The following is a 288358-nucleotide window of genomic DNA, read 5'->3' as shown; positions in this document are numbered from 1 at the left end:
TCTGATCTGTGCATTCAGCTAACAGAGTTAAACCATACTTTTGATTGAGCAGATCTGAACACTCTTTCTGTAGAAAATGCAACTGGACATTTGGAGCGCTAAGAGCGTAGTAGTGGAAAAAGGAATATATTCAAATATAAACTACACAGAAGCATTCTGTGAAACTTCTTTCTGATCTGAGCATTCAGCTAACAGAGTTAAACCACACTTTTGATTGAGCAGTTTTGAAACACTCTGTCTGTAGAAAATGCAACTGGACATTCGTAGCGCTAACTGGGTAATAGTGGAAAAAAGAATATATTCAAATATAAACTACACAGAAGCATTGTATGAAACTTCTTTCTGTTCTGTGCATTCAACTAACAGAGTTGAACCTTACTTTTGATTGAGCCGTTCTGAAACACTCTTTCTGTAGAAACTGCAATTGGACATTCTGAGCGCTAAGAGGCCTATATTGGGAAAAAGAATGTCTAAAAATAAAAACTACACAGAAGAATTGTGTGAAACTTCTTTCTGTTCTGTTTGTTCAACTAAAAGAGTTGAACCTTAGTTTTGATTGAGCCGTTCTGAAACACTCTTTCTGTAGAAAATGCAAGTGGAAATTCGGAGCGCTAAGAGGGTAATAGTGGAAAAAGGAATGTCTCCAAATATAAACTACACAGAATCATTCGGTGAAACTTCTTTCTGATCTGTGCATTCAGCTAACAGAGTTAAACCATACTTTTGATTGAGCAGATCTGAACTCTCTTTCTGTAGAAAATGCAACTGGACATTTGGAGCGCTATGAGAGTAGTAGTGGAAAAAGGAATATATTCAAATATAAACTACACAGAAGCATTCTGTGAAACTTCTTTCTGATCTGAGCATTCAGCTAACAGAGTTAAACCATACTTTTGATTGAGCAGTTTTGAAACACTCTGTCTGTAGAAAATGCAACTGGACATTCGTAGCGCTAAGTGGGTAATAGTGGAAAAAAGAATATGTTCAAATATAAACTACACAGAAGCATTGTATGAAACTTCTTTCTGTTCTGTGCATTCAACTAACAGAGTTGAACCTTACTTTTGATTGAGTCTTTCTGAAACACTCTTTCTGTAGAAACTGCAATTGGACATTCTGAGCGCTAAGAGGCCTCTATTGGGAAAAATAATATCTTCAAATAAAAACTACACAGAAGCATTGTGTGAAACTTATTTCTGATATTTTCATTAAGCTAACAGAGTTAAACCATACTTTTGATTGCGCAGTTCTTAACATTCTTTCTGTAGAAAATGCAAGTGGACATTCGGAGCGCTAAGAGGGTAATAGTGGAAAAAGGAATATATTCAAATATAAACTACACAGTAGCATTCTGTGAAAATTCTTTCTGTTCTGTGCATTCAACTAACAGAGTTGAACCTTACTTTTGATTGAGCCGTTCTGAAACACTCTTTCTGTAGAAACTGCAATTGGACATGCTAAGCGCTAAGAGGCCTACATTGGGAAAAAGAATATCTTCAAATAAAAACTACACAGATGCATTCTGTGAAACTTATTTCTGATCTGTAAATTCAGTTAACAGAGATAAAACATATTTTTGATTGAGCAGTTATGAAACACTCCTTTGTAGAAAATGCAAGTGGAGATTCGGAGCGCTAAGAGGGTAATAGTGGAAAAAGGAATGTCTTCAAATATAAACTACACAGAATCATTCGGTGAAACTTCTTTCTGATCTGTGCATTCAGCTAACAGAGTTAAACCATACTTTTGATTGAGCAGATCTGAACACTCTTTCTGTAGAAAATGCAACTGGACATTTGGAGCGCTAAGAGCGTAGTAGTGGAAAAAGGAATATATTCAAATATAAACTACACAGAAGCATTCTGTGAAACTTCTTTCTGATCTGAGCATTCAGCTAACAGAGTTAAACCATACTTTTGATTGAGCAGTTCTGAAACACTCTGTCTGTAGAAAATGCAACTGGACATTCGTAGCGCTAAGTGGGTAATAGTGGAAAAAAGAATATGTTCAAATATAAACTACACAGAAGCATTGTATGAAACTTCTTTCTGTTCTGTGCATTCAACTAACAGAGTTGAACCTTACTTTTGATTGAGCCGTTCTGAAACACTCTTTCTGTAGTAACTGCAATTGGACATTCTGAGCGCTAAGAGGCCTATATTGGGAAAAAGAATGTCTACAAATAAAAACTACACAGAAGAATTGTGTGAAACTTCTTTCTGTTCTGTATGTTCAACTAAAAGAGTTGAACCTTAGTTTTGATTGAGCCGTTCTGAAACACTCCTTCTGTAGAAAATGCAAGTGGAGATTCGGAGCGCTAAGAGGGTAATAGTGGAAAAAGGAATGTCTCCAAATATAAACTACACAGAATCATTCGGTGAAACTTCTTTCTGATCTGTGCATTCAGCTAACAGAGTTAAACCATACTTTTGATTGAGCAGATCTGAACTCTCTTTCTGTAGAAAATGCAACTGGACATTTGGAGCGCTAAGAGAGTAGTAGTGGAAAAAGGAATATATTCAAATATAAACTACACAGAAGCATTCTGTGAAACTTCTTTCTGATCTGAGCATTCAGCTAACAGAGTTAAACCATACTTTTGATTGAGCAGTTTTGAAACACTCTGTCTGAAGAAAATGCAACTGGACATTCGTAGCGCTAAGTGGGTAATAGTGGAAAAAAGAATATGTTCAAATATAAACTACACAGAAGCATTGTATGAAACTTCTTTCTGTTCTGTGCATTCAAGTAACAGAGTTGAACCTTACTTTTGATTGAGCCTTTCTGAAACACTCTTTCTGTAGAAACTGCAATTGGACATTCTGAGCGCTAAGAGGCCTATATTGGGAAAAATAATATCTTCAAATAAAAACTACACAGAAGCATTGTGTGAAACTTATTTCTGATATGTTCATTAAGCTAACAGAGTTAAACCATACTTTTGATTGCGCAGTTCTGAACACTCTTTCTGTAGAAAATGCAAGTGGACATTCGGAGCGCTAAGAGGGTAATAGTGGAAAAAGGAATATATTCAAATATAAACTACACAGTAGCATTCAGTGAAAATTCGTTCTGTTCTGTGCATTCAACTAACAGAGTTGAACCTTACTTTTGATTGAGCCGTTCTGAAACACTCTTTCTGTAGAAACTGCAATTGGACATGCTAAGCGCTAAGAGGCCTACATTGGGAAAAAGAATATCTTCAAATAAAAAGTACACAGATGCATTCTGTGAAACTTATTTCTGATCTGTAATTTCAGTTAACAGAGATAAAACATATTTTTGATTGAGCAGTTATGAAACACTCTTTTTGTAGAAAATGCAAGTGGAGATTCGGAGCGCTAAGAGGGTAATAGTGGAAAAAGGAATGTCTTCAAATATAAACTACACAGAATCATTCGGTGAAACTTCTTTCTGATCTGTGCATTCAGCTAACAGAGTTAAACCATACTTTTGATTGAGCAGATCTGAACACTCTTTCTGTAGAAAATGCAACTGGACATTTGGAGCGCTAAGAGCGTAGTAGTGGAAAAAGGAATATATTCAAATATAAACTACACAGAAGCATTCTGTGAAACTTGTTTCTGATCTGAGCATTCAGCTAACAGAGTTAAACCATACTTTTGATTGAGCAGTTTTGAAACACTCTGTCTGTAGAAAATGCAACTGGACATTCGTAGCGCTAAGTGGGTAATAGTGGAAAAAAAATATGTTCAAATATAAACTACACAGAAGCATTGTATGAAACTTCTTTCTGTTCTGTGCATTCAACTAACAGAGTTGAACCTTACTTTTGATTGAGCCGTTCTGAAACACTCTTTCTGTAGAAACTGCAATTGGACATTCTGAGCGCTAAGAGGCCTATATTGGGAAAAAGAATGTCTAAAAATAAAAACTACACAGAAGAATTGTGTGAAACTTCTTTCTGTTCTGTTTGTTCAACTAAAAGAGTTGAACCTTAGTTTTGATTGAGCCGTTCTGAAACACTCTTTCTGTAGAAAATGCAAGTGGAGATTCGGAGCGCTAAGAGGGTAATAGTGGAAAAAGTAATGTCTCCAAATATAAACTACACAGAATCATTCGGTGAAACTTCTTTCTGATCTGTGCATTCAGCTAACAGAGTTAAACCATACTTTTGATTGAGCAGATCTGAACTCTCTTTCTGTAGAAAATGCAACTGGACATTTGGAGCGCTAAGAGAGTAGTAGTGGAAAAAGGAATATATTCAAATATAAACTACACAGAAGCATTCTGTGAAACTTCTTTCTGATCTGAGCATTCAGCTAACAGAGTTAAACCATACTTTTTATTGAGCAGTTTTGAAACACTCTGTCTGTAGAAAATGCAACTGGACATTCGTAGCGCTAAGTGGGTAATTGTGGAAAAAAGAATATGTTCAAATATAAACTACACAGAAGCAGTGTATAAAACTACTTTCTGTTCTGTGCATTCAACTAACAGAGTTGAACCTTACTTTTGATTGAGCCTTTCTGAAACACTCTTTCTGTAGAAACTGCAATTGGACATTCTGAGCGCTAAGAGGCCTATATTGGGAAAAATAATATCTTCAAATAAAAACTACACAGAAGCATTGTGTGAAACTTATTTCTGATATGTTCATTAAGCTAACAGAGTTAAACCATACTTTTGATTGCGCAGTTCTGAACACTCTTTCTGTAGAAAATGCAAGTGGACATTCGGAGCGCTAAGAGGGTAATAGTGGAAAAAGGAATATATTCAAATATAAACTACACAGTAGCATTCAGTGAAAATTCTTTCTGTTCTGTGCATTCAACTAACAGAGTTGAACCTTACTTTTGATTGAGCCGTTCTGAAACACTCTTTCTGTAGAAACTGCAATTGGACATGCTAAGCGCTAAGAGGCCTACATTGGGAAAAAGAATATCTTCAAATAAAAACTACACAGATGCATTCTGTGAAACTTATTTCTGATCTGTAAATTCAGTTAACAGAGAGAAAACATATTTTTGATTGAGCAGTTATGAAACACTCTTTTTGTAGAAAATGCAAGTGGAGATTCAGAGCGCTAAGAGGGTAATAGTGGAAAAAGGAATGTCTTCAAATATAAACTACACAGAATCATTCGGTGAAACTTCTTTCTGATCTGTGCATTCAGCTAACAGAGTTAAACCATACTTTTGATTGAGCAGATCTGAACACTCTTTCTGTAGAAAATGCAACTGGACATTTGGAGCACTAAGAGCGTAGTAGTGGAAAAAGGAATATATTCAAATATAAACTACACAGAAGCATTCTGTGAAACTTCTTTCTGATCTGAGCATTCAGCTAACAGAGTTAAACCATACTTTTGATTGAGCAGCTTTGAAACACTCTGTCTGTAGAAAATGCAACTGGATATTCGTAGCGCTAAGTGGGTAATAGTGGAAAAAAGAATATGTTCAAATATAAACTACACAGAAGCATTGTATGAAACTTCTTTCTGTTCTGTGCATTCAACTAACAGAGTTGAACCTTACTTTTGATTGAGCCGTTCTGAAACACTCTTTCTGTAGAAACTGCAATTGGACATTCTGAGCGCTAAGAGGCCTATATTGGGAAAAAGAATGTCTAAAAATAAAAACTACACAGAAGAATTGTGTGAAACTTCTTTCTGTTCTGTTTGTTCAACTAAAAGAGTTGAACCTTAGTTTTGATTGAGCCGTTCTGAAACACTCTTTCTGTAGAAAATGCAAGTGGAGATTCGGAGCGCTAAGAGGGTAATAGTGGAAAAAGGAATGTCTCCAAATATAAACTACACAGTATCATTCGGTGAAACTTCTTTCTGATCTGTGCATTCAGCTAACAGAGTTAAACCATACTTTTGATTGAGCAGATCTGAACTCTCTTTCTGTAGAAAATGCAACTGGACATTTGGAGCGCTAAGAGAGTAGTAGTGGAAAAAGGAATATATTCAAATATAAACTACACAGAAGCATTCTGTGAAACTTCTTTCTGATCTGAGCATTCAGCTAACAGAGTTAAACCATACTTTTGATTGAGCAGTTTTGAAACACTCTGTCTGTAGAAAATGCAACTGGACATTCGTAGCGCTAAGTGGGTAATAGTGGAAAAAAGAATATGTTCAAATATAAACTACACAGAAGCATTGTATGAAACTTCTTTCTGTTCTGTGCATTCAACTAACAGAGTTGAACCTTACTTTTGATTGAGCCTTTCTGAAACACTCTTTCTGTAGAAACTGCAATTGGACATTCTGAGCGCTAAGAGGCCTATATTGGGAAAAATAATATCTTCAAATAAAAACTACACAGAAGCATTGTGTGAAACTTATTTCTGATATGTTCATTAAGCTAACAGAGTTAAACCATACTTTTGATTGCGCAGTTCTGAACACTCTTTCTGTAGAAAATGCAAGTGGACATTCGGAGCGCTAAGAGGGTAATAGTGGAAAAAGGAATATATTCAAATATAAACTACACAGCAGCATTCAGTGAAAATTCTTTCTGTTCTGTGCATTCAACTAACAGAGTTGAACCTTACTTTTGATTGAGCCGTTCTGAAACACTCTTTCTGTAGAAACTGCATTTGGACATGCTAAGCGCTAAGAGGCCTACATTGGGAAAAAGAATATCTTCAAATAAAAACTACACAGATGCATTCTGTGAAACTTATTTCTGATCTGTAAATTCAGTTAACAGAGATAAAACATATTTTTGATTGAGCAGTTATGAAACACTCTTTTTGTAGAAAATGCAAGTGGAGATTCGGAGCGCTAAGAGGGTAATAGTGGAAAAAGGAACGTCTTCAAATATAAACTACACAGAATCATTCGGTGAAACTTCTTTCTGATCTGTGCATTCAGCTAACAGAGTTAAACCATACTTTTGATTGAGCAGATCTGAACACTCTTTCTGTAGAAAATGCAACTGGACATTTGGAGCGCTAAGAGCGTAGTAGTGGAAAAAGGAATATATTCAAATATAAACTACACAGAAGCATTCTGTGAAACTTCTTTCTGATCTGAGCATTCAGCTAACAGAGTTAAACCATACTTTTGATTGAGCAGTTTTGAAACACTCTGTCTGTAGAAAATGCAACTGGACATTCGTAGAGCTAAGTGGGTAATAGTGGAAAAAAGAATATGTTCAAATATAAACTACACAGAAACATTGTATGAAACTTCTTTCTGTTCTGTGCATTCAACTAACAGAGTTGAACCTTACTTTTGATTGAGCCGTTCTGAAACACTCTTTCTGTAGAAACTGCAATTGGACATTCTGAGCACTAAGAGTCCTATATTGGGAAAAAGAATGTCTACAAATAAAAACTACACAGAAGAATTGTGTGAAACTTCTTTCTGTTCTGTTTGTTCAACTAAAAGAGTTGAACCTTAGTTTTGATTGAGCCGTTCTGAAACACTCTTTCTGTAGAAAATGCAAGTGGAGATTCGGAGCGCTAAGAGGGTAATAGTGGAAAAAGGAATGTCTCCAAATATAAACTACACAGAATCATTCTGTGAAACTTCTTTCTGATCTGTGCATTCAGCTAACAGAGTTAAACCATACTTTTGATTGAGCAGATCTGAACTCTCTTTCTGTATAAAATGCAACTGGACATTTGGAGCGCTAAGAGAGTTGTAGTGGAAAAAGGAATATATTCAAATATAAACTACACAGAAGGATTCTGTGAAACTTCTTTCTGATCTGAGCATTCAGCTAACAGAGTTAAACCATACTTTTGATTGAGCAGTTTTGAAACACTCTGTCTGTAGAAAATGCAACTGGACATTCGTAGCGCTAAGTGGGTAATTGTGGAAAAAAGAATATGTTCAAATATAAACTACACAGAAGCAGTGTATAAAACTTCTTTCTGTTCTGTGCATTCAACTAACAGAGTTGAACCTTACTTTTGATTGAGCCTTTCTGAAACACTCTTTCTGTAGAAACTGCAATTGGACATTCTGAGCGCTAAGAGGCCTATATTGGGGAAATTAATATCTTCAAATAAAAACTACACAGAAGCATTGTGTGAAACTTATTTCTGATATGTTCATTAAGCTAACAGAGTTAAACCATACTTTTGATTGCGCAGTTCTGAACACTCTTTCTGTAGAAAATGCAAGTGGACATTCGGAGCGCTAAGAGGGTAATAGTGGAAAAAGGAATATATTCAAATATAAACTACACAGTAGCATTCTGTGAAAATTCTTTCTGTTCTGTGCATTCAACTAACAGAGTTGAACCTTACTTTTGATTGAGCCGTTCTGAAACACTCTTTCTGTAGAAACTGCAATTGGACATGCTAAGCGCTAAGAGGCCTACATTGGGAAAAAGAATATCTTCAAATAAAAACTACACAGATGCATTCTGTGAAACTTATTTCTGATCTGTAAATTCAGTTAACAGAGATAAAACATATTTTTGATTGAGCAGTTATGAAACACTCTTTTTGTAGAAAATGCAAGTGGAGATTCAGAGCGCTAAGAGGGTAATAGTGGAAAAAGGAATGTCTTCAAATATAAACTACACAGAAGCATTCGGTGAAACTTCTTTCTGATCTGTGCATTCAGCTAACAGAGTTAAACCATACTTTTGATTGAGCAGATCTGAACACTCTTTCTGTAGAAAATGCAACTGGACATTTGGAGCGCTAAGAGCGTAGTAGTGGAAAAAGGTATGTATTCAAATATAAACTACACAGAAGCATTCTGTGAAACTTCTTTCTGATCTGAGCATTCAGCTAACAGAGTTAAACCATACTTTTGATTGAGCAGTTTTGAAACACTCTGTCTGTAGAAAATGCAAGTGGACATTCGTAGCGCTAAGTGGGTAATAGTGGAAAAAAGAATATGTTCGAATATAAACTACACAGAAGGATTGTATGAAACTTCTTTCTGTTCTGTGCATTCAACTAACAGAGTTGAACCTTACTTTTGATTGAGCCGTTCTGAAACACTCTTTCTGTAGAAACTGCAATTGGACATTCTGAGCGCTAAGAGGCCTATATTGGGAAAAAGAATGTCTACAAATAAAAACTACACGGAAGAATTGTGTGAAACTTCTTTCTGTTCTGTTTGTTCAACTAAAAGAGTTGAAACTTAGTTTTGATTGAGCCGTTCTGAAACACACTTTCTGTAGAAAATGCAAGTGGAGATTCGGAGCGCTAAGAGGGTAATAGTGGAAAAAGGAATGTCTCCAAATATAAACTACACAGAATCATTCTGTGAAACTTCTTTCTGATCTGTGCATTCAGCTAACAGAGTTAAACCATACTTTTGATTGAGCAGATCTGAACACTCTTACTGTAGAAAATGCAACTGGACATTTGGAGCGCTAAGAGAGTAGTAGTGGAAAAAGGAATATATTCAAATATAAACTACACAGAAGCATTCTGTGAAACTTCTTTCTGATCTGAGCATTCAGCTAACAGAGTTAAACCATACTTTTGATTTAGCAGTTTTGAAACACTCTGTCTGTAGAAAATGCAACTGGACATTCGTAGCGCTAAGTGGGTAATAGTGGAAAAAAGAATATGTTCAAATATAAACTACACAGAAGCATTGTATGAAACTTCTTTCTGTTCTGTGCATTCAACTAACAGAGTTGAACCTTACTTTTGATTGAGCCTTTCTGAAACACTCTTTCTGTAGAAAATGCAATTGGACATTCTGAGCGCTAAGAGGCCTATATTGGGAAAAAGAATATCTTCAAATAAAAACTACACAGAAGCATTGTGTGAAACTTATTTTTTGATATGTTCTTTAAGCTAACAGAGTTAAACCATACTTTTGATTGCGCAGTTCTGAACACTCTTTCTGTAGAAAATGCAAGTGGACATTCGGAGCGCTAAGAGGGTAATAGTGGAAAAAGGAATATATTCAAATATAAACTACACAGTAGCATTCAGTGAAAATTCTTTTTGTTCTGTGCAATCAACTAACAGAGTTGAACCTTACTTTTGATTGAGCCGTTCTGAAACACTCTTTCTGTAGAAACTGCAATTGGACATGCTAAGCGCTAAGAGGCCTACATTGGGAAAAAGAATATCTTCAAATAAAAACTACACAGATGCATTCTGTGAAACTTATTTCTGATCTGTAAATTCAGTTAACAGAGATAAAACATATTTTTGATTGAGCAGTTATGAAACACTCTTTTTGTAGAAAATGCAAGTGGAGATTCGGAGCGCTAAGAGGGTAATAGTGGAAAAAGGAATGTCTTCAAATATAAACTACACAGAATCATTCGGTGAAACTTCTTTCTGATCTGTGCATTCAGCTAACAGAATTAAACCATACTTTTGATTGAGCAGATCTGAACACTCTTTCTGTAGAAAATGCAACTGGACATTTGGAGCGCTAAGAGCGTAGTAGTGGAAAAAGGAATATATTCAAATATAAACTACACAGAAGCATTCTGTGAAACTTCTTTCTGATCTGAGCATTCAGCTAACAGAGTTAAACCATACTTTTGATTGAGCAGTTTTGAAACACTCTGTCTGTAGAAAATGCAACTGGACATTCGTAGCGCTAAGTGGGTAATAGTGGAAAAAAGAATATGTTCAAATATAAACTACACAGAAGCATTGTATGAAACTTCTTTCTGTTCTGTGCATTCAACTAACAGTGTTGAACCTTACTTTTGATTGAGCCGTTCTGAAACACTCTTTCTGTAGAAACTGCAATTGGACATTCTGAGCGCTAAGAGGCCTATATTGGGAAAAAGAATGTCTACAAATAAAAACTACACAGAAGAATTGTGTGAAACTTCTTTCTGTTCTGTTTGTTCAACTTAAAGAGTTGAACCTTAGTTTTGATTCAGCCGTTCTGAAACACACTTTCTGTAGAAAATGAAAGTGGAGATTCGGAGCGCTAAGATGGTAATAGTGGAAAAAGGAATGTCTCCAAATATAAACTACACAGAATCATTCGGTGAAACTTCTTTCTGATCTGTGCATTCAGCTAACACAGTTAAACCATACTTTTGATTGAGCAGATCTGAACTCTCTTTCTGTAGAAAATGCAACTGGACATTTGGAGCGCTAAGAGAGTAGTAGTGGAAAAAGGAATATATTCAAATATAAACTACACAGAAGCATTCTGTGAAACTTCTTTCTGATCTGAGCATTCAGCTAACAGAGTTAAACCATACTTTTGATTGAGCAGTTTTGAAACACTCTGTCTGTAGAAAATGCAACTGGACATTCGTAGCGCTAAGTGGGTAATAGTGGAAAAAAGAATATGTTCAAATATAAACTACACAGAAGCATTGTATGAAACTTCTTTCTGTTCTGTGCATTCAACTAACAGAGTTGAACCTTACTTTTGATTGAGCCTTTCTGAAACACTCTTTCTGTAGAAACTGCAATTGGACATTCTGAGCGCTAAGAGGCCTATATTGGGAAAAATAATATCTTCAAATAAAAACTACACAGAAGCATTGTGTGAAACTTATTTCTGATATGTTCATTAAGCTAACAGAGTTAAACCATACTTTTGATTGCGCAGTTCTGAACACTCTTTCTGTAGAAAATGCAAGTGGACATTCGGAGCGCTAAGAGGGTAATAGTGGAAAAAGGAATATATTCAAATATAAACTACACAGTAGCATTCAGTGAAAATTGTTTCTGTTCTGTGCATTCAACTAACAGATTTGAACCTTACTTTTGATTGAGCCGTTCTGAAACACTCTTTCTGTAGAAACTGCAATTGGACATGCTAAGCGCTAAGAGGCCTACATTGGGATAAAGAATATCTTCAAATAAAAACTACACAGATGCATTCTGTGAAACTTATTTCTGATCTGTAAATTCAGTTAACAGAGATAAAACATATTTTTGATTGAGCAGTTATGAAACACTCTTTTTGTAGAAAATGCAAGTGGAGATTCGGAGCGCTAAGAGGGTAATAGTGGAAAAAGGAATGTCTTCAAATATAAACTACACAGAATCATTCGGTGAAACTTCTTTCTGATCTGTGCATTCAGCTAACAGAGTTAAACCATACTTTTGATTGAGCAGATCTGAACACTCTTTCTGTAGAAAATGCAACTGGACATTTGGAGCGCTAAGAGCGTAGTAGTGGAAAAAGGAATATATTCAAATATAAACTACACAGAAGCATTCTGTGAAACTTCTTTCTGATCTGAGCATTCAGCTAACAGAGTTAAACCATACTTTTGATTGAGCAGTTTTGAAACACTCTGTCTGTAGAAAATGCAACTGGACATTCGTAGCGCTAAGTGGGTAATAGTGGAAAAAAGAATATGTTCAAATATAAACTACACAGAAGCATTGTATGAAACTTCTTTCTGTTCTGTGCATTCAACTAACAGAGTTGAACCTTACTTTTGATTGAGCCGTTCTGAAACACTCTTTCTGTAGAAACTGCAATTGGACATTCTGAGCACTAAGAGTCCTATATTGGGAAAAAGAATGTCTATAAATAAAAACTACACAGAAGAATTCTGTGAAACTTCTTTCTGTTCTGTTTGTTCAACTAAAAGAGTTGAAACTTAGTTTTGATTGAGCCGTTCTTAAACACTCTTTCTGTAGAAACTGCAATTGGACATTCTGAGCACTAAGAGTCCTATATTGGGAAAAAGAATGTCTACAAATAAAAACTACACAGAAGAATTTTGTGAAACTTCTTTCTGTTCTGTTTGTTCAACTAAAAGAGTTGAACCTTAGTTTTGATTGAGCCGTTCTGAAACACTCTTTCTGTAGAAAATGCAAGTAGAGATTCGGAGCGCTAAGAGGGTAATAGTGGAAAAAGTAATGTCTCCAAATATAAACTACACAGAATCATTCGGTGAAACTTCTTTCTGATCTGTGCATTCAGCTAACAGAGTTAAACCATACTTTTGATTGAGCAGATCTGAACTCTCTTTCTGTAGAAAATGCAACTGGACATTTGGAGCGCTAAGAGAGTATTAGTGGAAAAAGGAATATATTCAAATATAAACTACACAGAAGCATTCTGTGAAACTTCTTTCTGATCTGAGCATTCAGCTAACAGAGTTAAACCATACTTTTGATTGAGCAGTTTTGAAACACTCTGTCTGAAGAAAATGCAACTGGACATTCGTAGCGCTAAGTGGGTAATAGTGGAAAAAAGAATATGTTCAAATATAAACTACACAGAAGCATTGTATGAAACTTCTTTCTGTTCTGTGCATTCAACTAACAGAGTTGAACCTTACTTTTGATTGAGCCTTTCTGAAACACTCTTTCTGTAGAAACTGCAATTGGACATTCTGAGCGCTAAGAGGCCTATATTGGGAAAAATAATATCTTCAAATAAAAACTACACAGAAGCATTGTGTGAAACTTATTTCTGATATGTTCATTAAGCTAACAGAGTTAAACCATACTTTTGATTGCGCAGTTCTGAACACTCTTTCTGTAGAAAATGCAAGTGGACATTCGGAGCGCTAAGAGGGTAATAGTGGAAAAAGGAATATATTCAAATATAAACTACACAGTAGCATTCAGTGAAAATTCTTTCTGTTCTGTGCATTCAACTAACAGAGTTGAACCTTACTTTTGATTGAGCCGTTCTGAAACACTCTTTCTGTAGAAACTGCAATTGGACATGTTAAGCGCTAAGAGGCCTACATTGGGAAAAAGAATATCTTCAAATAAAAAGTACACAGATGCATTCTGTGAAACTTATTTCTGATCTGTAAATTCAGTTAACAGAGATAAAACATATTTTTGATTGAGCAGTTATGAAACACTCTTTTTGTAGAAAATGCAAGTGGAGATTCGGAGCGCTAAGAGGGTAATAGGGGAAAAAGTAATGTCTTCAAATATAAACTACACAGAATCATTCGGTGAAACTTCTTTCTGATCTGTGCATTCAGCTAACAGAGTTAAACCATACTTTTGATTGAGCAGATCTGAACACTCTTTCTGTAGAAAATGCAACTGGACATTTGGAGCGCTAAGAGCGTAGTAGTGGAAAAAGGAATATATTCAAATATAAACTACACAGAAGCATTCTGTGAAACTTCTTTCTGATCTGAGCATTCAGCTAACAGAGTTAAACCATACTTTTGATTGAGCAGTTTTGAAACACTCTGTCTGTAGAAAATGCAACTGGACATTCGTAGCGCTAACTGGGTAATAGTGGAAAAAAGAATATGTTCAAATATAAACTACACAGAAGCATTGTATGAAACTTCTTTCTGTTCTGTGCATTCAACTAACAGAGTTGAACCTTACTTTTGATTGAGCCGTTCTGAAACACTCTTTGTGTAGAAACTGCAATTGGACATTCTGAGCGCTAAGAGGCCTATATTGGGAAAAAGTATGTCTAAAAATAAAAACTACACAGAAGAATTGTGTGAAACTTCTTTCTGTTCTGTTTGTTCAACTAAAAGAGTTGAACCTTAGTTTTGATTGAGCCGTTCTGAAACACTCTTTCTGTAGAAAATGCAAGTGGAGATTCGGAGCGCTAAGAGGGTAATAGTGGAAAAAGGAATGTCTCCAAATATAAACTACACAGAATCATTCGGTGAAACTTTTTTCTGATCTGTGCATTCAGCTAACAGAGTTAAACCATACTTTTGATTGAGCAGATCTGAACTCTCTTTCTGTAGAAAATGCAACTGGACATTTGGAGCGCTAAGAGAGTAGTAGTGGAAAAAGGAATATATTCAAATATAAACTACACAGAAGCATTCTGTGAAACTTCTTTCTGATCTGAGCAGTCAGCTAACAGAGTTAAACCATACTTTTGATTGAGCAGTTTTGAAACACTGTGTCTGTAGAAAATGCAACTGGACATTCGTAGCGCTAAGTGGGTAATAGTGGAAAAAAGAATATGTTCAAATATAAACTACACAGAAGCATTGTATGAAACTTCTTTCTGTTCTGTGCATTCAACTAACAGAGTTGAACCTTACTTTTGATTGAGCCTTTCTGAAACACTCTTTCTGTAGAAACTGCAATTGGACATTCTGAGCGCTAAGAGGCCTATATTGGGAAAAATAATATCTTCAAATAAAAACTACACAGAAGCATTGTGTGAAACTTATTTCTGATATGTTCATTAAGCTAACAGAGTTATACCATACTTTTGATTGCGCAGTTCTGAACACTCTTTCTGTAGAAAATGCAAGTGGACATTCGGAGCGCTAAGAGGGTAATAGTGGAAAAAGGAATATATTCAAATATAAACTACACAGCAGCATTCAGTGAAAATTCTTTCTGTTCTGTGCATTCAACTAACAGAGTTGAACCTTACTTTTGATTGAGCCGTTCTGAAACACTCTTTCTGTAGAAACTGCAATTGGACATGCTAAGCGCTAAGAGGCCTACATTGGGAAAAAGAATATCTTCAAATAAAAACTACACAGATGCATTCTGTGAAACTTATTTCTGATCTGTAAATTCAGTTAACAGAGATAAAACATATTTTTGATTGAGCAGTTATGAAACACTCTTTTTGTAGAAAATGCAAGTGGAGATTCGGAGCGCTAAGAGGGTAATAGTGGAAAAAGGAATGTCTTCAAATATAAACTACACAGAATCATTCGGTGAAACTTCTTTCTGATCTGTGCATTCAGCTAACAGAGTTAAACCATACTTTTGATTGAGCAGATCTGAACACTCTTTCTGTAGAAAATGCAACTGGACATTTGGAGCGCTAAGAGCGTAGTAGTGGAAAAAGGAATATATTCAAATATAAACTACACAGAAGCATTCTGTGAAACTTCTTTCTGATCTGAGCATTCAGCTAACAGAGTTAAACCATACTTTTGATTGAGCAGTTTTGAAACACTCTGTCTGTAGAAAATGCAAGTGGACATTCGTAGCGCTAAGTGGGTAATAGTGGAAAAAAGAATATGTTCGAATATAAACTACACAGAAGGATTGTATGAAACTTCTTTCTGTTCTGTGCATTCAACTAACAGAGTTGAACCTTACTTTTGATTGAGCCGTTCTGAAACACTCTTTCTGTAGAAACTGCAATTGGACATTCTGAGCGCTAAGAGGCCTATATTGGGAAAAAGAATGTCTACAAATAAAAACTACACGGAAGAATTGTGTGAAACTTCTTTCTGTTCTGTTTGTTCAACTAAAGGAGTTGAAACTTAGTTTTGATTGAGCCGTTCTGAAACACACTTTCTGTAGAAAATGCAAGTGGAGATTCGGAGCGCTAAGAGGGTAATAGTGGAAAAAGGAATGTCTCCAAATATAAACTACACAGAATCATTCTGTGAAACTTCTTTCTGATCTGTGCATTCAGCTAACAGAGTTAAACCATACTTTTGATTGAGCAGATCTGAACACTCTTTCTGTAGAAAATGCAACTGGACATTTGGAGCGCTAAGAGAGTAGTAGTGGAAAAAGGAATATATTCAAATATAAACTACACAGAAGCATTCTGTGAAACTTCTTTCTGATCTGAGCATTCAGCTAACAGAGTTAAACCATACTTTTGATTTAGCAGTTTTGAAACACTCTCTCTGTAGAAAATGCAACTGGACATTCGTAGCGCTAAGTGGGTAATAGTGGAAAAAAGAATATGTTCAAATATAAACTACACAGAAGCATTGTATGAAACTTCTTTCTGTTCTGTGCATTCAACTAACAGAGTTGAACCTTACTTTTGATTGAGCCTTTCTGAAACACTCTTTCTGTAGAAAATGCAATTGGACATTCTGAGCGCTAAGAGGCCTATATTGGGAAAAAGAATATCTTCAAATAAAAACTACACAGAAGCATTGTGTGAAACTTATTTCTGATATGTTCTTTAAGCTAACAGAGTTAAACCATACTTTTGATTGCGCAGTTCTGAACACTCTTTCTGTAGAAAATGCAAGTGGACATTCGGAGCGCTAAGAGTGTAATAGTGGAAAAAGGAATATATTCAAATATAAACTACACAGTAGAATTCAGTGAAAATTCTTTTTGTTCTGTGCAATCAACTAACAGAGTTGAACCTTACTTTTGATTGAGCCGTTCTGAAACACTCTTTCTGTAGAAACTGCAATTGGACATGCTAAGCGCTAAGAGGCCTACATTGGGAAAAAGAATATCTTCAAATAAAAACTACACAGATGCATTCTGTGAAACTTATTTCTGATCTGTAAATTCAGTTAACAGAGATAAAACACATTTTTGATTGAGCAGTTATGAAACACTCTTTTTGTAGAAAATGCAAGTGGAGATTCGGAGCGCTAAGAGGGTAATAGTGGAAAAAGGAATGTCTTCAAATATAAACTACACAGAATCATTCGGTGAAACTTCTTTCTGATCTGTGCATTCAGCTAACAGAATTAAACCATACTTTTGATTGAGCAGATCTGAACACTCTTTCTGTAGAAAATGCAACTGGACATTTGGAGCGCTAAGAGCGTAGTAGTGGAAAAAGGAATATATTCAAATATAAACTACACAGAAGCATTCTGTGAAACTTCTTTCTGATCTGAGCATTCAGCTAACAGAGTTAAACCATACTTTTGATTGAGCAGTTTTGAAACACTCTGTCTGTAGAAAATGCAACTGGACATTCGTAGCGCTAAGTGGGTAATAGTGGAAAAAAGAATATGTTCAAATATAAACTACACAGAAGCATTGTATGAAACTTCTTTCTGTTCTGTGCATTCAACTAACAGTGTTGAACCTTACTTTTGATTGAGCCGTTCTGAAACACTCTTTCTGTAGAAACTGCAATTGGACATTCTGAGCGCTAAGAGGCCTATATTGGGAAAAAGAATGTCTACAAATAAAAACTACACAGAAGAATTGTGTGAAACTTCTTTCTGTTCTGTTTGTTCAACTTAAAGAGTTGAACCTTAGTTTTGATTCAGCCGTTCTGAAACACACTTTCTGTAGAAAATGCAAGTGGAGATTCGGAGCGCTAAGAGGGTAATAGTGGAAAAAGGAATGTCTCCAAATATAAACTACACAGAATCATTCGGTGAAACTTCTTTCTGATCTGTGCATTCAGCTAACACAGTTAAACCATACTTTTGATTGAGCAGATCTGAACTCTCTTTCTGTAGAAAATGCAACTGGACATTTGGAGCGCTAAGAGAGTAGTAGTGGAAAAAGGAATATATTCAAATATAAACTACACAGAAGCATTCTGTGAAACTTCTTTCTGATCTGAGCATTCAGCTAACAGAGTTAAACCATACTTTTGATTGAGCAGTTTTGAAACACTCTGTCTGTAGAAAATGCAACTGGACATTCGTAGCGCTAAGTGGGTAATAGTGGAAAAAAGAATATGTTCAAATATAAACTACACAGAAGCATTGTATGAAACTTCTTTCTGTTCTGTGCATTCAACTAACAGAGTTGAACCTTACTTTTGATTGAGCCTTTCTGAAACACTCTTTCTGTAGAAACTGCAATTGGACATTCTGAGCGCTAAGAGGCCTATATTGGGAAAGATAATATCTTCAAATAAAAACTACACAGAAGCATTGTGTGAAACTTATTTCTGATATGTTCATTAAGCTAACAGAGTTAAACCATACTTTTGATTGCGCAGTTCTGAACACTCTTTCTGTAGAAAATGCAAGTGGACATTCGGAGCGCTAAGAGGGTAATAGTGGAAAAAGGAATATATTCAAATATAAACTACACAGTAGCATTCAGTGAAAATTGTTTCTGTTCTGTGCATTCAACTAACAGATTTGAACCTTACTTTTGATTGAGCCGTTCTGAAACACTCTTTCTGTAGAAACTGCAATTGGACATGCTAAGCGCTAAGAGGCCTACATTGGGAAAAAGAATATCTTCAAATAAAAACTACACAGATGCATTCTGTGAAACTTATTTCTGATCTGTAAATTCAGTTAACAGAGATAAAACATATTTTTGATTGAGCAGTTATGAAACACTCTTTTTGTAGAAAATGCAAGTGGAGATTCGGAGCGCTAAGAGGGTAATAGTGGAAAAAGGAATGTCTTCAAATATAAACTACACAGAATCATTCGGTGAAACTTCTTTCTGATCTGTGCATTCAGCTAACAGAGTTAAACCATACTTTTGATTGAGCAGATCTGAACACTCTTTCTGTAGAAAATGCAACTGGACATTTGGAGCGCTAAGAGCGTAGTAGTGGAAAAAGGAATATATTCAAATATAAACTACACAGAAGCATTCTGTGAAACTTCTTTCTGATCTGAGCATTCAGCTAACAGAGTTAAACCATACTTTTGATTGAGCAGTTTTGAAACACTCTGTCTGTAGAAAATGCAACTGGACATTCGTAGCGCTAAGTGGGTAATAGTGGAAAAAAGAATATGTTCAAATATAAACTACACAGAAGCATTGTATGAAACTTCTTTCTGTTCTGTGCATTCAACTAACAGAGTTGAACCTTACTTTTGATTGAGCCGTTCTGAAACACTCTTTCTGTAGAAACTGCAATTGGACATTCTGAGCACTAAGAGTCCTATATTGGGAAAAAGAATGTCTACAAATAAAAACTACACAGAAGAATTCTGTGAAACTTCTTTCTGTTCTGTTTGTTCAACTAAAAGAGTTGAAACTTAGTTTTGATTGAGCCGTTCTTAAACACTCTTTCTGTAGAAACTGCAATTGGACATTCTGAGCACTAAGAGTCCTATATTGGGAAAAAGAATGTCTACAAATAAAAACTACACAGAAGAATTGTGTGAAACTTCTTTCTGTTCTGTTTGTTCAACTAAAAGAGTTGAACCTTAGTTTTGATTGAGCCGTTCTGAAACACTCTTTCTGTAGAAAATGCAAGTAGAGATTCGGAGCGCTAAGAGGGTAATAGTGGAAAAAGTAATGTCTCCAAATATAAACTACACAGAATCATTCGGTGAAACTTCTTTCTGATCTGTGCATTCAGCTAACAGAGTTAAACCATACTTTTGATTGAGCAGATCTGAACTCTCTTTCTGTAGAAAATGCAACTGGACATTTGGAGCGCTAAGAGAGTATTAGTGGAAAAAGAAATATATTCAAATATAAACTACACAGAAGCATTCTGTGAAACTTCTTTCTGATCTGAGCATTCAGCTAACAGAGTTAAACCATACTTTTGATTGAGCAGTTTTGAAACACTCTGTCTGAAGAAAATGCAACTGGACATTCGTAGCGCTAAGTGGGTAATAGTGGAAAAAAGAATATGTTCAAATATAAACTACACAGAAGCATTGTATGAAACTTCTTTCTGTTCTGTGCATTCAACTAACAGAGTTGAACCTTACTTTTGATTGAGCCTTTCTGAAACACTCTTTCTGTAGAAACTGCAATTGGACATTCTGAGCGCTAAGAGGCCTATATTGGGAAAAATAATATCTTCAAATAAAAACTACACAGAAGCATTGTGTGAAACTTATTTCTGATATGTTCATTAAGCTAACAGAGTTAAACCATACTTTTGATTGCGCAGTTCTGAACACTCTTTCTGTAGAAAATGCAAGTGGACATTCGGAGCGCTAAGAGGGTAATAGTGGAAAAAGAAATATATTCAAATATAAACTACACAGTAGCATTCAGTGAAAATTCTTTCTGTTCTGTGCATTCAACTAACAGAGTTGAACCTTACTTTTGATTGAGCCGTTCTGAAACACTCTTTCTGTAGAAACTGCAATTGGACATGTTAAGCGCTAAGAGGCCTACATTGGGAAAAAGAATATCTTCAAATAAAAAGTACACAGATGCATTCTGTGAAACTTATTTCTGATCTGTAAATTCAGTTAACAGAGATAAAACATATTTTTGATTGAGCAGTTATGAAACACTCTTTTTGTAGAAAATGCAAGTGGAGATTCGGAGCGCTAAGAGGGTAATAGGGGAAAAAGTAATGTCTTCAAATATAAACTACACAGAATCATTCGGTGAAACTTCTTTCTGATCTGTGCATTCAGCTAACAGAGTTAAACCATACTTTTGATTGAGCAGATCTGAACACTCTTTCTGTAGAAAATGCAACTGGACATTTGGAGCGCTAAGAGCGTAGTAGTGGAAAAAGGAATATATTCAAATATAAACTACACAGAAGCATTCTGTGAAACTTCTTTCTGATCTGAGCATTCAGCTAACAGAGTTAAACCATACTTTTGATTGAGCAGTTTTGAAACACTCTGTCTGTAGAAAATGCAACTGGACATTCGTAGCGCTAACTGGGTAATAGTGGAAAAAAGAATATGTTCAAATATAAACTACACAGAAGCATTGTATGAAACTTCTTTCTGTTCTGTGCATTCAACTAACAGAGTTGAACCTTACTTTTGATTGAGCCGTTCTGAAACACTCTTTGTGTAGAAACTGCAATTGGACATTCTGAGCGCTAAGAGGCCTATATTGGGAAAAAGAATGTCTAAAAATAAAAACTACACAGAAGAATTGTGTGAAACTTCTTTCTGTTCTGTTTGTTCAACTAAAAGAGTTGAACCTTAGTTTTGGTTGAGCCGTTCTGAAACACTCTTTCTGTAGAAAATGCAAGTGGAGATTCGGAGCGCTAAGAGGGTAATAGTGGAAAAAGGAATGTCTCCAAATATAAACTACAGAGAATCATTCGGTGAAACTTCTTTCTGATCTGTGCATTCAGCTAACAGAGTTAAACCATACTTTTGATTGAGCAGATCTGAACTCTCTTTCTGTAGAAAATGCAACTGGACATTTGGAGCGCTAAGAGAGTAGTAGTGGAAAAAGGAATATATTCAAATATAAACTACACAGAAGCATTCTGTGAAACTTCTTTCTGATCTGAGCATTCAGCTAACAGAGTTAAACCATACTTTTGATTGAGCAGTTTTGAAACACTCTGTCTGTAGAAAATGCAACTGGACATTCGTAGCGCTAAGTGGGTAATAGTGGAAAAAAGAATATGTTCAAATATAAACTACACAGAAGCATTGTATGAAACTTCTTTCTGTTCTGTGCATTCAACTAACAGAGTTGAACCTTACTTTTGATTGAGCCTTTCTGAAACACTCTTTCTGTAGAAACTGCAATTGGACATTCTGAGCGCTAAGAGGCCTATATTGGGAAAAATAATATCTTCAAATAAAAACTACACAGAAGCATTGTGTGAAACTTATTTCTGATATGTTCATTAAGCTAAGAGAGTTATACCATACTTTTGATTGCGCAGTTCTGAACACTCTTTCTGTAGAAAATGCAAGTGGACATTCGGAGCGCTAAGAGGGTAATAGTGGAAAAAGGAATATATTCAAATATAAACTACACAGCAGCATTCAGTGAAAATTCTTTCTGTTCTGTGCATTCAACTAACAGAGTTGAACCTTACTTTTGATTGAGCCGTTCTGAAACACTCTTTCTGTAGAAACTGCAATTTGACATGCTAAGCGCTAAGAGGCCTACATTGGGAAAAAGAATATCTTCAAATAAAAACTACACAGATGCATTCTGTGAAACTTATTTCTGATCTGTAAATTCAGTTAACAGAGATAAAACATATTTTTGATTGAGCAGTTATGAAACACTCTTTTTGTAGAAAATGCAAGTGGAGATTCAGAGCGCTAAGAGGGTAATAGTGGAAAAAGGAATGTCTTCAAATATAAACTACACAGAATCATTCGGTGAAACTTCTTTCTGATCTGTGCATTCAGCTAACAGAGTTAAACCATACTTTTGATTGAGCAGATCTGAACACTCTTTCTGTAGAAAATGCAACTGGACATTTGGAGCGCTAAGAGCGTAGTAGTGGAAAAAGGAATATATTCAAATATAAACTACACAGAAGCATTCTGTGAAACTTCTTTCTGATCTGAGCATTCAGCTAACAGAGTTAAACCATACTTTTGATTGAGCAGTTTTGAAACACTCTGTCTGTAGAAAATGCAACTGGACATTCGTAGCGCTAAGTGGGTAATAGTGGAAAAAAGAATATGTTCAAATATAAACTACACAGAAACATTGTATGAAACTTCTTTCTGTTCTGTGCATTCAACTAACAGAGTTGAACCTTACTTTTGATTGAGCCGTTCTGAAACACTCTTTCTGTAGAAACTGCAATTGGACATTCTGAGCACTAAGAGTCCTATATTGGGAAAAAGAATGTCTACAAATAAAAACTACACAGAAGAATTGTGTGAAACTTCTTTCTGTTCTGTTTGTTCAACTAAAAGAGTTGAACCTTAGTTTTGATTGAGCCGTTCTGAAACACTCTTTCTGTAGAAAATTCAAGTGGAGATTCGGAGCGCTAAGAGGGTAATAGAGGAAAAAGGAATGTCTCCAAATATAAACTACACAGAATCATTCTGTGAAACTTCTTTCTGATCTGTGCATTCAGCTAACAGAGTTAAACCATACTTTTGATTGAGCAGATCTGAACTCTCTTTCTGTATAAAATGCAACTGGACATTTGGAGAGTTAAGAGAGTTGTAGTGGAAAAAGGAATATATTCAAATATAAACTACACAGAAGGATTCTGTGAAACTTCTTTCTGATCTGAGCATTCAGCTAACAGAGTTAAACCATAGTTTTGATTGAGCAGTTTTGAAACACTCTGTCTGTAGAAAATGCAACTGGACATTCGTAGCGCTAAGTGGGTAATTGTGGAAAAAAGAATATGTTCAAATATAAACTACACAGAAGCAGTGTATAAAACTTCTTTCTGTTCTGTGCATTCAACTAACAGAGTTGAACCTTACTTTTGATTGAGCCTTTCTGAAACACTCTTTCTGTAGAAACTGCAATTGGACATTCTGAGCGCTAAGAGGCCTATATTGGGGAAAATAATATCTTCAAATAAAAACTACACAGAAGCATTGTGTGAAACTTATTTCTGATATGTTCATTAAGCTAACAGAGTTAAACCATACTTTTGATTGCGCAGTTCTGAACACTCTTTCTGTAGAAAATGCACGTGGACATTCGGAGCGCTAAGAGGGTAATAGTGGAAAAAGGAATATATTCAAATATAAACTACACAGTAGCATTCTGTGAAAATTCTTTCTGTTCTGTGCATTCAACTAACAGAGTTGAACCTTACTTTTGATTGAGCCGTTCTGAAACACTCTTTCTGTAGAAACTGCAATTGGACATGCTAAGCGCTAAGAGGCCTACATTGGGAAAAAGAATATCTTCAAATAAAAACTACACAGATGCATTCTGTGAAACTTATTTCTGATCTGTAAATTCAGTTAACAGAGATAAAACATATTTTTGATTGAGCAGTTATGAAACACTCTTTTTGTAGAAAATGCAAGTGGAGATTCAGAGCGCTAAGAGGGTAATAGTGGAAAAAGGAATGTCTTCAAATATAAACTACACAGAAGCATTCGGTGAAACTTCTTTCTGATCTGTGCATTCAGCTAACAGAGTTAAACCATACTTTTGATTGAGCAGATCTGAACACTCTTTCTGTAGAAAATGCAACTGGACATTTGGAGCGCTAAGAGCGTAGTAGTGGAAAAAGGTATGTATTCAAATATAAACTACACAGAAGCATTCTGTGAAACTTCTTTCTGATCTGAGCATTCAGCTAACAGAGTTAAACCATACTTTTGATTGAGCAGTTTTGAAACACTCTGTCTGTAGAAAATGCAAGTGGACATTCGTAGCGCTAAGTGGGTAATAGTGGAAAAAAGAATATGTTCGAATATAAACTACACAGAAGGATTGTATGAAACTTCTTTCTGTTCTGTGCATTCAACTAACAGAGTTGAACCTTACTTTTGATTGAGCCGTTCTGAAACACTCTTTCTGTAGAAACTGCAATTGGACATTCTGAGCGCTAAGAGGCCTATATTGGGAAAAAGAATGTCTACAAATAAAAACTACACGGAAGAATTGTGTGAAACTTCTTTCTGTTCTGTTTGTTCAACTAAAAGAGTTGAAACTTAGTTTTGATTGAGCCGTTCTGAAACACACTTTCTGTAGAAAATGCAAGTGGAGATTCGGAGCGCTAAGAGGGTAATAGTGGAAAAAGGAATGTCTCCAAATATAAACTACACAGAATCATTCTGTGAAACTTCTTTCTGATCTGTGCATTCAGCTAACAGAGTTAAACCATACTTTTGATTGAGCAGATCTGAACACTCTTTCTGTAGAAAATGCAACTGGACATTTGGAGCGCTAAGAGAGTAGTAGTGGAAAAAGGAATATATTCAAATATAAACTACACAGAAGCATTCTGTGAAACTTCTTTCTGATCTGAGCATTCAGCTAACAGAGTTAAACCATACTTTTGATTGAGCAGTTTTGAAACACTCTGTCTGTAGAAAATGCAACTGGACATTCGTAGCGCTAAGTGGGTAATAGTGGAAAAAAGAATATGTTCAAATATAAACTACACAGAAGCATTGTATGAAAATTCTTTCTGTTCTGTGCATTCAACTAACAGAGTTGAACCTTACTTTTGATTGAGCCTTTCTGAAACACTCTTTCTGTAGAAAATGCAATTGGACATTCTGAGCGCTAAGAGGCCTATATTGGGAAAAAGAATATCTTCAAATAAAAACTACACAGAAGCATTGTGTGAAACTTATTTCTGATATGTTCTTTAAGCTAACAGAGTTAAACCATACTTTTGATTGCGCAGTTCTGAACACTCTTTCTGTAGAAAATGCAAGTGGACATTCGGAGCGCTAAGAGGGTAATAGTGGAAAAAGGAATATATTCAAATATAAACTACACAGTAGCATTCTGTGAAAATTCTTTCTGTTCTGTGCATTCAACTAACAGAGTTGAACCTTACTTTTGATTGAGCCGTTCTGAAACACTCTTTCTGTAGAAACTGCAATTGGACATGCTAAGCGCTAAGAGGCCTACATTGGGAAAAAGAATATCTTCAAATGAAAACTACACAGATGCATTCTGTGAAACTTATTTCTGATCTGTAAATTCAGTTAACAGAGATAAAACATATTTTTGATTGAGCAGTTATGAAACACTCTTTTTGTAGAAAATGCAAGTGGAGATTCGGAGCGCTAAGAGGGTAATAGTGGAAAAAGGAATGTCTTCAAATATAAACTACACAGAATCATTCGGCGAAACTTCTTTCTGATCTGTGCATTCAGCTAACAGAGTTAAATCATACTTTTGATTGAGCAGATCTGAACACTCTTTCTGTAGAAAATGCAACTGGACATTTGGAGCGCTAAGAGCGTAGTAGTGGATAAAGGAATATATTCAAATATAAACTACACAGAAGCATTCTGTGAAACTTCTTTCTGATCTGAGCATTCAGCTAACAGAGTTAAACCATACTTTTGATTGAGCAGTTTTGAAACACTCTGTCTGTAGAAAATGCAACTGGACATTCGTAGCGCTAAGTGGGTAATAGTGGAAAAAAGAATATGTTCAAATATGAACTACACAGAAGCATTGTATGAAACTTCTTTGTGTTCTGTGCATTCAACTAACAGAGTTGAACCTTACTTTTGATTGAGCCGTTCTGAAACACTCTTTCTGTAGAAACTGCATTTGGACATTCTGAGCGCTAAGAGGCCTATATTGGGAAAAAGAATGTCTACAAATAAAAACTACACAGAAGAATTGTGTGAAACTTCTTTCTGTTCTGTTTGTTCAACTAAAAGAGTTGAACCTTAGTTTTGATTGAGCCGTTCTGAAACACTCTTTCTGTAGAAAATGCAAGTGGAGATTCGGAGCGCTAAGAGGGTAATAGTGGAAAAAGGAATGTCTCCAAATATAAACTACACAGAATCATTCTGTGAAACATCTTTCTGATCTGTGCATTCAGCTAACAGAGTTAAACCATACTTTTGATTGAGCAGATCTGAACTCTCTTTCTGTATAAAATGCAACTGGACATTTGGAGCGCTAAGAGAGTAGTAGTGGAAAAAGGAATATATTCAAATATAAACTACACAGAAGCATTCTGTGAAACTTCTTTCTGATCTGAGCATTCAGCTAACAGAGTTAAACCATACATTTGATTGAGCAGTTTTGAAACACTCTGTCTGTAGAAAATGCAACTGGACATTCGTAGCGCTAAGTGGGTAATAGTGGAAAAAAGAATATGTTCAAATATAAACTACACAGAAGCATTGTATGAAACTTCTTTCTGTTCTGTGCATTCAACTAACAGAGTTGAACCTTACTTTTGATTGAGACTTTCTGAAACACTCTTTCTGTAGAAACTGCAAATGGACATTCTGAGCGCTAAGAGGCCTCTATTGGGAAAAATAATATCTTCAAATAAAAACTACACAGAAGCATTGTGTGAAACTTATTTCTGATATGTTCATTAAGCTAACAGAGTTAAACCATACTTTTGATTGCGCAGTTCTGAACACTCTTTATGTACAAAATGCAAGTGGACATTCGGAGCGCTAAGAGGGTAATAGTGGAAAAAGGAATATATTCAAATATAAACTACACAGTAGCATTCTGTGAAAATTCTTTCTGTTCTGTGCATTCAACTAACAGAGTTGAACCTTACTTTTGATTGAGCCGTTCTGAAACACTCTTTCTGTAGAAACTGCAATTGGACATGCTAAGCGCTAAGAGGCCTACATTGGGAAAAAGAATATCTTCAAATAAAAACTACACAGATGCATTCTGTGAAACTTATTTCTGATCTGTAAATTCAGTTAACAGAGATAAAACATATTTTTGATTGAGCAGTTATGAAACACTCTTTTTGTAGAAAATGCAAGTGGAGATTCGGAGCGCTAAGAGGGTAATAGTGGAAAAAGGAATGTCTTCAAATATAAACTACACAGAATCATTCGGTGAAACTTCTTTCTGATCTGTGCATTCAGCTAACAGAGTTAAACCATACTTTTGATTGAGCAGATCTAAACACTCTTTCTGTAGAAAATGCAACTGGACATTTGGAGCGCTAAGAGCGTAGTAGTGGAAAAAGGAATATATTCAAATATAAACTACACAGAAGCATTCTGTGAAACTTCTTTCTGATCTGAGCATTCAGCTAACAGAGTTAAACCATACTTTTGATTGAGCAGTTTTGAAACACTCTGTCTGTAGAAAATGCAACTGGACATTCGTAGCGCTAAGTGGGTAATAGTGGAAAAAAGAATATGTTCAAATATAAACTACACAGAAGCATTGTATGAAACTTCTTTCTGTTCTGTGCATTCAACTAACAGAGTTGAACCTTACTTTTGATTGAGCCGATCTGAAACACTCTTTCTGTAGAAACTGCAATTGGACATTCTGAGCACTAAGAGGCCTATATTGGGAAAAAGAATGTCTACAAATAAAAACTACACAGAAGAATTGTGTGAAACTTCTTTCTGTTCTGTTTGTTCAACTAAAAGAGTTGAACCTTAGTTTTGATTGAGCCGTTCTGAAACACTCTTTCTGTAGAAAACGCAAGTGGAGATTCGGAGCGCTAAGAGGGTAATAGTGGAAAAAGGAATGTCTCCAAATATAAACTACACAGAATCATTCTGTGAAACTTCTTTCTGATCTGTGCATTCAGCTAACAGAGTTAAACCATACTTTTGATTGAGCAGATCTGAACTCTCTTTCTGTAGAAAATGCAACTGGACATTTGGAGCGCTAAGAGAGTAGTAGTGGAAAAAGGAATATATTCAAATATAAACTACACAAAAGCATTCTGTGAAACTTGTTTCTGATCTGAGCATTCAGCTAACAGAGTTAAACCATACATTTGATTGAGCAGTTTTGAAACACTCTGTCTGTAGAAAATGCAACTGGACATTCGTAGCGCTAAGTGGGTAATAGTGGAAAAAAGAATATGTTCAAATATAAACTACACAGAAGCATTGTATGAAACTTCTTTCTGTTCTGTGCATTCAACTAACAGAGTTGAACCTTACTTTTGATTGAGACTTTCTGAAACACTCTTTCTGTAGAAACTGCAAATGGACATTCTGAGCGCTAAGAGGCCTCTATTGGGAAAAATAATATCTTCAAATAAAAACTACACAGAAGCATTGTGTGAAACTTATTTCTGATATGTTCATTAAGCTAACAGAGTTAAACCATACTTTTGATTGCGCAGTTCTGAACACTCTTTATGTACAAAATGCAAGTGGACATTCGGAGCGCTAAGAGGGTAATAGTGGAAAAAGGAATATATTCAAATATAAACTACACAGTAGCATTCTGTGAAAATTCTTTCTGTTCTGTGCATTCAACTAACAGAGTTGAACCTTACTTTTGATTGAGCCGTTCTGAAACACTCTTTCTGTAGAAACTGCAATTGGACATGCTAAGCGCTAAGAGGCCTACATTGGGAAAAAGAATATCTTCAAATAAAAACTACACAGATGCATTCTGTGAAACTTATTTCTGATCTGTAAATTCAGTTAACAGAGATAAAACATATTTTTGATTGAGCAGTTATGAAACACTCTTTTTGTAGAAAATGCAAGTGGAGATTCGGAGCGCTAAGAGGGTAATAGTGGAAAAAGGAATGTCTTCAAATATAAACTACACAGAATCATTCGGTGAAACTTCTTTCTGATCTGTGCATTCAGCTAACAGAGTTAAACCATACTTTTGATTGAGCAGATCTAAACACTCTTTCTGTAGAAAATGCAACTGGACATTTGGAGCGCTAAGAGCGTAGTAGTGGAAAAAGGAATATATTCAAATATAAACTACACAGAAGCATTCTGTGAAACTTCTTTCTGATCTGAGCATTCAGCTAACAGAGTTAAACCATACTTTTGATTGAGCAGTTTTGAAACACTCTGTCTGTAGAAAATGCAACTGGACATTCGTAGCGCTAAGTGGGTAATAGTGGAAAAAAGAATATGTTCAAATATAAACTACACAGAAGCATTGTATGAAACTTCTTTCTGTTCTGTGCATTCAACTAACAGAGTTGAACCTTACTTTTGATTGAGCCGATCTGAAACACTCTTTCTGTAGAAACTGCAATTGGACATGCTAAGCGCTAAGAGGCCTACATTGGGAAAAAGAATATCTTCAAATAAAAACTACACAGATGCATTCTGTGAAACTTATTTCTGATCTGTAAATTCAGTTAACAGAGATAAAACATATTTTTGATTGAGCAGTTATGAAACACTCTTTTTGTAGAAAATGCAAGTGGAGATTCGGAGCGCTAAGAGGGTAATAGTGGAAAAAGGAATGTCTTCAAATATAAACTACACAGAATCATTCGGTGAAACTTCTTTCTGATCTGTGCATTCAGCTAACAGAGTTAAACCATACTTTTGATTGAGCAGATCTGAACACTCTTTCTGTAGAAAATGCAACTGGACATTTGGAGCGCTAAGAGCGTAGTAGTGGAAAAAGGAATATATTCAAATATAAACTACACAGAAGCATTCTGTGAAACTTCTTTCTGATCTGAGCATTCAGCTAACAGAGTTAAACCATACTTTTGATTGAGCAGTTTTGAAACACTCTGTCTGTAGAAAATGCAACTGGACATTCGTAGCGCTAAGTGGGTTATAGTGGAAAAAAGAATATGTTCAAATATAAACTACACAGAAGCATTGTATGAAACTTCTTTCTGTTCTGTGCATTCAACTAACAGAGTTGAACCTTACTTTTGATTGAGCCGATCTGAAACACTCTTTCTGTAGAAACTGCAATTGGACATTCTGAGCGCTAAGAGGCCTATATTGGGAAAAAGAATGTCTACAAATAAAAACTACACAGAAGAATTGTGTGAAACTTCTTTCTGTTCTGTTTGTTCAACTAAAAGAATTGAACCTTAGTTTTGATTGAGCCGTTCTGAAACACTCTTTCTGTAGAAAATGCAAGTGGAGATTCGGAGCGTTAAGAGGGTAATAGTGGAAAAAGGAATGTCTCCAAATATAAACTACACAGAATCATTCTGTGAAACTTCTTTCTGATCTGTGCATTCAGCTAACAGAGTTAAACCATACTTTTGAATGAGCAGATCTGAACTCTCTTTCTGTAGAAAATGCAACTGGACATTTGGAGCGCTAAGAGAGTAGTAGTGGAAAAAGGAATATATTCAAATATAAACTACACGGAAGCATTCCGTGAAACTTCTTTCTGATCTGAGCATTCAGCTAACAGAGTTAAACCATACTTTTGATTGAGCAGTTTTGAAACACTCTGTCTGTAGAAAATGCAACTGGACATTCGTAGCGCTAAGTGGGTAATAGTGGAAAAAAGAATATGTTCAAATATAAACTACACAGAAGCATTGTATGAAACTTCTTTCTGTTCTGTGCATTCAACTAACAGAGTTGAACCTTACTTTTGATTGAGCCTTTCTGAAACACTCTTTCTGTAGAAACTGCAATTGGACATTCTGAGCGCTAAGAGGCCTCTATTGGGAATAATAATACCTTCAAATAAAAACTACACAGAAGCATTGTGTGAAACTTATTTCTGATATGTTCATTAAGCTAACAGAGTTAAACCATACTTTTGATTGCGCAGTTCTGAACACTCTTTCTGTAGAAAATGCAAGTGGACATTCGGAGCGCTAAGAGGGTAAGAGTGGAAAAAGGAATATATTCAAATATAAACTACACAGTAGCATTCTGTGAAAATTCTTTCTGTTCTGTGCATTCAACTAACAGAGTTGAACCTTACTTTTGATTGAGCCGTTCTGAAACACTCTTTCTGTAGAAACTGCAATTGGACATGCTAAGCGCTAAGAGGCCTACATTGGGAAAAAGAATATCTTCAAATAAAAACTACACAGATGCATTCTGTGAAACTTATTTCTGATCTGTAAATTCAGTTAACAGAGATAAAACATATTTTTGATTGAGCAGTTATGAAACACTCTTTTTGTAGAAAATGCAAGTGGAGATTCGGAGCGCTAAGAGGGTAATAGTGGAAAAAGGAATGTCTTCAAATATAAACTACACAGAATCATTCGGTGAAACTTCTTTCTGATCTGTGCATTCAGCTAACAGAGTTAAACCATACTTTTGATTGAGCAGATCTGAACACTCTTTCTGTAGAAAATGCAACTGGACATTTGGAGCGCTAAGAGCGTAGTAGTGGAAAAAGGAATATATTCAAATATAAACTACACAGAAGCATTCTGTGAAACTTCTTTCTGATCTGAGCATTCAGCTAACAGAGTTAAACCATACTTTTGATTGAGCAGTTTTGAAACACTCTGTCTGTAGAAAATGCAACTGGACATTCGTAGCGCTAAGTGGGTAATAGTGGAAAAAAGAATATGTTCAAATATAAACTACACAGAAGCATTGTATGAAACTTCTTTCTGTTCTGTGCATTCAACTAACAGAGTTGAACCTTACTTTTGATTGAGCCGATCTGAAACACTCTTTCTGTAGAAACTGCAATTGGACATTCTGAGCACTAAGAGGCCTATATTGGGAAAAAGAATGTCTACAAATAAAAACTACACAGAGGAATTGTGTGAAACTTCTTTCTGTTCTGTTTGTTCAACTAAAAGAGTTGAACCTTAGTTTTGATTGAGCCGTTCTGAAACACTCTTTCTGTAGAAAACGCAAGTGGAGATTCGGAGCGCTAAGACGGTAATAGTGGAAAAAGGAATGTCTCCAAATATAAACTACACAGAATCATTCTGTGAAACTTCTTTCTGATCTGTGCATTCAGCTAACAGAGTTAAACCATACTTTTGATTGAGCAGATCTGAACTCTCTTTCTGTAGAAAATGCAACTGGACATTTGGAGCGCTAAGAGAGTAGTAGTGGAAAAAGGAATATATTCAAATATAAACTACACAGAAGCATTCTGTGAAACTTCTTTCTGATCTGAGCATTCAGCTAACAGAGTTAAACCATACTTTTGATTGAGCAGTTTTGAAACACTCTGTCTGTAGAAAATGCAACTGGACATTCGTAGCGCTAAGTGGGTAATAGTCGAAAAAAGAATATGTTCAATATAAACTACACAGAAGCATTGTATGAAACTTCTTTCTGTTCTGTGCATTCAACTAACAGAGTTGAACCTTACTTTTAATTGAGCCTTTCTGAAACACTCTTTCTGTAGAAACTGCAATTGGACATTCTGAGCGCTAAGAGGCCTCTATTGGGAATAATAATACCTTCAAATAAAAACTACACAGAAGCATTGTGTGAAACTTATTTCTGATATGTTCATTAAGCTAACAGAGTTAAACCATACTTTTGATTGCGCAGTTCTGAACACTCTTTCTGTAGAAAATGCAAGTGGACATTCGGAGCGCTAAGAGGGTAAGAGTGGAAAAAGGAATATATTCAAATATAAACTACACAGTAGCATTCTGTGAAAATTCTTTCTGTTCTGTGCATTCAACTAACAGAGTTGAACCTTACTTTTGATTGAGCCGTTCTGAAACACTCTTTCTGTAGAAACTGCAATTGGACATGCTAAGCGCTAAGAGGCCTACATTGGGAAAAAGAATATCTTCAAATAAAAACTACACAGATGCATTCTGTGAAACTTATTTCTGATCTGTAAATTCAGTTAACAGAGATAAAACATATTTTTGATTGAGCAGTTATGAAACACTCTTTTTGTAGAAAATGCAAGTGGAGATTCGGAGCGCTAAGAGGGTAATAGTGGAAAAAGGAATGTCTTCAAATATAAACTACACAGAATCATTCGGTGAAACTTCTTTCTGATCTGTGCATTCAGCTAACAGAGTTAAACCATACTTTTGATTGAGCAGATCTGAACACTCTTTCTGTAGAAAATGCAACTGGACATTTGGAGCGCTAAGAGCGTAGTAGTGGAAAAAGGAATATATTCAAATATAAACTACACAGAAGCATTCTGTGAAACTTCTTTCTGATCTGAGCATTCAGCTAACAGAGTTAAACCATACTTTTGATTGAGCAGTTTTGAAACACTCTGTCTGTAGAAAATGCAACTGGACATTCGTAGCGCTAAGTGGGTAATAGTGGAAAAAAGAATATGTTCAAATATAAACTACACAGAAGCATTGTATGAAACTTCTTTCTGTTCTGTGCATTCAACTAACAGAGTTGAACCTTACTTTTGATTGAGCCGATCTGAAACACTCTTTCTGTAGAAACTGCAATTGGACATTCTGAGCACTAAGAGGCCTATATTGGGAAAAAGAATGTCTACAAATAAAAACTACACAGAGGAATTGTGTGAAACTTCTTTCTGTTCTGTTTGTTCAACTAAAAGAGTTGAACCTTAGTTTTGATTGAGCCGTTCTGAAACACTCTTTCTGTAGAAAACGCAAGTGGAGATTCGGAGCGCTAAGACGGTAATAGTGGAAAAAGGAATGTCTCCAAATATAAACTACACAGAATCATTCTGTGAAACTTCTTTCTGATCTGTGCATTCAGCTAACAGAGTTAAACCATACTTTTGATTGAGCAGATCTGAACTCTCTTTCTGTAGAAAATGCAACTGGACATTTGGAGCGCTAAGAGAGTAGTAGTGGAAAAAGGAATATATTCAAATATAAACTACACAGAAGCATTCTGTGAAACTTCTTTCTGATCTGAGCATTCAGCTAACAGAGTTAAACCATACTTTTGATTGAGCAGTTTTGAAACACTCTGTCTGTAGAAAATGCAACTGGACATTCGTAGCGCTAAGTGGGTAATAGTCGAAAAAAGAATATGTTCAATATAAACTACACAGAAGCATTGTATGAAACTTCTTTCTGTTCTGTGCATTCAACTAACAGAGTTGAACCTTACTTTTAATTGAGCCTTTCTGAAACACTCTTTCTGTAGAAACTGCAATTGGACATTCTGAGCGCTAAGAGGCCTCTATTGGGAATAATAATACCTTCAAATAAAAACTACACAGAAGCATTGTGTGAAACTTATTTCTGATATGTTCATTAAGCTAACAGAGTTAAACCATACTTTTGATTGCGCAGTTCTGAACACTCTTTCTGTAGAAAATGCAAGTGGACATTCGGAGCGCTAAGAGGGTAAGAGTGGAAAAAGGAATATATTCAAATATAAACTACACAGTAGCATTCTGTGAAAATTCTTTCTGTTCTGTGCATTCAACTAACAGAGTTGAACCTTACTTTTGATTGAGCCGTTCTGAAACACTCTTTCTGTAGAAACTGCAATTGGACATGCTAAGCGCTAAGAGGCCTACATTGGGAAAAAGAATATCTTCAAATAAAAACTACACAGATGCATTCTGTGAAACTTATTTCTGATCTGTAAATTCAGTTAACAGAGATAAAACATATTTTTGATTGAGCAGTTATGAAACATTCTTTTTGTAGAAAATGCAAGTGGAGATTCGGAGCGCTAAGAGGGTAATAGTGGAAAAAGGAATGTCTTCAAATATAAACTACACAGAATCATTCGGTGAAACTTCTTTCTGATCTGTGCATTCAGCTAACAGAGTTAAACCATACTTTTGATTGAGCAGATCTGAACACTCTTTCTGTAGAAAATGCAACTGGAAATTTGGTGCGCTAAGAGTGTAGTAGTGGAAAAAGGAATATATTCAAATATAAACTACACAGAAGCATTCTGTGAAACTTCTTTCTGATCTGAGCATTCAGCTAACAGAGTTAAACCATACATTTGATTGAGCAGTTTTGAAACACTCTGTATGTAGAAAATGCAACTGGACATTCGTAGCGCTAAGTGGGTAATAGTGGAAAAAAGAATATGTTCAAATATAAACTACACAGAAGCATTGTATGAAACTTCTTTCTGTTCTGTGCATTCAACTAACAGAGTTGAACCTTACTTTTGATTGAGCCTTTCTGAAACACTCTTTCTGTAGAAACTGCAATTGGACATTCTGAGCGCTAAGAGGCCTCTATTGGGAAAAATAATATCTTCAAATAAAAACTACACAGAAGCATTGTGTGAAACTTATTTCTGATATGTTCATTAAGCTAACAGAGTTAAACCATACTTTTGATTGCGCAGTTCTGAACACTCTTTCTGTAGAAAATGCAAGTGGACATTCGGAGCGCTAAGAGGGTAATAGTGGAAAAAGGAATATATTCAAATATAAACTACACAGTAGCATTCTGTGAAAATTCTTTCTGTTCTGTGCATTCAACTAACAGAGTTGAACCTTACTTTTGATTGAGCCATCGGAAACACTCTTTCTGTAGAAACTGCAATTGGACATGCTAAGCGCTAAGAGGCCTACATTGGGAAAAAGAATATCTTCAAATAAAAACTACACAGATGCATTCTGTGAAACTTATTTCTGATCTGTAAATTCAGTTAACAGAGATAAAACATATTTTTGATTGAGCAGTTATGAAACACTCTTTTTGTAGAAAATGCAAGTGGAGATTCGGAGCGCTAAGAGGGTAATAGTGGAAAAAGGAATGTCTTCAAATATAAACTACACAGAATCATTCGGTGAAACTTCTTTCTGATCTGTGCATTCAGCTAACAGAGTTAAACCATACTTTTGATTGAGCAGATCTGAACACTCTTTCTGTAGAAAATGCAACTGGACATTTGGAGCGCTAAGAGCGTAGTAGTGGAAAAAGGAATATATTCAAATATAAACTACACAGAAGCATTCTGTGAAACTTCTTTCTGATCTGAGCATTCACCTAACAGAGTTAAACCATACTTTTGATTGAGCAGTTTTGAAACACTCTGTCTGTAGAAAATGCAACTGGACATTCGTAGGGCTAAGTGGGTAATAGTGGAAAAAAGAATATGTTCAAATATAAACTACACAGAAGCATTGTATGAAACTTCTTTCTGTTCTGTGCATTCAACTAACAGAGTTGAACCTTACTTTTGATTGAGCCGATCTGAAACACTCTTTCTGTAGAAACTGCAATTGGACATTCTGAGCGCTAAGAGGCCTATATTGGGAAAAAGAATGTCTACAAATAAAAACTGCACAGAAGAATTGTGTGAAACTTCTTTCTGTTCTGTTTGTTCAACTAAAAGAGTTGAACCTTAGTTTTGATTGAGCCGTTCTGAAACACTCTTTCTGTAGAAAATGCAAGTGGAGATTCGGAGCGCTAAGAGGGTAATAGTGGAAAAAGGAATGTCTCCAAATATAAACTACACAGAATCATTCTGTTAAACTTCTTTCTGATCTGTGCATTCAGCTAACAGTGTTAAACCATACTTTTGATTGAGCAGATCTGAACTCTCTTTCTGTAGAAAATGCAACTGGACATTTGGAGCGCTAAGAGAGTAGTAGTGGAAAAAGGAATATATTCAAATATAAACTACACAGAAGCATTCTGTGAAACTTCTTTCTGATCTGAGCATTCAGCTAACAGAGTTAAACCATACTTTTGATTGAGCAGTTTTGAAACACTCTATCTGTAGAAAATGCAACTGGACATTCGTAGCGCTAAGTGGGTAATAGTGGAAAAAAGAATATGTTCAAATATAAACTACACAGAAGCATTGTATGAAACTTCTTTCTGTTCTGTGCATTCAACTAACAGAGTTGAACCTTACTTTTGATTGAGCCTTTCTGAAACACTCTTTCTGTAGAAACTGCAATTGGACATTCTGAGCGCTAAGAGGCCTATATTGGGAAAAATAATATCTTCAAATAAAAACTACACAGAAGCATTGTGTGAAACTTATTTCTGATATGTTCATTAAGCTAACAGAGTTAAACCATACTTTTGATTGCGCAGTTCTGAACACTCTTTCTGTAGAAAATGCAAGTGGACATTCGGAGCGCTAAGAGGGTAATAGTGGAAAAAGGAATATATTCAAATATAAACTACACAGTAGCATTCTGTGAAAATTCTTTCTGTTCTGTGCATTCAACTAACAGAGTTGAACCTTACTTTTGATTGAGCCGTTCTGAAACACTCTTTCTGTAGAAACTGCAATTGGACATGCTAAGCGCTAAGAGGCCTACATTGGGAAAAAGAATATCTTCAAATAAAAACTACACAGATGCATTCTGTGAAACTTATTTCTGATCTGTAAATTCAGTTAACAGAGATAAAACATATTTTTGATTGAGCAGTTATGAAACACTCTTTTTGTAGAAAATGCAAGTGGAGATTCGGAGCGCTAAGAGGGTAATAGTGGAAAAAGGAATGTCTTCAAATATAAAGTACACAGAATCATTTGGTGAAACTTCTTTCTGATCTGTGCATTCAGCTAACAGAGTTAAACCATACTTTTGATTGAGCAGATCTGAACACTCTTTCTGTAGAAAATGCAACTGGACATTTCGAGCGCTAAGAGCGTAGTAGTGGAAAAAGAAATATATTCAAATATAAACTACACAGAAGCATTCTGTGAAACTTCTTTCTGTTCTGAGCATTCAGCTAACAGAGTTAAACCATACTTTTGATTGAGCAGTTTTGAAACACTCTGTCTGTAGAAAATGCAACTGGACATTCGTAGCGCTAAGTGGGTAATAGTGGAAAAAAGAATATATTCAAATATAAACTACACAGAAGCATTGTATGAAACTTCTTTGTGTTCTGTGCATTCAACTAACAGAGTTGAACCTTACTTTTGATTGAGCCGTTCTGAAACACTCTTTCTGTAGAAACTGCAATTGGACATTCTGAGCGCTAAGAGGCCTATATTGGGAAAAAGAATGTCTACAAATAAAAACTACACAGAAGAATTGTGTGAAACTTCTTTCTGTTCTGTTTGTTCAACTAAAAGAGTTGAACCTTAGTTTTGATTGAGCCGTTCTGAAACACTCTTTCTGTAGAAAATGCAAGTGGGGATTCGGAGCGCTAAGAGTGTAATAGTGGAAAAAGTAATGTCTCCAAATATAAACTACACAGAATCATTCTGTGAAACTTCTTTTTGATCTGTGCATTCAGCTAACAGAGTTAAACCATACTTTTGATTGAGCAGATCTGAACTCTCTTTCTGTAGAAAATGCAACTGGACATTTGGAGCGCTAAGAGAGTAGTAGTGGAAAAAGGAATATATTCAAATATAAACTATACAGAAGCATTCTGTGAAACTTCTTTCTGATCTGAGCATTCAGCTAACAGAGTTAAACCATACTTTTGATTGAGCAGTTTTGAAACACTCTGTCTGTAGAAAATGCAACTGGACATTCGTAGCGCTAAGTGGGTAATAGTGGAAAAAAGAATATGTTCAAATATGAACTACACAGAAGCATTGTATGAAACTTCTTTCTGTTCTGTGCATTCAACTAACAGAGTTGAACCTTACTTTTGATTGAGCCTTTCTGAAACACTCTTTCTGTAGAAACTGCAATTGGACATTCTGAGCGCTAAGAGGCCTCTATTGGGAAAAATAATATCTTCAAATAAAAACTACACAGAAGCATTGTGTGAAACTTATTTCTGATATGTTCATTAAGCTAACAGAGTTAAACCATACTTTTGATTGCGCAGTTCTGAAAACTCTTTCTGTAGAAAATGCAAGTGGACATTCGGAGCGCTAAGAGGGTAATAGTGGAAAAAGGAATATATTCAAATATAAACTACACAGTAGCATTCTGTGAAAATTCTTTCTGTTCTGTGCATTCAACTAACAGAGTTGAACCTTACTTTTGATTGAGCCGTTCTGAATCACTCTTTCTGTAGAAACTGCAATTGGACATGCTAAGCGCTAAGAGGCCTACATTGGGAAAAAGAATATCTTCAAATAAAAACTACACAGATGCATTCTGTCAAACGTATTTCTGATCTGTAAATTCAGTTAACAGAGATAAAACTTATTTTTGATTGAGCAGTTATGAAACACTCTTTTTGTAGAAAATGCAAGTGGAGATTCGGAGCGCTAAGAGGGTAATAGTGGAAAAAGGAATGTCTTCAAATATAAACTACACAGAATCATTCGGTGAAACTTCTTTCTGATCTGTGCATTCAGCTAACAGAGTTAAACCATACTTTTGATTGAGCAGATCTGAACACTCTTTCTGTAGAAAATTCAACTGGACATTTGGAGCGCTAAGAGCGTAGTAGTGGAAAAAGGAATATATTCAAATATAAACTACACAGAAGCATTCTGTGAAACTTCTTTCTGATCTGAGCATTCAGCTAACAGAGTTAAACCATACTTTTGATTGAGCAGTTTTGAAACACTCTGTCTGTAGAAAATGCAAGTGGACATTCGTAGCGCTAAGTGGGTAGTAGTGGAAAAAAGAATATGTTCAAATATAAACTACACAGAAGCATTGTATGAAACTTCTTTCTGTTCTGTGCATTCAACTAACAGAGTTGAACCTTACTTTTGATTGAGCCGTTCTGAAACACTCTTTCTGTAGAAACTGCAATTGGACATTCTGAGCGCTAAGAGGCCTATATTGGGAAAAAGAATGTCTACAAATAAAAACTACACAGAAGAATTGTGTGAAACTTCTTTCTGTTCTGTTTGTTCAACTAAAAGAGTTGAACCTTAGTTTTGATTGAGCCGTTCTGAAACACACTTTCTGTAGAAAATGCAAGTGGAGATTCGGAGCGCTAAGAGGGTAATAGTGGAAAAAGGAATGTCTCCAAATATAAACTACACAAAAGTGTCAATCTACTAATTTATCTTCTAATAACTTTCCACCCAGGAGCATTCGTCCCTCTCATTAGACAGTTGTTCTATGCTTCTTTTTTTCACATTCTAATTGCCTCACCTGAACCAAAAAAAGAATGTGGATCTAGGATCAATACCTTTTGAAAAGTCATTTATTTCCTTATATTATTTTTTCATATATCTGCATTATTGCATAGAATACCTGATTGGTCTTATGCTAAGTTTTTCATGTAACATTACCTCTGCAAGATGTTAATAAGTATCCTTCCAAAAATGTTTGAAAAATCTTGGGTAAAACATATTACGTAAGTTCCTGTTTTATAGTTTTCCAAGAGTTTTACTATCCTTGGCCAATGACAAAATTCAAAGCAGAGATACAGTACACAACTTTTGTAAAACTTACCTATTTTTCTTATAAGACTGTGGCTTTGTTTTGTTTTGTTTTGAACTTCTTTTCTGTGATGTGACATGAGACTGTGTGTTGAGTTAGGGCTGGGGACATACATTAACAGAGGTTTAGGAACTGCTTTGCTAAAGCAAGTTTGAGGAGAAAATGGGGAGACTAATACAAGATTTCTCTTTAAGCAGTGGGAGTTGAAGGGGTAGGTGGTTTTTGGAGAAAGAAGAGACCCATTCATGGCACAGGCTTCTTTATGTTTCTGCTCTGTGTGATACTTAATGAGGATACAGACATTCACTTCCTCTATTTCCCACCCCTGGCCGGGGGTAACCCAAAGGTACCTGATAAAGACACAGCCTTATAGCTGTATCAAGTATCCCTGAGTGTGTTAGGACTGGAGAGGCCTAAGGAATAAAAAACATACATGCATTAAATGGAACAAATACAGAGAAGAAGAAAACTCAGACATGGTACATTAATTGTGTACCTTTCCTTACAACCCAGCACATCACAGGGTACATGACCTGCTTCCTTTTGACCTGCTTCCTTTATGTTCACTGCATGAACAGGGAAGGGGGTTGGGGTACACGTGGGAGATAATTGTGTTTACTATGTACCTGGTATTAATACATCTATAGAGACAATTGGAATGACTATACTGGAGAAACAGCAAGAGAAGAACTGAAAAGGCTAAAACAAATACTTGGTTCTCTAAAAAATACTCCAAAGGATTTCTCATGTCTGACAAATTACATTTTAGTCTAATAGTAATAAGTGACCAAAACTAAGGTGATTTGATAAATATCATAAGGTATTTTATTGTGAAATTGATATCTATACGTATTGCTTATAAAGCTCAGTAATCTGTTCTTGAATTGAGAAATTACTGAGACAACATCAAAAGCTGTCATTTTTGTTTCTATGTTGTCGTTGTTATTGTTTGTGAGGTCAGAGCTTCTAAACTTTATGACTGTTTGAAAGGGGCCTATATAGACCTTGCCTGAATATTAAGTCATGTGAAATGATAAAAAGCTTTCTGATTTATTGGGTTAGACAAAGAAAAAATTGAGAAATTGAGCATCATTAAAATTAAAGACTTTTGTTATTAAAACTGTGCTTAGAATGAAAACAAAAGCCACAGGTTGGGAGAAAATTTTTTCAAAACACATTCAAAACATTTTCAAAACATATCAGATAAATTACTGTTATTTAAAGTATACAGAGAACTCGAAAATAAGAAAGAAAACAACTCATTTAAAAAATAGTCCAAAGGTCTAAATACAGCTGTCAAATGGGGATTTTGAAGTTACTAGTCATGTATCATTAGGGAACTGCAAGTCACAGCAACCGTGAGATATTATTACATGACTATTAAAATGACCAATATCCAAAAGTCTGATGATACCAAAAGCTGGCAAATGTGAGGAGAAACAGGAACTTTTATTCATTGCTTGTGAGAATGCAGAATAGTACAGCTACTTTGGCAGTCAGTTTGGCAGTTTCTTATAAAACTAAACATACTCCTACCACACAACCCAGCAATTACATTCCCGGTATTTACTTAAAGGATTTGAAAACTTACATGCACACAAAAGCCTTCTTCCCATGAATGTTACAGGAGCCTTATTCATGATCACTAAAATCGAAATGTCCTTCAGGAAGTGAATGGAAAAATAAACTGTGGTATATCCAGGCAATGGAATAGTATTCTGTCAAGCTACAGAAGACACACAGGAACCTTTAAATGCATATTGCCAAGTGAAAGAAGCCAGTCTGAAAAGTCTACATACCGTATGATTCAACTACATGACCTTCTGGAGAAAGCAAAACTATGGAGACAGTAAAGAGATCAGTGACTATTAGGGATTTGGAGGAGATTTGTGCAGTCTAAACATGTCATGTGCCAACAATGACGTAAAGATATGTGAGATAAAGTATGACGAATTCTATTGACAAACACACGCAATGGCTTCCATTTAACTGAGAAGAAACCATATACCTAGCACAAGTCTTTTTCTGTGCATTAACTTTTTGTAATACAACTATATGAAGTTATAGCCTATTTTATATATGAATAAAAGCATTTCCAAAGGTTAAGAAAGGGCACAGTGAGAGTGAGAAGCACAGTCTGGGTAGGCAGGTCAATCTAGTTTTCTATCTGTGCTTTAAACTGCTATAACCATCAACTCAATCTACTAATTTATCTTCTACATAAATTAGTAGAGGAAACGATGAACGGATGGAGCAAGGAAGAATTTTAGGAGAGTGAATCCATTATTCTGTATGACACTGTAATGAGGATTATTTGTCATTACACATTTGACAAAACCTACAGAATTCATAAGACAAGGAGTAAACTCTAATACAAACTACATACTTTAGTCAATAGTAATGTACCAATATTGACTCATCAACTATAACAAATGTACCACACTATTGCAAGATGTTAAAAATCGGGGAAATTGGGGTAGAGGCTGAGGATGACGTGTGAATGCTTATTCACTTCTTTCTACAAACCTAAAATTGCTTTTAAAGAGTCAATAAAAATTAAAACAAGGCAGGGTTTTCATGCAATGGAAAAAAACACACAACTTTAGTAAGTGACTCATAATTATGCTTATGCCACTTTGCTAGATTACACTTCATTAATAAATATAGTTTCATTCTTTATGTTATAAAGCAGAATAAAGTCAGATATCTAGAGAAATTGATTTTAATGATTAGAGTAAAAGCATTTTCACCTCCAACGTCAGAATGAGTTCTTCAGAATCAGTCCATTTTATAGTTAAATCAATCATTGATTTTAAAAAAATATTGAGAAAAACTTTAACTTCACTTTTTCCATCAAACTCAATGTCATGACAGCATTGTCATTTCAATCTAGGATTAAAACCTATTTCTGGACCCAGTGGACTTACTGTGATAGATTCTGAAAATGTCAGATGTTAAAGTCCAGTCTTTGATCTGCTGTCCTCTGCAGTTATCAAAAGGTCAGTTTATCCTGCTTCTTTTCTCTCTTTTTCATATATCTTGCACTTCAGCTTAATATTAGTATTAAGCTAAATTTCTTATTTTATTTTGATTGATAAAGGAAAACAGATTGTTTCAATACAGTTACTGAGAATAAGCAGCAAAACGTACTTATAAAGTACACAAGAGAGCTATAAGATAAAAAATTTGTTCAAAAAAAGATTTGGAAATTTTTATTGCATGAATGTTCAAATGGAAAGGAAAACTTTCTGGATTCTTTTTCCACCACACAGGAGTAGCAGCACTAAAGTAGTGAATAATGTCCATTCAATTGGTAGTTTTCATGTATTTCTGATATCAGAAATGGACTGTTAGTAACTAGTTTTAAAAGCAGAGCATTTTTGTGCATGGCATTCCCCTGAATTCCAAAGCCCAAACTTAACTTAGGCTAATTTCTCTCTGCTGGGAGCCCCATTAATTTCTCATAGATAACATTTCATATATATGCGGCATTCTGATGATGTAAAGGAATTCACACCTTATGGGCCTACAAGCCAAATTTAATCAATGGCTTGCTTCATATGGCTGAGAGCTAAAAATTGTTTTGGCATTTTGGAAGTGTTTAAAGAAGGAGAAGGAAGGGGAGAAGAAGAATGAGTAGATGAAGGAGAGACAGAGACTACATATGGCCAGCAAAGCCTATAATATTTACTGTCTAGTTCTTTACACAAAGAACTTTTCCAATCTTGAACAAAACACACACATTTTCGTTATGCCAAAAAAGGACTACAATAAGTCTTCACTTAACATCATTGACAGGTGCTTGAAAACTGGTCATAGGTATATATATTTATGGTCACGTGATGTTTTGATACACGCATACGGAGGGATAAATTGGGGATGGTTAATTGGTACAAAAATACAGTCAGCGAAACCCATTTTACCATAGGTTGACATCAAAAGAGTTAAGCTTCTATGGCTTTTGGTAACTAAAACGTCAACAAACTTGTAAATAAAGATCAAAACACTTCTAATATTAAATGCTGAAATAAATTTCAGCTATTCATACGTTTAAGATTAATAAAAGCTAGTAAAATCATTATTTACCTACTTATTTCAGTTTAGGGTTGCAGTTGACCGCAGCCTATCCTGTCAGCTCAGGACGCAATGTGGGAACCAGCCCTGGACAGGGTGCCGTCGCATTGCAGGTGCACTCACACATACCCACAGTTACTCAGACTGGGACCACATAGACACGTCAATCAACCTCACATGCACAGCCTTGGGAAGTGAGAGGAAACTGGAGCATCCAGAGAATATCAATGCAGACATGGGGAGAATACATAAGCTCTACACAGACAGTGAACCCCAATTGGAATCAATTTGTTTTTTCTCATCAACATCATAATGAAATGACATTGAATGAAACGTCGTTATTCAAAGACCTGTTGTACTCAGTTCTAAACATTTCAGAATTAAGAGATCTACACACATCCTCTTCTATATAATGGAGTGGGTCTCTTAAAATTTCCTGGCAACATACTCTTAGCCTGCCTAGGAAACACTTTAGAATACAACTGCATTATAATAAATTTTCATATTCTATTCATATCTTCATATTTCTCCCTCTACTTATTAAGGTATAGTCTTGTATATGTAATCCTTCAGTTCCTGAACAAGGTGAACATATGATCTCATGATGTGTGTTTTAATTTCTTAACTTTGTTGAGATTTGGGAATGTGAGGATGATGGAAAGGAAAGAAAGGAATTCAGCAGCTATAAAAGAAATCTGACCTTTAATTTTTTTATTGAATTTGTTTCTTGTTTTATTTTTCCTTCCTTTGCACAAATGAGAACTTCTAGTTTTACAAAGGGTACCATCAACTTTAGGACAAAAATTTGTATTTGTGGCATAACACAAGTTGGAGACACAATGATTTAGAGATTGCATATCAATTTTATCAAATAAATGTGATAAAGTAGGTGATATGCACACACACACACATTTGTAGTGACAAAACCATTGACACAGATACCCAGATGGCACTTAATGTACTTTCAGCCTTAAATTCTTTCTCAAGGACAAGCCATTTGTTTGCAAATGATTTAGCATTCAAAAATGATTAAACACGGGAAAAAATGCATTGCACATAAAGTTCAGATTACAAGTGAATTAAAGTCACACTAATATAACTATAATTTATAATGAATTCAAATGGCTTTCAGAAGGGTCATCTGTGGAAGGTGAAGAGCAATCTGAATTTATTTTTCTGGTAACTGGTCACAGCAATGTTTTCTAGACTAGTGAGTGAGTGCTCATACAGCACCATGTGTGTTCAACAACACATAAAGTTGGATGACAAAATCTACTTTAGTGAGAAGGTAGCTATTTCCAGGGGCACCAATAGTAATGTCAGTTTTGAGTCTTGGGTTTGCTTTTGTTTGTTTACAAGGCGATGAAATGTTTAAGGAAAAAATAAATTCTACCAATCCATGTTGAGTGAACATTTCAATCCTTGTAAAGACCAAAGTCAGCTGCCACCATGCCATGCAAACCTTATAGTACATGACATGTTAAATCGGTAACCTCGAAAGGGACTTCTGAGAAGCTATGAGTAAAAGGCACATACAAAATGCCTCTGAGATGAATTCACAAATGAAATGGAAAAGGATAACTGTGTACATCCAAGAAGAATAGTAATTAACAGAAAACAAGAACACTTCTAAATTGAAAGAATCCCTAAAGTAAAAGAAGACCAAAGAAAAAGAAATAAAGATGAGAAGTGAAATGAGGCAGAAATGGTGAGCGACAAGGAGATACACTGAGAAAAAAAGTAGCTAAAGTTAGTGTGTTATTATTTCAGCAAAATTAAGTATATCAATACTGAGAAATATGACTTGAAATAGATTCAGTACCTCAAGCAGAAACATAAACAAATAACATCTGGGTTTTTCTTTTGATAACCAGTATTTTAAATACAAAAATCTAAAAATTTTGTCTTTGTGTAAGAGTTACACATTTATCATACCAATCAATAACAAAAAGGCGCTATAAATACTGTATGGAAATAAATGTCCTAACAGATGTTAACCAGACATCAGTCTTCACCGGTAAGGATTAGATTTGAAGGTGTTTGCAGATAATTAAAACTTGTTTTTATAACATAACTTAGCAGCTAAGTAGTATAATGAAAATGGGATATTCAAATTATAAGATATAAAATATTAAAGATAGAAGAACATGTTTATTTTTTCAATATAAATATTGTTACAGCTCAGAGAAACAGTATGAAATCTCAGGGCTCATGAAAGGCCACATTCTAGAGATAGTGATTGACAGGTATGGTAATTCCCCTACAGCGTGGTGCCTGTTGTCATGGAGTAGCATGTCTCCTACAGGGTACTACCAGCAGGTTCATGTAGGAAGAGCCAATAGTCCATGTGAGAAACCCCGGAAGGCTAAAGATAGAAGGAAATATTTGTGCCACGTTGAAGAGCAAGTTCACCAGGTGAATTGGCATGTGGCTAGGGTACAACTTCCCATACATATATAAATAATGAAACACACAAAAAATTATCAGAAAAGTATTTTATTATTATTAGAGTCACGATTAGCACTCTCCTCATCAGGAGAGTTTTAGGTTTTTTTCTTGCCCTACTCTATACTTTTTAAACACAGTCTCCAAGTTTCAAAATAAAAGCTTCTTATTTTTAATTCAAATCTCAATTAAAATAAAACAAAAACCGAAAATGTAGAAGTTCCTTATTTTGACCATCTATATATCATACACAACAAAAAGACTGATAAAATTCCACTAAACACAACAGCTAGATCCGTATTCCCGTTACTGCTTAAGCCCATTCCAATAAGGATTTTATACCAAATCTGCCCTTGCCAAGGCTACCTGGGGCCTTCATTTTATTATTTGCAATGGACAATTTTAACTTCACATCCATGTTGGCTTCCTTACATCCTAGATGCACATACAGCCAGATTTTTTCCATCAGATGTGATTTGATCCTCCAAATTCGGAATGCCTTGATGACCTCCTCTTTATCTAAAGATCACTTTAAAAAGCCTGAAGTATTTGGCTCTTCCCTAAATCTTTGGCCAGATGTAATGTCATCCTCCCATTGGCTTTCTTTGTCCAAACTACATTAGCCTTATCTCAGATCTTCAAACAAGTTATATTTCCTGCCTAAGATCTTTCTATGAGTGAGTGAAAGGTGTGACGAAGATAGTTCCTCTTTGCCCCCAAAGGTTTCATTGATCACGCTGATAATGAATTTACTGTTATTTTAATCTCTTACTGTTATACTCAGGCTTAAATTCTCTACCCTACACACTTCAGTTGACATAATTTTAATTTCCACTGTGATGCTTCTCTCTCTTCTGTCAACACTCTCTCCTCACAGGGTTTCATCCAGATCAGGAGTCAGTAACATTTTTGACAAAGAGCCAGATAGTAAATATTGCAGGCTTTGTGTTGCCAAGAGGCAAATTTATGGAACTTTCCCTGCTGAAAAATTTCCCTGTATTTTACATTTTAGACTTATAAATGCCACACGTACTTATAACTCATGAGCCATACAAAAATAGGTGGCAGACCAGATCTGGCTCATGGGCTATAATAGTTTTCCAACCCCTCACCTAGATTCATGACTTTAGGCATGCTCTATAGGCTACGATGATCTAACTCACATCTCTAGCCAAGTCAACTTGTCAGTGCCTACTTGATGTCTCCACTTGGATTCTAACTAGCGTCTTAATTTAAGATTAAAAAATGTAAAATCAATCACACATACGCACCTACCCACACCTCTGTCACTTGCAAACTGCCTCATGTCATCAAGACTTTGCCATATCACTAAAAGTGACCATAATCCCCCATGTCCCTACATCCAAATACCTTGATATAATTCTTGCTCAGTAAATTCAATCATCTTCAAATCAACTTCCAATCTCAACTGATTTTCTCCAACTTTATTGCTACACTCATAATCCCAACTACCATCATCCTTCAACTGGACAGGTGCAATAGTCAGCTAAATGAACCCCCTTCCTTCACTAGTGTACCCTTCCACAATAGTACACCCTCCTAAGAGCTAACCTCATCGTATCACACATCCATCATACACTTTTCAATGTAGTTAATTTATATTCACATTTTGATATAAGATCTAGATTTGGTCCCTGAGAACACTCATGTAATCTCTCTCCATGCTCTTCCTTCATGGACATTCCAGCCAAACCGGCCTTCTTTTCTTTGTAAGAAACTATCAAGCTCTCTTTTTAAATTACAGAATCTTTATATCTGCCCTTCTTTCTGCTCAGAGCACCCCAGATCTTCAAAGTACCTTCCTCTTTGTCTTCACTCAACTCTCAAATGAAATATTACCTCCTCAGAGAGAAAAATGCTCTGAAATACCTACAGCCAGATCAGTGCCTTCCTCCTTGACAGTTTTACTCAGCCATGTTATCACATGTAATCTTCTTCGTAGTAGTGTACTTTATAGCCCTTCACACCATTGCTTTTTTTAGGTATTTGTATGTCTTCCTCCTCTTTCCCTCCTCACTACAGTATAGCCAATTGTGTCTTTGCCTTCTTCACTGCTATATCCCCTAGTGCCTGGTAGGCTTTCTATAAACAGCCATTTATTGACTTATTGACTACATGTATATGCTAATCCTTTTTACTAATTGTTGTTACACTATAAATTTCTCTTCTCCCTCTCTTCGCTTCCCTCTTCTCATGTCCCTTGATGCTTCCTACTCAATATTAACATGGACATCATTTTGTGTCTTCAGCATTTCTCTTTTCATTATATTATGATAGGTTAATTTTCCTAAGAAAACACTATTTTGACAAAAGCAAAGCATTAAAGTAAAGCAGCATAGGATCAATTTTTTCCTATTGAAAAGGAAACACCATCTTTCCGAGAAGACAATTCCACCAGGAAACAAAAAAAACACACACATTTCCGATAAGTCCTAGTTCCCAAGACTTGAAGCCAGTATGTTTTTCCACTTTCAAGTATCCTTGACTGTAGAGATAAAAGGTATCCACTTAGAGATATTAACTCATTACCACTGCCTAAATTTGGTTTCCAGAAACACAACTTAATATGACATCAATGGATGTGATAATCATTTGAAAGTAGCTTTATCAAAATCATCCAACAGAACAAGTTACTTTCCTAATTAGCATCCTCGGTTAAATACCTAAATCTGATGAATAATAAGTTATGCATTATGCTAAATTGCATTGGCTCACTATCTTAGAATGCTTTCAAACTAATTAAAAATGAGATATTCAGTGATGAGAAACATAAAAAGATAAAAACCTATTTCAATCAGTTTAAATTAGAATTTAACATTTCTTCAATACGCTCTTTTGTAGTCAATTGCAAGAGTAATAAAGCAAAATTATTGAGTCTATAATAGTGACCGTTCAAAATTCATAGTGAATTATTAAAAAGAAAACTAAGGTCCCTGCCAACTTTCCACCTCACTTCAAAGCATAGCCAAGGTCATTACAACAGCAAGTAAAAGACTCCACACAATTCCCACTTCTTCGCCTCTATACTGTTACTTCTGGAATCTTCTACTGCTCCAAATTGTGTGTTTGCTCCAGACTCAGCAGTTCTCACCACCTTGTTCTTCCAATTGCCATCTTCTCTGTGCGGCCTTTCTTGACTACCCAGTTAAAAATTATCCTATCAAAATTATCTGATCCCCATCCAGGATTACTTTTCACCATCTAACTTACGATACTTTGCATATTTATGTGGCTCATTGTCTGTTATCTGTCTCCCTAAGTTAGAATGCGAGCTTCATGATGGCAGAGTTTTGGTCAATTTCCTTCACTCAATAATTCCTGACCCAAAGTAAACACTTCATAAGTATTTTTTGAATATACTAATATATAGTCCGAATTATCAAGGAACTTATAAATAAATAAAGACACAACCCAGCATATAGTGCAGCTTGAGAAATGTTGATAGTGTGGTACAGGAGGAGGTATGTAAACTATGAGAAGCAACAGTTAAATAAGAAGCAATCCAGAAAGACACACAGTGTGGGTGACATCTGAGTTAAAGGACAGAAGGTAAGAAGATAACCAGATGGAGAAAAGAGAGGAAGATCTTACAAACAAGCATCAGAAGTTACCATAAGAAAAGCAAGTACAAAATCATCAGAAGAAAAACAATTGCATCCCAGTTATTACCACAAACATAATTAACTATGAAAACCCAGAACAGTTCATGCTTTGATAATGCTAAAGTTGATACGTAGATTAAGATGTGATATAACAATCTGCAAATCTTAGTTTTCAGAAAACCTTTTTAGGCAAGATATGATGATTTAAGGAAGAAAAGTTGCTGATGGATGAGGCATGTTGTCCCTTAAAGACAAACACTATGAAGACTGCGTACAGCCTTTATAATGGAAAGGTGCCACGTTTTTTCTTTTTTAAGTCCTTGGAATCTCAGTTGGCAACTTTGAAATTCATGTGTAATTCATGAGCTTTTTAAAAGAAATGTAATAAGTAACACAAGTGATTCTAGAGCTTGTCTTTAGGCTGAGGTAGATATTGGCATTATAAATTGAAGTGCTAGAAAGGAACAATAAGAATTAAGAATAAGCAGTAATTTCTGCCAAGATCTGTGGCACCCAGTCTCACACATAAGGCTTTTTGGAATCTCTTGGTTTCCAAGGTTCAGGCTCTCATACTTTAGTTTGTACATAAAGGACTTAAGTTATTCTTAAAGCACAGTTTTAGCACTTCACACCAGGAGATGGTTATGAGACTGATCACAGGATAAAGTGAAATAGGATGTGTGCCTACTTGTAGAAGGAACCTCGTTCCTTTTGCCATTCTATTCCTACTTTTCTGGCAGGAAAGTCCTAGAAAAAATTTCATATACAGATTAATTTTAAACAATTTACATTATATTTTACTATTAATAGCTTCTAGAATATCTTAGCTTAGGCTGGCCCTGGTGGCTCACACTTGAAATCCCAGAATTTTGGGAGGCTGAAGTGGGCGGATCAACTGAAGTCAGGAGTTTGAGACTAGCCTAGCCAACATGGTCAAACCTAGTCTCTACTAAAAATCCAAAAATTAGCCGGGTGTGGTGATGCGTACCTGTAATCCCAGCTACACAGGAGGCTGAGGCAGGAGAACCATTGAGCCTGGGAGGTGGAGGCCGCAGTGAGCCAAGATTGTGTCACTGCACTCCAGCCTGGGCAACAGAGCAAGACTCTGTCTCACAAAAACAAAAAACAAACAAACAAAAAAAGAGTATCTTAGCTTATATATTTCTCACATCTGATCCTACCACTTTACTTCTTTTTTCCTGTTTATACCAATTATTTCTATTCCTCTTTACATATAGGCAGAAAGATAAGACTAAAATGTGTCATAGACAATGACATCTAGTAAATTGACGTATTCTTCATGTTTAATTCCACAACAGATTTCAAATACAACCAAAATCTCCAAATAAAATCTTAATTCTAAATTGAGTGCTTGTACAGTCTTCAAATATGTTCAAATAGAACATCAAAGCTCAATAAAATTAGTTATATCACTTGGGATGGTGTTTAAAATATTTTTTCCTAAATAAATTCAGCTTCAGAGGATGAGAAAACCTTCGTTAGGAGATGTTTTAAAGAACAAATTAAGTTAAATGTGAAGGAAATCATACTTTATTTTGTTGAATAGTAAGATTTTTTTGTTGCTATTGTGAATTAATGCCATCCAAATATTGAGTGATGTAATTCAATTTAGTAAAAGAAAAAAGTCTAAATTATCAACTTCTTTCCTTATAAAAATGAAATATGCTATAACTTGCATTTTTTCCATGGCAATGACCCTGATGATCAGAGAGGTTAAAACCTAAAAACATTTAAAATCATCTAATCTAAATTATAAAAAAGAAATCCCTTTCTTCAGAAAAAATAATTTTTTAAGGAAGCACTCATAAACAAATCTCTACTAGTAGATATACAGCATACACATCTCTTACTATCTCCCATGCAGACTGCATAAAAAGGCGTGCTGGCTACTTTTAAGAAAACAACATTCAGATGTCTGGAAAGTATCTGAAATGCATGATTAATCTACACAGATAATTTTCTCAAGAAACCAAATTTTGAAGACAAGTAATTCAAAAGTCTATTGTCTATAAAGTAAATCCGCTGGTATACTTAAACTGCTGTAATCCTTTCTCTGTTTACCTTATAGTGTGCACCTCTCAAGCTATGGGAATGCATGTCTTCTCTAAGAAGAGCTGACTTCTTTTGTAGGAAAAAGCTGTTGGAAATGACTGTTAGGATTTCAAATGTTTGGGAGTGTGTATTCATGTGGGTTTTACGTGTTGAATATTTGCATTTGTAATTTTAAGATGCTTAAATCAAAAACTAAAATGACCTATGCAACATAATTCTGCCATAGGATAAATTAAATTCAATTAAATGTTCCCATACAAATTATTATCTACCACAATGTAAAAATATTTATATATCACAAAGATGTAAGAAACACTGACTTCTATTATACAGCAGAGTTCAATTTCACTACTACTTAGCTTGATGATATTTTAAGGTCATGTCTCTTGGAATACACATTCAATATTCATTGCCAAACGTCTGAGCTCACCTCTCTTGAAGCAATATTCAATTATCAAAGGAAAATAATTTACCAAGCAACCTCACAAAACACAAACTCTAGGTAGCATCAAGGTTTTTCAAAGTGATTATTCCTTACTGGTCGAGATCCTAAGATATTAAAACTCATAGATCACATGATCTGAGATTTTCTAATTGAAAAGCTGTAGCTGTAAACCTTTCATTCAAAGTCGGATACTACTTTCAGCTGTCAAAAGAATTATGCAATCACTTAAACTTCTGGAATGAAAGAGAAAATGAAGGGAACAATAAAAGTAACTGAAATGCACTGAGAAATGAACATAAGGAACCAAATGGAGGCAAAGACAGAGAGAGAGAGAGAGAGGGCTGTTTATCTAACCTTCCCTTCTTGAGTGGGTTTTCTCTGATATCTCTAGAGAACAATTGGATATGTAACAATGAAATACAAAACACAAGATACTGTCTTCGTATAATTACTTGTAATGATTCCAAGATGGCATAATTTGAGAACTTGCTAAATAGGACAACAAAGTGATCTGCTTTTCCAAAATTTTGCCCCTTAGCTTATATATTATTTCATGGTGAAGATCAATAAAACTGAAAATTGGAATTGCCAGATATTATCAGATTTTATTTTTTGAATGCTTAACAGCTGACCCAAAATCTGGTCATAAAAATGGAAGTTAAATTAAATTGTCCTCAAAATTTAAGTTTGCTACATTTGTAAGAACCACTTGCTTCTTCAAAATCTCAAACTTTCTCATATCTAGCAGCAAATTGAAATTAGGAATTTAAGCATGTAAATTCATCATGGAAACCAAATTGATTAAAATTTTCTGTGTATTCATGATAATGTTTAAAATTTTTGCTACATTTAAACCCTAAGTTAGTTACAAAAACCCTAAAATTATGCTTGTTTAAAAACTTGGGCTAACTTGCTTTTGAAAACATACTGACATATTCGTTCCATTCTTCTTATAATTATTTTTTTGTCACTCCCAAGCAGCACACCATTGTATATATCCCCAAAACGGCACTTCTTTGTTAAAGCCATTAGGACAGAAATATTTTTGAGCCAGATGCAATGGCTCATGCCTGTAATGTCAGTACTTTGGGAGGCCTAGGTTAGAGGACTGCTTGAGGATAGGAGTTTGTGACCTGCCTGGGCAACATAGCAAGACCCAGTCTTTACAAATGAAATGAAAATAAAATATAAAATAAACTGGCTGGACAAAGTAGTGCACACCTGTGGTCATAGCTACCAGGAGGCTGAGATGAGAGGACCATATGAACCCAGGAGTTTGGGGCTGAGAATGAGCTATGACTGCACCACTGCACTTCAGCCAGAACTATGGGTTGGTGAGTTAGAAATAAGTTCTCAGTTCTGAATATAATAACTGCTCCTGGCACTCCCCAGAATGAGCTGGGTTTTCTTTTGCCTCTCTATAGTCCCTCTTCCTCAGGAAATACCCCCATGGTTCTGCCCGCTGTGCTATTAATTACACCAATGCTTATTATATGTCAGTTCAGTTTTATCTAGATTCTCCCAAAGTCAGTGCTGAACTTAGTTGTTTGAAAATGTATATATTGTAATAGTTACCAAAAAGACCAAATACAGCTAGATATTTATGCTATTTGTTTTATTTCCATCGTAGGTATATTTCCTTTTAAAATTCATATATATCTTTCTCTAAGGATTGTCTCCGTTTTCAGATGTTAAGCACTTTCTCATGCACACACCACCTAAGCAGCAAAGACAGAGTCCACGTCAGGGAATGTCACATCCAGGATAAGTACCTATTATTCTGTAACTCAGAAGTAGGAAAATGGATGTCCTCAAGCAGATGCTTTTCTTGACAGATACAAAAATTTGACAAGGATCACTGACTGACTTCCAACCCACCATTCATCACTTTTATCTTATTTTGACCCTAAGGGTCCCAGAGGGATAATGGCACTACATTCCTATTTAGAATTCAGATTTCAGATTGCATTTCTTATATCATTGTTTATAAGTAGTGGTTGCACACAGTCGCGATAATACTATGACATTAATCTACATTCCTCGTTAAATCGATTTTTGTCTTCCGTTTTTGAGCTTAGCTACAATTTCTCACACGGTTTCTCTAGGAAGATTCCTCAATGACTGAAACATTTAGAACATGGTCGATTCATAAATACGACACTGGGATTCCCCAGTGACTGAAACATTTTGAACATGGTCCATTCATAAATACGACACTGGGATTCCCCAATGACTGAAACATTTAGAACATGGTCCACTCATAAATACGACACTGGGATTCCCCAATGACTGAAACATTTAGAACATGGTCCATTCATAAATACGACACTGGGATTCCCCAATGACTGAAACTTTTAGAACATGGTCCATTCATAAATATGACATTGGGATTCCCCAATGACTGAAACATTTAGAACATGGTCCATTCATAAATATGACATTGGGATTCCCCAATGATTGAAAAATTTAGAACATGGTCTATTCATAAATATGAAGAGCTTGTGTAGAAAGTATAATTTACTTATCCTATTATGCTTAAGAAATTATGTGAAATAATGTGAAAATAATCTTAAAACATTTGCATGCATATTTGCTGCAAGAGTCATCTTTCATTGATACTTAATCATAATCATGGACATGGTGGGTCCCAATAACCAATATTTAATGCAAGACTGTAAATTTAATAGAGAGAAAACCTTATTTATAAATTTTCATGTGTTCTTTTCTTGACAATAAGGAGCTGTGAGATTTGTATTTTAAAAGATACTTAGTAATAAAAACTTTAATTTTTAAAACTTTTATTTTTAAATTCTGCTTAATTGCATAAAAGTTAAAAGGTAATATTTAATATTTAATGAGGCTTATTGAGCTAAATGATGATATGCAGCTTGGGTTATACTTGCAATTATAAGATTTGCTCATTATACCTAAGCAATCTCCTTCACTCAATCTAGCTACCACTAAGGAAGCAAAATTCCCTGAATCATAGTATCAAAGCATTCCATTATGTTTTCTATTAAGTTGTTTTGTTCTTCGAATCATTGTCTATTTTAATTTATCCTTTTAGAAAGAAAACAAATTACTTAATTTGCATTTCCCACTAGAAGCTTCACTACAGCTAGACTTGGAATTGATTTCAGGCCATTTTTTAATAAATGATGGTCCCTAGTGAAAGATAGAATACTTGAGCCATCAATATTGAGTAAATAAAAGGGTTTGGGTAAATAAGAGAGAAGATACCTATTTTTCTCAAATATTTTAAATATCTAATAACCTATTCCTCATCTAAAACAAGCCACAATTACTGGAAATGATGGTCAGAGGAAGGTATTAGCAACCCTGTGTAATACTACATGTCATGTTGGATCACTATTACAGAGAAACAGTTGTCATGCTGCATTTTAGTAATTCTACACATCACCAGAGAAATAGACAACTCTTATAGCCAAAGAAATCCAACGTAGCTACTGTCTACATATTCTTGTTTTAGACCTTTGGTGAAAAAAACTACTATGTGTATTGAATATATTTTACATTAGTTTTATGACAAAAAAGAAAAATGAGAATTCTATTAGATGCAAATACAAATTCTGAATGACAGGAAAGAAAAATTAAAATCAAAGCTGATCTTAATTAACAAAATGTATTATCTGCTTACATGTATATACAACTGTTCATATAAAGGCACAGATGCATTTGTGGTTTTGAAAAATATCTATTTCATTTCAAAACTTCATTGAACAATATTACATATGGCAAGAAAACTGCTTTTTTTGAAGGATCTTTTAAAAAGTGTTAAACTTTATTAGATACTTCAAACTAGCAAAGCTCAACTTCATCACAATTATATAATAACACTGCACACTTTCAATTTTATCTGGAGAAATATACCTATCCCTTGAAATAACTCTGTAAACTTCCTGCTCACAGATTTCATTTCAAGCCTTGAAAATGCAGGAAATCAATGCCGAATATACTTGCCCGGAAAGGAAAAGAAAATTTCAGCGATGTCAGGATGTTTTATCACATAAAATACAGAATTGCAATTTGTATCTGAGCAGGCAACACACCTCCAAAAATAATACAATACTTATCACAAAATACATTCACAGATACTAGATTTGGCACAAACCACTCCATACAGCTATTGATGAAATCAGTATTGAAAGCCTTATTACAAAATCTATGGCCTTTTTCTACGCTCCAACAGACATTTCAGGATGCCACAACCTTGCAGCTCCACTCTCTCATTAATTTCCCCTAAATACACTTGGCAGAAGAATGAGAAACGTCACATTTTTCATTTAATTTCTAAAGAACATCGCATCCTTTAAGAATAGGTTCTTGAAATTTTAAAATGTAAAACATAAAAACCCTAAAGAGACAAACATCCAAAAACATAAAAACCCTAAACAGACAAACGTCCAAAAACTTTTCTTCAAAATCACGACAACTTTATATGCTACGTGTTCTTGTAAAATACCACACACACAAACTCACAGGCACACCCACCCACCCAAAACCCACACACACGCATATTTATGGCCTCGTAACACCTCACATATATATACATACCACCAACTACAACAGAGACACACGCATATATATGGCTTCATAAAACCTCACATATATATACATATCATCAATTACAACAGAGAAAAGCCAATTTCAGAAAGATGGCTTCAATTTTGATGCATTTACTCACACCTAATTCTATTTCAATTTAACTGGTGCAGAGATATTACAATACCCTGTAACAAAAACCTGACGGAAGATTGTAAAAAATTGCTTAAACATCAAACCAAAGACTCAACATAATTTCATCACAAAGTGAAATTCGCATCCAACTCGCAAAGAATTAGAAAATCCTTGCACTTACCTTGGCCTTGTCCATTCCCCAGATGACCCCAAAAGACCACCGTCATCATCAACAGCCCCGGAGCCCACGTCCACATCCTTCTAGTGACACGCTCATGTCTTCTGGCCATTGCATCTTAAACTCTGCATATTCAGTGGGGTGGATGTGAAAGTACAATAAATTACATTCTTAGAGAAATACACTATGACTCAAATCCCATATCTAATATGCACTGTGCATTTCTGAATTATCCTGCCTACAAGGAGGTATATTTGAAAATCATGCTTCCCTTTAGGGTTGTCATATTGATGATTAATACGAAAGCTCATTCATTTTTAATCTTTAAGCATTCATCTGAATTACATTTTTAATATCATTTTCCAAAACAGGCCACTTAACCTATGAATGTTAAAAAGTACTCCGGATATACATATTGGAGTTCAGTCAAGCAAAAGCATGGTGTATGGACACTACTTAAGTATAACTTGATATTTAGGCAAATTGATGAATTTAACATACCATGTAATCTCTACATATATACAAAAGGACTTTTCAACACATTTATGTAAGTTTTGCATAAATACCCTTGAAAATATTCTCAAGTTTTAAGTGGTATTCTAATTATGTCAGTAATTTTAACTGAATAAAGAGATGCATCATGTGCAAAAACTAATCTTGTTTACTTAAAATTGAGAGTAAAATTAATTATAGAAGGTACAAAACACTTGTAATTTTGATTTCAGATATATGACCCACAGGAACCTTCATATATACAAATATTATACACATATATGCAATGTATATTTGAATGTTCATTTTGAAACTGTTTTTCATACTGATACATGAAAATACTTAAATGTCCACCAAAGCAAGGTTATTTATTCATACATTTGAATGATATACAGTAGCTCAAAAGAATAAACTTGAGTTGCATGTACTAATATGGATAAGTGTCCAAAATGAATAGTGAAGCAAAATTAGCAAATTTAATAATGATAAGTTCAAAACTACACCTTTCATATGTAAACATGTGCAATAGTTAAAACTATACATTTTATGTTGCATAAATATATAATACAGTATGATAACGCATAAGAATGATAAACACCTTCAAGACCAAAGTTAGGAAATTACAAGACTACAATTTAGATGGTTACTAGGTGGAATTTTAAATCAGAGGTTACTCCTAAATCCCAATTTTTCCACAGTTGACAAAATACGGAGTTAAGAAAAATAAACTTAATGATTTCCAGAATGAACGCTTTATTCAAAATGCTACGTAATTACAATTCTAATAAACTTGCAAGGGAATCCAGTCACCCAGAAATTTTTTATGCCTTTCTCCTACATCACGAAAGGGGAAGATTTAATTACCAACTTTGCATTACTTAACGTCAGACACATAGTATCAGAGCTAAAGAGAAATTTAAGAAACACCTAACTCAACCTCTCTATTTTAAATGACCAAATGAGTTGAGAAGGTTACAATGGCATTTCTAAGTTCATATGTAAAAACAGAATTTTGATGACAATGGCAGTTTAAGTACTAATAAACACTCCTTGAAAAGTTACTGTAATCCAGGTTATTTTACTGTGCTAAATGCCTTACATTCTTTACCCAATTCAGTTTCCACAGAAATCCTATGAACAAAGCACTTCCAAAATTTACCACTTCACAGCTAAGAAAACAAGGCTTAGAGAAATGCTACACGATCCCCTAGTCATGAGGTTAGTAGGTACCACTGTGGAGACTGAGGCAAAACAGGACGATTTCAAAGCCTATGCTCTGAACAAGTAAATACTAAGCAGGAATTTAGTTCTAGATCTCCCAGTTGTAGTCCAATAATCAGCCAAAAAATGGTGCTGAGAAGAGGGGAAAGAAAGATGTCTTGTATATGGAGCCTCATATATTTGATCCCAAATAAATCTTCAAATTGAAAATCATTAGAGCACAAGGCAATAGAATTATTAGTTTCTAAAATCATCAACCTTTCCCAAGTTGAACATACAAGTATATTTTATCATACATATACTATATGTGTGTATAACGTGTGTTTATCTAAGTATTCCTGTGGTTTATATATCTGGATTTGGAATTACAAGTGTTTTGTGGTTTATTATTTATTTATTATTATACTTTGAGTTTTGGGGTACATGTGCACAACGTGCAGGATTCTTACATATGTATCCATGTGCCATGTTGGTGTGATGCACCCATTAACTCGTCATTTAGCATTAGGTGTATCTCGTAATGCTGTCCCTGCCCCCTCCCCCCACCCCACAACAGTCCCCAGAGTGTGATGTTCCCCTTCCTGTGTCCACGTGTTCTCATTGTCTCCCTCTGTTGCTCTGGCTGGAGTCAGTGGTGTGATCATAGCTCACTGCAGACTCCAAGTCCTAGGCTCAAGCGATACTTTTGCCTCAGCCTCTCAAGTAGCTCGGACTACAGGCACGCACCACCATCCCCGGCTAATTGTTTTACAGAGATGGGGTCCCACCGTGTTGCTTGACTGGTCTCAGCCTCCTTAAGTCAAGGGATCCTCCCACCTAGACTTCCGAAAGCACTGAGATTACAGGTGTCAGCCACCTTGCGTTTTTTGATTTCTTCAATTAATTTTACTTATACACTTGATTACACAAGATTAATTTTGTGTACATAATGAATCTCTTTTGAGGTTTAAGTTACTGATTAATTAGAGTACCACTTAACAAGCGTGTCATCCCAGCACTTTGGGAGGCTGAGGTGGGCGGCTCACCTGAGGTCAGGCATGAGCCACCGTGCCCGGCTTACACACATTCTTTTCACTCCTGCTTTCAGATCTCTATTCCCTTCTAATTCCAGTGGAACCACTTTCACTTAGTATCAAAATATCCAGATCCACTCATCAAAGTGTAAATAATCCTTCAGCAAATTACCTTTGCAAATCTACTTTTATGTAATATTTCCTTAACTTCTTCTTACCTACATCCAGTAGTCATTTTACAAGGCAGAATATTTTCTATTTTATATAGAACTGAGGCAGTATTTGAAAAAAATCTCAAAACACTCTTCAGGAAGGACTGGCATCTAAAACACCAGTTCCAATATATATTTTAGTAACATTTTAAAGGACAGATGGTTTTCAAAATGTTATTATAATTTAAAAAAATGTAACCTTCCTCTCTGAGTTCATGTTTATGGAAAACTAATATTTCATAAATGCCAAGTTACTATGATGTATTGTCTAAATGCTGCCCCTGACATTCTATAAATGTAAAAATCATAACCTTCTAACTAACTTTGGTATTAGTCAACAACTGTGCTGATGAAAAGCAAAATCAATTCATTTAAAAAAAATTTTCCATGAAAAAAAAAACAAGTAACTTGTAAGTAGTAGCGTAGATGAACCAAAAAATAAAGTAACATTAACCAGAAAGACATGCCATGGATTTCTCTAATCTTTTTTTGGAACACACTTTTCATGTATATGAAAATAAAAATTAAATATAAAATGCCTACTTTATGTATGTACTTTTACTTGTGTCTATTGTTCTTTAAAGGTTAAAATAACTCCTAAAGCCTGCATAGCTGAGCCCATTGTGCTCTTCTGCCCATAAAATAGATTGGATGTGCAGTGAAAGAGGTATAACTTAGGCTTTCAGATTAGTTATGACGATGGAAACACAATTCTATTCAATAGTGTTCATGTTGGTCTTTGAAATGTTTAAGGTCACAAGGCAAAAGAGAACAGACTTTAAGAATGTTCGTGTATTACTTCTCGTCTTACCCAATAGCTAGATTAGTTCAATAAGGCCAGTGTTTTGGAGTAAACAGCATTGTGAAATGTGTCGCGGAGTCCGGAGGCTCCACCACCTACCTCCAGGTAGTTGTTCTGTCCGGTGGAGCCTAGACTAATACCTTAGGAGATGCATTACATCTACAGGTACCAACTAGGAAGGGTAGTCTTGAATTAAATGGCTTTAGACACGTTATAAGAGCAAATCGAAGCTTCCAGGTATTAGAACTACTTCAATCACAGAGCGTCTCTGGGTTCTATCTGTGGCCAGCATCATGTCTCTGTCTGCCCTCCCCGAATGCTTTCTCTCATCATGTGGATCTTCTAGATGGTTTTATTCTTCCCCAGCCAGCCAACTTGATCAACAAGCCTAGGTATATTAGGTATGTATAAAGTTGGTTCTTAAATAAAGTCCATTACTGTATCTAGGTAAGTAATGTCTTCAGACTTACAATTTCATTGATATCTATAAAGAGTGACTCTAGTTAGCTTCTAGTGTCAGTTTTCCTAGCAGCTTCTTTAAAAAAAAAAATCCTCTCTGTAACAAAGCTTCCTTGCAAGTATTGCTGTTGGCAATAGTCCTCTTTACTGAAATGCTTATCCGGTGAAACTTGCGCTGTGCCAGTGAGCCTGCAGGTTGATGGTCCTTTTGTTCAACTTCTCCATTATAAAGCAACCTCTCTGATCACCCTTTTAAAACTAAAGACCAAAGAGTCAAATGAGATCAGGAAGTGACCAGAGCTCACAGGTCATCAACTCCTCTTCTTAGCATATTATAGCACACAGTCTAAGCCCGAAAAACACAGCAGAACCCATTACAGCTCTCGAGTTCCAGTTATTAACATTGATTTTTTTCAATGGAAAATTTTCATTAGAAGCTATCACAGGACTCACATTCAGTAATAACTTAGATTAGGATACATACTGGAGCCTTTGTCCTTAGAGTAGGTACCACTGAGTCACTATTAAAAGGAGTCTTTTTGACCTTAGTAAATTCTCACAGGGCTTATCTCAGTCTAAACTGTAACTGGCCTTTACTAGTGATGTCATGTGTAATTCAAATTAATATTGTAATGTATATAAATTGTATATATAGTATAATACATGCATGTATTTACATTTATTTTATTTTATTTTTTAATAAGATGAAACTTAGAGGTTAAAATATGACTCTAGGCCATTGTGCTTTAGAATGAAGAGCACAGACATGGGTTGCAAATGTAAATTTTGGCCCAATTTAATTTCTGTGACAAATTCATTAATGTCTTCAAGGTTCAGGCTGTATGTGTGAGACAAATGAAAACAGCTCTAAGATTCCTGAAAACCCTAAAGTATTAAAATTCCACTCTGCCATTAGTTCAGATAAATCATTTGCCAATTTGCCCCACAAGAACCAGGCATCTTTAAATGGTAACATAACATGCACTTCTCTCTCCCAAAGTGTAGTGCATAAACGTTCTGCTTCTGAATAACACAGGATGCCTGCTAAAATGTGCTGTCAGGGGTATTAGTAAGGAAATGTTGTATCAAAACTTCTGCAGATGTGGCCCTGAAATACACATTGTAATAAATCCTCCAGGCCTCTCAAGTTAGGAATAACTGGTTTATAAAATTGTACTTACTTAAAAATTATAGATAAACAGATTTTACCAAAACCCAGTTTTTCTGATCTGAATGAAATAAGGCTCTATATTCAGACTGACTTTTCAGTGAAAAACAACTTAAAATAGTGACAAATCATGTATAAGTTTAAATGAATATAACTAGGAGACCTGAAAACTCAGGTTTAGCAATCATCTTCCAACAGTTTGAGAGCCCACAGGAGCCACAGAGCCCTCATGTCTCCCCAGAGAAGCGGGGTGATTCTTCCCCCTAAACACCATGCAATTCTTCTTCTTTTTTTTTTTTTTTGAGACGGAGTCTCGCTCTGTCACCCAGGCTGGAGTGCAGTGGTGCAATCTCGGCTCACTGCAAGCTCTGCCTCCTGTGTTCACGCCGTTCTCCTGCCTCAGCCTCTCGAAGTAGCTGGGACTACAGGCGCCCGACACCACGACTGGCTAAATTTTTTTGTATTTTTAGTGGAGACGGGGTTTCACCGTGGTCTCGATCTTCTGCCCTCGTGATCCGCCCGCCTCGGCCTCCCAAAGTGCTGGGATTACAAGCGAGAGCCACCGCGCCCGGCCAACACCATGCAATTCTTGAAGTGAGTGAAAGCATTCCTGCTCACACTGATACCCTCTCAAGTGAACTCAAAGTTAAGCCATCTCCAGCCAGACCAGATACCCTGGCCCATATCTCATTCATTAATATATGTTGAGAAGCATTTGTTTCTTGGAAACTACATGAAGTGAATAGGCTGTGGACTCCACTGGACCTAGTGGTCTATATTTAACCAATTCCCTTCACACATATGTATCAGATGCTCTCTTAGTTACGGAGCTGCAGTGGTGAATAAGAAAGCCACAGTCCTGTACTCCTAGGGTTTCAATTCTGAAGACGAAGACAGGCACAGAAATCCAACTGAGCAAAGTGAAGAGATTATTACAAAATGTGTTCACATGCAAAGTGAAGCAAGGGACTGAATATCCAACAAGGGTGTTGGGGCGAACATTAGATATAATCTTAATTCACATTATATAAGATTCATACATATAATTTTTATATATAGATATATTAATTTGGGCCGGGCGTGGTGGCTTATGCCTGTAATGCCAGCATTTTGGGAGGCCAAGGCGGATGGATCACTTGAGTCCAGGAGTTTGAGACCAGTCTGATCAACATGGCAAAACCCCATCTCTACTAAAAATAAAAAAGTTAGCCGGGTGTAGTGGTGTGCGCTTGTAGTCCCAGCTACTCAGGAGGCTGAGAAAGGAAAACTGCTTGAACCCAGGAGGCAGAGGTTTCCGTGAGCCAAGATTGTGGCACTGCACTCCAGCCTGGGTGACACAGCAAGACCCTGTCTCAAAAGAAAAAGAAAAAAAGAAATATTAATTTGGATTATACAGACTCTAACCACTTCTTTCAAGTGAGAATATTTAAGCTAAGACCTGAGAATAAAAAGAGTTAGCTTTTCATACACTACAGAAAGATTCGTCTTATAGGAAAAACCCCCAGTGTTCAAGGACCCTAATATATGAGCAAGATCTTGGCATGTAGAAGAAACCTGTGAATTGGATGAAATGAAAAACTGAAAAGTAGGAATCTGGATGAAGTACAGAAGGGAGAAAGAGTAATGTGAGACGTGGCTGAAAGAGAAGGATATGTGAAACAGTACAGGTCTTCATTAGTAATGATGAGGAACATAAATCTTAGTCCAAGTACACCAGAAAAGTGGGAGAGTTGGAAACTGAAAGACATGTTAAGAGATCACTTTGGTTTCTCTGTAGCTAACAGGGTGTCGGAGATAAGAATTAAAGTAAGTTGACTAAGGATGACCTAAGAAAATAAGCGTAGGTAAGAAAATATGTGGCTCTGGCTAGGCTGGGGACATTGGAAATCAAAATAGGTGGAGGAAATTACAGATGTATTTGGAACCAAAATATTCTTTAAATGAATGTTGAATTGGATATTGTCAGAATATTGAGGAAGGGCCAAAAATGACTTATAAGCATCTAGCATGGCTGGCAGTGCCACTTACTATCATGTGGGAAACCAGGACATGTTACCTCTGAATTATTCGAGTGCTATTGTCACGTAAATCATCAACTCCCAGAATAAAGGTCTGGACCAAACTCTAAGACTGGAAATTATGAGCTGTTTAGTAGTGTTTAGAGCTTAGAGAGAGTATGTGTGTGGAGAGAAAAGAAGAGCAATTAGGACAGAACCCTTAGAAACATCAACATTTAAAATTTGGGAAGAGAAAGAGAAACAAATAAATTGTGGGAAAATGAAGCTCAGGGTAGTTGCAAGGGAATGCTAAAAATGAACTATGGCATTTGAGGAGGAAAACGTGGAAACTGAAAGCAAGAGAGTACGGATGGATCGTGAGGGAGCAGCAGCATCTGTGTCCTAAGGAGAGTCTCAGTGAAAATGAAGGGTTGTAGGAATGAGGACATCTGGGCCAACGAGCTGGCAAGGAGTGATGTCCAGGAGGCAGAATATTTGCATCTAGATCCTGGTGGTACATACCCTTATAGAAAATGTTTCAGATTTGATGACAATAAAGTGGAGGAAAGAAAAAAAGTAATGGAAATAAAGATGTCAAAAAACGGGGAACCGAGGTTTGTACTGGTCCTTTCACGTGAAAGCTGAGCCACTAAAATGATGGCTGAACTTGCCTGAAGATGATATTGAGCAAAAGATCTAAAGCCTTAAATAAATGGCAAGAGGCCAGGTGCAGTGGATCATGCCTGTAATCCCAGCACTTTGGGGGGCTGAGGCAGGCATATCACCTGAGGTCAGGAGTTCGAGACCAGCCTGGCCAACATGGCGAAACCCCGTCTCTACCAAAAATACAAAAATTAGCTGGGTGTGGTGGTATGCACCTGTAATCCCAGTTACTCAGGAACCTGAGGCAGGAGAATCACTTGAAACCGGGAGGAGGAGTTTGCAGTGAGCCGAGATCACACCATTACACTCCAGCATGGGTGACAGAGCAAGACTCCATCTCAAAAAAAAAAAAAAATAAGACCAGAGTGCCCAGGAGGGAGGTCTGTTGATGATGGTAATACCAAAGGGGCATGGCTGATATTTCCAAGGGGTTTGAGTTTCAAAGGAACAGTCTAATTTGCAAGGAGCGGAGAAATTAACAGTCTAGAAGTTGTAACGGGAACCAAGAACAACCACCTCGGCTTCCAGCCATAGGTATGTGGAGGGTGAGAAAAAGACCTGTCTCAATTTATGAAAGCTAGAGGAAAAACTGCACTTTAGTATCAACCAACTTTTGTTTTAAGATAATTACAAACCAATATGGAACTTAGCAAGAGTCAATTTTGACAGTTTCCTGCAGCTTAGTAAATTCTGCACAAAATTAAGATTTAACACAAAAGTAGAGAAAAATTTTAATGGCATAGCACATTTCTTCACAATTCCTTAAACCAAATAATTCCCTGTTCTTCTAACTCTCACCTTACACTATCAACTAGGCTTCTTATTCAATGAAAGGTTTAAGTCTACTAAGACACACACACACACACACACACACACGTCTTATCCAGCTGCAGATCTCATTTTTGAAGGTACATTGAAAGTACATAGATCATTCTATAATCATCAACTATGAAGATTGTGAGCAACTGGAACAAGTATTCTTGGAAAAGAAGTTTCCTGTGTATAAGAAAAAAAAGAGTCCAACTCTGGGAACTGACTTGGCTGAGTCATCATTATATGCCACTGGCAAGAAATCAAGAAGTAACTCAGGACTGATAAACTTTGTTAAAGGAAATGGAAACAGCCTATCTGTGAGGCTTAATTCTTGATAATCTGGCCAAGATATAGCATCTGGATAAGAGTTCACTGACTCAACTAAATTTTGTGAAGGTGAAGTACTTGTTAAAATGAAAGATCTATTTAGAGAGAAATAAGTAGACATAATGTCTGCACTATGGATAGGTGTATACCTGTTTTTTGCAAAAACAGTTTGTATCTTTGAAATGCTGGTTTGCCCTGGACAGAGCTAACTTAAATAGAGACCAGGCGCGGTGGTTCATGCCTGTAATCCCAGCACTTTGGGAGGCCGAGGAGGGTGGATCATGAGGTCAGGAGATCGAGACCATCCTGGCTAACACGGTGAAACCCCGTCTGTAGTAAAAATGCAAAAAATTAGCCGGGCATGGTGGCGGGCACCTGTAGTCCCACCTACTCTGGAGGCTGAGGCAGGAGAATGGTGTGAACCCGGGAGGCGGAGCTTGCAGTGAGCCGAGATCGCGCCACTGCACTCCAGCTGGGTGACAGAGCGAAACTCCGTCCCCAAAATATATATATATAGTTTTTTTATATATATATGTATATATACCCAAAGGATTATAAGTCATGCTGCTATAAAGACACATGCACACGTATGTTTATTGTGGCACTATTCACAATAGCAAAGACTTGGAACCAACCCAAACGTCCAACGATGATAGACTGGATTAAGAAAATGTGGCTGGATACATATGTAACAAACCTGCACATTGTGCATATGTACCCTAAAACCTAAAGTATAATAAAAAAAAGAAGAAAAAAAGAAAATGTGGCACATATACACCATGGAATACTATGCAGCCATAAAAAAGGATGAGTTCATGTCCTTTGTAGACACATGGATGAAGCTGGAAACCATAATTCTCAGCAAACTATCACAAGGACAAAAAAACCAAACGCTGCATGTTCTCACTCATAGGTGTGAATTGAACAATGAGAACACATGGACCCAGGAAGGGGAACATCACACTCCGGGGCCTGTCATGGGGTGGGGTGAGGGGGAGGGACAGCATTTGGAGATATACCTAATGTAAATGATGAGTTACTGGGTGCAGCACACCAACATGGCACATGTATACATATGTAACAAACCTGCACGTTGTGCACATGTGTCCTAGAACTTAAAGTATATATATATATAAAGAGAAAACCATTAAAGAAAGGCTATAATACACAGGAACACACAGACATACATACACCTGTGTGTCTATATCTTCAGTTATCACACTTTTTCTATACAGACTCCACACAAGACAAACATGTTACATTTTATGAGAAACTATAAGTGGAAAGAGGAGAATTTGTGAAATCAATATAGAATGTTCCTTGTTTAGCGTAATTCTAACTGTTTCTCATTAGAGGTCTGAGTATCAATCTGTATTATATGTGGCCATGCTGGCATTTGGGAAATTCCACAAGAAACTTTTTAAATATGAATTTGGAAAAGGGAAAAGGATTTTTAAAGTGTCTTTTTTTGTTCTGCATTCTATGTGGAACATCTATTTTGTGCTAACTGCTCGTGTTAGCTTGTGATTGCCTGTGACTATGTGGAAGATATACTTTACGTGACTATGTGAGCAATAGTCTTAAAGTTAAGAAATCTAAAATTTGGTTGGTTTAGTTGCTAATTAGGTAAATTACCTTGTAATGGTTACTTAACCTCTCAAAGATTAATTATCTTCAGTGGTACATTGAAGGTTCCATTCATATTGATTTTAGTAGACTTATCCTACTAAAAAGTAAATTTAACAGAAATTATTCTAGACCTCATTATTTCAGGAGACCCCACCCCAGCTTTTATTCCTAACTTCAAGAAATGCAGAGAAATTTAAAAATTCGATGTTCTCCCAATTCAACAGAATATAACTGAACTAAATCGATTTATGTATAATTCATTATTTCAACCTTTAACGCTATATCCGAGCGGTTTGTTTTCACCATAAAGTTATAGCTGTTTAGGCCAATAATTAAAGAGGACCTTGATAGAGAATGACAAGAGAGGATGATCACCCTATTGTCTATCTTCCAGCTGTTTTCAATGCCCTGAAGTTTTATTCACACCCAAATATTAGAATCTTATCTGAGAGAGCGTACTCAAATGATGAATCATGCTAATTTCTCAAGAAAAGTGTTACAGAATAATAAATGCCTTTCTGGTCAAAGCACTGATGCTCTGGAAATAATCTTTATCCAAATGAGGTACAGGAATTGTTAGGACTATTAAAAGTTTGTATATGATATCTGCCAGGTTCGACTGAGCTTCACTTAAAATCTACCATATTAGGGCCAAGTGTAATGACTCAAATTAGTGAACTTAAAAATTGTTTTAAAATGTTTCCTGGAGACATTTCAAATATTGCTCTCTGATTTATCACTGTTACTTTTGCTGAATTCAATTTGATGCCAAGATTTATTCAGATTAATCAAATGCCATAAACTCTGATACCTAATGTTCCTTAACACCTTAAGAACTTTTAAACAGATCAAATGTTGAAGATACGCTTTTAGTGAAACTGTACCTAAGCACATGAATTCTATTGAATATAGCTTTTTAGAAGACTAACAAAGAAAGAAGACTTAGGAAATTCGGAAACATTTTTTAAACCTTCTAGAGGGAATTAAACTACTGAAAAATAATTTCAATTGGTGAATCTAATGGCATTAATCAGAAGATAAGAGAAAAGTAACCATAAAACTTTATGGGGGTAATATTTGCTATGAGGATCAGGAAAAACAACTAATGGATATTAGGCTTAATATCTGGGTGATGAAATAAACCGTACAACCAATCCCATGGCATAAGCTTACCTCTGTAACAAACCTACACTTGTACCCCTGAACTTAAAAGTTAAAATTTAAATAAATAACGTTGTGCTATTAATTTCAACCAGAGCCTTTCCAAGGTGCAGGGAACTTTTGAGAATTTTATTTCTTGCAAAAGGAAACTTGATTCCTTGCTTAGGGCCTTCCTAGGAAAACCTCTATTCTTTGGAGAAGCATCATACTCCTACAAGATTTAAGGACCATCATATTTGTCAGACTTTTTTTCTGTTTTACTGTGAGCAGTTTACAGAACATAAAGAAAAATCAAATCCGAAGGTGCACTACACGTGTTTTATCAAAAGGAACATTTTTGTGTACTTTTAAGAAAATACGACAAATTGAGTTTTCTGACCTATTACCAAGTTAGACATCTTGAGTGAATTGAATCTGTTGTAATCCGGTTTGGTTTTCATCCCATGGCTCCGGAAAACTGACATTTATCTCCAATTTTTCAAATCTGCTTCTTTCCAGTACCTCATCTATACGACTATTATAGTACTTTTCATCTGCTTTTACCACTACACTATGGCTGCATTACTTTTAACACAGTGTCCCACATGTTACCCATTTCTACCTTATATAAAGAGTAGAAATTGAATTGTAATTGAGTATGCAGTTGCCTCATATTCAGGTCTTCAACTGAAATAACTCCAGCTATCTCAAAACTTCAACCCTCTCTGGAAGTATTGGACCAAATTATCCCAGATTATAGCACTCTCAGGCTAAAATTACTAATGCTTCTATAGTTTCAGAGACTGTATCAGGTTATTCAACACAACATTCCATGCACCATTCCAGCCTCATATAATCAGAGGACACTTAGACGACTTTAATAGCCTTCAAAAGACACCCTCCTCTTTTACTTATATATATATTTATTTATCTATTTATTTAATGGAGACAGGGTCTTACTCTGTCACCCAGACTGGAGCGCAGTGGCATAATCACGGTCCACCGCAGCCTGCACCTGCCGGGCTCCGATCCTTCCACCGCAGCCTCCTGAGTGGCTGGGACCACAGGCGCCGCCACCACGTCTGCCTGGTTTTTGTATTTTTGTGGAGATGGGGTTTCACATGTTGCCCAGGTTGATCTGAGACTCCTGGGCTCAAGAGATCCACCTGCCCCGGCCTCCCAAAGTGCTGGGATTACATGAACGAGCCATTGTGCCCAGCCGGTCCCGCCCGGTTTTTAACCTTCGTACTGTTTATATAATCATCCTTCACAAAATAGAACACTTCATTACTCGATGGTTCTCATTATTCTAATATGAAGAACTATATTAAGAAAATAAATTCCTGGCCGGGCGCGGTGGCTCACACTTGTAATCCCAGCACTTTGGGAGGCCGAGGCGGGCGGATCACAAGGTCAGGAGATCGAGACCACGGTGAAACCCCGTCTCTACTAAAAATACAGAAAATTAGCCGGCGTGGTGGCGGCGCCTGTAGTCCCAGCTACTCGGGAGGCTGAGGCAGGAGAATGACGGGAACCCGGGAGGCAGAGCATGCAGTGAGCCGAGATCGCGCCACTGCACTCCAGCCTGGGCGACAGAGCCAGACTCCAGCTCAGACAAAAAAATAAATCAATAAATTTCCAATATTTCCTAGCATATCCAATTTAATTCTATACATCACATAAAAATAAAAGCCGTCTTACTGTGTTAGTTTCTTACTGCTGTTACAGTAAATTAACATAAACTCAGAGGCTTAAAACAACACATTTTTTTTCTTTATACTTCTGGGGGTCAGAAGTCCAAAATGGGTCTTAGTGTGCTAAAATCAAGGTATCATCAAGTGTATATTTTGTCTAGAGATTCCAGGAGAGAATTCACCAGGTTTGAGGGGTCACATGTATCCCTGAGCTCTTGGCCTCTGCACATCTTGGACACAGCACATCACTTCAGCCTCGGCTCCAGTTTCCCCAAGCTCTTCTGCTCACTCTGGTCTCTCCGCCTTCCTGTCTGAAGGTTCTTTGTGACTACAGTGGGCCCACCTAGATAATTCAGGATAATCGCTCCAGTTTAAGGTGAGGTGATTAGCAATCTTAATTCCACCTCTAACCATAATGCTTCCATGCTGCCTAACAACACATTCAAAAGGTCATCCTGCTAAGGGTCATTATTCTACCTACACACTAAGTGACTGAGAAAAAGTAAAGTTATCTATCATGCCTTACCTATGGCGAGGAAATAATAACTTATAATGATTTATCTACGAAAACCTGTTTTTAAAAGCTTTGGTCCTAGTCTATTGATTAAAGTTTTGGTATATTCCAGATAAATTTCATGTCCTTGATGCTAACACATTGTGCACAGTAGATGGCCTTTTTAAAATAGTACTGCATAAAGGAATATTTAAGGTTGTCTGGACAATAGAAAAGGAACTTTAGTTGCTATGCCACAAAAGGCCGGATTTCTGCACATTACACCTCCTACCAGTGCACACATGTGCCAAACTCCTTCCTGAAAGCCTGGTTTATGTTTCCTATGTGCTTAGCAATAGTTTTACTCTCACGACTGTTTATATTAAGTCCTATTTTTTAAAGCATATCCTCATTTGTTTGTTTTCCTGAGCCTCTGAACTGGATTTCATCTGGTATGTATTGCACAGGTTTGCACACTTGATTGTACGCTACCTTAAAGCATCCTCTTGTGTTCTGGACACGGTTATTTTTCTCCATGGTAAGGTGATAAGTTACTTCTCTGAGGACTTGCCACCTTAGAATGCAGTGGTGACATCACCTGCTCAGGCTCTGTCTGCAATGTGGAATTTAGTATTTTCCAACTTCTGGTCTAACTTGAACTTCATAATTAAGCAGAGCCGCCTTTTGAGGGAACAGTAGGGTGTCTGCCCCTAAACGTCTGTGTAAATGCAGAGACACATTTGGGAACATAACTGACTTTTATGTACAGAAGCCAGATGCATTTCATGCCCATGCATGCTTAGGGAAGCAAGTTCATCTCATCTATCACAATAAGCATCTGTGCCACTGAATTCCACTGCAGGATACTTTTCACACTTAGACAACAAAACATTTAAGGAAATAAAAGCTCTTTCCAATAAAAATGTGCATCAAATACTGTGTGTATGTTTAAAAAAAAACCTTCCTCTATAAGATAAGGCCACAGGAACTACTAAAAAAGCATTCTTGAAATACATTTTCTGATAGGAATCTAGGCCCTTGCCTTATATAAGATTTAAGGAAAGTGATGTGTGTGTCTTTATACTTGAAAGGCTGTTTTCAACAGCAAAGGGTATGCTTTGAGGTATCAATATAGTTTTGAGAATGCAAAAGTTTAAAAGAAATGGAATGCATATTCTCCAGGTATGAACATGCAATTGTCATTATTTTCCTACCATCTACTAGATTAGAAACAGAAGAAAAATTATGGAAATGTCTGTTTTCCCTCAATAGGAGTACCTATTTATTAAAGTTAATTAATTACTATTCTTTAAACATTTTCAAAATAGACTCATAAGTGACAACTTTCAGAGAAAACAAGGGTTTTTGGATGTAAATATTTACTTATAACATGGATAAAATAATTTTGTTAAATATTAACTCCATATTCATAATGTTCTCTATTGTTTTTGCATTTTGTTTAACAATAGAGAATCTAAGACATTTAGTGTTCATGAGTTTCATACAGTTTCCTGTCAATGTACTTTGTCTTTTTTTTATTGGACTACTAATCATTTATTTATGATTTGTTGGAACTACTCATATTTTAAATATGTCAAGTGAATTGCAAGCACTTGTTGCTGATTTGATATTTGCTTTTTACACATATTCATTGTATCCTCTGAAAAAGAAAAGTTTTATATTTTAACAAATTCCAATCCATAATTTTTTTTTTAAATTTTCTGTTATTGGTTAGGGCTATGTTTGGATATTTAATTTTAACCGTAATGTTGCAAGTGATATTTGTCTATGGTATTTTTTCTTTATATTTTGAAAAAGTGTATTTGACATCCACTATGGAATTAATATTTATTAATGACATATTATACCTTTGTGCAACTATAAAATACATATAGCCAATTATCTGAACACCATTTTATGAACTGTTTATCACTTATCCACTGATTTGAAACACTATCTTTATCATATATTGGATTTTAGGTTTATCGAGATTATGTAACATGAAATTATTTAATTATGAAATTATGTGAATTCAAGCATGACAGTCAGCTCTTCTTCCCCACCACTACCCTGTAAAAGGATGGATGGAATAATTGCTTCCCTATGGCTTAAGTGTATGAGAGGTATACAACATGGTCTTGATGAAGTGGGAACTACACAGAAACTGTTTTTGGTCCTGAAATGTACTCCAGCTTTACCAATTTGTTCTACACATATACCATTGAGGGTAGAAGCTGAATTTTGCTAATGATTATATTTACACTACTTAACATTGTGCCAGATACTGAGTAGATGCTTCGAAACATGTTTAATGACTTGTTTTATTGCTAGAGACCTAATTATCTGCTGTAGTGGTGCTATCTCATTCAGAATCATTTTGACCAGCCTTTCTCCATCATGAATAAAACACTTATTTACACACTTGTGTACATGCACATGTGCATAGAAACACACACACCCTTTGCAGAGACAAACTGCATTGAAAGCATGTACAAACATTATAGTATTTTTGTTGATTCTGACCTGATTCTGATTCTATTGTATACATTTTCATTCTGATCACAATAACAATAAAAATAGAAAACTATAAGTTGTGAAGCTGGAAGATGCAGAACATGAAAGATCGAATTACCAATTTTTTTTTCTATTTTCTTTAGTTGGCTGCTGATAAAATCAGAAAAGTAATGGACACAAAAATGAAAGTATGCAATGTGTGTGCGTGTGTGTGTGTGTGTATCACATGCACTCGTTTCCATGATGTACATATGGAATTTCATAACCAGCCAAACTAAGCTTCATAAGTGAATGAGAAATAAAATCCTTTACAGACAAGCAGATGCTGACAGATTTAGTCACCATCAGACCTGCCTTCCAAGAGCTCCTAAAGGAAGCACTAAACATGGAAAGGAAAAACCAGTACCAGCCACTGCAAAAACACACCAAAATATATAAACCAATGAAACTAGGAAGAAACTGCTCCAACTAATGTGCAGAATAACCAGCTAACATCATGATGACAGGACCAAATTCACACATAACAATATTAACGGTAAATATAAATGAGCTAAATGCCCCAATTAAAAGACATACACTGGCAAATTGGATAAAGAGTCAATACCCACAGGTGTGCTGTATTCAGGAGACACATCTCACTTGCAAGGACACACATAGGCTCAAAATAAAGGGATGGAGGAATATTTACCAAGCAAATGGAAAGAAAGAAAAAAAAGCAGGAGTTGCAATCCTAGTCTCTAATAAAACAGACTTTAAACCAACAAGGATAAAAAAGGACAAAGAAGGGCATTACATAGTAGTAAAGGGATCAATGCAACAAGAAGAGCTGAGTATCCTAAATATATATATATGCCAAATACAGGAGCACCAGGATTCATAAAACGAGTTCCTAGAGACCTACAAGGAGACTTAGACTCCCACACAATAATAGTGGGAAACTTTAACAACCCACTATCAATATTAGACAGATCAACAAGAAAGGAAATTAACAAGGATATTCAGACTTGAACTCAGCTCTGGTCCAAGTGGACCTAATAGATACCTACAGAACCCTCCACCCCAAATCAACAGAATATACATTCTTCTCAGCACCACATAGCACTTATTCTGAAATCAACCACATAATTGGAAGTAAAACACTCCTCAGCAAATGCAAAAGAATGAAAATCATAACAAACAATCTCTCACACCACAGTGTAATCAAATTAGAACTCAGAATTAAGAAGCTCACTCAAAACTGCACAACTACATGGAAACTGAACAACCTGCTTATGAATGACTACTGGGTAAATAGCAAAATTAAGGCAGAAATAAATAAGTTCTTTGAAACCAATGAGAACAAAGACACAACATATCAGAATTTCTGGGATACAGTTTAAACAGTGTTTAGAGGGAAATTTACAGCATTAAATGTCCACATTAGAAAGTGGGAAAGATCTAAAATAGACACCCTAACATCACAATCAAAAGAAGCAATGGAAAACACATTAAAAACCTAGTATAAAACAAGAAATAACTAAGATCACAGCAGAACCGAATGGGAGAGAAACACAAAAAAACCTTCAAAAAAAAATCAATGAATCTAGGAGTGGGTTTTTTGAAAAGATTAACAAAATAGATAGACCGGTAGCCAGACTAACAAGGAAGAAAAGAGAGAAAGATCAAATAGACACATTAAAAAACGATAAAGGGGATATCACCACTGATCCCACAGAAATACAAACTATTATTAGAGAATACTGTAAACACCTCTACACAAATAAACTAGAAAATCTAGAAGAAATGGATAAAGTCCTGGACACATACACCCTCCCAAGACTAAAGCAGGAAGAAGTCAAATCCCTGAATAGACCAATAACAAGTTCTGAAATTGACTCAGTAATTACTAGCCTACCAACCAAAAAAAGCCCAGGACCAGATGTCTTCACAGCCGAGTTCTACCAGAGGTACAAAGAGGAGCTGGTACCATTCCTTCTGAAACTATTCTGAACAATAGAAAAAGAAAGACTCCTCCCTAAATCATTTTATGAGGCCAGCATCACTCTGATTCCAAAACCTGGCGGAGACCCAATAGAAAAAGAAAATTTCAGGCCAATATCACTGATGAACATCGATGCGAAAATCCTGAATAAAATACCGGCAAGAGAATCCAGCAGCACATCAAAAACTTATCCACCACGATCAAGTTGGCTTCATGCCTGGCATGCAAGGCTGGTTCAACATATGCAAATCAATAAACATAATCCATCACATAAACAGAACCAATGACAAAAACCACATGATTATCTCAATAGATGCAGAAAAGGCCTTCAATAAAATTCAACACCCCTCATACTAAAAACTCTCAATAAACTAGGTATTGATGGAACATATCTCACAAAAATAAGAGCTATTTATGACAAATGCATAGCTAATATCATGCTAAATGGCCAAAAGCTGGAAGCATTACCTTTGAAAACTGGCCCAAGAGTAGGATGCCCTCTCTCCCCACTCTTATCAAGATAGTATTGGAAGTTCTGGCCAGGGCAATCGAGTAAGAGAAAGAAATAAAAGCATGCAAATAGGAAGAGAGGAAATCAAATTGTCTCTGTCTGCAGATGACATGATTGTATATTTACAAAACGCCACCACCTCAGCCCAAAAATTCCTTAACCTGATAAGCAACTTTGGCAAAGTCTCAGGATATAAAATTAATGTGCAAAAATCACAATCATTCTTATATACCAATAACAGACAAGCAGAGAGCCAAATCATTAGTAAACTCCCATTCACAATTGCTAAAAAGAAAACAAAATACCTAGGAATACAACCTACAAGGGATGTGAAGGACCTCTTCAAAGAAAACTACAAACCAGAGCTCAAGGAAATGACAGGACACAAACATATAGAGAAACACTCCATCCTTATGGATAGGAAGACTCAATATCATGAAAATGGCCATATTGCCCAAAGTAATTTATAGATTCAATGCTATTCCCATCAAGCTACCATTGACTTTCTTCACAGAACTAGAAAAAAACTATGTTAAATTTCATATGGAAGCAAAAAAGAGCCTGTGGAGCCAAGGCTAACCTAAGCAAAAAGAACAAAGCTGGAGGCATGACGCTGCCTGACTTCAAACTATATTACAAAGCTAAAGTAACCAAAACAGCATGGTGCTAATACCAAAACAGATATATAGACCAATGAAACAGAATAGAGGCCTCAGAAATAACACCACACATCTACAACAATCTGATCTTCAACAAACCTGACAAAAGCAAGCAATGGGGAAAGGATTCCCTATGTAATAAATGGCGCTGGGAAAACTGGGTAGCCATATGCAGAAAAGAGAAACTAGACCCCTTCATTATACCTTATAAAAGAATTAACTCAAGGTGGATTAAAAACATAAATGTAAAACCTAAAACTATAAAAACCCTAGAAGAAAACCTAGGCAATATGATTCAGGACATAGGTGTGGGCAAAGACTTCATGACTAAATCACCAACAGCACTTGAAACAACAGCCAAAATTGACAGATGGAATCTAATCAAACTAAAGAGCTTCTGCTCAGTAAAATAAACTATCACAAGAGTGAACAGGCAACCTACAAAATATGAGAAAATTTTTGCAATCTATCCATCTGACAAAGGTCTAATATCCAGAATCTAGAAGGAACTTAAACAAATTTACAAGAAAAAAAAACAAACAACCCCATCAAAAAGTGGGCAAAGGATATGAACAGACACTCCTCAAAAGAAGATATGTATGTGGCCAATAAACATATGAAAAAAGCTCATTATCACTGTTCATTAGAGAAATGCAAATCAAAACCACAATGACATACCATCTCACACCAGTTAGAATGGTGATCATTAAAAATTCTGGAAACAGATGCTGGAGAAGATGCAGAGAAATAGGAACACTTTTACACTGTTGGTGGGCTTGTAAAATAGTTCAACCATTGTGGAATACAATGTGGTGATTCCTCAAGGATATAAAACCAGAAATACCATTTGACCCAGCAATCCCATTACTGGGTATATACCAAAGGATTATACATCATTCTACTCTAAAGACACATGTACATATATGTTTATCATGGGACTATTTACAATAGCAAAGACTTGGAACCAACATAATGCCCATCAATGATAGACTGGATGAAGAAAATGTGGCACATATTCACCATGGAATACTACACAGCCATAAAAAAGGATGAGTTCACGTCCTTTGCGGGGATATGGATGAAGCTGGAAACCATCATCCTCAGCAAACTAACACAGGAACAGAAAACCAAACACTGCATGTTCTCACTCATAAGTGGGTGCTGAACAATGAGAACATGTTGACACAGGGAGAGGAACATCACACACTGGGGTCTGTAGGTGGGTGTGGGGAAAGGGGAGGGAGAGCATTAGGACAAATAGCTAATGCATGTGGAGCTTAAAACCTAGATGACGGGTTGATGGGTGCAGCAAATTACCATGGCACAAGTATACCTATGTAACAAACCTGCATGTTCAGCACATGTATCCCAGAACTTAAAGTAAAATTTTAAAAAATGAAAGTATGCAATATGTGTATGTGTGTGTATACATACATATAAAACAAGCACTCATTTTCATTATGTACATATATGCACATTATGAGTGTGAATATATGTTAAATAATATCCTATCAGTTTTGTATTTGTAACACATATATGTACATGCATATACAACAAATAGAGGTGTTTTGCATAATAATTTCATTTATATTCATTTCATCAGCTAAGAACTAAAAAGAATTTAAATCAAAATCAATTATTCATTTACAGGTGTTTTTAACCATCATCTCCCCCTTTATCTTCACTTTTATGCCTCCTTGTATTGCCATTTTGTGACTTTTTTGCCATAAATTATACATATTTGGAACAGTCACTTTAAGAAATTCAATCTTTGGATAAGATCTCTAAGATTGATTTAGTATGAATACGTGTGTGGGCACACACTTGACAAAGAAAGGTCAGTTATAAATATATGTGTACACTTATCAAAATAATTCACATAAAATCTCTGAATAAAATTATCTGTATGCTTTTTCTGTCAATAAAAGCAATATAGTATAATTCTTGGTAGTAAACCTGTTTGTTTTCATTCTGTTGCCTACCATGTGAGCTGCCATGTTGGTATAAAACATCGATCATTTGATATTTTACTACAGCAAATAATAGTGATCCCCACGAAATAATAAATAAATCAGTGAGTTTCACGGAAATAAGTTTTTGGATGGATCAGATAATTTGAAGTTGTTAGTTTATTCTCCAGCAAGGTGAAAGAAAAAAGCTGTTAGTTTGTTCTCTATCAGGTGATCGAAGATGAAAACTAAAGTTCTCAAGGCCAGTGCATAATAACGGTGCCGTATTCTGTGCATCAATCACCATTACCAAATACCTATATTGCCAAATATTTCATGTACCGCTTTAGTGGTGATTAATCAATGTGCCATGGCACTGAAACTGAAACGAGACTTTGTAGTACAAGTGATATTCAACGGGTTTTGAAAATTTATCAGCTCTATAGATATAGATGAAAATTTATCATCATCTATCTAGAAATCCTGTTTTTATAAATGTTACCTAGCCAAATATTGGTTTTATTTACTTAATATTTAGAAAACATGAGTTTAGTAAAAATTGTTCAGATTTTCTTAATGTAGTGTGTGAAATTACTATGTAATTATACAAGAAATATGCTACACAGCTGAATACACAAACAGGTCAGCAGAGGGAGCAAAAGGTGCCTTTCCACTATAATCCACAGCAACATCACCCGCTCTTCTCTCTACATCATCGATGTATGTTATCTAAAGTCCTGTGCAAATGCCACCTCAACACGAGTCCTCTAGCCTTGCCTTCTTATCAGAAGCAGCTCGAAAGCCCCGATAATTCTAGAACCACTGAAAAATACACACTTGTTGCAAGGATTGAAAAGCCTCATATTGCAAATTCAGAATTCACAGTACTGAAAAAATTCATAATTTTTTTAAAGCTACAATACTGTGAACTATACAAAATGAATTATGTTGGGATCCGATGACTCTCTTCATTCCAGCCTATCTTATATTTTCTCATTCATTTCTCCACATAGTCACAACAACAGACTCACTATTACATTTCATGAATGGCTATTTTATAATAAATGATCTCAATAGCATTTCTGAAACCTCTGCTGTTCTGGTTTTACAGAACTCTTGAATTTTTGAATGAGTTAGTTTTTGATTGAAAAAGACCTGACTCTTATGCTTAGAAAAGCCATCATTTCTTTCTGTAAGCTTTCCGTCTTCTATAAGCTTTACATGTTCCATAAGCAAACATTCGCTGGTTTTGTGATCAAACTAGAGAGGCAAATTCAGTTAATAATAACAACGTCATTTATCATCCTCAAATCTAGTGTTATGGATAATACGATCTCCACAAGGAGACGGTTGCACGAGCGACAAGAGAAAGACAATCAACAGTCTTTTACTCATACCAAGATATGTCCACACACACTTGTTTCAACAGTCAAAGTAACGCCATATGTCCCCAGTGATGTGGGTGGGCAAAAGGAACAGTTGGCCTGCTAATGAGGGCCATATGTACACGCAGCCTATCGTACCATCCTTCTTACTTATGGTTGCTGAAAACTCAGTGGAAGAGCTTGCTCTGAGGAATGGCATGGCTGGAGGAGGAGAGGCTTCCTTAAGAGCAGGAAAGGACCATTTGTTGTACAACTACTGTATCTCTGAAACTGGGAGCTAAAGATACGCATGTACGTTACTCATTCTTATTAAGAGTTACTTACGCATCCGTAGAGTTCTTTACTCCAGTTTCACCTTCTTTCACGAAATTCTTTTGCATTTATGTGCAAAGGGATTTTGGGCCCTTTTCAAAAATTACTTTTCCTAATCAATCTTGTTAATTTGATGTTCATTTACATCGGCTTCTCTTTATTTTTAGCTTGATTTCCAGAAAAATTATACTTTCTTTGACATTGTTAAATGTTACAATATTAAAAGAAATGAAAAAGACTTAAAAACTTAGAATATTTGAATGAGGGTTTCTGGAAGGCAGAGAGAACAATAAGGCAAAAGTACTTACTGCACTACTGTTCCAAAGTAAAAGAAAAACAAAGATTTTAAAAATGATTATAGCAGCTTTGTATCTCAACCAGGGTTTCCTTTGAAATTTCTACAACTGCAAACACTATTCAGCAATTTGCACTGATTATAAAATTTATTGTTTTAAGGTCAATTGTGATACTATGATCAGATAATATAATTTACTTTACTCTTAATGGCTTCATTTTGACAACGGAGGGAGCTTTCAGGAAGGACAACGCTTCCTGCACAACAACCAGTAAAGCAGGTCACATCCATTTTCAATATAATTTTAAGAAAAATGAAGGACAAACTACTTGTGAGGCAGCAAGAATTCATTTGCATTAAATTAATTTGAACAGGGCATTTCAAGTTCTCTCTGGCAACAATGGAATAAAGGGGAAAATGAATCTATCTTATGAAATGATCCTCTTCTAGGTTACAGAAAGATTTGAAAGGCTGACATGACCATTGCTAAATTTCTTCTAGAAGTCTATGATTAGTGTCATAGATATAACTCATGAGATAAAATATTCACAAAGAATGTCTGTGAACTGCATCAATTGTGATGGAACTACTGTCTAACATCCCTTTGAAAAGTTATATTCTGCAAAGGTTAAAAAAACACCAACCTTTCGATGCTTTCTTATATGGATGAGCTTTTGTCAACAAGAACTAAGCTTCACAATTAAGCACTATGGAAGATAATGTTCTAGGTTAATTTAAACCTAACTAATCCAGGACTTGGCCTTGATAAATAATGGGTTTAATTAATATTTTTGACCCTAGCAGTGCAAATACTTTTACTTATATTTTACTAAAGCTAGTTTTGACAAATCTAAGGGTATTTAATTTATCAGTATCTGTTGTCAGATGAAAACTTCCCCATCAATACCTTCTAATGGTTCAAAAATAAACTGTTACCCCCACAGATACATTGTTTTTCCATGCATAAGCAAGTACATTAATTTCAGGGTCTCAAGGCATAAAAGTGATATTACCACTTGTGATAGGCTGCATAATAGTCCCAAAAGATGTTCTTCACCTAATCTCCCGGCCCTGGGAATGTGCTGCCTTACACAGCCAAAGGACTTGTAGATACGATTCATTTAAGGATCTGGAGACAAGGTGATTATCCCAGATCATCCACGTGAGTCCAAAGTAATCACAGGAGTCCTTAGATGAAGTGGAGAGAAGGACTCAAAGTTAAAGGAGGAGACAGCGCGGAGACAGAAACAGAAATAAAAGCAACGCACCTTGAAAATGGAGGAATGGGGAAAAGACAATGAAGACAGGTGCCACCAGAAGCAGAAAATGCAAGAGAATGGATTCTCCCCTCAGCACCTCGAGAAGGAACCCACACTGCAGACACATTGACTTAGCCTAATTAAAGTGATTTTGGACTTCTGACCTTTGAAACTGCAAGACAATAAATATGTGTTAAGTTATGTAAATGTGTCGTAATTTGTTATAGCAGCAGTAATACAACTAATACACCACTACAATAAGCAAAGGAAATAAAGTGCAATAGTGACAAACTTAAGGGTTTCCAGGAAAGAGAAACGAAGTGGTAAACTCAATCACAGGATTATATTAGTAACTGTAGTATATGTTACTTGCTTACCCTTTCAATCACATTATTGCTGTAATTATCATTATCATCCAATCAATATGATTACACCAGTATGTATAACTTAGACATGAAAATTTTTTTCTATTTCACTCTTCCCATAATTCCATGCAGCTACCCCTAAGCAACTATGTATCTGATGAAGCTAATATTTTCAGGGAAAATCTTCCATGTTAAGCAGAAAATTTACATCTAAAATTAAATTCTTTTAAGGCAGTCTGGGGACAATACCTAGAAAATTCAAACATTACTTCTCAAGAATACCACTAGCAGTGAGTTTGTGACGCTATCTTCCACCAACTGAATCAAAATTAATTTTAAATATTTTCAAAGCAATATTTTAAAAAATCGTGTACACATTTTTTCCTCTTGGTAAAAATAAACCACTTCTCAACCATCCATTATATTTATGTTAGTTACATGAAGTCCATACATGAATTATCATACCACAAATAGAAAACTATTTAAATAGAAAAATCTCACTTGGTGCTGACAGAATGACAGCATAAAACTGTTAAGCATGAGGAGAAAGTTGTTTGCAGTGTAAATATTTCCCTTTTCCTATCAAAGTGTGTCCTGTGATCTAGCGCTCTTCTCTCCACATGCTTAAGTACAGCAAAAGTTATAAAAACACTCATTCTAGTTTTCTATACTTTAATGGTTGTAGAACATCAGAAGAGAATTGGGAGATGGGAATGTTTTGTGCTTGACATTGCATTTGAGGGGAAAATAAAAACTTGGACATAATATGTGGGATGTCTTCACAGTAATACATGGGAGGGCAAGCAAAAAATGCTATCAAATTTCTACCATGCGCTGAGCCCCTTATATAAACAAATATCCAGCCTTTCTAATGTACTAACAACCACTCTTCATAGCAGGTATTCTATTCCCAGCTTGTAGGTAAGAAACAAAGCTTCAGAAAGGGATCTTCACCAATGTCACACAGTCAATAAAAGGCAGAACTAGGGCAAATATCAATAATAAAAATAGCAATCTAATCCTAATTGGACCTGGCACTGTTCTAAGAAGAAAATCATTAACAAAGGATTTTGAGTTACCACACTCTTAGTCTCCCCGTTTTACAAAAGAAGCAACTGGGGTAAAGTGAAGCTATGCCGTTTCTTTTCAAGCTCATATACCTAACAAGATACCACTTTAATCATGGGTCTCTGATAGATCGTGTACCTCATTTCTAGCGTTTGCTGAGATTTTTCTTATTAACCCTAAGCAAGTATTTGATCCCTGGTAAGTATGCTGTAATTTTTTCACCGCTCATTCTTATCACGGTTCTTCAAGAAAAGTACAGTTCAACACATTTGTCCTATTTGGTTACAAATTTTGAAATTCAAAATATGTATCACACTAAGCTGTTAGCTCCATTTGGAATTTTAAAAAACTAAATTTTTCACTCAGTTAAAAAAAATTGCATTGTTTACTCCCATATCTACAATATAGCTTATAAGTGTATATTTGTATTGAAAACATAATTTTCTACAACTTTTATAATATTTAAATATTATTTAAGGTTTTAATAATATTTAAATATTTAAATAATACATTTAAAAACATAGTTCAACAAGTCCGAATAATCCATCACTTACTTATGACAGAATATTTGTTCAGTATCTTCTGTTTGTTCACTCTTGTGTAATATATCCTATTTTAAGAATCAAAAACTTCTCTTAATGTCAACACTACAGCCTCTTCACAATTCCTACTTATTCCTAATTACCCTTCAGGAGCAAATAAAATGAATTTATCCCAAATTTCTTTGCTTTGAAACAACTTCAGTGAAAATGGTGGTTGTCAACCATATCTACCCTTCATATATCCCATTGTTTTCTGCATTAAATTTCATCTAATACTCCTTATGCCATCAGTGTCACTACAAAGGGGGACAGGGGATGAATCTCATCATGAACAAAGGTATATACACTAGATCTTAGGATGTTCAATCATTTCCTTACTCTATTATGTCCCATCTGAACTACTCATATTAAAATGAGCAACTATATGAACATGGTACTTTTAAGAAAGGATGTTCAAAAATTAATTCATATCTTGTACAAATTGGTATCCAAGAAATCATGACCTAATAGGCATCACATATGTGAATGAAAAAATTCACTTTCAGCAATGAATGTTGATGACACTCCTTTAGCAAGAGTTGTACCGAGCTACCCACAACTCCTCAGCACTCACTATTCTCATACATGCGGTCGGACAATGTCCAAGGGTGCAGTGATTCTGTCCAGAGGCTTTTCTGGGCCGTTAGAGCTGTCTCAGCCTGTGTACAGGGTTATACAGACACTCTAGGGCATTCATGACTCTGATCACTGGAGCAGCCCTGTACTAACTGCAAATTTATGGAGGAAACTTTCAAGTCCTCTTGCCCCCCAGTTGGGGTAACTCTGTTACCTATTTCATGTGGTCTCAGTTCTCCAACAAAAATGATCTCGGCCTGCTCATCTTACTTCCATTTCACTACATGGCATAACTAGAAGTTGACTAGGTATTCTGCTTTAATGTATATGCAAAGCCCTCTTGTTCAGGAATGTTTGTAGAATAATATTTCTAAATTAGGAATACAATTGGTCTTGTTCTTTCCTGAGGGATAAAATGTCATCTCTCTTCTTCTCTCCCTCTCTCCTTTCTTCCTAACTCAGCTAACCCTCTATCTGAAAGAATTACAAAGGAAGAAATCTAGGGCATTGTTTAGCATTCTCAGGAGGATTGGAAATGTTGGAATGACAGCGAGTATCACACATACACTGCTTGAAGTATTTTGTAGGATCCAAGGGAAGAGAAAATTTTGACATTCCAGAAAATTTAAGTCATCCTTTTAATATCAGGACCAGAAAGAAACAGGTCACACGGGCAAGAGCCATAAAACTAATTATCTTGACTCTTTCCAGAATACCTGAGCTATAAATGTACAGGGAATCCTGTAATCAGATGCAAAGTTGTGTATAATATACTTAGTTCCCAAATGTAACTAGGAATTTTATGTATATAATGTGAAAAATCGTTCCAAAGTATTTGAGACTCCAAAAACTTTCCTAGCTAGCATTCAATATTCTTGCTTAACTTCTCCTTATACCCCTAACTGTATTGAGCATGCATAGACACACAAAAGCTAGGATCAACTATTACCGCTTAAGAAAGAAAAGGAGGAAAAAGGCTGTATTATAGGGATTTAGTTTTCTTCCTCAACTCTTGAAGAAGCCTATTTGTATCAGCCCGTGTCAGACAACAAAGTACTTATCAATAAAGTTTTATGAATGTGGTCACATATGAAATATAAGAGCATTCAGTTTCTACCTCTCCTTTTCTCATAAATCCTACATCAGATAGACATTAGCTATATCTGCCAATGTTTCCACGGAATCTTAAAGACTATTCACTGCAAAGCTGGCAGTGTAGCCTGAAAGCAAGTTATGTCTGCGTTGCAACTTCACACTAAGTGGTTTAAAAATACAACTAAATGTGGCCTGTCTTTATCTTGATTATAAGACATAAATTATCCCAAGAATATTCTTAGTAAAAATTGGGTCTCCCGGTCAAGCCACTTCTATTAAGAAGGACACAGGTCAGTTTTTAGGAGTTTAGGTGTTATTTGGAAGTTAGGAGCATCTAAATATGGAATATAACTCCATTAAATTATAGTATATTTTATATCAAAGAGAAACGACAAAAATAAGAAATGTTTTAAGTATTTTTTCGTATAGCGTGTTCATATATAATTACTTCAGTAGTCTCAATGTAGTCATGCAATTGTTTGGGTAAAGAACTAAACTTGAAGTTAAATAGCATAGGTCTGAATTCTTATGGTTTATAACATTCATATATTTTATATGTTCCAGAATAATATGTAATTTCTAAGTTTATAACATAATAATTACAGAAATCTAGGTAAAGTAATACTTCTGTGACACAGTCTCTTCATCTACAAAATGGAATATTGCTTTTCTCCTTAAATTTATATTAAAAATTGGAGAAGTAATATATGTGAAAGAACCTTACATTAAATATGCAAGTTTTATTTGTTGAATTCAAACAGTCATTAAAGAAAGAACAAAATAAAACATTACATTTGGATTAACAAAGTAGATACATATATCTCAATCTGAGAAACCTTTAAGCTCTCTTGACCATAAAATGACATTGGATCCTATAAGAGAGTTTGGTAAATATTTGAAAGATATTTCAATTTCACACCTAAATGTTGATTCTGACATTTATTTCCTAAACTTATCATTTGTATACTTACCTGCTATTAAATCCACAGGGGTCATGTCACTAACTGTATGCCCACCGATTTTATTGAGAGGTATTCAGCAAGGCCCACAAAGTAAGTATTGAATTTTTTTAAAAAACAGACCCAAAACACCTAAAAGCAAAACACTTAGTAAATTCTTATAATCATGAAGATCACAAATTAGTGCTATTAGTAAGAAAGAAACTTCTAAACCAAATAAAGTCCTAATACCTCCAACGAATTTTGTCTCTCTGATACACACACACACGATTAAAAAAAAAAATGAAGGAAATGTAAAAAAATAAATAAATGAAGGAAGTTCTGTGGGAAATGTCCATAATTTCATGCCCAGAATTTCCCTATCAATCTCTTTCCCCAAAGTTCTTCCGAGAAAATAAAGTTGCCTTTCTCTCAACGTTAACTCATCACTTTTCTCATAGCATTTTCAAAAGAAATATTTCCTGTCAGCCGGCCACTTAAACTTTGTGCTGTTAAAGAAATCCAAAAAGGTATCAATTTTGCAACAAAGGATAAAGAGGAGACGAAGTGAACCAACATGGCTTTTAAGCTAAATTGCCGTCACCTGTCACAGGTTGTCTAGCGAGCCTCAAGTTCCCTCTAATAAGCTTATGGAGGGTGCGGAGCAAAGGCACCTCAAGGTGCTCTGCGGGTTTTCCCCTGGTAAATTAGGCTGAAAGAAAAAGAGTCCCACCCCCCACCCCCAAACTTGGAGACCAGGGCTGCCCTGCCGAATGCTGTGCCCAGACCTCCTACTTCCACGCCCTTCCAGTCCTTTCCTCGGCTTGGAAAATTGGGCATGAGGCAAGCAAAAGGAAGGACAGAAGGCCAAAACGGGCATCCGGGAAGCCAAATTTCTGTCTCAAAAGCTCGTCTAGAAACGCGTACATAGCGCGTGCCTTGCGGACATCTCCTAAAACCCCGTTCACTGAAGCTAATTCCTCCCGAACGCCCCCACGCCGGCTGAGGATCGCAACCGCCCATCCGCCCCTCCAGCCTGTGCAGCCGCCCCCAAAACCTCCCGTGAATCGGGAAATGTCAAGGCAGCGGCGCTTGGGGAGCCGAGCAGCCTCGCCAGTTCCAAGTCTCTGGTTCGAGACCCCTCGCTTCGCCTCTTTGGGGAACTCACCTGGAGTCAGGTTTAGATGGCAGCCTCCACCCAGGGGACCGGGAAGCGGCCCCGGGAAGCGCCGCCGCGTCCTGTGAATAACGAGCGCAGCGCAGCGGAGCAGCTCCCCCTGGACTGGCCGCTCCCCGATTCCTCCCGCTCTGTCCGGGAACCGTCCCTCCGTTCTTTCCTCTCCCTCCCCTGCCTGCAGCCGCCGCGCTCCCTCCTCCTGCTGGCGGCTCAGGGCTGTGCTTCCGCCTCCCTCCTGCGGGCGCACGAGCTGCCCGCGCTGCTAATGAGCAGGCTCCAGGCTCCGCCCGGCCAGGGGTGCGCACACGCCCCACGCCGGAGACGAGCTCCCGGGAGCGGAGCTATGGATACGCCTGGTGCGGCCGCTGGAGAAATGAACTGGAGGAGGCATCCAGCATCTCACACTTTCTGGCCACTCAGCTTAACTAAGCCATAACCCCAGACTTCTTCCTAAATCTCCAGTAATTTACAGGTGCTGAAAAGTCAATGAGGGGTTTGAGCACAATCTGTGTTAACAGTATTGCCAGTATAGAGATGCTAATCTGGCTAGATTCTAGGGATGAAATGTTCAAGGGACGGTATATGATTCTTTCTGGTGGTTATTTTGACATATTTTGGCTATACTTACAGATCTGTAAAATAAACCAGCAATCTTCTAATCATGACAACACAGATTCCTAATTGAAGGCAGCTGATACTTATTAAATACCAGGCTCTGTTTAATAGGCTCTTCTTTCCCAGCTGATCTTTACTACAATTCTGTGAGCACTACTAGCACCCCTATTCTATATTTTAAGAATTTGGGTTTAACTTGTAAAACAAGACGGTCTTAAAACAAGACTAAGGATCATGTCCAACCTTGCAGAGATTCTAAGTTTCTGAGCCTAAATAATAACTGATATCTGTAGCTCCCACAACCCATACCCTGTGTATAATGTGTTGCAGCATCTTGGATGGTACTGTGTAACTGAACCAACAAAGATAATAGGACCATCAGCAAATACACACCACGAGACTAATGAATACCTAGAATCCTAGTGAGACTTGTAAATAGTCAAGCACCCTAAGTAACAATAGTTCAAGTGCATGCTAAACATGGTGATTACTTATAAAAGAACAGCAACCAGTATGAGTGAAGACAGGCAAATAATGTTCAAAATGTTCAGAATCAATGTCCAGCCACTTATGAGTTGAATTCCCCACTCTAAAAAGGAGGCCAGATGTGATGTATTCTAAGAAGTCTACAATGGGCGTGGTCTTTTCGCAACCAAAAAGGGCTTTTTAAACACTTATATCCCATTAAGAATATGCAATAGTTAATTAATATTAAATCTGAAAATCAGTGATAATTTATTTCAACTAACCTTACATGAAAAAATCATTACTCATTCAAGCTTTTAGAATTAGATTAAATAGCATTGAGTATCAAATTTACTTCAACCCATAGAAATAATAGACAGTTAATTAATAAAGTAAGTAATTTAATTAACTTTACTTTTGTGTCATGATGTATTTTTCCTTAGGAAAAGGATAAGACATTTTTTCCATGGTATAAAACACTAGAATATGACTTTTATATTTTTCTTCATGAAGATTAAAGAATTAATAAAATAAGTACAGACATATTGTCAACAAATCTATCCAGATCATTCATTCTCCACTCAAGAAATTATGCTAGGCAAGCTTTATTTCTCCATATGTACAAGGCAATTCAGAGGTCAAAAATTTGAAAACACTTCAATGAACATCAACCATTAATTAACTAAGAGTAGATTTTATTTATAAACAACTTTAAAAGACTATAAAAAAGGTATAACAAACTTCTACTTTATCAGTACTGCTACTCCTGTTGAACACAAAGATATATAATTATAGTTTTCTCCCTATTTAAAATATTTATTGATTCTGGCATAATAATGTCATACTCATCCCTCAATAATCAGTGTACATGGAACCAGAAATCTTTTCTTTCACCTAGTCAATTGAAGTATTTCTGTGTTTTGCATGTTAACACTCTATTTATTCTGTGTTTCTAGTGCTTATCCTCAAAATTTTTATAGTTCCGTTCACATATGAATTCTACCAATCAGCACTATATATAAATAATGCAACGTATAAAATGTGTTAAATAAATGGATGTAAGATTTATGCTAAATTTTTCACATAGTAAGTACTTCAAAACCCTTATTATTTTTCCTTAAGCTTTTATGTGCATATATTTTATCTCTCCAATTAAAGAATAAACTTCTAAATAAGAAGAGTTTTGTCTATAAATTTTACGCATTTTAATACATTATTAATCTAAAACCTTGGACTAGAGTTTGGAATTCTTTTATGTATTCATTTATTGATTCAAAAAATAGGTGTCCATGCCATTTTTTCTAAACCTTGTGCAAGATGTAGGGTATACAATGATGTCCAGACTTTAGAGTCCTTGACCTCATGGCGTTTAAAGTGCAGTAATGTACAGTAATTTTAAAATCTATTTATTATTATTTAAAACAATAAATGAATACATTCTTGTCGAAAATAACTGAAAAGTCTGTCTGAATTCCCTGGCCAAGGCCAAAACATGAAAGCAAAAGAGCTGCCTGAAAACAGTGCAAGCCACTCTCCAGAGGGTTTCTCTGTTGAAACAGCACATCGCATTATGGAAATAATGAGAAAAATTAGTAACTGTGCAAACGACAACACATATGCATCTTTGTGGTTTCTGACCTTTTAGCATCGTCGAAGCAAGACCACAAACCTTTCAACACCAGGCGTGGTATTAATCTTGCACAGAATATAATGTTTTCACATATTTTATTCTGATTTCCTACAAAGTAATTTCAATTTCTAGCTAAAGCTAATGGATTTTTCTAGTGAAAACATTGTGTACAGAATGACTTTCCAGTGAGATCCGCGTACCATGCGCCATTTTCATGTTCGTGCTCATTTCTCTGAAGTCTGTTTGCCTTTAATTCACCATAATAAAATTCCTTGTGTACTTTTATTGGCAACCATTGCATAGTGACACTTGCATCCAAATGTAATTCCATTTGAGCTTGGCAGTGTTTGCTTTTTTATCAGAAGAGGAAAGTTAGAGGGAACAAGGGGCAAAGATGTGTGTAAGAATATCTGAGGGACCATCACAGCATCATCACAAATTCAAGATTTTTTTGAAACATTAGACAAGGGACTGACAGCCATGCCCTGGGATGGCTGAAACACTTCACAACCTGCTCATGTTTATGACCAAAATCATCACCTAAAATGAATTCAATGTGTCAATATCATAATATTGTTTGTGTATAAGTAATCATGAAGCAGTTAGGGAAGGGAGTATAATCTAGTAAGAAATTGGAACAAAAAGTGTTAGACAAAATTCAAGAAGATTTAAAAGAAGAAAATTAACCTGTCTGATCTGAACAGAATTGGAAAAGCACATCAATCATAGCTCTGTACATTGACCATAGACTTAAAGCATAACATAAAAATAAAGAAGGCAGATAACTCAGGAAAACATTTCTATTAAATCTACTCCGTAAAGTTTTCCCATACTTTTATTTTACTAACAGGAGCATACATTTAAATCTCACAAAATCATATATATTTTGTTGATTCAATTTGTAGCAGATAGAGGAGCATGTCCCAGTGCTATGACAGTGAGTTGTCACTATAACATACCACTGCTTTACATCTTACCCACAGGCTAAAATGTTTACCCCTAGAGTCGTGACTTTGTATATGACAGGAGATTGCTACTAAAAGTAAATATATTTGGCTGAAGGGTAGATACAACTTTAGGCCATTATATCATTCACTAAAATTTAGCTGGCATTTACATATTTACCTGCTTAGTTCATATGACAAATATGTTTGAGAGACTGCCATATACAAAAAAAAAAGATGGAACCATCTTACAAATTTAGAGATTACTTAAAGAAATGGAACTGAAGGGTTAACTGTGATGGCAAGAATGAAGAGAGCAAAACCAGAGGGTACTTCAAGGAGAACAGGCATGAGAGAGGCATTATAATTTGGAGGGTGCTATGATTTGAACCTATGTGCCCATCCAAAGTTTGTATGTTGAAACTAAAATCCCAGGACAATGACATCAAGAGATGGGGCTTTTGGTTAAGTGATTAAGTGAAGAAGGATCCACCCTCATGAATGAGATAAACGTCCTCGTAAAAGATGCTTTAGAGGAATGCCGGGCTCCTCAGTCTCTTCTGCCATGTCGTCACATTGTCCGTTTTTGCCCACTTTTGTCACGTGAAGACGAAGCAAGAAGGTGCCACCTCGGGACCAACTGCCAAATCTCCGCTGCCTTGATTTCGGACTTCTCAGCCCCAGAACTGTGAGAAATACATTTCTGTTTTTTATGAATTACTCAATCTGTGGCATTTTGTTATAGCAGCATACAGACAAAAACAGGGTAAACAGCCTGGTGAGAGTGGATATTTTAGAAACTTGAGATGATTCAATGTCGCTGATTCTCCATTTTCTCATATGTAAAATGAAGGAAATAATGCTGATTACTTCATAGTTCATTGTACAAATTAAATTAACTATGTAAATAAAGCAAGCAATATAGTTCCTTTTATCTGGTATACATTGTTTAAGTGTTGTTGTCATTACATGAGGAAAACAAGAACTTCCCCAAACAGAAGGATGTGGGAACCAAAACTAAGATATAAGAAAGGACCAAAGTTCACTGTGACAATCTGGTCAAGCGCTGGTTAGGGAAGATAGCATAATGTTACGCATAGATATTATTTGAGGATAATTTTCCTCCACCCCGAACTCCTCTAGCACTTTCCCTACGTCTTTCATTGCACTTCTTCATTTGTCTCTTTAATTACGGTTATTTATATAAATCTTTTAGCTTCCTACAAAAATAAGCTTGTAGTGGGACAGATTCTTGAGGATCTATGTCAAAGCAATTTTTCTATTTCCTACAGCAAGTAACCCAGTAGTAATCACACAGAATTTGTTAAAAGAATAAACATAGGAAGATTAATTTCCATTTTTTTCTTTGCTAATTTTTAATCAGAATTATACCATTGTTAGGGAGGGAGAAATTATAAATTGAGGACATGAGTATTAACATTTAAATCTGTTATTCTGCTTTATTTTAGAGCTTGCCATGTTTTGTGATTAAAAAAAGAAACAGGACATTCTATATAGCTGTTGCAAAACGTGTGGTCTGTTGGTGAACTAGCAGCACCAGCATTACCAAGATTTCCTTAGTTTGCAGGGCTACTGAGTCAGAATTCGCATTTTGACAAAACTCCAGGTGATTCATGCTCTGCATTTAAGTTGGAGAAGCACTGTTCTATAGTTCTCCTTATGTCCTAAATGCATTGTCAGTGAAAGAAAATACTATACGTATGATAATAATAACGGTAATATTAACAAAAATGTAACTATTAGTAATTTTCTATGCTCTCCCAGATACTAAGTCCTTTATTTAATACTTGTGATATTTCTGCGAAGTTGCAATTGATATCACCTACTAAACTGATACTCAGAAATCTGAGGTAATTCTCCAAGGTCACAAAGCTAGTGAATCACAAACCAGATTTTTAAACTCTTGCTGCTTCATTCCAAAGACTAAACCGTTTCTAACTCACGGTTAATACATTTGCTTCTGCCTTCCATTTCCTAAATATGGTTTCCTTTCTATTTCATTAGCTTTACTTATACATGACTGATTTTTAACCCTCTCTAACATTTGCAGAATATGGTGTACTATGGTTAATAAGGACAATACCAAGTAATATCATGTTGAGAAAGCGTGCAGAAGTAGCATCAAAAAACAGACTTTTTCCAAAATGTTTACTAAAAACTTTCAATAAAAACAAGATTTTCTACTTAGAATTTCTACCTTGCATAACTCAAATGGAGCATGACTATTAAAATGACAAATAGATTCCGTAGTTGCCTAAGAGCTAAGAATAAGAATTGCTATATAAAAAAGCATAAATATGCCACATGTATAAGAATCATGGGAGTGCTATTTGGTATTTAGTATTTAGTTCCATTCTGCAGCATGATCAAAAAGAAGCATCTGTATAGTTCACTGTGCATTATAGCACAATAAATCACCTCATTAGGCTCAGATATATGTAAAGATTTACAGTCTGGGAAAGTCCACTAGATATTCTTAATCACTTCTTAGACTGTACTGTCCCCCATATTTCTCTTTTTCTATAGAAAGGTTGCACATGGAAAGGCTTTATTTGAAATCCAGCAATGAATGGAATGTCTGTGAAGCAAGAAATAGATGGAAATTGACATTTTAAAAGAAAGTTTGGCTTCTGAAGAGATACAGCTGTGACCTTGGTCTTTTTGTTGGAGAGAAGTATTCCCTAGCCTTACTGTACTATTTTTCCCAAAGCACCCTCTCTATTGTTCTCCCTTCATCTCTGGCTCGTATCATATGGCCCCTCCCTCATTCTATCTGGTGAGTTCTGAGAAAAATGCTTAAATTCTGCAGAGAAGATTGAGAACAATGCTAAATATTCCTCAGAGAAGCAAAATATTATGTTAACAGTTTATATTTTCACATGAAATTGTCTATCTCTTCTCTCTGTCTCATGTGTGTATGTGTGTATGTGTGTATGTGTATATATATATATAATATACAGTAGATATGTATATATAGAGTATAATATTCAGTATATATGTATATATAGTATAATATACCGTATATATGTATATATATACAGTGTGTGTGTGTGTATATATATATACATATATATATGTATATATATACTACCATTTACCTCCCAGGCTATACGTCCTGACATCTTAAAAGTAGAAAGCCCTCACAGGCCGCGGTTGCTCATGACTGTAATCCCAGCACTTTGAGAGGCCGAGGCGTGCAGATCACCTGAGGTCGGGAGTTCAAGACCAGCCTGACCAACATGGTGAAACCCCATCTCTACTAAAAATACAAAAAATTAGCTGGGCGTTGTGTTGCGCACCTGTAATCCCAGCTACTCAGGAGGTGGAGGCAGGAGAATCACATGAACCCGGGAGTCGGAGGTTGTGTGAGCCGAGACCATGACATTGCACTGCAGCCTGGGCAATGAGAGCAAAACTCCATCAGAAAAAGAAAGGTGGATAGGCCTTAAAAGACTTTTGAAAATGAGATTTGTCGAATATTTATTAGAGATGAAGAAAATAAGTGCGGACCCACACGTAACTTGTCTGAGGTCACAGAAGTAGGGACCCACACGTAACTTGTCTGAGGTCACAGAGGTAGTCATGCTGCAGCAGCCTTATTGGTTTTCCTCTATGACACGCATTATTATTGTTTTTGATCATTTCAAGAGGTTTCTAGTCGATAGTGGGACAAAATTTCTAATTTGGGAACCTAATTTTCTCTGCAAATCTTCTTTACATCTCTAGCTTATTAATACACCTCAGAAGTGTTACAGGAATTAATTCGCAGGATTTTGAAGAATATTTTGAGGTATGCTGGGAAAAATCATGTCAAGTATCAATGATTAGAAACTAAACAATCAATATTAGATATTGTAAAATTATATTTAATCTTCCATATGGCATAAATAAGTTATTTTAATGTACAGTCGTTGTACTTTGTAAACTTGCATATAAAATATTTGAAAAAATAACTTTCAATATGTAAAATGTAAATATACAAAGGAAAGCATCGGAAAAAATAGATAAAAATAATCAGGCTAAGAAAACACTACAGTGTCACCCTCAGAAGACTATAGAAGGATTCTCACCCTCGAGAAACAGAGGAACTTGAACATGGAAATGACCCTCTGCTGGCCATACTGATTATGGTACATAATTTTAAAAGGCTTTTAGAGAGAAGGGAAATGTTTTATTATGCATTCAGCACAGTGTTATGGTGATGTTTCTTAACTATCAGCTATTTTTAAAATTCCTATAATCTTTCTATAGATGACAAAGTTACATAAATATGAAGGATAAGAAGGGCCCCTGCAAACCTGATAATACAATTCTCTTTTCAATGATAACGTATATCTAAGCGCGCATCTCCTAATCATATTGATGTGCATTAAGTGTTCTTTTACCTACACCTGTCAAAGTGGCTAAAGTAATCCTTCATGAGGAGATAATTTTTTTCTTTAGGTGATTTTTTCCGCATAATACCCTAACATTTCCAATTCCATCATTCTCGAAAAAGTTTACATGATATACATATACAATTACTAAAATTTTGGCGGCATAAATAATTTAAATGGACTTTACTTCAAAGATAATATTTACTTTTAAAGTTGTAAACCTTTGAATCATCAATTAATTAGAATTATCTTTTTCTTTATAAATAAAGTTTTTTGTCCCTACATATTTATGATTTGGAAATTTTCACCTGGAAAATTTCATTTTCAGTTGGATGCCTTGTCTTTAGTATAAAATTCAGTATTTCAATTTCAATATAATTTTTTGATTGATTTTAATGCAGAGAACAGAAAGGAATATCTTCAAATATAAACTACACAGAATCATTCTGTGAAACTTCTTTCTGATCTGTGCATTCAGCTAACAGAGTTAAACCGTACATTTGATTGAGCAGTTCTGAACACTCTTTCTGTAGAAAATGCAACTGGACATTTGGAGCGCTAAGAGGGTAGTAGTGGAAAAAGGAATATATTCAAATATAAAGTACACAGAAGCATTCTGTGAAATTTCTTTCTGTTCTCTGCAACTTCTTTCTGTTCTCTGCATTCAACTAACAGAGTTGAGCCTTACTTTTGAAGGAGCAGTTCTGAAACACTCTTTGTGTAGAAACTGAAATTGGACATTCGGAGAGCTAAGAGGATAATAGTCGAAAAAGGAATATCTTCAGCTAAATACTACACAGAAGCATTCTGTGAAACTTATTTCTGATATGTGAATTCAACTAACAGAGTAAAACCATACTTTTGATTGAGCCGTTATGAACACTCTTTCTGAAGAAAATGCAAGTGGACATTCGGAGCACTAAGAAGGTAATACTGGAAAAAGGAATATATTCAAATATAAACTACACAGAAGAATTCTGTGAAACTTCTTTCTGTTCTGTGCATTCAACTAACAGAGTTGAACCTTACTTTTGATTGAGCCGTCCTGAAACACTCATTCTGTAGAAACTGCAATTGGACATTCTGAGCGCTAAGTGGCCTATATTGGGAAAAATAATATCTCCAAATAAAAACTACTCAGAAGAATTCTGTGAAACTTATTTCTGATCTGTGCATTCAGCTAACAGAGTTAAACCACACTTTTGATTGAGCAGTTATTAAACACTGTTTCTGTAGGAAATGCAAGTGGACATTAGGAGCGCTAAGATTGTAATAGTGGAAAAAGGAATATCCCCAAATAAAAACTACACAGAAGCATTCTCTGAAACTCCTTTCTGTTCTCTGCATTAAACTAACAGAGTTGAGCCTTACTTTTGAAGGTGCTGTTCTGAAACACTCTTTGTGTAGAAACTGCCAGTGGATATGCGGAACGCTAAGAGGGTAATAGTCGAAAAAGGAATATCTTCAACGAAATACTAAACAGAAGCATTCTGTGAAACTTCTTTCTGTTCTGTGCATTCAACTAAAAGAGTTGAACCTTACTTTTGATTGAGCCGTTCTGAAACACACTTTCTGTAGAAAATGCAAGTGGTGATTCGGAGCGCTAAGAGGGTAATAGTGGAAAAAGGAGTATCTTCAAATATAAACTACACAGAAGCATTCTGTAAAACTTCTTTCTGTTCCTTGCATTCAACTAACAATATTGAACCTTACTTTTGATTGACCAGTTCTGAAACTCTCTTTCTGTAGATACTGCAATTGGAAATTCTGAGCGCTAAGAGTCCTATATTGGAAAAAGGAATATGTTCAAATAAAAACTACACAGAAGAATTCTGTGAAACTTCTTTCTGATCTGTGCATTCAACTAACAGAGTTAAACCATACTTTTGATTGAGCAGTTCTGAACACTCTTTCTGTAGAAAATGCAAGTGGACATTCGGAGCTCTAAGAGGGTAATAGTGGAAAAAGTAATATCATCAAATAAGAACTACAGACAGGCATTCTGTGAAACTACTTTCTGTTCTGTGCATTCAACTAACAGAGTTGAACCTTACTTTTGATTGAGCCGTCCTGAAACACTCATTCTGTAGAAACTGCAATTGGACATTCTGAGCGCTAAGTGGCCTATATTGGGAAAAAGAATATCTCCAAATAAAAACTACTCAGAAGAATTCTGTGAAACTTATTTCTGATCTGTGCATTCAGCTAACAGAGTTAAACCACACTTTTGATTGAGCAGTTATTAAACACTGTTTCTGTAGGAAATGCAAGAGGACATTAGGAGCGCTAAGATTGTAATAGTGGAAAAAGGAATATCCCCAAATAAAAACTACACAGAAGCATTCTCTGAAACTCCTTTCTGTTCTCTGCATTAAACTAACAGAGTTGAGCCTTACTTTTGAAGGTGCTGTTCTGAAACACTCTTTGTGTAGAAACTGCCAGTGGATATGCGGAACGCTAAGAGGGTAATAGTCGAAAAAGGAATATCTTCAACTAAATACTAAACAGAAGCATTCTGTGAAACTTCTTTCTGTTCTGTGCATTCAACTAAAAGAGTTGAACCTTACTTTTGATTGAGCCGTTCTGAAACACTCTTTCTGTAGAAAATGCAAGTGGTGATTCGGAGCGCTAAGAGGGTAATAGTGGAAAAAGGAGTATCTTCAAATATAAACTACACAGAAGCATTCTGTAAAACTTCTTTCTGTTCCTTGCATTCAACTAACAATATTGAACCTTACTTTTGATTGACCAGTTCTGAAACTCTCTTTCTGTAGATACTGCAATTGGAAATTCTGAGCGCTAAGAGTCCTATATTGGAAAAAGGAATATGTTCAAATAAAAACTACACAGAAGAATTCTGTGAAACTTCTTTCTGATCTGTGCATTCAACTAACAGAGTTAAACCATACTTTTGATTGAGCAGTTCTGAACACTCTTTCTGTAGAAAATGCAAGTGGACATTCGGAGCTCTAAGAGGGTAATAGTGGAAAAAGTAATATCGTCAAATAAGAACTACAGACAGGCATTCTGTGAAACTACTTTCTGTTCTGTGCATTGAAATAACAGAGTTGAACCTTACTTTTGATTGAGCCATTCTGAAACACTCTTTCTGTAGAAAATTCAATTGGACAATCTGAGCGATAAGAGGCCTATATTGGGAAAAAGAATATCTTCAAACAAAAACTACACAGAAGCATTCTGTGAAACTTTTTCTGATCTGTGCATTCAGCTAACAGAGTTAAATCATACATTTGATTGATCAGTTCTGAACACTCTTTCTGTAGAAAATGCAACTGGACATTTGGAGCGCTAAGAGGGTAGTAGTGCAAAAAGGAATATATTCCAATATAAACTACACAGAAGCATTCTGTGAAACTTCTTTCTGTTCTGTGCATTCAACTAACATAGTTGAACCTTACTTTTGATTGAGCCTTTCTGAAACACTCTTTCTGTAGAAACTGCAATTGGACATTCTGAGCGCTAAGAGGCCTATATTGGTAAAAAGAATATCTTCATATAAACACTACACAGCAGCATTCTGTGAAACTTCTTTCTGATCTGTGCATTCAGCTAACAGAGTTAAACCATACTTTTGATTGAGCAGTTCTGAAACACTCTTTCTGTAGAAAATGCAACTGGACATTCAGAGCGCTAAGTGGGTAATAGTGGAAAATGGAATATCTTCAAATATAAACTACACAGAAGAATTCTGTGAAACTTATTTCTGATCTGTGCATTCACCTAACAGAGTTAAACCATACTTTTGATAGAGCAGTTCTGAACACACTTTCTGTAGAAAATGCAAGTGGACATTCGGAGATCTAAGAGGGTAACAGTGGAAAAAGGAATATCTTCAAATAAAAACTACACAGAAGCAATCTGTGAAACTACATTCTGTTCTGTGCATTCAACTAACAGAGTTGAACCTTAATTTTGATTGAGCAGTTCTGAAACACTCTTTCTGTAGAAACTGTAATTGGATTTCTGAACGCTAAGAGGCCTATATTGAGAAAAATAATATCTTCAAATAAAAACTACAGAGATGCATTCTCTGAAACTTCTTTCTGTTCTGTGCATTCAGCTAACAGAATTAAATGATACATTTGATTAAGCAGTTCTGAAACACTCTTTCTGTAGAAAATGCAAGTGGACATTCGGTGTGCTAAGTTGGTAATTGTGGAAAAAGGAATATCTTCAAATAAAAACTACACAGAGGCATTCTCTGAAACTTCTTTCTGTTCTCTGCATTCAACTAACAGAGTTGAGCCTTATTTTTGAAGGAGCAGCCCTGAAACACACTTTCTGTAGAAACTGCAAGTGGACATTCCGAGCGCTACTAGGGTAATAGTGGAAAAAGGAATACCTTCAAATAAATACTACACAGAAGAAATCTGTGAAACTACTTTCTGTTCTGTGAATTCAACTAAAAGTGTTGAACCCTACTTTTCATTTTGCCGTTCTGAAACACTCTTTCTGTAGAAACTGCAATTGGATATTTGGAGCGCTAAGAGGCCTATATTTGAAAAAGGACTATCTTCAAATAAAAACTACACAGAAGCATTCTGTGAAACTTCGTACTGATATGTGCATTCAGCTAACAGAGATACACAAACTTTTGATTGAGCAGTTCTGAACACTCTTTTTGTAGAAAATGCAGGTGGACATTCGGAGCGCTAAGAGGGTAATACTGAAAAAAGGAATATATTCAAATATAAACTACACAGAAGCATTCTGTGAAGCTTCTTTCTGTTCTCTGCATTCAAGTTACAGTGTTGAGCATTACTTTTGAAGGAGCAGTTCTGAAAAACACTTTGTGTAGAAACTGCCAGTGGACATTCGGAGCGCTAAGAGGGTAATATTCGAAAAAGGAATATCTTCAACTAAATACTACACAGAAGCCTTCTCTGAAACTTATTTCTGATATGTGCATATAACTAACAGAGTGAAACCATATTTTTGATTGAGCCGTTCTGAACACTCTTTATGTAGAAAATGCAAGTGGACATTCGGAGCGCTAAGAGGGTAATAGTGCAAAAAGGAATATATTCAAATATAAACTACTCAGAAGCATTCTGTGAAACTTCTTTTTGTTCTGTGCATTCAACTAACAGAGTTGAACCTTACTTTTGATTCAGCCGTTCTGAAACACTCTTTCTGTAGAAACTGCAATTTAACATACTGAGCGCTATGATGCCTATATTGGGATAAAGAATATCTTCAAATAAAAACTACACAGATGCATTCTGTGAAACTTCTTTCTTATCTGTGCATTCAGCTAACAGAGTTAAACGATACTTTTGATTTAGCAGTTCTGAAACACTCTTTCTGTAGAAAATGCAAGTGGTCATTCGGTGCACTAAGATGGTAATTGTGGAAAAGGAATATCTTCAAATAAAAACTACAAAGAGGCATTCTCTGAAACTTGTTTCTGTTCTCTGCTTTCAACTAACAGGGTTGAGCCTTATTTTTGAAGGAGCAGTCCTGAAACACTCTTTCTGTAGAAACTGCAAGTGGACATTCGGAGCGCTAAGAGGGTAATAGTGGAAAAAGGAATATCTTCAAATAAATACTACACAGAAGCATTCTGTGAAACTACTCTCTGTTCTGTGCATTCAACTAAATGAGTTGAACCCTACTTTTGATTGAGCCATTCTGAAACACTCTTTCTGTAGAAACTGCAATTGGATATTCGGAGCGCTAAGAGGCCTATATTGGAAAAAGGACTATCTTCAAATAAAAACTACACAGAAGCATTCCGTGAAACTTCGTACTGATCTGTGCATTCAGCTAACAGAATTAAACCATACTTTTGATTGAGCAGTTCGGAAACACTCATTCTGTAGAAAATGCAAGTGGACATTCGGAGCGCTTAGAAGGTAATAGTGGAAAAAGGAACATCTTCAAATATAAACTACACAGAAGCATTCTATGAAACTTCTTTCTGTTCCGTTCATTCAACTAACAGAGTTGAACCTTACATTTGATTATGCAGTTCAGAAACACTCTTTCTGTAGATACTGCAATTGGACATTCTGAGCGCTAAGACTCCTATATTGGAGAAAGGAATATCTTCAAATAAAAAGTACACAGAAGCATTCTGTGAAAATTCTTTCTGATCTGTGCATTCAGCTAACAGAGTTAAACCATACTTTGGATTGAGCAGTTCTGAACACTCTTTCTGTAGAAAATGCAAGTGGACATTCGGAGCGCTAAGAGGGTAATACTGAAAAAGGGAATATATTCAAATATAAACTACACAGAGGCATTCTGTGAAACTCCTTTCTGTTCTCTGCATTCAACTAACAGAGTTGACCCCTACTTTTGAAGGAGCAGTTCTGAAACACTCTTTGTTTAGAAACTGAAATTGGACATTCGGAGAGCTAAGAGGATAATAGTCGAAAAAGGAATATCTTCAACAAAATACTACACGGAAGGATTCTGTGAAACTTATTTCTGATATGTGCATTCAAATAACAGAATAAAACCATACTTTTGATTGAGCCGTTCAGAACACTCTTTCTGTATAAAATGCAAGTGGACATTCGGAGCACTAAGAGGGTAATACTGGAAAAAGTAATATATTCAAATATAAACTACACAGAAGCATTCTGTGAAACTTCTTGCTGTTCTGTGCATTCAAGTAACAGAGTTGAACCTTACTTTTGATTGAGCCTTTCTGAAACTCTCTTTCTGTAGAAAATGCAAGTGGACATTCGGAGCGCTAAGATGGTAATAGTGGAAAAAGGAATACATTGAAATATAAACTACAGAGAAGAATTCTGTGAAACTTCTTTCTGTTCGGTGCATTCAACTAACAGAGTTGAATCTTACTTTTGATTGAGCCTTCTGAAACACTCATTCTGTAGAAACGGCAATTGGACATTCTGAGTGCTAAGTGGCCTATATTGGGAAAAAGAATATCTCCAAATAAAAACTACTCAGAAGCATTCTGTGAAACTTATTTCTGATCTGTGCATTCAGCTAACAGAGTTAAACCATACTTTTGATTGGGAAGTTATGAGACACTCTTTCTGTAGAAAACGCAAGTGGAAATTCGGAGCGCTAAAATTGTATTAGTGGAAAAAGGAATATCCCCAAATTAAAACTACACAGAAGCATTCTCTGAAACTCCTTTCTGTTCTCTGCATTCAACTAACTGATTTGAGCCTTACTTTGAAGGAGCTGTTCTCAAACAATCTTTGTGTAGAAACTGCCAGTGGACATTCGGAATGCTAAGAGGGTAATAGTCGAAAAAGGAATATCTATAACTAAATACTACACAGAAGCATTCTGTGAAATTTCTTTCTGTTCTGTGCATTCAACTAAAAGAGTTCAACCTTACTTTTGATTGAGCCGTTCTGAAACACTCTTTCTGTAGAAAATGCAAGTGGTGATTCGGAGCGCTAAGAGGGTAATAGTGGAAAAAGGAATATCTTCAAATATAAACTACACAGAAGCATTCTCTGAAACTTCTTTCTGTTCCGTGCATTCAACTAACAGTATTGAACCTTACTTTTGATTGAGCAGTTCTGAAACTCTCTTTCTGTAGATACTGCAATTGGACATTCTGAGCGCTAAGAGACCTATATTGGAAAAAGGAATATCTTCAAATAAAAACTACACAGAAGAATTCTGTGAAACTTCTTTCTGATCGGTGCATTCAACTAACAGAGTTAAACCATACTTTTGATGGAGCAGTTCTGAACACTCTTTCTGTAGAAAATGCAAGTGGACATTCCGAGCTCTAAGAGGGTAATAGTGGAAAAAGTAATACCGTCAAATATGAACTACAGAGAAGCATTCTGTGAAACTACTTTTTGTTCTGTGCATTGAAATAGCAGAGTTGAACCTTACTTTTGAAAGAGCCATTCTGAAACACTCTTTCTGTAGAAACTGCAATTGGACAATCTGAGCACTAAGAGGCCTATATTGGGAAAAAGTATATCTTCAAATAAAAACTACACAGAAGCATTCTGTGCAACTTCTTTCTAATCTGTGCATTCAGCTAAGAGAGTTAAATCATACATTTGATTGAGCAGTTCTGAACACACTTTCTGTAGAAAATGCAACTGGACATTTGGAGCGCTAAGAGGGTAGTAGTGGAAAAAGTAATATATTCAAATATAAACTACACAGAAGCATTCTGTGAAACTACTTTCTGTTCTGTGCATTCAACTAACAGAGTTGAACCTTACTTTTGATTGAGCCGTTCTGAAACACTCTTTCTGTAGAAACTGCAATTGGACATGCTAAGCGCTAAGAGGCCTACATTGGGAAAAAGAATATCTTCAAATGAAAACTACACAGATGCATTCTGTGAAACTTATTTCTGATCTGTAAATTCAGTTAACAGAGATAAAACATATTTTTGATTGAGCAGTTATGAAATACTCTTTTTGTAGAAAATGCAAGTGGAGATTCGGAGCGCTAAGAGGGTAATACTGGAAAAAGGAATGTCTTCAAATATAAACTACACAGAATCATTCGGTGAAACTTCTTTCTGATCTGTGCATTCAGCTAACAGAGTTAAACCATACTTTTGATTGAGCAGATCTGAACACTCTTTCTGTAGAAAATGCAACTGGACATTTGGAGCGCTAAGAGCGTAGTAGTGGATAAAGGAATATATTCAAATATAAACTACACAGAAGCATTCTGTGAAACTTCTTTCTGATCTGAGCATTCAGCTAACAGAGTTAAACCATACTTTTGATTGAGCAGTTTTGAAACACTCTGTCTGTAGAAAATGCAACTGGACATTCGTAGCGCTAAGTGGGTAATAGTGGAAAAAAGAATATGTTCAAATATAAACTACACAGAAGCATTGTATGAAACTTCTTTCTGTTCTGTGCATTCAACTAACAGAGTTGAACCTTACTTTTGATTGAGCCGTTCTGAAACACTCTTTCTGTAGAAACTGCAATTGGACATTCTGAGCGCTAAGAGGCCTATATTGGGAAAAAGAATGTCTACAAATAAAAACTACACAGAAGAATTGTGTGAAACTTCTTTCTGTTCTGTTTGTTCAACTAAAAGAGTTGAACCTTAGTTTTGATTGAGCCGTTCTGAAACACTCTTTCTGTAGAAAATGCAAGTGGAGATTCGGAGCGCTAAGAGGGTAATAGTGGAAAAAGGAATGTCTCCAAATATAAACTACACAGAATCATTCTGTGAAACTTTTTTCTGATCTGTGCATTCAGCTAACAGAGTTAAACCATACTTTTGATTGAGCAGATCTGAACACTCTTTCTGTAGAAAATGCAACTGGACATTTGTAGCGCTAAGAGAGTAGTAGTGGAAAAAGGAATATATTCAAATATAAACTACACAGAAGCATTCTGTGAAACTTCTTTCTGATCTGAGCATTCAGCTAACAGAGTTAAACCATACTTTTGATTGAGCAGTTTTGAAACACTCTGTCTGTAGAAAATGCAACTGGACATTCGTAGCGCTAAGTGGGTAATAGTGGAAAAAAGAATATGTTCAAATATAAACTACACAGAAGCATTGTATGAAACTTCTTTCTGTTCTGTGCATTCAACTAACAGAGTTGAACCTTACTTTTGATTGAGCCTTTCTGAAACACTCTTTCTGTAGAAACTGCAATTGGACATTCTGAGCGCTAAGAGGCCTGTATTGGGAAAAATAATATCTTCAAATAAAAACTACACAGAAGCATTGTGTGAAACTTATTTCTGATATGTTCATTAAGCTAACAGAGTTAAACCATACTTTTGATTGCGCAGTTCTGAACACTCTTTCTGTAGAAAATGCAAGTGGACATTCGGAGCGCTAAGAGAGTAATAGTCGAAAAAGGAATATATTCAAATATAAAATACACAGTAGCATTCTGTGAAAATTCTTTCTGTTCTGTGCATTCAACTAACAGAATTGAACCTTACTTTTGATTGAGCCGTTCTGAAACACTCTTTCTGTAGAAACTGCAATTGGACATGCTAAGCGCTAAGAGGCCTACATTGGGAAAAAGAATATCTTCAAATAAAAACTACACAGATGCATTCTGTGAAACTTATTTCTGATCTGTAAATTCAGTTAACAGAGATAAAACATATTTTAGATTGAGCAGTTATGAAACACTCTTTTTGTAGAAAATGCAAGTGGAGATTCGGAGCGCTAAGAGGGTAATAGTGGAAAAAGGAATGTCTTCAAATATAAACTACACAGAATCATTCGGTGAAATTTCTTTCTGATCTGTGCATTCAGCTAACAGAGTTAAACCATACTTTTGAATGAGCAGATCTGAACACTCTTTCTGTAGAAAATGCAACTGGACATTTCGAGCGCTAAGAGCGTAGTAGTGGAAAAAGGAATATATTCAAATGTAAACTACACAGAAGCATTCTGTGAAACTTCTTTCTGATCTGAGCATTCAGCTAACAGAGTTAAACCATACTTTTGATTGAGCAGTTTTGAAACACTCTTTCTGTAGAAACTGCAATTGGACATTCTGAGCGCTAGGAGGCCTATATTGGGAAAATGAATGTCTACAAATAAAAACTACAGAGAAGAATTGTGTGAAACTTCTTTCTGTTCTGTTTGTTCAACTAAAAGAGTTGAAACTTAGTTTTGATTGAGCCGTTCTGAGAAACTCTTTCTGTAGAAAATGCAAGTGGAGATTCGGAGCGCTAAGAGGGTAATAGTGGAAAAAGGATGTCTCCAAATATAAACTACACAGAATCATTCTGTGAAACTTTTTTCTGATCTGTGCATTCAGCTAACAGAGTTAAACCATACTTTTGATAGAGCAGATCTGAACACTCTTTCTGTAGAAAATGCAACTGGACATTAGGAGCGCTAAGAGAGTAGTAGTCGAAAAAGGAATATATTCAAATATAAACTACACAGAAGCATTCTGTGAAACTTCTTTCTGATCTGAGCATTCAGCTAACAGAGTTAAACCATACTTTTGATTGAGCAGTTTTGAAACACTCTGTCTGTAGAAAATGCAACTGGACATTCGTAGCGCTAAGTGGGTAATAGTGGAAAAAAGAATATGTTCAAATATAAACTACACAGAAGCATTGTATGAAACTTCTTTCTGTTCTGTGCATTCAACTACAAGAGTTGAACCTTACTTTTGATTGAGCCTTTCTGAAACACTCTTTCTGTAGAAACTGCAATTGGACATTCTGAGCACTAAGAGGCCTATACTGGGAAAAAGAATATCTACAAATAAAAACTACACAGAAGCATTCTGTGAAACTTCTTTCTGTTCTGTGCATTCAACTAAGAGAGTTGAACCTTACATTTGATTGAGCCGTTCTGAAACACTCTTTCTGTAGAAAATGCAATTGGACATTCTGAGCGCTAAGAGGCCTATATTGGGAAAAATAATATCTTCAAATAAAAACTACACAGAAGCATTGTGTGAAACTTATTTCTGATATGTTCATTAAGCTAACAGAGTTAAACCATACTTTTGATTGCACAGTTCTGAACACTCTTTCTGTAGAAAATGCAAGTGGACATTCGGAGCGCTAAGAGGGTAATAGTGGAAAAAGGAATGTCTCCAAATATAAACTACACAGAATCATTCTGTGAAACTTCTTTCTGATCTGTGCATTCAGCTAACAGAGTTAAACCATACTTTTGATTGAGCAGATCTGAACACTCTTTCTGTAGAAAATGCAACTGGACATTTGGAGCGCTAAGAGAGTAGTAGTGGAAAAAGGAATATATTCAAATATAAACTACACAGAAGCATTCTGTGAAACTTCTTTCTGATCTGAGCATTCAGCTAACAGAGTTAAACCATACTTTTGATTGAGCAGTTTTGAAACACTCTGTCTGTAGAAAATGCAACTGGACATTCGTAGCGCTAAGTGGGTAATAGTGGAAAAAAGAATATGTTCAAATATAAACTACACAGAAGCATTGTATGAAACTTCTTTCTGTTCTGTGCATTCAACTAACAGAGTTGAACCTTACTTTTGGTTGAGCCTTTCTGAAACACTCTTTCTGTAGAAACTGCAATTGGACATTCTGAGCGCTAAGAGGCCTCTATTGGGAAAAATAATATCTTCAAATAAAAACTACACAGAAGCATTGTGTGAAACTTATTTCTGATATGTTCATTAAGCTAACAGAGTTAAACAATACTTTTGATTGCGCAGTTCTGAACACTCTTTCTGTAGAAAATGCAAGTGGACATTCGGAGCGCTAAGAGGGTAATAGTGGAAAAAGGAATATATTCAAATATAAAATACACAGTAGCGTTCTGTGAAAATTCTTTCTGTTCTGTGCATTCAACTAACAGAGTTGAACCTTACTTTTGATTGAGCCGTTCTGAAACACTCTTTCTGTAGAAACTGCAATTGGATATTCTGAGCGCTAGGAGGCCTATATTGGGAAAAAAATGTCTACAAATAAAAACTACACAGAAGAATTGTGTGAAACTTCGTTCTGTTCTGTTTGTTCAACTAAAAGAGTTGAACCTTGGTTTTGATTGAGCCGTTCTGAAACACTCATTCTGTAGAAAATGCAAGTGGAGATTCGCAGCGCTAAGAGGGTAATAGTGGAAAAAGGAATGTCTCCAAATATAAACTACACAGAATCATTCTGTGAAACTTCTTTCTGATCTGTGCATTCAGCTAACAGAGTTAAACCATACTTTTGATTGAGCAGATCTGAACACTCTTTCTGTAGAAAATGCAACTGGACATTTGGAGCGCTAAGAGATTACTAGTGGAAAAAGGAATATATTCAAATATAAACTACACAGAAGCATTCTGTGAAACTTCTTTCTGATCTGAGCATTTAGCTAACAGAGTTAAACTATACTTTTCATTGAGCAGTTTTGAAACACTCTGTCTGTAGAAAATTCAACTGGACATTCGTAGCGCTAAGTGGGTAATAGTGGAAAAAAGAATATGTTCAAATATAAACTACACAGAAGCATTGTATGAAACTTCTTTCTGTTCTGTGCATTCAACTAACAGAGTTGAACCTTACTTTTGATTGAGCCGTTCTGAAACACTCTTTCTGTAGCAACTGCAATTGGACATTTTGAGCACTAGGAGGCCTATATTGGGAAAAAGAATGTCTACAAATAAAAACTACACAGAAGAATTGTGTGAAACTTCTTTCTGTTCTGTTTGTTCAACTAAAAGAGTTGAACCTTAGTTTTGATTGAGCCGTTCTGAAACACTCTTTCTGTAGAAAATGCAAGTGGAGATTCGGAGCGCTAAGAGGGTAATAGTGGAAAAAGGAATGTCTCCAAATATAAACTACACAGAATCATTCTGTGAAACTTCTTTCTGATCTGTGCATTCAGCTAACAGAGTTAAACCATACTTTTGATTGAGCAGATCTGAAGACTCTTTCTGTAGAAAATGCAACTGGACATTTGGAGCGTTAAGAGAGTAGTAGTGGAAAAAGGAATATATTCAAATATAAACTACACAGAAGCATTCTGTGAAACTTCTTTCTGATCTGAGCATTCAGCTAACAGAGTTAAACCATACTTTTGATTGAGCAGTTTTGAAACACTCTGTCTGTAGAAAATGCAACTGGACATTCATAGCGCTAAGTGGGTAATAGTGGAGAAAAGAATATGTTCAAATATAAACTACACAGAAGCATTGTATGAAACTTCTTTCTGTTCTGTGCATTCAACTAACAGAGTTGAACCTTACTTTTGATTGAGCCTTTCTGAAACACTCTTTCTGTAGAAACTGCAATTGGACATTCTGAGCGCTAAGAGGCCTCTATTGGGAAAAATAATTTCTTCAAATAAAAACTACACAGAAGCATTGTGTGAAACTTATTTCTGATATGTTCATTAAGCTAACAGAGTTAAACCATACTTTTGATTGCGCAGTTCTGAACACTCTTTCTGTAGAAAATGCAAGTGGACATTCGGAGCGCTAAGAGGGTAATAGTGGAAAAAGGAATATATTCAAATATAAACTACACAGTAGCATTCTGTGAAAACTCTTTCTGTTCTGTGCATTCAGCTAACAGAGTTGAACCTTACTTTTGATTGAGCCGTTCTGAAACACTCTTTCTGTAGAAACTGCAATTAGACATGCTAAGCGCTAAGAGGCCTACATTGGGAAAAAGACTATCTTCAAATAAAAACTACACAGATGCATTCTGTGAAACTTATTTCTGATCTGTAAATTCAGTTAACAGAGATAAAACATATTATTGATTGAGCAGTTATGAAACACTCTTTTTGTAGAAAATGCAAGTGGAGATTCGGAGCGCTAAGAGGGTAATAGTGGAAAAAGGAATGTCTTCAAATATAAACTACACAGAATCATTCGGTGAAACTTTTTTCTGTTCTGTGCATTCAACTAAAAGAGTTAAACCATACTTTTGATTGAGCAGATCTGAACACTCTTTCTGTAGAAAATGCAACTGGACATTTGGAGCGCTAAGAGCGTAGTAGTGGAAAAAGGAATATATTCAAATATAAACTACACAGAAGCATTCTGTGAAACTTCTTTCTGATCTGAGCATTCAGCTAACAGAGTTAAACCATACTTTTGATTGAGCAGTTTTGAAACACTCTGTCTGTAGAAAATGCAACTGGACATTCGTAGCGCTAAGTGGGTAATAGTGGAAAAAAGAATATGTTCAAATATAAACTACACAGAAGCATTCTGTGAAACTTCTTTCTGTTCTGTGCATTCAACTAACAGAGTTGAACCTTACTTTTGATTGAGCCGTTCTGAAACACTCTTTCTGTAGAAACTGCAATTGGACATTCTGAGCGCTAAGAGGCCTATATTGGGAAAAAGAATGTCTACAAATAAAAACTACACAGAAGAATTGTGTGAAACTTCTTTCTGTTCTGTTTGTTCAACTAAAAGAGTTGAACCTTAGTTTTGATTGAGCCGTTCTGAAACACTCTTTCTGTAGAAAATGCAAGTGGAGATTCGGAGCGCTAAGAGGGTAATAGTGGAAAAAGGAATGTCTCCAAATATAAACTACACAGAATCATTCTGTGAAACTTCTTTCTGATCTGTGCATTCAGCTAACAGAGTTAAACCATACTTTTGATTGAGCAGATCTGAACACTCTTTCTGTTAAAAATGCAACTGGACATTTGGAGCGCTAAGAGAGTAGTAGTGGAAAAAGGAATATATTCAAATATAAACTACACAGAAGCATTCTGTGAAACTTCTTTCTGATCTGAGCATTCAGCTAACAGAGTTAAACCATACTTTTGATTGAGCAGTTTTGAAACACTCTGTCTGTAGAAAATGCAACTGGACATTCGTAGCGCTAAGTGGGTAATAGTGGAAAAAAGAATACGTTCAAATATAAACTACACAGAAGCATTGTATGAAACTTCTTTCTGTTCTGTGCATTCAACTAACAGAGTTGAACCTTACTTTTGATTGAGCCTTTCTGAAACACTCTTTCTGTAGAAACTGCAATTGGACATTCTGAGCGCTAAGAGGCCTCTATTGGGAAAAATAATATCTTCAAATAAAAACTACACAGAAGCATTGTGTGAAACTTATTTCTGATATGTTCATTAAGCTAACAGAGTTAAACCATACTTTTGATTGCGCAGTTCTGAACACTCTTTCTGTAGAAAATGCAAGTGGACATTCGGAGCGCTAAGAGGGGAATAGTGGAAAAAGGAATATATTCAAATATAAACTACACAGTAGAATTCTGTGAAAATTCTTTCTGTTCTGTGCATTCAACTAACAGAGTTGAACCTTACTTTTGATTGAGCCGTTCTGAAACACTCTTTCTGTAGAAAATGCAAGTGGAGATTCGGAGCGCTAAGAGGGTAATAGTGGAAAAAGGAATGTCTCCATATATAAACTACACAGAATCATTCTGTGAAACTAATTTCTGATCTGTGCATTCAGCTAACAGAGTTAAACCATACTTTTGATTGAGCAGATCTGAACACTCTTTCTGTAGAAAATGCAACTGGACATTTGGAGCGCTAAGAGAGTAGTAGTGGAAAAAGGAATATATTCAAATATAAACTACACAGAAGCATTCTGTGAAACTTCTTTCTGATCTGAGCATTCAGCTAACAGAGTTAAACCATACTTTTGATTGAGCAGTTTTGAAACACTCTGTCTGTAGAAAATGCAACTGGACATTCGTAGCGCTAAGTGGGTAATAGTGGAAAAAAGAATACGTTCAAATATAAACTACACAGAAGCATTGTATGAAACTTCTTTCTGTTCTGTGCATTCAACTGTCAGAGTTGAACCTTACTTTTGATTGAGCCTTTCTGAAACACTCTTTCTGTAGAAACTGCAATTGGACATTCTGAGCGCTAAGAGGCCTCTATTGGGAAAAATAATATCTTCAAATAAAAACTACACAGAAGCATTGTGTGAAACTTATTTCTGATATGTTCATTAAGCTAACAGAGTTAAACCATACTTTTGATTGCGCAGTTCTGAACACTCTTTCTGTAGAAAATGCAAGTGGACATTCGGAGCGCTAAGAGGGTAATAGTGGAAAAAGGAATATATTCAAATATAAACTACACAGTAGAATTCTGTGAAAATTCTTTCTGTTCTGTGCATTCAACTAACAGAGTTGAACCTTACTTTTGATTGAGCCGTTCTGAAACACTCTTTCTGTAGAAACTGCAATTGGACATGCTAAGCGCTAAGAGGCCTACATTGGGAAAAAGAATATCTTCAAATAAAAACTACACAGATGCATTCTGTGAAACTTATTTCTGATCTGTAAATTCAGTTAACAGAGATAAAACATATTTTTGATTGAGCAGTTATGAAACACTCTTTTTGTAGAAAATGCAAGTGGAGATTCGGAGCGCTAAGGGGGTAATAGTGGAAAAAGGAATGTCTTCAAATATAAACTACACAGAATCATTCGGTGAAACTTCTTTCTGATCTGTGCATTCAGCTAACAGAGTTAAACCATACTTTTGATTGAGCAGATCTGAACACTCTTTCTGTTGAAAATGCAACTGGACATTTGGAGCGCTAAGAGCGTAGTAGTGGAAAAAGGAATATATTCAAATATAAACTATACAGAAGCATTCTGTGAAACTTCTTTCTGATCTGAGCATACAGCTAACAGAGTTAAACCATACTTTTGATTGAGCAGTTTTGAAACACTCTGTCTGTAGAAAATTCAACTGGACATTCGTAGCGCTAAGTGGGTAATAGTGGAAAAAAGAATATGTTCAAATATAAACTACACAGAAGCATTGTATGAAACTTCTTTCTGTTCTGTGCATTCAACTAACAGAGTTGAACCTTACTTTTGATTGAGCTGTTCTGAAACACTCTTTCTGTAGAAACTGCAATTGGACATTCTGAGCGCTAAAAGGCCTATATTGGGAAAAAGAATGTCTACAAATAAAAACTACACAGAAGAATTGTGTGAAACTTCTTTCTGTTCTGTTTGTTCAACTAAAAGAGTTGAACCTTAGTTTTGATTGAGCCGTTCTGAAACACTCTTTCTGTAGAAAATGCAAGTGGAGATTCGGAGCGCTAAGAGGGTAATAGTGGAAAAAGGAATGTCTCCAAATATAAACTAAACAGAATCATTCTGTGAAACTTCTTTCTGATCTGTGCATTCAGCTAACAGAGTTAAACCATACTTTTGATTGAGCAGATCTGAACACTCTTTCTGTAGAAAATGCAACTGGACATTTGGAGCGCTAAGAGAGTAGTAGTGGAAAAAGGAATATATTCAAATATAAACTACACAGAAGCATTCTGTGAAACTAATTTCTGATCTGAGCATTCAGCTAACAGAGTTAAACCATACTTTTGATTGAGCAGTTTTGAAACACTCTGTCTGTAGAAAATGCAACTGGACATTCGTAGCGCTAAGTGGGTAATAGTGGAAAAAAGAATATGTTCAAATATAAACTACACAGAAGCATTGTATGAAACTTCTTTCTGTTCTGTGCATTCAACTAACAGAGTTGAACCTTACTTTTGATTGAGCCGTTCTGAAACACTCTTTCTGTAGAAACTGCAATTGGACATGCTAAGCGCTAAGAGGCCTACATTGGGAAAAAGAATATCTTCAAATAAAAACTACACAGATGCATTCTGTGAAACTTATTTCTGATCTGTAAATTCAGTTAACAGAGATAAAACATATTTTTGATTGAGCAGTTATGAAACACTCTTTTTGTAGAAAATGCAAGTGGAGATTCGGAGCGCTAAGAGGGTAATAGTGGAAAAAGGAATGTCTTCAAATATAAACTACACAGAATCATTCGGTGAAACTTCTTTCTGATCTGTGCATTCAGCTAACAGAGTTAAACCATACTTTTGATTGAGCAGATCTGAACACTCTTTCTGTTGAAAATGCAACTGGACATTTGGAGCGCTAAGAGCGTAGTAGTGGAAAAAGGAATATATTCAAATATAAACTACACAGAAGCATTCTGTGAAACTTCTTTCTGATCTGAGCATTCAGCTAACAGAGTTAAACCATACTTTTGATTGAGCAGTTTTGAAACACTCTGTCTGTAGAAAATGCAACTGGACATTCGTAGCGCTAAGTGGGTAATAGTGGAAAAAAGAATATGTTCAAATATAAACTACACAGAAGCATTGTATGAAACTTCTTTCTGTTCTGTGCATTCAACTAACAGAGTTGAACCTTACTTTTGATTCAGCCTTTCTGAAACACTCTTTCTGTAGAAACTGCAATTGGACATTCTGAGCGCTAAGAGGCCTATATTGGGAAAAATAATATCTTCAAATAAAAACTACACAGAAGCATTGTGTGAAACTTATTTCTGATATGTTCATTAAGCTAACAGAGTTAAACCATACTTTTGATTGCGCAGTTCTGAACACTGTTTCTGTAGAAAATGCAAGTGGACATTCGGAGCGCTAAGAGGGTAATAGTGGAAAAAGGAATATATTCAAATATAAGCTACACAGTAGCATTCTGTGAAAATTCTTTCTGTTCTGTGCATTCAACTAATAGAGTTGAACCTTACTTTTGATTGAGCCGTTCTGAAACACTCTTTCTGTAGAAAATGCAAGTGGAGATTCGGAGCGCTAAGAGGGTAATAGTGGAAAAAGGAATGTCTCCAAATATAAACTACACAGAATCATTCTGTGAAACTAATTTCTGATCTGTGCATTCAGCTAACAGAGTTAAAACATACTTTTGATTGAGCAGATCTGAACACTCTTTCTGTAGAAAATGCAACTGGACATTTGGAGCGCTAAGAGAGTAGTAGTGGAAAAAGGAATATATTCAAATATAAACTACACAGAAGCATTCTGTGAAACTTCTTTCTGATCTGAGCATTCAGCTAACAGAGTTAAACCATACTTTTGATTGAGCAGTTTTGAAACACTCTGTCTGTAGAAAATGCAACTGGACATTCGTAGCGCTAAGTGGGTAATAGTGGAAAAAATAATATGTTCAAATATAAACTACACAGAAGCATTGTATGAAACTTCTTTCTGTTCTGTGCATTCAACTAACAGAGTTGAACCTTACTTTTGATTGAGCCTTTCTGAAACACTCTTTCTGTAGAAACTGCAATTGGACATTCTGAGCGCTAAGAGGCCTCTATTGGGAAAAATAATATCTTCAAATAAAAACTACACAGAAGCATTGTGTGAAACTTATTTCTGATATGTTCATTAAGCTAACAGAGTTAAACCATACTTTTGATTGCGCAGTTCTGAACACTCTTTCTGTAGAAAATGCAAGTGGACAATCGGAGCGCTAAGAGGGTAATAGTGGAAAAAGGAATATATTCAAATATAAACTACACAGTAGCATTCTGTGAAAATCCTTCCTGTTCTGTGCATTCATCTAACAGAGTTGAACCTTACTTTTGATTCAGCCGTTCTGAAACACTCTTTCTGTAGAAACTGCAATTGGACATGCTAAGCGCTAAGAGGCCTACATTGGGAAAAAAATATCTTCAAATAAAAACTACACCGATGCATTCTGTGAAACTTATTTCTGATCTGTAAATTCAGTTAACAGAGATAAAACATATTTTTGATTGAGCAGTTATGAAACACTCTTTTTGTAGAAAATGCAAGTGGAGATTCGGAGCGCTAAGAGGGTAATAGTGGAAAAATGAATGTCTTCAAATATAAACTACACGGAATCATTCGGTGAAACTACTTTCTGATCTGTGCATTCAGCTAACAGTGTTAAACCATACTTTTGATTGAGCAGATCTGAACACTCTTTCTGTAGAAAATGCAACTGGACATTTGGAGCGCTAAGAGCGTAGTAGTGGAAAAAGGAATATATTCAAATATAAACTACACAGAAGCATTCTGTGAAACTTCTTTCTGATCTGAGCATTCAGCTAACAGAGTTAAACCATACTTTTGATTGAGCAGTTTTGAAACACTCTGTCTGTAGAAAATGCAACTGGACATTCGTACCGCTAAGTGGGTAATAGTGGAAAAAAGAATATGTTCAAATATAAACTACACAGAAGCATTGTATGAAACTTCTTTCTGTTCTGTGCATTCAAATAACAGAGTTGAACCTTACTTTTGATTGAGCCGTTCTGAAACACTCTTTCTGTAGAAACTGCAATTGGACATTCTGAGCGCTAGGAGGCCTATATTGGGAAAAAGAATGTCTACAAATAAAAACTACAGAGAAGAATTGTGTGAAACCTCTTTCTGTTCTGTTTGTTCAACTAAAAGAGTTGAACCTTAGTTTTGATTGAGCCGTTCTTAAACACTCTTTCTGTAGAAAATGCAAGTGGAGATTCGCAGCGCTAAGAGGGTAATAGTGGAAAAAGGAATGTCTCCAAATATAAACTACACAGAATCATTCTGTGAAACTTCTTTCTGATCTGTGCATTCAGCTAACAGAGTTAAACCATACTTTTGATTGAGCAGATCTGAACACTCTTTCTGTGGAAAATGCAACTGGACATTTGGAGCGCTAAGAGATTACTAGTGGAAAAAGGAATATATTCAAATATAAACTACACAGAAGCATTCTGTGAAACTTCTTTCTGATCTGAGCATTTAGCTAACAGAGTTAAACTATACTTTTCATTGAGCAGTTTTGAAACACTCTGTCTGTAGAAAATTCAACTGGACATTCGTAGCGCTAAGTGGGTAATAGTGGAAAAAAGAATATGTTCAAATATAAACTACACAGAAGCATTGTATGAAACTTCTTTCTGTTCTGTGCATTCAACTAACAGAGTTGAACCTTACTTTTGATTGAGCCGTTCTGAAACACTCTTTCTGTAGCAACTGCAATTGGACATTTTGAGCACTAGGAGGCCTATATTGGGAAAAAGAATGTCTACAAATAAAAACTACACAGAAGAATTGTGTGAAACTTCTTTCTGTTCTGTTTGTTCAACTAAAAGAGTTGAACCTTAGTTTTGATTGAGCCGTTCTGAAACACTCTTTCTGTAGAAAATGCAAGTGGAGATTCGGAGCGCTAAGAGGGTAATAGTGGAAAAAGGAATGTCTCCAAATATAAACTACACAGAATCATTCTGTGAAACTTCTTTCTGATCTGTGCATTCAGCTAACAGAGTTAAACCATACTTTTGATTGAGCAGATCTGAAGACTCTTTCTGTAGAAAATGCAACTGGACATTTGGAGCGTTAAGAGAGTAGTAGTGGAAAAAGGAATATATTCAAATATAAACTACACAGAAGCATTCTGTGAAACTTCTTTCTGATCTGAGCATTCAGCTAACAGAGTTAAACCATACTTTTGATTGAGCAGTTTTGAAACACTCTGTCTGTAGAAAATGCAACTGGACATTCATAGCGCTAAGTGGGTAATAGTGGAGAAAAGAATATGTTCAAATATAAACTACACAGAAGCATTGTATGAAACTTCTTTCTGTTCTGTGCATTCAACTAACAGAGTTGAACCTTACTTTTGATTGAGCCTTTCTGAAACACTCTTTCTGTAGAAACTGCAATTGGACATTCTGAGCGCTAAGAGGCCTCTATTGGGAAAAATAATTTCTTCAAATAAAAACTACACAGAAGCATTGTGTGAAACTTATTTCTGATATGTTCATTAAGCTAACAGAGTTAAACCATACTTTTGATTGCGCAGTTCTGAACACTCTTTCTGTAGAAAATGCAAGTGGACATTCGGAGCGCTAAGAGGGTAATAGTGGAAAAAGGAATATATTCAAATATAAACTACACAGTAGCATTCTGTGAAAACTCTTTCTGTTCTGTGCATTCAGCTAACAGAGTTGAACCTTACTTTTGATTGAGCCGTTCTGAAACACTCTTTCTGTAGAAACTGCAATTAGACATGCTAAGCGCTAAGAGGCCTACATTGGGAAAAAGACTATCTTCAAATAAAAACTACACAGATGCATTCTGTGAAACTTATTTCTGATCTGTAAATTCAGTTAACAGAGATAAAACATATTATTGATTGAGCAGTTATGAAACACTCTTTTTGTAGAAAATGCAAGTGGAGATTCGGAGCGCTAAGAGGGTAATAGTGGAAAAAGGAATGTCTTCAAATATAAACTACACAGAATCATTCGGTGAAACTTTTTTCTGTTCTGTGCATTCAACTAAAAGAGTTAAACCATACTTTTGATTGAGCAGATCTGAACACTCTTTCTGTAGAAAATGCAACTGGACATTTGGAGCGCTAAGAGCGTAGTAGTGGAAAAAGGAATATATTCAAATATAAACTACACAGAAGCATTCTGTGAAACTTCTTTCTGATCTGAGCATTCAGCTAACAGAGTTAAACCATACTTTTGATTGAGCAGTTTTGAAACACTCTGTCTGTAGAAAATGCAACTGGACATTCGTAGCGCTAAGTGGGTAATAGTGGAAAAAAGAATATGTTCAAATATAAACTACACAGAAGCATTCTGTGAAACTTCTTTCTGTTCTGTGCATTCAACTAACAGAGTTGAACCTTACTTTTGATTGAGCCGTTCTGAAACACTCTTTCTGTAGAAACTGCAATTGGACATTCTGAGCGCTAAGAGGCCTATATTGGGAAAAAGAATGTCTACAAATAAAAACTACACAGAAGAATTGTGTGAAACTTCTTTCTGTTCTGTTTGTTCAACTAAAAGAGTTGAACCTTAGTTTTGATTGAGCCGTTCTGAAACACTCTTTCTGTAGAAAATGCAAGTGGAGATTCGGAGCGCTAAGAGGGTAATAGTGGAAAAAGGAATGTCTCCAAATATAAACTACACAGAATCATTCTGTGAAACTTCTTTCTGATCTGTGCATTCAGCTAACAGAGTTAAACCATACTTTTGATTGAGCAGATCTGAACACTCTTTCTGTTAAAAATGCAACTGGACATTTGGAGCGCTAAGAGAGTAGTAGTGGAAAAAGGAATATATTCAAATATAAACTACACAGAAGCATTCTGTGAAACTTCTTTCTGATCTGAGCATTCAGCTAACAGAGTTAAACCATACTTTTGATTGAGCAGTTTTGAAACACTCTGTCTGTAGAAAATGCAACTGGACATTCGTAGCGCTAAGTGGGTAATAGTGGAAAAAAGAATACGTTCAAATATAAACTACACAGAAGCATTGTATGAAACTTCTTTCTGTTCTGTGCATTCAACTAACAGAGTTGAACCTTACTTTTGATTGAGCCTTTCTGAAACACTCTTTCTGTAGAAACTGCAATTGGACATTCTGAGCGCTAAGAGGCCTCTATTGGGAAAAATAATATCTTCAAATAAAAACTACACAGAAGCATTGTGTGAAACTTATTTCTGATATGTTCATTAAGCTAACAGAGTTAAACCATACTTTTGATTGCGCAGTTCTGAACACTCTTTCTGTAGAAAATGCAAGTGGACATTCGGAGCGCTAAGAGGGGAATAGTGGAAAAAGGAATATATTCAAATATAAACTACACAGTAGAATTCTGTGAAAATTCTTTCTGTTCTGTGCATTCAACTAACAGAGTTGAACCTTACTTTTGATTGAGCCGTTCTGAAACACTCTTTCTGTAGAAAATGCAAGTGGAGATTCGGAGCGCTAAGAGGGTAATAGTGGAAAAAGGAATGTCTCCATATATAAACTACACAGAATCATTCTGTGAAACTAATTTCTGATCTGTGCATTCAGCTAACAGAGTTAAACCATACTTTTGATTGAGCAGATCTGAACACTCTTTCTGTAGAAAATGCAACTGGACATTTGGAGCGCTAAGAGAGTAGTAGTGGAAAAAGGAATATATTCAAATATAAACTACACAGAAGCATTCTGTGAAACTTCTTTCTGATCTGAGCATTCAGCTAACAGAGTTAAACCATACTTTTGATTGAGCAGTTTTGAAACACTCTGTCTGTAGAAAATGCAACTGGACATTCGTAGCGCTAAGTGGGTAATAGTGGAAAAAAGAATACGTTCAAATATAAACTACACAGAAGCATTGTATGAAACTTCTTTCTGTTCTGTGCATTCAACTGTCAGAGTTGAACCTTACTTTTGATTGAGCCTTTCTGAAACACTCTTTCTGTAGAAACTGCAATTGGACATTCTGAGCGCTAAGAGGCCTCTATTGGGAAAAATAATATCTTCAAATAAAAACTACACAGAAGCATTGTGTGAAACTTATTTCTGATATGTTCATTAAGCTAACAGAGTTAAACCATACTTTTGATTGCGCAGTTCTGAACACTCTTTCTGTAGAAAATGCAAGTGGACATTCGGAGCGCTAAGAGGGTAATAGTGGAAAAAGGAATATATTCAAATATAAACTACACAGTAGAATTCTGTGAAAATTCTTTCTGTTCTGTGCATTCAACTAACAGAGTTGAACCTTACTTTTGATTGAGCCGTTCTGAAACACTCTTTCTGTAGAAACTGCAATTGGACATGCTAAGCGCTAAGAGGCCTACATTGGGAAAAAGAATATCTTCAAATAAAAACTACACAGATGCATTCTGTGAAACTTATTTCTGATCTGTAAATTCAGTTAACAGAGATAAAACATATTTTTGATTGAGCAGTTATGAAACACTCTTTTTGTAGAAAATGCAAGTGGAGATTCGGAGCGCTAAGGGGGTAATAGTGGAAAAAGGAATGTCTTCAAATATAAACTACACAGAATCATTCGGTGAAACTTCTTTCTGATCTGTGCATTCAGCTAACAGAGTTAAACCATACTTTTGATTGAGCAGATCTGAACACTCTTTCTGTTGAAAATGCAACTGGACATTTGGAGCGCTAAGAGCGTAGTAGTGGAAAAAGGAATATATTCAAATATAAACTATACAGAAGCATTCTGTGAAACTTCTTTCTGATCTGAGCATACAGCTAACAGAGTTAAACCATACTTTTGATTGAGCAGTTTTGAAACACTCTGTCTGTAGAAAATTCAACTGGACATTCGTAGCGCTAAGTGGGTAATAGTGGAAAAAAGAATATGTTCAAATATAAACTACACAGAAGCATTGTATGAAACTTCTTTCTGTTCTGTGCATTCAACTAACAGAGTTGAACCTTACTTTTGATTGAGCTGTTCTGAAACACTCTTTCTGTAGAAACTGCAATTGGACATTCTGAGCGCTAAAAGGCCTATATTGGGAAAAAGAATGTCTACAAATAAAAACTACACAGAAGAATTGTGTGAAACTTCTTTCTGTTCTGTTTGTTCAACTAAAAGAGTTGAACCTTAGTTTTGATTGAGCCGTTCTGAAACACTCTTTCTGTAGAAAATGCAAGTGGAGATTCGGAGCGCTAAGAGGGTAATAGTGGAAAAAGGAATGTCTCCAAATATAAACTAAACAGAATCATTCTGTGAAACTTCTTTCTGATCTGTGCATTCAGCTAACAGAGTTAAACCATACTTTTGATTGAGCAGATCTGAACACTCTTTCTGTAGAAAATGCAACTGGACATTTGGAGCGCTAAGAGAGTAGTAGTGGAAAAAGGAATATATTCAAATATAAACTACACAGAAGCATTCTGTGAAACTAATTTCTGATCTGAGCATTCAGCTAACAGAGTTAAACCATACTTTTGATTGAGCAGTTTTGAAACACTCTGTCTGTAGAAAATGCAACTGGACATTCGTAGCGCTAAGTGGGTAATAGTGGAAAAAAGAATATGTTCAAATATAAACTACACAGAAGCATTGTATGAAACTTCTTTCTGTTCTGTGCATTCAACTAACAGAGTTGAACCTTACTTTTGATTGAGCCGTTCTGAAACACTCTTTCTGTAGAAACTGCAATTGGACATGCTAAGCGCTAAGAGGCCTACATTGGGAAAAAGAATATCTTCAAATAAAAACTACACAGATGCATTCTGTGAAACTTATTTCTGATCTGTAAATTCAGTTAACAGAGATAAAACATATTTTTGATTGAGCAGTTATGAAACACTCTTTTTGTAGAAAATGCAAGTGGAGATTCGGAGCGCTAAGAGGGTAATAGTGGAAAAAGGAATGTCTTCAAATATAAACTACACAGAATCATTCGGTGAAACTTCTTTCTGATCTGTGCATTCAGCTAACAGAGTTAAACCATACTTTTGAATGAGCAGATCTGAACACTCTTTCTGTTGAAAATGCAACTGGACATTTGGAGCGCTAAGAGCGTAGTAGTGGAAAAAGGAATATATTCAAATATAAACTACACAGAAGCATTCTGTGAAACTTCTTTCTGATCTGAGCATTCAGCTAACAGAGTTAAACCATACTTTTGATTGAGCAGTTTTGAAACACTCTGTCTGTAGAAAATGCAACTGGACATTCGTAGCGCTAAGTGGGTAATAGTGGAAAAAAGAATATGTTCAAATATAAACTACACAGAAGCATTGTATGAAACTTCTTTCTGTTCTGTGCATTCAACTAACAGAGTTGAACCTTACTTTTGATTCAGCCTTTCTGAAACACTCTTTCTGTAGAAACTGCAATTGGACATTCTGAGCGCTAAGAGGCCTATATTGGGAAAAATAATATCTTCAAATAAAAACTACACAGAAGCATTGTGTGAAACTTATTTCTGATATGTTCATTAAGCTAACAGAGTTAAACCATACTTTTGATTGCGCAGTTCTGAACACTGTTTCTGTAGAAAATGCAAGTGGACATTCGGAGCGCTAAGAGGGTAATAGTGGAAAAAGGAATATATTCAAATATAAGCTACACAGTAGCATTCTGTGAAAATTCTTTCTGTTCTGTGCATTCAACTAATAGAGTTGAACCTTACTTTTGATTGAGCCGTTCTGAAACACTCTTTCTGTAGAAAATGCAAGTGGAGATTCGGAGCGCTAAGAGGGTAATAGTGGAAAAAGGAATGTCTCCAAATATAAACTACACAGAATCATTCTGTGAAACTAATTTCTGATCTGTGCATTCAGCTAACAGAGTTAAAACATACTTTTGATTGAGCAGATCTGAACACTCTTTCTGTAGAAAATGCAACTGGACATTTGGAGCGCTAAGAGAGTAGTAGTGGAAAAAGGAATATATTCAAATATAAACTACACAGAAGCATTCTGTGAAACTTCTTTCTGATCTGAGCATTCAGCTAACAGAGTTAAACCATACTTTTGATTGAGCAGTTTTGAAACACTCTGTCTGTAGAAAATGCAACTGGACATTCGTAGCGCTAAGTGGGTAATAGTGGAAAAAATAATATGTTCAAATATAAACTACACAGAAGCATTGTATGAAACTTCTTTCTGTTCTGTGCATTCAACTAACAGAGTTGAACCTTACTTTTGATTGAGCCTTTCTGAAACACTCTTTCTGTAGAAACTGCAATTGGACATTCTGAGCGCTAAGAGGCCTCTATTGGGAAAAATAATATCTTCAAATAAAAACTACACAGAAGCATTGTGTGAAACTTATTTCTGATATGTTCATTAAGCTAACAGAGTTAAACCATACTTTTGATTGCGCAGTTCTGAACACTCTTTCTGTAGAAAATGCAAGTGGACAATCGGAGCGCTAAGAGGGTAATAGTGGAAAAAGGAATATATTCAAATATAAACTACACAGTAGCATTCTGTGAAAATCCTTCCTGTTCTGTGCATTCATCTAACAGAGTTGAACCTTACTTTTGATTCAGCCGTTCTGAAACACTCTTTCTGTAGAAACTGCAATTGGACATGCTAAGCGCTAAGAGGCCTACATTGGGAAAAAAATATCTTCAAATAAAAACTACACCGATGCATTCTGTGAAACTTATTTCTGATCTGTAAATTCAGTTAACAGAGATAAAACATATTTTTGATTGAGCAGTTATGAAACACTCTTTTTGTAGAAAATGCAAGTGGAGATTCGGAGCGCTAAGAGGGTAATAGTGGAAAAATGAATGTCTTCAAATATAAACTACACGGAATCATTCGGTGAAACTACTTTCTGATCTGTGCATTCAGCTAACAGTGTTAAACCATACTTTTGATTGAGCAGATCTGAACACTCTTTCTGTAGAAAATGCAACTGGACATTTGGAGCGCTAAGAGCGTAGTAGTGGAAAAAGGAATATATTCAAATATAAACTACACAGAAGCATTCTGTGAAACTTCTTTCTGATCTGAGCATTCAGCTAACAGAGTTAAACCATACTTTTGATTGAGCAGTTTTGAAACACTCTGTCTGTAGAAAATGCAACTGGACATTCGTACCGCTAAGTGGGTAATAGTGGAAAAAAGAATATGTTCAAATATAAACTACACAGAAGCATTGTATGAAACTTCTTTCTGTTCTGTGCATTCAAATAACAGAGTTGAACCTTACTTTTGATTGAGCCGTTCTGAAACACTCTTTCTGTAGAAACTGCAATTGGACATTCTGAGCGCTAGGAGGCCTATATTGGGAAAAAGAATGTCTACAAATAAAAACTACAGAGAAGAATTGTGTGAAACCTCTTTCTGTTCTGTTTGTTCAACTAAAAGAGTTGAACCTTAGTTTTGATTGAGCCGTTCTTAAACACTCTTTCTGTAGAAAATGCAAGTGGAGATTCGGAGCGCTAAGAGGTTAATAGTGGAAAAAGGAAGGTCTCCAAATATAAACTACACAGAATTATTCTGTGAAACTTCTTTCTGATCTGTGCATTCAGCTAACAGAGTTAAACCATACTTTTGATTGAGCAGATCTGAACACTCTTTCTGTAGAAAATGCAACTGGACATTTGGAGCGCTAAGAGAGTAGTAGTGGAAAAAGGAATATATTCAAATATAAACTACACAGAAGCATTCTGTGAAACTTCTTTCTGATCTGAGCATTCAGCTAACAGAGTTAAACCATACTTTTGATTGAGCAGTTTTGAAACACTCTGTCTGTAGAAAATGCAACTGGACATTCGTAGCGCTAAGTGGGTAATAGTGGAAAAAAGAATACGTTCAAATATAAACTACACAGAAGCATTGTATGAAACTTCTTTCTGTTCTGTGCATTCAACTAACAGAGTTGAACCTTACTTTTGATTGAGCCTTTCTGAAACACTCTTTCTGTAGAAACTGCAATTGGACATTCTGAGCGCTAAGAGGCCTCTATTGGGAAAAATAATATCTTCAAATAAAAACTACACAGAAGCATTGTGTGAAACTTATTTCTGATATGTTCATTAAGCTAACAGAGTTAAACCATACTTTTGATTGCGCAGTTCTGAACACTCTTTCTGTAGAAAATGCAAGTGGACATTCGGAGCGCTAAGAGGGGAATAGTGGAAAAAGGAATATATTCAAATATAAACTACACAGTAGAATTCTGTGAAAATTCTTTCTGTTCTGTGCATTCAACTAACAGAGTTGAACCTTACTTTTGATTGAGCCGTTCTGAAACACTCTTTCTGTAGAAACTGCAATTGGACATGCTAAGCGCTAAGAGGCCTACATTGGGAAAAAGAATATCTTCAAATAAAAACTACACAGATGCATTCTGTGAAACTTATTTCTGATCTGTAAATTCAGTTAACAGAGATAAAACATATTTTTGATTGAGCAGTTATGAAACACTCTTTTTGTAGAAAATGCAAGTGGAGATTCGGAGCGCTAAGAGGGTAATAGTGGAAAAAGGAATGTCTTCAAATATAAACTACACAGAATCATTCGGTGAAACTTCTTTCTGATCTGTGCATTCAGCTAACAGAGTTAAACCATACTTTTGATTGAGCAGATCTGAACACTCTTTCTGTTGAAAATGCAACTGGACATTTGGAGCGCTAAGAGCGTAGTAGTGGAAAAAGAAATATATTCAAATATAAACTATACAGAAGCATTCTGTGAAACTTCTTTCTGATCTGAGCATTCAGCTAACAGAGTTAAACCATACTTTTGACTGAGCAGTTTTGAAACACTCTGTCTGTAGAAAATTCAACTGGACATTCGTAGCGCTAAGTGGGTAACAGTGGAAAAAATAATATGTTCAAATATAAACTACACAGAAGCATTGTATGAAACTTCTTTCTGTTCTGTGCATTCAACTAACAGAGTTGAACTTTACTTTTGATTGAGCTGTTCTGAAACACTCTTTCTGTAGAAACTGCAATTGGACATTCTGAGCGCTAAAAGGCCTATATTGGGAAAAAGAATGTCTACAAATAAAAACTACACAGAAGAATTGTGTGAAACTTCTTTCTGTTCTGTTTGTTCAACTAAAAGAGTTGAACCTTAGTTTTGATTGAGCCGTTCTGAAACACTCTTTCTGTAGAAAATGCAAGTGGAGATTCGGAGCGCTAAGAGGGTAATAGTGGAAAAAGGAATGTCTCCAAATATAAACTAAACAGAATCATTCTGTGAAACTTCTTTCTGATCTGTGCATTCAGCTAACAGAGTTAAACCATACTTTTGATTGAGCAGATCTGAACACTCTTTCTGTAGAAAATGCAACTGGACATTTGGAGCGCTAAGAGAGTAGTAGTGGAAAAAGGAATATATTCAAATATAAACTACACAGAAGCATTCTGTGAAACTTCTTTCTGATCTGAGCATTCAGCTAACAGAGTTAAACCATACTTTTGATTGAGCAGTTTTGAAACACTCTGTCTGTAGAAAATGCAACTGGACATTCGTAGCGCTAAGTGGGTAATAGTGGAAAAAAGAATATGTTCAAATATAAACTACACAGAAGCATTGTATGAAACTTCTTTCTGTTCTGTGCATTCAACTAACAGAGTTGAACCTTACTTTTGATTCAGCCTTTCTGAAACACTCTTTCTGTAGAAACTGCAATTGGACATTCTGAGCGCTAAGAGGCCTATATTGGGAAAAATAATATCTTCAAATAAAAACTACACAGAAGCATTGTGTGAAACTTATTTCTGATATGTTCATTAAGCTAACAGAGTTAAACCATACTTTTGATTGCGCAGTTCTGAACACTGTTTCTGTAGAAAATGCAAGTGGACATTCGGAGCGCTAAGAGGGTAATAGTGGAAAAAGGAATATATTCAAATATAAGCTACACAGTAGCATTCTGTGAAAATTCTTTCTGTTCTGTGCATTCAACTAATAGAGTTGAACCTTACTTTTGATTGAGCCGTTCTGAAACACTCTTTCTGTAGAAAATGCAAGTGGAGATTCGGAGCGCTAAGAGGGTAATAGTGGAAAAAGGAATGTCTCCAAATATAAACTACACAGAATCATTCTGTGAAACTAATTTCTGATCTGTGCATTCAGCTAACAGAGTTAAAACATACTTTTGATTGAGCAGATCTGTACACTCTTTCTGTAGAAAATGCAACTGGACATTTGGAGCGCTAAGAGAGTAGTAGTGGAAAAAGGAATATATTCAAATATAAACTACACAGAAGCATTCTGTGAAACTTCTTTCTGATCTGAGCATTCAGCTAACAGAGTTAAACCATACTTTTGATTGAGCAGTTTTGAAACACTCTGTCTGTAGAAAATGCAACTGGACATTCGTAGCGCTAAGTGGGTAATAGTGGAAAAAATAATATGTTCAAATATAAACTACACAGAAGCATTGTATGAAACTTCTTTCTGTTCTGTGCATTCAACTAACAGAGTTGAACCTTACTTTTGATTGAGCCTTTCTGAAACACTCTTTCTGTAGAAACTGCAATTAGACATTCTGAGCGCTAAGAGGCCTCTATTGGGAAAAATAATATCTTCAAATAAAAACTACACAGAAGCATTGTGTGAAACTTATTTCTGATATGTTCATTAAGCTAACAGAGTTAAACCATACTTTTGATTGCGCAGTTCTGAACACTCTTTCTGTAGAAAATGCAAGTGGACAATCGGAGCGCTAAGAGGGTAATAGTGGAAAAAGGAATATATTCAAATATAAACTACACAGTAGCATTCTGTGAAAATCCTTCCTGTTCTGTGCATTCATCTAACAGAGTTGAACCTTACTTTTGATTCAGCCGTTCTGAAACACTCTTTCTGTAGAAACTGCAATTGGACATGCTAAGCGCTAAGAGGCCTACATTGGGAAAAAAATATCTTCAAATAAAAACTACACCGATGCATTCTGTGAAACTTATTTCTGATCTGTAAATTCAGTTAACAGAGATAAAACATATTTTTGATTGAGCAGTTATGAAAAACTCTTTTTGTAGAAAATGCAAGTGGAGATTCGGAGCGCTAAGAGGGTAATAGTGGAAAAAGTAATGTCCTCAAATATAAACTACACAGAATCATTCGGTGAAACTTCTTTCTGATCTGTGCATTCAGCTAACAGAGTTAAACCATACTTTTGATTGAGCAGATCTGAACACTCTTTCTGTTGAAAATGCAACTGGACATTTGGAGCGCTAAGAGCGTAGTAGTGGAAAAAGGAATATATTCAAATATAAACTATACAGAAGCATTCTGTGAAACTTCTTTCTGATCTGAGCATACAGCTAACAGAGTTAAACCATACTTTTGATTGAGCAGTTTTGAAACACTCTGTCTGTAGAAAATGCAACTGGACATTCGTAGCGCTAAGTGGGTAATAGTGGAAAAAAGAATATGTTCAAATATAAACTACACAGAAGCATTGTATGAAACTTCTTTCTGTTCTGTGCATTCAACTAACAGAGTTGAACCTTACTTTTGATTGAGCCGTTCTGAAACACTCTTTCTGTAGAAACTGCAATTGGACATGTTAAGCGCTAAGAGGCCTACATTGGGAAAAAGAATATCTTAAAATAAAAACTACACAGTTGCATTCTGTGAAACTTATTTCTGATCTGTAAATTCAGTTAACAGAGATAAAACATATTTTTGATTGAGCAGCTTTGAAACACTCTTTTTGTAGAAAATGCAAGTGGAGATTCGGAGCGCTAAGAGGGTAATAGTGGAAAAAGGAATGTCTTCAAATATAAACTACACAGAATCATTCGGTGAAACTTCTTTCTGATCTGTGCATTCAGCTAACAGAGTTAAACCATACTTTTGATTGAGCAGATCTGAACACTCTTTCTGTTGAAAATGCAACTGGACATTTGGAGCGCTAAGAGCGTAGTAGTGGAAAAAGGAATATATTCAAATATAAACTACACAGAAGCATTCTGTGAAACTTCTTTCTGATCTGAGCATACAGCTAACAGAGTTAAACCATACTTTTGATTGAGCAGTTTTGAAACACTCTGTCTGTAGAAAATGCAACTGGACATTCGTAGGGCTAAGTGGGTAATAGTGGAAAAAAGTATATGTTCAAATATAAACTACACAGAAGCATTGTATGAAACTTCTTTCTGTTCTGTGCATTCAACTAACAGAGTTGAACCTTACTTTTGATTGAGCCGTTCTGAAACACTCTTTCTGTAGAAACTGCAATTGGACATTCTGAGCGCTAAGAGGCCTATATTGGGAAAAAGAATGTCTACAAATAAAAACTACACAGAAGAATTGTGTGAAACTTCTTTCTGTTCTGTTTGTTCAACTAAAAGAGTTGAACCTTAGTTTTGATTGAGCCGTTCTGAAACACTCTTTCTGTAGAAAATGCAAGTGGAGATTCGGAGCGCTAAGAGGGTAATAGTGGAAAAAGGAATGTCTCCAAATATAAACTACACAGAATCATTCTGTGAAACTTCTTTCTGATCTGTGCATTCAGCTAACAGAGTTAAACCATACTTTTGATTGAGCAGATCTGAAGACTCTTTCTGTAGAAAATGCAACTGGACATTTGGAGCGCTGAGAGAGTAGTAGTGGAAAAAGGAATATATTCAAATATAAACTACACAGAAGCATTCTGTGAAACTTCTTTCTGATCTGAGCATTCAGCTAACGGAGTTAAACCATACTTTTGATTGAGCAGTTTTGAAACACTCTGTCTGTAGAAAATGCAACTGGACATTCGTAGCGCTAAGTGGGTAATAGTGGAAAAAAGAATATGTTCAAATATAAACTACACAGAAGCATTGTATGAAACTTCTTTCTGTTCTGTGCATTCAACTAACAGAGTTGAACCTTACTTTTGATTGAGCCTTTCTGAAACACTCTTTCTGTAGAAACTGCAATTGGACATTCTGAGCGCTAAGAGGCCTATATTGGGAAAAAAAATATCTTCAAATAAAAACTACACAGAAGCATTGTGTGAAACTTATTTCTGATATGTTCATTAAGCTAACAGAGTTAAACCATACTTTTGATTGCGCAGTTCTGAACACTCTTTCTGTAGAAAATGCAAGTGGACATTCGGAGCGCTAAGAGGGTAATAGTGGAAAAAGGAATATATTCAAATATAAACTACACAGTAGCATTCTGTGAAAATTCTTTCTGTTCTGTGCATTCAACTAACAGAGTTGAACCTTACTTTTGATTGAGCCGTTCTGAAACACTCTTTATGTAGAAACTGCAATTGGACATGTTAAGCGCTAAGAGGCCTACATTGGGAAAAAGAATATCTTCAAATAAAAACTACACAGTTGCATTCTGTGAAACTTATTTCTGATCTGTAAATTCAGTTAACAGAGATAAAACATATTTTTGATTGAGCAGCTTTGAAACACTCTTTTTGTAGAAAATGCAAGTGGAGATTCGGAGCGCTAAGAGGGTAATAGTGGAAAAAGGAATGTCTTCAAATATAAACTACACAGAATCATTCGGTGAAACTTCTTTCTGATCTGTGCATTCAGCTAACAGAGTTAAACCATACTTTTGATTGAGCAGATCTGAACACTCTTTCTGTTGAAAATGCAACTGGACATTTGGAGCGCTAAGAGCGTAGTAGTGGAAAAAGGAATATATTCAAATATAAACTACACAGAAGCATTCTGTGAAACTTCTTTCTGATCTGAGCATACAGCTAACAGAGTTAAACCATACTTTTGATTGAGCAGTTTTGAAACACTCTGTCTGTAGAAAATGCAACTGGACATTCGTAGCGCTAAGTGGGTAATAGTGGAAAAAAGTATATGTTCAAATATAAACTACACAGAAGCATTGTATGAAACTTCTTTCTGTTCTGTGCATTCAACTAACAGAGTTGAACCTTACTTTTGATTGAGCCGTTCTGAAACACTCTTTCTGTAGAAACTGCAATTGGACATTCTGAGCGCTAAGAGGCCTATATTGGGAAAAAGAATGTCTACAAATAAAAACTACAGAGAAGAATTGTGTGAAACTTATTTCTGTTCTGTTTGTTCAACTAAAAGAGTTGAACCTTAGTTTTGATTGAGCCGTTCTGAAACACTCTTTCTGTAGAAAATGCAAGTGGAGATTCGGAGCGCTAAGAGGGTAATAGTGGAAAAAGGAATGTCTCCAAATATAAACTACACAGAATCATTCTGTGAAACTTCTTTCTGATCTGTGCATTCAGCTAACAGAGTTAAACCATACTTTTGATTGAGCAGATCTGAAGACTCTTTCTGTAGAAAATGCAACTGGACATTTGGAGCGCTCAGAGAGTAGTAGTGGAAAAAGGAATATATTCAAATATAAACTACACAGAAGCATTCTGTGAAACTTCTTTCTGATCTGAGCATTCAGCTAACGGAGTTAAACCATACTTTTGATTGAGCAGTTTTGAAACTCTCTGTCTGTAGAAAATGCAACTGGACATTCGTAGCGCTAAGTGGGTAATAGTGGAAAAAAGAATATGTTCAAATATAAACTACACAGAAGCATTGTATGAAACTTCTTTCTGTTCTGTGCATTCAACTAACAGAGTTGAACCTTACTTTTGATTGAGCCTTTCTGAAACACTCTTTCTGTAGAAACTGCAATTGGACATTCTGAGCGCTAAGAGGCCTATATTGGGAAAAAAAATATCTTCAAATAAAAACTACACAGAAGCATTGTGTGAAACTTATTTCTGATATGTTCATTAAGCTAACAGAGTTAAACCATACTTTTGATTGCGCAGTTCTGAACACTCTTTCTGTAGAAAATGCAAGTGGACATTCGGAGCGCTAAGAGGGTAATAGTGGAAAAAGGAATATATTCAAATATAAACTACACAGTAGCATTCTGTGAAAATTCTTTCTGTTCTGTGCATTCAACTAACAGAGTTGAACCTTACTTTTGATTGAGCCGTTCTGAAACACTCTTTCTGTAGAAACTGCAATTGGACATGCTAAGCGCTAAGAGGCCTACATTGGGAAAAAGAATATCTTCAAATAAAAACTACACAGATGCATTCTGTGAAACTTAATTCTGATCTGTAAATTCAGTTAACAGAGATAAAACATATTTTTGATTGAGCAGTTATGAAACACTCTTTTTGTAGAAAATGCAAGTGGATATTCGGAGCGCTAAGAGGGTAATATTGGAAAAAGGAATGTCTTCAAATATAAACTACACAGAATCATTCAGTGAAACTTCTTTCTGATCTGTGCATTCAGCTAACAGAGTTAAACCATACTTTTGATTGAGCAGATCTGAACACTCTTTCTGTTGAAAATGCAACTGGACATTTGGAGCGCTAAGAGCGTAGTAGTGGAAAAAGGAATATATTCAAATATAAACTACACAGAAGCATTCTGTGAAACTTCTTTCTGATCTGAGCATTCAGCTAACAGAGTTAAACCATACTTTTTATTGAGCAGTTTTGAAACACTCTGTCTGTAGAAAATGCAACTGGACATTCGTAGCGCTAAGTGGGTAATAGTGGAAAAAAGAATATGTTCAAATATAAACTACACAGAAGCATTGTATGAAACTTCTTTCTGTTCTGTGCATTCAACTAACAGAGTTGAACCTTACTTTTGATTGAGCCGTTCTGAAACACTCTTTCTGTAGAAACTGCAATTGGACATTCTGAGCGCTAAGAGGCCTATATTGGGAAAAAGAATGTCTACAAATAAAAACTACACAGAAGAATTGTGTGAAACTTCTTTCTGTTCTGTTTGTTCAACTAAAAGAGTTGAACCTTAGTTTTGATTGAGCCGTTCTGAAACACTCTTTCTGTAGAAAATGCAAGTGGAGATTCGGAGCGCTAAGAGGGTAATAGTGGAAAAAGGAATGTCTCCAAATATAAACTAAACAGAATCATTCTGTGAAACTTCTTTCTGATCTGTGCATTCAGCTAACAGAGTTAAACCATACTTTTGATTGAGCAGATCTGAACACTCTTTCTGTAGAAAATGCAACTGGACATTTGGAGCGCTAAGAGAGTAGTAGTGGAAAAAGGAATATATTCAAATATAAACTACACAGAAGCATTCTGTGAAACTACTTTCTGATCTGAGCATTCAGCTAACAGAGTTAAACCATACTTTTGATTGAGCAGTTTTGAAACACTCTGTCTGTAGAAAATGCAACTGGACATTCGTAGCGCTAAGTGGGTAATAGTGGAAAAAAGAATATGTTCAAATATAAACTACACAGAAGCATTGTATGAAACTTCTTTCTGTTCTGTGCATTCAACTAACAGAGTTGAACCTTACATTTGATTGAGCCTTTCTGAAACACTCTTTCTGTAGAAACTGCAATTGGACATTCTGAGCGCTAAGAGGCCTATATTGAGAAAAATAATATCTTCAAATAAAAACTACACAGAAGCATTGTTTGAAACTTATTTCTGATATGTTCATTAAGCTAACAGAGTTAAACCATACTTTTGATTGCGCAGTTCTGAACACTCTTTCTGTAGAAAATGCAAGTGGACATTCGGAGCGCTAAGAGGGTAATAGTGGAAAAAGGAATATATTCAAATATAAACTACACAGTAGCATTCTCTGAAAATTCTTTCTGTTCTGTGCATTCAACTAACAGAGTTGAACCTTACTTTTGATTGAGCCGTTCTGAAACACTCTTTCTGTAGAAACTGCAATTGGACATGCTAAGCGCTAAGAGGCCAACATTGGGAAAAAGAATATCTTCAAATAAAAACTACACAGATGCATTCTGTGAAACTTATTTCTGATCTGTAAATTCAGTTAACAGAGATAAAACATATTTTTGATTGAGCAGTTATGAAACACTCTTTTTGTAGAAAATGCAAGTGGAGATTCGGAGCGCTAAGAGGGTAATAGTGGAAAAAGGAATGTCTTCAAATATAAACTACACAGAATCATTCGGTGAAACTTCTTTCTGATCTGTGCATTCAGCTAACAGAGTTAAACCATACTTTTGATTGAGCAGATCTGAACACTCTTTCTGTTGAAAATGCAACTGGACATTTGGAGCGCTAAGAGCGTAGTAGTGGAAAAAGGAATATATTCAAATATAAACTACACAGAAGCATTCTGTGAAACTTCTTTCTGATCTGAGCATTCAGCAAACAGAGTTAAACCATACTTTTGATTGAGCAGTTTTGAAATACTCTGTCTGTAGAAAATGCAACTGGACATTCGTAGCGCTAAGTGGGTAATAGTGGAAAAAAGAATATGTTCAAATATAAACTACACAGAAGCATTGTATGAAACTTCTTTCTGTTCTGTGCATTCAACTAACAGAGTTGAACCTTACTTTTGATTGAGCCTTTCTGAAACACTCTTTCTGTAGAAACTGCAATTGGACATTCTGAGCGCTAAGAGGCCTATATTGGGAAAAATAATATCTTCAAATAAAAACTACACAGAAGCATTGTGTGAAACTTATTTCTGATAGGTTCATTAAGCTAACAGAGTTAAACCATACTTTTGATTGCGCAGTTCTGAACACTCTTTCTGTAGAAAATGCAAGTGGACATTCGGAGCGCTAAGAGGGTAATAGTGGAAAAAGGAATATATTCAAATATAAACTACACAGTAGCATTCTGTGAAAATTCTTTCTGTTCTGTGCTTTCAACTAACAGAGTTGAACCTTACTTTTGATTGAGCCGTTCTGAAACACTCTTTCTGTAGAAACTGCAATTGGACATTCTGAGCGCTAAGAGGCCTATATTGGGAAAAAGAATGTCTACAAATAAAAACTACACAGAAGAATTGTGTGAAACTTCTTTCTGTTCTGTTTGTTCAACTAAAAGAGTTGAACCTTAGTTTTGATTGAGCCGTTCTGAAACACTCTTTCTGTAGAAAATGCAAGTGGAGATTCGGAGCGCTAAGAGGGTAATAGTGGAAAAAGGAATGTCTCCAAATATAAACTAAACAGAATCATTCTGTGAAACTTCTTTCTGATCTGTGCATTCAGCTAACAGAGTTAAACCATACTTTTGATTGAGCAGATCTGAACACTCTTTCTGTAGAAAATGCAACTGGACATTTGGAGCGCTAAGAGAGTAGTAGTGGAAAAAGGAATATATTCAAATATAAACTACACAGAAGCATTCTGTGAAACTACTTTCTGATCTGAGCATTCAGCTAACAGAGTTAAACCATACTTTTGATTGAGCAGTTTTGAAACACTCTGTCTGTAGAAAATGCAACTGGACATTCGTAGCGCTAAGTGGGTAATAGTGGAAAAAAGAATATGTTCAAATATAAACTACACAGAAGCATTGTATGAAACTTCTTTCTGTTCTGTGCATTCAACTAAGAGAGTTGAACCTTACTTTTGATTGAGCCTTTCTGAAACACTCTTTCTGTAGAAACTGCAATTGGACATTCTGAGCGCTAAGAGGCCTATATTGAGAAAAATAATATCTTCAAATAAAAACTACACAGAAGCATTGTTTGAAACTTATTTCTGATATGTTCATTAAGCTAACAGAGTTAAACCATACTTTTGATTGCGCAGTTCTGAACACTCTTTCTGTAGAAAATGCAAGTGGACATTCGGAGCGCTAAGAGGGTAATAGTGGAAAAAGGAATATATTCAAATATATACTACACAGTAGCATTCTCTGAAATTTCTTTCTGTTCTGTGCATTCAACTAACAGAGTTGAACCTTACTTTTGATTGAGCCGTTCTGAAACACTCTTTCTGTAGAAACTGCAATTGGACATGCTAAGCGCTAAGAGGCCTACATTGGGAAAAAGAATATCTTCAAATAAAAACTACACAGATGCATTCTGTGAAACTTATTTCTGATCTGTAAATTCAGTTAACAGAGATAAAACATATTTTTGATTGAGCAGTTATGAAACACTCTTTTTGTAGAAAATGCAAGTGGAGAGTCGGAGCTCTAAGAGGGTAATAGTGGAAAAAGGAATGTCTTCAAATATAAACTACACAGAATCATTCGGTGAAACTTCTTTCTGATCTGTGCATTCAGCTAACAGAGTTAAACCATACTTTTGATTGAGCAGATCTGAACACTCTTTCTGTTGAAAATGCAACTGGACATTTGGAGCGCTAAGAGCGTAGTAGTGGAAAAAGGAATATATTCAAATATAAACTACACAGAAGCATTCTGTGAAACTTCTTTCTGATCTGAGCATTCAGCTAACAGAGTTAAACCATACTTTTGATTGAGCAGTTTTGAAACACTCTGTCTGTAGAAAATGCAACTGGACTTTCGTAGCGCTAAGTGGGTAATAGTGGAAAAAAGAATATGTTCAAATATAAACTACACAGAAGCATTGTATGAAACTTCTTTCTGTTCTGTGCATTCAACTAACAGAGTTGAACTTTACTGTTGATTGAGCCGTTCTGAAACACTCTTTCTGTAGAAACTGCAATTGGATATTCTGAGCGCTAAGAGGCCTATATTGGGAAAAATAATATCTTCAAATAAAAACTACACAGAAGCATTGTGTGAAACTTATTTCTGATAGGTTCATTAAGCTAACAGAGTTAAACCATACTTTTGATTGCGCAGTTCTGAACACTCTTTCTGTAGAAAATGCAAGTGGACATTCGGAGCGCTAAGAGGGTAATAGTGGAAAAAGGAATATATTCAAATATAAACTACACAGTAGCATTCTGTGAAAATTCTTTCTGTTCTGTGCATTCAACTAACAGAGTTGAACCTTACTTTTGATTGAGCCGTTCTGAAACACTCTTTCTGTAGAAACTGCAATTGGACATGTTAAGCGCTAAGAGGCCTACATTGGGAAAAAGAATATCTTCAAATAAAAACTACACAGATACATTCTGTGAAACTTATTTCTGATCTGTAAATTCAGTTAACAGAGATAAAACATATTTTTGATTGAGCAGTTATGAAACACTCTTTTTGTAGAAAATGCAAGTGGAGATTCGGAGCGCTAAGAGGGTAATAGTGGAAAAAGGAATGTCTTCAAATATAAACTACACAGAATCATTCGGTGAAACTTCTTTCAGATCTGTGCATTCAGCTAACAGAGTTAAACCATACTTTTGATTGAGAAGATCTGAACACTCTTTCTGTTGAAAATGCAACTGGACATTTTGAGCGCTAAGAGCGTAGTAGTGGAAAAAGGAATATATTCAAATATAAACTATACAGAAGCATTCTGTGAAACTTCTTTCTGATCTGAGCATACAGCTAACAGAGTTAAACCATACTTTTGATTGAGCAGTTTTGAAACACTCTGTCTGTAGAAAATTCAACTGGACATTCGTAGCGCTAAGTGGGTAATAGTGGAAAAAAGAATATGTTCAAATATAAACTACACAGAAGCATTGTATGAAACTTCTTTCTGTTCTGTGCATTCAACTAACAGAGTTGAACTTTACTGTTGATTGAGCCGTTCTGAAACACTCTTTCTGTAGAAACTGCAATTGGATATTCTGAGCGCTAAGAGGCCTATATTGGGAAAAAGAATGTCTACAAATAAAAACTACACAGAAGAATTGTGTGAAACTTCTTTCTGTTCTGTTTGTTCAACTAAAAGATTTGAACCTTAGTTTTGATTGAGCCGTTCTGAAACACTCTTTCTGTAGAAAATGCAAGTGGAGATTCGGAGCGCTAAGAGGGTAATAGTGGAAAAAGGAATGTCTCCAAATATAAACTACACAGAATCATTCTGTGAAACTTCTTTCTGATCTGTGCATTCAGCTAACAGAGTTAAACCATACTTTTGATTGAGCAGATCTGAACACTCTTTCTGTAGAAAATGCAACTGGACATTTGGAGCGCTGAGAGAGTAGTAGTGGAAAAAGCAATATATTCAAATATAAACTACACAGAAGCATTCTGTGAAACTTCTTTCTGATCTGAGCATTCAGCTAACGGAGTTAAAACATACTTTTGATTGAGCAGTTTTGAAACACTCTGTCTGTAGAAAATGCAACTGGACATTCGTAGCGCTAAGTGGGTAATAGTGGAAAAAAGAATATGTTCAAATATAAACTACACAGAAGCATTGTATGAAACTTCTTTCTGTTCTGTGCATTCAACTAACAGAGTTGAACCTTACTTTTGATTGAGCCTTTCTGAAACACTCTTTCTGTAGAAACTGCAATTGGACATTCTGAGCGCTAAGAGGTTTATATTGGGAAAAAAAATATCTTCAAATAAAAACTACACAGAAGCATTGTGTGAAACTTATTTCTGATATGTTCATTAAGCTAACAGAGTTAAACCATACTTTTGATTGCGCAGTTCTGAACACTCTTTCTGTAGAAAATGCAAGTGGACATTCGGAGCGCTAAGAGGGTAATAGTGGAAAAAGGAATATATTCAAATATAAACTACACAGTAGCATTCTGTGAAAATTCTTTCTGTTCTGTGCATTCAACTAACAGAGTTGAACCTTACTTTTGATTGAGCCGTTCTGAAACACTCTTTATGTAGAAACTGCAATTGGACATGTTAAGCGCTAAGAGGCCTACATTGGGAAAAAGAATATCTTCAAATAAAAACTACACAGTTGCATTCTGTGAAACTTATTTCTGATCTGTAAATTCAGTTAACAGAGATAAAACATATTTTTGATTGAGCAGCTTTGAAACACTCTTTTTGTAGAAAATGCAAGTGGAGATTCGGAGCGCTAAGAGGGTAATAGTGGAAAAAGGAATGTCTTCAAATATAAACTACACAGAATCATTCGGTGAAACTTCTTTCTGATCTGTGCATTCAGCTAACAGAGTTAAACCATACTTTTGATTGAGCAGATCTGAACACTCTTTCTGTTGAAAATGCAACTGGACATTTGGAGCGCTAAGAGCGTAGTAGTGGAAAAAGGAATATATTCAAATATAAACTACACAGAAGCATTCTGTGAAACTTCTTTCTGATCTGAGCATACAGCTAACAGAGTTAAACCATACTTTTGATTGAGCAGTTTTGAAACACTCTGTCTGTAGAAAATGCAACTGGACATTCGTAGCGCTAAGTGGGTAATAGTGGAAAAAAGTATATGTTCAAATATAAACTACACAGAAGCATTGTATGAAACTTCTTTCTGTTCTGTGCATTCAACTAACAGAGTTGAACCTTACTTTTGATTGAGCCGTTCTGAAACACTCTTTCTGTAGAAACTGCAATTGGACATTCTGAGCGCTAAGAGGCCTATATTGGGAAAAAGAATGTCTACAAATAAAAACTACACAGAAGAATTTTGTGAAACTTATTTCTGTTCTGTTTGTTCAACTAAAAGAGTTGAACCTTAGTTTTGATTGAGCCGTTCTGAAACACTCTTTCTGTAGAAAATGCAAGTGGAGATTCGGAGCGCTAAGAGGGTAATAGTGGAAAAAGGAATGTCTCCAAATATAAACTACACAGAATCATTCTGTGAAACTTCTTTCTGATCTGTGCATTCAGCTAACAGAGTTAAACCATACTTTTGATTGAGCAGATCTGAAGACTCTTTCTGTAGAAAATGCAACTGGACATTTGGAGCGCTCAGAGAGTAGTAGTGGAAAAAGGAATATATTCAAATATAAACTACACAGAAGCATTCTGTGAAACTTCTTTCTGATCTGAGCATTCAGCTAACGGAGTTAAACCATACTTTTGATTGAGCAGTTTTGAAACTCTCTGTCTGTAGAAAATGCAACTGGACATTCGTAGCGCTAAGTGGGTAATAGTGGAAAAAAGAATATGTTCAAATATAAACTACACAGAAGCATTGTATGAAACTTCTTTCTGTTCTGTGCATTCAACTAACAGAGTTGAACCTTACTTTTGATTGAGCCTTTCTGAAACACTCTTTCTGTAGAAACTGCAATTGGACATTCTGAGCGCTAAGAGGCCTATATTGGGAAAAAAAATATCTTCAAATAAAAACTACACAGAAGCATTGTGTGAAACTTATTTCTGATATGTTCATTAAGCTAACAGAGTTAAACCATACTTTTGATTGCGCAGTTCTGAACACTCTTTCTGTAGAAAATGCAAGTGGACATTCGGAGCGCTAAGAGGGTAATAGTGGAAAAAGGAATATATTCAAATATAAACTACACAGTAGCATTCTGTGAAAATTCTTTCTGTTCTGTGCATTCAACTAACAGAGTTGAACCTTACTTTTGATTGAGCCGTTCTGAAACACTCTTTCTGTAGAAACTGCAATTGGACATGCTAAGCGCTAAGAGGCCTACATTGGGAAAAAGAATATCTTCAAATAAAAACTACACAGATGCATTCTGTGAAACTTAATTCTGATCTGTAAATTCAGTTAACAGAGATAAAACATATTTTTGATTGAGCAGTTATGAAACACTCTTTTTGTAGAAAATGCAAGTGGATATTCGGAGCGCTAAGAGGGTAATATTGGAAAAAGGAATGTCTTCAAATATAAACTACACAGAATCATTCAGTGAAACTTCTTTCTGATCTGTGCATTCAGCTAACAGAGTTAAACCATACTTTTGATTGAGCAGATCTGAACACTCTTTCTGTTGAAAATGCAACTGGACATTTGGAGCGCTAAGAGCGTAGTAGTGGAAAAAGGAATATATTCAAATATAAACTACACAGAAGCATTCTGTGAAACTTCTTTCTGATCTGAGCATTCAGCTAACAGAGTTAAACCATACTTTTTATTGAGCAGTTTTGAAACACTCTGTCTGTAGAAAATGCAACTGGACATTCGTAGCGCTAAGTGGGTAATAGTGGAAAAAAGAATATGTTCAAATATAAACTACACAGAAGCATTGTATGAAACTTCTTTCTGTTCTGTGCATTCAACTAACAGAGTTGAACCTTACTTTTGATTGAGCCGTTCTGAAACACTCTTTCTGTAGAAACTGCAATTGGACATTCTGAGCGCTAAGAGGCCTATATTGGGAAAAAGAATGTCTACAAATAAAAACTACACAGAAGAATTGTGTGAAACTTCTTTCTGTTCTGTTTGTTCAACTAAAAGAGTTGAACCTTAGTTTTGATTGAGCCGTTCTGAAACACTCTTTCTGTAGAAAATGCAAGTGGAGATTCGGAGCGCTAAGAGGGTAATAGTGGAAAAAGGAATGTCTCCAAATATAAACTAAACAGAATCATTCTGTGAAACTTCTTTCTGATCTGTGAATTCAGCTAACAGAGTTAAACCATACTTTTGATTGAGCAGATCTGAACACTCTTTCTGTAGAAAATGCAACTGGACATTTGGAGCGCTAAGAGAGTAGTAGTGGAAAAAGGAATATATTCAAATATAAACTACACAGAAGCATTCTGTGAAACTACTTTCTGATCTGAGCATTCAGCTAACAGAGTTAAACCATACTTTTGATTGAGCAGTTTTGAAACACTCTGTCTGTAGAAAATGCAACTGGACATTCGTAGCGCTAAGTGGGTAATAGTGGAAAAAAGAATATGTTCAAATATAAACTACACAGAAGCATTGTATGAAACTTCTTTCTGTTCTGTGCATTCAACTAACAGAGTTGAACCTTACATTTGATTGAGCCTTTCTGAAACACTCTTTCTGTAGAAACTGCAATTGGACATTCTGAGCGCTAAGAGGCCTATATTGAGAAAAATAATATCTTCAAATAAAAACTACACAGAAGCATTGTTTGAAACTTATTTCTGATATGTTCATTAAGCTAACAGAGTTAAACCATACTTTTGATTGCGCAGTTCTGAACACTCTTTCTGTAGAAAATGCAAGTGGACATTCGGAGCGCTAAGAGGGTAATAGTGGAAAAAGGAATATATTCAAATATAAACTACACAGTAGCATTCTCTGAAAATTCTTTCTGTTCTGTGCATTCAACTAACAGAGTTGAACCTTACTTTTGATTGAGCCGTTCTGAAACACTCTTTCTGTAGAAACTGCAATTGGACATGCTAAGCGCTAAGAGGCCAACATTGGGAAAAAGAATATCTTCAAATAAAAACTACACAGATGCATTCTGTGAAACTTATTTCTGATCTGTAAATTCAGTTAACAGAGATAAAACATATTTTTGATTGAGCAGTTATGAAACACTCTTTTTGTAGAAAATGCAAGTGGAGATTCGGAGCGCTAAGAGGGTAATAGTGGAAAAAGGAATGTCTTCAAATATAAACTACACAGAATCATTCGGTGAAACTTCTTTCTGATCTGTGCATTCAGCTAACAGAGTTAAACCATACTTTTGATTGAGCAGATCTGAACACTCTTTCTGTTGAAAATGCAACTGGACATTTGGAGCGCTAAGAGCGTAGTAGTGGAAAAAGGAATATATTCAAATATAAACTACACAGAAGCATTCTGTGAAACTTCTTTCTGATCTGAGCATTCAGCAAACAGAGTTAAACCATACTTTTGATTGAGCAGTTTTGAAATACTCTGTCTGTAGAAAATGCAACTGGACATTCGTAGCGCTAAGTGGGTAATAGTGGAAAAAAGAATATGTTCAAATATAAACTACACAGAAGCATTGTATGAAACTTCTTTCTGTTCTGTGCATTCAACTAACAGAGTTGAACCTTACTTTTGATTGAGCCTTTCTGAAACACTCTTTCTGTAGAAACTGCAATTGGACATTCTGAGCGCTAAGAGGCCTATATTGGGAAAAATAATATCTTCAAATAAAAACTACACAGAAGCATTGTGTGAAACTTATTTCTGATAGGTTCATTAAGCTAACAGAGTTAAACCATACTTTTGATTGCGCAGTTCTGAACACTCTTTCTGTAGAAAATGCAAGTGGACATTCGGAGCGCTAAGAGGGTAATAGTGGAAAAAGGAATATATTCAAATATAAACTACACAGTAGCATTCTGTGAAAATTCTTTCTGTTCTGTGCTTTCAACTAACAGAGTTGAACCTTACTTTTGATTGAGCCGTTCTGAAACACTCTTTCTGTAGAAACTGCAATTGGACATTCTGAGCGCTAAGAGGCCTATATTGGGAAAAAGAATGTCTACAAATAAAAACTACACAGAAGAATTGTGTGAAACTTCTTTCTGTTCTGTTTGTTCAACTAAAAGAGTTGAACCTTAGTTTTGATTGAGCCGTTCTGAAACACTCTTTCTGTAGAAAATGCAAGTGGAGATTCGGAGCGCTAAGAGGGTAATAGTGGAAAAAGGAATGTCTCCAAATATAAACTAAACAGAATCATTCTGTGAAACTTCTTTCTGATCTGTGCATTCAGCTAACAGAGTTAAACCATACTTTTGATTGAGCAGATCTGAACACTCTTTCTGTAGAAAATGCAACTGGACATTTGGAGCGCTAAGAGAGTAGTAGTGGAAAAAGGAATATATTCAAATATAAACTACACAGAAGCATTCTGTGAAACTACTTTCTGATCTGAGCATTCAGCTAACAGAGTTAAACCATACTTTTGATTGAGCAGTTTTGAAACACTCTGTCTGTAGAAAATGCAACTGGACATTCGTAGCGCTAAGTGGGTAATAGTGGAAAAAAGAATATGTTCAAATATAAACTACACAGAAGCATTGTATGAAACTTCTTTCTGTTCTGTGCATTCAACTAAGAGAGTTGAACCTTACTTTTGATTGAGCCTTTCTGAAACACTCTTTCTGTAGAAACTGCAATTGGACATTCTGAGCGCTAAGAGGCCTATATTGAGAAAAATAATATCTTCAAATAAAAACTACACAGAAGCATTGTTTGAAACTTATTTCTGATATGTTCATTAAGCTAACAGAGTTAAACCATACTTTTGATTGCGCAGTTCTGAACACTCTTTCTGTAGAAAATGCAAGTGGACATTCGGAGCGCTAAGAGGGTAATAGTGGAAAAAGGAATATATTCAAATATAAACTACACAGTAGCATTCTCTGAAAATTCTTTCTGTTCTGTGCATTCAACTAACAGAGTTGAACCTTACTTTTGATTGAGCCGTTCTGAAACACTCTTTCTGTAGAAACTGCAATTGGACATGCTAAGCGCTAAGAGGCCTACATTGGGAAAAAGAATATCTTCAAATAAAAACTACACAGATGCATTCTGTGAAACTTATTTCTGATCTGTAAATTCAGTTAACAGAGATAAAACATATTTTTGATTGAGCAGTTATGAAACACTCTTTTTGTAGAAAATGCAAGTGGAGAGTCGGAGCTCTAAGAGGGTAATAGTGGAAAAAGGAATGTCTTCAAATATAAACTACACAGAATCATTCGGTGAAACTTCTTTCTGATCTGTGCATTCAGCTAACAGAGTTAAACCATACTTTTGATTGAGCAGATCTGAACACTCTTTCTGTTGAAAATGCAACTGGACATTTGGAGCGCTAAGAGCGTAGTAGTGGAAAAAGGAATATATTCAAATATAAACTACACAGAAGCATTCTGTGAAACTTCTTTCTGATCTGAGCATTCAGCTAACAGAGTTAAACCATACTTTTGATTGAGCAGTTTTGAAACACTCTGTCTGTAGAAAATGCAACTGGACTTTCGTAGCGCTAAGTGGGTAATAGTGGAAAAAAGAATATGTTCAAATATAAACTACACAGAAGCATTGTATGAAACTTCTTTCTGTTCTGTGCATTCAACTAACAGAGTTGAACCTTACTTTTGATTGAGCCTTTCTGAAACACTCTTTCTGTAGAAACTGCAATTGGACATTCTGAGCGCTAAGAGGCCTATATTGGGAAAAATAATATCTTCAAATAAAAACTACACAGAAGCATTGTGTGAAACTTATTTCTGATAGGTTCATTAAGCTAACAGAGTTAAACCATACTTTTGATTGCGCAGTTCTGAACACTCTTTCTGTAGAAAATGCAAGTGGACATTCGGAGCGCTAAGAGGGTAATAGTGGAAAAAGGAATATATTCAAATATAAACTACACAGTAGCATTCTGTGAAAATTCTTTCTGTTCTGTGCATTCAACTAACAGAGTTGAACCTTACTTTTGATTGAGCCGTTCTGAAACACTCTTTCTGTAGAAACTGCAATTGGACATGTTAAGCGCTAAGAGGCCTACATTGGGAAAAAGAATATCTTCAAATAAAAACTACACAGATACATTCTGTGAAACTTATTTCTGATCTGTAAATTCAGTTAACAGAGATAAAACATATTTTTGATTGAGCAGTTATGAAACACTCTTTTTGTAGAAAATGCAAGTGGAGATTCGGAGCGCTAAGAGGGTAATAGTGGAAAAAGGAATGTCTTCAAATATAAACTACACAGAATCATTCGGTGAAACTTCTTTCTGATCTGTGCATTCAGCTAACAGAGTTAAACCATACTTTTGATTGAGCAGATCTGAACACTCTTTCTGTTGAAAATGCAACTGGACATTTGGAGCGCTAAGAGCGTAGTAGTGGAAAAAGGAATATATTCAAATATAAACTACACAGAAGCATTCTGTGAAACTTCTTTCTGATCTGAGCATACAGCTAACAGAGTTAAACCATACTTTTGATTGAGCAGTTTTGAAACACACTGTCTGTAGAAAATGCAACTGGACATTCGTAGCGCTAAGTGGGTAATAGTGGAAAAAAGTATATGTTCAAATATAAACTACACAGAAGCATTGTATGAAACTTCTTTCTGTTCTGTGCATTCAACTAACAGAGTTGAACCTTACTTTTGATTGAGCCGTTCTGAAACACTCTTTCTGTAGAAACTGCAATTGGACATTCTGAGCGCTAAGAGGCCTATATTGGGAAAAAGAATGTCTACAAATAAAAACTACACAGAAGAATTGTGTGAAACTTCTTTCTGTTCTGTTTGTTCAACTAAAAGAGTTGAACCTTAGTTTTGATTGAGCCGTTCTGAAACACTCTTTCTGTAGAAAATGCAAGTGGAGATTCGGAGCGCTAAGAGGGTAATAGTGGAAAAAGGAATGTCTCCAAATATAAACTACACAGAATCATTCTGTGAAACTTCTTTCTGATCTGTGCATTCAGCTAACAGAGTTAAACCATACTTTTGATTGAGCAGATCTGAACACTCTTTCTGTAGAAAATGCAACTGGACATTTGGAGCGCTCAGAGATTAGTAGTGGAAAAAGGAATATATTCAAATATAAACTACACAGAAGCATTCTGTGAAACTTCTTTCTGATCTGAGCATTCAGCTAACGGAGTTAAACCATACTTTTGATTGAGCAGTTTTGAAACACTCTGTCTGTAGAAAATGCAACTGGACATTCGTAGCGCTAAGTGGGTAATAGTGGAAAAAACAATATGTTCAAATATAAACTACACAGAAGAATTGTATGAAACTTCTTTCTGTTCTGTGCATTCAACTAACAGAGTTGAACCTTACTTTTGATTGAGCCTTTCTGAAACACTCTTTCTGTAGAAACTGCAATTGGACATTCTGAGCGCTAAGAGGCCTATATTGGGAAAAAAAATATCTTCAAATAAAAACTACACAGAAGCATTGTGTGAAACTTATTTCTGATATGTTCATTAAGCTAACAGAGTTAAACCATACTTTTGATTGCGCAGTTCTGAACACTCTTTCTGTAGAAAATGCAAGTGGACATTCGGAGCGCTAAGAGGGTAATAGTGGAAAAAGGAATATATTCAAATATAAACTACACAGTAGCATTCTGTGAAAATTCTTTCTGTTCTGTGCATTCAACTAACAGAGTTGAACCTTACTTTTGATTGAGCCGTTCTGAAACACTCTTTCTGTAGAAACTGCAATTGGACATGCTAAGCGCTAAGAGGCCTACATTGGGAAAAAGAATATCTTCAAATAAAAACTACACAGATGCATTCTGTGAAACTTAATTCTGATCTGTAAATTCAGTTAACAGAGATAAAACATATTTTTGATTGAGCAGTTATGAAACACTCTTTTTGTAGAAAATGCAAGTGGAGATTCGGAGCGCTAAGAGGGTAATATTGGAAAAAGGAATGTCTTCAAATATAAACTACACAGAATCATTCGGTGAAACTTCTTTCTGATCTGTGCATTCAGCTAACAGAGTTAAACCATACTTTTGATTGAGCAGATCTGAACACTCTTTCTGTTGAAAATGCAAATGGACATTTGGAGCGCTAAGAGCGTAGTAGTGGAAAAAGGAATATATACAAATATAAACTACACAGAAGCATTCTGTGAAACTTCTTTCTGATCTGAGCATTCAGCTAACAGAGTTAAACCATACTTTTGATTGAGCAGTTTTGAAACACTCTGTCTGTAGAAAATGCAACTGGACATTCGTAGCGCTAAGTGGGTAATAGTGGAAAAAAGAATATGTTCAAATATAAACTACACAGAAGCATTGTATGAAACTTCTTTCTGTTCTGTGCATTCAACTAACAGAGTTGAACCTTACTTTTGATTGAGCCGTTCTGAAACACTCTTTCTGTAGAAACTGCAATTGGACATTCTGAGCGCTAAGAGGCCTATATTGGGAAAAAGAATGTCTACAAATAAAAACTACACAGAAGAATTGTGTGAAACTTCTTTCTGTTCTGTTTGTTCAACTAAAATAGTTGAAACTTAGTTTTGATTGAGCCGTTCTGAAACACTCTTTCTGTAGAAAATGCAAGTGGAGTTTCGGAGCGCTAAGAGGGTAATAGTGGAAAAAGGAATGTCTCCAAATATAAACTACTCAGAATCATTCTGTGAAACTTCTTTCTGATCTGTGCATTCAGCTAACAGAGTTAAACCATACTTTTGATTGAGCAGATCTGAACACTCTTTCTGTAGAAAATGCAACTGGACATTTGGAGCGCTAAGAGAGTAGTAGTGGAAAAAGGAATATATTCAAATATAAACTACACAGAAGCATTCTGTGAAACTTCTTTCTGATCTGAGCATTCAGCTAACAGAGTTAAACCATACTTTTGATTGAGCAGTTTTGAAACACTCTGTCTGTAGAAAATGCAACTGGACATTCGTAGCGCTAAGTGGGTAATAGTGGAAAAAAGAATATGTTCAAATATAAACTACACAGAAGCATTGTATGAAACTTCTTTCTGTTCTGTGCATTCAACTAACAGAGTTGAACCTTACTTTTGATTGAGCCTTTCTGAAACACTCTTTCTGTAGAAACTGCAATTGGACATTCTGAGCGCTAAGAGGCCTATATTGGGAAAAATAATATCTTCAAATAAAAACTACACAGAAGCATTGTGTGAAACTTATTTCTGATATGTTCATTAAGCTAACAGAGTTAAACCATACTTTTGATTGCGCAGTTCTGAACACTCTTTCTGTAGAAAATGCAAGTGGACATTCGGAGCGCTAAGAGGGTAATAGTGGAAAAAGGAATATATTCAAATATAAACTACACAGTAGCATTCTGTGAAAATTCTTTCTGTTCTGTGCATTCAACTAACAGAGTTGAACCTTACTTTTGATTGAGCCGTTCTGAAACACTCTTTCTGTAGAAACTGCAATTGGACATTCTGAGCGCTAAGAGGCCTATATTGGGAAAAAGAATGTCTACAAATAAAAACTACACAGAAGAATTGTGTGAAACTTCTTTCTGTTCTGTTTGTTCAACTAAAAGAGGTGAACCTTAGTTTTGATTGAGCCGTTCTGAAACACTCTTTCTGTAGAAAATGCAAGTGGAGATTCGGAGCGCTAAGAGGGTAATAGTGGAAAAAGGAATGTCTACAAATATAAACTAAACAGAATCATTCTGTGAAACTTCTTTCTGATCTGTGCATTCAGCTAACAGAGTTAAACCATACTTTTGATTGAGCAGATCTGAACACTCTTTCTGTAGAAAATGCAACTGGACATTTGGAGCGCTAAGAGAGTAGTAGTGGAAAAAGGAATATATTCAAATATAAACTACACAGAAGCATTCTGTTAAACTACTTTCTGATCTGAGCATTCAGCTAACAGAGTTAAACCATACTTTTGATTGAGCAGTTTTGAAACACTCTGTCTGTAGAAAATGCAACTGGACATTCGTAGCGCTAAGTGGGTAATAGTGGAAAAAAGAATATGTTCAAATATAAACTACACAGAAGCATTGTATGAAACTTCTTTCTTTTCTGTGCATTCAACTAACAGAGTTGAACCTTACTTTTGATTGAGCCTTTCTGAAACACTCTTTCTGTAGAAACTGCAATTGGACATTCTGAGCGCTAAGAGGCCTATATTGAGAAAAATAATATCTTCAAATAAAAACTACACAGAAGCATTGTTTGAAACTTATTTCTGATATGTTCATTAAGCTAACAGAGTTAAACCATACTTTTGATTGCGCAGTTCTGAACACTCTTTCTGTAGAAAATGCAAGTGGACATTCGGAGCGCTAAGAGGGTAATAGTGGAAAAAGGAATATATTCAAATATAAACTACACAGTAGCATTCTCTGAAAATTCTTTCTGTTCTGTGCATTCAACTAACAGAGTTGAACCTTACTTTTGATTGAGCCGTTCTGAAACACTCTTTCTGTAGAAACTGCAATTGGACATGCTAAGCGCTAAGAGGCCTACATTGGGAAAAAGAATATCTTCAAATAAAAACTACACAGATGCATTCTGTGAAACTTATTTCTGATCTGTAAATTCAGTTAACAGAGATAAAACATATTTTTGATTGAGCAGTTATGAAACACTCTTTTTGTAGAAAATGCAAGTGGAGATTCGGAGCGCTAAGAGGGTAATAGTGGAAAAAGGAATGTCTTCAAATATAAACTACACAGAATCATTCGGTGAAACTTCTTTCTGATCTGTGCATTCAGCTAACAGAGTTAAACCATACTTTTGATTGAGCAGATCTGAACACTCTTTCTGTTGAAAATGCAACTGGACATTTGGAGCGCTAAGAGCGTAGTAGTGGAAAAAGGAATATATTCAAATATAAACTACACAGAAGCATTCTGTGAAACTTCTTTCTGATCTGAGCATTCAGCTAACAGAGTTAAACCATACTTTTGATTGAGCAGTTTTGAAACACTCTGTCTGTAGAAAATGCAACTGGACATTCGTAGCGCTAAGTGGGTAATAGTGGAAAAAGAATATGTTCAAATATAAACTACACAGAAGCATTGTATGAAACTTCTTTCTGTTCTGTGCATTCAACTAACAGAGTTGAACCTTACTTTTGATTGAGCCTTTCTGAAACACTCTTTCTGTAGAAACTGCAATTGGACATTCTGAGCGCTAAGAGGCCTATATTGGGAACAATAATATCTTCAAATAAAAACTACACAGAAGCATTGTGTGAAACTTATTTCTGATAGGTTCATTAAGCTAACAGAGTTAAACCATACTTTTGATTGCGCAGTTCTGAACACTCTTTCTGTAGAAAATGCAAGTGGACATTCGGAGCGCTAAGAGGGTAATAGTGGAAAAAGGAATATATTCAAATATAAACTACACAGTAGCATTCTGTGAAAATTCTTTCTGTTCTGTGCATTCAACTAACACAGTTGAAGCTTACTTTTGATTGAGCCGTTCTGAAACACTCTTTCTGTAGAAACTGCAATTGGACATGTTAAGCGCTAAGAGGCCTACATTGGGAAAAAGAATATCTTCAAATAAAAACTACACAGATGCATTCTGTGAAACTTATTTCTGATCTGTAAATTCAGTTAACAGAGATAAAACATATTTTTGATTGAGCAGTTATGAAACACTCTTTTTGTAGAAAATGCAAGTGGAGATTCGGAGCGCTAAGAGGGTAATAGTGGAAAAAGGAATGTCTTCAAATATAAACTACACAGAATCATTCGGTGAAACTTCTTTCTGATCTGTGCATTCAGCTAACAGAGTTAAACCATACTTTTGATTGAGCAGATCTGAACACTCTTTCTGTTGAAAATGCAACTGGACATTTGGAGCGCTAAGAGCGTAGTAGTGGAAAAAGGAATATATTCAAATATAAACTACACAGAAGCATTCTGTGAAACTTCTTTCTGATCTGAGCATTCAGCTAACAGAGTTAAACCATACTTTTGATTGAGCAGTTTTGAAACACTCTGTCTGTAGAAAATGCAACTGGACATTCGTAGCGCTAAGTGGGTAATAGTGGAAAAAAGAATATGTTCAAATATAAACTACACAGAAGCATTGTATGAAACTTCTTTCTGTTCTGTGCATTCAACTAACAGAGTTGAACCTTACTTTTGATTCAGCCTTTCTGAAACACTCTTTCTGTAGAAACTGCAATTGGACATTCTGAGCGCTAAGAGGCCTATATTGGGAAAAATAATATCTTCAAATAAAAACTACACAGAAGCATTGTGTGAAACTTATTTCTGATAGGTTCATTAAGCTAACAGAGTTAAACCATACTTTTGATTGCGCAGTTCTGAACACTCTTTCTGTAGAAAATGCAAGTGGACATTCGGAGCGCTAAGAGGGTAATAGTGGAAAAAGGAATATATTCAAATATAAACTACACAGTAGCATTCTGTGAAAATTCTTTCTGTTCTGTGCATTCAACTAACAGAGTTGAACCTTACTTTTGATTGAGCCGTTCTGAAACACTCTTTCTGTAGAAACTGCAATTGGACATGTTAAGCGCTAAGAGGCCTACATTGGGAAAAAGAATATCTTCAAATAAAAACTACACACATGCATTCTGTGAAACTTATTTCTGATCTGTAAATTCAGTTAACAGAGATAAAACATATTTTTGATTGAGCAGTTATGAAACACTCTTTTTGTAGAAAATGCAAGTGGAGATTCGGAGCGCTAAGAGGGTAATAGTGGAAAAAGGAATGTCTTCAAATATAAACTACACAGAATCATTCGGTGAAACTTCTTTCTGATCTGTGCATTCAGCTAACAGAGTTAAACCATACTTTTGATTGAGCAGATCTGAACACTCTTTCTGTTGAAAATGCAACTGGACATTTGGAGCGCTAAGAGCGTAGTAGTGGAAAAAGGAATATATTCAAATATAAACTACACAGAAGCATTGTTTGAAACTTATTTCGGATATGTTCATTAAGCTAACAGAGTTAAACCATACTTTTGATTGCGCAGTTCTGAACACTCTTTCTGTAGAAAATGCAAGTGGACATTCGGAGCGCTAAGAGGGTAATAGTGGAAAAAGGAATATATTCAAATATAAACTACACAGTAGCATTCTCTGAAAATTCTTTCTGTTCTGTGCATTCAACTAACAGAGTTGAACCTTACTTTTGATTGAGCCGTTCTGAAACACTCTTTCTGTAGAAACTGCAATTGGACATGCTAAGCGCTAAGAGGCCTACATTGGGAAAAAGAATATCTTCAAATAAAAACTACACAGATGCATTCTGTGAAACTTATTTCTGATCTGTAAATTCAGTTAACAGAGATAAAACATATTTTTGATTGAGCAGTTATGAAACACTCTTTTTGTAGAAAATGCAAGTGGAGATTCGGAGCGCTAAGAGGGTAATAGTCGAAAAAGGAATGTCTTCAAATATAAACTACACAGAATCATTCGGTGAAACTTCTTTCTGATCTGTGCATTCAGCTAACAGAGTTAAACCATACTTTTGATTGAGCAGATCTGAACACTCTTTCTGTTGAAAATGCAACTGGACATTTGGAGCGCTAAGAGCGTAGTAGTGGAAAAAGGAATATATTCAAATATAAACTACACAGAAGCATTCTGTGAAACTTCTTTCTGATCTGAGCATTCAGCTAACAGAGTTAAACCACACTTTTGATTGAGCAGTTTTGAAACACTCTGTCTGTAGAAAATGCAACTGGACATTCGTAGCGCTAAGTGGGTAATAGTGGAAAAAGAATATGTTCAAATATAAACTACACAGAAGCATTGTATGAAACTTCTTTCTGTTCTGTGCATTCAACTAACAGAGTTGAACCTTACTTTTGATTGAGCCTTTCTGAAACACTCTTTCTGTAGAAACTGCAATTGGACATTCTGAGCACTAAGAGGCCTATATTGGGAACAATAATATCTTCAAATAAAAACTACACAGAAGCATTGTGTGAAACTTATTTCTGATAGGTTCATTAAGCTAACAGAGTTAAACCATACTTTTGATTGCGCAGTTCTGAACACTCTTTCTGTAGAAAATGCAAGTGGACATTCGGAGCGCTAAGAGGGTAATAGTGGAAAAAGGAATATATTCAAATATAAACTACACAGTAGCATTCTGTGAAAATTCTTTCTGTTCTGTGCATTCAACTAACACAGTTGAAGCTTACTTTTGATTGAGCCGTTCTGAAACACTCTTTCTGTAGAAACTGCAATTGGACATGTTAAGCGCTAAGAGGCCTACATTGGGAAAAAGAATATCTTCAAATAAAAACTACACAGATGCATTCTGTGAAACTTATTTCTGATCTGTAAATTCAGTTAACAGAGATAAAACATATTTTTGATTGAGCAGTTATGAAACACTCTTTTTGTAGAAAATGCAAGTGGAGATTCGGAGCGCTAAGAGGGTAATAGTGGAAAAAGGAATGTCTTCAAATATAAACTACACAGAATCATTCGGTGAAACTTCTTTCTGATCTGTGCATTCAGCTAACAGAGTTAAACCATACTTTTGATTGAGCAGATCTGAACACTCTTTCTGTTGAAAATGCAACTGGACATTTGGAGCGCTAAGAGCGTAGTAGTGGAAAAAGGAATATATTCAAATATAAACTACACAGAAGCATTCTGTGAAACTTCTTTCTGATCTGAGCATTCAGCTAACAGAGTTAAACCATACTTTTGATTGAGCAGTTTTGAAACACTCTGTCTGTAGAAAATGCAACTGGACATTCGTAGCGCTAAGTGGGTAATAGTGGAAAAAAGAATATGTTCAAATATAAACTACACAGAAGCATTGTATGAAACTTCTTTCTGTTCTGTGCATTCAACTAACAGAGTTGAACCTTACTTTTGATTGAGCCTTTCTGAAACACTCTTTCTGTAGAAACTGCAATTGGACATTCTGAGCGCTAAGAGGCCTATATTGGGAACAATAATATCTTCAAATAAAAACTACACAGAAGCATTGTGTGAAACTTATTTCTGATAGGTTCATTAAGCTAACAGAGTTAAACCATACTTTTGATTGCGCAGTTCTGAACACTCTTTCTGTAGAAAATGCAAGTGGACATTCGGAGCGCTAAGAGGGTAATAGTGGAAAAAGGAATATATTCAAATATAAACTACACAGTAGCATTCTGTGAAAATTCTTTCTGTTCTGTGCATTCAACTAACAGAGTTGAACCTTACTTTTGATTGAGCCGTTCTGAAACACTCTTTCTGTAGAAACTGCAATTGGACATGTTAAGCGCTAAGAGGCCTACATTGGGAAAAAGAATATCTTCAAATAAAAACTACACACATGCATTCTGTGAAACTTATTTCTGATCTGTAAATTCAGTTAACAGAGATAAAACATATTTTTGATTGAGCAGTTATGAAACACTCTTTTTGTAGAAAATGCAAGTGGAGATTCGGAGCGCTAAGAGGGTAATAGTGGAAAAAGGAATGTCTTCAAATATAAACTACACAGAATCATTCGGTGAAACTTCTTTCTGATCTGTGCATTCAGCTAACAGAGTTAAACCATACTTTTGATTGAGCAGATCTGAACACTCTTTCTGTTGAAAATGCAACTGGACATTTGGAGCGCTAAGAGCGTAGTAGTGGAAAAAGGAATATATTCAAATATAAACTACACAGAAGCATTCTGTGAAACTTCTTTCTGATCTGAGCATACAGCTAACAGAGTTAAACCATACTTTTGATTGAGCAGTTTTGAAACACTCTGTCTGTAGAAAATGCAACTGGACATTCGTAGCGCTAAGTGGGTAATAGTGGAAAAAAGTATATTTTCAAATATAAACTACACAGAAGCATTGTATGAAACTCCTTTCTGTTCTGTGCATTCAACTAACAGAGTTCAACCTTACTTTTGATTGAGCCGTTCTGAAACACTCTTTCTGTAGAAACTGCAATTGGACATTCTGAGCGCTAAGAGGCCTATATTGGGAAAAAGAATGTCTACAAATAAAAACTACACAGAAGAATTGTGTGAAACTTCTTTCCGTTCTGTTTGTTCAACTAAAAGAGTTGAACCTTAGTTTTGATTGAGCCGTTCTGAAACACTCTTTCTGTAGAAAATGCAAGTGGAGATTCGGAGCGCTAAGAGGGTAATAGTGGAAAAAGGAATGTCTCCAAATATAAACTACACAGAATCATTCTGTGAAACTTCTTTCTGATCTGTGCATTCAGCTAACAGAGTTAAACCATACTTTTGATTGAGCAGATCTGAAGACTCTTTCTGTAGAAAATGCAACTGGACATTTGGAGCGCTAAGAGAGTAGTAGTGGAAAAAGGAATATATTCAAATATAAACTACACAGAAGCATTCTGTGAAACTTCTTTCTGATCTGAGCATTCAGCTAACGGAGTTAAACCATACTTTTGATTGAGCAGTTTTGAAACACTCTGTCTGTAGAAAATGCAACTGGACATTCGTAGCGCTAAGTGGGTAATAGTGGAAAAAAGAATATGTTCAAATATAAACTACACAGAAGCATTGTATGAAACTTCTTTCTGTTCTGTGCATTCAACTAACAGAGTTGAACCTTACTTTTGATTGAGCCTTTCTGAAACACTCTTTCTGTAGAAACTGCAATTGGACATTCTGAGCGCTAAGAGGCCTATATTGGGAAAAAAAATATCTTCAAATAAAAACTACACAGAAGCATTGTGTGAAACTTATTTCTGATATGTTCATTAAGCTAACAGAGTTAAACCATACTTTTGATTGCGCAGTTCTGAACACTCTTTCTGTAGAAAATGCAAGTGGACATTCGGAGCGCTAAGAGGGTAATAGTGGAAAAAGGAATATATTCAAATATAAACTACACAGTAGCATTCTGTGAAAATTCTTTCTGTTCTGTGCATTCAACTAACAGAGTTGAACCTTACTTTTGATTGAGCCGTTCTGAAACACTCTTTCTGTAGAAACTGCAATTGGACATGCTAAGCGCTAAGAGGCCTACATTGGGAAAAAGAATATCTTCAAATAAAAACTACACAGATGCATTCTGTGAAACTTAATTCTGATCTGTAAATTCAGTTAACAGAGATAAAACATATTTTTGATTGAGCAGTTATGAAACACTCTTTTTGTAGAAAATGCAAGTGGATATTCGGAGCGCTAAGAGGGTAATATTGGAAAAAGGAATGTCTTCAAATATAAACTACACAGAATCATTCTGTGAAACTTCTTTCTGATCTGTGCATTCAGCTAACAGAGTTAAACCATACTTTTGATTGAGCAGATCTGAGCACTCTTTCTGTTGAAAATGCAACTGGACATTTGGAGCGCTAAGAGCGAAGTAGTGGAAAAAGGAATATATTCAAATATAAACTACACAGAAGCATTCTGTGAAACTTCTTTCTGATCTGAGCATTCAGCTAACAGAGTTAAACCATACTTTTGATTGAGCAGTTTTGAAACACTCTGTCTGTAGAAAATGCAACTGGACATTCGTAGCGCTAAGTGGGTAATAGTGGAAAAAAGAATATGTTCAAATATAAACTACACAGAAGCATTGTATGAAACTTCTTTCTGTTCTGTGCATTCAACTAACAGAGTTGAACCTTACTTTTGATTGAGCCTTTCTGAAACACTCTTTCTGTAGAAACTGCAATTGGACATTCTGAGCGCTAAGAGGCCTATATTGGGAAAAATAATATCTTCAAATAAAAACTACACAGAAGCATTGTGTGAAACTTATTTCTGATATGTTCATTAAGCTAACAGAGTTAAACCATACTTTTGATTGCGCAGTTCTGAACACTCTTTCTGTAGAAAATGCAAGTGGACATTCGGAGCGCTAAGAGGGTAATAGTGGAAAAAGGAATATATTCAAATATAAACTACACAGTAGCATTCTGTGAAAATTCTTTCTGTTCTGTGCATTCAACTAACAGAGTTGAACCTTACTTTTGATTGAGCCGTTCTGAAACACTCTTTCTGTAGAAACTGCAATTGGACATGTTAAGCGCTAAGAGGCCTACATTGCGAAAAAGAATATCTTCAAATAAAAACTACACAGATGCATTCTGTGAAACTTATTTCTGATCTGTAAATTCAGTTAACAGAGATAAAACATATTTTTGATTGAGCAGTTATGAAACACTCTTTTTGTAGAAAATGCAAGTGGAGATTCGGAGCGCTAAGAGGGTAATAGTGGAAAAAGGAATGTCTTCAAATATAAACTACACAGAATCATTCGGTGAAACTTCTTTCTGATCTGTGCATTCAGCTAACAGAGTTAAACCATACTTTTGATTGAGCAGATCTGAACACTCTTTCTGTTGAAAATGCAACTGGACATTTGGAGCGCTAAGAGCGTAGTAGTGGAAAAAGGAATATATTCAAATATAAACTACACAGAAGCATTCTGTGAAACTTCTTTCTGATCTGAGCATACAGCTAACAGAGTTAAACCATACTTTTGATTGAGCAGTTTTGAAACACTCTGTCTGTAGAAAATGCAACTGGACATTCGTAGCGCTAAGTGGGTAATAGTGGAAAAAAGTATATGTTCAAATATAAACTACACAGAAGCATTGTATGAAACTTCTTTCTGTTCTGTGCATTCAACTAACAGAGTTGAACCTTACTTTTGATTGAGCCGTTCTGAAACACTCTTTCTGTAGAAAATGCAATTGGACATTCTGAGCGCTAAGAGGCCTATATTGGGAAAAAGAATGTCTACAAATAAAAACTACACAGAAGAATTGTGTGAAACTTCTTTCTGTTCTGTTTGTTCAACTAAAAGAGTTGAACCTTAGTTTTGATTGAGCCGTTCTGAAACACTCTTTCTGTAGAAAATGCAAGTGGAGATTCGGAGCGCTAAGAGGGTAATAGTGGAAAAAGGAATGCCTCCAAATATAAATTACACAGAATCATTCTGTGAAACTTCTTTCTGATCTGTGCATTCAGCTAACAGAGTTAAACCATACTTTTGATTGAGCAGATCTGAACACTCTTTCTGTAGAAAATGCAACTGGACATTTGGAGCGCTAAGAGAGTAGTAGTGGAAAAATGAATATATTCTAATATAAACTACACAGAAGCATTCTGTGAAACTTCTTTCTGATCTGAGCATTCAGCTAACAGAGTTAAACCATACTTTTGATTGAGCAGTTTTGAAACACTCTGTCTGTAGAAAATGCAACTGGACATTCGTAGCGCTAAGTAGGTAATAGTGGAAAAAAGAATATGTTCAAATATAAACTACACAGAAGCATTGTATGAAACTTCTTTCTGTTCTGTGCATTCAACTAACAGAGTTGAACCTTACTTTTGATTCAGCCTTTCTGAAACACTCTTTCTGTAGAAACTGCAATTGGACATTCTGAGCGCTAAGAGGCCTATATTGGGAAAAATAATATCTTCAAATAAAAACTACACAGAAGCATTGTGTGAAACTTATTTCTGATATGTTCATTAAGTTAACAGAGTTAAACCATACTTTTGATTGCGCAGTTCTGAACACTCTTTCTGTAGAAAATGCAAGTGGACATTCGGAGCGCTAATAGGGTAATAGTGGAAAAAGGAATATATTCAAATATAAACTACACAGTAGCACTCTGTGAAAATTCTTTCTGTTCTGTGCATTCAACTAACAGAGTTGAACCTTACTTTTGATTGAGCCGTTCTGAAACACTCTTTCTGTAGAAACTGCAATTGGACATGCTAAGCGCTTAGAGGCCTACATTGGGAAAAAGAATATCTTCAAATAAAAACTACACAGATGCATTCTGTGAAACTTAATTCTGATCTGTAAATTCAGTTAACAGAGATAAAACATATTTTTGATTGAGCAGTTATGAAACACTCTTTTTGTAGAAAATGCAAGTGGATATTCGGAGCGCTAAGAGGGTAATATTGGAAAAAGGAATGTCTTCAAATATAAACTACACAGAATCATTCGGTGAAACTTCTTTCTGATCTGTGCATTCAGCTAACAGAGTTAAACCATACTTTTGATTGAGCAGATCTGAACACTCTTTCTGTAGAAAATGCAAGTGGACATTTGGAGCGCTAAGAGAGTAGTAGTGGAAAAAGGAATATATTCAAATATAAACTACACAGAAGCATTCTGTGAAACTTCTTTCTGATCTGAGCATTCAGCTAACAGAGTTAAAACATACTTTTTATTGAGCAGTTTTGAAACACTCTGTCTGTAGAAAATGCAACTGGACATTCGTAGCGCTAAGTGGGTAATAGTGGAAAAAAGAATATGTTCAAATATAAACTACACAGAAGCATTGTATAAAACTTCTTTCTGTTCTGTGCATTCAACTAACAGAGTTGAACCTTACTTTTGACTGAGCCTTTCCGAAACACTCTTTCTGTAGAAACTGCAATTGGACATTCTGAGCGCTAAGAGGCCTATATTGGGAAAAATAATATCTTCAAATAAAAACTACACAGAAGCATTGTGTGAAAATTATTTCTGATATGTTCATTAAGCTAACAGAGTTAAACCATACTTTTGATTGCGCAGTTCTGAACACTCTTTCTGTAGAAAATGCAAGTGGACATTCGGAGCGCTAAGAGGGTAATAGTGGAAAAAGGAATATATTCAAATATAAACTACACAGTAGCATTCTGTGAAAACTCTTTCTGTTCTGTGCATTCAGCTAACAGTGTTGAACCTTACTTTTGATTGAGCCGTTCTGAAACACTCTTTCTGTAGAAACTGCAATTGGACATGCTAAGCGCTAAGAGGCCTACATTGGGAAAAAGAATATCTTCAAATAAAAACTACACAGATGCATTCTGTGAAACTTATTTCTGATCTGTAAATTCAGTTAACAGAGATAAAACATATTTTTGATTGAGCAGTTATGAAACACTCTTTTTGTAGAAAATGCAAGTGGAGATTCGGAGCGCTAAGTGGGTAATAGTGGAAAAAGGAATGTCTTCAAATATAAACGACACAGAATCATTCGGTGAAACTTCTTTCTGATCTGTGCATTCAGCTAACAGAGTTAAACCATACTTTTGATTGAGCAGATCTGAACACTCTTTCTGTAGAAAATGCAACTGGACATTTGGAGCGCTAAGAGCGTAGTAGTGGAAAAAGGAATATATTCAAATATAAACTACACAGAAGCATTCTGTGAAACTTCTTTCTGATCTGAGCATTCAGCTAACAGAGTTAAACCATACTTTTGATTGAGCAGTTTTGAAACACTCTGTCTGTAGAAAATGCAACTGGACATTCGTAGCGCTAAGTGGGTAATAGTGGAAAAAAGAATATGTTCAAATATAAACTACACAGAAGCATTGTATGAAACTACTTTCTGTTCTGTGCATTCAACTAACAGAGTTGAACCTTACTTTTCATTGAGCCGTTCTGAAACACTCTTTCTGTAGAAACTGCAATTGGACATTCTGAGCGCTAAGAGGCCTATATTGGGAAAAAGAATGTCTACAAATAAAAACTACACAGAAGAATTGTGTGAAACTTCTTTCTGTTCTGTTTGTTCAACTAAAAGAGTTGAAACTTAGTTTTGATTGAGCCGTTCTGAAACACTCTTTCTGTAGAAAATGCAAGTGGAGATTCGGAGCGCTAAGAGGCCTATATTGGGAAAAAAAATATCTTCAAATAAAAACTACACAGAAGCATTGTGTGAAACTTATTTCTGATATGTTCATTAAGCTAACAGAGTTAAACCATACTTTTGATTGCGCAGTTCTGAACACTCTTTCTGTAGAAAATGCAAGTGGACATTCGGAGCGCTAAGAGGGTAATAGTGGAAAAAGGAATATATTCAAATATAAACTACACAGTAGCATTCTGTGAAAATTCTTTCTGTTCTGTGCATTCAACTAACAGAGTTGAACCTTACTTTTGATTGAGCCGTTCTGAAACACTCTTTCTGTAGAAACTGCAATTGGACATGCTAAGCGCTAAGAGGCCTACATTGGGAAAAAGAATATTTCAAATAAAAACTACACAGATGCATTCTGTGAAACTTAATTCTGATCTGTAAATTCAGTTAATAGAGATAAAACATATTTTTGATTGAGCAGTTATGAAACACTCTTTTTGTAGAAAATGCAAGTGGATATTCGGAGCGCTAAGAGGGTAATATTGGAAAAAGGAATGTCTTCAAATATAAACTACACAGAATCATTCGGTGAAACATCTTTCTGATCTGTGCATTCAGCTAACAGAGTTAAAACATACTTTTGATTGAGCAGATCTGAACACTCTTTCTGTAGAAAATGCAACTGGACATTTGGAGCGCTAAGAGAGTAGTAGTGGAAAAAGGAATATATTCAAATATAAACTACACAGAAGCATTCTGTGAAACTTCTTTCTGATCTGAGCATTCAGCTAACAGAGTTAAACCATACTTTTGATTGAGCAGTTTTGAAACACTCTGTCTGTAGAAAATGCAACTGGACATTCGTAGCGCTAAGTGGGTAATAGTGGAAAAAAGAATATGTTCAAATATAAACTACACAGAAGCATTGTATGAAACTTCTTTCTGTTCTGTGCATTCAACTAACAGAGTTGAACCTTACTTTTGATTGAGCCTTTCTGAAACACTCTTTCTGTAGAAACTGCAATTGGACATTCTGAGCGCTAAGAGGACTATATTGGGAAAAATAATATCTTCAAATAAAAACTACACAGAAGCATTGTGTGAAACTTATTTCTGATATGTTCATTAAGCTAACAGAGTTAAACCATACTTTTGATTGCGCAGTTCTGAACACTCTTTCTGTAGAAAATGCAAGTGGACATTCGGAGCGCTAAGAGGGTAATAGTGGAAAAAGGAATATATTCAAATATAAACTACACAGTAGCATTCTGTGAAAATTCTTTCTGTTCTGTGCATTCAACTAACAGAGTTGAACCTTACTTTTGATTGAGCCGTTCTGAAACACTCTTTCTGTAGAAACTGCAATTGGACATGTTAAGCGCTAAGAGGCCTACATTGGGAAAAAGAATATCTTCAAATAAAAACTACACAGATGCATTCTGTGAAACTTATTTCTGATCTGTAAATTCAGTTAACAGAGATAAAACATATTTTTGATTGAGCAGTTATGAAACACCCTTTTTGTAGAAAATGCAAGTGGAGATTCGGAGCGCTAAGTGGGTAATAGTGGAAAAAGGAATGTCTTCAAATATAAACTACACAGAATCATTCGGTGAAACTTCTTTCTGATCTGTGCATTCAGCTAACAGAGTTAAACCATACTTTTGATTGAGCAGATCTGAACACTCTTTCTGTTGAAAATGCAACTGGACATTTGGAGCGCTAAGAGCGTAGTAGTGCAAAAAGTAATATATTCAAATATAAACTACACAGAAGCATTCTGTGAAACTTCTTTCTGATCTGAGCATACAGCTAACAGAGTTAAACCATACTTTTGATTGAGCAGTTTTGAAACACTCTGTCTGTAGAAAATGCAACTGGACATTCGTAGCGCTAAGTGGGTAATAGTGGAAAAAAGTATATGTTCAAATATAAACTACACAGAAGCATTGTATGAAACTTCTTTCTGTTCTGTGCATTCAACTAACAGAGTTGAACCTTACTTTTGATTGAGCCGTTCTGAAACACTCTTTCTGTAGAAACTGCAATTGGACATTCTGAGCGCTAAGAGGCCTATATTGGGAAAATGAATGTCTACAAATAAAAACTACACAGAAGAATTGTGTGAAACTTCTTTCTGTTCTGTTTGTTCAACTAAAAGAGTTGAACCTTAGTTTTGATTGAGCCGTTCTGAAACACTCTTTCTGTAGAAAATGCAAGTGGAGATTCGGAGCGCTAAGAGGGTAATAGTGGAAAAAGGAATGTCTCCAAATATAAACTACACAGAATCATTCTGTGAAACTTCTTTCTGATCTGTGCATTCAGCTAACAGAGTTAAACCATACTTTTGATTGAGCAGATCTGAACACTCTTTCTGTTGAAAATGCAACTGGACATTTGGAGCGCTAAGAGCGTAGTAGTGGAAAAAGGAATATATTCAAATATAAACTACACAGAAGCATTCTGTGAAACTTCTTTCTGATCTGAGCATACAGCTAACAGAGTTAAACCATACTTTTGATTGAGCAGTTTTGAAACACTCTGTCTGTAGAAAATGCAACTGGACATTCGTAGCGCTAAGTGGGTAATAGTGGAAAAAAGTATATGTTCAAATATAAACTACACAGAAGCATTGTATGAAACTTCTTTCTGTTCTGTGCATTCAACTAACAGAGTTGAACCTTACTTTTGATTGAGCCGTTCTGAAACACTCTTTCTGTAGAAACTGCAATTGGACATTCTGAGCGCTAAGAGGCCTATATTGGGAAAAAGAATGTCTACAAATAAAAACTACACAGAAGAATTGTGTGAAACTTCTTTCTGTTCTGTTTGTTCAACTAAAAGAGTTGAACCTTAGTTTTGATTGAGCCGTTCTGAAACACTCTTTCTGTAGAAAATGCAAGTGGAGATTCGGAGCGCTAAGAGGGTAATAGTGGAAAAAGGAATGCCTCCAAATATAAACTACACAGAATCATTCTGTGAAACTTCTTTCTGATCTGTGCATTCAGCTAACAGAGTTAAACCATACTTTTGATTGAGCAGATCTGAACACTCTTTCTGTAGAAAATGCAACTGGACATTTGGAGCGCTAAGAGAGTAGTAGTGGAAAAATGAATATATTCTAATATAAACTACACAGAAGCATTCTGTGAAACTTCTTTCTGATCTGAGCATTCAGCTAACAGAGTTAAACCATACTTTTGATTGAGCAGTTTTGAAACACTCTGTCTGTAGAAAATGCAACTGGACATTCGTAGCGCTAAGTAGGTAATAGTGGAAAAAAGAATATGTTCAAATATAAACTACACAGAAGCATTGTATGAAACTTCTTTCTGTTCTGTGCATTCAACTAACAGAGTTGAACCTTACTTTTGATTGAGCCTTTCTGAAACACTCTTTCTGTAGAAACTGCAATTGGACATGCTAAGCGCTAAGAGGCCTACATTGGGAAAAAGAATATCTTCAAATAAAAACTACACAGATGCATTCTGTGAAACTTAATTCTGATCTGTAAATTCAGTTAACAGAGATAAAACATATTTTTGATTGAGCAGTTATGAAACACTCTTTTTGTAGAAAATGCAAGTGGATATTCGGAGCGCTAAGAGGGTAATATTGGAAAAAGGAATGTCTTCAAATATAAACTACACAGAATCATTCGGTGAAACTTCTTTCTGATCTGTGCATTCAGCTAACAGAGTTAAACCATACTTTTGATTGAGCAGATCTGAACACTCTTTCTGTTGAAAATGCAACTGGACATTTGGAGCGCTAAGAGCGTAGTAGTGGAAAAAGTAATATATTCAAATATAAACTACACAGAAGCATTCGGTGAAACTCCTTTCTGATCTGAGCATTCAGCTAACAGAGTTAAACCATACTTTTGATTGAGCAGTTTTGAAACACTCTGTCTGTAGAAAATGCAACTGGACATTCGTAGCGCTAAGTGGGTAATAGTGGAAAAAAGAATAGGTTCAAATATAAACTACACAGAAGCATTGTATGAAACTTCTTTCTGTTCTGTGCATTCAACTAACAGAGTTGAACCTTACTTTTGATTGAGCCGTTCTGAAACACTCTTTCTGTAGAAACTGCAATTGGACATTCTGAGCGCTAAGAGGCCTATATTGGGAAAAAGAATGTCTACAAATAAAAACTACACAGAAGAATTTTGTGAAACTTCTTTCTGTTCTGTTTGTTCAACTAAAAGAGTTGAACCTTAGTTTTGATTGAGCCGTTCTGAAACACTCTTTCTGTAGAAAATGCAAGTGGAGATTCGGAGCGCTAAGAGGGTAATAGTGGAAAAAGGAATGTCTCTAAATATAAACTACACAGAATCATTCTGTGAAACTTCTTTCTGATCTGTGCATTCAGCTAACAGAGTTAAAACATACTTTTGATTGAGCAGATCTGAACACTCTTTCTGTAGAAAATGCAAGTGGACATTTGGAGCGCTAAGAGAGTAGTAGTGGAAAAAGGAATATATTCAAATATAAACTACACAGAAGCATTCTGTGAAACTTCTTTCTGATCTGAGCATTCAGCTAACAGAGTTAAAACATACTTTTTATTGAGCAGTTTTGAAACACTCTGTCTGTAGAAAATGCAACTGGACATTCGTAGCGCTAAGTGGGTAATAGTGGAAAAAAGAATATGTTCAAATATAAACTACACAGAAGCATTGTATGAAACTTCTTTCTGTTCTGTGCATTCAACTAACAGAGTTGAACCTTACTTTTGACTGAGCCTTTCCGAAACACTCTTTCTGTAGAAACTGCAATTGGACATTCTGAGCGCTAAGAGGCCTATATTGGGAAAAATAATATCTTCAAATAAAAACTACACAGAAGCATTGTGTGAAAATTATTTCTGATATGTTCATTAAGCTAACAGAGTTAAACCATACTTTTGATTGCGCAGTTCTGAACACTCTTTCTGTAGAAAATGCAAGTGGACATTCGGAGCGCTAAGAGTGTAATAGTGGAAAAAGGAATATATTCAAATATAAACTACACAGTAGCATTCTGTGAAAACTCTTTCTGTTCTGTGCATTCAGCTAACAGTGTTGAACCTTACTTTTGATTGAGCCGTTCTGAAACACTCTTTCTGTAGAAACTGCAATTGGACATGCTAAGCGCTAAGAGGCCTACATTGGGAAAAAGAATATCTTCAAATAAAAACTACACAGATGCATTCTGTGAAACTTATTTCTGATCTGTAAATTCAGTTAACAGAGATAAAACATATTTTTGATTGAGCAGTTATGAAACACTCTTTTTGTAGAAAATGCAAGTGGAGATTCGGAGCGCTAAGAGGGTAATAATGGAAAAAGGAATGTCTTCAAATATAAACGACACAGAATCATTCGGTGAAACTTCTTTCTGATCTGTGCATTCAGCTAACAGAGTTAAACCATACTTTTGATTGAGCAGATCTGAACACTCTTTCTGTAGAAAATGCAACTGGACATTTGGAGCGCTAAGAGCGTAGTAGTGGAAAAAGGAATATATTCAAATATAAACTACACAGAAGCATTCTGTGAAACTTCTTTCTGATCTGAGCATTCAGCTAACAGAGTTAAACCATACTTTTGATTGAGCAGTTTTGAAACACTCTGTCTGTAGAAAATGCAACTGGACATTCGTAGCGCTAAGTGGGTAATAGTGGAAAAAAGAATATGTTCAAATATAAACTACACAGAAGCATTGTATGAAACTTCTTTCTGTTCTGTGCATTCAACTAACAGAGTTGAACCTTACTTTTCATTGAGCCGTTCTGAAACACTCTTTCTGTAGAAACTGCAATTGGACATTCTGAGCGCTAAGAGGCCTATATTGGGAAAAAGAATGTCTACAAATAAAAACTACACAGAAGAATTGTGTGAAACTTCTTTCTGTTCTGTTTGTTCAACTAAAAGAGTTGAAACTTAGTTTTGATTGAGCCGTTCTGAAACACTCTTTCTGTAGAAAATGCAAGTGGAGATTCGGAGCGCTAAGAGGCCTATATTGGGAAAAAAAATATCTTCAAATAAAAACTACACAGAAGCATTGTGTGAAACTTATTTCTGATATGTTCATTAAGCTAACAGAGTTAAACCATACTTTTGATTGCGCAGTTCTGAACACTCTTTCTGTAGAAAATGCAAGTGGACATTCGGAGCGCTAAGAGGGTAATAGTGGAAAAAGGAATATATTCAAATATAAACTACACAGTAGCATTCTGTGAAAATTCTTTCTGTTCTGTGCATTCAACTAACAGAGTTGAACCTTACTTTTGATTGAGCCGTTCTGAAACACTCTTTCTGTAGAAACTGCAATTGGACATGCTAAGCGCTAAGAGGCCTACATTGGGAAAAAGAATATTTCAAATAAAAACTACACAGATGCATTCTGTGAAACTTAATTCTGATCTGTAAATTCAGTTAATAGAGATAAAACATATTTTTGATTGAGCAGTTATGAAACACTCTTTTTGTAGAAAATGCAAGTGGATATTCGGAGCGCTAAGAGGGTAATATTGGAAAAAGGAATGTCTTCAAATATAAACTACACAGAATCATTCGGTGAAACTTCTTTCTGATCTGTGCATTCAGCTAACAGAGTTAAACCATACTTTTGATTGAGCAGATCTGAACACTCTTTCTGTTGAAAATGCAACTGGACATTTGGAGCGCTAAGAGCGTAGTAGTGGAAAAAGGAATATATTCAAATATAAACTACACAGAAGCATTCTGTGAAACTTCTTTCTGATCTGAGCATTCAGCTAACAGAGTTAAACCATACTTTTGATTGAGCAGTTTTGAAACACTCTGTCTGTAGAAAATGCAACTGGACATTCGTAGCGCTAAGTGGGTAATAGTGGAAAAAAGAATATGTTCAAATATAAACTACACAGAAGCATTGTATGAAACTTCTTTCTGTTCTGTGCATTCAACTAACAGAGTTGAACCTTACTTTTGATTGAGCCGTTCTGAAACACTCTTTCTGTAGAAACTGCAATTGGACATTCTGAGCGCTAAGAGGCCTATATTGGGAAAAAGAATGTCTACAAATAAAAACTACACAGAAGAATTGTGTGAAACTTCTTTCTGTTCTGTTTGTTCAACTAAAAGAGTTGAACCTTAGTTTTGATTGAGCCGTTCTGAAACACTCTTTCTGTAGAAAATGCAAGTGGAGATTCGGAGTGCTAAGAGGGTAATAGTGGAAAAAGGAATGTCTCTAAATATAAACTACACAGAATCATTCTGTGAAACTTCTTTCTGATCTGTGCATTCAGCTAAAAGAGTTAAAACATACTTTTGATTGAGCAGATCTGAACACTCTTTCTGTAGAAAATGCAACTGGACATTTGGAGCGCTAAGAGAGTAGTAGTGGAAAAAGGAATATATTCAAATATAAACTACACAGAAGCATTCTGTGAAACTTCTTTCTGATCTGAGCATTCAGCTAACAGAGTTAAACCATACTTTTGATTGAGCAGTTTTGAAACACTCTGTCTGTAGAAAATGCAACTGGACATTCGTAGCGCTAAGTGGGTAATAGTGGAAAAAAGAATATGTTCAAATATAAACTACACAGAAGCATTGTATGAAACTTCTTTCTGTTCTGTGCATTCAACTAACAGAGTTGAACCTTACTTTTGATTGAGCCTTTCTGAAACACTCTTTCTGTAGAAACTGCAATTGGACATTCTGAGCGCTAAGAGGCCTATATTGGGAAAAATAATATCTTCAAATAAAAACTACACAGAAGCATTGTGTGAAACTTATTTCTGATATGTTCATTAAGCTAACAGAGTTAAACCATACTTTTGATTGCGCAGTTCTGAACACTCTTTCTGTAGAAAATGCAAGTGGACATTCGGAGCGCTAAGAGGGTAATAGTGGAAAAAGGAATATATTCAAATATAAACTACACAGTAGCATTCTGTGAAAATTCTTTCTGTTCTGTGCATTCAACTAACAGAGTTGAACCTTACTTTTGATTGAGCCGTTCTGAAACACTCTTTCTGTAGAAACTGCAATTGGACATGTTAAGCGCTAAGAGGCCTACATTGGGAAAAAGAATATCTTCAAATAAAAACTACACAGATGCATTCTGTGAAACTTATTTCTGATCTGTAAATTCAGTTAACAGAGATAAAACATATTTTTGATTGAGCAGTTATGAAACACCCTTTTTGTAGAAAATGCAAGTGGAGATTCGGAGCGCTAAGTGGGTAATAGTGGAAAAAGGAATGTCTTCAAATATAAACTACACAGAATCATTCGGTGAAACTTCTTTCTGATCTGTGCATTCAGCTAACAGAGTTAAACCATACTTTTGATTGAGCAGATCTGAACACTCTTTCTGTTGAAAATGCAACTGGACATTTGGAGCGCTAAGAGCGTAGTAGTGCAAAAAGGAATATATTCAAATATAAACTACACAGAAGCATTCTGTGAAACTTCTTTCTGATCTGAGCATACAGCTAACAGAGTTAAACCATACTTTTGATTGAGCAGTTTTGAAACACTCTGTCTGTAGAAAATGCAACTGGACATTCGTAGCGCTAAGTGGGTAATAGTGGAAAAAAGTATATGTTCAAATATAAACTACACAGAAGCATTGTATGAAACTTCTTTCTGTTCTGTGCATTCAACTAACAGAGTTGAACCTTACTTTTGATTGAGCCGTTCTGAAACACTCTTTCTGTAGAAACTGCAATTGGACATTCTGAGCGCTAAGAGGCCTATATTGGGAAAATGAATGTCTACAAATAAAAACTACACAGAAGAATTGTGTGAAACTTCTTTCTGTTCTGTTTGTTCAACTAAAAGAGTTGAACCTTAGTTTTGATTGAGCCGTTCTGAAACACTCTTTCTGTAGAAAATGCAAGTGGAGATTCGGAGCGCTAAGAGGGTAATAGTGGAAAAAGGAATGTCTCCAAATATAAACTACACAGAATCATTCTGTGAAACTTCTTTCTGATCTGTGCATTCAGCTAACAGAGTTAAACCATACTTTTGATTGAGCAGATCTGAACACTCTTTCTGTTGAAAATGCAACTGGACATTTGGAGCGCTAAGAGCGTAGTAGTGGAAAAAGGAATATATTCAAATATAAACTACACAGAAGCATTCTGTGAAACTTCTTTCTGATCTGAGCATACAGCTAACAGAGTTAAACCATACTTTTGATTGAGCAGTTTTGAAACACTCTGTCTGTAGAAAATGCAACTGGACATTCGTAGCGCTAAGTGGGTAATAGTGGAAAAAAGTATATGTTCAAATATAAACTACACAGAAGCATTGTATGAAACTTCTTTCTGTTCTGTGCATTCAACTAACAGAGTTGAACCTTACTTTTGATTGAGCCGTTCTGAAACACTCTTTCTGTAGAAACTGCAATTGGACATTCTGAGCGCTAAGAGGCCTATATTGGGAAAAAGAATGTCTACAAATAAAAACTACACAGAAGAATTGTGTGAAACTTCTTTCTGTTCTGTTTGTTCAACTAAAAGAGTTGAACCTTAGTTTTGATTGAGCCGTTCTGAAACACTCTTTCTGTAGAAAATGCAAGTGGAGATTCGGAGCGCTAAGAGGGTAATAGTGGAAAAAGGAATGCCTCCAAATATAAACTACACAGAATCATTCTGTGAAACTTCTTTCTGATCTGTGCATTCAGCTAACAGAGTTAAACCATACTTTTGATTGAGCAGATCTGAACACTCTTTCTGTAGAAAATGCAACTGGACATTTGGAGCGCTAAGAGAGTAGTAGTGGAAAAATGAATATATTCTAATATAAACTACACAGAAGCATTCTGTGAAACTTCTTTCTGATCTGAGCATTCAGCTAACAGAGTTAAACCATACTTTTGATTGAGCAGTTTTGAAACACTCTGTCTGTAGAAAATGCAACTGGACATTCGTAGCGCTAAGTAGGTAATAGTGGAAAAAAGAATATGTTCAAATATAAACTACACAGAAGCATTGTATGAAACTTCTTTCTGTTCTGTGCATTCAACTAACAGAGTTGAACCTTACTTTTGATTGAGCCTTTCTGAAACACTCTTTCTGTAGAAACTGCAATTGGACATGCTAAGCGCTAAGAGGCCTACATTGGGAAAAAGAATATCTTCAAATAAAAACTACACAGATGCATTCTGTGAAACTTAATTCTGATCTGTAAATTCAGTTAACAGAGATAAAACATATTTTTGATTGAGCAGTTATGAAACACTCTTTTTGTAGAAAATGCAAGTGGATATTCGGAGCGCTAAGAGGGTAATATTGGAAAAAGGAATGTCTTCAAATATAAACTACACAGAATCATTCGGTGAAACTTCTTTCTGATCTGTGCATTCAGCTAACAGAGTTAAACCATACTTTTGATTGAGCAGATCTGAACACTCTTTCTGTTGAAAATGCAACTGGACATTTGGAGCGCTAAGAGCGTAGTAGTGGAAAAAGTAATATATTCAAATATAAACTACACAGAAGCATTCGGTGAAACTCCTTTCTGATCTGAGCATTCAGCTAACAGAGTTAAACCATACTTTTGATTGAGCAGTTTTGAAACACTCTGTCTGTAGAAAATGCAACTGGACATTCGTAGCGCTAAGTGGGTAATAGTGGAAAAAAGAATAGGTTCAAATATAAACTACACAGAAGCATTGTATGAAACTTCTTTCTGTTCTGTGCATTCAACTAACAGAGTTGAACCTTACTTTTGATTGAGCCGTTCTGAAACACTCTTTCTGTAGAAACTGCAATTGGACATTCTGAGCGCTAAGAGGCCTATATTGGGAAAAAGAATGTCTACAAATAAAAACTACACAGAAGAATTGTGTGAAACTTCTTTCTGTTCTGTTTGTTCAACTAAAAGAGTTGAACCTTAGTTTTGATTGAGCCGTTCTGAAACACTCTTTCTGTAGAAAATGCAAGTGGAGATTCGGAGCGCTATGAGGGTAATAGTGGAAAAAGTAATGTCTCTAAATATAAACTACACAGAATCATTCTGTGAAACTTCTTTCTGATCTGTGCATTCAGCTAACAGAGTTAAACCATACTTTTGATTGAGCAGATCTGAACACTCTTTCTGTAGAAAATGCAAGTGGACATTTGGAGCGCTAAGAGAGTAGTAGTGGAAAAAGGAATATATTCAAATATAAACTACACAGAAGCATTCTGTGAAACTTCTTTCTGATCTGAGCATTCAGCTAACAGAGTTAAACCATACTTTTGATTGAGCAGTTTTGAAACACTCTGTCTGTAGAAAATGCAACTGGACATTCGTAGCGCTAAGTGGGTAATAGTGGAAAAAAGAATATGTTCAAATATAAACTACACAGAAGCATTGTATGAAACTCCTTTCTGTTCTGTGCATTCAACTAACAGAGTTGAACCTTACTTTTGACTGAGCCTTTCCGAAACACTCTTTCTGTAGAAACTGCAATTGGACATTCTGAGCGCTAAGAGGCCTATATTGGGAAAAAAAATATCTTCAAATAAAAACTACACAGAAGCATTGTGTGAAAATTATTTCTGATATGTTCATTAAGCTAACAGAGTTAAACCATACTTTTGATTGCGCAGTTCTGAACACTCTTTCTGTAGAAAATGCAAGTGGACATTCGGAGCGCTAAGAGGGTAATAGTGGAAAAAGGAATATATTCAAATATAAACTACACAGTAGCATTCTGTGAAAACTCTTTCTGTTCTGTGCATTCAGCTAACAGTGTTGAACCTTACTTTTGATTGAGCCGTTCTGAAACACTCTTTCTGTAGAAACTGCAATTGGACATGCTAAGCGCTAAGAGGCCTACATTGGGAAAAAGAATATCTTCAAATAAAAACTACACAGATGCATTCTGTGAAACTTATTTCTGATCTGTAAATTCAGTTAACAGAGATAAAACATATTTTTGATTGAGCAGTTATGAAACACTCTTTTTGTAGAAAATGCAAGTGGAGATTCGGAGCGCTAAGGGTGTAATAGTGGAAAAAGGAATGTCTTCAAATATAAACTACACAGAAATATTCGGTGAAACTTCTTTCTGATCTGTGCATTCAGCTAACAGAGTTAAACCATACTTTTGATTGAGCAGATCTGAACACTCTTTCTGTAGAAAATGCAACTGGACATTTGGAGCGCTAAGAGCGTAGTAGTGGAAAAAGGAATATATTCAAATATAAACTACACAGAAGCATTCTGTGAAACTTCTTTCTGATCTGAGCATTCAGCTAACAGAGTTAAACCATACTTTTGATTCAGCAGTTTTGAAACACTCTGTCTGTAGAAAATGCAACTGGACATTCGTAGCGCTAAGTGGGTAATAGTGGAAAAAAGAATATGTTCAAATATAAACTACACAGAAGCATTGTATGAAACTTCTTTCTGTTCTGTGCATTCAACTAACAGAGTTGAACCTTACTTTTCATTGAGCCGTTCTGAAACACTCTTTCTGTAGAAACTGCAATTGGACATTCTGAGCGCTAAGAGGCCTATATTGGGAAAAAGAATGTCTACAAATAAAAACTACACAGAAGAATTGTGTGAAACTTCTTTCTGTTCTGTTTGTTCAAATAAAAGAGTTGAACCTTAGTTTTGATTGAGCCGTTCTGAAACACTCTTTCTGTAGAAAATGCAAGTGGAGATTCGGAGCGCTAAGAGGGTAATAGTGGAAAAAGGAATGTCTCCAAATATAAACTACACAGAATCATTCTGTGAAACTTCTTTCTGATCTGTGCATTCAGCTAACAGAGTTAAACCATACTTTTGATTGAGCAGATCTGAACACTCTTTCTGTAGAAAATGCAACTGGACATTTGGAGCGCTAAGAGAGTAGTAGTGGAAAAAGGAATATATTCAAATATAAACTACACAGAAGCATTCTGTGAAACTACTTTCTGATCTGAGCATTCAGCTAACAGAGTTAAACCATACATTTGATTGAGCAGTTTTGAAACACTCTGTCTGTAGAAAATGCAACTGGACATTCGTAGCGCTAAGTGGGTAATAGTGGAAAAAAGAATATATTCAAATATAAACTACACAGAAGCATTGTATGAAACTTCTTTCTGTTCTGTGCATTCAACTAACAGAGTTGAACCTTACTTTTGATTGAGCCTTTCTGAAACACTCTTTCTGTAGAAACTGCAATTGGACATTCTGAGCGCTAAGAGGCCTATATTGAGAAAAATAATATCTTCAAATAAAAACTACACAGAAGAATTGTTTGAAACTTATTTCTGATATGTTCATTAAGCTAACAGAGTTAAACCATACTTTTGATTGCGCAGTTCTGAACACTCTTTCTGTAGAAAATGCAAGTGGACATTCGGAGCGCTAAGAGGGTAATAGTGGAAAAAGGAATATATTCAAATATAAACTACACAGTAGCATACTCTGAAAATTCTTTCTGTTCTGTGCATTCAACTAACAGAGTTGAAACTTACTTTTGATTGAGCCGTTCTGAAACACTCTTTCTGTAGAAACTGCTATTGGACATGCTAAGCGCTAAGAGGCCTACATTGGGAAAAAGAATATCTTCAAATAAAAACTACACAGATGCATTCTGTGAAACTTATTTCTGATCTGTAAATTCAGTTAACAGAGATAAAACATATTTTTGATTGAGCAGTTATGAAACACTCTTTTTGTAGAAAATGCAAGTGGAGATTCGGAGCGCTAAGAGGGTAATAGTGGAAAAAGGAATGTCTTCAAATATAAACTACACAGAATCATTCGGTGAAACTTCTTTCTGATCTGTGCATTCAGCTAACAGAGTTAAACCATACTTTTGATTGAGCAGATCTGAACACTCTTTCTGTAGAAAATGCAACTGGACATTTGGAGCGCTAAGAGCGTAGTAGTGGAAAAAGGAATATATTCAAATATAAACTACACAGAAGCATTCTGTGAAACTTCTTTCTGATCTGAGCATTCAGCTAACAGAGTTAAACCATACTTTTGATTGAGCAGTTTTGAAACACTCTGTCTGTAGAAAATGCAACTGGACATTCGTACCGCTAAGTGGGTAATAGTGGAAAAAAGAATATGTTCAAATATAAACTACACAGAAGCATTGTATGAAACTTCTTTCTGTTCTGTGCATTCAACTAACAGAGTTGAACCTTACTTTTGATTGAGCCGTTCTGAAACACTCTTTCTGTAGAAACTGCAATTGGACATTCTGAGCGCTAGGAGGCCTATATTGGGAAAAAGAATGTCTACAAATAAAAACTACAGAGAAGAATTGTGTGAAACGTCTTTCTGTTCTGTTTGTTCAACTAAAAGAGTTGACCTTAGTTTTGATTGAGCCGTTCTGAAACACTCTTTCTGTAGAAAATGCAAGTGGAGATTCGGAGCGCTAAGAGGTTAATAGTGGAAAAATGAAGGTCTCCAAATATAAACTACACAGAATTATTCTGTGAAACTTCTTTCTGATCTGTGCATTCAGCTAACAGAGTTAAACCATACTTTTGATTGAGCAGATCTGAACACTCTTTCTGTAGAAAATGCAACTGGACATTTGGAGCGCTAAGAGAGTAGTAGTGGAAAAAGGAATATATTCAAATATAAACTACACAGAAGCATTCTGTGAAACTTCTTTCTGATCTGAGCATTCAGCTAACAGAGTTAAACCATACTTTTGATTGAGCAGTTTTGAAACACTCTGTCTGTAGAAAATGCAACTGGACATTCGTAGCGCTAAGTGGGTAATAGTGGAAAAAAGAATACGTTCAAATATAAACTACACAGAAGCATTGTATGAAACTTCTTTCTGTTCTGTGCATTCAACTAACAGAGTTGAACCTTACTTTTGATTGAGCCTTTCTGAAACACTCTTTCTGTAGAAACTGCAATTGGACATTCTGAGGGCTAAGAGGCCTCTATTGGGAAAAATAATATCTTCAAATAAAAACTACACAGAAGCATTGTGTGAAACTTATTTCTGATATGTTCATTAAGCTAACAGAGTTAAACCATACTTTTGATTGCGCAGTTCTGAACACTCTTTCTGTAGAAAATGCAAGTGGACATTCGGAGCGCTAAGAGGGTAATAGTGGAAAAAGGAATATATTCAAATATAAACTACACAGTAGAATTCTGTGAAAATTCTTTCTGTTCTGTGCATTCAACTAACAGTGTTGAACCTTACTTTTGATTGAGCCGTTCTGAAACACTCTTTCTGTAGAAACTGCAATTGGACATGCTAAGCGCTAAGAGGCCTACATTGGGAAAAAGAATATATTCAAATAAAAACTACACAGATGCATTCTGTGAAACTTATTTCTGATCTGTAAATTCAGTTAACAGAGATAAAACATATTTTTGATTGAGCAGTTATGAAACACTCTTTTTGTAGAAAATGCAAGTGGAGATTCGGAGCGCTAAGAGGGTAATAGTGGAAAAAGGAATGTCTTCAAATATAAACTACACAGAATCATTCGGTGAAAGTTCTTTCTGATCTGTGCATTCAGCTAACAGAGTTAAACCATACTTTTGATTGAGCAGATCTGAACAATCTTTCTGTTGAAAATGCAACTGGACATTTGGAGCGCTAAGAGCGTAGTAGTGGAAAAAGGAATATATTCAAATATAAACTATACAGAAGCATTCTGTGAAACTTCTTTCTGATCTGAGCATACAGCTAACAGAGTTAAACCATACTTTTGATTGAGCAGTTTTGAAACACTCTGTCTGTAGAAAATTCAACTGGACATTCGTAGCTCTAAGTGGGTAATAGTGGAAAAAAGAATATGTTCAAATATAAACTACACAGAAGCATTGTATGAAACTTCTTTCTGTTCTGTGCATTCAACTAACAGAGTTGAACCTTACTTTTGATTGAGCCGTTCTGAAACACTCTTTCTGTAGAAACTGCAATTGGACATTCTGAGCGCTAAAAGGCCTATATTGGGAAAAAGAATGTCTACAAATAAAAACTACACAGAAGAATTGTGTGAAACTTCTTTCTGATCTGAGCATTCAGCTAACAGAGTTAAACCATACTTTGATTGAGCAGTTTTGAAACACTCTGTCTGTAGAAAATGCAACTGGACATTCGTAGCGCTAAGTGGGTAATAGTGGAAAAAAGAATATGTTCAAATATAAACTACACAGAAGCATTGTATGAAACTTCTTTCTGTTCTGTGCATTCAACTAACAGAGTTGAACCTTACTTTTGACTGAGCCTTTCCGAAACACTCTTTCTGTAGAAACTGCAATTGGACATTCTGAGCGCTAAGAGGCCTATATTGGGAAAAAAAATATCTTCAAATAAAAACTACACAGAAGCATTGTGTGAAAATTATTTCTGATATGTTCATTAAGCTAACAGAGTTAAACCATACTTTTGATTGCGCAGTTCTGAACACTCTTTCTGTAGAAAATGCAAGTGGACATTCGGAGCGCTAAGAGGGTAATAGTGGAAAAAGGAATATATTCAAATATAAACTACACAGTAGCATTCTGTGAAAACTCTTTCTGTTCTGTGCATTCAGCTAACAGTGTTGAACCTTACTTTTGATTGAGCCGTTCTGAAACACTCTTTCTGTAGAAACTGCAATTGGACATGCTAAGCGCTAAGAGGCCTACATTGGGAAAAAGAATATCTTCAAATAAAAACTACACAGATGCATTCTGTGAAACTTATTTCTGATCTGTAAATTCAGTTAACAGAGATAAAACATATTTTTGATTGAGCAGTTATGAAACACTCTTTTTGTAGAAAATGCAAGTGGAGATTCGGAGCGCTAAGGGTGTAATAGTGGAAAAAGGAATGTCTTCAAATATAAACTACACAGAATCATTCGGTGAAACTTCTTTCTGATCTGTGCATTCAGCTAACAGAGTTAAACCATACTTTTGATTGAGCAGATCTGAACACTCTTTCTGTAGAAAATGCAACTGGACATTTGGAGCGCTAAGAGCGTAGTAGTGGAAAAAGGAATATATTCAAATATAAACTACACAGAAGCATTCTGTGAAACTTCTTTCTGATCTGAGCATTCAGCTAACAGAGTTAAACCATACTTTTGATTGAGCAGTTTTGAAACACTCTGTCTGTAGAAAATGCAACTGGACATTCGTAGCGCTAAGTGGGTAATAGTGGAAAAAAGAATATGTTCAAATATAAACTACACAGAAGCATTGTATGAAACTTCTTTCTGTTCTGTGCATTCAACTAACAGAGTTGAACCTTACTTTTCATTGAGCCGTTCTGAAACACTCTTTCTGTAGAAACTGCAATTGGACATTCTGAGCGCTAAGAGGCCTATATTGGGAAAAAGAATGTCTACAAATAAAAACTACACAGAAGAATTGTGTGAAACTTCTTTCTGTTCTGTTTGTTCAAATAAAAGAGTTGAACCTTAGTTTTGATTGAGCCGTTCTGAAACACTCTTTCTGTAGAAAATGCAAGTGGAGATTCGGAGCGCTAAGAGGGTAATAGTGGAAAAAGGAATGTCTCCAAATATAAACTACACAGAATCATTCTGTGAAACTTCTTTCTGATCTGTGCATTCAGCTAACAGAGTTAAACCATACTTTTGATTGAGCAGATCTGAACACTCTTTCTGAAGAAAATGCAACTGGACATTTGGAGCGCTAAGAGAGTAGTAGTGGAAAAAGGAATATATTCAAATATAAACTACACAGAAGCATTCTGTGAAACTACTTTCTGATCTGAGCATTCAGCTAACAGAGTTAAACCATACTTTTGATTGAGCAGTTTTGAAACACTCTGTCTGTAGAAAATGCAACTGGACATTCGTAGCGCTAAGTGGGTAATAGTGGAAAAAAGAATATGTTCAAATATAAACTACACAGAAGCATTGTATGAAACTTCTTTCTGTTCTGTGCATTCAACTAACAGAGTTGAACCTTACTTTTGATTGAGCCTTTCTGAAACACTCTTTCTGTAGAAACTGCAATTGGACATTCTGAGCGCTAAGAGGCCTGTATTGAGAAAAATAATATCTTCAAATAAAAACTACACAGAAGAATTGTTTGAAACTTATTTCTGATATGTTCATTAAGCTAACAGAGTTAAACCATACTTTTGATTGCGCAGTTCTGAACACTCTTTCTGTAGAAAATGCAAGTGGACATTCGGAGCGCTAAGAGGGTAATAGTGGAAAAAGGAATATATTCAAATATAAACTACACAGTAGCATACTCTGAAAATTCTTTCTGTTCTGTGCATTCAACTAACAGAGTTGAAACTTACTTTTGATTGAGCCGTTCTGAAACACTCTTTCTGTAGAAACTGCTATTGGACATGCTAAGCGCTAAGAGGCCTACATTGGGAAAAAGAATATCTTCAAATAAAAACTACACAGATGCATTCTGTGAAACTTATTTCTGATCTGTAAATTCAGTTAACAGAGATAAAACATATTTTTGATTGAGCAGTTATGAAACACTCTTTTTGTAGAAAATGCAAGTGGAGATTCGGAGCGCTAAGAGGGTAATAGTGGAAAAAGGAATGTCTTCAAATATAAACTACACAGAATCATTCGGTGAAACTTCTTTCTGATCTGTGCATTCAGCTAACAGAGTTAAACCATACTTTTGATTGAGCAGATCTGAACACTCTTTCTGTAGAAAATGCAACTGGACATTTGGAGCGCTAAGAGCGTAGTAGTGGAAAAAGGAATATATTCAAATATAAACTACACAGAAGCATTCTGTGAAACTTCTTTCTGCTCTGAGCATTCAGCTAACAGAGTTAAACCATACTTTTGATTGAGCAGTTTTGAAACACTCTGTCTGTAGAAAATGCAACTGGACATTCGTACCGCTAAGTGGGTCATAGTGGAAAAAAGAATATGTTCAAATATAAACTACACAGAAGCATTGTATGAAACTTCTTTCTGTTCTGTGCATTCAACTAACAGAGTTGAGCCTTACTTTTGATTGAGCCGTTCTGAAACACTCTTTCTGTAGAAACTGCAATTGGACATTCTGAGCGCTAGGAGGCCTATATTGGGAAAAAGAATGTCTACAAATAAAAACTACAGAGAAGAATTGTGTGAAACGTCTTTCTGTTCTGTTTGTTCAACTAAAAGAGTTGAACCTTAGTTTTGATTGAGCCGTTCTGAAACACTCTTTCTGTAGAAAATGCAAGTGGAGATTCGGAGCGCTAAGAGGTTAATAGTGGAAAAAGGAAGGTCTCCAAATATAAACTACACAGAATTATTCTGTGAAACTTCTTTCTGATCTGTGCATTCAGCTAACAGAGTTAAACCATACTTATGATTGAGCAGATCTGAACACTCTTTCTGTAGAAAATGCAACTGGACATTTGGAGCGCTAAGAGAGTAGTAGTGGAAAAAGGAATATATTCAAATATAAACTACACAGAAGCATTCTGTGAAACTTCTTTCTGATCTGAGCATTCAGCTAACAGAGTTAAACCATACTTTTGATTGAGCAGTTTTGAAACACTCTGTCTGTAGAAAATGCAACTGGACATTCGTAGCGCTAAGTGGGTAATAGTGGAAAAAAGAATACGTTCAAATATAAACTACACAGAAGCATTGTATGAAACTTCTTTCTGTTCTGTGCATTCAACTAACAGAGTTGAACCTTACTTTTGATTGAGCCTTTCTGAAACACTCTTTCTGTAGAAACTGCAATTGGACATTCTGAGCGCTAAGAGGCCTCTATTGGGAAAAATAATATCTTCAAATAAAAACTACACAGAAGCATTGTGTGAAACTTATTTCTGATATGTTCATTAAGCTAACAGAGTTAAACCATACTTTTGATTGCGCAGTTCTGAACACTCTTTCTGTAGAAAATGCAAGTGGACATTCGGAGCGCTAAGAGGGTAATAGTGGAAAAAGGAATATATTCAAATATAAACTACACAGTAGAATTCTGTGAAAATTCTTTCTGTTCTGTGCATTCAACTAACAGTGTTGAACCTTACTTTTGATTGAGCCGTTCTGAAACACTCTTTCTGTAGAAACTGCAATTGGACATGCTAAGCGCTAAGAGGCCTACATTGGGAAAAAGAATATATTCAAATAAAAACTACACAGATGCATTCTGTGAAACTTATTTCTGATCTGTAAATTCAGTTAACAGAGATAAAACATATTTTTGATTGAGCAGTTATGAAACACTCTTTTTGTAGAAAATGCAAGTGGAGATTCGGAGCGCTAAGAGGGTAATAGTGGAAAAAGGAATGTCTTCAAATATAAACTACACAGAATCATTCGGTGAAAGTTCTTTCTGATCTGTGCATTCAGCTAACAGAGTTAAACCATACTTTTGATTGAGCAGATCTGAACAATCTTTCTGTTGAAAATGCAACTGGACATTTGGAGCGCTAAGAGCGTAGTAGTGGAAAAAGGAATATATTCAAATATAAACTATACAGAAGCATTCTGTGAAACTTCTTTCTGATCTGAGCATACAGCTAACAGAGTTAAACCATACTTTTGATTGAGCAGTTTTGAAACACTCTGTCTGTAGAAAATTCAACTGGACATTCGTAGCTCTAAGTGGGTAATAGTGGAAAAAAGAATATGTTCAAATATAAACTACACAGAAGCATTGTATGAAACTTCTTTCTGTTCTGTGCATTCAACTAACAGAGTTGAACCTTACTTTTGATTGAGCCGTTCTGAAACACTCTTTCTGTAGAAACTGCAATTGGACATTCTGAGCGCTAAAAGGCCTATATTGGGAAAAAGAATGTCTACAAATAAAAACTACACAGAAGAATTGTGTGAAACTTCTTTCTGTTCTGTTTGTTCAACTAAAAGAGTTGAACCTTAGTTTTGATTGAGCCGTTCTGAAACACTCTTTCTGTAGAAAATGCAAGTGGAGATTCGGAGCGCTAAGAGGGTAATAGTGGAAAAAGGAATGTCTCCAAATATAAACTACACAGAATCATTCTGTGAAACTTCTTTCTGATCTGTGCATTCAGCTAACAGAGTTAAACCATACTTTTGATTGAGCAGATCTGAACACTCTTTCTGTAGAAAATGCAACTGGACATTTGGAGCGCTAAGAGAGTAGTAGTGGAAAAAGGAATATATTCAAATATAAACTACACAGAAGCATTCTGTGAAACTACTTTCTGATCTGAGCATTCAGCTAACAGAGTTAAACCATACTTTTGATTGAGCAGTTTTGAAACACTCTGTCTGTAGAAAATGCAACTGGACATTCGTAGCGCTAAGTGGGTAATAGTGGAAAAAAGAATATGTTCAAATATAAACTACACAGAAGCATTGTATGAAACTTCTTTCTGTTCTGTGCATTCAACTAACAGAGTTGAACCTTACTTTTGATTGAGCCTTTCTGAAACACTCTTTCTGTAGAAACTGCAATTGGACATTCTGAGCGCTAAGAGGCCTATATTGAGAAAAATAATATCTTCAAATAAAAACTACACAGAAGAATTGTTTGAAACTTATTTCTGATATGTTCATTAAGCTAACAGAGTTAAACCATACTTTTGATTGCGCAGTTCTGAACACTCTTTCTGTAGAAAATGCAAGTGGACATTCGGAGCGCTAAGAGGGTAATAGTGGAAAAAGGAATATATTCAAATATAAACTACACAGTAGCATACTCTGAAAATTCTTTCTGTTCTGTGCATTCAACTAACAGAGTTGAAACTTACTTTTGATTGAGCCGTTCTGAAACACTCTTTCTGTAGAAACTGCTATTGGACATGCTAAGCGCTAAGAGGCCTACATTGGGAAAAAGAATATCTTCAAATAAAAACTACACAGATGCATTCTGTGAAACTTATTTCTGATCTGTAAATTCAGTTAACAGAGATAAAACATATTTTTGATTGAGCAGTTATGAAACACTCTTTTTGTAGAAAATGCAAGTGGAGATTCGGAGCGCTAAGAGGGTAATAGTGGAAAAAGGAATGTCTTCAAATATAAACTACACAGAATCATTCGGTGAAACTTCTTTCTGATCTGTGCATTCAGCTAACAGAGTTAAACCATACTTTTGATTGAGCAGATCTGAACACTCTTTCTGTAGAAAATGCAACTGGACATTTGGAGCGCTAAGAGCGTAGTAGTGGAAAAAGGAATATATTCAAATATAAACTACACAGAAGCATTCTGTGAAACTTCTTTCTGATCTGAGCATTCAGCTAACAGAGTTAAACCATACTTTTGATTGAGCAGTTTTGAAACACTCTGTCTGTAGAAAATGCAACTGGACATTCGTACCGCTAAGTGGGTAATAGTGGAAAAAAGAATATGTTCAAATATAAACTACACAGAAGCATTGTATGAAACTTCTTTCTGTTCTGTGCATTCAACTAACAGAGTTGAACCTTACTTTTGATTGAGCCGTTCTGAAACACTCTTTCTGTAGAAACTGCAATTGGACATTCTGAGCGCTAGGAGGCCTATATTGGGAAAAAGAATGTCTACAAATAAAAACTACAGAGAAGAATTGTGTGAAACGTCTTTCTGTTCTGTTTGTTCAACTAAAAGAGTTGAACCTTAGTTTTGATTGAGCCGTTCTGAAACACTCTTTCTGTAGAAAATGCAAGTGGAGATTCGGAGCGCTAAGAGGTTAATAGTGGAAAAAGGAAGGTCTCCAAATATAAACTACACAGAATTATTCTGTGAAACTTCTTTCTGATCTGTGCATTCAGCTAACAGAGTTAAACCATACTTTTGATTGAGCAGATCTGAACACTCTTTCTGTAGAAAATGCAACTGGACATTTGGAGCGCTAAGAGAGTAGTAGTGGAAAAAGGAATATATTCAAATATAAATTACACAGAAGCATTCTGTGAAACTTCTTTCTGATCTGAGCATTCAGCTAACAGAGTTAAACCATACTTTTGATTGAGCAGTTTTGAAACACTCTGTCTGTAGAAAATGCAACTGGACATTCGTAGCGCTAAGTGGGTAATAGTGGAAAAAAGAATACGTTCAAATATAAACTACACAGAAGCATTGTATGAAACTTCTTTCTGTTCTGTGCATTCAACTAACAGAGTTGAACCTTACTTTTGATTGAGCCTTTCTGAAACACTCTTTCTGTAGAAACTGCAATTGGACATTCTGAGCGCTAAGAGGCCTCTATTGGGAAAAATAATATCTTCAAATAAAAGCTACACAGAAGCATTGTGTGAAACTTATTTCTGATATGTTCATTAAGCTAACAGAGTTAAACCATACTTTTGATTGCGCAGTTCTGAACACTCTTTCTGTAGAAAATGCAAGTGGACATTCGGAGCGCTAAGAGGGTAATAGTGGAAAAAGGAATATATTCAAATATAAACTACACAGTAGAATTCTGTGAAAATTCTTTCTGTTCTGTGCATTCAACTAACAGTGTTGAACCTTACTTTTGATTGAGCCGTTCTGAAACACTCTTTCTGTAGAAACTGCAATTGGACATGCTAAGCGCTAAGAGGCCTACATTGGGAAAAAGAATATATTCAAATAAAAACTACACAGATGCATTCTGTGAAACTTATTTCTGATCTGTAAATTCAGTTAACAGAGATAAAACATATTTTTGATTGAGCAGTTATGAAACACTCTTTTTGTAGAAAATGCAAGTGGAGATTCGGAGCGCTAAGAGGGTAATAGTGGAAAAAGGAATGTCTTCAAATATAAACTACACAGAATCATTCGGTGAAAGTTCTTTCTGATCTGTGCATTCAGCTAACAGAGTTAAACCATACTTTTGATTGAGCAGATCTGAACACTCTTTCTGTTGAAAATGCAACTGGACATTTGGAGCGCTAAGAGCGTAGTAGTGGAAAAAGGAATATATTCAAATATAAACTATACAGAAGCATTCTGTGAAACTTCTTTCTGATCTGAGCATACAGCTAACAGAGTTAAACCATACTTTTGATTGAGCAGTTTTGAAACACTCTGTCTGTAGAAAATTCAACTGGACATTCGTAGCTCTAAGTGGGTAATAGTGGAAAAAAGAATATGTTCAAATATAAACTACACAGAAGCATTGTATGAAACTTCTTTCTGTTCTGTGCATTCAACTAACAGAGTTGAACCTTACTTTTGATTGAGCCGTTCTGAAACACTCTTTCTGTAGAAACTGCAATTGGACATTCTGAGCGCTAAAAGGCCTATATTGGGAAAAAGAATGTCTACAAATAAAAACTACACAGAAGAATTGTGTGAAACTTCTTTCTGTTCTGTTTGTTCAACTAAAAGAGTTGAACCTTAGTTTTGATTGAGCCGTTCTGAAACACTCTTTCTGTAGAAAATGCAAGTGGAGATTCGGAGCGCTAAGAGGGTAATAGTGGAAAAAGGAATGTCTCCAAATATAAACTACACAGAATCATTCTGTGAAACTTCTTTCTGATCTGTGCATTCAGCTAACAGAGTTAAACCATACTTTTGATTGAGCAGATCTGAACACTCTTTCTGTAGAAAATGCAACTGGACATTTGGAGCGCTAAGAGAGTAGTAGTGGAAAAAGGAATATATTCAAATATAAACTACACAGAAGCATTCTGTGAAACTACTTTCTGATCTGAGCATTCAGCTAACAGAGTTAAACCATACTTTTGATTGAGCAGTTTTGAAACACTCTGTCTGTAGAAAATGCAACTGGACATTCGTAGCGCTAAGTGGGTAATAGTGGAAAAAAGAATATGTTCAAATATAAACTACACAGAAGCATTGTATGAAACTTCTTTCTGTTCTGTGCATTCAACTAACAGAGTTGAACCTTACTTTTGATTGAGCCTTTCTGAAACACTCTTTCTGTAGAAACTGCAATTGGACATTCTGAGCGCTAAGAGGCCTATATTGAGAAAAATAATATCTTCAAATAAAAACTACACAGAAGAATTGTTTGAAACTTATTTCTGATATGTTCATTAAGCTAACAGAGTTAAACCATACTTTTGATTGCGCAGTTCTGAACACTCTTTCTGTAGAAAATGCAAGTGGACATTCGGAGCGCTAAGAGGGTAATAGTGGAAAAAGGAATATATTCAAATATAAACTACACAGTAGCATACTCTGAAAATTCTTTCTGTTCTGTGCATTCAACTAACAGAGTTGAAACTTACTTTTGATTGAGCCGTTCTGAAACACTCTTTCTGTAGAAACTGCTATTGGACATGCTAAGCGCTAAGAGGCCTACATTGGGAAAAAGAATATCTTCAAATAAAAACTACACAGATGCATTCTGTGAAACTTATTTCTGATCTGTAAATTCAGTTAACAGAGATAAAACATATTTTTGATTGAGCAGTTATGAAACACTCTTTTTGTAGAAAATGCAAGTGGAGATTCGGAGCGCTAAGAGGGTAATAGTTAAAAAAGGAATGTCTTCAAATATAAACTACACAGAATCATTCGGTGAAACTTCTTTCTGATCTGTGCATTCAGCTAACAGAGTTAAACCATACTTTTGATTGAGCAGATCTGAACACTCTTTCTGTAGAAAATGCAACTGGACATTTGGAGCGCTAAGAGCGTAGTAGTGGAAAAAGGAATATATTCAAATATAAACTACACAGAAGCATTCTGTGAAACTTCTTTCTGATCTGAGCATTCAGCTAACAGAGTTAAACCATACTTTTGATTGAGCAGTTTTGAAACACTCTGTCTGTAGAAAATGCAACTGGACATTCGTACCGCTAAGTGGGTAACAGTGGAAAAAAGAATATGTTCAAATATAAACTACACAGAAGCATTGTATGAAACTTCTTTCTGTTCTGTGCATTCAACTAACAGAGTTGAACCTTACTTTTGATTGAGCCGTTCTGAAACACTCTTTCTGTAGAAACTGCAATTGGACATTCTGAGCGCTAGGAGGCCTATATTGGGAAAAAGAATGTCTACAAATAAAAACTACAGAGAAGAATTGTGTGAAACGTCTTTATGTTCTGTTTGTTCAACTAAAAGAGTTGAACCTTAGTTTTGATTGAGCCGTTCTGAAACACTCTTTCTGTAGAAAATGCAAGTGGAGATTCGGAGCGCTAAGAGGTTAATAGTGGAAAAAGGAAGGTCTCCAAATATAAACTACACAGAATTATTCTGTGAAACTTCTTTCTGATCTGTGCATTCAGCTAACAGAGTTAAACCATACTTTTGATTGAGCAGATCTGAACACTCTTTCTGTAGAAAATGCAACTGGACATTTGGAGCGCTAAGAGAGTAGTAGTGGAAAAAGGAATATATTCAAATATAAACTACACAGAAGCATTCTGTGAAACTTCTTTCTGATCTGAGCATTCAGCTAACAGAGTTAAACCATACTTTTGATTGAGCAGTTTTGAAACACTCTGTCTGTAGAAAATGCAACTGGACATTCGTAGCGCTAAGTGGGTAATAGTGGAAAAAAGAATACGTTCAAATATAAACTACACAGAAGCATTGTATGAAACTTCTTTCTGTTCTGTGCATTCAACTAACAGAGTTGAACCTTACTTTTGATTGAGCCTTTCTGAAACACTCTTTCTGTAGAAACTGCAATTGGACATTCTGAGCGCTAAGAGGCCTCTATTGGGAAAAATAATATCTTCAAATAAAAACTACACAGAAGCATTGTGTGAAACTTATTTCTGATATGTTCATTAAGCTAACAGAGTTAAACCATACTTTTGATTGCGCAGTTCTGAACACTCTTTCTGTAGAAAATGCAAGTGGACATTCGGAGCGCTAAGAGGGTAATAGTGGAAAAAGGAATATATTCAAATATAAACTACACAGTAGAATTCTGTGAAAATTCTTTCTGTTCTGTGCATTCAACTAACAGTGTTGAACCTTACTTTTGATTGAGCCGTTCTGAAACACTCTTTCTGTAGAAACTGCAATTGGACATGCTAAGCGCTAAGAGGCCTACATTGGGAAAAAGAATATATTCAAATAAAAACTACACAGATGCATTCTGTGAAACTTATTTCTGATCTGTAAATTCAGTTAACAGAGATAAAACATATTTTTGATTGAGCAGTTATGAAACACTCTTTTTGTAGAAAATGCAAGTGGAGATTCGGAGCGCTAAGAGGGTAATAGTGGAAAAAGGAATGTCTTCAAATATAAACTACACAGAATCATTCGGTGAAAGTTCTTTCTGATCTGTGCATTCAGCTAACAGAGTTAAACCATACTTTTGATTGAGCAGATCTGAACAATCTTTCTGTTGAAAATGCAACTGGACATTTGGAGCGCTAAGAGCGTAGTAGTGGAAAAAGGAATATATTCAAATATAAACTATACAGAAGCATTCTGTGAAACTTCTTTCTGATCTGAGCATACAGCTAACAGAGTTAAACCATACTTTTGATTGAGCAGTTTTGAAACACTCTGTCTGTAGAAAATTCAACTGGACATTCGTAGCTCTAAGTGGGTAATAGTAGAAAAAAGAATATGTTCAAATATAAACTACACAGAAGCATTGTATGAAACTTCTTTCTGTTCTGTGCATTCAACTAACAGAGTTGAACCTTACTTTTGATTGAGCCGTTCTGAAACACTCTTTCTGTAGAAACTGCAATTGGACATTCTGAGCGCTAAAAGGCCTATATTGGGAAAAAGAATGTCTACAAATAAAAACTACACAGAAGAATTGTGTGAAACTTCTTTCTGTTCTGTTTGTTCAACTAAAAGAGTTGAACCTTAGTTTTGATTGAGCCGTTCTGAAACACTCTTTCTGTAGAAAATGCAAGTGGAGATTCGGAGCGCTAAGAGGGTAATAGTGGAAAAAGGAATGTCTCCAAATATAAACTACACAGAATCATTCTGTGAAACTTCTTTCTGATCTGTGCATTCAGCTAACAGAGTTAAACCATACTTTTGATTGAGCAGATCTGAACACTCTTTCTGTAGAAAATGCAACTGGACATTTGGAGCGCTAAGAGAGTAGTAGTGGAAAAAGGAATATATTCAAATATAAACTACAAAGAAGCATTCTGTGAAACTACTTTCTGATCTGAGCATTCAGCTAACAGAGTTAAACCATACTTTTGATTGAGCAGTTTTGAAACACTCTGTCTGTAGAAAATGCAACTAGACATTCGTAGCGCTAAGTGGGTAATAGTGGAACAAAGAATATGTTCAAATATAAACTACACAGAAGCATTGTATGAAACTTCTTTCTGTTCTGTGCATTCAACTAACAGAGTTGAACCTTACTTTTGATTGAGCCTTTCTGAAACACTCTTTCTGTAGAAACTGCAATTGGACATTCTGAGCGCTAAGAGGCCTATATTGAGAAAAATAATATCTTCAAATAAAAACTACACAGAAGAATTGTTTGAAACTTATTTCTGATATGTTCATTAAGCTAACAGAGTTAAACCATACTTTTGATTGCGCAGTTCTGAACACTCTTTCTGTAGAAAATGCAAGTGGACATTCGGAGCGCTAAGAGGGTAATAGTGGAAAAAGGAATATATTCAAATATAAACTACACAGTAGCATACTCTGAAAATTCTTTCTGTTCTGTGCATTCAACTAACAGAGTTGAAACTTACTTTTGATTGAGCCGTTCTGAAACACTCTTTCTGTAGAAACTGCTATTGGACATGCTAAGCGCTAAGAAGCCTACATTGGGAAAAAGAATATCTTCAAATAAAAACTACACAGATGCATTCTGTGAAACTTATTTCTGATCTGTAAATTCAGTTAACAGAGATAAAACATATTTTTGATTGAGCAGTTATGAAACACTCTTTTTGTAGAAAATGCAAGTGGAGATTCGGAGCGCTAAGAGGGTAATAGTGGAAAAAGGAATGTCTTCAAATATAAACTACACAGAATCATTCGGTGAAACTTCTTTCTGATCTGTGCATTCAGCTAACAGTGTTAAACCATACTTTTGATTGAGCAGATCTGAACACTCTTTCTGTAGAAAATGCAACTGGACATTTGGAGCGCTAAGAGCGTAGTAGTGGAAAAAGGAATATATTCAAATATAAACTACACAGAAGCATTCTGTGAAACTTCTTTCTGATCTGAGCATTCAGCTAACAGAGTTAAACCATACTTTTGATTGAGCAGTTTTGAAACACTCTGTCTGTAGAAAATGCAACTGGACATTCGTACCGCTAAGTGGGTAATAGTGGAAAAAAGAATATGTTCAAATATAAACTACACAGAAGCATTGTATAAAACTTCTTTCTGTTCTGTGCATTCAACTAACAGAGTTGAACCTTACTTTTGATTGAGCCGTTCTGAAACACTCTTTCTGTAGAAACTGCAATTGGACATTCTGAGCGCTAGGAGGCCTATATTGGGAAAAAGAATGTCTACAAATAAAAACTACAGAGAAGAATTGTGTGAAACGTCTTTCTGTTCTGTTTGTTCAACTAAAAGAGTTGAACCTTAGTTTTGATTGAGCCGTTCTGAAACACTCTTTCTGTAGAAAATGCAAGTGGAGATTCGGAGCGCTAAGAGGGTAATAGTGGAAAAAGGAATGTCTCCAAATATAAACTACACAGAATCATTCTGTGAAACTTCTTTCTGATCTGTGCATTCAGCTAACAGAGTTAAACCATACTTTTGATTGAGCAGATCTGAACACTCTTTCTGTAGAAAATGCAACTGGACATTTGGAGCGCTAAGAGAGTAGTAGTGGAAAAAGGAATATATTCAAATATAAACTACAAAGAAGCATTCTGTGAAACTACTTTCTGATCTGAGCATTCAGCTAACAGAGTTAAACCATACTTTTGATTGAGCAGTTTTGAAACACTCTGTCTGTAGAAAATGCAACTGGACATTCGTAGCGCTAAGTGGGTAATAGTGGAAAAAAGAATATGTTCAAATATAAACTACACAGAAGCATTGTATGAAACTTCTTTCTGTTCTGTGCATTCAACTAACAGAGTTGAACCTTACTTTTGATTGAGCCTTTCTGAAACACTCTTTCTGTAGAAACTGCAATTGGACATTCTGAGCGCTAAGAGGCCTATATTGAGAAAAATAATATCTTCAAATAAAAACTACACAGAAGAATTGTTTGAAACTTATTTCTGATATGTTCATTAAGCTAACAGAGTTAAACCATACTTTTGATTGCGCAGTTCTGAACACTCTTTCTGTAGAAAATGCAAGTGGACATTCGGAGCGCTAAGAGGGTAATAGTGGAAAAAGGAATATATTCAAATATAAACTACACAGTAGCATACTCTGAAAATTCTTTCTGTTCTGTGCATTCAACTAACAGAGTTGAAACTTACTTTTGATTGAGCCGTTCTGAAACACTCTTTCTGTAGAAACTGCTATTGGACATGCTAAGCGCTAAGAGGCCTACATTGGGAAAAAGAATATCTTCAAATAAAAACTACACAGATGCATTCTGTGAAACTTATTTCTGATCTGTAAATTCAGTTAACAGAGATAAAACATATTTTTGATTGAGCAGTTATGAAACACTCTTTTTGTAGAAAATGCAAGTGGAGATTCGGAGCGCTAAGAGGGTAATAGTGGAAAAAGGAATGTCTTCAAATATAAACTACACAGAATCATTCGGTGAAACTTCTTTCTGATCTGTGCATTCAGCTAACAGAGTTAAACCATACTTTTGATTGAGCAGATCTGAACACTCTTTCTGTTGAAAATGCAACTGGACATTTGGAGCGCTAAGAGCGTAGTAGTGGAAAAAGGAATATATTCAAATATAAACTACACAGAAGCATTCTGTGAAATTTCTTTCTGATCTGAGCATTCAGCTAACAGAGTTAAACCATACTTTTGATTGAGCAGTTTTGAAACACTCTGTCTGTAGAAAATGCAACTGGACATTCGTACCGCTAAGTGGGTAATAGTGGAAAAATAATATGTTCAAATATAAACTACACAGAAGCATTGTATGAAACTTCTTTCTGTTCTTTGCATTCAACTAACAGAGTTGAACCTTACTTTTGATTCAGCCTTTCTGAAACACTCTTTCTGTAGAAACTGCAATTGGACATTCTGAGCGCTAAGAGGCCTATATTGGGAAAAATAATATCTTCAAATAAAAACTACACAGAAGCATTGTGTGAAACTTATTTCTGATATGTTCATTAAGCTAACAGAGTTAAACCATACTTTTGATTGCGCAGTTCTGAACACTCTTTCTGTAGAAAATGCAAGTGGACATTCGGAGCGCTAAGAGGGTAATAGTGGAAAAAGGAATATATTCAAATATAAACTACACAGTAGCATTCTGTGAAAATTCTTTCTGTTCTGTGCATTCAACTAACAGAGTTGAACCTTACTTTTGATTGAGCCGTTCTGAAACAATCTTTCTGTAGAAACTGCAATTGGACATGTTAAGCGCTAAGAGGCCTACATTGGGAAAAAGAATATCTTCAAATAAAAACTACACAGATGCATTCTGTGAAACTTATTTCTGATCTGTAAATTCAGTTAACAGAGATAAAATATATTTTTGATTGAGCAGTTATGAAACACTCTTTTTGTAGAAAATGCAAGTGGAGATTCGGAGCGCTAAGAGGGTAATAGTGGAAAAAGGAATGTCTTCAAATATAAACTACACAGAATCATTCGGTGAAACTTCTTTCTGAACTGTGCATTCAGCTAACAGAGTTAAACCATACTTTTGATTGAGCAGATCTGAACACTCTTTCTGTTGAAAATGCAACTGGACATTTGGAGTGCTAAGAGCGTAGTAGTGGAAAAAGGAATATATTCAAATATAAACTACACAGAAGCATTCTGTGAAACTTCTTTCTGATCTGAGCATACAGCTAACAGAGTTAAACCATACTTTTGATTGAGCAGTTTTGAAACACTCTGTCTGTAGAAAATGCAACTGGACATTCGTAGCGCTAAGTGGGTAATAGTGGAAAAAAGTATATGTTCAAATATAAACTACACAGAAGCATTGTATGAAACTTCTTTCTGTTCTGTGCATTCAACTAACAGAGTTGAACCTTACTTTTGATTGAGCCGTTCTGAAACACTCTTTCTGTAGAAACTGCAATTGGACATTCTGAGCGCTAAGAGGCCTATATTGGGAAAAAGAATGTCTACAAATAAAAACTACACAGAAGAATTGTGTGAAACTTCTTTCTGTTCTGTTTGTTCAACTAAAAGAGTTGAACCTTAGTTTTGATTGAGCCGTTCTGAAACTCTCTTTCTGTAGAAAATGCAAGTGGAGATTAGGAGCGCTAAGAGGGTAATAGTGGAAATAGGAATGTCTCCAAATATAAACTACACAGAATCATTCTGTGAAACTTCTTTCTGATCTGTGCATTCAGCTAACAGAGTTAAACCATACTTTTGATTGAGCAGATCTGAACACTCTTTCTGTAGAAAATGCAACTGGACATTTGGAGCGCTAAGAGAGTAGTAGTGGAAAAAGGAATATATTCAAATATAAACTACACAGAAGCATTCTGTGAAACTTCTTTCTGATCTGAGCATTCAGCTAACAGAGTTAAACCATACTTTTGATTGAGCAGTTTTGAAACACTCTGTCTGTAGAAAATGCAACTGGACATTCGTAGCGCTAAGTGGGTAATAGTGGAAAAAAGAATATGTTCAAATATAAACTACACAGAAACATTGTATGAAACTTCTTTCTGTTCTGTGCATTCAACTAACAGAGTTGAACCTTACTTTTGGTTGAGCCTTTCTGAAACACTCTTTCTGTAGAAACTGCAATTGGACATTCTGAGCGCTAAGAGGCCTATATTGGGAAAAAAAATATCTTCAAATAAAAACTACACAGAAGCATTGTGTGAAACTTATTTCTGATATGTTCATTAAGCTAACAGAGTTAAACCATACTTTTGATTGCGCAGTTCTGAACACTCTTTCTGTAGAAAATGCAAGTGGACATTCGGAGCGCTAAGAGGGTAATAGTGGAAAAAGGAATGTATTCAAATATAAACTACACAGTAGCATTCTGTGAAAATTCTTTCTGTTCTGTGCATTCAACTAACAGAGTTGAACCTTACTTTTGATTGAGCCGTTCTGAAACACTCTTTCTGTAGAAACTGCAATTGGACATGCTAAGCGCTAAGAGGCCTACATTTGGAAAAAGAATATCTTCAAATAAAAACTACACAGATGCATTCTGTGAAACTTAATTCTGATCTGTAAATTCAGTTAACAGAGATAAAACATATTTTTGATTGAGCAGTTATGAAACACTCTTTTTGTAGAAAATGCAAGTGGAGATTCGGAGCGCTAAGAGGGTAATAGTGGAAAAAGGAATGTCTTCAAATATAAACTACACAGAATCATTCGGTGAAACTTCTTTCTGAACTGTGCATTCAGCTAACAGAGTTAAACCATACTTTTGATTGAGCAGATCTGAACACTCTTTCTGTTGAAAATGCAACTGGACATTTGGAGTGCTAAGAGCGTAGTAGTGGAAAAAGGAATATATTCAAATATAAACTACACAGAAGCATTCTGTGAAACTTCTTTCTGATCTGAGCATACAGCTAACAGAGTTAAACCATACTTTTGATTGAGCAGTTTTGAAACACTCTGTCTGTAGAAAATGCAACTGGACATTCGTAGCGCTAAGTGGGTAATAGTGGAAAAAAGTATATGTTCAAATATAAACTACACAGAAGCATTGTATGAAACTTCTTTCTGTTCTGTGCATTCAACTAACAGAGTTGAACCTTACTTTTGATTGAGCCGTTCTGAAACACTCTTTCTGTAGAAACTGCAATTGGACATTCTGAGCGCTAAGAGGCCTATATTGGGAAAAAGAATGTCTACAAATAAAAACTACACAGAAGAATTGTGTGAAACTTCTTTCTGTTCTGTTTGTTCAACTAAAAGAGTTGAACCTTAGTTTTGATTGAGCCGTTCTGAAACTCTCTTTCTGTAGAAAATGCAAGTGGAGATTAGGAGCGCTAAGAGGGTAATAGTGGAAATAGGAATGTCTCCAAATATAAACTACACAGAATCATTCTGTGAAACTTCTTTCTGATCTGTGCATTCAGCTAACAGAGTTAAACCATACTTTTGATTGAGCAGATCTGAACACTCTTTCTGTAGAAAATGCAAGTGGACATTCGGAGCGCTAAGAGGGTAATAGTGGAAAAAGGAATGTATTCAAATATAAACTACACAGTAGCATTCTGTGAAAATTCTTTCTGTTCTGTGCATTCAACTAACAGAGTTGAACCTTACTTTTGATTGAGCCGTTCTGAAACACTCTTTCTGTAGAAACTGCAATTGGACATGCTAAGCGCTAAGAGGCCTACATTTGGAAAAAGAATATCTTCAAATAAAAACTACACAGATGCATTCTGTGAAACTTAATTCTGATCTGTAAATTCAGTTAACAGAGATAAAACATATTTTTGATTGAGCAGTTATGAAACACTCTTTTTGTAGAAAATGCAAGTGGATATTCGGAGCGCTAAGAGGGTAATATTGGAAAAAGGAATGTCTTCAAATATAAACTACACAGAATCATTCGGTGAAACTTCTTTTGGATCTGTGCATTCAGCTAACAGAGTTAAACCATACTTTTGATTGAGCAGATCTGAACACTCTTTCTGTTGAAAATGCAACTGGACATTTGGAGCGCTAAGAGCGTAGTAGTGGAAAAAGGAATATATTCAAATATAAACTACACAGAAGCATTCTGTGAAACTTCTTTCTGATCTGAGCATTCAGCTAACAGAGTTAAACCATACTTTTGATTGAGCAGTTTTGAAACACTCTGTCTGTAGAAAATGCAACTGGACATTCGTAGCGCTAAGTGGGTAATAGTGGAAAAAAGAATATGTTCAAATATAAACTACACAGAAGCATTGTATGAAACTTCTTTCTGTTCTGTGCATTCAACTAACAGAGTTGAACCTTACTTTTGATTGAGCCGTTCTGAAACACTCTTTCTGTAGAAACTGCAATTGGACATTCTGAGCGCTAAGAGGCCTATATTGGGAAAAAGAATGTCTACAAATAAAAACTACACAGAAGAATTGTGTGAAACTTCTTTCTGTTCTGTTTGTTCAACTAAAAGAGTTGAACCTTAGTTTTGATTGAGCCGTTCTGAAACACTCTTTCTGTAGAAAATGCAAGTGGAGATTCGGAGCGCTAAAAGGGTAATAGTGGAAAAAGGAATGTCTCCAAATATAAACTACACAGAATCATTCTGTGAAACTTCTTTCTGATCTGTACATTCAGCTAACAGAGTTAAACCATACTTTTGATTGAGCAGATCTGAACACTCTTTCTGTAGAAAATGCAACTGGACATTTGGAGCGCTAAGAGAGTAGTAGTGGAAAAAGGAATATATTCAAATATAAACTACACAGAAGCATTCTGTGAAACTTCTTTCTGATCTGAGCATTCAGCTAACAGAGTTAAACCATACTTTTGATTGAGCAGTTTTGAAACACTCTGTCTGTAGAAAATGCAACTGGACATTCGTAGCGCTAAGTGGGTAATAGTGGAAAAAAGAATATGTTCAAATATAAACTACACAGAAACATTGTATGAAACTTCTTTCTGTTCTGTGCATTCAACTAACAGAGTTGAACCTTACTTTGATTGAGCCTTTCTGAAACACTCTTTCTGTAGAAACTGCAATTGGACATTCTGAGCGCTAAGAGGCCTATATTGGGAAATAAAATATCTTCAAATAAAAACTACACAGAAGCATTGTGTGAAACTTATTTCTGATATGTTCATTAAGCTAACAGAGTTAAACCATACTTTTGATTGCGCAGTTCTGAACACTCTTTCTGTAGAAAATGCAAGTGGACATTCGGAGCGCTAAGAGGGTAATAGTGGAAAAAGGAATGTATTCAAATATAAACTACACAGTAGCATTCTGTGAAAATTCTTTCTGTTCTGTGCATTCAACTAACAGAGTTGAACCTTACTTTTGATTGAGCCGTTCTGAAACACTCTTTCTGTAGAAACTGCAATTGGACATGCTAAGCGCTAAGAGGCCTACATTGGGAAAAAGAATATCTTCAAATAAAAACTACACAGATGCATTCTGTGAAACTTAATTCTGATCTGTAAATTCAGTTAACAGAGATAAAACATATTTTTGATTGAGCAGTTATGAAACACTCTTTTTGTAGAAAATGCAAGTGGATATTCGGAGCGCTAAGAGGGTAATATTGGAAAAAGGAATGTCTTCAAATATAAACTACACAGAATCATTCGGTGAAACTTCTTTCTGATCTGTGCATTCAGCTAACAGATTTAAACCATACTTTTGATTGAGCAGATCTGAACACTCTTTCTGTTGAAAATGCAACTGGACATTTGGAGCGCTAAGAGCGTAGTAGTGGAAAAAGGAATATATTCAAATATAAACTACACAGAAGCATTCTGTGAAACTTCTTTCTGATCTGAGCATTCAGCTAACAGAGTTAAACCATACTTTTGATTGAGCAGTTTTGAAACACTCTGTCTGTAGAAAATGCAACTGGACATTCGTAGCGCTAAGTGGGTAATAGTGGAAAAAAGAATATGTTCAAATATAAACTACACAGAAGCATTGTATGAAACTTCTTTCTGTTCTGTGCATTCAACTAACAGAGTTGAACCTTACTTTTGATTGAGCCGTTCTGAAACCCTCTTTCTGTAGAAACTGCAATTGGACATTCTGAGCGCTAAGAGGCCTATATTGGGAAAATGAATGTCTACAAATAAAAACTACACAGAAGAATTGTGTGAAACTTCTTTCTGTTCTGTTTGTTCAACTAAAAGAGTTGAACCTTAGTTTTGATTGAGCCGTTCTGAAACACTCTTTCTGTAGAAAATGCAAGTGGAGATTCGGAGCGCTAAGAGGGTAATAGTGGAAAAAGGAATGTCTCCAAATATAAACTACACAGAATCATTCTGTGAAACTTCTTTCTGATCTGTGCATTCAGCTAACAGAGTTAAACCATACTTTTGATTGAGCAGATCTGAACACTCTTTCTGTAGAAAATGCAACTGGACATTTGGAGCGCTAAGAGAGTAGTAGTGGAAAAGGGAATATATTCAAATATAAACTACACAGAAGCATTCTGTGAAACTTCTTTCTGATCTGAGCATTCAGCTAACAGAGTTAAACCATACTTTTGATTGAGCAGTTTTGAAACACTCTGTCTGTAGAAAATGCAACTGGACATTCGTAGCGCTAAGTGGGTAATAGTGGAAAAAAGAATATGTTCAAATATAAACTACACAGAAGCATTGTATGAAACTTCTTTCTGTTCTGTGCATTCAACTAACAGAGTTGAACCTTACTTTTGATTGAGCCGTTCTGAAACCCTCTTTCTGTAGAAACTGCAATTGGACATTCTGAGCGCTAAGAGGCCTATATTGGGAAAATGAATGTCTACAAATAAAAACTACACAGAAGAATTGTGTGAAACTTCTTTCTGTTCTGTTTGTTCAACTAAAAGAGTTGAACCTTAGTTTTGATTGAGCCGTTCTGAAACACTCTTTCTGTAGAAAATGCAAGTGGAGATTCGGAGCGCTAAGAGGGTAATAGTGGAAAAAGGAATGTCTCCAAATATAAACTACACAGAATCATTCTGTGAAACTTCTTTCTGATCTGTGCATTCAGCTAACACAGTTAAACCATACTTTTGATTGAGCAGATCTGAACACTCTTTCTGTAGAAAATGCAACTGGACATTTGGAGCGCTAAGAGAGTAGTAGTGGAAAAGGGAATATATTCAAATATAAACTACACAGAAGCATTCTGTGAAACTTCTTTCTGATCTGAGCATTCAGCTAACAGAGTTAAACCATACTTTTGATTGAGCAGTTTTGAAACACTCTGTCTGTAGAAAATGCAACTGGACATTCGTAGCGCTAAGTGGGTAATAGTGGAAAAAAGAATATGTTCAAATATAAACTACACAGAAACATTGTATGAAACTTCTTTCTGTTCTGTGCATTCAACTAACAGAGTTGAACCTTACTTTTGATTGAGCCTTTCTGAAACACTCTTTCTGTAGAAACTGCAATTGGACATTCTGAGCGCTAAGAGGACTATATTGGGAAAAAAAATATCTTCAAATAAAAACTACACAGAAGCATTGTGTGAAACTTATTTCTGATATGTTCATTAAGCTAACAGAGTTAAACCATACTTTTGATTGTGCAGTTCTGAACACTCTTTCTGTAGAAAATGCAAGTGGACATTCGGAGCGCTAAGAGGGTAATAGTGGAAAAAGGAATATATTCAAATATAAACTACACAGTAGCATTCTGTGAAAATTCTTTCTGTTCTGTGCATTCAACTAACAGAGTTGAACCTTACTTTTGATTGAGCCGTTCTGAAACACTCTTTCTGTAGAAACTGCAATTGGACATGCTAAGCGCTAAGAGGCCTACATTGGGAAAAAGAATATCTTCAAATAAAAACTACACAGATGCATTCTGTGAAACTTAATTCTGATCTGTAAATTCAGTTAACAGAGATAAAACATATTTTTGATTGAGCAGTTATGAAACACTCTTTTTGTAGAAAATGCAAGTGGATATTCGGAGCGCTAAGAGGGTAATATTGGAAAAAGGAATGTCTTCAAATATAAACTACACAGAATCATTCGGTGAAACTTCTTTCTGATCTGTGCATTCAGCTAACAGAGTTAAACCATACTTTTGATTGAGCAGATCTGAACACTCTTTCTGTTGAAAATGCAACTGGACATTTGGAGCGCTAAGAGCATAGTAGTGGAAAAAGGAATATATTCAAATATAAACTACACAGAAGCATTCTGTGAAACTTCTTTCTGATCTGAGCATTCAGCTAACAGAGTTAAACCATACGTTTGATTGAGCAGTTTTGAAACACTCTGTCTGTAGAAAATGCAACTGGACATTCGTAGCGCTAAGTGGGCAATAGTGGAAAAAAGAATATGTTCAAATATAAACTACACAGAAGCATTGTATGAAACTTCTTTCTGTTCTGTGCATTCAACTAACAGAGTTGAACCTTACTTTTGATTGAGCCGTTCTGAAACACTCTTTCTGTAGAAACTGCAATTGGACATTCTGAGCGCTAAGAGGCCTATATTGGGAAAAAGAATGTCTACAAATAAAAACTACACAGAAGAATTGTGTGAAACTTCTTTCTGTTCTGTTTGTTCAACTAAAAGAGTTGAACCTTAGTTTTGATTGAGCCGTTCTGAAACACTCTTTCTGTAGAAAATGCAAGTGGAGATTCGGAGCGCTAAGAGGGTAATAGTGGAAAAAGGAATGTCTCTAAATATAAACTACACAGAATCATTCTGTGAAACTTCTTTCTGATCTGTGCATTCAGCTAACAGAATTAAAACATACTTTTGATTGAGCAGATCTGAACACTCTTTCTGTAGAAAATGCAACTGGACATTTGGAGCGCTAAGAGAGTATTAGTGGAAAAAGGAATATATTCAAATATAAACTACACAGAAGCATTCTGTGAAACTTCTTTCTGATCTGAGCATTCAGCTAACAGAGTTAAACCATACTTTTGATTGAGCAGTTTTGAAACACTCTGTCTGTAGAAAATGCAACTGGACATTCGTAGCGCTAAGTGGGTAATAGTGGAAAAAAGAATATGTTCAAATATAAACTACACAGAAGCATTGTATGAAACTTCTTTCTGTTCTGTGCATTCAACTAACAGAGTTGAACCTTACTTTTGACTGAGCCTTTCCGAAACACTCTTTCTGCAGAAACTGCAATTGGACATTCTGAGCGCTAAGAGGCCTATATTGGGAAAAATAATATCTTCAAATAAAAACTACACAGAAGCATTGTGTGAAAATTATTTCTGATATGTTCATTAAGCTAACAGAATTAAACCATACTTTTGATTGCGCAGTTCTGAATACTCTTTCTGTAGAAAATGCAAGTGGACATTCGGAGCGCTAAGAGGGTAATAGTGGAAAAAGGTATATATTCAAATATAAACTACACAGTAGCATTCTGTGAAAATTCTTTCTGTTCTCTGCATTCAGCTAACAGAGTTGAACCTTACTTTTGATTGAGCCGTTCTGAAACACTCTTTCTGTAGAAACTGCAATTGGACATGCTAAGCGCTAAGAGGCCTACATTGGGAAAAAGAATATCTTCAAATAAAAACTACACAGATGCATTCTGTGAAACTTATTTCTGATCTGTAAATTCAGTTAACAGAGATAAAACATATTTTTGATTGAGCAGTTATGAAACACTCTTTTTGTAGAAAATGCAAGTGGAGATTCGGAGCGCTAAGAGGGTTATAGTGGAAAAAGGAATGTCTTCAAATACAAACTACACAGAATCATTCGGTGAAACTTCTTTCTGATCTGTGCATTCAGCTAACAGAGTTAAACCATACTTTTGTTTGAGCAGATCTGAACACTCTTTCTGTTGAAAATGCAACTGGACATTTGGAGTGCTAAGAGCGTAGTAGTGGAAAAAGGAATATATTCAAATATAAACTACACAGAAGCATTCTGTGAAACTTCTTTCTGATCTGAGCATTCAGCTAACAGAGTTAAACCATACTTTTGATTGAGCAGTTTTGAAACACTCTGTCTGTAGAAAATGCAACTGGACATTCGTAGCGCTAAGAGGGTAATAGTGGAAAAAAGAATATGTTCAAATATAAACTACACAGAAGCATTGTATGAAACTTCTTTCTGTTCTGTGCATTCAACTAACAGAGTTGAACCTTACTTTTGATTGAGCCTTTCTGAAACACTCTTTCTGTAGAAACTGCAATTGGACATTCTGAGCGCTAAGAGGCCTATATTGGGAAAAAAAATATCTTCAAATAAAAACTACACAGAAGCATTGTGTGAAACTTATTTCTGATATATTCATTAAGCTAACAGAGTTAAACCATACTTTTGATTGCGCAGTTCTGAACACTCTTTCTGTAGAAAATGCAAGTGGACATTCGGAGCGCTAAGAGGGTAATAGTGGAAAAAGGAATGTATTCAAATATAAACTACACAGTAGCATTCTGTGAAAATTCTTTCTGTTCTGTGCATTCAACTAACAGAGTTGAACCTTACTTTTGATTGAGCCGTTCTGAAACACTCTTTCTGTAGAAACTGCAATTGGACATGCTAAGCGCTAAGAGGCCTACATTGGGAAAAAGAATATCTTCAAATAAAAACTACACAGATGCATTCTGTGAAACTTAATTCTGATCTGTAAATTCAGTTAACAGAGATAAAACATATTTTTGATTGAGCAGTTATGAAATACTCTTTTTGTAGAAAATGCAAGTGGAGATTCGGAGCGCTAAGAGGGTAATAGTGGAAAAAGGAATGTCTTCAAATATAAACTACACAGAATCATTCGGTGAAACTTCTTTCTGATCTGTGCATTCAGCTAACAGTGTTAAACCATACTTTTGATTGAGCAGATCTGAACACTCTTTCTGTTGAAAATGCAACTGGACATTTGGAGCGCTAAGAGCATAGTAGTGGAAAAAGGAATATATTCAAATATAAACTACACAGAAGCATTCTGTGAAACTTCTTTCTGATCTGAGCATTCAGCTAACAGAGTTAAACCATACGTTTGATTGAGCAGTTTTGAAACACTCTGTCTGTAGAAAATGCAATTGGACATTCGTAGCGCTAAGTGGGCAATAGTGGAAAAAAGAATATGTTCAAATATAAACTACACAGAAGCATTGTATGAAACTTCTTTCTGTTCTGTGCATTCAACTAACAGAGTTGAACCTTACTTTTGATTGAGCCGTTCTGAAACACTCTTTCTGTAGAAACTGCAATTGGACATTCTGAGCACTAAGAGGCCTATATTGGGAAAAAGAATGTCTACAAATAAAAACTACACAGAAGAATTGTGTGAAACTTCTTTCTGTTCTGTTTGTTCAACTAAAAGAGTTGAACCTTAGTTTTGATTGAGCCGTTCTGAAACACTCTTTCTGTAGAAAATGCAAGTGGAGATTCGGAGCGCTAAGAGGGTAATAGTGGAAAAAGGAATGTCTCTAAATATAAACTACACAGAATCATTCTGTGAAACTTCTTTCTGATCTGTGCATTCAGCTAACAGAATTAAAACATACTTTTGATTGAGCAGATCTGAACACTCTTTCTGTAGAAAATGCAACTGGACATTTGGAGCGCTAAGAGAGTAGTAGTGGAAAAAGGAATATATTCAAATATAAACTACACAGAAGCATTCTGTGAAACTTCTTTCTGATCTGAGCATTCAGCTAACAGAGTTAAACCATACTTTTGATTGAGCAGTTTTGAAACACTCTGTCTGTAGAAAATGCAACTGGACATTCGTAGCGCTAAGTGGGTAAAAGTGGAAAAAAGAATATGTTCAAATATAAACTACACAGAAGCATTGTATGAAACTTCTTTCTGTTCTGTGCATTCAACTAACAGAGTTGAACCTTACTTTTGACTGAGCCTTTCCGAAACACTCTTTCTGCAGAAACTGCAATTGGACATTCTGAGCGCTAAGAGGCCTATATTGGGAAAAATAATATCTTCAAATAAAAACTACACAGAAGCATTGTGTGAAAATTATTTCTGATATGTTCATTAAGCTAACAGAGTTAAACCATACTTTTGATTGCGCAGGTCTGAATACTCTTTCTGTAGAAAATGCAAGTGGACATTCGGAGCGCTAAGAGGGTAATAGTGGAAAAAGGTATATATTCAAATATAAACTACACAGTAGCATTCTGTGAAAATTCTTTCTGTTCTCTGCATTCAGCTAACAGAGTTGAACCTTACTTTTGATTGAGCCGTTCTGAAACACTCTTTCTGTAGAAACTGCAATTGGACATGCTAAGCGCTAAGAGGCCTACATTGGGAAAAAGAATATCTTCAAATAAAAACTACACAGATGCATTCTGTGAAACTTATTTCTGATCTGTAAATTCAGTTAACAGAGATAAAACATATTTTTGATTGAGCAGTTATGAAACACTCTTTTTGTAGAAAATGCAAGTGGAGATTCGGAGCGCTAAGAGGGTTATAGTGGAAAAAGGAATGTCTTCAAATACAAACTACACAGAATCATTCGGTGAAACTTCTTTCTGATCTGTGCATTCAGCGAACAGAGTTAAACCATACTTTTGATTGAGCAGATCTGAACACTCTTTCTGTTGAAAATGCAACTGGACATTTGGAGTGCTAAGAGCGTAGTAGTGGAAAAAGGAATATATTCAAATATAAACTACACAGAAGCATTCTGTGAAACTTCTTTCTGATCTGAGCATTCAGCTAACAGAGTTAAACCATACTTTTGATTGAGCAGTTTTGAAACACTCTGTCTGTAGAAAATGCAACTGGACATTCGTAGCGCTAAGTGGGTAATAGTGGAAAAAAGAATATGTTCAAATATAAACTACACAGAAGCATTGTATGAAACTTCTTTCTGTTCTGTGCATTCAACTAACAGAGTTGAACCTTACTTTTGATTGAGCCTTTCTGAAACACTCTTTCTGTAGAAACTGCAATTGGACATTCTGAGCGCTAAGAGGCCTATATTGGGAAAAAAAATATCTTCAAATAAAAACTACACAGAAGCATTGTGTGAAACTTATTTCTGATATGTTCATTAAGCTAACAGAGTTAAACCATACTTTTGATTGCGCAGTTCTGAACACTCTTTCTGTAGAAAATGCAAGTGGACATTCGGAGCGCTAAGAGGGTAATAGTGGAAAAAGGAATGTATTCAAATATAAACTACACAGTAGCATTCTGTGAAAATTCTTTCTGTTCTGTGCATTCAACTAACAGAGTTGAACCTTACTTTTGATTGAGCCGTTCTGAAACACTCTTTCTGTAGAAACTGCAATTGGACATGCTAAGCGCTAAGAGGCCTACATTGGGAAAAAGAATATCTTCAAATAAAAACTACACAGATGCATTCTGTGAAACTTAATTCTGATCTGTAAATTCAGTTAACAGAGATAAAACATATTTTTGATTGAGCAGTTATGAAATACTCTTTTTGTAGAAAATGCAAGTGGAGATTCGGAGCGCTAAGAGGGTAATAGTGGAAAAAGGAATGTCTTCAAATATAAACTACACAGAATCATTCGGTGAAACTTCTTTCTGATCTGTGCATTCAGCTAACAGAGTTAAACCATACTTTTGATTGAGCAGATCTGAACACTCTTTCTGTTGAAAATGCAACTGGACATTTGGAGCGCTAAGAGCGTAGTAGTGGAAAAAGGAATATATTCAAATATAAACTACACGGAAACATTCTGTGAAACTTCTTTCTGATCTGAGCATTCAGCTAACAGAGTTAAACCATACTTTTGATTGAGCAGTTTTGAAACACTCTGTCTGTAGAAAATGCAACTGGACATTCGTAGCGCTAAGTGGGTAATAGTGGAAAAAAGAATATGTTCAAATATAAACTACACAGAAGCATTGTATGAAACTTCTTTCTGTTCTGTGCATTCAACTAACAGAGTTGAACCTTACTTTTGATTGAGCCGTTCTGAAACACTCTTTCTGTAGAAACTGCAATTGGACATTCTGAGCGCTAAGAGGCCTATATTGGGAAAAAGAATGTCTACAAATAAAAACTACACAGAAGAATTGTGTGAAACTTCTTTCTGTTCTGTTTGTTCAACTAAAAGAGTTGAACCTTAGTTTTGATTGAGCCGTTCTGAAACACTCTTTCTGTAGAAAATGCAAGTGGAGATTCGGAGCGCTAAGAGGGTAATAGTGGAAAAAGGAATGTCTCCAAATATAAACTACACAGAATCATTCTGTGAAACTTCTTTCTGATCTGTGCATTCAGCTAACAGAGTTAAACCATACTTTTGATTGAGCAGATCTGAACACTCTTTCTGTAGAAAATGCAACTGGACATTTGGAGCGCTAAGAGAGTAGTAGTGGAAAAAGGAATATATTCAAATATAAACTACACAGAAGCATTCTGTGAAACTTCTTTCTGATCTGAGCATTCAGCTAACAGAGTTAAACCATACTTTTGATTGAGCAGTTTTGAAACACTCTGTCTGTAGAAAATGCAACTGGACATTCGTAGCGCTAAGTGGGTAATAGTGGAAAAAAGAATATGTTCAAATATAAACTACACAGAAACATTGTATGAAACTTCTTTCTGTTCTGTGAATTCAACTAACAGAGTTGAACCTTACTTTTGATTGAGCCTTTCTGAAACACTCTTTCTGTAGAAACTGCAATTGGACATTCTGAGCGCTAAGAGGCCTATATTGGGAAAAAAAATATCTTCAAATAAAAACTACACAGAAGCATTGTGTGAAACTTATTTCTGATATGTTCATTAAGCTAACAGAGTTAAACCATACTTTTGATTGTGCAGTTCTGAACACTCTTTCTGTAGAAAATGCAAGTGGACATTCGGAGCGCTAAGAGGGTAATAGTGGAAAAAGGAATATATTCAAATATAAACTACACAGTAGCATTCTGTGAAAATTCTTTCTGTTCTGTGCATTCAACTAACAGAGTTGAACCTTACTTTTGATTGAGCCGTTCTGAAACACTCTTTCTGTAGAAACTGCAATTGGACATGCTAAGCGCTAAGAGGCCTACATTGGGAAAAAGAATATCTTCAAATAAAAACTACACAGATGCATTCTGTGAAACTTAATTCTGATCTGTAAATTCAGTTAACAGAGATAAAACATATTTTTGATTGAGCAGTTATGAAACACTCTTTTTGTAGAAAATGCAAGTGGATATTCGGAGCGCTAAGAGGGTAATATTGGAAAAAGGAATGTCTTCAAATATAAACTACACAGAATCATTCGGTGAAACTTCTTTCTGATCTGTGCATTCAGCTAACAGAGTTAAACCATACTTTTGATTGAGCAGATCTGAACACTCTTTCTGTTGAAAATGCAACTGGACATTTGGAGCGCTAAGAGCATAGTAGTGGAAAAAGGAATATATTCAAATATAAACTACACAGAAGCATTCTGTGAAACTTCTTTCTGATCTGAGCATTCAGCTAACAGAGTTAAACCATACTTTTGATTGAGCAGTTTTGAAACACTCTGTCTGTAGAAAATGCAACTGGACATTCGTAGCGCTAAGTGGGCAATAGTGGAAAAAAGAATATGTTCAAATATAAACTACACAGAAGCATTGTATGAAACTTCTTTCTGTTCTGTGCATTCAACTAACAGAGTTGAACCTTACTTTTGATTGAGCCGTTCTGAAACACTCTTTCTGTAGAAACTGCAATTGGACATTCTGAGCGCTAAGAGGCCTATATTGGGAAAAAGAATGTCTACAAATAAAAACTACACAGAAGAATTGTGTGAAACTTCTTTCTGTTCTGTTTGTTCAACTAAAAGAGTTGAACCTTAGTTTTGATTGTGCCGTTCTGAAACACTCTTTCTGTAGAAAATGCAAGTGGAGATTCGGAGCGCTAAGAGGGTAATAGTGGAAAAAGGAATGTCTCTAAATATAAACTACACAGAATCATTCTGTGAAACTTTTTTCTGATCTGTGCATTCAGCTAACAGAGTTAAAACATACTTTTGATTGAGCAGATCTGAACACTCTTTCTGTAGAAAATGCAACTGGACATTTGGAGCGCTAAGAGAGTAGTAGTGGAAAAAGGAATATATTCAAATATAAACTACACAGAAGCATTCTGTGAAACTTCTTTCTGATCTGAGCATTCAGCTAACAGAGTTAAACCATACTTTTGATTGAGCAGTTTTGAAACACTCTGTCTGTAGAAAATGCAACTGGACATTCGTAGCGCTAAGTGGGTAATAGTGGAAAAAAGAATATGTTCAAATATAAACTACACAGAAGCATTGTATGAAACTTCTTTCTGTTCTGTGCATTCAACTAACAGAGTTGAACCTTACTTTTGACTGAGCCTTTCCGAAACACTCTTTCTGCAGAAACTGCAATTGGACATTCTGAGCGCTAAGAGGCCTATATTGGGAAAAATAATATCTTCAAATAAAAACTACACAGAAGCATTGTGTGAAAATTATTTCTGATATGTTCATTAAGCTAACAGAGTTAAACCATACTTTTGATTGCGCAGTTCTGAATACTCTTTCTGTAGAAAATGCAAGTGGACATTCGGAGCGCTAAGAGGGTAATAGTGGAAAAAGGTATATATTCAAATATAAACTACACAGTAGCATTCTGTGAAAATTCTTTCTGTTCTCTGCATTCAGCTAACAGAGTTGAACCTTACTTTTGATTGAGCTGTTCTGAAACACTCTTTCTGTAGAAACTGCAATTGGACATGCTAAGCGCTAAGAGGCCTTCATTGGGAAAAAGAATATCTTCAAATAAAAACTACACAGATGCATTCTGTGAAACTTATTTCTGATCTGTAAATTCAGTTAACAGAGATAAAACATATTTTTGATTGAGCAGTTATGAAACACTCTTTTTGTAGAAAATGCAAGTGGAGATTCGGAGCGCTAAGAGGGTTATAGTGGAAAAAGGAATGTCTTCAAATACAAACTACACAGAATCATTCGGTGAAACTTCTTTCTGATCTGTGCATTCAGCTAACAGAGTTAAACCATACTTTTGATTGAGCAGATCTGAACACTCTTTCTGTTGAAAATGCAACTGGACATTTGGAGTGCTAAGAGCGTAGTAGTGGAAAAAGGAATATATTCAAATATAAACTACACAGAAGCATTCTGTGAAACTTCTTTCTGATCTGAGCATTCAGCTAACAGAGTTAAACCATACTTTTGATTGAGCAGTTTTGAAACACTCTGTCTGTAGAAAATGCAACTGGACATTCATAGCGCTAAGTGGGTAATAGTGGAAAAAAGAATATGTTCAAATATAAACTACACAGAAGCATTGTATGAAACTTCTTTCTGTTCTGTGCATTCAACTAACAGAGTTGAAACTTACTTTTGATTGAGCCGTTCTGAAACACTCTTTCTGTAGAAACTGCAATTGGACATTCTGAGCGCTAAGAGGCCTATATTGGGAAAAAGAATGTCTACAAATAAAAACTACACAGAAGAATTGTGTGAAACTTCTTTCTGTTCTGTTTGTTCAACTAAAAGAGTTGAACATTAGTTTTGATTGAGCCGTTCTGAAACACTCTTTCTGTAGAAAATGCAAGTGGAGATTCGGAGCGCTAAGAGGGTAATAGGGGAAAAAGGAATGTCTCCAAATATAAACTACACAGAATCATTCTGTGAAACTTTTTTCTGATCTGTGCATTCAGCTAACAGAGTTAAACCATACTTTTGATTTAGCAGATCTGAACACTCTTTCTGTAGAAAATGCAACTGGACATTTGGAGCGCTAAGAGAGTAGTAGTGGAAAAAGGAATATATTCAAATATAAACTACACAGAAGCATTCTGTGAAACTTCTTTCTGATCTGAGCATTCAGCTAACAGAGTTAAACCATACTTTTGATTGAGCAGTTTTGAAACACTCTGTCTGTAGAAAATGCAACTGGACATTCGTAGCGCTAAGTGGGTAATAGTGGAAAAAAGAATATGTTCAAATATAAACTACACAGAAACATTGTATGAAACTTCTTTCTGTTCTGTGCATTCAACTAACAGAGTTGAACCTTACTTTTGATTGAGCCTTTCTGAAACACTCTTTCTGTAGAAATTGCAATTGGACATTCTGAGCGCTAAGAGGCCTATATTGGGAAAAAAAATATCTTCAAATAAAAACTACACAGAAGCATTGTGTGAAACTTATTTCTGATATGTTCATTAAGCTAACAGAGTTAAACCATACTTTTGATTTTGCAGTTCTGAACACTCTTTCTGTAGAAAATGCAAGTGGACATTCGGAGCGCTAAGAGGGTAATAGTGGAAAAAGGAATATATTCAAATATAAACTACACAGTAGCATTCTGTGAAAATTCTTTCTGTTCTGTGCATTCAACTAACAGAGTTGAACCTTACTTTTGATTGAGCCGTTCTGAAACACTCTTTCTGTAGAAACTGCAATTGGACATGCTAAGCGCTAAGAGACCTACATTGGGAAAAAGAATATCTTCAAATAAAAACTACACAGATGCATTCTGTGAAACTTATTTCTGATCTGTAAATTCAGTTAACAGAGATAAAACATATTTTTGATTGAGCAGTTAAGAAACACTCTTTTTGTAGAAAATGCAAGTGGAGATTCGGAGCGCTAAGAGGGTAATAGTGGAAAAAGGAATGTCTCCAAATATAAACTACACAGAATCATTCTGTGAAACTTCTTTCTGATCTGTGCATTCAGCTAACAGAGTTAAACCATACTTTTGATTGAGCAGATCTGAACACTCTTTCTGTAGAAAATGCAACTGGACATTTGGAGCGCTAAGAGAGTAGTAGTGGAAAAAGGAATATATTCAAATATAAACTACACAGAAGCATTGTATGAAACTTCTTTCTGTTCTGTGCATTCAACTAACAGAGTTGAACTTACTTTTGATTGAGCCTTTCTGAAACACTCTTTCTGTAGAAACTGCAATTGGACATTCTGAGCGCTAAGAGGCCTCTATTGGGAAAAATAATATCTTCAAATAAAAACTACACAGAAGCATTGGGTGAAACTTATTTCTGATATGTTCATTAAGCTAACAGAGTTAAACCATACTTTTGATTGCACAGTTCTGAACACTCTTTCTGTAGAAAATGCAAGTGGACATTCGCAGCGCTAAGAGGGTAATAGTGGAAAAAGGAATATATTCAAATATAAACTACACAGTAGCATTCTGTGAAAATTCTTTCTGTTCTGTGCATTCAACTAACACAGTTGAACCTTACTTTTGATTGAGCCGTTCTGAAACACTCTTTCTGTAGAAACTGCAATTGGACATGCTAAGCGCTAAGAGGCCTACATTGGGAAAAAGAATATCTTCAAATAAAAACTACACAGATGCATTCTGTGAAACTTATTTCTGATCTGTAAATTCAGTTAACAGAGATAAAACATATTTTTGATTGAGCAGTTATGAAACACTCTTTTTGTAGAAAATGCAAGTGGAGATTCTGAGCGCTAAGAGGGTAATAGTGGAAAAAGGAATGTCTTCAAATATAAACTACACAGAATCATTCGGTGAAACTTCTTTCTGATCTGTGCATTCAGCTAACAGAGTTAAACCATACTTTTGATTGAGCAGATCAGAACACTCTTTCTGTAGAAAATGCAACTGGACATTTGGAGCGCTAAGAGCGTAGTAGTGGAAAAAGGAATGTATTCAAATATAAACAACACAGAAGCATTCTGTGAAACTTCTTTATGATCTGAGCATTCAGCTAAGAGAGTTAAACCATACTTTTGATTGAGCAGTTTTGAAACACTCTGTCTGTAGAAAATGCAACTGGACATTCGTAGCGCTAAGTGGGTATAGTGGAAAAAAGAATATGTTCAAATATAAACTACACAGAAGCATTGTATGAAACTTCTTTCTGTTCTGTGCATTCAACTAACAGAGTTGAACCTTACTTTTGATTCAGCCGTTCTGAAACACTCTTTCTGTAGAAACTGCAATTGGACATTCTGAGCGCTAGGAGGCCTATATTGGGAAAAAGAATGTCTACAAATAAAAACTACACAGAAGAATTGTGTGAAACTACTTTCTGTTGTGTTTGTTCAACTAAAAGAGTTGAACCTTAGTTTTGATTGAGCCGTTCTGAAACACTCTTTCTGTAGAAAATGCAAGTGGAGATTCGGAGCGCTAAGAGGGTAATAGTGGAAAAAGGAATGTCTCCAAATATAAACTACACTGAATCATTCTGTGAAACTTCTTTCTGATCTGTGCATTCAGCTAACAGAGTTAAACCATACTTTTGATTGAGCAGATCTGAACACTCTTTCTGTAGAAAATGCAACTGGACATTTGGAGCGCTAAGAGAGTAGTAGTGGAAAAAGGAATATACTCAAATATAAACTACACAGAAACATTGTATGAAACTTCTTTCTGTTCTGTGCATTCAACTAACAGAGTTGAACTTACTTTTGATTGAGCCTTTCTGAAACACTCTTTCTGTAGAAACTGCAATTGGACATTCTGAGCGCTAAGAGGCCTCTATTGGGAAAAATAATATCTTCAAATAAAAACTACACAGAAGCATTGTGTGAAACTTATTTCTGATATGTTCATTAAGCTAACAGAGTTAAACCATACTTTTGATTGCACAGTTCTGAACACTCTTTCTGTAGAAAATGCAAGTGGACATTCGGAGCGCTAAGAGGGTAATAGTGGAAAAAGGAATATATTCAAATATAAACAACACAGAAGCATTCTGTGAAACTTCTTTATGATCTGAGCATTCAGCTAACAGAGTTAAACCATACTTTTGATTGAGCAGTTTTGAAACACTCTGTCTGTAGAAAATGCAACTGGACATTCGTAGCGCTAAGTGGGTATAGTGGAAAAAAGAATATGTTCAAATATAAACTACACAGAAGCATTGTATGAAACTTCTTTCTGTTCTGTGCATTCAACTAACAGAGTTGAACCTTACTTTTGATTGAGCCGTTCTGAAAGACTCTTTCTGTAGAAACTGCAATTGGACATTCTGAGCGCTAGGAGGCCTATATTGGGAAAATGAATGTCTACAAATAAAAACTACACAGAAGAATTGTGTGAAACTTCTTTCTGTTCTGTTTGTTCAACTAAAAGATTTGAACCTTAGTTTTGATTGAGCCGTTCTGAAACACTCTTTCTGTAGAAAATGCAAGTGGAGATTCGGAGCGCTAAGAGGGTAATAGTGGAAAAAGGAATGTCTCCAAATATAAACTACACAGAATCATTCTGTGAAACTTCTTTCTGATCTGTGCATTCAGCTAACAGAGTTAAACCATACTTTTGATTGAGCAGATCTGAACACTCTTTCTGTAGAAAATGCAACTGGACATTTGGAGCGCTAAGAGAGTACTAGTGGAAAAAGGAATATATTCAAATATAAACTACACAGAAGCATTCTGTGAAACTTCTTTCTGATCTGAGCATTCAGCTAACAGAGTTAAACTATACTTTTGATTGAGCAGTTTTGAAACACTCTGTCTGTAGAAAATTCAACTGGACATTCGTAGCGATAAGTGGGTAATAGTGGAAAAAAGAATATGTTCAAATATAAACTACACAGAAGCATTGTATGAAACTTCTTTCTGTTCTGTGCATTCAACTAAGAGAGTTGAACCTTACTTTAGATTGAGCCGTTCTGAAACTCTCTTTCTGTAGAAACTGCAATTGGACATTCTGAGCGCTAAGAGGCCTCTATTGGGAAAAATAATATCTTCAAATAAAAACTACACAGAAGCATTGTGTGAAACATATTTCTGATATGTTCATTAAGCTAACAGAGTTAAACCATACTTTTGATTGCACAGTTCTGAACACTCTTTCTGTAGAAAATGCAAGTGGACATTCGGAGCGCTAAGAGGGTAATAGTGGAAAAAGGAATATATTCAAATATAAACTACACAGTAGCATTCTGTGAAAATTCTTTCTGTTCTGTGCATTCAAATAACAGAGTTGAACCTTACTTTTGATTGAGCCGTTCTGAAACACTCTTTCTGTAGAAACTGCAATTGGACATGCTAAGCGCTAAGAGACCTACATTGGGAAAAAGAATATCTTCAAATAAAAACTACACAGATGCATTCTGTGAAACTTATTTCTGATCTGTAAATTCAGTTAACAGAGATAAAACATATTTTTGATTGAGCAGTTATGAAACACTCTTTTTGTAGAAAATGCAAGTGGAGATTCGGAGCGCTAAGAGGGTAATAGTGGAAAAAGGAATGTCTTCAAATATAAACTACACAGAATCATTCGGTGAAACTTCTTTCTGATCTGTGCATTCAGCTAACAGACTTAAACCATACTTTTGATTGAGCAGATCAGAACACTCTTTCTGTAGAAAATGCAACTGGACATTTGGAGCGCTAAGAGCATAGTAGTGGAAAAACGAATATATTCAAATATAAACAACACAGAAGCATTCTGTGAAACTTCTTTCTGATCTGAGCATTCAGCTAACAGAGTTAAACCATACTTTTGATTGAGCAGTTTTGAAACACTCTGTCTGTAGAAAATGCAACTGGACATTCGTAGCGCTAAGTGGGTATAGTGGAAAAAAGAATATGTTCAAATATAAACTACACAGAAGCATTGTATGAAACTTCTTTCTGTTCTGTGCATTCAACTAACAGAGTTGAACCTTACTTTTGATTGAGCCGTTCTGAAACACTCTTTCTGTAGAAACTGCAATTGGACATTCTGAGCGCTAGGCGGCCTATATTGGGTAAAAGAATGTCTACAAATAAAAACTACACAGAAGAATTGTGTGAAACTTCTTTCTGTTCTGTTTGTTCAACTAAAAGAGTTGAACCTTAGTTTTGATTGAGCCGTTCTGAAACACTCTTTCTGTAGAAAATGCAAGTGGAGATTCGGAGCGCTAAGAGGGTAATAGTGGAAAAAGGAATGTCTCCAAATATAAACTACACAGAATCATTCTGTGAAACTTCTTTCTGATCTGTGCATTCAGCTAACAGAGTTAAACCATACTTTTGATTGAGCAGATCTGAACACTCTTTCTGTAGAAAATGCAACTGGACATTTGGAGCGCTAAGAGAGTAGTAGTGGAAAAAGGAATATATTCAAATATAAACTACACAGAAGCATTCTGTGAAACTTCTTTCTGATCTGAGCATTCAGCTAACAGAGTTAAACCATACTTTTGATTGAGCAGTTTTGAAACACTCTGTCTGTAGAAAATTCAACTGGACATTCGTAGCGCTAAGTGGGTAATAGTGGAAAAAAGAATATGTTCAAATATAAACTACACAGAAGCATTGTATGAAACTTCTTTCTGTTCTGTGCATTCAACTAACAGAGTTGAACCTTACTTTTGATTGAGCCTTTCTGAAACACTCTTTCTGTAGAAACTGCAATTGGACATTCTGAGCGCTAAGAGGCCTCTATTGGGAAAAATAATATCTTCATATAAAAACTACACAGATGCATTGTGTGAAACTTATTTCTGATATGTTAATTAAGCTAACAGAGTTAAACCATACTTTTGATGGCGCAGTTCTGAACACTCTTTCTGTAGAAAATGCAAGTGGACATTCGGAGCGCTAAGAGGGTAATAGTGGAAAAAGGAATATATTCAAATATAAACTACACAGTAGCATTCTGTGAAAATTCTTTCTGTTCTGTGCATTCAACTAACACAGTTGAACCTTACTTTTGATTGAGCCGTTCTGAAACTCTCTTTCTGTAGAAACTGCAATTGGACATGCTAAGCGCTAAGAGGCCTACATTGGGAAAAAGAATATCTTCAAATAAAAACTACACAGATGCATTCTGTGAAACTTATTTCTGATCTGTAAATTCAGTTAACAGAGATAAAACATATTTTTGATTGAGCAGTTATGAAACACTCTTTTTGTAGAAAATGCAAGTGGAGATTCGGAGCGCTAAGAGGGTAATAGTGGAAAAAGGAATGTCTTCAAATATAAACTACACAGAATCATTCGGTGAAACTTCTTTCTGATCTGTGCATTCAGCTAACAGAGTTAAACCATACTTTTGATTGAGCAGATCAGAACACTCTTTCTGTAGAAAATGCAACTGGACATTTGGAGCGCTAAGAGCGTAGTAGTGGAAAAACGAATATATTCAAATATAAACAACACAGAAGCATTCTGTGAAACTTCTTTCTGATCTGAGCATTCAGCTAACAGAGTTAAACCATACTTTTGATTGAGTAGTTTTGAAACACTCTGTCTGTAGAAAATGCAACTGGACATTCGTAGCGCTAAGTGGGTATAGTGGAAAAAAGAATATGTTCAAATATAAACTACACAGAAGCATTGTATGAAACTTCTTTCTGTTCTGTGCATTCAACTAACAGAGTTGAACCTTACTTTTGATTGAGCCGTTCTGAAACACTCTTTCTGTAGAAACTGCAATTGGACATTCTGAGCGCTAGGCGGCCTACATTGGGAAAAAGAATGTCTACAAATAAAAACTACACAGAAGAATTGTGTGAAACTTCTTTCTGTTCTGTTTGTTCAACTAAAAGAGTTGAACCTTAGTTTTGATTGAGCCGTTCTGAAACACTCTTTCTGTAGAAAATGCAAGTGGAGATTCGGAGCGCTAAGAGGGTAATAGTGGAAAAAGGAATGTCTCCAAATATAAACTACACAGAATAATTCTGTGAAACTTCTTTCTGATCTGTGCATTCAGCTAAAAGAGTTAAACCATACTTTTGATTGAGCAGATCTGAACACTCTTTCTGTAGAAAATGCAACTGGACATTTGGAGCGCTAAGAGAGTAGTAGTGGAAAAAGGAATATATTCAAATATAAACTACACAGAAGCATTCTGTGAAACTTCTTTCTGATCTGAGCATTCAGCTAACAGAGTTAAACCATACTTTTGATTGAGCAGTTTTGAAACACTCTGTCTGTAGAAAATGCAACTGGACATTCGTAGCGCTAAGTGGGTAATAGTGGAAAAAAGAATATGTTCAACTATAAACTACACAGAAGCATTGTATGAAACTTCTTTCTGTTCTGTGCATTCAACTAACAGAGTTGAACCTTACTTTTGATTGAGCCTTTCTGAAACACTCTTTCTGTAGAGACTGCAATTGGACATTCTGAGCGCTAAGAGGCCTCTATTGGGAAAAATAATATCTTCAGATAAAAACTACACAGATGCATTGTGTGAAACTTATTTCTGATATGTTCATTAAGCTAACAGAGTTAAACCATACTTTTGATGGCGCAGTTCTGAACACTCTTTCTGTAGAAAATGCAAGTGGACATTCGGAGCGCTAAGAGGGTAATAGTGGAAAAAGGAATATATTCAAATATAAACTACACAGTAGCATTCTGTGAAAATTCTTTCTGTTCTGTGCATTCAACTAACACAGTTGAACCTTACTTTTGATTGAGCCGTTCTGAAACTCTCTTTCTGTAGAAACTGCAATTGGACATGCTAAGCGCTAAGAGGCCTACATTGGGAAAAAGAATATCTTCAAATAAAAACTACACAGATGCATTCTGTGAAACTTATTTCTGATCTGTAAATTCAGTTAACAGAGATAAAACATATTTTTGATTGAGCAGTTATGAAACACTCTTTTTGTAGAAAATGCAAGTGGAGATTCGGAGCGCTAAGGGGGTAATAGTGGAAAAAGGAATGTCTTCAAATATAAACTACACAGAATCATTCGGTGAAACATCTTTCTGATCTGTGCATTCAGCTAACAGAGTTAAACCATACTTTTGATTGAGCAGATCTGAACACTCTTTCTGTAGAAAATGCAACTGGACATTTGGAGCGCTAAGAGCGTAGTAGTGGAAAAAGGAATATATTCAAATATAAACTACACAGAAGCATTCTGTGAAACTTCTTTCTGATCTGAGCATTCAGCTAACAGAGTTAAACCATACTTTTGATTGAGCAGGTTTGAAACTCTCTGTCTGTAGAAAATGCAAGTGGACATTCGTAGCGCTAAGTGGGTATTAGTGGAAAAAAGAATATGTTCAAATATAAACTACACAGAAGCATTGTATGAAACTTCTTTCTGTTCTGTGCATTCAACTAACAGAGTTGAACCTTACTTTTGATTGAGCCTTTCTGAAACACTCTTTCTGTAGAAACTGCAATTGGACATTCTGAGCGCTAAGAGGCCTATATTGGGAAAAAGAATGTCTACTAATAAAAACTACACAGAAGAATTGTGTGAAACTTCTTTCTGTTCTGTTTGTTCAACTAAAAGAGTTGAACCTTAGTTTTGATTGAGCCGTTCTGAAACACTCTTTCTGTAGAAAATGCAAGTGGAGATTCGGAGCGCTAAGAGGGTAATAGTGGAAAAAGGAATGTCTCCAAATATAAACTACACAGAATCATTCTGTGAAACTTCTTTCTGATCTGTGCATTCAGCCAACAGAGTTAAACCATACTTTTGATTGAGCAGTTTTGAAACACTCTGTCTGTAGAAAATGCAACTGGACATTCGTAGCGCTAAGTGGGTAATAGTGGAAAAAAGAATATGTTCAAATATAAACTACACAGAAGCATTGTATGAAACTACTTTCTGTTCTGTGCATTCAAATAACAGATTTGAACCTTACTTTTGATTGAGCCTTTCTGAAACACTCTTTCTGTAGAAACTGCAATTGGACATTCTGAGCGCTAAGAGGCCTCTATTGGGAAAAATAATATCTTCAAATAAAAACTACACAGAAGCATTGTGTGAAACTTATTTCTGATATGTTCATTAAGCTAACAGAATTAAACCATACTTTTGATTGTGCAGTTCTGAACACTCTTTCTGTAGAAAATGCAAGTGGACATTCGGAGCGCTAAGAGGGTAATAGTGGAAAAAGGAATATATTCAAATATAAACTACACAGTAGCATTCTGTGAAAATTCTTTCTGTTCTGTGCATTCAACTAACAGAGTTGAACCTTACTTTTGATTGAGCCGTTCTGAAACACTCTTTCTGTAGAAACTGCAATTGGACATGCTAAGCCCTAAGAGGCCTACATTTAGAAAAAGAATATCTTCAAATAAAAACTACACAGATGCATTCTGTGAAACTTATTTCTAATCTGTAAATTCAGTTAACAGAGATAAAACATATTTTTGATTGAGCAGTTATGAAACACTCTTTTTGTAGAAAATGCAAGTGGAGATTCGGAGCGCTAAGAGGGTAATAGTGGAAAAAGGAATGTCTTCAAATATAAACTACACAGAATCATTCGGTGAAACTTCTTTCTGATCTGTGCATTCAGCTAACAGAGTTAAACCATACTTTTGATTGAGCAGATCTGAACACTCTTTCTGTAGAAAATGCAACTGGACATTTGGAGCGCTAAGAGCGTAGTAGTGGAAAAAGGAATATATTCAAATATAAACTACACAGAAGCATTCTGTGAAACTTCTTTCTGATCTGAGCATTCAGCTAACAGAGTTAAACCATACTTTTGATTGAGCAGTTTTGAAACACTCTGCCTGTAGAAAATGCAACTGGACATTCGTAGCGCTAAGTGGGTAATAGTGGAAAAAAGAATAGGTTCAAATATAAACTACACAGAAGCATTGTATGAAACTTCTTTCTGTTCTGTGCATTCAACTAACAGAGTTGAACCTTACTTTTGATTGAGCCGTTCTGAAACACTCTTTCTGTAGAAACTGCAATTGGACATTCTGAGCGCTAAGAGGCCTATATTGGGAAAAAGAATGTCTACAAATAAAAACTACACAGAAGAATTGTGTGAAACTTCTTTCTGTTCTGTTTGTTCAACTAAAAGAGTTGAACCTTAGTTTTGATTGAGCCGTTCTGAAACACTCTTTCTGTAGAAAATGCAAGTGGAGATTCGGAGCGCTAAGAGGGTAATAGTGGAAAAAGGAATGTCTACAAATATAAACTACACAGAATCATTCTGTGAAACTTCTTTCTGATCTGTGCATTCAGCTAACAGATTTAAACCATACTTTTGATTGAGCAGATCTGAACTCTCTTTCTGTAGAAAATGCAACTGGACATTTGGAGCGCTAAGAGAGTAGTAGTGGAAAAAGGAATATATTCAAATATAAACTACACAGAAGCATTCTGTGAAACTTCTTTCTGATCTGAGCATTCAGCTAACAGAGTTAAACCATAATTTTGATTGAGCAGTTTTGAAACACTCTGTCTGTAGAAAATGCAACTGGACATTCGTAGCGCTAAGTGGGTAATAGTGGAAAAAAGAATATGTTCAAATATAAGCTACACAGAAGCATTGTATGAAACTTCTTTCTGTTCTGTGCATTCAACTAACAGAGTTGAACCTTACTTTTGATTGAGCCTTTCTGAAACACTCTTTCTGTAGAAACTGCAATTGGACATTCTGAGCGCTAAGAGGCCACTATTGGGAAAAATAATATCTTCAAATAAAAACTACACAGAAGCATTGTGTGAAACGTATTTCTGATATGTTCATTAAGCTAACAGAGTTAAACCATACTTTTGATTGCGCAGTTCTGAACACTCTTTCTGTAGAAAATGCAAGTGGACATTCGGAGCGCTAAGAGGGTAATAGTGGAAAAAGGAATATATTCAAATATAAACTACACAGTAGCATTCTGTGAAAATTCTTTCTGTTCTGTGCATTCATCTAACAGAGTTGAACCTTACTTTTGATTGAGCCGTTCTGAAACACTCTTTCTGTAGAAACTGCAATTGGACATGCTAAGCGCTAAGAGGCCTACATTGGGAAAAAGAATATCTTCAAATAAAAACTACACAGATGCATTCTGCGAAACTTATTTCTGATCTGTAAATTCAGTTAACAAAGATAAAACATATTTTTGATTGAGCAGTTATGAAACACTCTTTTTGTAGAAAATGCAAGTGGAGATTGGGAGCGCTAAGAGGGTAATAGTGGAAAAAGGAATGTCTTCAAATATAAACTACACAGAATCATTCGGTGAAACTTCTTTCTGATCTGTGCATTCAGCTAACAGAGTTAAACCATACTTTTGATTGAGCAGATCTGAACACTCTTTCTGTAGAAAATGCAACTGGACATTTGGAGCGCTAAGAGCGTAGTAGTGGAAAAAGGAATATATTCAAATATAAACTACACAGAAGCATTCTGTGAAACTTCTTTCTGATCTGAGCATTCAGCTAACAGAGTTAAACCATACTTTTGATTGAGCAGTTTTGAAACACTCTGTCTGTAGAAAATGCAACTGGACATTCGTAGCGCTCAGTGGGTAATAGTGGAAAAAAGAATATGTTCAAATATAAACTACACAGAAGCATTGTATGAAACTCCTTTCTGTTCTGTGCATTCAACTAACAGAGTTGAACCTTACTTTTGATTGAGCCGTTCTGAAACACTCTTTCTGTAGAAACTGCAATTGGACATGCTAAGCGCTAAGAGGCCTACATTGGGAAAAAGAATATCTTCAAATAAAAACTACACAGATGCATTCTGCGAAACTTATTTCTGATCTGTAAATTCAGTTAACAAAGATAAAACATATTTTTGATTGAGCAGTTATGAAACACTCTTTTTGTAGAAAATGCAAGTGGAGATTCGGAGCGCTAAGAGGGTAATAGTGGAAAAAGGAATGTCTTCAAATATAAACTACACAGAATCATTCGGTGAAACTTTTTTCTGATCTGTGCATTCAGCTAACAGACTTAAACCATACTTTTGATTGAGCAGATCTGAACACTCTTTCTGTAGAAAATGCAACTGGACCTTTGGAGCGCTAAGAGCGTAGTAGTGGAAAAAGTAATATATTCAAATATAAACTACACAGAAGCATTCTGTGAAACTTCTTTCTGATCTGAGCATTCAGCTAACAGAGTTAAACCATACTTTTGATTGAGCAGTTTTGAAACACTCTGTCTGTAGAAAATGCAACTGGACATTCGTAGCGCTAAGTGGGTAATAGTGGAAAAAAGAATATGTTCAAATATAAACTACACAGAAGCATTGTATGAAACTTCTTTCTGTTCTGTGCATTCAACTAACAGAGTTGAACCTTACTTTTGATTGAGCCGTTCTGAAACACTCTTTCTGTAGAAACTGCAATTGGTCATTCTGAGCACTAAGAGGCCTATATTGGGAAAACGAATGTCTACAAATAAAAACTACACAGAAGAATTGTGTGAAACTTCATTCTGTTCTGTTTGTTCAACTAAAAGAGTTGAACCTTAGTTTTGATTGAGCCGTTCTGAAACACTCTTTCTGTAGAAAATGCAAGTGGAGATTCGGAGCGCTAAGAGGGTAATAGTGGAAAAAGGAATGTCTCCAAATATAAACTACACAGAATCATTCTGTGAAACTACTTTCTGATCTGTGCATTCAGCTAACAGATTTAAACCATATTTTGATTGAGCAGATCTGAACACTCTTTCTCTAGAAAATGCAACTGGACATTTGGAGCGCTAAGAGAGTAGTAGTGGAAAAAGGAATATATTCAAATATAAACTACACAGAAGCATTCTGTGAAACTTCTTTCTGATCTGAGCATTCAGCTAACAGAGTTAAACCATACTTTGATTGAGCAGTTTTGAAACACTCTGTCTGTAGAAAATGCAACTGGACATTCGTAGCGCTAAGTGGGTAATAGAGGAATAGAGAATAAGTTCAAATATAAACTACACAGAAGCATTGTATGAAACTTCTTTCTGTTCTGTGCATTCAACTAACAGAGTTGAACCTTACTTTTGATTGAGCCTTTCTGAAACACTCTTTCTGTAGAAACTGCAATTGGACATTCTGAGCGCTAAGAGGCCTCTATTGGGAAAAATAATATCTTCAAATAAAAACTACACAGAAGCATTGTGTGAAACTTATTTCTGATATGTTCATTAAGCTAACAGAGTTAATCCATACTTTTGATTGCGCAGTTCTGAACACTCTTTCTGTAGAAAATGCAAGTGGACATTCGTAGCGCTTAGAGGGTAATGGTGGAAAAAGGAATATATTCAAATATAAACTACACAGTAGCATTCTGTGAAAATTCTTTCTGTTCTGTGCATTCAACTAACAGAGTTGAACCTTACTTTTGATTGAGCCGTTCTGAAACACTCTTTCTGTAGAAACTGCAATTGGACATGCTAAGCGCTAAGAGGCCTACATTGGGAAAAAGAATATCTTCAAATAAAAACTACACAGATGCATTCTGCGAAATTTATTTCTGATCTGTAAATTCAGTTAACAGAGATAAAACATATTTTTGATTGAGCAGTTATGAAACACTCTTTTTGTAGAAAATGCAAGTGGAGATTCGGAGCGCTAAGAGGGTAATAGTGGAAAAAGGAATGTCTTCAAATATAAACTACACAGAATCATTCGGTGAAACTTTTTTCTGATCTGTGCATTCAGCTAACAGAGTTAAACCATACTTTTGATTGAGCAGATCTGAACACTCTTTCTGTAGAAAATGCAACTGGACATTTGGAGCGCTAAGAGCGTAGTAGTGGAAAAAGGAATATATTCAAATATAAACTACACAGAAGCATTCTGTGAAACTTCTTTCTGATCTGAGCATTCAGCTAACAGAGTTAAACCATACTTTTGATTTAGCAGTTTTGAAACACTCTGTCTGTAGAAAATGCAACTGGACATTCGTAGCGCTAAGTGGGTAATAGTGGAAAAAAGAATATGTTCAAATATAAACTACACAGAAGCATTGTATGAAACTTCTTTCTGTTCTGTGCATTCAACTAACAGAGTTGAACCTTACTTTTGATTGAGCCGTTCTGAAACACTCTTTCTGTAGAAACTGCAATTGGACATTCTGAGCACTAAGAGGCCTATATTGGGAAAAAGAATATCTACAAATAAAAACTACACAGAAGAATTGTGTGAAACTTCTTTCTGTTCTGTTTGTTCAACTAAAAGAGTTGAAACTTAGTTTTGATTGAGCCGTTCTGAAACACTCTTTCTGTAGAAAATGCAAGTGGAGATTCGGAGCGCTAAGAGGGTAATAGTGGAAAAAGGAATGTCTCCAAATATAAACTACACAGAATCATTCTGTGAAACTTCTTTCTGATCTGTGCATTCAGCTAACAGTGTTAAACCATACTTTTGATTGAGCAGATCTGAACACTCTTTCTGTAGAAAATGCAACTGGACATTTGGAGCGCTAAGAGAGTAGTAGTGGAAAAAGGAATATATTCAAATATAAACTACACAGAAGCATTCTGTGAAACTTCTTTCTGATCTGAGCATTCAGCTAACAGAGTTAAACCATACTTTTGATTGAGCAGTTTTGAAACACTCTGTCTGTAGAAAATGCAACTGGACATTCGTAGCGCTAAGTGGGTAATAGTGGAAAAAAGAATAGGTTCAAATATAAACTACACAGAAGCATTGTATGAAACTCCTTTCTGTTCTGTGCATTCAACTAACAGAGTTGAACCTTACTTTTGATTGAGCCGTTCTGAAACACTCTTTCTGTAGAAACTGCAATTGGACATTCTGAGCGCTAAGAGGCCTATATTGGGAAAAAGAATATCTACAAATAAAAACTTCACAGAAGAATTGTGTGAAACTTCTTTCTGTTCTGTTTGTTCAACTAAAAGCGTTGAACCTTAGTTTTGATTGAGCCGTTCTGAAACACTCTTTCTGTAGAAAATGCAAGTGGAGATTCGGAGCGCTAAAAGGGTAATAGTGGAAAAAGGAATGTCTCCAAATATAAACTACACAGAATCATTCTGTGAAACTTCTTTCTGATCTGTGCATTCAGCTAACAGTGTTAAACCATACTTTTTATTGAGCAGCTCTGAACACTCTTTCTGTAGAAAATGCAACTGGACATTTGGAGCTCTAAGAGAGTAGTAGTGGAAAAAGGAATATATTCAAATATAAACTACACAGAAGCCTTCTGTGAAACTTCTTTCTGATCTGAGCATTCAGCTAACAGAGTTAAACCATACTTTTGATTGAGCAGTTTTGAAACACTCTGTCTGTAGAAAATGCAACTGGACATTCGTAGCGCTAAGTGGGTAATAGTGGAAAAAAGAATATGTTCAAATATAAACTACACAGAAGCATTGTATGAAACTTCTTTCTGTTCTGTGCATTCAACTAACAGAGTTGAACCTTACTTTTGATTGAGCCTTTCTGAAACCCTCTTTCTGTAGAAACTGCAATTGGACATTCTGAGCGCTAAGAGGCCTCTATTGGGAAAAATAATATCTTCAGATAAAAACTACACAGAAGCATTGTGTGAAACTTATTTCTGATATGTTCATTAAGCTAACAGAGTTAAACCATACTTTTGATTGCGCAGTTCTGAACACTCTTTCTGTAGAAAATGCAAGTGGACATTCGGAGCGCTAAGAGGGTAATAGTGGAAAAAGGAATATATTCAAATATAAACTACACAGTAGCATTCTGTGAAAATTATTTCTGTTCTGTGCATTCAACTAACAGAGTTGAACCTTACTTTTGATTGAGCCGATCTGAAACACTCTTTCTGTAGAAACTGCAATTGGACATGCTAAGCGCTAAGAGGCCTACATTGGGAAAAAGAATATCTTCAAATAAAAACTACACAGATGCATTCTGTGAAACTTATTTCTGATCTGTAAATTCAGTTAACAGAGATAAAACATATTTTTGATTGAGCAGTTATGAAACACTCTTTTTGTAGAAAATGCAAGTGGAGATTCGGAGCGCTAAGAGGGTAATAGTGGAAAAAGGAATGTCTTCAAATATAAACTACACAGAATCATTCGGTGAAACTTCTTTCTGATCTGTGCATTCAGCTAACAGAGTTAAACCATACTTTTGATTGAGCAGATCTGAACACTCCTTCTGTAGAAAATGCAACTGGACAGTTGGAGCGCTAAGAGCGTAGTAGTGGAAAAAGGAATATATTCAAATATAAACTACACAGAAGCATTCTGTGAAACTTCTTTCTGATCTGAGCATTCAGCTAACAGAGTTAAACCATACTTTTGATTCAGCAGTTTTGAAACACTCTGTCTGTAGAAAATGCAACTGGACATTCGTAGCGCTAAGTGGGTAATAGTGGAAAAAAGAATAGGTTCAAATATAAACTACACAGAAGCATTGTATGAAACTTCTTTCTGTTCTGTGCATTCAACTAACAGAGTTGAACCTTACTTTTGATTGAGCCGTTCTGAAACACTCTTTCTGTAGAAACTGCAATTGGACATTCTGAGTGCTAAGAGGCCTATATTGGGAAAAAGAATATCTACAAATAAAAACTACACAGAAGAATTGTGTGAAACTTCTTTCTGTTCTGTTTGTTCAACTAAAAGAGTTGAACCTTAGTTTTGATTGAGCCGTTCTGAAACACTCTTTCTGTAGAAAATGCAAGTGGAGATTCGGAGCGCTAAGAGGGTAATAGTGGAAAAAGGAATGTCTCCAAATATAAACTACACAGAATCATTCTGTGAAACTTCTTTCTGATCTGTGCATTCAGCTAACAGTGTTAAACCATACTTTTGATTGAGCAGATCTGAACACTCTTTCTGTAGAAAATGCAACTGGACATTTGGAGCGCTAAGAGAGTAGTAGTGGAAAAAGGAATATATTCAAATATAAACTACACAGAAGCCTTCTGTGAAACTTCTTTCTGATCTGAGCATTCAGCTAACAGAGTTAAACCATACTTTTGATTGAGCAGTTTTGAAACACTCTGTCTGTAGAAAATGCAACTGGACATTCGTAGCGCTAAGTGGGTAATAGTGGAAAAAAGAATATGTTCAAATATAAGCTACACAGAAGCATTGTATGAAACTACTTTCTGTTCTGTGCATTCAACTAACAGAGTTGAACCTTACTTTTGATTGAGCCTTTCTGAAACACTCTTTCTGTAGAAACTGCAATTGGACATTCTGAGCGCTAAGAGGCCTCTATTGGGAAAAATAATATCTTCAATTAAAACTACACAGAAGCATTGTGTGAAACTTATTTCTGATATGTTCATTAAGCTAACAGAGTTAAACCATACTTTTGATTGCGCAGTTCTGAACACTCTTTCTGTAGAAAATGCAAGTGGACATTCGGAGCGCTAAGAGGGTAATAGTGGAAAAAGGAATATATTCAAATATAAACTACACAGTAGCATTCTGTGAAAATTATTTCTGTTCTGTGCATTCAACTAACAGAGTTGAACCTTACTTTTGATTGAGCCGATCTGAAACACACTTTCTGTAGAAACTGCAATTGGACATGCTAAGCGCTAAGAGGCCTACATTGGGAAAAAGAATATCTTCAAATAAAAACTACACAGATGCATTCTGTGAAACTTATTTCTGATCTGTAAATTCAGTTAACAGAGATAAAACATATTTTTGATTGTGCAGTTATGAAACACTCTTTTTGTAGAAAATGCAAGTGGATATTCGGAGCGCTAAGAGGGTAATAGTGGAAAAAGGAATGTCTTCAAATATAAACTACACAGAATTATTCGGTGAAACTTCTTTCTGATCTGTGCATTCAGCTAACAGAGTTAAACCATACTTTTGATTGAGCAGATCTGAACACTCTTTCTGTAGAAAATGCAACTGGACATTTGGAGCGCTAAGAGCGTAGTAGTGGAAAAAGGAATATATTCAAATATAAACTACACAGAAGCATTCTGTGAAACTTCTTTCTGATCTGAGCATTCAGCTAACAGAGTTAAACCATACTTTTGATTGAGCAGTTTTGAAACACTCTGTCTGTAGAAAATGCAACTGGACATTCGTAGCGCTAAGTGGGTAATAGTGGAAAAAAGAATAGGTTCAAATATAAACTACACAGAAGCATTGTATGAAACTCCTTTCTGTTCTGTGCATTCAACTAACAGAGTTGAACCTTACTTTTGATTGAGCCGTTCTGAAACACTCTTTCTGTAGAAACTGCAATTGGACATTCTGAGCGCTAAGAGGCCTATATTGGGAAAAAGAATATCTACAAATAAAAACTACACAGAAGAATTGTGTGAAACTTCTTTCTGTTCTGTTTGTTCAACTAAAAGAGTTGAACCTTAGTTTTGATTGAGCCGTTCTGAAACACTCTTTCTGTAGAAAATGCAAGTGGAGATTCGGAGCGCTAAGAGGGTAATAGTGGATAAAGGAATGTCTCCAAATATAAACTACACAGAATCATTCTGTGAAACTTCTTTCTGATCTGTGCATTCAGCTAACAGTGTTAAACCATACTTTTGATTGAGCAGATCTGAACACTCTTTCTGTAGAAAATGCAACTGGACATTTGGAGCGCTAAGAGAGTAGTAGTGGAAAAAGGAATATATTCAAATATAAACTACACAGAAGCATTCTGTGAAACTTCTTTCTGATCTGAGCATTCAGCTAACAGAGTTAAACCATACTTTTGATTGAGCAGTTTTGAAACACTCTGTCTGTAGAAAATGCAACTGGACATTCGTAGCGCTAAGTGGGTAATAGTGGAAAAAAGAATAGGTTCAAATATAAACTACACAGAAGCATTGTATGAAACTCCTTTCTGTTCTGTGCATTCAACTAACAGAGTTGAACCTTACTTTTGATTGAGCCGTTCTGAAACACTCTTTCTGTAGAAACTGCAATTGGACATTCTGAGCGCTAAGAGGCCTATATTGGGAAAAAGAATATCTACAAATAAAAACTTCACAGAAGAATTGTGTGAAACTTCTTTCTGTTCTGTTTGTTCAACTAAAAGCGTTGAACCTTAGTTTTGATTGAGCCGTTCTGAAACACTCTTTCTGTAGAAAATGCAAGTGGAGATTCGGAGCGCTAAAAGGGTAATAGTGGAAAAAGGAATGTCTCCAAATATAAACTACACAGAATCATTCTGTGAAACTTCTTTCTGATCTGTGCATTCAGCTAACAGTGTTAAACCATACTTTTTATTGAGCAGCTCTGAACACTCTTTCTGTAGAAAATGCAACTGGACATTTGGAGCTCTAAGAGAGTAGTAGTGGAAAAAGGAATATATTCAAATATAAACTACACAGAAGCCTTCTGTGAAACTTCTTTCTGATCTGAGCATTCAGCTAACAGAGTTAAACCATACTTTTGATTGAGCAGTTTTGAAACACTCTGTCTGTAGAAAATGCAACTGGACATTCGTAGCGCTAAGTGGGTAATAGTGGAAAAAAGAATATGTTCAAATATAAACTACACAGAAGCATTGTATGAAACTACTTTCTGTTCTGTGCATTCAACTAACAGAGTTGAACCTTACTTTTGATTGAGCCTTTCTGAAACCCTCTTTCTGTAGAAACTGCAATTGGACATTCTGAGCGCTAAGAGGCCTCTATTGGGAAAAATAATATCTTCAGATAAAAACTACACAGAAGCATTGTGTGAAACTTATTTCTGATATGTTCATTAAGCTAACAGAGTTAAACCATACTTTTGATTGCGCAGTTCTGAACACTCTTTCTGTAGAAAATGCAAGTGGACATTCGGAGCGCTAAGAGGGTAATAGTGGAAAAAGGAATATATTCAAATATAAACTACACAGTAGCATTCTGTGAAAATTCTTTCTGTTCTGTGCATTCAACTAACAGAGTTGAACCTTACTTTTGATTGAGCCGATCTGAAACACTCTTTCTGTAGAAACTGCAATTGGACATGCTAAGCGCTAAGAGGCCTACATTGGGAAAAAGAATATCTTCAAATAAAAACTACACAGATGCATTCTGTGAAACTTATTTCTGATCTGTAAATTCAGTTAACAGAGATAAAACATATTTTTGATTGAGCAGTTATGAAACACTCTTTTTGTAGAAAATGCAAGTGGAGATTCGGAGCGCTAAGAGGGTAATAGTGGAAAAAGGAATGTCTTCAAATATAAACTACACAGAATCATTCGGTGAAACTTCTTTCTGATCTGTGCATTCAGCTAACAGAGTTAAACCATACTTTTGATTGAGCAGATCTGAACACTCCTTCTGTAGAAAATGCAACTGGACAGTTGGAGCGCTAAGAGCGTAGTAGTGGAAAAAGGAATATATTCAAATATAAACTACACAGAAGCATTCTGTGAAACTTCTTTCTGATCTGAGCATTCAGCTAACAGAGTTAAACCATACTTTTGATTCAGCAGTTTTGAAACACTCTGTCTGTAGAAAATGCAACTGGACATTCGTAGCGCTAAGTGGGTAATAGTGGAAAAAAGAATAGGTTCAAATATAAACTACACAGAAGCATTGTATGAAACTTCTTTCTGTTCTGTGCATTCAACTAACAGAGTTGAACCTTACTTTTGATTGAGCCGTTCTGAAACACTCTTTCTGTAGAAACTGCAATTGGACATTCTGAGTGCTAAGAGGCCTATATTGGGAAAAAGAATATCTACAAATAAAAACTACACAGAAGAATTGTGTGAAACTTCTTTCTGTTCTGTTTGTTCAACTAAAAGAGTTGAACCTTAGTTTTGATTGAGCCGTTCTGAAACACTCTTTCTGTAGAAAATGCAAGTGGAGATTCGGAGCGCTAAGAGGGTAATAGTGGAAAAAGGAATGTCTCCAAATATAAACTACACAGAATCATTCTGTGAAACTTCTTTCTGATCTGTGCATTCAGCTAACAGTGTTAAACCATACTTTTGATTGAGCAGATCTGAACACTCTTTCTGTAGAAAATGCAACTGGACATTTGGAGCGCTAAGAGAGTAGTAGTGGAAAAAGGAATATATTCAAATATAAACTACACAGAAGCCTTCTGTGAAACTTCTTTCTGATCTGAGCATTCAGCTAACAGAGTTAAACCATACTTTTGATTGAGCAGTTTTGAAACACTCTGTCTGTAGAAAATGCAACTGGACATTCGTAGCGCTAAGTGGGTAATAGTGGAAAAAAGAATATGTTCAAATATAAGCTACACAGAAGCATTGTATGAAACTACTTTCTGTTCTGTGCATTCAACTAACAGAGTTGAACCTTACTTTTGATTGAGCCTTTCTGAAACACTCTTTCTGTAGAAACTGCAATTGGACATTCTGAGCGCTAAGAGGCCTCTATTGGGAAAAATAATATCTTCAATTAAAACTACACAGAAGCATTGTGTGAAACTTATTTCTGATATGTTCATTAAGCTAACAGAGTTAAACCATACTTTTGATTGCGCAGTTCTGAACACTCTTTCTGTAGAAAATGCAAGTGGACATTCGGAGCGCTAAGAGGGTAATAGTGGAAAAAGGAATATATTCAAATATAAACTACACAGTAGCATTCTGTGAAAATTATTTCTGTTCTGTGCATTCAACTAACAGAGTTGAACCTTACTTTTGATTGAGCCGATCTGAAACACACTTTCTGTAGAAACTGCAATTGGACATGCTAAGCGCTAAGAGGCCTACATTGGGAAAAAGAATATCTTCAAATAAAAACTACACAGATGCATTCTGTGAAACTTATTTCTGATCTGTAAATTCAGTTAACAGAGATAAAACATATTTTTGATTGTGCAGTTATGAAACACTCTTTTTGTAGAAAATGCAAGTGGATATTCGGAGCGCTAAGAGGGTAATAGTGGAAAAAGGAATGTCTTCAAATATAAACTACACAGAATTATTCGGTGAAACTTCTTTCTGATCTGTGCATTCAGCTAACAGAGTTAAACCATACTTTTGATTGAGCAGATCTGAACACTCTTTCTGTAGAAAATGCAACTGGACATTTGGAGCGCTAAGAGCGTAGTAGTGGAAAAAGGAATATATTCAAATATAAACTACACAGAAGCATTCTGTGAAACTTCTTTCTGATCTGAGCATTCAGCTAACAGAGTTAAACCATACTTTTGATTGAGCAGTTTTGAAACACTCTGTCTGTAGAAAATGCAACTGGACATTCGTAGCGCTAAGTGGGTAATAGTGGAAAAAAGAATAGGTTCAAATATAAACTACACAGAAGCATTGTATGAAACTCCTTTCTGTTCTGTGCATTCAACTAACAGAGTTGAACCTTACTTTTGATTGAGCCGTTCTGAAACACTCTTTCTGTAGAAACTGCAATTGGACATTCTGAGCGCTAAGAGGCCTATATTGGGAAAAAGAATATCTACAAATAAAAACTACACAGAAGAATTGTGTGAAACTTCTTTCTGTTCTGTTTGTTCAACTAAAAGAGTTGAACCTTAGTTTTGATTGAGCCGTTCTGAAACACTCTTTCTGTAGAAAATGCAAGTGGAGATTCGGAGCGCTAAGAGGGTAATAGTGGATAAAGGAATGTCTCCAAATATAAACTACACAGAATCATTCTGTGAAACTTCTTTCTGATCTGTGCATTCAGCTAACAGTGTTAAACCATACTTTTGATTGAGCAGATCTGAACACTCTTTCTGTAGAAAATGCAACTGGACATTTGGAGCGCTAAGAGAGTAGTAGTGGAAAAAGGAATATATTCAAATATAAACTACACAGAAGCCTTCTGTGAAACTTCTTTCTGATCTGAGCATTCAGCTAACAGAGTTAAACCATACTTTTGATTGAGCAATTTTGAAACACTCTGTCTGTAGAAAATGCAACTGGACATTCGTAGCGCTAAGTGGGCAATAGTGGAAAAAAGAATATGTTCAAATATAAACTACACAGAAGCATTGTATGAAACTTCTTTCTGTTCTGTGCATTCAACTAACAGAGTTGAACCTTACTTTTGATTGAGCCTTTCTGAAACACTCTTTCTGTAGAAACTGCAATTGGACATTCTGAGCGCTAAGAGGCCTCTATTGGGAAAAATAATATCTTCAGATAAAAACTACACAGAAGCATTGTGTGAAACTTATTTCTGATATGTTCATTAAGCTAACAGAGTTAAACCATACTTTTGATTGCGCAGTTCTGAACACTCTTTCTGTAGAAAATGCAAGTGGACATTCTGAGCGCTAAGAGGGTAATAGTGGAAAAAGGAATATATTCAAATATAAACTACACAGTAGCATTCTGTGAAAATTCTTTCTGTTCTGTGCATTCAACTAACAGAGTTGAACCTTACTTTTGATTGAGCCGTTCTGAAACACTCTTTCTGTAGAAACTGCAATTGGACATGCTAAGCGCTAAGAGGCCTACATTGGGAAAAAGAATATCTTCAAATAAAAACTACACAGATGCATTCTGCGAAACTTATTTCTGATCTGTAAATTCAGTTAACAAAGATAAAACATATTTTTGATTGAGCAGTTATGAAACACTCTTTTTGTAGAAAATGCAAGTGGAGATTCGGAGCGCTAAGAGGGTAATAGTGGAAAAAGGAATGTCTTCAAATATAAACTACACAGAATCATTCGGTGAAACTTCTTTCTGATCTGTGCATTCAGCTAACAGAGTTAAACCATACTTTTGATTGAGCAGATCTGAACACTCTTTCTGTAGAAAATGCAACTGGATATTTGGAGCGCTAAGAGCGTAGTAGTGGAAAAAGGAATATATTCAAATATAAACTACACAGAAGCATTCTGTGAAACTTCTTTCTGATCTGAGCATTCAGCTAACAGAGTTAAACCATACTTTTGATTGAGCAGTTTTGAAACACTCTGTCTGTAGAAAATGCAACTGGACATTCGTAGCGCTAAGTGGGTAATAGTGGAAAAAAGAATATGTTCAAATATAAACTACACAGAAGCATTGTATGAAACTTCTTTCTGTTCTGTGCATTCAACTAACAGAGTTGAACCTTACTTTTGATTGAGCCGTTCTGAAACACTCTTTCTGTAGAAACTGCAATTGGACATTCTGAGCACTAAGAGGCCTATATTGGGAAAAAGAATGTCTACAAATAAAAACTACACAGAAGAATTGTGTGAAACTTCTTTCTGTTCTGTTTGTTCAACTAAAAGAGTTGAACTTTAGTTTTGATTGAGCCGTTCTGAAACACACTTTCTGTAGAAATTGCAAGTGGAGATTCGGAGCGCTAAGAGGGTAATAGTGGAAAAAGGAATGTCTCCAAATATAAACTACACAGAATCATTCTGTGAAACTTCTTTCTGATCTGTGCATTCAGCTAACAGAGTTAAACCATACTTTTGATTGAGCAGATCTGAACACTCTTTCTGTAGAAAATGCAACTGGACATTTGGAGCGCTAAGAGAGTAGTAGTGGAAAAAGGAATATATTCAAATATAAACTACACAGAAGCCTTCTGTGAAACTTCTTTCTGATCTGAGCATTCAGCTAACAGAGTTAAACCATACTTTTGATTGAGCAGTTTTGAAACACTCTGTCTGTAGAAAATGCAACTGGACATTCGTAGCGCTAAGTGGGTATAGTGGAAAAAAGAATATGTTCAAATATAAACTACACAGAAGCATTGTATGAAACTTCTTTCTGTTCTGTGCATTCAACTAACAGATTTGAACCTTAATTTGATTGAGCCTTTCTGAAACACTCTTTCTGTAGAAACTGCAATTGGACATTCTGAGCGCTAAGAGGCCTCTATTGGGAAAAATATTATCTTCAAATAAAAACTACACAGAAGCATTGTGTTAAACTTATTTCTGATATGTTCATTAAGCTAACAGAGTTAAACCATACTTTTGATTGCGCAGTTCTGAACACTCTTTCTGTAGAAAATGCAAGTGGACATTCGGAGCGCTAAGAGGTTAATAGTGGAAAAAGGAATATATTCAAATATAAACTACACAGTAGCATTCTGTGAAAATTCTTTCTGTTCTGTGCATTCAACTAACACAGTTGAACCTTACTTTTGATTGAGCCGTTCTGAAACACTCTTTCTGTAGAAACTGCAATTGGACATGCTAAGCGCTAAGAGGCCTACATTGGGAAAAAGAATATCTTCAAGTAAAAACTACACAGATGCATTCTGCGAAAATTATTTCTGATCTGTAAATTCAGTTAACAGAGATAAAACATATTTTTGATTGAGCAGTTATGAAACACTCTTTTTGTAGAAAATGCAAGTGGAGATTGGGAGCGATAAGAGGGTAATAGTGGAAAAAGGAATGTCTTCAAATATAAACTACACAGAATCATTCGGTGAAACTTCTTTCTGATCTGTGCATTCAGCTAACAGAGTTAAACCATACTTTTGATTGAGCAGATCTGAACACTCTTTCTGTAGAAAATGCAACTGGACATTTGGAGCGCTAAGAGCGTAGTAGTGGAAAAAGGAATATATTCAAATATAAACTACACAGAAGCATTCTGTGAAACTTCTTTCTGATCTGAGCATTCAGCTAACAGAGTTAAACCATACTTTTGATTGAGCAGTTTTGAAACACTCTCTCTGTAGAAAATGCAACTGGACATTCGTAGCGCTCAGTGGGTAATAGTGGAAAAAAGAATATGTTCAAATATAAACTACACAGAAGCATTGTATGAAACTCCTTTCTGTTCTGTGCATTCAACTAACAGAGTTGAACCTTACTTTTGATTGAGCCGTTCTGAAACACTCTTTCTGTAGAAACTGCAATTGGACATGCTAAGCGCTAAGAGGCCTACATTGGGAAAAAGAATATCTTCAAATAAAAACTACACAGATGCATTCTGCGAAACTTATTTCTGATCTGTAAATTCAGTTAACAAAGATAAAATATATTTTTGATTGAGCAGTTATGAAACACTCTTTTTGTAGAAAATGCAAGTGGAGATTCGGAGCGCTAAGAGGGTAATAGTGGAAAAAGGAATGTCTTCAAATATAAACTACACAGAATCATTCGGTGAAACTTCTTTCTGATCTGTGCATCCAGCTAACAGAGTTAAACCATACTTTTGATTGAGCAGATCTGAACACTCTTTCTGTAGAAAATGCAACTGGATATTTGGAGCGCTAAGAGCGTAGTAGTGGAAAAAGGAATATATTCAAATATAAACTACACAGAAGCATTCTGTGAAACTTCTTTCTGATCTGAGCATTCAGCTAACAGAGTTAAACCATACTTTTGATTGAGCAGTTTTGAAACACTCTGTCTGTAGAAAATGCAACTGGACATTCGTAGCGCTAAGTGGGTAATAGTGGAAAAAAGAATATGTTCAAATATAAACTACACAGAAGCATTGTATGAAACTTCTTTCTGTTCTGTGCATTCAACTAACAGAGTTGAACCTTACTTTTGATTGAGCCGTTCTGAAACACTCTTTCTGTAGAAACTGCAATTGGACATTCTGAGCACTAAGAGGCCTATATTGGGAAAAAGAATGTCTACAAATAAAAACTACACAGAAGAATTGTGTGAAACTTCTTTCTGTTCTGTTTGTTCAACTAAAAGAGTTGAACCTTAGTTTTGATTGAGCCGTTCTGAAACACACTTTCTGTAGAAAATGCAAGTGGAGATTCGGAGCGCTAAGAGGGTAATAGTGGAAAAAGGAATGTCTCCAAATATAAACTACACAGAATCATTCTGTGAAACTTCTTTCTGATCTGTGCATTCAGCTAACAGAGTTAAACCATACTTTTGATTGAGCAGATCTGAACACTCTTTCTGTAGAAAATGCAACTGGACATTTGGAGCGCTAAGAGAGTAGTAGTGGAAAAAGGAATATATTCAAATATAAACTACACAGAAGCCTTCTGTGAAACTTCTTTCTGATCTGAGCATTCAGCTAACAGAGTTAAACCATACATTTGATTGAGCAGTTTTGAAACACTCTGTCTGTAGAAAATGCAACTGGACATTCGTAGCGCTAAGTGGGTATAGTGGAAAAAAGAATATGTTCAAATATAAACTACACAGAAGCATTGTATGAAACTTCTTTCTGTTCTGTGCATTCAACTAACAGAGTTGAACCTTAATTTGATTGAGCCTTTCTGAAACACTCTTTCTGTAGAAACTGCAATTGGACATTCTGAGCGCTAAGAGGCCTCTATTGGGAAAAATATTATCTTCAAATAAAAACTACACAGAAGCATTGTGTTAAACTTATTTCTGATATGTTCATTAAGCTAACAGAGTTAAACCATACTTTTGATTGAGCAGTTTTGAAACACTCTGTCTGTAGAAAATGCAACTGGACATTCGTAGCGCTCAGTGGGCAATAGTGGAAAAAAGAATATGTTCAAATATAAACTACACAGAAGCATTGTATGAAACTCCTTTCTGTTCTGTGCATTCAACTAACAGAGTTGAACCTTACTTTTGATTGAGCCGTTCTGAAACACTCTTTCTGTAGAAACTGCAATTGGACATGCTAAGCGCTAAGAGGCCTACATTGGGAAAAAGAATATCTTCAAATAAAAACTACACAGATGCATTCTGCGAAACTTATTTCTGATCTGTAAATTCAGTTAACAAAGATAAAACATATTTTTGATTGAGCAGTTATGAAACACTCTTTTTGTAGAAAATGCAAGTGGAGATTCGGAGCGCTAAGAGGGTAATAGTGGAAAAAGGAATGTCTTCAAATATAAACTACACAGAATCATTCGGTGAAACTTTTTTCTGATCTGTGCATTCAGCTAACAGAGTTAAACCATACTTTTGATTGAGCAGATCTGAACACTCTTTCTGTAGAAAATGCAACTGGACATTTGGAGCGCTAAGAGCGTAGTAGTGGAAAAAGGAATATATTCAAATATAAACTACACAGAAGCATTCTGTGAAACTTCCTTCTGATCTGAGCATTCAGCTAACAGAGTTAAACCATACTTTTGATTGAGCAGTTTTGAAACACTCTGTCTGTAGAAAATGCAACTGGACATTCGTAGCGCTAAGTGGGTAATAGTGGAAAAAAGAATATGTTCAAATATAAACTACACAGAAGCATTGTATGAAACTTCTTTCTGTTCTGTGCATTCAACTAACAGAGTTGAACCTTACTTTTGATTGAGCCGTTCTGAAACACTCTTTCTGTAGAAACTGCAATTGGTCATTCTGAGCACTAAGAGGCCTATATTGGGAAAACGAATGTCTACAAATAAAAACTACACAGAAGAATTGTGTGAAACTTCATTCTGTTCTGTTTGTTCAACTAAAAGAGTTGAACCTTAGTTTTGATAGAGCCGTTCTGAAACACTCTTTCTGTAGAAAATGCAAGTGGAGATTCGGAGCGCTAAGAGGGTAATAGTGGAAAAAGGAATGTCTCCAAATATAAACTACACAGAATCATTCTGTGAAACTACTTTCTGATCTGTGCATTCAGCTAACAGATTTAAACCATATTTTGATTGAGCAGATCTGAACACTCTTTCTGTAGAAAATGCAACTGGACATTTGGAGCGCTAAGAGAGTAGTAGTGGAAAAAGGAATATATTCAAATATAAACTACACAGAAGCATTCTGTGAAAATTCTTTCTGATCTGAGCATTCAGCTAACAGAGTTAAACCATACTTTGATTGAGCAGTTTTGAAACACTCTGTCTGTAGAAAATGCAAATGGACATTCGTAGCGCTAAGTGGGTATTAGAGGAATAGAGAATATGTTCAAATATAAACTACACAGAAGCATTGTATGAAACTTCTTTCTGTTCTGTGCATTCAACTAACAGATTTGAACCTTACTTTTGATTGAGCCTTTCTGAAACACTCTTTCTGTAGAAACTGCAATTGGACATTCTGAGCGCTAAGAGGCCTCTATTGGGAAAAATAATATCTTCAAATAAAAACTACACAGAAGCATTGTGTGAAACTTATTTCTGATATGTTCATTAAGCTAACAGAGTTAATCCATACTTTTGATTGCGCAGTTCTGAACACTCTTTCTGTAGAAAATGCAAGTGGACATTCGGAGCGCTAAGAGGGTAATGGTGGAAAAAGGAATATATTCAAATATAAACTACACAGTAGCATTCTGTGAAAATTCTTTCTGTTCTGTGCATTCAACTAACAGAGTTGAACCTTACTTTTGATTGAGCCGTTCTGAAACACTCTTTCTGTAGAAACTGCAATTGGACATGCTAAGCGCTAAGAGGCCTACATTGGGAAAAAGAATATCTTCAAATAAAAACTACACAGATGCATTCTGCGAAACTTATTTCTGATCTGTAAATTCAGTTAACAAAGATAAAACATATTTTTGATTGAGCAGTTATGAAACACTCTTTTTGTAGAAAATGCAAGTGGAGATTCGGAGCGCTAAGAGGGTAATAGTGGAAAAAGGAATGTCTTCAAATATAAACTACACAGAATCATTCGGTGAAACTTTTTTCTGATCTGTGCATTCAGCTAACAGAGTTAAACCATACTTTTGATTGAGCAGATCTGAACACTCTTTCTGTAGAAAATGCAACTGGACATTTGGAGCGCTAAGAGAGTACTAGTGGAAAAAGGAATATATTCAAATATAAACTACACAGAAGCATTCTGTGAAACTTCTTTCTGATCTGAGCATTCAGCTAACAGAGTTAAACCATACTTTTGATTTAGCAGTTTTGAAACACTCTGTCTGTAGAAAATGCAACTGGACATTCGTAGCGCTAAGTGGGTAATAGTGGAAAAAAGAATATGTTCAAATATAAACTACACAGAAGCATTGTATGAAACTTCTTTCTGTTCTGTGCATTCAACTAACAGAGTTGAACCTTACTTTTGATTGAGCCGTTCTGAAACACTCTTTCTGTAGAAACTGCAATTGGACATTCTGAGCACTAAGAGGCCTATATTGGGAAAAAGAATGTCTACAAATAAAAACTACACAGAAGAATTGTGTGAAACTTCTTTCTGTTCTGTTTGTTCAACTAAAAGAGTTGAACCTTAGTTTTGATTGAGCCGTTCTGAAACACTCTTTCTGTAGAAAATGCAAGTGGAGATTCGGAGCGCTAAGAGGGTAATAGTGGAAAAAGGAATGTCTCCAAATATAAACTACACAGAATCATTCTGTGAAACTACTTTCTGATCTGTGCATTCAGCTAACAGATTTAAACCATATTTTGATTGAGCAGATCTGAACACTCTTTCTCTAGAAAATGCAACTGGACATTTGGAGCGCTAAGAGAGTAGTAGTGGAAAAAGGAATATATTCAAATATAAACTACACAGAAGCATTCTGTGAAACTTCTTTCTGATCTGAGCATTCAGGTAACAGAGTTAACCCATACTTTGATTGAGCAGTTTTGAAACACTCTGTCTGTAGAAAATGCAACTGGACATTCGTAGCGCTAAGTGGGTAATAGAGGAATAGAGAATATGTTCAAATATAAACTACACAGAAGCATTGTATGAAACTTCTTTCTGTTCTGTGCATTCAACTAACAGAGTTGAACCTTACTTTTGATTGAGCCGTTCTGAAACACTCTTTCTGTAGAAACTGCAATTGGACATTCTGAGCGCTAAGAGGCCTATATTGGGAAAAAGAATGTCTACAAATAAAAACCACACAGAAGAATTGTGTGAAACTTCTTTCTGTTCTGTTTGTTCAACTAAAAGAGTTGAACCTTAGTTTTGATTGAGCCGTTCTGAAACACTCTTACTGTAGAAAATGCAAGTGGAGATTCGGAGCGCTAAGAGGGTAATAGTGGAAAAAGGAATGTCTCCAAATATAAACTACACAGAATCATTCTGTGAAACTTCTTTCTGATCTGTGCATTCAGCTAACAGAGTTAAACCATATTTTGATTGAGCAGATCTGAACACTCTTTCTCTAGAAAATGCAACTGGACATTTGGAGCGCTAAGAGAGTTGTAGTGGAAAAAGGAACATATTCAAATATAAACTACACAGAAGCATTCTGTGAAACTTCTTTCTGATCTGAGCATTCAGCTAACAGAGTTAAACCATACTTTTGATTGAGCAGTTTTGAAACACTCTGTCTGTAGAAAATGCAACTGGACATTCGTAGCGCTAAGTGGGTAATAGTGGAAAAAAGAATATGTTCAAATATAAACTACACAGAAGCATTGTATGAAACTCCTTTCTGTTCTGTGCATTCAACTAAAAGAGTTGAACCTTACTTTTGATTGAGCCGTTCTGAAACACTCTTTCTGTAGAAACTGCAATTGGACATTCTGAGCGCCAAGAGGCCTATATTGGGAAAAAGAATGTCTACAAATAAAAACTACACAGAAGAATTGTGTGAAACTTCTTTCTGTTCTGTTTGTTCAACTAAAAGATTTGAACCTTAGTTTTGATTGAGCCGTTCTGAAACACTCTTTCTGTAGAAAATGCAAGTGGAGACTCGGAGCGCTAAGAGGGTAATAGTGGAAAAAGGAATGTCTCTAAATATAAACTACACAGAATCATTCTGTGAAACATCTTTCTGATCTGTGCATTCAGCTAACAGAGTTAAACCATACTTTTGATTGAGCAGATCTGAACACTCTTTCTGTAGAAAATGCAACTGGACATTTGGAGCGCTAAGAGAATAGTAGTGGAAAAAGGAATATATTCAAATATAAACTACACAGAAGCATTCTGTGAAACTTCTTTCTGATCTGAGCATTCAGCTAACAGAGTTAAACCATACTTTGATTGAGCAGTTTTGAAACACTCTGTCTGTAGAAAATGCAACTGGACATTCGTAGCGCTAAGTGGGTAATAGTGGAAAAAAGAATATGTTCAAATATAAACTACACAGAAGCATTGTATGAAACTTCTTTCTGTTCTGTGCATTCAACTAACAGAGTTGAACCTTACTTTTGATTGAGCCTTTCTGAAACACTCTTTCTGTAGAAACTGCAATTGGACATTCTGAGCGCTAAGAGGCCTCTATTGGGAAAAATAATATCTTCAAATAAAAACTACACAGAAGCATTGTGTGAAACTTATTTCTGATATGTTCATTAAGCTAACAGAGTTAAACCATACTTTTGATTGCGCAGTTCTGAACACTCTTTCTGTAGAAAATGCAAGTGGACATTCGGAGCGCTAAGAGGGAAAGAGTGGAAAAAGGAATATATTCAAATATAAACTACACAGTAGCATTCTGTGAAAATTCTTTCTGTTCTGTGCATTCAACTAACAGAGTTGAACCTTACTTTTGATTGAGCCGTTCTGAAACACTCTTTCTGTAGAAACTGCAATTGGACATGCTAAGCGCTAAGAGGCCTACATTGGGAAAAAGAATATCTTCAAATAAAAACTACACACATGCATTCTGTGAAACTTATTTCTTATCTGTAAATTCAGTTAACAGAGATAAAACATATTTTTGATTGACCAGTTATGAAACACTCTTTTTGTAGAAAATGCAAGTGGAGATTCGGAGCGCTAAGAGGGTAATAGTGGAAAAAGGAATGTCTTCAAATATAAACTACACAGAATCATTCGGTGAAACTTCTTTCTGATCTGTGCATTCAGCTAACAGAGTTAAACCATACTTTTGATTGAGCAGATCTGAACACTCTTTCTGTTGAAAATGCAACTGGACATTTGGAGCGCTAAGAGCGTATTAGTGGAAAAAGGAATATATTCAAATATAAACTACACAGAAGCATTCTGTGAAACTTCTTTCTGATCTGAGCATTCAGCTAAGAGAGTTAAACCATACTTTTGTTTGAGCAGTTTTGAAACACTCTGTCTGTAGAAAATGCAACTGGACATTCGTAGCGCTAAGTGGGTAATAGTGGAAAAAAGAATATGTTTAAATATAAACTACACAGAAGCATTGTATGAAACTCCTTTCTGTTCTGTGCATTCAACTAACAGAGTTGAACCTTACTTTTGATTGAGCCGTTCTGAAACACTCTTTCTGTAGAAACTGCAATTGGACATTCTGAGCGCTAAGAGGCCTATATTGGGAAAAAGAATGTCTACAAATAAAAACTACACAGAAGAATTGTGTGAAACTTCTTTCTGTTCTGTTTGTTCAACTAAAAGATTTGAACCTTAGTTTTGATTGAGCCGTTCTGAAACACTCTTTCTGTAGAAAATGCAAGTGGAGATTCGGAGCGCTAAGAGGGTAATAGTGGAAAAAGGAATGTCTCCAAATATAAACTACACAGAATCATTCTGTGAAACTTCTTTCTGATCTGTGCATTCAGCTAACAGAGTTAAACCATACTTTTGATTGAGCAGATCTGAACACTCTTTCTGTAGAAAATGCAACTGGACATTTGGAGCGCTAAGAGAGTAGTAGTGGAAAAAGGAATATATTCAAATATAAACTACACAGAAGCATTCTGTGAAACTTCTTTCTGATCTGAGCATTCAGCTAACAGAGTTAAACCATACTTTTGATTGAGCAGTTTTGAAACACTCTGTCTGTAGAAAATGCAACTGGACATTCGTAGCGCTAAGTGGGTAATAGTGGAAAAAAGAATATGTTCAAATATAAACTACACAGAAGCATTGTATGAAACTTCTTTCTGTTCTGTGCATTCAACTAACAGAGTTGAACCTTACTTTTGATTGAGCCTTTCTGAAACACTCTTTTTGTAGAAACTGCAATTGGACATTCTGAGCGCTAAGAGGCCTCTATTGGGAAAAATAATATCTTCAAATAAATACTACACAGAAGCATTGTGTGAAACTTATTTCTGATATGTTCATTAAGCTAACAGAGTTAAACCATACTTTTGATTGCGCAGTTCTGAACACTCTTTCTGTAGAAAATAAAGTGGACATTCGGAGCGCTAAGAGGGTAATAGTGGAAAAAGGAATATATTCAAATATAAACTACACAGTAGCATTCTGTGAAAATTCTTTCTGTTCTGTGCATTCAACTAACGGAGTTGAACCTTACTTTTGATTGAGCTGTTCTGAAACACTCTTTCTGTAGAAACTGCAATTGGACATGCTAAGCGCTAAGAGGCCTACATTGGGAAAAAGAATATCTTCAAATAAAAACTACACAGATGCATTCTGTGAAACTTATTTCTGATATGTAAATTCAGTTAACAGAGATAAAACATATTTTTGATTGAGCAGTTATGAAACACTCTTTTTGTAGAAAATGCAAGTGGAGATTCGGAGCGCTAAGAGGTTATAGTGGAAAAAGGAATGTCTCCAAATATAAACTACACAGAATCATTCTGTGAAACTTCTTTCTGATCTGTGCATTCAGCTAACAGAGTTAAACCATACTTTTGATTGAGCAGATCTGAACACTCTTTCTGTAGAAAATGCAACTGGACATTTGGAGCGCTAAGAGAGTAGTAGTGGAAAAAGGAATATATTCAAATATAAACTACACAGAAGCATTCTGTGAAACTTCTTTCTGATCTGAGCATTCAGCTAACAGAGTTAAACCATACTTTTGATTGAGCAGTTTTGAAACACTCTGTCTGTAGAAAATGCAACTTGACATTCGTAGCGCTAAGTGGGTAATATTGGAAAAAAGAATATGTTCAAATATAAACTACACAGAAGCATTGTATGAAACTTCTTTCTGTTCTGTGCATTCAACTAACAGAGTTGAACCTTACTTTTGATTGAGCCTTTCTGAAACACTCTTTCTGTAGAAACTGCAATTGGACATTCAGAGCGCTAAGAGGCCTATAGTGGGAAAAATAATATCTTCAAATAAAAACTACACAGAAGCATTGTTTGAAACATATTTCTGATATGTTCATTAAGCTAACAGAGTTAAACCATACTTTTGATTGCGCAGTTCTGAACACTCTTTCTGTAGAAAATGCAAGTGGACATTCGGAGCACTAAGAGGGTAATAGTGGAAAAAGGAATATATTCAAATATAAACTATACAGTAGCATTCTGTGAAAATTATTTCTGTTCTGTGCATTCAACTAGCAGAATTGAACCTTACTTTTGATTGAGCCGTTCTGAAACACTCTTTCTGTAGAAACTGCAATTGGACATGCTAAGCGCTAAGAGGCCTACATTGGGAAAAAGAATATCTTCAAATAAAAACTACACAGATGCATTCTGTGAAACTTATTTCTGATCTGTAAATTCAGTTAACAGAGATAAAACATATTTTTGATTGAGCAGTTATGAAACACTCTTTTTGTAGAAAATGCAAGTGGAGATTCGGAGCGCTAAGAGGGTAATAGTGGAAAAAGGAATGTCTTCAAATATAAACTACACAGAATCATTCGGTGAAACTTCTTTCTGATCTGTGCATTCAGCTAACAGAGTTAAACCATACTTTTGATTGAGCAGATCTGAACACTCTTTCTGTAGAAAATGCAACTGGACATTTTGAGCCCTAAGAGCGTAGTAGTGGAAAAAGGAATATATTCAAATATAAACACACAGAAGCATTCTGTGAAACATCTTTCTGATCTGAGCATTCAGCTAACAGAGTTAAACCATACTTTTGATTGAGCAGTTTTGAAACACTCTGTCTGTAGAAAATGCAACTGGACATTCGTAGCGCTAAGTGGGTAATAGTGGAAAAAAGAATATGTTTAAATATAAACTACACAGAAGCATTGTATGAAACTCCTTTCTGTTCTGTGCATTCAACTAACAGAGTTGAACCTTACTTTTGATTGAGCCGTTCTGAAACACTCTTTCTGTAGAAACTGCAATTGGACATTCTGAGCGCTAAGAGGCCTATATTGGGAAAAAGAATGTCTACAAATAAAAACTACACAGAAGAATTGTGTGAAACTTCTTTCTGTTCTGTTTGTTCAACTAAAAGATTTGAACCTTAGTTTTGATTGAGCCGTTCTGAAACACTCTTTCTGTAGAAAATGCAAGTGGAGATTCGGAGCGCTAAGAGGGTAATAGTGGAAAAAGGAATGTCTCCAAATATAAACTACACAGAATCATTCTGTGAAACTTCTTTCTGATCTGTGCATTCAGCTAACAGAGTTAAACCATACTTTTGATTGAGCAGATCTGAACACTCTTTCTGTAGAAAATGCAACTGGACATTTGGAGCGCTAAGAGAGTAGTAGTGGAAAAAGGAATATATTCAAATATAAACTACACAGAAGCATTCTGTGAAACTTCTTTCTGATCTGAGCATTCAGCTAACAGAGTTAAACCATACTTTTGATTGAGCAGTTTTGAAACACTCTGTCTGTAGAAAATGCAACTGGACATTCGTAGCGCTAAGTGGGTAATAGTGGAAAAAAGAATATGTTCAAATATAAACTACACAGAAGCATTGTATGAAACTTCTTTCTGTTCTGTGCATTCAACTAACAGAGTTGAACCTTACTTTTGATTGAGCCTTTCTGAAACACTCTTTCTGTAGAAACTGCAATTGGACATTCTGAGCGCTAAGAGGCCTCTATTGGGAAAAATAATATCTTCAAATAAATACTACACAGAAGCATTGTGTGAAACTTATTTCTGATATGTTCATTAAGCTAATAGAGTTAAACCATACTTTTGATTGCGCAGTTCTGAACACTCTTTCTGTAGAAAATAAAGTGGACATTCGGAGCGCTAAGAGGGTAATAGTGGAAAAAGGAATATATTCAAATATAAACTACACAGTAGCATTCTGTGAAAATTCTTTCTGTTCTGTGCATTCAACTAACGGAGTTGAACCTTACTTTTGTTTGAGCTGTTCTGAAACACTCTTTCTGTAGAAACTGCAATTGGACATGCTAAGCGCTAAGAGGCCTACATTGGGAAAAAGAATATCTTCAAATAAAAACTACACAGATGCATTCTGTGAAACTTATTTCTGATATGTAAATTCAGTTAACAGAGATAAAACATATTTTTGATTGAGCAGTTATGAAACACTCTTTTTGTAGAAAATGCAAGTGGAGATTCGGAGCGCTAAGAGGGTAATAGTGGAAAAAGGAATGTCTCCAAATATAAACTACACAGAATCATTCTGTGAAACTTCTTTCTGATCTGTGCATTCAGCTAACAGAGTTAAACCATACTTTTGATTGAGCAGATCTGAACACTCTTTCTGTAGAAAATGCAACTGGACATTTGGAGCGCTAAGAGAGTAGTAGTGGAAAAAGGAATATATTCAAATATAAACTACACAGAAGCATTCTGTGAAACTTCTTTCTGATCTGAGCATTCAGCTAACAGAGTTAAACCATACTTTTGATTGAGCAGTTTTGAAACACTCTGTCTGTAGAAAATGCAACTTGACATTCGTAGCGCTAAGTGGGTAATATTGGAAAAAAGAATATGTTCAAATATAAACTACACAGAAGCATTGTATGAAACTTCTTTCTGTTCTGTGCATTCAACTAACAGAGTTGAACCTTACTTTTGATTGAGCCTTTCTGAAACACTCTTTCTGTAGAAACTGCAATTGGACATTCAGAGCGCTAAGAGGCCTATATTGGGAAAAATAATATCTTCAAATAAAAACTACACAGAAGCATTGTTTGAAACATATTTCTGATATGTTCATTAAGCTAACAGAGTTAAACCATACTTTTGATTGCGCAGTTCTGAACACTCTTTCTGTAGAAAATGCAAGTGGACATTCGGAGCGCTAAGAGGGTAATAGTTGAAAAAGGAATATATTCAAATATAAACTACACAGTAGCATTCTGTGAAAATTATTTCTGTTCTGTGCATTCAACTAGCAGAGTTGAACCTTACTTTTGATTGAGCCGTTCTGAAACACTCTTTCTGTAGAAACTGCAATTGGACATGCTAAGCGCTAAGAGGCCTACATTGGGAAAAAGAATATCTTCAAATAAAAACTACACAGATGCATTCTGTGAAACTTATTTCTGATCTGTAAATTCAGTTAACAGAGATAAAACATATTTTTGATTGAGCAGTTATGAAACACTCTTTTTGTAGAAAATGCAAGTGGAGATTCGGAGCGCTAAGAGGGTAATAGTGGAAAAAGGAATGTCTTCAAATATAAACTACACAGAATCATTCGGTGAAACTTCTTTCTGATCTGTGCATTCAGCTAACAGAGTTAAACCATACTTTTGATTGAGCAGATCTGAACACTCTTTCTGTAGAAAATGCAACTGGACATTTTGAGCCCTAAGAGCGTAGTAGTGGAAAAAGGAATATATTCAAATATAAACTACACAGAAGCATTCTGTGAAACATCTTTCTGATCTGAGCATTCAGCTAACAGAGTTAAACCATACTTTTGATTGAGCAGTTTTGAAACACTCTGTCTGTAGAAAATGCAACTGGACATTCGTAGCGCTAAGTGGGTAATAGTGGAAAAAAGAATATGTTCAAATATAAACTACACAGAAGCATTGTATGAAACTTCTTTCTGTTCTGTGCATTCAACTAACAGAGTTGAACCTTACTTTTGATTGAGCCGTTCTGAAACACTCTTTCTGTAGAAACTGCATTTGGACATTCTGAGCGCTAAGAGGCCTATATTGGGAAAAAGAATGTCTACAAATAAAAACTACACAGAAGAATTGTGTGAAACTTCTTTCTGTTCTGTTTGTTCAACTAAAAGAGTTGAACCTTAGTTTTGATTGAGCCGTTCTGAAACACTCTTTCTGTAGAAAATGCAAGTGGAGATTCGGAGCGCTAAGAGGGTAATAGTGGAAAAAGGAATGTCTCCAAATATAAACTACACAGAATCATTCTGTGAAACTTCTTTCTGATCTGTGCATTCAGCTAACAGAGTTAAACCATACTTTTGATTGAGCAGATCTGAACACTCTTTCTGTAGAAAATGCAACTGGACATTTGGAGCGCTAAGAGACTAGTAGTGGAAAAAGGAATATATTCAAATATAAACTACACAGAAGCATTCTGTGAAACTTCTTTCTGATCTGAGCATTCAGCTAACCGAGTTAAACCATACTATTGATTGAGCAGTTTTGAAACACTCTGTCTGTAGAAAATGCAACTGGACATTCGTAGCGCTAAGTGGGTAATAGTGGAAAAAAGAATATGTTCAAATATAAACTACACAGAAGCATTGTATGAAACTTCTTTCTGTTCTGTGCATTCAACTAACATAGTTGAACCTTACTTTTGATTGAGCCGTTCTGAAACACTCTTTCTGTAGAAACTGCAATTGGACATTCTGAGCGCTAAAAGGCCTATATTGGGAAAAAGAATGTCTACAAATAAAAACTACACAGAAGAATTGTGTGAAACTTCTTTCTGTTCTGTTTGTTCAACTAAAAGAGTTGAACCTTAGTTTTGATTGAGCCGTTCTGAAACACTCTTTCTGTAGAAAATGCAAGTGGAGATTCGGAGCGCTAAGAGGGTAATAGTGGAAAAAGGAATGTCTCCAAATGTAAACTAAACAGAATCATTCTGTGAAACTTCTTTCTGATCTGTGCATTCAGCTAACAGAGTTAAACCATACTTTTGATTGAGCAGATCTGAACACTCTTTCTGTAGAAAATGCAACTGGACATTTGGAGCGCTAAGAGTGTAGTAGTGGAAAAAGGAATATATTCAAATATAAACTACACAGAAGCATTCTGTGAAACTACTTTCTGATCTGAGCATTCAGCTAACAGAGTTAAACCATACTTTTGATTGAGCAGTTTTGAAACACTCTGTCTGTAGAAAATGCAACTGGACATTCGTAGCGCTAAGTGGGTAATAGTGGAAAAAAGAATATGTTCAAATATAAACTACACAGAAGCATTGTATGAAACTTCTTTCTGTTCTGTGCATTCAACTAACAGAGTTGAACTTTACTTTTGATTGAGCCTTTATGAAACACTCTTTCTGTAGAAACTGCAATTGGACATTCTGAGCGCTAAGAGGCCTATATTGAGAAAAATAATATCTTCAAATAAAAACTACACAGAAGCATTGTGTGAAACTTATTTCTGATATGTTCATTAAGCTAACAGAGTTAAACCATACTTTTGATTGCGCAGTTCTGAACACTCTTTCTGTAGAAAATGCAAGTGGACATTCGGAGCGCTAAGAGGGTAATAGTGGAAAAAGGAATATATTCAAATATAAACTACACAGTAGCATTCTGTGAAAATTCTTTCTGTTCTGTGCATTCAACTAACAGGGTTGAACCTTACTTTTGATTGAGCCGTTCTGAAACACTCTTTCTGTAGAAACTGCAATTGGACATGCTAAGCGCTAAGAGGCCTACATTGGGAAAAAGAATATCTTCAAATAAAAACTACACAGATGCATTCTGTGAAACTTATTTCTGATATGTAAATTCAGTTAACAGAGATAAAACATATTTTTGATTGAGCAGTTATGAAACACTCTTTTTGTAGAAAATGCAAGTGGAGATTCGGAGCGCTAAGAGGGTAATAGTGGAAAAAGGAATGTCTTCAAATATAAACTACACAGAATCATTTGGTGAAACTTCTTTCTGATCTGTGCATTCAGCTAACAGAGTTAAACCATACTTTTGATTGAGCAGATCTGAACACTCTTTCTGTTGAAAATGCAACTGGACATTTGGAGCGCTAAGAGCGTAGTAGTGGAAAAAGGAATATATTCAAATATAAACTACACAGAAGCATTCTGTGAAACTTCTTTCTGATCTGAGCATTCAGCTAACAGAGTTAAACCATACTTTTGATTGAGCAGTTTTGAAACACTCTGTCTGTAGAAAATGCAACTGGACATTCGTAGCGCTAAGTGGGTAATAGTGGAAAAAAGAATATGTTCAAATATAAACTACACAGAAGCATTGTATGAAACTTCTTTCTGTTCTGTGCATTCCACTAACAGAGTTGAACCTTACTTTTGATTGAGCCGTTCTGAAACACTCTTTCTGTAGAAACTGCAATTGGACATTCTGAGCGCTAAGAGGCCTATATTGGGAAAAAGAATGTCTACAAATAAAAACTACACAGAAGAATTGTGTGAAACTTCTTTCTGTTCTGTTTGTGCAACTAAAAGAGTTGAACCTTAGTTTTGATTGAGCCGTTCTGAAACACTCTTTCTGTAGAAAATGCAAGTGGAGATTCGGAGCGCTAAGAGGGTAATAGTGGAAAAAGGAATGTCTCCAAATATAAACTACACAGAATCATTCTGTGAAACTAATTTCTGATCTGTGCATTCAGCTAAAAGAGTTAAACCATACTTTTGATTGAGCAGATCTGAACACTCTTTCTGTAGAAAATGCAACTGGACATTTGGAGCGCTAAGAGAGTAGTAGTGGAAAAAGTAATATATTCAAATATAAACTACACCGAAGCATTCTGTGAAACTTCTTTCTGATCTGAGCATTCAGCTAACAGAGTTAAACCATACTTTTGATTGAGCAGTTTTGAAACACACTGTCTGTAGAAAATGCAACTGGACATTCGTAGCGCTAAGTGGGTAATAGTGGAAAAAAGAATATGTTCAAATATAAACTACACAGAAGCATTGTATGAAACTTCTTTCTGTTCTGTGCATTCAACTAACAGAGTTGAACCTTACTTTTGATTGAGCCTTTCTGAAACACTCTTTCTGTAGAAACTGCAATTGGACATTCTGAGCGCTAAGAGGCCTCTATTGGGAAAAATAATATCTTCAAATAAAAACGACACAGAAGCATTGTGTGAAACTTATTTCTGATATGTTCATTAAGCTAACAGATTTAAACCATACATTTGATTGCGCAGTTCTGAACACTCTTTCTGTAGAAAATGCAAGTGGACATTCGGAGCGCTAAGAGGGTAATAGTGGAAAAAGGAATATATTCAAATATAAACTACACAGTAGCATTCTGTGAAAATCCTTTCTGTTCTGTGCATTCATCTAACAGAGTTGAACCTTACTTTTGATTCAGCCGTTCTGAAACACTCTTTCTGTAGAAACTGCAATTGGACATGTTAAGCGCTAAGAGGCCTACATTGGGAAAAAGAATATCTTCAAATAAAAACTACACCGATGCATTCTGTGAAACTTATTTCTGATCTGTAAATTCAGTTAACAGAGATAAAACATATTTTTGATTGAGCAGTTATGAAACACTCTTTTTGTAGAAAATGCAAGTGGAGATTCGGAGCGCTAAGAGGGTAATAGTGGAAAAATGAATGTCTTCAAATATAAACTACACGGAATCATTCGGTGAAACTACTTTCTGATCTGTGCATTCAGCTAACAGAGTTAAACCATACTTTTGATTGAGCAGATCTGAACACTCTTTCTGTAGAAAATGCAACTGGACATTTGGAGCGCTAAGAGCGTAGTAGTGGAAAAAGGAATATATTCAAATATAAACTACACAGAAGCATTCTGTGAAACTTCTTTCTGATCTGAGCATTCAGCTAACAGAGTTAAACCATACTTTTGATTGAGCAGTTTTGAAACACTCTGTCTGTAGAAAATGCAACTGGACATTTGTACCGCTAAGTGGGTAATAGTGGAAAAAAGAATATGTTCAAATATAAACTACACAGAAGCATTGTATGAAACTTCTTTCTGTTCTGTGCATTCAACTAACAGAGTTGAACCTTACTTTTGATTGAGCCGTTCTGAAACACTCTTTCTGTAGAAACTGCAATTGGACATTCTGAGCGCTAGGAGGCCTATATTGGGAAAAAGAATGTCTACAAATAAAAACTACAGAGAAGAATTGTGTGAAACGTCTTTCTGTTCTGTTTGTTCAACTAAAAGAGTTGAACCTTAGTTTTGATTGAGCCGTTCTGAAACACTCTTTCTGTAGAAAATGCAAGTGGAGATTCGGAGCGCTAAGAGGTTAATAGTGGAAAAAGGAAGGTCTCCAAATATAAACTACACAGAATTATTCTGTGAAACTTCTTTCTGATCTGTGCATTCAGCTAACAGAGTTAAACCATACTTTTGATTGAGCAGATCTGAACACTCTTTCTGTAGAAAATGCAACTGGACATTTGGAGCGCTAAGAGAGTAGTAGTGGAAAAAGGAATATATTCAAATATAAACTACACAGAAGCATTCTGTGAAACTTCTTTCTGATCTGAGCATTCAGCTAACAGAGTTAAACCATACTTTTGATTGAGCAGTTTTGAAACACTCTGTCTGTAGAAAATGCAACTGGACATTCGTAGCGCTAAGTGGGTAATAGTGGAAAAAAGAATACGTTCAAATATAAACTACACAGAAGCATTGTATGAAACTTCTTTCTGTTCTGTGCATTCAACTAACAGAGTTGAACCTTACTTTTGATTCAGCCTTTCTGAAACACTCTTTCTGTAGAAACTGCAATTGGACATTCTGAGCGCTAAGAGGCCTATATTGGGAAAAATAATATCTTCAAATAAAAACTACACAGAAGCATTGTGTGAAAATTATTTCTGATATGTTCATTAAGCTAACAGAGTTAAAACATACTTTTGATTGCGCAGTTCTGAACACTCTTTCTGTAGAAAATGCAAGTGGACATTCGGAGCGCTAAGAGGGTAATAGTGGAAAAAGGAATATATTCAAATATAAACTACACAGTAGCATTCTGTGAAAATTCTTTCTGTTCTGTGCATTCAACTAACAGAGTTGAACCTTACTTTTGATTGAGCCGTTCTGAAACACTCTTTCTGTAGAAACTGCAATTGGACATGTTAAGCGCTAAGAGGCCTATATTGGGAAAAAGAATATCTTCAAATAAAAACTAGACAGATGCATTCTGTGAAACTTATTTCTGATCTGTAAATTCAGTTAACAGAGATAAAATATATTTTTGATTGAGCAGTTATGAAACACTCTTTTTGTAGAAAATGCAACTGGACATTTGGAGCGCTATGAGTGTAGTAGTGGAAAAAGTAATATATTCAAATATAAACTACACAGAAGCATTCTGTGAAACTTCTTTCTGATCTGAGCATTCAGCTAACAGAGTTAAACCATACTTTTGATTGAGCAGTTTTGAAACACTCTGTCTGTAGAAAATGCAACTGGACATTCGTAGCGCTAAGTGGGTAATAGTGGAAAAAAGAATGTCTTCAAATATAAACTACACAGAATCATTCGGTGAAACTTCTTTTTGATCTGTGCATTCAGCTAACAGAGTTAAACCATACTTTTGATTGAGCAGATCTGAACACTCTTTCTGTTGAAAATGCAACTGGACATTTGGAGCGCTAAGAGCGTAGTAGTGGAAAAAGGAATATATTCAAATATAAACTACACAGAAGCATTCTGTGAAACTTCTTTCTGATCTGAGCATACAGCTAACAGAGTTAAACCATACTTTTGATTGAGCAGTTTTGAAACACTCTGTCTGTAGAAAATGCAACTGGACATTCGTAGCGCTAAGTGGGTAATAGTGGAAAAAAGTATATGTTCAAATATAAACTACACAGAAGCATTGTATGAAACTTCTTTCTGTTCTGTGCATTCAACTAACAGAGTTGAACCTTACTTTTGATTGAGCCGTTCTGAAACACTCTTTCTGTAGAAACTGCAATTGGACATTCTGAGCGCTAAGAGGCCTACATTGGGAAAAAGAATGTCTACAAATAAAAACTACACAGAAGAATTGTGTGAAACTTCTTTCTGTTCTGTTTGTTAAACTAAAAGAGTTGAACCTTAGTTTTGATTGAGCCGTTCTGAAACACTCTTTCTGTAGAAAATGCAAGTGGAGATTCGGAGCGCTAAGAGGGTAATAGTGGAAAAAGGAATGTCTCCAAATATAAACTACACAGAATCATTCTGTGAAACTTCTTTCTGATCTGTGCATTCAGCTAACAGAGTTAAACCATACTTTTGATTGAGCAGATCTGAACACTCTTTCTGTAGAAAATGCAACTGGACATTTGGAGCGCTAAGAGAGTAGTAGTGGAAAAAGGAATATATTCAAATATAAACTACACAGAAGCATTCTGTGAAACTTCTTTCTGATCTGAGCATTCAGCTAACAGAGTTAAACCATACTTTTGATTGAGCAGTTTTGAAACACTCTGTCTGTAGAAAATGCAACTGGACATTCGTAGCGCTAAGTGGGTAATAGTGGAAAAAAGAATATGTTCAAATATAAACTACACAGAAACATTGTATGAAACTTCTTTCTGTTCTGTGCATTCAACTAACAGAGTTGAACCTTACTTTTGATTGAGCCTTTCTGAAACACTCTTTCTGTAGAAACTGCAATTGGACATTCTGAGCGCTAAGAGGCCTATATTGGGAAAAAAAATATCTTCAAATAAAAACTACACAGAAGCATTGTGTGAAACTTATTTCTGATATGTTCATTAAGCTAACAGAGTTAAACCATACTTTTGATTGCGCAGTTCTGAACACTCTTTCTGTAGAAAATGCAAGTGGACATTCGGAGCGCTAAGAGGGTAATAGTGGAAAAAGGAATGTATTCAAATATAAACTACACAGTAGCATTCTGTGAAAATTCTTTCTGTTTTGTGCGTTCAACTAACAGATTTGAACCTTACTTTTGATTGAGCCGTTCTGAAACACTCTTTCTGTAGAAACTGCAATTGGACATGCTAAGCGCTAAGAGGCCTACATTGGGAAAAAGAAAATCTTCAAATAAAAACTACACAGATGCATTCTGTGAAACTTAATTCTGATCTGTAAATTCAGTTAACAGAGATAAAACATATTTTTGATTGAGCAGTTATGAAACACTCTTTTTGTAGAAAATGCAAGTGGATATTCGGAGCGCTAAGAGGGTAATATTGGAAAAAGGAATGTCTTCAAATATAAACTACACAGAATCATTCGGTGAAACTTCTTTCTGATCTGTGCATTCAGCTAACAGAGTTAAACCATACTTTTGATTGAGCAGATCTGAACACTCTTTCTGTTGAAAATGCAACTGGACATTTGGAGCGCTAAGAGCGTAGTAGTGGAAAAAGGAATATATTCAAATATAAACTACACAGAAGCATTCTGTGAAACTTCTTTCTGATCTGAGCATTCAGCTAACAGAGTTAAACCATACTTTTGATTGAGCAGTTTTGAAACACTCTGTCTGTAGAAAATGCAACTGGACATTCGTAGCGCTAAGTGGGTAATAGTGGAAAAAAGAATATGTTCAAATATAAACTACACAGAAGCATTGTATGAAACTTCTTTCTGTTCTGTGCATTCAACTAACAGAGTTGAACCTTACTTTTGATTGAGCCGTTCTGAAACACTCTTTCTGTAGAAACTGCAATTGGACATTCTGAGCGCTAAGAGGCCTATATTGGGAAAAAGAATGTCTACAAATAAAAACTACACAGAAGAATTGTGTGAAACTTCTTTCTGTTCTGTTTGTTCAACTAAAAGAGTTGAACCTTAGTTTTGATTGAGCCGTTCTGAAACACTCTTTCTGTAGAAAATGCAAGTGGAGATTCGGAGCGCTAAGAGGGTAATAGTGGAAAAAGGAATGTCTCTAAATATAAACTACACAGAATCATTCTGTGAAACTTCTTTCTGATCTGTGCATTCAGCTAACAGAGTTAAAACATACTTTTGATTGAGCAGATCTGAACACTCTTTCTGTAGAAAATGCAACTGGACATTTGGAGCGCTAAGAGAGTAGTAGTGGAAAAAGGAATATATTCAAATATAAACTACACAGAAGCATTCTGTGAAAACTCTTTCTGTTCTGTGCATTCAGCTAACAGAGTTGAACCTTACTTTTGATTGAGCCGTTCTGAGACACTCTGTCTGTAGAAAATGCAACTGGACATTCGTAGCGCTAAGTGGGTAATAGTGGAAAAAAGAATATGTTCAAATATAAACTACACAGAAGCATTGTATGAAACTTCTTTCTGTTCTGTGCATTCAAATAACAGAGTTGAACCTTACTTTTGACTGAGCCTTTCCGAAACACTCTTTCTGCAGAAACTGCAATTGGACATTCTGAGCGCTAAGAGGCCTATATTGGGAAAAATAATATCTTCAAATAAAAACTACACAGAAGCATTGTGTGAAAATTATTTCTGATATGTTCATTAAGCTAACAGAGTTAAACCATACTTTTGATTGTGCAGTTCTGAATACTCTTTCTGTAGAAAATGCAAGTGGACATTCAGAGCGCTAAGAGGGTAATAGTGGAAAAAGGAATATATTCAAATATAAACTACACAGTAGCATTCTGTGAAAACTCTTTCTGTTCTGTGCATTCAGCTAACAGAGTTGAACCTTACTTTTGATTGAGCCGTTCTGAAACACTCTTTCTGTAGAAACTGCAATTGGACATGCTAAGCGCTAAGAGGCCTACATTGGGAAAAAGAATATCTTCAAATAAAAACTACACAGATGCATTCTGTGAAACTTATTTCTGATCTGTAAATTCAGTTAACAGAGATAAAACATATTTTTGATTGAGCAGTTATGAAACACTCTTTTTGTAGAAAATGCAAGTGGAGATTCGGAGCGCTAAGTGGGTTATAGTGGAAAAAGGAATGTCTTCAAATACAAACTACACAGAATCATTCGGTGAAACTTCTTTCTGATCTGTGCATTCAGCTAACAGAGTTAAACCATACTTTTGATTGAGCAGATCTGAACACTCTTTCTGTTGAAAATGCAACTGGACATTTGGAGCGCTAAGAGCGTAGTAGTGGAAAAAGGAATATATTCAAATATAAACTACACAGAAGCATTCTGTGAAACTTCTTTCTGATCTGAGCATTCAGCTAACAGAGTTAAACCATACTTTTGATTGAGCAGTTTTGGAACACTCTGTCTGTAGAAAATGCAACTGGACATTCGTAGCGCTAAGTGGGTAATAGTGGAAAAAAGTATATGTTCAAATATAAACTACACAGAAGCATTGTATGAAACTTCTTTCTGTTCTGTGCATTCAACTAACAGAGTTGAACCTTACTTTTGATTGAGCCGTTCTGAAACACTCTTTCTGTAGAAACTGCAATTGGACATTCTGAGCGCTAAGAGGCCTATATTGGGAAAAAGAATGTCTACAAATAAAAACTACACAGAAGAATTGTGTGAAACTTGTTTCTGTTCTGTTTGTTCAACTAAAAGAGTTGAACCTTAGTTTTGATTGAGCCGTTCTGAAACACTCTTTCTGTAGAAAATGCAAGTGGAGATTCGGAGCGCTAAGAGGGTAATAGTGGAAAAAGGAATGTCTCCAAATATAAACTACACAGAATCATTCTGTGAAACTTCTTTCTGATCTGTGCATTCAGCTAACAGAGTTAAACCATACTTTTGATTGAGCAGATCTGAACACTCTTTCTGTAGAAAATGCAACTGGACATTTGGAGTGCTAAGAGAGTAGTAGTGGAAAAAGGAATATATTCAAATATAAACTACACAGAAGCATTCTGTGAAACTTCTTTCTGATCTGAGCATTCAGCTAACAGAGTTAAACCATACTTTTGATTGAGCAGTTTTGAAACACTCTGTCTGTAGAAAATGCAACTGGACATTCGTAGCGCTAAGTGGGTAATAGTGGAAAAAAGAATATGTTCAAATATAAACTACACAGAAGCATTGTATGAAACTTCTTTCTGTTCTGTGCATTCAACTAACAGAGTTGAACCTTACTTTTGATTGAGCCTTTCTGAAACACTCTTTCTGTAGAATCTGCAATTGGACATTCTGAGCGCTAAGAGGCCTCTATTGGGAAAAATAATATCTTCAAATAAAAACTACACAGAAGCATTGTGTGAAACTTATTTCTGATATGTTCATTAAGCTAACAGAGTTAAACCATACTTTTGATTGCGCAGTTCTGAACACTCTTTCTGTAGAAAATGCAAGTGGACATTCGGAGCGCTAAGAGGGTAATAGTGGAAAAAGGAATATATTCAAATATAAACTACACAGTAGCATTCTGTGAAAATTCTTTCTGTTCTCTGCATTCAGCTAACAGAGTTGAACCTTACTTTTGATTGAGCCGTTCTGAAACACTCTTTCTGTAGAAACTGCAATTGGACATGCTAAGCGCTAAGAGGCCTACATTGGGAAAAAGAATATCTTCAAATAAAAACTACACAGATGCATTCTGTGAAACTTATTTCTGATCTGTAAATTCAGTTAACAGAGATAAAACATATTTTTGAATGAGCAGTTATGAAACACTCTTTTTGTAGAAAATGCAAGTGGAGATTCGGAGCGCTAAGAGGGTAATAGTGGAAAAAGGAATGTCTTGAAATACAAACTACACAGAATCATTCGGTGAAACTTCTTTCTGATCTGTGCATTCAGCTAACAGAGTTAAACCATACTTTTGATTGAGCAGATCTGAACACTCTTTCTGTTGAAAATGCAACTGGACATTTGGAGCGCTAAGAGCGTAGTAGTGGAAAAAGGAATATATTCAAATATAAACTACACAGAAGCATTCTGTGAAACTTCTTTCTGATCTGAGCATTCAGCTAACAGAGTTAAACCATACTTTTGATTGAGCAGTTTTGAAACACTCTGTCTGTAGAAAATGCAACTGGACATTCGTAGCGCTAAGTGGGTAATAGTGGAAAAAAGAATATGTTCAAATATAAACTACACAGAAGCATTGTATGAAACTTCTTTCTGTTCTGTGCATTCAACTAACAGAGTTGAAACTTACTTTTGATTGAGCCGTTCTGAAACACTCTTTCTGTAGAAACTGCAATTGGACATTCTGAGCGCTAAGAGGCCTATATTGGGAAAAACAATGTCTACAAATAAAAACTACACAGAAGAATTGTGTGAAACTTCTTTCTGTTCTGTTTGTTCAACTAAAAGAGTTGAACCTTAGTTTTGATTGAGCCGTTCTGAAACACTCTTTCTGTAGAAAATGCAAGTGGAGATTCGGAGCGCTAAGAGGGTAATAGTGGAAAAAGGAATGTCTCCAAATATAAACTACTCAGAATCATTCTGTGAAACTTCTTTCTGATCTGTGCATTCAGCTAACAGAGTTAAACCATACTTTTGATTGAGCAGATCTGAACACTCTTTCTGTAGAAAATGCAACTGGACATTTGGAGCGCTAAGAGAGTAGTAGTGGAAAAAGGAATATATTCAAATATAAACTACACAGAAGCATTCTGTGAAACTTCTTTCTGATCTGAGCATTCAGCTAACAGAGTTAAACCATACTTTTGATTGAGCAGTTTTGAAACACTCTGTCTGTAGAAAATGCAACTGGACATTCGTAGCGCTAAGTGGGTAATAGTGGAAAAAAGAATATGTTCAAATATAAACTACACAGAAGCATTGTATGAAACTTCTTTCTGTTCTGTGCATTCAACTAACAGAGTTGAACCTTACTTTTGATTGAGCCTTTCTGAAACACTCTTTCTGTAGAAACTGCAATTGGACATTCTGAGCGCTAAGAGGCCTCTATTGGGAAAAATAATATCTTCAAATAAAAACTACACAGAAGCATTGTGTGAAACTTATTTCTGATATGTTCATTAAGCTAACAGAGTTAAACCATACTTTTGATTGCGCAGTTCTGAACACTCTTTCTGTAGAAAATGCAAGTGGACATTCGGAGCGCTAAGAGGGTAATAGTGGAAAAAGGAATATATTCAAATATAAACTACACAGTAGCATTCTGTGAAAATACTTTCTGTTCTGTGCATTCAACTAACAGAGTTGAACCTTACTTTTGATTGAGCCGTTCTGAAACTCTCTATCTGTAGAAACTGCAATTGGACATGCTAAGCGCTAAGAGGCCTACATTGGGAAAAAGAATATCTTCAAATAAAAACTACACAGATGCATTCTGTGAAACTTATTTCTGATCTGTAAATTCAGTTAACAGAGAGAAAACATATTTTTGATTGAGCAGTTATGAAACACTCTTTTTGTAGAAAATGCAAGTGGAGATTCGGAGCGCTAAGAGGGTAATAGTGGAAAAAGGAATGTCTTCAAATATAAACTACACAGAATCATTCGGGGAAACTTCTTTCTGATCTGTGCATTCAGCTAACAGAGTTAAACCATACTTTTGATTGAGCAGATCTGAACACTCTTTCTGTTGAAAATGCAACTGGACATTTGGAGCGCTAAGAGCGTAGTAGTGGAAAAAGGAATATATTCAAATATAAACTACACAGAAGCATTCTGTGAAACTTCTTTCTGATCTGAGCATTCAGCTAACAGAGTTAAACCATACTTTTGATTGAGCAGTTTTGAAACACTCTGTCTGTAGAAAATGCAACTGGACATTCGTAGCGCTAAGTGCGTAATAGTGGAAAAAAGAATATGTTCAAATATAAACTACACAGAAGCATTGTATGAAACTTCTTTCTGTTCTGTGCATTCAACTATCAGACTTGAACCTTACTTTTGATTGAGCCGTTCTGAAACACTCTTTCTGTAGAAACTGCAATTGGACATTCTGAGCGCTAAGAGGCCTATATTGGGAAAAAGAATGTCTACAAATAAAAACTACACAGAAGAATTGTGTGAAACTTCTTTCTGTTGTGTTTGTTCAACTAAAAGAGTTGAACCTTAGTTTTGATTGAGCCGTTCTGAAACACTCTTTCTGTAGAAAATGCAAGTGGAGATTCGGAGCGCTAAGAGGGTAATAGTGGAAAAAGGAATGTCTCTAAATATAAACTACACAGAATCATTCTGTGAAACTTCTTTCTGATCTGTGCATTCAGCTAACAGAGTTAAACCATACTTTTGATTGAGCAGATCTGAACACTCTTTCTGTAGAAAATGCAACTGGACATTTGGAGCGCTAAGAGAGTAGTAGTGGAAAAAGGAATATATTCAAATATAAACTACACAGAAGCATTCTGTGAAACTTCTTTCTGATCTGAGCATTCAGCTAACAGAGTTAAACCATACTTTTGATTGAGCAGGTTTGAAACACTCTGTCTGTAGAAAATGCAACTGGACATTCGTAGCGCTAAGTGGGTAATAGTGGAAAAAAGAATATGTTCAAATATAAACTACACAGAAACATTGTATGAAACTTCTTTCTGTTCTGTGCATTCAACTAACAGAGTTGAACCTTACTTTTGACTGAGCCTTTCCGAAACACTCTTTCTGCAGAAACTGCAATTGGACATACTGAGCGCTAAGAGGCCTATATTGGGAAAAATAATATCTTCAAATAAAAACTACACAGAAGCATTGTGTGAAAATTATTTCTGATATGTTCATTAAGCTAACAGAGTTAAACCATACTTTTGATTGCGCAGTTCTGAATACTCTTTCTGTAGAAAATGCAAGTGGACATTCGGAGCGCTAAGAGGGTAATAGTGGAAAAAGGAATATATTCAAATATAAACTACACAGTAGCATTCTGTGAAAATTCTTTCTGTTCTGTGCATTCAGCTAACAGAGTTAAACCTTACTTTTGATTGAGCCGTTCTGAAACACTCTTTCTGTAGAAACTGCAATTGGACATGCTAAGCGCTAAGAGGCCTACATTGGGAAAAAGAATATCTTCAAATAAAAACTACACAGATGCATTCTGTGAAACTTATTTCTGATCTGTAAATTCAGTTAACAGAGATAAAACATATTTTTGATTGAGCAGTTATGAAACACTCTTTTTGTAGAAAATGCAAGTGGAGATTCGGAGCGCTAAGGGGGTAATAGTGGAAAAAGGAATGTCTTCAAATATAAACTACACAGAATCATTCGGGGAAACTTCTTTCTGATCTGTGCATTCAGCTAACAGAGTTAAACCATACTTTTGATTGAGCAGATCTGAACACTCTTTCTGTTGAAAATGCAACTGGACATTTGGAGCGCTAAGAGCGTAGTAGTGGAAAAAGGAATATATTCCAATATAAACTACACAGAAGCATTCTGTGAAACTTCTTTCTGATCTGAGCATTCAGCTAACAGAGTTAAACCATACTTTTGATTGAGCAGTTTTGAAACACTCTGTCTGTAGAAAATGCAACTGGACATTCTTAGCGCTAAGTGGGTAATAGTGGAAAAAAGAATATGTTCAAATATAAACTACACAGAAGCATTGTATGAAACTTCTTTCTGTTCTGTGCATTCAACTAACAGAGTTGAACCTTACTTTTGATTGAGCCGTTCTGAAACACTCTTTCTGTAGAAACAGCAATTGGACATTCTGAGCGCTAAGAGGCCTATATTGGGAAAAAGAATGTCTACAAATAAAAACTACACAGAAGAATTGTGTGAAACTTCTTTCTGTTCTGTTTGTTCAACTAAAAGAGTTGAACCTTAGTTTTGATTGAGCCATTCTGAAACACTCTTTCTGTAGAAAATGCAAGTGGAGATTCGGAGCGCTAAGAGGGTACTAGTGGAAAAAGGAATGTCTCCAAATATAAACTACTCAGAATCATTCTGTGAAACTTTTTTCTGATCTGTGCATTCAGCTAACAGAGTTAAACCATACTTTTGATTGAGCAGTTTTGAAACACTCTGTCTGTAGAAAATGCAACTGGACATTCGTAGCGCTAAGTGGGTAATAGTGGAAAAAAGAATATGTTCAAATATAAACTACACAGAAGCATTGTATGAAACTTCTTTCTGTTCTGTGCATTCAACTAACAGAGTTGAACCTTACTTTTGATTGAGCCGTTCTGAAACACTCTTTCTGTAGAAACTGCAATTGGACATTCTGAGCGCTAAGAGGCCTATATTGGGAAAAAGAATGTCTACAAATAAAAACTACACAGAAGAATTGTGTGAAACTTCTTTCTGTTCTGTTTGTTCAACTAAATGAGTTGAACCTTAGTTTTGATTGAGCCGTTCTGAAACACTCTTTCTGTGGAAAATGCAAGTGGAGATTCGGAGCGCTAAGAGGGTAATAGTGGAAAAAGGAATGTCTCCAAATATAAACTACTCAGAATCATTCTGTGAAACTTCTTTCTGATCTGTGCATTCAGCTAACAGAGTTAAACCATACTTTTGATTGAGCAGATCTGAACACTCTTTCTGTAGAAAATGCAACTGGACATTTGGAGCGCTAAGAGAGTAGTAGTGGAAAAAGGAATATATTCAAATATAAACTACACAGAAGCATTCTGTGAAACTTCTTTCTGATCTGAGCATTCAGCTAACAGAGTTAAACCATACTTTTGATTGAGCAGTTTTGAAACACTCTGTCTGTAGAAAATGCAACTGGACATTCGTAGCGCTAAGTGGGTAATAGTGGAAAAAAGAATATGTTCAAATATAAGCTACACAGAACCATTGTATGAAACTTCTTTCTGTTCTGTGCATTCAACTAACAGAGTTGAACCTTACTTTTGATTGAGCCTTTCTGAAACACTCTTTCTGTAGAAACTGCAATTGGACATTCTGAGCGCTAAGAGGCCTCTATTGGGAAAAATAATATCTTCAAATAAAAACTACACAGAAGCATTGTGTGAAACTTATTTCTGATATGTTCATTAAGCTAACAGAGTTAAACCATACTTTTGATTGCGCAGTTCTGAACACTCTTTCTGTAGAAAATGCAAGTGGACATTCGGAGCGCTAAGAGGGTAATAGTGGAAAAAGGAATATATTCAAATATAAACTACACAGTAGCATTCTGTGAAAATTCTTTCTGTTCTGTGCATTCAACTATCAGAGTTGAACCTTACTTTTGATTGAGCCGTTCTGAAACTCTCTTTCTGTAGAAACTGCAATTGGACATGCTAAGCGCTAAGAGGCCTACATTGGGAAAAAGAATATCTTCAAATAAAAACTACACAGATGCATTCTGTGAAACTTATTTCTGATCTGTAAATTCAGTTAACAGAGATAAAACATATTTTTGATTGAGCAGTTATGAAACATTCTTTTTGTAGAAAATGCAAGTGGAGATTCGGAGCGCTAAGAGGGTTATAGTGGAAAAAGGAATGTCTTCAAATACAAACTACACAGAATGATTCGGTGAAACTTCTTTCTGATCTGTGCATTCAGCTAACAGAGTTCAACCATACTTTTGATTGAGCAGATCTGAACACTCTTTCTGTTGAAAATGCAACTGGACATTTGGAGCGCTAAGAGCGTAGTAGTGGAAAAAGGAATATATTCAAATATAAACTACACAGAAGCATTCTGTGAAACTTCTTTCTGATCTGAGCATTCAGCTAACAGAGTTAAACCATACTTTTGATTGAGCAGTTTTGAAACACTCTGTCTGTAGAAAATGCAACTGGACATTCATAGCGCTAAGTGGGTAATAGTGGAAAAAAGAATATGTTCAAATATAAACTACACAGAAGCATTGTATGAAACTTCTTTCTGTTCTGTGCATTCAACTAACAGAGTTGAACCTTACTTTTGATTGAGCCGTTCTGAAACACTCTTTCTGTAGAAACTGCAATTGGACATTCTGAGCGCTAAGAGGCCTATATTGGGAAAAAGAATGTCTACAAATAAAAACTACACAGAAGAATTGTGTGAAACTTCTTTCTGTTCTGTTTGTTCAACTAAAAGAGTTGAACCATAGTTTTGATTGAGCCGTTCTGAAACACTCTTTCTGTAGAAAATGCAAGTGGAGATTCGGAGCGCTAAGAGGGTAATAGTGGAAAAAGGAATGTCTCCAAATATAAACTACTCAGAATCATTCTGTGAAACTTCTTTCTGATCTGTGCATTCAGCTAACAGAGTTAAACCATACTTTTGATTGAGCAGATCTGAACACTCTTTCTGTAGAAAATGCAACTGGACATTTGGAGCGCTAAGAGAGTAGTAGTGGAAAAAGGAATATATTCAAATATAAACTACACAGAAGCATTCTGTGAAACTTCTTTCTGATCTGAGCATTCAGCTAACAGAGTTAAACCATACTTTTGATTGAGCAGTTTTGAAACACTCTGTGTGTAGAAAATGCAACTGGACATTCGTAGCGCTAAGTGGGTAATAGTGGAAAAAAGAATATGTTCAAATATAAGCTACACAGAAGCATTGTATGAAACTTCTTTCTGTTCTGTGCATTCAACTAACAGAGTTGAACCTTACTTTTGATTGAGCCTTTCTGAAACACTCTTTCTGTAGAAACTGCAATTGGACATTCTGAGCGCTAAGAGGCCTCTATTGGGAAAAATAATATCTTCAAATAAAAACTACACAGAAGCATTGTGTGAAACTTATTTCTGATATGTTCATTAAGCTAACAGAGTTAAACCACACTTTTGATTGCGCAGTTCTGAACACTCTTTCTGTAGAAAATGCAAGTGGACATTCGGAGCGCTAAGAGGGTAATAGTGGAAAAAGGAATATATTCAAATATAAACTACACAGTAGCATTCTGTGAAAATTCTTTCTGTTCTGTGCATTCAACTATCAGAGTTGAACCTTACTTTTGATTGAGCCGTTCTGAAACTCTCTTTCTGTAGAAACTGCAATTGGACATGCTAAGCGCTAAGAGGCCTTCATTGGGAAAAAGAATATCTTCAAATAAAAACTACACAGATGCATTCTGTGAAACTTATTTCTGATCTGTAAATTCAGTTAACAGAGATAAAACATATTTTTGATTGAGCAGTTATGAAACACTCTTTTTGTAGAAAATGCAAGTGGAGATTCGGAGCGCTAAGAGGGTAATAGTGGAAAAAGGAATGTCTTCAAATATAAACTACACAGAATCATTCGGGGAAACTTCTTTCTGATCTGTGCATTCAGCTAACAGAGTTAAACCATACTTTTGATTGAGCAGATCTGAACACTCTTTCTGTTGAAAATGCAACTGGACATTTGGAGCGCTAAGAGCGTAGTAGTGGAAAAAGGAATATATTCAAATATAAACTACACAGAAGCATTCTGTGAAACTTCTTTCTGATCTGAGCATTCAGCTAACAGAGTTAAACCATACTTTTGATTGAGCAGTTTTGAAACACTCTGTCTGTAGAAAATGCAACTGGACATTCGTAGCGCTAAGTGGGTAATAGTGGAAAAAAGAATATGTTCAAATATAAGCTACACAGAAGCATTGTATGAAACTTCTTTCTGTTCTGTGCATTCAACTAACAGAGTTGAACCTTACTTTTGATTGAGCCTTTCTGAAACACTCTTTCTGTAGAAACTGCAGTTGGACATTCTGAGCGCTAAGAGGCCTCTATTGGGAAAAATAATATCTTCAAATAAAAACTACACAGAAGCATTGTGTGAAACTTATTTCTGATATGTTCATTAAGCTAACAGAGTTAAACCATACTTTTGATTGCGCAGTTCTGAACACTCTTTCTGTAGAAAATGCAAGTGGACATTCGGAGCGCTAAGAGGGTAATAGTGGAAAAAGGAATATATTCAAATATAAACTACACAGTAGCATTCTGTGAAAATTCTTTCTGTTCTGTGCATTCAACTATCAGAGTTGAACCTTACTTTTGATTGAGCCGTTCTGAAACTCTCTTTCTGTAGAAACTGCAATTGGACATGCTAAGCGCTAAGAGGCCTACATTGGGAAAAAGAATATCTTCAAATAAAAACTACACAGATGCATTCTGTGAAACTTATTTCTGATCTGTAAATTCAGTTAACAGAGATAAAACATATTTTTGATTGAGCAGTTATGAAACACTCTTTTTGTAGAAAATGCAAGTGGAGATTCGGAGCGCTAAGAGGGTAATAGTGGAAAAAGGAATGTCTTCAAATATAAACTACACAGAATCATTCGGGGAAACTTCTTTCTGATCTGTGCATTCAGCTAACAGAGTTAAACCATACTTTTGATTGAGCAGATCTGAACACTCTTTCTGTTGAAAATGCAACTGGACATTTGGAGCGCTAAGAGCGTAGTAGTGGAAAAAGGAATATATTCAAATATAAACTACACAGAAGCATTCTGTGAAACTTCTTTCTGATCTGAGCATTCAGCTAACAGAGTTAAACCATACTTTTGATTGAGCAGTTTTGAAACACTCTGTCTGTAGAAAATGCAACTGGACATTCGTAGCGCTAAGTGGGTAATAGTGGAAAAAAGAATATGTTCAAATATAAACTACACAGAAGCATTGTATGAAACTTCTTTCTGTTCTGTGCATTCAACTAACAGAGTTGAACCTTACTTTTGATTGAGCCGTTCTGAAACACTCTTTCTGTAGAAACTGCAATTGGACATTCTGAGCGCTAAGAGGCCTATATTGGGAAAAAGAATGTCTACAAATAAAAACTACACAGAAGAATTGTGTGAAACTTCTTTCTGTTCTGTTTGTTCAACTAAAAGAGTTGAACCTTAGTTTTGATTGAGCCGTTCTGAAACACTCTTTCTGTGGAAAATGCAAGTGGAGATTCGGAGCGCTAAGAGGGTAATAGTGGAAAAAGGAATGTCTCCAAATATAAACTACTCAGAATCATTCTGTGAAACTTCTTTCTGATCTGTGCATTCAGCTAACAGAGTTAAACCATACTTTTGATTGAGCAGATCTGAACACTCTTTCTGTAGAAAATGCAACTGGACATTTGGAGCGCTAAGAGAGTAGTAGTGGAAAAAGGAATATATTCAAATATAAACTACACAGAAGCATTCTGTGAAACTTCTTTCTGATCTGAGCATTCAGCTAACAGAGTTAAACCATACTTTTGATTGAGCAGTTTTGAAACACTCTGTCTGTAGAAAATGCAACTGGACATTCGTAGCGCTAAGTGGGTAATAGTGGAAAAAAGAATATGTTCAAATATAAGCTACACAGAACCATTGTATGAAACTTCTTTCTGTTCTGTGCATTCAACTAACAGAGTTGAACCTTACTTTTGATTGAGCCTTTCTGCAACACTCTTTCTGTAGAAACTGCAATTGGACATTCTGAGCGCTAAGAGGCCTCTATTGGGAAAAATAATATCTTCAAATAAAAACTACACAGAAGCATTGTGTGAAACTTATTTCTGATATGTTCATTAAGCTAACAGAGTTAAACCATACTTTTGATTGCGCAGTTCTGAACACTCTTTCTGTAGAAAATGCAAGTGGACATTCGGAGCGCTAAGAGGGTAATAGTGGAAAAAGGAATATATTCAAATATAAACTACACAGTAGCATTCTGTGAAAATTCTTGCTGTTCTGTGCATTCAACTATCAGAGTTGAACCTTACTTTTGATTGAGCCGTTCTGAAACTCTCTTTCTGTAGAAACTGCAATTGGACATGCTAAGCGCTAAGAGGCCTACATTGGGAAAAAGAATATCTTCAAATAAAAACTACACAGATGCATTCTGTGAAACTTATTTCTGATCTGTAAATTCAGTTAACAGAGATAAAACATATTTTTGATTGAGCAGTTATGAAACACTCTTTTTGTAGAAAATGCAAGTGGAGATTCGGAGCGCTAAGAGGGTAATAGTGGAAAAAGCAATGTCTTCAAATATAAACTACACAGAATCATTCGGGGAAACTTCTTTCTGATCTGTGCATTCAGCTAACAGAGTTAAACCATACTTTTGATTGAGCAGATCTGAACACTCTTTCTGTTGAAAATGCAACTGGACATTTGGAGCGCTAAGAGCGTAGTAGTGGAAAAAGGAATATATTCAAATATAAACTACACAGAAGCATTCTGTGAAACTTCTTTCTGATCTGAGCATTCAGCTAACAGAGTTAAACCATACTTTTGATTGAGCAGTTTTGAAACACTCTGTCTGTAGAAAATGCAACTGGACATTCGTAGCGCTAAGTGGGTAATAGTGGAAAAAAGAATATGTTCAAATATAAACTACACAGAAGCATTGTATGAAACTTCTTTCTGTTCTGTGCATTCAACTAACAGAGTTGAACCTTACTTTTGATTGAGCCGTTCTGAAACACTCTTTCTGTAGAAACTGCAATTGGACATTCTGAGCGCTAAGAGGCCTATATTGGGAAAAAGAATGTCTGCAAATAAAAACTACACAGAAGAATTGTGTGAAACTTTTTTCTGTTCTGTTTGTTCAACTAAAAGAGTTGAACCTTAGTTTTGATTGAGCCGTTCTGAAACACTCTTTCTGTGGAAAATGCAAGTGGAGATTCGGAGCGCTAAGAGGGTAATAGTGGAAAAAGGAATGTCTCCAAATATAAACTACTCAGAATCATTCTGTGAAACTTCTTTCTGATCTGTGCATTCAGCTAACAGAGTTAAACCATACTTTTGATTGAGCAGATCTGAACACTCTTTCTGTAGAAAATGCAAGTGGACATTCGGAGCGCTAAGAGGGTAATAGTGGAAAAAGGAATATATTCAAATATAAACTACACAGTAGCATTCTGTGAAAATTCTTTCTGTTCTGTGCATTCAACTATCAGAGTTGAACCTTACTTTTGATTGAGCCGTTCTGAAACTCTCTTTCTGTAGAAACTGCAATTGGACATGCTAAGCGCTAAGAGGCCTACATTGGGAAAAAGAATATCTTCAAATAAAAACTACACAGATGCATTCTGTGAAACTTATTTCTGATCTGTAAATTCAGTTAACAGAGATAAAACATATTTTTGATTGAGCAGTTATGAAACACTCTTTTTGTAGAAAATGCAAGTGGAGATTCTGAGCGCTAAGAGGGTAATAGTGGAAAAAGGAATGTCTTCAAATATAAACTACACAGAATCATTCGGGGAAACTTCTTTCTGATCTGTGCATTCAGCTAACAGAGTTAAACCATACTTTTGATTGAGCAGATCTGAACACTCTTTCTGTTGAAAATGCAACTGGACATTTGGAGCGCTAAGAGCGTAGTAGTGGAAAAAGGAATATATTCAAATATAAACTACACAGAAGCATTCTGTGAAACTTCTTTCTGATCTGAGCATTCAGCAAACAGAGTTAAACCATACTTTTGATTGAGCAGTTTTGAAACACTCTGTCTGTAGAAAATGCAACTGGACATTCGTAGCGCTAAGTGGGTAATAGTGGAAAAAAGAATATGTTCAAATATAAACTACACAGAAGCATTGTATGAAACTTCTTTCTGTTCTGTGCATTCAACTAACAGAGTTGAACCTTACTTTTGATTGAGCCGTTCTGAAACACTCTTTCTGTAGAAACTGCAATTGGACATTCTGAGCGCTAAGAGGCCTATATTGGGAAAAAGAATGTCTACAAATAAAAACTACACAGAAGAATTGTGTGAAACTTCTTTCTGTTCTGTTCGTTCAACTAAAAGAGTTGAACCTTAGTTTTGATTGAGCCGTTCTGAAACACTCTTTCTGTGGAAAATGCAAGTGGAGATTCGGAGCGCTAAGAGGGTAATAGTGGAAAAAGGAATGTCTCCAAATATAAACTACTCAGAATCATTCTGTGAAACTTCTTTCTGATCTGTGCATTCAGCTAACAGAGTTAAACCATACTTTTGATTGAGCAGATCTGAACACTCTTTCTGTAGAAAATGCAACTGGACATTTGGAGCGCTAAGAGAGTAGTAGTGGAAAAAGGAATATATTCAAATATAAACTACACAGAAGCATTCTGTGAAACTTCTTTCTGATCTGAGCATTCAGCTAACAGAGTTAAACCATACTTTTGATTGAGCAGTTTTGAAACACTCTGTGTGTAGAAAATGCAACTGGACATTCGTAGCGCTAAGTGGGTAATAGTGGAAAAAAGAATATGTTCAAATATAAGCTACACAGAAGCATTGTATGAAACTTCTTTCTGTTCTGTGCATTCAACTAACAGAGTTGAACCTTACTTTTGATTGAGCCTTTCTGAAACACTCTTTCTGTAGAAACTGCAATTGGACATTCTGAGCGCTAAGAGGCCTCTATTGGGAAAAATAATATCTTCAAATAAAAACTACACAGAAGCATTGTGTGAAACTTATTTCTGATATGTTCATTAAGCTAACAGAGTTAAACCATACTTTTGATTGCGCAGTTCTGAACACTCTTTCTGTAGAAAATGCAAGTGGACATTCGGAGCGCTAAGAGGGTAATAGTGGAAAAAGGAATATATTCAAATATAAACTACACAGTAGCATTCTGTGAAAATTCTTTCTGTTCTGTGCATTCAACTATCAGAGTTGAACCTTACTTTTGATTGAGCCGTTCTGAAACTCTCTTTCTGTAGAAACTGCAATTGGACATGCTAAGCGCTAAGAGGCCTACATTGGGAAAAAGAATATCTTCAAATAAAAACTACACAGATGCATTCTGTGAAACTTATTTCTGATCTGTAAATTCAGTTAACAGAGATAAAACATATTTTTGATTGAGCAGTTATGAAACACTCTTTTTGTAGAAAATGCAAGTGGAGATTCGGAGCGCTAAGAGGGTAATAGTGGAAAAAGGAATGTCTTCAAATATAAACTACACAGAATCATTCGGGGAAACTTCTTTCTGATCTGTGCATTCAGCTAACAGAGTTAAACCATACTTTTGATTGAGCAGATATGAACACTCTTTCTGTTGAAAATGCAACTGGACATTTGGAGCGCTAAGAGCGTAGTAGTGGAAAAAGGAATATATTCAAATATAAACTACACAGAAGCATTCTGTGAAACTTCTTTCTGATCTGAGCATTCAGCTAACAGAGTTAAACCATACTTTTGATTGAGCAGTTTTGAAACACTCTGTCTGTAGAAAATGCAAATGGACATTCGTAGCGCTAAGTGGGTAATAGTGGAAAAAAGAATATGTTCAAATATAAACTACACAGAAGCATTGTATGAAACTTCTTTCTGTTCTGTGCATTCAACTAACAGAGTTGAACCTTACTTTTGATTGAGCCGTTCTGAAACACTCTTTCTGTAGAAACTGCAATTGGACATTCTGAGCGCTAAGAGGCCTATATTGGGAAAAAGAATGTCTACAAATAAAAACTACACAGAAGAATTGTGTGAAACTTCTTTCTGTTCTGTTTGTTCAACTAAAAGAGTTGAACCTTAGTTTTGATTGAGCCGTTCTGAAACACTCTTTCTGTGGAAACTGCAATTGGACATTCTGAGCGCTAAGAGGCCTATATTGGGAAAAAGAATGTCTACAAATAAAAACTACACAGAAGAATTGTGTGAAACTTCTTTCTGTTCTGTTCGTTCAACTAAAAGAGTTGAACCTTAGTTTTGATTGAGCCGTTCTGAAACACTCTTTCTGTGGAAAATGCAAGTGGAGATTCGGAGCGCTAAGAGGGTAATAGTGGAAAAAGGAATGTCTCCAAATATAAACTACTCAGAATCATTCTGTGAAACTTCTTTCTGATCTGTGCATTCAGCTAACAGAGTTAAACCATACTTTTGATTGAGCAGATCTGAACACTCTTTCTGTAGAAAATGCAACTGGACATTTGGAGCGCTAAGAGAGTAGTAGTGGAAAAAGGAATATATTCAAATATAAACTACACAGAAGCATTCTGTGAAACTTCTTTCTGATCTGAGCATTCAGCTAACAGAGTTAAACCATACTTTTGATTGAGCAGTTTTGAAACACTCTGTGTGTAGAAAATGCAACTGGACATTCGTAGCGCTAAGTGGGTAATAGTGGAAAAAAGAATATGTTCAAATATAAGCTACACAGAAGCATTGTATGAAACTTCTTTCTGTTCTGTGCATTCAACTAACAGACTTGAACCTTACTTTTGATTGAGCCGTTCTGAAACACTCTTTCTGTAGAAACTGCAATTGGACATTCTGAGCGCTAAGAGGCCTCTATTGGGAAAAATAATATCTTCAAATAAAAACTACACAGAAGCATTGTGTGAAACTTATTTCTGATATGTTCATTAAGCTAACAGAGTTAAACCATACTTTTGATTGCGCAGTTCTGAACACTCTTTCTGTAGAAAATGCAAGTGGACATTCGGAGCGCTAAGAGGGTAATAGTGGAAAAAGGAATATATTCAAATATAAACTACACAGTAGCATTCTGTGAAAATTCTTTCTGTTCTGTGCATTCAACTATCAGAGTTGAACCTTACTTTTGATTGAGCCGTTCTGAAACTCTCTTTCTGTAGAAACTGCAATTGGACATGCTAAGCGCTAAGAGGCCTACATTGGGAAAAAGAATATCTTCAAATAAAAACTACACAGATGCATTCTGTGAAACTTATTTCTGATCTGTAAATTCAGTTAACAGAGATAAAACATATTTTTGATTGAGCAGTTATGAAACACTCTTTTTGTAGAAAATGCAAGTGGAGATTCGGAGCGCTAAGAGGGTAATAGTGGAAAAAGGAATGTCTTCAAATATAAACTACACAGAATCATTCGGGGAAACTTCTTTCTGATCTGTGCATTCAGCTAACAGAGTTAAACCATACTTTTGATTGAGCAGATATGAACACTCTTTCTGTTGAAAATGCAACTGGACATTTGGAGCGCTAAGAGCGTAGTAGTGGAAAAAGGAATATATTCAAATATAAACTACACAGAAGCATTCTGTGAAACTTCTTTCTGATCTGAGCATTCAGCTAACAGAGTTAAACCATACTTTTGATTGAGCAGTTTTGAAACACTCTGTCTGTAGAAAATGCAACTGGACATTCGTAGCGCTAAGTGGGTAATAGTGGAAAAAAGAATATGTTCAAATATAAACTACACAGAAGCATTGTATGAAACTTCTTTCTGTTCTGTGCATTCAACTAACAGAGTTGAACCTTACTTTTGATTGAGCCGTTCTGAAACACTCTTTCTGTAGAAACTGCAATTGGACATTCTGAGCGCTAAGAGGCCTATATTGGGAAAAAGAATGTCTACAAATAAAAACTACACAGAAGAATTGTGTGAAACTTCTTTCTGTTCTGTTTGTTCAACTAAAAGAGTTGAACCTTAGTTTTGATTGAGCCGTTCTGAAACACTCTTTCTGTGGAAAATGCAAGTGGAGATTCGGAGCGCTAAGAGGGTAATAGTGGAAAAAGGAATGTCTCCAAATATAAACTACTCAGAATCATTCTGTGAAACTTCTTTCTGATCTGTGCATTCAGCTAACAGAGTTAAACCATACTTTTGATTGAGCAGATCTGAACACTCTTTCTGTAGAAAATGCAAGTGGACATTCGGAGCGCTAAGAGGGTAATAGTGGAAAAAGGAATATATTCAAATATAAACTACACAGTAGCATTCTGTGAAAATTCTTTCTGTTCTGTGCATTCAACTATCAGAGTTGAACCTTACTTTTGATTGAGCCGTTCTGAAACTCTCTTTCTGTAGAAACTGCAATTGGACATGCTAAGCGCTAAGAGGCCTACATTGGGAAAAAGAATATCTTCAAATAAAAACTACACAGATGCATTCTGTGAAACTTATTTCTGATCTGTAAATTCAGTTAACAGAGATAAAACATATTTTTGATTGAGCAGTTATGAAACACTCTTTTTGTAGAAAATGCAAGTGGAGATTCGGAGCGCTAAGAGGGTAATAGTGGAAAAGGAATGTCTTCAAATATAAACTACACAGAATCATTCGGGGAAACTTCTTTCTGATCTGTGCATTCAGCTAACAGAGTTAAACCATACTTTTGATTGAGCAGATCTGAACACTCTTTCTGTTGAAAATGCAACTGGACATTTGGAGCGCTAAGAGCGTAGTAGTGGAAAAAGGAATATATTCAAATATAAACTACACAGAAGCATTCTGTGAAACTTCTTTCTGATCTGAGCATTCAGCTAACAGAGTTAAACCATACTTTTGATTGAGCAGTTTTGAAACACTCTGTCTGTAGAAAATGCAACTGGACATTCGTAGCGCTAAGTGGGTAATAGTGGAAAAAAGAATATGTTCAAATATAAACTACACAGAAGCATTGTATGAAACTTCTTTCTGTTCTGTGCATTCAACTAACAGAGTTGAACCTTACTTTTGATTGAGCCGTTCTGAAACACTCTTTCTGTAGAAACTGCAATTGGACATTCTGAGCGCTAAGAGGCCTATATTGGGAAAAAGAATGTCTACAAATAAAAACTACACAGAAGAATTGTGTGAAACTTCTTTCTGTTCTGTTCGTTCAACTAAAAGAGTTGAACCTTAGTTTTGATTGAGCCGTTCTGAAACACTCTTTCTGTGGAAAATGCAAGTGGATATTCGGAGCGCTAAGAGGGTAATAGTGGAAAAAGGAATGTCTCCAAATATAAACTACTCAGAATCATTCTGTGAAACTTCTTTCTGATCTGTGCATTCAGCTAACAGAGTTAAACCATACTTTTGATTGAGCAGATCTGAACACTCTTTCTGTAGAAAATGCAACTGGACATTTGGAGCGCTAAGAGAGTAGTAGTGGAAAAAGGAATATATTCAAATATAAACTACACAGAAGCATTCTGTGAAACTTCTTTCTGATCTGAGCATTCAGCTAACAGAGTTAAACCATACTTTTGATTGAGCAGTTTTGAAACACTCTGTCTGTAGAAAATGCAACTGGACATTCGTAGCGCTAAGTGGGTAATAGTGGAAAAAAGAATATGTTCAAATATAAGCTACACAGAACCATTGTATGAAACTTCTTTCTGTTCTGTGCATTCAACTAACAGAGTTGAACCTTACTTTTGATTGAGCCTTTCTGAAACACTCTTTCTGTAGAAACTGCAATTGGACATTCTGAGCGCTAAGAGGCCTCTATTGGGAAAAATAATATCTTCAAATAAAAACTACACAGAAGCATTGTGTGAAACTTATTTCTGATATGTTCATTAAGCTAACAGAGTTAAACCATACTTTTGATTGCGCAGTTCTGAACACTCTTTCTGTAGAAAATGCAAGTGGACATTCGGAGCGCTAAGAGGGTAATAGTGGAAAAAGGAATATATTCAAATATAAACTACACAGTAGCATTCTGTGAAAATTCTTTCTGTTCTGTGCATTCAACTATCAGAGTTGAACCTTACTTTTGATTGAGCCGTTCTGAAACTCTCCTTCTGTAGAAACTGCAATTGGACATGCTAAGCGCTAAGAGGCCTACATTGGGAAAAAGAATATCTTCAAATAAAAACTACACAGATGCATTCTGTGAAACTTATTTCTGATCTGTAAATTCAGTTAACAGAGATAAAACATATTTTTGATTGAGCAGTTATGAAACACTCTTTTTGTAGAAAATGCAAGTGGAGATTCGGAGCGCTAAGAGGGTAATAGTGGAAAAAGGAATGTCTTCAAATATAAACTACACAGAATCATTCGGGGAAACTTCTTTCTGATCTGTGCATTCAGCTAACAGAATTAAACCATACTTTTGATTGAGCAGATCTGAACACTCTTTCTGTTGAAAATGCAACTGGACATTTGGAGCGCTAAGAGCGTAGTAGTGGAAAAAGGAATATATTCAAATATAAACTACACAGAAGCATTCTGTGAAACTTCTTTCTGATCTGAGCATTCAGCTATCAGAGTTAAACCATACTTTTGATTGAGCAGTTTTGAAACACTCTGTCTGTAGAAAATGCAACTGGACATTCGTAGCGCTAAGTGGGTAATAGTGGAAAAAAGAATATGTTCAAATATAAACTACACAGAAGCATTGTATGAAACTTCTTTCTGTTCTGTGCATTCAACTAACAGAGTTGAACCTTACTTTTGATTGAGCCGTTCTGAAACACTCTTTCTGTAGAAACTGCAATTGGACATTCTGAGCGCTAAGAGGCCTATATTGGAAAAAGAATGTCTACAAATAAAAACTACACAGAAGAATTGTGTGAAACTTCTTTCTGTTCTGTTTGTTCAACTAAAAGATTTGAACCTTAGTTTTGATTGAGCCGTTCTGAAACACTCTTTCTGTAGAAAATGCAAGTGGAGATTCGGAGCGCTAAGAGGGTAATAGTGGAAAAAGGAATGTCTCCAAATATAAACTACACAGAATCATTCTGTGAAACTTCTTTCTGATCTGTGCATTCAGCTAACAGAGTTAAACCATACTTTTGATTGAGCAGATCTGAACACTCTTTCTGTAGAAAATGCAACTGGACATTTGGAGCGCTAAGAGAGTAGTAGTGGAAAAAGGAATATATTCAAATATAAACTACACAGAAGCATTCTGTGAAACTTCTTTCTGATCTGAGCATTCAGCTAACAGAGTTAAACCATACTTTTGATTGAGCAGTTTTGAAACACTCTGTAGAAAATGCAACTGGACATTCGTAGCGCTAAGTGGGTAATAGTGGAAAAAAGAATATGTTCAAATATAAACTACACAGAAGCATTGTATGAAACTTCTTTCTGTTCTGTGCATTCAACTAACAGAGTTGAACCTTACTTTTGATTGAGCCTTTCTGAAACACTCTTTCTGTAGAAACTGCAATTGGACATTCTGAGCGCTAAGAGGCCTCTATTGGGAAAAATAATATCTTCAAATAAATACTACACAGAAGCATTGTGTGAAACTTATTTCTGATATGTTCATTAAGCTAACAGAGTTAAACCATACTTTTGATTGCGCAGTTCTGAACACTCTTTCTGTAGAAAATAAAGTGGACATTCGGAGCGCTAAGAGGGTAATAGTGGAAAAAGGAATATATTCAAATATAAACTACACAGTAGCATTCTGTGAAAATTCTTTCTGTTCTGTGCATTCAACTAACGGAGTTGAACCTTACTTTTGATTGAGCTGTTCTGAAACACTCTTTCTGTAGAAACTGCAATTGGACATGCTAAGCGCTAAGAGGCCTACATTGGGAAAAAGAATATCTTCAAATAAAAACTACACAGATGCATTCTGTGAAACTTATTTCTGATATGTAAATTCAGTTAACAGAGATAAAACATATTTTTGATTGAGCAGTTATGAAACACTCTTTTTGTAGAAAATGCAAGTGGAGATTCGGAGCGCTAAGAGGTTAATAGTGGAAAAAGGAATGTCTCCAAATATAAACTACACAGAATCATTCTGTGAAACTTCTTTCTGATCTGTGCATTCAGCTAACAGAGTTAAACCATACTTTTGATTGAGCAGATCTGAACACTCTTTCTGTAGAAAATGCAACTGGACATATGGAGCGCTAAGAGAGTAGTAGTGGAAAAAGGAATATATTCAAATATAAACTACACAGAAGCATTCTGTGAAACTTCTTTCTGATCTGAGCATTCAGCTAACAGAATTAAACCATACTTTTGATTGAGCAGTTTTGAAACACTCTGTCTGTAGAAAATGCAACTTGACATTCGTAGCGCTAAGTGGGTAATATTGGAAAAAAGAATATGTTCAAATATAAACTACACAGAAGCATTGTATGAAACTTCTTTCTGTTCTGTGCATTCAACTAACAGAGTTGAACCTTACTTTTGATTGAGCCTTTCTGAAACACTCTTTCTGTAGAAACTGCAATTGGACATTCAGAGCGCTAAGAGGCCTATATTGGGAAAAATAATATCTTCAAATAAAAACTACACAGAAGCATTGTTTGAAACATATTTCTGATATGTTCATTAAGCTAACAGAGTTAAACCATACTTTTGATTGCGCAGTTCTGAACACTCTTTCTGTAGAAAATGCAAGTGGACATTCGGAGCGCTAAGAGGGTAATAGTTGAAAAAGGAATATATTCAAATATAAACTACACAGTAGCATTCTGTGAAAATTATTTCTGTTCTGTGCATTCAACTAGCAGAGTTGAACCTTACTTTTGATTGAGCCGTTCTGAAACACTCTTTCTGTAGAAACTGCAATTGGACATGCTAAGCGCTAAGAGGCCTACATTGGGAAAAAGAATATCTTCAAATAAAAACTACACAGATGCATTCTGTGAAACTTATTTCTGATCTGTAAATTCAGTTAACAGAGATAAAACATATTTTTGATTGAGCAGTTATGAAACACTCTTTTTGTAGAAAATGCAAGTGGAGATTCGGAGCGCTAAGAGGGTAATAGAGGAAAAAGGAATGTCTTCAAATATAAACTACACAGAATCATTCGGTGAAACTTCTTTCTGATCTGTGCATTCAGCTAACAGAGTTAAACCATACTTTTGATTGAGCAGATCTGAACACTCTTTCTGTAGAAAATGCAACTGGACATTTTGAGCCCTAAGAGCGTAGTAGTGGAAAAAGGAATATATTCAAATATAAACTACACAGAAGCATTCTGTGAAACATCTTTCTGATCTGAGCATTCAGCTAACAGAGTTAAACCATACTTTTGATTGAGCAGTTTTGAAACACTCTGTCTGTAGAAAATGCAACTGGACATTCGTAGCGCTAAGTGGGTAATAGTGGAAAAAAGAATATGTTCAAATATAAACTACACAGAAGCATTGTATGAAACTTCTTTCTGTTCTGTGCATTCAACTAACAGAGTTGAACCTTACTTTTGATTGAGCCGTTCTGAAACACTCTTTCTGTAGAAACTGCATTTGGACATTCTGAGCGCTAAGAGGCCTATATTGGGAAAAAGAATGTCTACAAATAAAAACTACACAGAAGAATTGTGTGAAACTTCTTTCTGTTCTGTTTGTTCAACTAAAAGAGTTGAACCTTAGTTTTGATTGAGCCGTTCTGAAACACTCTTTCTGTAGAAAATGCAAGTGGAGATTCGGAGCGCTAAGAGGGTAATAGTGGAAAAAGGAATGTCTCCAAATATAAACTACACAGAATCATTCTGTGAAACTTCTTTCTGATCTGTGCATTCAGCTAACAGAGTTAAACCATACTTTTGATTGAGCAGATCTGAACACTCTTTCTGTAGAAAATGCAACTGGACATTTGGAGCGCTAAGAGACTAGTAGTGGAAAAAGGAATATATTCAAATATAAACTACACAGAAGCATTCTGTGAAACTTCTTTCTGATCTGAGCATTCAGCTAACCGAGTTAAACCATACTATTGATTGAGCAGTTTTGAAACACTCTGTCTGTAGAAAATGCAACTGGACATTCGTAGCGCTAAGTGGGTAATAGTGGAAAAAAGAATATGTTCAAATATAAACTACACAGAAGCATTGTATGAAACTTCTTTCTGTTCTGTGCATTCAACTAACATAGTTGAACCTTACTTTTGATTGAGCCGTTCTGAAACATTCTTTCTGTAGAAACTGCAATTGGACATTCTGAGCGCTAAAAGGCCTATATTGGGAAAAAGAATGTCTACAAATAAAAACTACACAGAAGAATTGTGTGAAACTTCTTTCTGTTCTGTTTGTTCAACTAAAAGAGTTGAACCTTAGTTTTGATTGAGCCGTTCTGAAACACTCTTTCTGTAGAAAATGCAAGTGGAGATTCGGAGCGCTAAGAGGGTAATAGTGGAAAAAGGAATGTCTCCAAATGTAAACTAAACAGAATCATTCTGTGAAACTTCTTTCTGATCTGTGCATTCAGCTAACAGAGTTAAACCATACTTTTGATTGAGCAGATCTGAACACTCTTTCTGTAGAAAATGCAACTGGACATTTGGAGTGCTAAGAGAGTAGTAGTGGAAAAAGGAATATATTCAAATATAAACTACACAGAAGCATTCTGTGAAACTACTTTCTGATCTGAGCATTCAGCTAACAGAGTTAAACCATACTTTTGATTGAGCAGTTTTGAAACACTCTGTCTGTAGAAAATGCAACTGGACATTCGTAGCGCTAAGTGGGTAATAGTGGAAAAAAGAATATGTTCAAATATAAACTACACAGAAGCATTGTATGAAACTTCTTTCTGTTCTGTGCATTCAACTAACAGAGTTGAACTTTACTTTTGATTGAGCCTTTATGAAACACTCTTTCTGTAGAAACTGCAATTGGACATTCTGAGCGCTAAGAGGCCTATATTGAGAAAAATAATATCTTCAAATAAAAACTACACAGAAGCATTGTGTGAAACTTATTTCTGATATGTTCATTAAGCTAACAGAGTTAAACCATACTTTTGATTGCGCAGTTCTGAACACTCTTTCTGTAGAAAATGCAAGTGGACATTCGGAGCGCTAAGAGGGTAATAGTGGAAAAAGGAATATATTCAAATATAAACTACACAGTAGCATTCTGTGAAAATTCTTTCTGTTCTGTGCATTCAACTAACAGGGTTGAACCTTACTTTTGATTGAGCCGTTCTGAAACACTCTTTCTGTAGAAACTGCAATTGGACATTCTGAGCGCTAAGAGGCCTATATTGGAAAAAGAATGTCTACAAATAAAAACTACACAGAAGAATTGTGTGAAACTTCTTTCTGTTCTGTTTGTTCAACTAAAAGATTTGAACCTTAGTTTTGATTGAGCCGTTCTGAAACACTCTTTCTGTAGAAAATGCAAGTGGAGATTCGGAGCGCTAAGAGGGTAATAGTGGAAAAAGGAATGTCTCCAAATATAAACTACACAGAATCATTCTGTGAAACTTCTTTCTGATCTGTGCATTCAGCTAACAGAGTTAAACCATACTTTTGATTGAGCAGATCTGAACACTCTTTCTGTAGAAAATGCAACTGGACATTTGGAGCGCTAAGAGAGTAGTAGTGGAAAAAGGAATATATTCAAATATAAACTACACAGAAGCATTCTGTGAAACTTCTTTCTGATCTGAGCATTCAGCTAACAGAGTTAAACCATACTTTTGATTGAGCAGTTTTGAAACACTCTGTAGAAAATGCAACTGGACATTCGTAGCGCTAAGTGGGTAATAGTGGAAAAAAGAATATGTTCAAATATAAACTACACAGAAGCATTGTATGAAACTTCTTTCTGTTCTGTGCATTCAACTAACAGAGTTGAACCTTACTTTTGATTGAGCCTTTCTGAAACACTCTTTCTGTAGAAACTGCAATTGGACATTCTGAGCGCTAAGAGGCCTCTATTGGGAAAAATAATATCTTCAAATAAATACTACACAGAAGCATTGTGTGAAACTTATTTCTGATATGTTCATTAAGCTAACAGAGTTAAACCATACTTTTGATTGCGCAGTTCTGAACACTCTTTCTGTAGAAAATAAAGTGGACATTCGGAGCGCTAAGAGGGTAATAGTGGAAAAAGGAATATATTCAAATATAAACTACACAGTAGCATTCTGTGAAAATTCTTTCTGTTCTGTGCATTCAACTAACGGAGTTGAACCTTACTTTTGATTGAGCTGTTCTGAAACACTCTTTCTGTAGAAACTGCAATTGGACATGCTAAGCGCTAAGAGGCCTACATTGGGAAAAAGAATATCTTCAAATAAAAACTACACAGATGCATTCTGTGAAACTTATTTCTGATATGTAAATTCAGTTAACAGAGATAAAACATATTTTTGATTGAGCAGTTATGAAACACTCTTTTTGTAGAAAATGCAAGTGGAGATTCGGAGCGCTAAGAGGTTAATAGTGGAAAAAGGAATGTCTCCAAATATAAACTACACAGAATAATTCTGTGAAACTTCTTTCTGATCTGTGCATTCAGCTAACAGAGTTAAACCATACTTTTGATTGAGCAGATCTGAACACTCTTTCTGTAGAAAATGCAACTGGACATATGGAGCGCTAAGAGAGTAGTAGTGGAAAAAGGAATATATTCAAATATAAACTACACAGAAGCATTCTGTGAAACTTCTTTCTGATCTGAGCATTCAGCTAACAGAATTAAACCATACTTTTGATTGAGCAGTTTTGAAACACTCTGTCTGTAGAAAATGCAACTTGACATTCGTAGCGCTAAGTGGGTAATATTGGAAAAAAGAATATGTTCAAATATAAACTACACAGAAGCATTGTATGAAACTTCTTTCTGTTCTGTGCATTCAACTAACAGAGTTGAACCTTACTTTTGATTGAGCCTTTCTGAAACACTCTTTCTGTAGAAACTGCAATTGGACATTCAGAGCGCTAAGAGGCCTATATTGGGAAAAATAATATCTTCAAATAAAAACTACACAGAAGCATTGTTTGAAACATATTTCTGATATGTTCATTAAGCTAACAGAGTTAAACCATACTTTTGATTGCGCAGTTCTGAACACTCTTTCTGTAGAAAATGCAAGTGGACATTCGGAGCGCTAAGAGGGTAATAGTTGAAAAAGGAATATATTCAAATATAAACTACACAGTAGCATTCTGTGAAAATTATTTCTGTTCTGTGCATTCAACTAGCAGAGTTGAACCTTACTTTTGATTGAGCCGTTCTGAAACACTCTTTCTGTAGAAACTGCAATTGGACATGCTAAGCGCTAAGAGGCCTACATTGGGAAAAAGAATATCTTCAAATAAAAACTACACAGATGCATTCTGTGAAACTTATTTCTGATCTGTAAATTCAGTTAACAGAGATAAAACATATTTTTGATTGAGCAGTTATGAAACACTCTTTTTGTAGAAAATGCAAGTGGAGATTCGGAGCGCTAAGAGGGTAATAGTGGAAAAAGGAATGTCTTCAAATATAAACTACACAGAATCATTCGGTGAAACTTCTTTCTGATCTGTGCATTCAGCTAACAGAGTTAAACCATACTTTTGATTGAGCAGATCTGAACACTCTTTCTGTAGAAAATGCAACTGGACATTTTGAGCCCTAAGAGCGTAGTAGTGGAAAAAGGAATATATTCAAATATAAACTACACAGAAGCATTCTGTGAAACATCTTTCTGATCTGAGCATTCAGCTAACAGAGTTAAACCATACTTTTGATTGAGCAGTTTTGAAACACTCTGTCTGTAGAAAATGCAACTGGACATTCGTAGCGCTAAGTGGGTAATAGTGGAAAAAAGAATATGTTCAAATATAAACTACACAGAAGCATTGTATGAAACTTCTTTCTGTTCTGTGCATTCAACTAACAGAGTTGAACCTTACTTTTGATTGAGCCGTTCTGAAACACTCTTTCTGTAGAAACTGCATTTGGACATTCTGAGCGCTAAGAGGCCTATATTGGGAAAAAGAATGTCTACAAATAAAAACTACACAGAAGAATTGTGTGAAACTTCTTTCTGTTCTGTTTGTTCAACTAAAAGAGTTGAACCTTAGTTTTGATTGAGCCGTTCTGAAACACTCTTTCTGTAGAAAATGCAAGTGGAGATTCGGAGCGCTAAGAGGGTAATAGTGGAAAAAGGAATGTCTCCAAATATAAACTACACAGAATCATTCTGTGAAACTTCTTTCTGATCTGTGCATTCAGCTAACAGAGTTAAACCATACTTTTGATTGAGCAGATCTGAACACTCTTTCTGTAGAAAATGCAACTGGACATTTGGAGCGCTAAGAGACTAGTAGTGGAAAAAGGAATATATTCAAATATAAACTACACAGAAGCATTCTGTGAAACTTCTTTCTGATCTGAGCATTCAGCTAACCGAGTTAAACCATACTATTGATTGAGCAGTTTTGAAACACTCTGTCTGTAGAAAATGCAACTGGACATTCGTAGCGCTAAGTGGGTAATAGTGGAAAAAAGAATATGTTCAAATATAAACTACACAGAAGCATTGTATGAAACTTCTTTCTGTTCTGTGCATTCAACTAACATAGTTGAACCTTACTTTTGATTGAGCCGTTCTGAAACATTCTTTCTGTAGAAACTGCAATTGGACATTCTGAGCGCTAAAAGGCCTATATTGGGAAAAAGAATGTCTACAAATAAAAACTACACAGAAGAATTGTGTGAAACTTCTTTCTGTTCTGTTTGTTCAACTAAAAGAGTTGAACCTTAGTTTTGATTGAGCCGTTCTGAAACACTCTTTCTGTAGAAAATGCAAGTGGAGATTCGGAGCGCTAAGAGGGTAATAGTGGAAAAAGGAATGTCTCCAAATGTAAACTAAACAGAATCATTCTGTGAAACTTCTTTCTGATCTGTGCATTCAGCTAACAGAGTTAAACCATACTTTTGATTGAGCAGATCTGAACACTCTTTCTGTAGAAAATGCAACTGGACATTTGGAGTGCTAAGAGAGTAGTAGTGGAAAAAGGAATATATTCAAATATAAACTACACAGAAGCATTCTGTGAAACTACTTTCTGATCTGAGCATTCAGCTAACAGAGTTAAACCATACTTTTGATTGAGCAGTTTTGAAACACTCTGTCTGTAGAAAATGCAACTGGACATTCGTAGCGCTAAGTGGGTAATAGTGGAAAAAAGAATATGTTCAAATATAAACTACACAGAAGCATTGTATGAAACTTCTTTCTGTTCTGTGCATTCAACTAACAGAGTTGAACTTTACTTTTGATTGAGCCTTTATGAAACACTCTTTCTGTAGAAACTGCAATTGGACATTCTGAGCGCTAAGAGGCCTATATTGAGAAAAATAATATCTTCAAATAAAAACTACACAGAAGCATTGTGTGAAACTTATTTCTGATATGTTCATTAAGCTAACAGAGTTAAACCATACTTTTGATTGCGCAGTTCTGAACACTCTTTCTGTAGAAAATGCAAGTGGACATTCGGAGCGCTAAGAGGGTAATAGTGGAAAAAGGAATATATTCAAATATAAACTACACAGTAGCATTCTGTGAAAATTCTTTCTGTTCTGTGCATTCAACTAACAGGGTTGAACCTTACTTTTGATTGAGCCGTTCTGAAACACTCTTTCTGTAGAAACTGCAATTGGACATGCTAAGCGCTAAGAGGCCTACATTGGGAAAAAGAATATCTTCAAATAAAAACTACACAGATGCATTCTGTGAAACTTATTTCTGATATGTAAATTCAGTTAACAGAGATAAAACATATTTTTGATTGAGCAGTTATGAAACACTCTTTTTGTAGAAAATGCAAGTGGAGATTCGGAGCGCTAAGAGGGTAATAGTGGAAAAAGGAATGTCTTCAAATATAAACTACACAGAATCATTTGGTGAAACTTCTTTCTGATCTGTGCATTCAGCTAACAGAGTTAAACCATACTTTTGATTGAGCAGATCTGAACACTCTTTCTGTTGAAAATGCAACTGGACATTTGGAGCGCTAAGAGCGTAGTAGTGGAAAAAGGAATATATTCAAATATAAACTACACAGAAGCATTCTGTGAAACTTCTTTCTGATCTGAGCATTCAGCTAACAGAGTTAAACCATACTTTTGATTGAGCAGTTTTGAAACACTCTGTCTGTAGAAAATGCAACTGGACATTCGTAGCGCTAAGTGGGTAATAGTGGAAAAAAGAATATGTTCAAATATAAACTACACAGAAGCATTGTATGAAACTTCTTTCTGTTCTGTGCATTCAACTAACAGAGTTGAACCTTACTTTTGATTGAGCCGTTCTGAAACACTCTTTCTGTAGAAACTGCAATTGGACATTCTGAGCGCTAAGAGGCCTATATTGGGAAAAAGAATGTCTACAAATAAAAACTACACAGAAGAATTGTGTGAAACTTCTTTCTGTTCTGTTTGTGCAACTAAAAGAGTTGAACCTTAGTTTTGATTGAGCCGTTCTGAAACACTCTTTCTGTAGAAAATGCAAGTGGAGATTCGGAGCGCTAAGAGGGTAATAGTGGAAAAAGGAATGTCTCCAAATATAAACTACACAGAATCATTCTGTGAAACTAATTTCTGATCTGTGCATTCAGCTAACAGAGTTAAACCATACTTTTGATTGAGCAGATCTGAACACTCTTTCTGTAGAAAATGCAACTGGACATTTGGAGCGCTAAGAGAGTAGTAGTGGAAAAAGGAATATATTCAAATATAAACTACACAGAAGCATTCTGTGAAACTTCTTTCTGATCTGAGCATTCAGCTAACAGAGTTAAACCATACTTTTGATTGAGCAGTTTTGAAACACTCTGTCTGTAGAAAATGCAACTGGACATTCGTAGCGCTAAGTGGGTAATAGTGGAAAAAAGAATACGTTCAAATATAAACTACACAGAAGCATTGTATGAAACTTCTTTCTGTTCTGTGCATTCAACTAACAGAGTTGAACCTTACTTTTGATTCAGCCTTTCTGAAACACTCTTTCTGTAGAAACTGCAATTGGACATTCTGAGCGCTAAGAGGCCTATATTGGGAAAAATAATACCTTCAAATAAAAACTACACAGAAGCATTGTGTGAAAATTATTTCTGATATGTTCATTAAGCTAACAGAGTTAAACCATACTTTTGATTGCGCAGTTCTGAACACTCTTTCTGTAGAAAATGCAAGTGGACATTCGGAGCGCTAAGAGGGTAATAGTGGAAAAAGGAATATATTCAAATATAAACTACACAGTAGCATTCTGTGAAAATTCTTTCTGTTCTGTGCATTCAACTAACAGAGTTGAACCTTACTTTTGATTGAGCCGTTCTGAAACACTCTTTCTGTAGAAACTGCAATTGGACATGTTAAGCGCTAAGAGGCCTACATTGGGAAAAAGAATATCTTCAAATAAAAACTAGACAGATGCATTCTGTGAAACTTATTTCTGATCTGTAAATTCAGTTAACAGAGATAAAATATATTTTTGATTGAGCAGTTATGAAACACTCTTTTTGTAGAAAATGCAAGTGGATATTCGGAGCGCTAAGAGGGTAATATTGGAAAAAGGAATGTCTTCAAATATAAACTACACAGAATCATTCTGTGAAACTTCTTTCTGATCTGTGCATTCAGCTAACAGAGTTAAACCATACTTTTGATTGAGCAGATCTGAACACTCTTTCTGTTGAAAATGCAACTGGACATTTGGAGCGCTAAGAGCGTAGTAGTGGAAAAAGGAATATATTCAAATATAAACTACACAGAAGCATTCTGTGAAACTTCTTTCTGATCTGAGCATTCAGCTAACAGAGTTAAACCATACTTTTGATTGAGCAGTTTTGAAACACTCTGTCTGTAGAAAATGCAACTGGACATTCGTAGCGCTAAGTGGGTAATAGTGGAAAAAAGAATATGTTCAAATATAAACTACACAGAAGCATTGTATGAAACTTCTTTCTGTTCTGTGCATTCAACTAACAGAGTTGAACCTTACTTTTGATTGAGCCGTT

Source organism: Symphalangus syndactylus, chromosome 10, assembly GCF_028878055.3.
Source record: "Symphalangus syndactylus isolate Jambi chromosome 10, NHGRI_mSymSyn1-v2.1_pri, whole genome shotgun sequence".
In the NCBI taxonomy this organism is placed as follows: domain Eukaryota; kingdom Metazoa; phylum Chordata; class Mammalia; order Primates; family Hylobatidae; genus Symphalangus; species Symphalangus syndactylus.
This window is presented reverse-complemented; position numbering follows the sequence as displayed.